At 43.0% G+C, this 288,358-nt stretch overlaps 4 protein-coding genes across 4 annotated transcripts in view; 3 read left to right on the top strand and 1 right to left on the bottom strand.

The window, feature by feature from the left end:
- The window catches only part of LOC137063808 (dnaJ homolog subfamily C member 13-like), a 97,957-nt gene extending 77,955 nt beyond the window's left edge, over positions 1–20,002 (top strand). The window contains 15 exon segments of the mRNA XM_067435075.1: positions 93–206; positions 483–599; positions 1,806–1,983; positions 2,083–2,174; positions 2,304–2,403; positions 4,260–4,334; positions 4,404–4,516; positions 4,596–4,765; positions 5,036–5,078; positions 5,441–5,614; positions 9,446–9,625; positions 10,238–10,378; positions 13,674–13,817; positions 13,911–14,010; positions 19,183–20,002. Coding sequence (XP_067291176.1) covers positions 93–206; positions 483–599; positions 1,806–1,983; positions 2,083–2,174; positions 2,304–2,403; positions 4,260–4,334; positions 4,404–4,516; positions 4,596–4,765; positions 5,036–5,078; positions 5,441–5,614; positions 9,446–9,625; positions 10,238–10,378; positions 13,674–13,817; positions 13,911–14,010; positions 19,183–19,280 — 1,839 coding nt within the window. The 3' untranslated portion in view covers positions 19,281–20,002.
- A 29,846-nt stretch (positions 20,003–49,848) lies between these two features.
- LOC137063807 (serine-aspartate repeat-containing protein I-like) lies at positions 49,849–56,292 on the bottom strand. The gene is made up of 11 exons (XM_067435074.1): positions 56,173–56,292; positions 55,933–56,100; positions 55,681–55,812; positions 54,919–55,608; positions 54,631–54,870; positions 53,869–54,216; positions 53,173–53,514; positions 51,775–52,704; positions 50,731–51,648; positions 50,371–50,658; positions 49,849–50,154 (listed from the first exon to the last, which is right to left on the bottom strand). Exons 1-11 carry the CDS (start codon positions 56,290–56,292, stop codon positions 49,849–49,851), a joined length of 4,482 nt encoding a protein of 1,493 aa, XP_067291175.1.
- Positions 56,293–62,711: 6,419 nt separating this feature from the next.
- col15a1a (collagen, type XV, alpha 1a) lies at positions 62,712–164,215 on the top strand. The gene is made up of 41 exons (XM_067435120.1): positions 62,712–62,840; positions 62,920–62,996; positions 104,150–104,697; positions 112,805–112,879; positions 113,478–113,570; positions 114,139–114,268; positions 114,452–114,489; positions 114,566–114,721; positions 114,981–115,007; positions 118,110–118,172; positions 118,439–118,516; positions 118,597–118,659; positions 119,246–119,368; positions 121,230–121,283; positions 121,421–121,456; positions 121,584–121,682; positions 122,369–122,434; positions 126,409–126,444; positions 126,645–126,686; positions 127,165–127,227; positions 127,346–127,381; positions 127,468–127,551; positions 127,657–127,722; positions 131,176–131,238; positions 132,618–132,683; positions 132,780–132,815; positions 133,400–133,453; positions 133,559–133,615; positions 134,534–134,593; positions 134,736–134,777; positions 141,533–141,554; positions 146,853–146,878; positions 146,982–147,053; positions 147,970–148,117; positions 149,437–149,504; positions 152,545–152,670; positions 152,805–152,855; positions 153,016–153,075; positions 154,036–154,233; positions 154,448–154,557; positions 162,671–164,215. The coding sequence occupies exons 1-41, from the start codon at positions 62,812–62,814 to the stop codon at positions 162,927–162,929; spliced, it is 3,600 nt and encodes a 1,199-aa protein (XP_067291221.1). The 5' UTR covers positions 62,712–62,811; the 3' UTR covers positions 162,930–164,215.
- Positions 164,216–169,021: 4,806 nt separating this feature from the next.
- On the top strand, positions 169,022–256,122 carry reck (reversion-inducing-cysteine-rich protein with kazal motifs). The gene is made up of 21 exons (XM_067434597.1): positions 169,022–169,269; positions 205,071–205,132; positions 209,886–209,960; positions 211,875–211,911; positions 212,181–212,266; positions 212,378–212,425; positions 214,556–214,589; positions 214,983–215,180; positions 215,874–216,138; positions 219,534–219,707; positions 225,061–225,273; positions 228,695–228,831; positions 231,464–231,604; positions 232,336–232,524; positions 240,090–240,212; positions 240,527–240,698; positions 241,969–242,164; positions 249,109–249,319; positions 251,484–251,557; positions 252,977–253,132; positions 254,034–256,122. The coding sequence occupies exons 1-21, from the start codon at positions 169,200–169,202 to the stop codon at positions 254,241–254,243; spliced, it is 2,871 nt and encodes a 956-aa protein (XP_067290698.1). The 5' UTR covers positions 169,022–169,199; the 3' UTR covers positions 254,244–256,122.
- Positions 256,123–288,358: the final 32,236 nt, after the last annotated feature.

The raw sequence follows: 288,358 nt of genomic DNA, 5'->3' as shown, positions 1-288,358 counted from the left end.
TGTCTCGTGTGTGTTGAGTTATGGCGCGTGTGTGTTGAGTTATGGCGCGTGCGTGTTGAGTAATGTCTCGTGTGTGTTCTAATGTTCCTCAGGTCCTGAAGCTGTTGAACAGTAACTCGGAGAACCCGTATCTGATCTGGAACAACGGCACGAGGGCCGAGCTGATGGAGTTCCTGGAGGCGCAGCAGGAGAGCAACATCAAAAGAGTGAGTGTGTGTGTGTGTGTGTGCCTGTGTGTCTCCTTCTCTCTCTCACTCTGTGTGTGTGTGTGTGTGTGTGTGTGTGTGTGTGTGTCTCTCACTCTCTGTGTGTGTGTCTCTCTCACTCACTCACTCATTCTCTCTCTCTCTCTCTCTCTCTCTCTCTCTCTCTCTCTCTCTCTCTCTCTCTCTCTCTCTCTCTCTCTCTGTCTCTCTCACTCAAACTCTCTCTCTCTCTCACTCTCTCACTCTCTGTCTGTGTGTGTGTGTGTGTGTGTGCAGGGCGAGTGTGATAAGAGTTTCGGCTCAGAGTTCTTGTTCAGTGAGCATGGTAAGGAGCTGATTGTGGGAGAGATCTTCATCCGGGTTTACAACGAGCAGCCTACGTTTCCTCTGGAGGTGAGAAGAGCTTTCGTGTGTCTTTGTTTATATGATCAAAAATACAGTTCATACAGTAAAATGATTATTATTCCAATGAAAAACAGCTGTTTTCTATGTGGATATACACTGATCAGGCGTAACATTATTACTGGAGAACCGGCCACAGGGTCATGGGCGGCCAAGGCTCATTGATGACCGTGGGGAGCGAAGGCTGGCCCGTGGGGTCCGATCAAACAGACGAGCTACTGGAGCTCAAACTGCTCCAGAAGTTAATGCTGGTTCTGATAGAAAGCTGTCAGAATACACAGAGCAGCTCAGTTTGAGGCGTTTGGACCAGTCAGGGTGACCTCTGACCCCTGACCCCGCCGAAAGCACCAACAGTGGCACGTGAGCATCAGAACTGGACCACGGAGCAATGGAAGAAGGTGGCCTGGTCTGAGGAATCACGTGTTCTTCTACATCACGTGGATGGCCGGGTGTGTGTGTGTGTGTGTGTGGCTTACCTGGGGAACACATGGCCCCAGGATGCACTATGGGAAGAAGGCGAGCCGGCGGAGGCAGTGTGATGCTTTGGTCAATGTTCTGCTGGGAAACCTTGGGTCCTCCATCCATGTGGATGTTACTTTGACACGCTCCACCTACCTAAGCATTGCTGAGACCATGTTCAGCCTTTGATGGAAACGGTATTCTGGTGGCTGTGGCTCTTCCAGCAGGATAATGCTCCTGACACAAAGCACAAATGCTTCAGGAATGGTTTGAGGAGCACAAAAACCAATCGATCTCAATCCAATCGAGCATCTGTGGGATGAGCGGAAGAAACAAGTCCGATCCATCCCACCTTGCAACTTACAGGACTTAAAGGACCTGCTGCTAACATCTTGGTGCCAGATACCACTGCACACGTTCAGGGGTCGAGTGGAGTCCATCAGAGACGCAATATTAGGTCATAATGTTATGCCTGATCGGTGTATGTTGACGTAAGATTTATTCCTGTGATCTGAGCTGAGTTTATCATCATTGCTCCAGTCTTCAGAGTCACATGACCCTTCACTAATCACTCTCATATCTGATGATCAACACACACTGATGATTATTATCAGCTCATATTTCTGTAGAAACTGATGCATTTAAGTTCTCAGGATTATTTGATGAATCGAAAGATCAAAAGACCAGCATTTATTAGAAATAGAGATGTTTGTTTGATTATAAATGTGTTTTGTGCAGTTCCCGAAAGCGCTGGCCTCGAGCCTGCTGGACTATGTGGGCTCCCAGGCCCAGTATCTGCACACACTGCTGGCCATGACTCAAACCAGTAAGGTGGAGTCTCAGCATCACACACACAGGCTGCGCTGGGCCGAGATGGCTCTGGAAGCACTCCGCAATGTCATCAGGAACAACACAGGTCAGTCAGAGGTCAGACCGGATGATCAGTGTGTGATGAACAACCCCGGTCGGTCAGAGGTCAGAGGTCAGTGTGTAATGTGTGCTGCTGTGCCCGCAGGCTCTGAGACCGAGTGCATCGGACACTTCAAGCTGCTCTTCTCTCTGCTGAGGGTTCATGGGGCCGGAAAGGTTCAGCAGCTCGCTCTGGAGGTGCGTGTGTGTGCGTGTGTGTGTGTGTGTGTGTGTGTGTGTGTGTGTGTGTGTGTGTGTGTGTGTGTGTGTGCGCGTGCGCGTGCGCGTGCGTGTGTGTGTTCATGTCTGGTTGTGCTTTGTCTGCAGGTGGTGAATACGGTCACATCTAACCAGGATTGTGTCATCAACATTGCGGAGTCACTGGTTCTGCCCAACCTGCTGGTGCTGCTGCACTCCCTGCCATCCAGTAAGATCACATCAGATGTGTGTGTGTGTGTGTGTGTGTGTGTGTGTGTGTGTGTGTGTGTGTGTGTGTGTGTGTGTGTGTGTGTGTGTGTGTGTGAATGAGAGAGAGGCATTATAATGTCATAGAGACAGGACCTGTCAAACATCTCAATCCGCTCAATTTCTATGTCTATTGTAAACATTTTAATATTTTTAATAGTGTTTTAATTTTTTCCAGAGCTGTATATTTATTAAGAGACCACTTAACATTGATTTGTCAATGTTAAGTAACAAATATATACCAATATTTGTTAATTTAATATATTTCTATAACTATGGTAAATCATTTTAATATTTCAAATTATATTATTAATAAATATATATTTCTACAAACCCGATTTCAAAAAAGTTGTGGACAAACTGTACAAATTGTGAATAAAAACAGAATGCAATGATGTGGAAGTTTCACATTTCAATATTTTAGTCAGAATACAACATCGATGACATATCAAATGATTAAACTGAGAAAATGTATAATTTTAAGGGGGAAATAAATTGATCTTAAATGTCATGGCATCAACACATCTCAGTAAAGTTGTGCCGTGGCCATGTTTCCCCCTGTGTGTCATCCCCTCTTCTGTTTATATCAGTCTGCAAACGTCTGGGCACTGAGGAGACGAGCTGCTCAAGTTTAGGAATAGGAATGTTGCCCATTCTTGTCTAATACAGGCTTCTAGCTGCTCCACTGTCTTAGGTCTTCTTTATCGCATCTTCCTCTTTATGATGCGCCAAATGTTTTCTAATGGTGAAAGATCTGGACTGCAGGCTGGCCATTTCAGTGCCGGATCCTTCTTCTGCTCAGCCATGATGCTGTAATTGATGCAGTGTGTGCTCTGGCATTGTCATGTTGGAGAGAGCAAGGACTTCCCTGAAAGAGACGCCGTCTGGATGGAGCAGATGTTGTTCTAGAACTTGGATAGATCTTTCAGCACTGATGGCCTTTCCAGATGTGTAAGCTGCCCATGCCACACACACTCATGAACCCCAGACCATCAGAGATCAGCTTCTGAACTGAGCGCTGAGAACAACTTGGGTTCTCCTTGTCATCTTTAGTCCGGATGACATGGCGTTCCAGTTTTCCACTTTGTCACAGTCCATTTTAAATTAGCCTTGGCCCAGAGGAAACGCCTGCGCTTCTGGATCATGTTTAGATATGGCTTCTTCTTTGACCTGTAGAGTTTTAGCCGGTGACGGCGAATGGCGCGGTGGATTGTGTTCACCAATGTTTTCTGAAAGTATTCCTGAGCCCATGTTGTGATGTCCATTACAGTAGCATTCCTGTGTGTGATGCAGTGCCGTCTAAGGGCTGAAGATCACGGCCATCCAGTTTGGATTTGACCCTTACGCACAGAGATTGTTTCAGATTCTCTGAATCTTTGGATGATATTATGCGCTGTAGATGATGAGAACTTCAAACTGTGCACAGTTTTTCTCAGAGAAACTCCTTTCTGATATCGCTCCACTATTGTCCGCCGCAGCATTGGGGGAACTGGTGATCCTCTGCTCATCTTCTGAGAGACACTGCCACTCTGAGAGGCTCTTTTATACCCAATCATGTTGACAATTGATCCAAGTTAAGTCAAGACACATAAGTTGCACATTGGTCCTCCATCTGTTCCTCATTATGTACATTTAACTTTTCCGCCCTCTTATTGCTACCTGTCCCAACTTTTTTGAAATGTGTAGTTCTCATGAAATTCAAAATGAGCCGATATTTGGCACGATATTTCAAAATGTGTCACTTTAAACATTTTATATGTTATCTCTATATTATTTTGACCTAAATGTTTGATGATATTAAAGGTTTGTCTCTGACAGGCCGTCAGCTGGTGCTGGAGACACTTTATGCCCTGACCTCCAACACTAAGATCATCACAGAGGCCATGAACAGAGGTCAGTGTCCCATAATGTGCTTCACATCTCTGCTGTAAATCGCTCGTGACCTCTGACCTCTCTCCTCAGGTGCTCTGATCTACCTGTTGGATCTGTTCTGTAACTCCACCCACCCTCAGGTGCGCACACAGACCGCAGAGCTCTTCTCCAAAATGACCTCAGACAAGCTGGTGGGACCCAAGGTGAGTTATGGGGACGTTACGCCTCATTCCCTGAGTTAGAGGTGTGTGTAATAGCAGTGAATCCGGCTCTCCTGTGCAGGTGCGGCTGACCCTGATGCGCTTCCTGCCATCCGTCTTCATGGACGCCATGCGGGACAATCCGGAGGCGGCCGTGCACATCTTCGAGGGAACGCACGAGAATCCGGAGCTCATCTGGAATGACAGCTCGAGAGAGACCGTCTCCACCACTGTCAGAGAGATGATGCTGGAGTGAGACACACACACACACACACACACACACACACACACACACTCTCACTCGAGAGATACTGCCTCCACCACTGTCAGAGAGATGATGCTGGAGTGAGACACACACACACACACACACTCTCACTCGAGAGATACTGCCTCCACCACTGTCAGACTGCCTCCACCACTGTCAGAAAGATGATGCTGGAGTGAGACACACACACACACACACACACACACACACATTCCCACCACTTTCCTTCTGCTCACGCTCTTCTTCCTTTCCCTCAGGCACTTTAAGCAGCAGAAAGACAATCCTGATGTCATCTGGAAGGTGAGGAGGGTTTTATGGATTGTGTCTGCATTAGCATTTACAGTCTTGAATTATCATTAAGGGTTTATTAGACATGCATTTAATAAATATTGAGCATATCATTATTTGACAGCCCTAATCTGAACATATGCACTAGTGTTCAAATGTTTCTGAGAGTCTCTTCTGCTCATTAATCTGACCATAACTCCAGTAAATAATATTCCTCCAGTGTAGATCATCTGTTCTCTGTGTGAATATATAGTAAAGTGTGATTTATTCCTGTGATCTGAGCTGAGTTTATCATCATTACTCCAGTCTTCAGAGTCACATGACCCTTCACTAATCATTCTCATATGAGGATTTCATTACATTTCTTTCTTCAGCTGCCGGATGAGTTTTCTGTGGCGTACGGAGCGGGTCAGGGAGAGCTGGAGGTTGGCGGAGTCTTTCTGCGCATCTTCATCGCTCAGCCTGGCTGGGTTCTGCGGAAGCCCAGAGAGTTCCTGGTGTCACTGATGGACACGCTGACTGCCCTGCTGGAGAAAAACAACCCTAATGTGAGTGAGCCCTCTATAGGAGACACTAGAGACTAGAGATGCAGTGAGTGAGCTCTCTATAGGAGACACTAGAGATGCAGTGAGTGAGCTCTCTATAGGAGACACTAGAGATGCAGTGAGTGAGCCCTCTATAGGAGACACTAGAGATGCAGTGAGTGAGCTCTCTATAGGAGACACTAGAGATGCAGTGAGTGAGCCCTCTATAGGAGACACTAGAGATGCAGTGATTGAGCCCTCTATAGGAGACACTAGAGATGCAGTGAGTGAGCCCTCTATAGGAGACACTAGAGATGCAGTGAGTGAGCTCTCTATAGGAGACACTAGAGATGCATTGAGTGAGCCCTCTATAGGAGACACTAGAGATGCAGTGATTGAGCCCTCTATAGGAGACACTAGAGATGCAGTGATTGAGCCCTCTATAGGAGACACTAGAGATGCAGTGAGTGAGCCCTCTATAGGAGATGCAGTGAGTGAGCCCTCTATAGGAGATGCAGTGAGTGAGCCCTCTATAGGAGATGCAGTGAGTGAGCCCTCTATAGGAGATGCAGTGAGTGAGCCCTCTATAGGAGATGCAGTGAGTGAGCCCTCTATAGGAGACACTAGAGATGCAGTGAGTGAGCCCTCTATAGGAGACACTAGAGATGCAGTGAGTGAGCCCTCTATAGGAGACATTAGAGATGCAGTGAGTGAGCCCTCTATAGGAGACACTAGAGATGCAGTGAGTGAGCCCTCTATAGGAGACACTAGAGATGCAGTGAGTGAGCCCTCTATAGGAGACACTAGGAATGCAGTGAGTGAGCCCTCTATAGGAGACACAAGAGATGCAGTGAGTGAGCCCTCCATAGGAGACACTAGAGATGCAGTGAGTGAGCCCTCTATAGGAGACACTAGAGATGCAGTGAGTGAGCCCTCTATAGGAGACACTAGAGGTGCAGTCAGTGTGCCCTCTATAGGAGACACTAGAGATGCAGTGAGTGAGCCCTCTATAGGAGACACTAGAGGTGCAGTGAGTGTGCCCTCTATAGGAGACACTAGAGATGCAGTGAGTGAGCCCTCTATAGGAGACACTAGAGATGCAGTGAGTGAGCCCTCTATAGGAGACACTAGAGATGCAGTGAGTGAGCCCTCTATAGGAGACACTAGAGATGCAGTGAGTGAGCCCTCTATAGGAGACACTAGAGATGCAGTGAGTGAGCCCTCTATAGGAGACACTAGAGATGCAGTGAGTGAGCCCTCTATAGGAGACACTAGAGATGCAGTGAGTGTGCCCTCTACAGGAGACACTAGAGATGCAGTGAGTGAGCCCTCTATAGGAGACACTAGAGATGCAGTGAGTGAGCCCTCTATAGGAGACACTAGAGATGCAGTGAGTGTGCCCTCTATAGGAGACACTAGAGATGCAGTGAGTGAGCCCTCTATAGGAGACACTAGAGATGCAGTGAGTGAGCTCTCTATAGGAGACACTAGAGATGCATTGAGTGAGCCCTCTATAGGAGACACTAGAGATGCAGTGAGTGAGCCCTCTATAGGAGACACTAGAGATGCAGTGATTGAGCCCTCTATAGGAGACACTAGAGATGCAGTGAGTGAGCCCTCTATAGGAGATGCAGTGAGTGAGCCCTCTATAGGAGATGCAGTGAGTGAGCCCTCTATAGGAGATGCAGTGAGTGAGCCCTCTATAGGAGATGCAGTGAGTGAGCCCTCTATAGGAGACACTAGAGATGCAGTGAGTGAGCCCTCTATAGGAGACACTAGAGATGCAGTGAGTGAGCCCTCTATAGGAGACACTAGAGATGCAGTGAGTGAGCCCTCTATAGGAGACACTAGAGATGCAGTGAGTGAGCCCTCTATAGGAGACACTTGAGATGCAGTGAGTGAGCCCTCTATAGGAGACACTAGGAATGCAGTGAGTGAGCCCTCTATAGGAGACACAAGAGATGCAGTGAGTGAGCCCTCCATAGGAGACACTAGAGATGCAGTGAGTGAGCCCTCTATAGGAGACACTAGAGATGCAGTGAGTGAGCCCTCTATAGGAGACACTAGAGGTGCAGTGAGTGTGCCCTCTATAGGAGACACTAGAGATGCAGTGAGTGAGCCCTCTATAGGAGACACTAGAGGTGCAGTGAGTGTGCCCTCTATAGGAGACACTAGAGATGCAGTGAGTGAGCCCTCTATAGGAGACACTAGGAATGCAGTGAGTGAGCCCTCTATAGGAGACACAAGAGATGCAGTGAGTGAGCCCTCCATAGGAGACACTAGAGATGCAGTGAGTGAGCCCTCTATAGGAGACACTAGGAATGCAGTGAGTGAACCCTCTATAGGAGACACTAGAGATGCAGTGAGTGTGCCCTCTATAAGGAGACACTAGAGATGCAGTGAGTGAGCCCTCTATAGGAGACACTAGAGATGCAGTGAGTGTGCCCTCTATAGGAGACACTAGAGATGCATTGAGTGAGCCCTCTATAGGAGACACTAGAAATGCAGTGAGTGTGCCCTCTATAGGAGACACTAGAGATGCAGTGAGTGTGCCCTCTATAGGATACACTAGAGATGCAGTGAGTGAGCCCTCTACAGGAGACACTAGAGATGCAGTGAGTGAGCCCTCTATAGGAGACACTAGAGATGCAGTGAGTGTACCCTCTATAGGAGACACTAGAGATGCAGTGAGTGAGCCCTCTATAGGAGACACTAGAGATGCAGTGAGTGAGCCCTCTATAGGAGACACTAGAGATGGAGTGAGTGTACCCTCTATAGGAGACACTAAAGATGCAGTGAGTGAGCCCTCTATAGGATACACTAGAGATGCAGTGAGTGAGCCCTCTATAGGAGACACTAAAGATGCAGTGAGTGAGCCCTCTATAGGAGACACTAGAGATGCAGTGAGTGAGCCCTCTATAGGAGACACTAGAGATGGAGTGAGTGTACCCTCTATAGGAGACACTAAAGATGCAGTGAGTGAGCCCTCTATAGGAGACACTAGAGATGCAGTGAGTGAGCCCTCTATAGGAGACACTAGAGATGCAGTGAGTGTACCCTCTATAGGAGACACTAAAGATGCAGTGAGTGTACCCTCTATAGGAGACACTAAAGATGCAGTGAGTGAGCCCTCTATAGGATACACTAGAGATGCAGTGAGTGAGCCCTCTATAGGAGACACTAGAGATGCAGTGAGTGAGCCCTCTATAGGAGACACTAGAGATGCAGTGATTGAGCCCTCTATAGGAGACACTAGAGATGCAGTGAGTGAGCCCTCTATAGGAGACACTAGAGATGCAGTGAGTGAGCCCTCTATAGGAGACACTAGAGATGGAGTGAGTGTACCCTCTATAGGAGACACAAGAGATGCAGTGAGTGAGCCCTCTATAGGAGACACTAGAGATGCAGTGAGTGAGCCCTCTATAGGAGACACTAGAGATGCAGTGAGTGAGCCCTCTATAGGAGACACTAAAGATGCAGTGAGTGAGCCCTCTATAGGAGACACTAGAGATGCAGTGATTGAGCCCTCTATAGGAGACACTAGAGATGCAGTGAGTGTGCCCTCTATAGGAGACACTAGAGATGCAGTGATTGAGCCCTCTATAGGAGACACTAGAGATGCAGTGAGTGTGCTCTCTATAGGAGACACTAGATATGCAGTGAGTGTGCCCTCTATAGGAGACACTAGAGATGCAGTGAGTGTGCCCTCTATAGGAGACACTAGAGATGCAGTGAGTGAGCCCTCTATAGGAGACACTAGAGATGCAGTGAGTGTGCCCTCTATAGGAGACACTAGATATGCAGTGAGTGTGCCGTGTGACTCTGTGTGATTATTGGCTCTGTTCTTCCTTTCAGGGCGAGGCTCTGGAGACGGTAACCACCGCAGCCGTGTGTCTCTTCAGCACTCAGACTCAGCTGGCCGATCAGGTGCCTCCGCTCGGGCATCTGCCCCGCGTGTTGACCGCGCTCGCACACAAGAACAACGCTGTGCCTAAGAGTGCCATCAGACTCATACACGTACTGTCAGACAACGAGGTCAGCACAGACACACATACACTCACACTCACTCACTCACTCACTCACTCGCACACGCACACACTCACTCACTCGCACACACTCACTCTCATATACTCATACACTCGCACACACACGCACACTCACACACACTCACTCTCACACACTCATACACTCACACTCTCTTACTGTCACTGTCAGTAATGTGTTCGGACATACACTCGCACACTCACTCACACACTCTCTTACTGTCACTGTCAGAAATGTGTTCCGACACACACTCACTCACACTCACTCACACACACTCTTACGGTCACTGTCAGAAAGTGTTCGGACACAGCTCTGGTGGTTTATTGTGGAGCTCGTTTCCAACACACAATACACAATGAAGAGTCAGACTCTTTCCCAGGGTTAGGCTGGTCTCTAGTTTAAAGTATGGCAGTGCCACTGCTTGGTCTCAAGATGAACACCAGTTTTTTCTAAGGCACGTTTATATCAGATGGTCAGATATTTCCTTCTTTATATTTCCTTTTCTAATTCTGTGTTGGAAAGGAGCTTCCATATCTCTAATGCATTCCTACAGTAATGTGTGTGTGTGTGAGTGTATAACTCTGATGTGCTGTGTGTCCTCAGCTGTGTGTGCGGTCCATGGCCGCTCTGGATGCGATCGGCCCGCTGATGACGGGGATGAAGCTGCGAGCCGATATGGCGGGCCTGGCCTGTGAAGCTCTGAACCGCATGTTCCAGCGGGAGCAGAACGAGCTCGTCGCACAGGTGACCGGCCTCACACACACACACACGCACACACACACACACACACACACACACATGCGCACACACACACACACACACACACACAGCAGGAAATACCACATTGTGTATGGAGATATTTATCTTAGTTAGGGATGCACACATACTCTTTTTTCCAGAACGAGGCTGATACGCAGATAACAATACCTATAGTTTCACTGCATTTGTATTTAAATATATTTGCTATAGAAACCAAACAAATATGAATCATATTAATTGGTTTCATTTGTTTTGCAAATATATTTCATACTTAATTATGCCTGTTAAAGTGTATTGCAATTAAAATATTGGTAACACTTTATTTTAAGGTGCAGTTATTCACTATTAACTAGTTCAGAGGCCGCCTCCGGCCCGCCGGTATTCATTTTGTGGCCCGCATCATGTTAAAGATGAATGCTTTTTGTTTACAAAAAAAAAACAACAACAAACAACTCAAATGTTGCATGAATATTAGACAGTTTTACTTATAGGCTATGTTTATACTGTGGACGCTGCGGAAAATCTCTCTCTCTCTCATCCTTCATATCTCCTAAAAGGCTTTAGTTTTATTATATTTATAAAAGAAATATGGGCTGTACCGAGTCTTTCTGGAAAAAACCGAGCGCCTGGAGGCGTATCGTGTGGGCGGAGCTAAAGAATGATGAGGCGTATCGTGTGGGCGGAGCTAAAGAATGACGAGGTGTATCGTGTGGGCGGAGCTAAAGAATGACGAGGCGTATCGTGTGGGCGGAGCTAAAGAATGACGAGGCGTATCGTGTGGGCAGAGCTAAAGAATGACGAGGCGTTTCGTGTGGGCGGAGCTAAAGAATGACGAGGCGTATCGTGTGGGCAGAGCTAAAGAATGACGAGGCGTTTCGTGTGGGCGGAGCTAAAGAATGACGAGGTGTATCGAGTGGGCGGAGCTAAAGAATGACGAGGCGTTTCGTGTGGGCGGAGCTAAAGAATGACGAGGCGTTTCGTGTGGGCGGAGCTAAAGAATGACGAGGCGTATCGAGTGGGCGGAGCTAAAGAATGACGAGGCGTTTCGTGTGGGCGGAGCTAAAGAATGACGGGGCGTATCGAGTGGGCGGAGCTAAAGAATGACGAGGTGCATCGTGTGGGTGGAGCTAAAGGATGACGAGGCGTATCGTGTGGGCGGAGCTAAAGGATGACGAGGTGTATCGAGTGGGCGGAGCTAAAGAATCACAAGGTGCATCGTGTGGGTGGAGCTAAAGAATGACGAGACCTATCGTGTGGGCGGAGCTAAAGAATGACGAGCACGCAGCTACTGCACGAGAGCTTCTGAATGCTGACGTCCTCAAGCGTGGAGAAGAAAACGTTACCCTAAATAAACCATGTCTATCAATCAGATTCAGCTAATAGATCATCCGGAGGCTGAAATAAACTGAACAGGAGAAGCAGCAGCAGCAGGACGTCCGTCTCTGTGGTCTGGACTGTATTTAGTGGCCTGTCAACATTTCTGTGTCTTTACTCGCAGTTTGTGTCTTTTCTCGCATATATATGCTAATCCTGGTGGGATTGAGCTATGAATAATAAGTTTACTAATACTTTGTTCAATTTAAATAAATTAAATGATATAAGTTTAAGTAGCCTAATTGAGTGATTCTGCATTTCCTATGATTTTTTTTATTTTTTATTGCGGGATATAGGTCTTAAATTTTATTCATAATGGTCTTAAAAAGGTCTTAAATTTGACTTGGTGAAACCTGCAGATACCCTGACTATAACGACAGAAGTGTTCACGGACGACTGGATCTGCAGCTGAGAGTGTGTATGGGCGTGCGTTTCCTCTCTCGCTCTAGTCACGCGCGCACACCCTACCGGGAGAAGAGCCCGTACGGCCCATACAAGGACCTTCCGCTCTATTAACGTCAAGCCGACCCATACTCGAAAAAAACTCTCCGACACTTGTGAGAAACCGGAAGGAGTATTTTTGACACAGAAATACTCCATCAAACGTCCAACATTTGTGTTTGAAACTTTGTCTGTGTTTAGGATGGGAAAGCTCAGTGTGCAGGAAACAGCATTTCACCGCCCCTTTAAGCAAATGAAACTAAATAAATGAATAAATCAAGCCTTTATTACACAACACTAGCTGGCTATATCATACAGCATCATGAACAAGAACAGTTTGCGACTGCGCTCCGAAGGGCTTTCACCGGTTCCCAAAAGTGTCTCTCTCTCGTAGTTGACCTGCTGATGAATTCTCCTGTCTTCATTCCACTGGTGTTTGGATGTCATGTGATTTTTGTTTGTGGTGGTAATATTATGATAACTCAGCTTCAGTAATTGATTTCACCAAAAGTAATTTCATTCTGTAACATCATTTTCAATTTTCATCTAAGTAATTCGTAAGTAACATCGCGAGGCAGACGACGACATTGTGATCTAATACACTTAACTTATTAACCTGCTCCACAGCGCCACCCAGTGGATTGAGTTATAACTGCGAGATTCACTATAACATATGGTAATGCAAAGTGATGACTGATTAACAGTAATAACCTTAAGACTCATGTAAGACTCAATTTCTCCATTTCTTTGCACAAAACTCCAGAAAGTGCCATTTAATGATTTATTTTTCTAAAAAAATTCACGAAAAAGATGCAGACTCAGATTTCCCACTAGGAAGGACTTCTGTTCAGCAGGGAGAAGCAGCCCATATTTGCACGTTTTTCTTGTGTGTACATTTAAAAAAAAAAATGTTTTTATATTTTTAATATTCTGTTTGAGTACGAGCTTTTTTATTAATATTGCAAGAAATTGTTAATCCACTTTTTATTCCAGATTTAAATTTACATTTTCATGTTCAGTATTAATTTAAATAGGACATACTAGCAAGACTTGCATAGCAAGATAAACTGCATTTCTAAAGCAAAAACTATTTAAAAAAATTAAAAGTAAAAACACTCAAAAAATTATAAAGTCTTATGATGCAAATTTGTGGCCCTTCACATATTGTGTGATTTTAAAAGTGGCCCCCTTGGCCTTTGAACTTGAGTACCCCTGAACTAGTGTCTTATGATCATGCGTATTATTAGGATATTGTCTGTTTATTAGCACTTCTAAAGCTCATATTAATGCCTTATTCTGCATGAGCTTATTCTACATCCCTTAATCTGACCCAATACCTAAACTTAAACACTACAAAAACTGTGTGTGTGTGTGTGTGTGTGTGTGTGTGTGTGTGTGTGTGTGTGTGTGTGTGTGTGTGTGTGTGTGTGTGTGTGTGTGTGTGTGTGTGTGTGTGTGTGTGTAGGCTCTGAGAGTGGAGCTGGTGCCGTATCTTTTGAAGCTGTTGGAGGGCATCGGGCTGGAGACTCTTGAAAACCCTTCAGCAACCAAAGCTCAGATTGTCAAAGCACTGAAGTCCATGACCCGCAGCCTGCAGTTTGGCGAGCAGGTACCCTCTCCATCTTCATCATCTCCATCATCTTCATCATCAGCTTTACTCTGAGCCAGTCACAACACGTCTCATGCTGTGCTTCTGCTGCAGGTGAATGAGATCCTGTCCCGGTCCACTGTGTGGAGTGCCTTCAAAGACCAGAAACACGACCTGTTCATCTCAGACTCACAGACGGCAGGCTACCTGACGGGTGAGACACACACACACACCACACACACACACTCGCTCAGGTCAGCTCCATGCGTCCGTCGCTCTGACACACTGAGTAATGCACACACACTCGCTCAAAAGTGAATTTTACTGGCCAGACGGACAAGTGGAAATAAAACACTGATAACAAAAAATAACGAGCGAATCACCAAAATGCACGAATAATTCTGCATTAATTTACTGTAAGCGATGGACAGTGTATAATAGTGTAATATAGTATAATGAACTGAAGGTGGCGCTGTTGATGCTCCGCAGCCTCTCGAGGAGAAATCACAACACATTTAAACTGAAATAGAGACTTGTGGTAAACATTCAAAATGTGGAGTTTTTATATTTATACCATATGATAGTTAAACCTCACACAATCAAGAGTGTGTTTACCTCAATATCATCAAAATGAAGAATACCTGAAAATGACGGATTTCATATGATGCATTTTCGATGCAATATTGACTGATTTGTTCCATTTTAGCAGCGAAAATAGATCACAGCAGAACAATAACGCACCTCACAGCAACGGTGTGTGTTACTGAATGATTCCGTGTTTGGATGAATCGGTTGAATCAAAGAAATCAATAAATCATCTGTTTGAATGAATCATTTGGATGAATCGACTCAATGACTCACTCATTAAGACTCACCTGCTGCCACCTACTGGTGGTTTAGTTTCATGTTTAAACATTCTTTTCAACATTTCTTATTTGTCTCTTCAAAAATACAAATCTCATAGCATTATTTAATGCAGTTGTAATTTTTCAGTGTAAATTGTTTAATTTGATTGGTAACCGCCCTATAGTGTCTTATTTTAATTAAATGTAAAAGATCACATTTAAGAATATAATATGAAACCTGAAGCCTATATTTTGTAAGATTAGTTGGAAAAAGCCATTTATAAAAGGTAAAAATAACACAAATATGCAGATTTAAATATGTCAAATCTGACTGAACACTGGTGAAAACTGCTTCAGAACACACCAAAAGAAAAAGAAAAAAGAAAAAATTTCGGCATTAAATAAAAGTTCAGCTATTGGTGCACACCCCTAACACTAACTCCTGTCTTCACTGCTGTCCACTGTTTTGTGCCTGTTTGAGCCGCTTTAGAGCATCAGTTTAACTCAGAATGAACATCTGATAGTTTCCTTACCTCCATCTCATCCCAAATGTTCACGTCTTTCTTTCTTCAGTGGACAAAAAAAGTTTTTTGAGGAAAACATTCCAGGATTTTCTCCACATAATGGACTTCAATGGGAACCAACGGCTGAAGGTCCAAATCAATGCAGTTTCAGAGGAAGAGCTTCAGAAGCTCTGCACAATCCCAGAGGAATAGGGTCTGATCCCAGAGGAATAGGGTCTGATGCAGTGGAATAGGGTCTGATGCAGAGGAATAGGGTCTGATGCAGAGGAATAGGGTCTGATCCCAGAGGAATAGGGTCTGATGCAGAGGAATAGGGTCTGATGCAGAGGAATAGGGTCTGATCCCAGAGGAATAGGGTCTGATCCCAGAGGAATAGGGTCTGATGCAGAGGAATAGGGTCTGATGCAGAGGAATAGGGTCTGATCCCAGAGGAATAGGGTCTGATCCCAGAGGAATAGGGTCTGATGCAGAGGAATAGGGTCTGATGCAGAGGAATAGGGTCTGATCCCAGAGGAATAGGGTCTGATGCAGAGGAATAGGGTCTGATGCAGAGGAATAGGGTCTGATCCCAGAGGAATAGGGTCTGATGCAGTGGAATAGGGTCTGATGCAGTGGAATAGGGTCTGATGCAGTGGAATAGGGTCTGATGCAGAGGAATAGGGTCTGATCCCAGAGGAATAGGGTCTGATGCAGTGGAATAGGGTCTGATCCCAGAGGAATAGGGTCTGATCCCAGAGGAATAGGGTCTGATCCCAGAGGAATAGGGTCTGATGCAGTGGAATAGGGTCTGATGCAGAGGAATAGGGTCTGATCCCAGAGGAATAGGGTCTGATGCAGTGGAATAGGGTCTGATGCAGAGGAATAGGGTCTGATGCAGAGGAATAGGGTCTGATGCAGTGGAATAGGGTCTGATGCAGAGGAATTGGGTCTGATGCAGGGGAATAGGGTCTGATGCAGTGGAATAGGGTCTGATGCAGTGGAATAGGGTCTGATGCAAAGGAATAGGGTCTGATGCAGAGGAATAGGGTCTGATGCAGAGGAATAGGGTCTGGTGCAGTGGAATAGGGTCTGATGCAGGGGAATAGGGTCTGATGCAGTGGAATAGGGTCTGATGCAGTGGAATAGGGTCTGATGCAGAGGAATAGGGTCTGATGCAGTGGAATAGGGTCTGATGCAGAGGAATAGGGTCTGATCCCAGAGGAATAGGGTCTGATGCAGTGGAATAGGGTCTGATGCAGTGGAATAGGGTCTGATGCAGTGGAATAGGGTCTGATGCAGTGAAATAGGGTCTGATGCAGTGGATTAGGGTCTGATGCAGAGGAATAGGGTCTGATGCAGAGGAATAGGCTCTGATGCAGTGGAATAGGGTCTGATGCAGTGGAATAGGGTCTGATGCTGTGGAATAGGGTCTGATGCAGGGGAATATGGTCTGATGCAGTGGAATAGGGTCTGATGCAGTGGAATAGGGTCTGATGCAGTGGAATAGGGTCTGATGCAGTGGAATAGGGTCTGATGCAGAGGAATAGGGTCTGATGCAGTGGAATAGGGTCTGATGCAGAGGATTAGGGTCTGATGCAGTGGAATAGGGTCTGATGCAGTGGAATAGGGTCTGATGCAGTGAAATATGGTCTGATGCAGAGGAATAGGGTCTGATGCAGTGGAATAGGGTCTGATGCAGAGGAATAAGGTCTGATGCAGGGGAATAGGGTCTGATGCCGTGGAATAGGGTCTGATGCAGAGGAATAGGGTGTGATGCAGTGGAATAGGGTCTGATCCCAGAGGAATAGGGTCTGATGTAGTGGAAAGGGTCTGATGCAGAGGAATAGGGTCTGATGCAGTGGAATAGGGTCTGATCCCAGAGGAATAGGGTCTGATGTAGTGGAAAGGGTCTGATGCAGAGGAATAGGGTCTGATGCAGGGGAATAGGGTCTGATGCAGTGGAATAGGGTCTGATCCCAGAGGAATAGGGTCTGATGCAGTGGAAAGGGTCTGATGCAGAGGAATAGGGTCTGATGCAGAGGAATAGGGTCTGATGCAGAGGAATAGGGTCTGATGCAGAGGAATAGGGTCTGATGCAGAGGAATAGGGTCTGATGCAGAGGAATAGGGTCTGATGCAGGGGAATAGGGTCTGATGCAGAGGAATAGGGTCTGATGCAGAGGAATAGGGTCTGATGCAGGGGAATAGGGTCTGATGCAGAGGAATAGGGTCTGATGCAGTGGAATAGGGTCTGATGCAGAGGAATAGGGTCTGATGCAGTGGAATAGGGTCTGATGCAGTGGAATAGGGTCTGATGCAGTGGGATAGGGTCTGATGCAGTGGGATAGAGTCTGATGCAGAAGAATAGGGTCTGATGCAGAGGAATAGGGTCTGATGCAGTGGAATAGGGTCTGATGCAGAGGAATAGGGTCTGATGCAGAGGAATAGGGTCTGATGCAGGGGAATAGGGTCTGATGCAGTGGAATAGGGTCTGATGCAGAGGAATAGGGTCTGATGCAGAGGAATAGGGTCTGATGCAGGGGAATAGGGTCTGATGCAGAGGAATAAGGTCTGATGCAGAGGAATAGGGTCTGATGCAGGGGAATAGGGTCTGATGCAGAGGAATAGGGTCTGATGCAGGGGAATAGGGTCTGATGCAGGGGAATAGGGTCTGATGCAGGGGAATAGGGTCTGATGCAGTGGAATAGGGTCTGATGCAGAGGAATAGGGTCTGATGCAGTGGAATAGGGTCTGATGCAGTGGAATAGGGTCTGATGCAGAGGAATAGGGTCTGATGCAGAGGAATAGGGTCTGATGCAGTGGAATAGGGTCTGATCCCAGAGGAATAGGGTCTGATGCAGGGGAATAGGGTCTGATGCAGAGGAATAGGGTCTGATGCAGTGGAATAGGGTCTGATCCCAGAGGAATAGGGTCTGATGCAGGGGACTAGGGTCTGATGCAGAGGAATAGGGTCTGATGCAGAGGAATAGGGTCTGATGCAGTGGAATAGGGTCTGATGCAGGGGAATAGGGTCTGATGCAGAGGAATAGGGTCTGATGCAGAGGAATAGGGTCTGATGCAGGGGAATAGGGTCTGATGCAGGGGAATAGGGTCTGATGCAGTGGAATAGGGTCTGATGCAGAGGAATAGGGTCTGATGCAGTGGAATAGGGTCTGATGCAGTGGAATAGGGTCTGATGCAGTGGGATAGGGTCTGATGCAGTGGGATAGGGTCTGATGCAGAGGAATAGGGTCTGATGCAGAGGAATAGGGTCTGATGCAGAGGAATAGGGTCTGATCCAGAGGAAATAGGGTCTGATGCAGTGGAATAGGGTCTGATCCAGAGGAATAGGGTCTGATCTAGAGGAAGAGGGTCTGATGCAGTGGAATAGTGTCTGATGCAGTGGAATAGGGTGTGATGCAGAGGAATAGGGTCTGATCTAGATGAATAGGGAGTATCCACTGAAGAAAGACAAACGCGAACATCTGAGATGAGATGGGGAAAATGTTCATTGTGAATGGAACGAATGCTTGAGCTGGTTTTGACTGAGCTTCAGGACCTGCTCTGTGTTCTGTTTTTGCGGTTCTGATGTCTGCTTCTCTCTCTGTCTCTGTCTCTCGCTCTCTCTCGCTCTCCCTCGCTCTTGCTGTCGCACTCTGCCGCTCTATCACTCTTCCTCGGACTCTTCAGGTGTGTCCACTCCTTCTCTTCTGGCCGCCAGCAGTCCGCTGCGCTCTGGGCTTTAGTCTCCACCCTCCTCTCTTTCACTTTAAAGCAGGTACTCTCTCTCTACCTCTCTCTCTTCCATCTGCCCCTCCTTAACTGACGGTGTGTTCGTTGTACACATCGTTTCATCATGTCTGTTATGTTTTGTCAAATGTCATATTTACTAGAGCTGCATGATTAATTTAAATAAATCTGAAGTGTGGATATAGATTAGTGCAACTTGCATGGTGTTAGGATGATGATGATGATGGTGATGATGGTGATGATGGTGGGGATGATGATGATGATGAATGATGATGATTTTGGTGTTCAGGTCCAGGAGTGGCAGGTTATCTGACGGCAGGCAGCGGCTCTACAGTCATGCCCAGCGTCCCGCCGCCCGTAGATAACGACACCGGAGACCTGGGCTGAACCAGAACATCAGACGCTTCGGACCCAGAGACGGATGAGCCTCTCCGGAGCAGCACCGGATCCTCAGGACCGCAGATGGAGGGATGGACAGATGGAGGGAGAGAGAGAGAGAAGGAAGGAAAGGAGGGCTGGTCGTTTCCTCTCATGCTCTTTAGTGATTCCTTCATTTTAAAACATCAACTTTTCCTCCTCTTTCTTTTTATATTCAGTTGCTTCTCGTAAATCTTTTCTTTCCATGGAGAGCAAAATAGTTTACTTTTGTATTGAGATATTTTTATGCATTTGTTAGTTTTCTTCCCTTTGAGATCTGAATGGTTCAGCCCGTGTCTCCGCTGACGTCTGTCCTGTCTCAGTCCTTTGATGAAGTGCGGCCCTGCGCTCCTGTATTCTTGAGAAGGAAACTGTGATGATTATGTGTGGAGCGCAGTGGCTGCAGTCTGTCCTGATCAGTCTCTCTATTATCTCCTCTTTCCCTCCTTCCCCAGAAAGCACTCGACTATTTATACCTTCATGATAAAGACCAACTGAAAATGAGCTTCTAAAGGACAAAGAACAAATCGTACTGACTCTGATTACAAATGTATGTGAAAGACTAGTGCAATTGTGAAATGTTAAATGTAATATGCCGTACATAAACTTTCTATATTGAATGTACATTAATAAATAAAAAAAATCAGTTGCACTTGTACATAAAATTTTAAGAATAAAAGGGAATCCACATCTGTTTTGGGTTTGCAGTGTTTTGTGTACTTGAAGAATTAGCCCAGTGTTTTAATCTAACACTAAAAACACAGTAAAGTCATCTTTGTCCCCTCGCACTGCTTTTATTTGGCATGATGGGATACTTGTAAGACTTAAGCATTTCTTTGTTTGTGTTCTCTGTTAAACAAAATGTTTCTCAGCTCTGAATCATGCAGTCAGCGGTGAGATTCATGCTATAAACCTTATAATGAGGCTATCTTGTATTAAAATATAAATCCGTTTTTAATATCAAGTAGCATAACGTCTGTTTTTGTGCAGGTAATTAAAAGAAAACTGACAGAAGATTTTAACACTCACCTTACAAATATTAAAATAAGGTGGCCAGAAAGAGTCAAAGGTCATGTTTCATGCATTTACATTGAGTGTCCACATGAGGGCAACAGATCTTCATATTCTAGCCTCTGCAGCTCATTTGGGTTTGTGATGCTTTCGTTTCCAGAACCTCCTAAAGTTACTCATATAAGCAAACATTTTGAGCTTTAGCAGGTTTTTTTTAACCAATCCAAAGTTCTCATGCCCTTTATAATTCCCAAGAGATCTTGCCTTAACTGCGTCATGTCGTGCTCTAACATTGGCATCAGCATATGTTTGGTGTGGTTGATCATCATCAGTGTTTCTCAGAAGCTCTTCGGTCCTCAAGAAGATCCCTTCATTCTCATGTAAATCTGACTCATTCAGAACTCAGATCTGAGAACAGCCGTCACTCCGAGATTATAGCGTCTCAGATTATCACTGAAGCAGATTATAGCGTCTCAGATTATCACTGAAGCAGATTATAGCATCTCAGATTATCACTGAAGCAGATTATAGCGTCTCAGATTATCACTGAAGCAGATTATAGTGTCTCAGATTATCACTGAAGCAGATTATAGTGTCTCAGATTATCACTGAAGCAGATAATAGCGTCTCAGATTATCACTGAAGCAGATTATAGCATCTCAGATTATCACTGAAGCAGATTATAGCGTCTCAGATTATCACTGACGCAGATTATAGCGTCTCAGATTATCACTGACGCAGATTATAGCATCTCAGATTATCACTGAAGCAGATTATAGCGTCTCAGATTATCACTGAAGCAGATTATAGTGTCTCAGATTATCACTGAAGCAGATTATAGTGTCTCAGATTATCACTGAAGCAGATTATAGCGTCTCAGATTATCACTGAAGCAGATAATAGCGTCTCAGATTATCACTGAAGCAGATTATAGCGTCTCAGATTATCACTGAAGCAGATTATAGCATCTCAGATTATCACTGAAGCAGATTATAGCATCTCAGATTATCACTGAAGCAGATTATAGCGTCTCAGATTATCACTGAAGCAGATAATAGCGTCTCAGATTATCACTGAAGCAGATAATAGCGTCTCAGATTATCACTGAAGCAGATTATAGCGTCTCAGATTATCACTGAAGCAGATTATAGCATCTCAGATTATCACTGAAGCAGATTATAGCATCTCAGATTATCACTGAAGCAGATTATAGCGTCTCAGATTATCACTGAAGCAGATTATAGTGTCTCAGATTATCACTGAAGCAGATTATAGTGTCTCAGATTATCACTGAAGCAGATTATAGCATCTCAGATTATCACTGAAGCAGATTATAGTGTCTCAGATTATCACTGAAGCAGATTATAGCGTCTCAGATTATCACTGACGCAGATTATAGCGTCTCAGATTATCACTGACGCAGATTACAGCGTCTCAGATTATCACTGAAGCAGATTATAGTGTCTCAGATTATCACTGAAGCAGATTATAGTGTCTCAGATTATCACTGAAGCAGATTACAGCGTCTCAGATTATCACTGAAGCAGATTATAGCGTCTCAGATTATCACTGAAGCAGATTATAGCGTCTCAGATTATCACTGAAGCAGATTATAGTGTCTCAGATTATCACTGAAGCAGATTATAGCATCTCAGATTATCACTGAAGCAGATTATAGCGTCTCAGATTATCACTGAAGCAGATTATAGTGTCTCAGATTATCACTGAAGCAGATTATAGCATCTCAGATTATCACTGAAGCAGATTATAGTGTCTCAGATTATCACTGAAGCAGATTATAGCGTCTCAGATTATCACTGAAGCAGATTATAGTGTCTCAGATTATCACTGAAGCAGATTATAGCGTCTCAGATTATCACTGAAGCAGATTACAGCGTCTCAGATTATCACTGAAGCAGATTACAGCGTCTCAGATTATCACTGAAGCAGATTATCACTGAAGCAGATTATAGCGTCTCAGATTATCACTAAAGCAGATTATAGTGTCTCAGATTATCACTGAAGCAGATTATAGCGTCTCAGATTATCACTGAAGCATATCACTGAAGCAGATTATCACTGAAGCAGATTATCACTGAAGCAGATTACAGCGTCTCAGATTATCACTGAAGCAGATTACAGCGTCTCAGATTATCACTGAAGCAGATTACAGCGTCTCAGATTATCACTGAAGCAGATTATAGTGTCTCAGATTATCACTAAAGCAGATTATAGTGTCTCAGATTATCACTGAAGCAGATTATAGCGTCTCAGATTATCACTGAAGCAGATTATAGCGTCTCAGATTATCACTGAAGCAAATTATAGTGTCTCAGATTATCACTGAAGCAGATTATAGCGTCTCAGATTATCACTGAAGCAGATTATAGTGTCTCAGATTATCACTGAAGCAGATTATAGCGTCTCAGATTATCACTGAAGCAGATTATAGTGTCTCAGATTATCACTGAAGCATATCACTGAAGCAGATTATCACTGAAGCATATCACTGAAGCAGATTATCACTGAAGCAGATTATCACTGAAGCAGATTATAGCGTCTCAGATTATCACTGAAGCAGATTACAGCGTCTCAGATTATCACTGAAGCAGATTACAGCGTCTCAGATTATCACTGAAGCAGATTATAGCGTCTCAGATTATCACTGAAGCAAATTATAGTGTCTCAGATTATCACTGAAGCAGATTATAGCGTCTCAGATTATCACTGAAGCAGATTATAGTGTCTCAGATTATCACTGAAGCAGATTATAGTGTCTCAGATTATCACTGAAGCAGATTATAGTGTCTCAGATTATCACTGAAGCAGATTATAGCGTCTCAGATTATCACTGAAGCATATCACTGAAGCAGATTATAGCGTCTCAGATTATCACTGAAGCAAATTATAGTGTCTCAGATTATCACTGAAGCAGATTATAGCGTCTCAGATTATCACTGAAGCAGATTATAGTGTCTCAGATTATCACTGAAGCAGATTATAGTGTCTCAGATTATCACTAAAGCAGATTATAGTGTCTCAGATTATCACTGAAGCAGATTATAGCGTCTCAGATTATCACTGAAGCAAATTATAGTGTCTCAGATTATCACTGAAGCAAATTATAGTGTCTCAGATTATCACTGAAGCAGATTATAGCGTCTCAGATTATCACTGAAGCAGATTATAGTGTCTCAGATTATCACTGAAGCAGATTATAGCGTCTCAGATTATCACTGAAGCAGATTACAGCGTCTCAGATTATCACTGAAGCAGATTATAGCGTCTCAGATTATCACTGAAGCAGATTATAGCATCTCAGATTATCACTGAAGCAGATTATAGCGTCTCAGATTATCACTGAAGCAGATTATAGTGTCTCAGATTATCACTGAAGCAGATTACAGCGTCTCAGATTATCACTGAAGCAGATTATAGCGTCTCAGATTATCACTGAAGCAGATTACAGCGTCTCAGATTATCACTGAAGCAGATTATAGCGTCTCAGATTATCACTGAAGCATATCACTGAAGCAGATTATCACTGAAGCAGATTATCACTGAAGCAGATTATAGCGTCTCAGATTATCACTGAAGCAGATTACAGCGTCTCAGATTATCACTGAAGCAGATTACAGCGTCTCAGATTATCACTGAAGCAGATTACAGCGTCTCAGATTATCACTGAAGCAGATTATAGCATCTCAGATTATCACTGAAGCAGATTATAGCGTCTCAGATTATCACTGAAGCAGATTATAGTGTCTCAGATTATCACTGAAGCAGATTATAGCGTCTCAGATTATCACTGAAGCATATCACTGAAGCAGATTATCACTGAAGCAGATTATCACTGAAGCAGATTATAGCGTCTCAGATTATCACTGAAGCAGATTACAGCATCTCAGATTATCACTGAAGCAGATTACAGCGTCTCAGATTATCACTGAAGCAGATTACAGCGTCTCAGATTATCACTGAAGCAGATTATAGTGTCTCAGATTATCACTGAAGCAGATTACAGCGTCTCAGATTATCACTGAAGCAGATTATAGTGTCTCAGATTATCACTGAAGCAGATTATAGCATCTCAGATTATCACTGAAGCAGATTATAGCGTCTCAGATTATCACTGAAGCAGATTATAGTGTCTCAGATTATCAGTGAAGCAGATTATAGCGTCTCAGATTATCACTAAAGCAGATTATAGTGTCTCAGATTATCACTGAAGCAGATTATAGCGTCTCAGATTATCACTGAAGCATATCACTGAAGCAGATTATCACTGAAGCAGATTATCACTGAAGCAGATTATAGCGTCTCAGATTATCACTGAAGCAGATTACAGCGTCTCAGATTATCACTGAAGCAGATTACAGCGTCTCAGATTATCACTGAAGCAGATTATAGTGTCTCAGATTATCACTAAAGCAGATTATAGTGTCTCAGATTATCACTGAAGCAGATTATAGCGTCTCAGATTATCACTGAAGCAGATTATAGCGTCTCAGATTATCACTGAAGCAGATTACAGCGTCTCAGATTATCACTGAAGCAGATTATAGCGTCTCAGATTATCACTGAAGCAGATTATAGCGTCTCAGATTATCACTGAAGCAGATTAGTGTCTCAGATTATCACTGAAGCAGATTATAGCATCTCAGATTATCACTGAAGCAGATTATAGCGTCTCAGATTATCACTGAAGCAGATTATAGTGTCTCAGATTATCACTGAAGCAGATTATAGCATCTCAGATTATCACTGAAGCAGATTATTGTGTCTCAGATTATCACTGAAGCAGATTATAGCGTCTCAGATTATCACTGAAGCAGATTATAGTGTCTCAGATTATCACTGAAGCAGATTATAGCGTCTCAGATTATCACTGAAGCATATCACTGAAGCAGATTATCACTGAAGCAGATTATAGCGTCTCAGATTATCACTGAAGCAGATTACAGCGTCTCAGATTATCACTGAAGCAGATTACAGCGTCTCAGATTATCACTGAAGCAGATTATAGCGTCTCAGATTATCACTGAAGCAGATTATAGCGTCTCAGATTATCACTGAAGCAGATTATAGCGTCTCAGATTATCACTGAAGCAGATTATAGCGTATTAGATTATCACTGAAGCAGATTACAGCGTCTCAGATTATCACTGAAGCAGATTATAGCGTCTCAGATTATCACTGAAGCAGATTATAGCATCTCAGATTATCACTGAAGCAGATTATAGCGTCTCAGATTATCACTGAAGCAGATTATAGTGTCTCAGATTATCACTGAAGCAGATTATAGCGTCTCAGATTATCACTGAAGCATATCACTGAAGCAGATTATCACTGAAGCAGATTATCACTGAAGCAGATTATAGCGTCTCAGATTATCACTGAAGCAGATTACAGCGTCTCAGATTATCACTGAAGCAGATTACAGCGTCTCAGATTATCACTGAAGCAGATTACAGCGTCTCAGATTATCACTGAAGCAGATTATAGCATCTCAGATTATCACTGAAGCAGATTATAGCGTCTCAGATTATCACTGAAGCAGATTATAGTGTCTCAGATTATCACTGAAGCAGATTATAGCGTCTCAGATTATCACTGAAGCATATCACTGAAGCAGATTATCACTGAAGCAGATTATCACTGAAGCAGATTATAGCGTCTCAGATTATCACTGAAGCAGATTACAGCATCTCAGATTATCACTGAAGCAGATTACAGCGTCTCAGATTATCACTGAAGCAGATTACAGTGTCTCAGATTATCACTGAAGCAGATTATAGTGTCTCAGATTATCACTGAAGCAGATTACAGCGTCTCAGATTATCACTGAAGCAGATTATAGTGTCTCAGATTATCACTGAAGCAGATTATAGCATCTCAGATTATCACTGAAGCAGATTATAGCGTCTCAGATTATCACTGAAGCAGATTATAGTGTCTCAGATTATCAGTGAAGCAGATTATAGCGTCTCAGATTATCACTGAAGCAGATTATAGCGTCTCAGATTATCACTAAAGCAGATTATAGTGTCTCAGATTATCACTGAAGCAGATTATAGCGTCTCAGATTATCACTGAAGCATATCACTGAAGCAGATTATCACTGAAGCAGATTATCACTGAAGCAGATTATAGCGTCTCAGATTATCACTGAAGCAGATTACAGCGTCTCAGATTATCACTGAAGCAGATTACAGCGTCTCAGATTATCACTGAAGCAGATTACAGCGTCTCAGATTATCACTGAAGCAGATTATAGTGTCTCAGATTATCACTAAAGCAGATTATAGTGTCTCAGATTATCACTGAAGCAGATTATAGCGTCTCAGATTATCACTGAAGCAGATTATAGCGTCTCAGATTATCACTGAAGCAAATTATAGTGTCTCAGATTATCACTGAAGCAGATTATAGCGTCTCAGATTATCACTGAAGCAGATTATAGTGTCTCAGATTATCACTGAAGCAGATTATAGCGTCTCAGATTATCACTGAAGCAGATTATAGTGTCTCAGATTATCACTGAAGCATATCACTGAAGCAGATTATCACTGAAGCATATCACTGAAGCAGATTATCACTGAAGCAGATTATCACTGAAGCAGATTATAGCGTCTCAGATTATCACTGAAGCAGATTACAGCGTCTCAGATTATCACTGAAGCAGATTACAGCGTCTCAGATTATCACTGAAGCAGATTATAGCGTCTCAGATTATCACTGAAGCAAATTATAGTGTCTCAGATTATCACTGAAGCAGATTATAGCGTCTCAGATTATCACTGAAGCAGATTATAGTGTCTCAGATTATCACTGAAGCAGATTATAGTGTCTCAGATTATCACTGAAGCAGATTATAGTGTCTCAGATTATCACTGAAGCAGATTATAGCGTCTCAGATTATCACTGAAGCATATCACTGAAGCAGATTATAGCGTCTCAGATTATCACTGAAGCAAATTATAGTGTCTCAGATTATCACTGAAGCAGATTATAGCGTCTCAGATTATCACTGAAGCAGATTATAGTGTCTCAGATTATCACTGAAGCAGATTATAGTGTCTCAGATTATCACTAAAGCAGATTATAGTGTCTCAGATTATCACTGAAGCAGATTATAGCGTCTCAGATTATCACTGAAGCAAATTATAGTGTCTCAGATTATCACTGAAGCAAATTATAGTGTCTCAGATTATCACTGAAGCAGATTATAGCGTCTCAGATTATCACTGAAGCAGATTATAGTGTCTCAGATTATCACTGAAGCAGATTATAGCGTCTCAGATTATCACTGAAGCAGATTACAGCGTCTCAGATTATCACTGAAGCAGATTATAGCGTCTCAGATTATCACTGAAGCAGATTATAGCATCTCAGATTATCACTGAAGCAGATTATAGCGTCTCAGATTATCACTGAAGCAGATTATAGTGTCTCAGATTATCACTGAAGCAGATTACAGCGTCTCAGATTATCACTGAAGCAGATTATAGCATCTCAGATTATCACTGAAGCAGATTATAGCGTCTCAGATTATCACTGAAGCAGATTACAGCGTCTCAGATTATCACTGAAGCAGATTATAGCGTCTCAGATTATCACTGAAGCATATCACTGAAGCAGATTATCACTGAAGCAGATTATCACTGAAGCAGATTATAGCGTCTCAGATTATCACTGAAGCAGATTACAGCGTCTCAGATTATCACTGAAGCAGATTACAGCGTCTCAGATTATCACTGAAGCAGATTACAGCGTCTCAGATTATCACTGAAGCAGATTATAGCATCTCAGATTATCACTGAAGCAGATTATAGCGTCTCAGATTATCACTGAAGCAGATTATAGTGTCTCAGATTATCACTGAAGCAGATTATAGCGTCTCAGATTATCACTGAAGCATATCACTGAAGCAGATTATCACTGAAGCAGATTATCACTGAAGCAGATTATAGCGTCTCAGATTATCACTGAAGCAGATTACAGCATCTCAGATTATCACTGAAGCAGATTACAGCGTCTCAGATTATCACTGAAGCAGATTACAGCGTCTCAGATTATCACTGAAGCAGATTATAGTGTCTCAGATTATCACTGAAGCAGATTACAGCGTCTCAGATTATCACTGAAGCAGATTATAGTGTCTCAGATTATCACTGAAGCAGATTATAGCATCTCAGATTATCACTGAAGCAGATTATAGCGTCTCAGATTATCACTGAAGCAGATTATAGTGTCTCAGATTATCAGTGAAGCAGATTATAGCGTCTCAGATTAACACTGAAGCAGATTATAGCGTCTCAGATTATCACTAAAGCAGATTATAGTGTCTCAGATTATCACTGAAGCAGATTATAGCGTCTCAGATTATCACTGAAGCATATCACTGAAGCAGATTATCACTGAAGCAGATTATCACTGAAGCAGATTATAGCGTCTCAGATTATCACTGAAGCAGATTACAGCGTCTCAGATTATCACTGAAGCAGATTACAGCGTCTCAGATTATCACTGAAGCAGATTATAGTGTCTCAGATTATCACTAAAGCAGATTATAGTGTCTCAGATTATCACTGAAGCAGATTATAGCGTCTCAGATTATCACTGAAGCAGATTATAGCGTCTCAGATTATCACTGAAGCAAATTATAGTGTCTCAGATTATCACTGAAGCAGATTATAGTGTCTCAGATTATCACTGAAGCAGATTATAGTGTCTCAGATTATCACTGAAGCAGATTATAGCATCTCAGATTATCACTGAAGCAGATTATAGTGTCTCAGATTATCACTGAAGCAGATTATAGCATCTCAGATTATCACTGAAGCAGATTATAGTGTCTCAGATTATCACTGAAGCAGATTATAGTGTCTCAGATTATCACTGAAGCAGATTATAGCGTCTCAGATTATCACTGAAGCATATCACTGAAGCAGATTATAGTGTCTCAGATTATCACTGAAGCAGATTATAGTGTCTCAGATTATCACTGAAGCAGATTATAGTGTCTCAGATTATCACTGAAGCAGATTATAGCGTCTCAGATTATCACTGAAGCAGATTATAGTGTCTCAGATTATCACTGAAGCAGATTATAGTGTCTCAGATTATCACTGAAGCAAATCACTGAAGCAGATTATCACTGAAGCATATCACTGAAGCAGATTATAGCGTCTCAGATTATCACTGAAGCAGATTATAGTGTCTCAGATTATCACTGAAGCAGATTATAGCGTCTCAGATTATCACTGAAGCATATCACTGAAGCAGATTATAGCGTCTCAGATTATCACTGAAGCAGATTATAGTGTCTCAGATTATCACTGAAGCAGATTATAGCGTCTCAGATTATCACTGAAGCAGATTACAGCGTCTCAGATTATCACTGAAGCAGATTATAGTGTCTCAGATTATCACTGAAGCAGATTATAGTGTCTCAGATTATCACTGAAGCAGATTATAGCGTCTCAGATTATCACTGAAGCAGATTACAGCGTCTCAGATTATCACTGAAGCAGATTATAGTGTCTCAGATTATCACTGAAGCAGATTATAGTGTCTCAGATTATCACTGAAGCAGATTATAGTGTCTCAGATTATCACTGAAGCAGATTATAGCGTCTCAGATTATCACTGAAGCAGATTATAGCGTCTCAGATTATCACTGAAGCAGATTATAGTGTCTCAGATTATCACTGAAGCAGATTATAGTGTCTCAGATTATCACTAAAGCAGATTATAGTGTCTCAGATTATCACTGAAGCAGATTATAGTGTCTCAGATTATCACTGAAGCAGATTATAGCGTCTCAGATTATCACTGAAGCAGATTACAGCGTCTCAGATTATCACTGAAGCAGATTGTTGTCAGATTATTGTCAGATGAAGCAGATTATTGTCAGATTATAGCAGATTATTGTGTCAGTTCCACTGGCTCAGAATACTGCTTCATCTGTTATAATCTAATTTAATTAATATTTGTTTTATTAGTGAAATGGTGCATTGTCCATACGCTTTACATATCTTTACTTCATAGCACATAACAGCATTTGTTTTTTTTAAAACCACAACATAAATTCTATTTTGTTTTTAAAGTTTAATATTCAAAAATATTAAACTTGTGAAATCATATATCATGAGTTCACATTCACATCATTTATTCGGCAGGCCGCCCTGTCTTCACTTAAAGCATCAATGGACTTCTACAGGTAAAAGGTTCTGATTCAGGGAGGAAATGTTCATTCTCTGTGCATGAGTAAATGTCAACGGAGAGCAAGAAGAAAGATTAGTCTTCATGAGCACTAGCTCTGACCTTCAGCTTCCATTTCCGTTTACTGTGAATTCAGAACCTTCTCCTTTAGGGTCTTTCTGTTTGGTCTGGATAGTAATTGTAGATTTGTGAATATGGTAAGAAATACTGTATTTATCCTGAATTGCCATGACAGCAAGAATTGGTGTTTTGACCCAATATAACACTATTGTTTTATTGCAGGAAGGAAATTCCTTTTTTAAAGCTGTACAGGTGATTTCTTTGGTCTCTTACCACAAACACACACAATGACTCAGTGTTTCCTGATCCTGACACGGTAACCTCACACATCTGGAGTGACTCCTCATATCTTCCTCATAAAGGGAACAATGAGTAAAACGACGAGACGAGAGCATGACAGGCGGCTATCAGAAGTCTTTCTCACGGCTCTGCCTCTTTACTGTAGAACTGGATTAATGCTTTGCCATCATCACTCGTGTTATGAGCTCAGTCTCCTTTTTCCATTGGTTGGAATCATTAGAATGTTTTTGAAAGAAGTCTCCTCAGTAATATTGAGAAGTATTACTAAAACACTTTTAAACTGCAGTGTATCCGTCTAAACACATCTCAGAATGAGCGGGAAACTCGCAGATCGTTTGCGTTTCTGTCAGAATGAGGAAACACCACCAGTGTGTGTTCCTGATCCTCACTTCCACACACACGGCAAAAAGGCTCTTCTTACTCAGTATTGTTGTCTTCTTTCTAGTCCAAATATCTAAAAATTCTTACATTAAGAAACATTTACTAGACAAGCAAAATTGTTTTGGGGGAAACGACTCAAAAAGAAGAAAGTTTTTGCTTAAAACGAGCAAAATAATCTGCCAATGGGGTGAGAAAAATAATCTTAATTCAAACAGAAAACATCATTCTCACCCCACTGGCAGATTATTTTGCTCGTTTTAAGCAAAAACTTAATCTTGATATTTTTCTCCAGAAAACAAGAAAATATATCTTGTCATTTTACTTATCTAGTAAATACATCTTGATGAAAGAGTATTTATATATTTGGACTGGAAACAATAAAAAATAATAAATAAGAAGAGCATTATTTACAGTGCACGCAGAATACGTTTGTCGGGATTCAGACTCATATTTGGTTTAATAAGTCGAAGAATGGAATAATTAGTATAATATTTTCAAGGTGAATGATGTGTCATATCCAGCACTGAATGCACATGAGGATTGGTTCCTGACCTTTGACCCTGTAGTACCTAAACTGGCCTTGTTGACTCATTGACAGATGTGCGTGAGTGATAGACGAACAGCCCCAGTGCTTTCACAACAGTCAGTCTGAATATCTGTCATATTGTAGCTGATTAAGTGACGCGTTTCTGGCCTGAATTCAGCTGAAGATCTGGAGGAACGTCTTCTGAGCCAGAAAAGGCAAATCACATCAAGACTGCGGCGTGTTTAGATCTCTGCAGATGCTTCGCTAGTCAACAGTGAATGTTTGGAGGAGTCAGTGCTAATGAGGAAACTAATGAGGAATATTAGGCCGTTTTCTGTGAGCGATACATTCTGCTCCACAGCTTCATCAGGGTTCGTTTGAAACGTAATCAGTTTGAGCGTCTGTGACGATAATTAAAGGGTTGAGATTGAGTTTCTGCAGCTGATGATTGGGACAGACGTAATTCCAGGAGATGATCCTGATCCTGACAGTCCCACAGCGGAACGCATTTAATGACAGCAGTTTAATTCATCCGGTTGAAGAATGCTGGGTAATATTTAGGCCTCTGCCTCAGTAAAATGTAATTTATGCACAACATTAAACAGTGTTTCCATGTGTTCAAGAGAACAAAATTGGCTCTTCCTGGGAGATTGACTCAAAATGTACTATAATGCCAGAAGTGTTGTGCCGCCTCTACACACACATGAGCTCCCCATTGTTAACCCGTGGGGTTTAATCTGGAGTCGGCCCACCCTCTCTAACAGCTCCAGCTCTTCTGGGAAGGCTTTCCTCAAGGTTTAGGAGTGTGTTTATGGGGATTTTTGCCCATTCTTCTAGAAGCTCATTTGTGAGGTCAGGCACTGATGTTGGACGAGAAGGCCTGGCTCTCAGTCTCCGCTCTAATTCATCCCAAAGCTGTTCTATCGGGTTGAGCTCAGGACTCTGTGCAGGCCAGTCCAGTTCCTCCACACCAAACTCCTCATCCATGTCTTTATGGAGCGACGCTTTGTGCACTGGAGCGCAGTCATGCTGGGACAGGAAGGGGCCGTCCACAAACTGATCCCACAAAGTCGGGAGCGTGGTATTGTCCAAAATGTCTTGGTGAAGCATTAAGAGTTCCTTTCACTCGAACAAAGGGCCCAACCCCTGAAAAACAACCCCACCCCATCGAAGTCGAAAGTCGTTTCTGTAGCAGCTTTGAAAGTCGGTGGATGATTTTTCTCCTTTAAAAGTTTTTTTTATTGTTGTTGTTGCAGACGGTCTATCAGTAATCTCTCTTATAGGGTCATATAAAGGTTCCCAACTTTTTTTGAACACTGATCAGTTCATAGCAGAATAGAAGAAGACGGTTCCTCAGCACAGTGTGTGCCGTCGTAGCCATACTTTGAAAGTATGTTTAAAATCAAGATTAGTTTAGTTGGCATACACTTGATGCATGTCTTATAAAATATTAAAAATATAAACGTCTAGGAGAAAGAGAAGAGTAAACAGTGTGAGAATATCAGATGTGTATCAGTGTATTGGATCCGTGCATTCGGCCTTAAAGTGACAGCAGCTTTGTAACTTTTCTACAAGTATTTAAATGAGTTTAAGTTAGTCGTCTGCTAGTGTGTCAGATGGAGCGTCACTGACTGGCTTAAACCATGATGGCATAATGTGCATTTATACAACTATAATACAATAATGCGGCGACATAAAGAAGGACATTTACTTTGATACTGAAGTACTTTTAAAACAAATACTTCTGTACTTTTAGTGTTAATAACTTTTACTTCATCTGTTTTTTCAAACTTTCACTTGAAATATTTGACCAGTAGTTACTTTTACTCAAGTAATGAAGTTGTGTAGTTTGTCCACCTCTGAGGAAAATAAGACTAAATGCTTTTTAGAAAAGTTTTTGCAGTGTAATTTTCATAAATCTCTTCATTAATCTGTATTGGCATTCATATTCATATTGCTGTCAGGAGTGATGGATGTTTTCTTCCTCAGAGATTTAATCAGAGAAGTGTGCACCTGTTCATTTCGTGTGTCCGTATCATAAATCTATATATCTGGCTTTGACCTTTGACCTTTGAAGGCTCATATGTCCTCCTGTTGAGAGCGATTCATCCCAGGCGGTTGAATGGCACTCTTTATGCCGGTTGAATCCATCAGACCTGCAGAGTCTCGTTCCTCTTCTGACGGTGTTCGGTCAGATAAACCTACAGGACGTTAGTCTAAGGCCTCGCTTTACTCTGAAACCAGAGAGCGTCCGCACCGCAGGCTCCAGCGTTAGGGGTTATTCTGCAGTCACTTTAACCCTCCGACAGCTGAACATCAGGAGCTTTTGTAAACATAATGTGTGCTTCTGCCCAGTGCATTAGTAATTGCTGCTATGGTTTGCTCATGTTTGCTGTTGAAGTGCTTTGAATGCCTTGAAACCTTGCATTGCTCACTTTAGGCTCGTTCGGTTGTCCCGCATGTGAGCGGATGTTCCAGTTTTGTATCATTACAGCCGTCCACACAGATCCTGAAACGCTTTCATCTTAATGGCCTCCATTTAAAGCACTGGAACTAACAGGAACAAACAACTTGCTTTCATTTCCTCCACGCTGAATCGCTCAGTATGATTTGTGAGTTTGAACTCCCAGTTGTGACTTGTTAATGTTAAATTACACAAACTATTTTCTCATTTGGCCAACGCAGTTGTAGAAGCTCACATCTTCTTCAGAACCCAGAGAACAAAAGAGGTTCATGATCCCACAGGATGGAGAGGAGGGTTTGTTCTGATTCACCCGTTCTGACTCCAGAACTGTCTGAATAATGACTTAATTCAGGTCTGAAGCTATAGACCAGGCGTCCTCTGCCTAAAGAGTTCAGGATAAAAAGGTCACTGTGAGATCAAGTTAAGAATTAGAAATAAAGTAACATTACGAGATGACTTGAAGAGGTTAAATTTACAGTTGCAAGACATAAAGTCACAAGAGCTGCAGTTTTGGAGATGCTCCAGCTTCACACACATCAACTTGCTGCCTAATATACACACATATATTAGGACAAAATGTTCACTTGCTGCCTAATATATCCCACCCACTAACAGGAGCCATGATGAAGAGATCATCAGTGTTATTCACTTCACCTGTCAGGAGTCGTAATGTTATGCCTAATCGGTGTGTACTAACAATTATGAGAAAAAAGTTGCAATTATGAAATATAATCACATTATGAGAGAGAAAAAAAACCTGCTATGGTGATATGCAGTTCAGTTCAGTTCAGTTTCAGTTTATTGTCCCCTAAGGGAAACTTGTCTTACAGCCAGGTAAACACACAGGTAGCACAACAGGTAAACACCACATACACATGCAAATAACAATACAAACTATTTAGTTAAAAACACTGTTACATACACTACTACTCGTCTAATTCAAGAACTATGCAAGTTTAACAACCGAATTGCACTTGGTATAAAAGAGTTCTTTGTCCTATTGGATTTAAAACGAGGGACTCTGAATCTCCGGCCTAAGGGGAGGACCTCAAAAGAACAATGAAGGGGGTGATTTACACAGCCCAATATGGCATCTGCTTTCCTCATAACCTGCCTCTCATAAATATTTGTTAAGGAAACCTGTGGGCAGCCTATTAACTTACCAGCCACTTTTACAATATAGCTGAGGTTATTTTTCTCCCTCAGGCTGATGCCCCCATACCAGGCAATAAAAGCAAAAGTAAGGACAGATTCAATAAAAGATTTATAAAATAAAGACAGGATAACCTTATCAACATTAAAAGAGTTAAGCTTCCTTAGGAAGTACAATCGTTGTTGTCCCTTTTTACAGATCATCTCTGCATTTATGTTAAATTTAAGTTTATTGTCTAACACAGTGCCCAGATATTTGTACTGCTCTACCACTTCTATGCTGATTCCTTTTATATAGGTGGGTGGAGGACAACCAGATTGTTTTCTCCTAAAATCTATGAGCATATCCTTGGTTTTAGAGGTGTTAAGATGGAGAAAAGACCTGTCGCACCAACTTACAAACTCATCGACCACTGGCCCATGCTGAGATTCATGTTTCTGCAGTAAACTGACAATAACTGTATCATCCGCATATTTCAGAATGTGTCTATTACTATAATGACTCCTACAATCGTTAGTGTAGAGGATGTATAGTAAAGGTGAAAGTACACAACCCTGTGGAAGAGACACGCCTTCGAGAGAGACAACCATTCACCTTAACTCGCTGTGTTCTGTTAGTTAAAAAGTCCATAATCCAGCACACAAGATTACTCTCAATGTTAAATTCTGATAATAATTTACTGACTAAAACGTGTGGCTGGATAGTATTAAAAGCAGAAGAAAAATCCAAAAACAAGAGCCTGGCATGTGTACCAGGACCCGCTAAATGTCTATAGAGGAGATCTAAGAGTGCAATCTGGGCATCCTCTACCCCTCTGTTAGCCCTATATGCAAATTGCAAAGGGTCCAGGGCCCCACCCACACTGAACAGCAGAAGCCGCTTAACAATCCTTTCAAATGACTTCATGACCAGTGAGGTCAATGCCACTGGTCTGAAGTCATTTAGTGTGCTCACAGAGTTGCCCTTTGCCACTGGAACTATGATAGACCCCTTCCCTGTTCCCAGGACATCTCAAAGAGGTGCTGGTCATATAATTATATCATCAAAACGTTGATTTATTTCACTAATTCCATTCAAAAAGTGAAACTTGTATATTATATTCATTCATTACACACAGAATGATATATTTCAAATGTTTATTTCTTTTAATTTCTGATAACTATTAACTGACAACTAAGGAAAATCCCCAATTCAGTATCTCAGAAAATTAGAATATTACTAAAGACCAACACAAAAAAAAAAGATTTCTAGAAATCTTGGCCAACTGTAAAGTATGAGCGTGTAAAGTATGAGCGTGTAAAGTATGAGCGTGTAAAGTATGAGCGTGTAAAGTATGAGCGTGTAAAGTACGAGCGTGTAAAGTATGAGCATGTAAAGTATGAGCGTGTAAAGTATGAGCGTGTAAAGCATGAGCGTGTAAAGTTTGAGCATGTAAAGTATGAGCGTGTAAAGTATGAGCGTGTAAAGTATGAGCGTGTAAAGTACGAGCGTGTAAAGTACGAGTGTGTAAAGTTTGAGCATGTAAAGTATGAGGGTGTAAAGTATGAGTGTGTAAAGTATGAGCGTGTAAAGTACGAGCGTGTAAAGTATGAGCATGTAAAGTATGAGCGTGTAAAGTATGAGCGTGTAAAGCATGAGCGTGTAAAGTTTGAGCATGTAAAGTATGAGCGTGTAAAGTATGAGCGTGTAAAGTATGAGCGTGTAAAGTACGAGCGTGTAAAGTTTGAGCATGTAAAGTATGAGCGTGTAAAGCATGAGCGTGTAAAGTATGAGCGTGTAAAGCATGAGCGTGTAAAGTTTGAGCATGTAAAGTATGAGCGTGTAAAGTATGAGTGTGTAAAGTATGAGCGTGTAAAGCATGAGCGTGTAAAGTTTGAGCATGTAAAGTATGAGCGTGTAAAGTATGAGTGTGTAAAGTATGAGCGTGTAAAGTACGAGCGTGTAAAGTTTGAGCATGTAAAGTATGAGCGTGTAAAGTATGAGTGTGTAAAGTATGAGCGTGTAAAGTATGAGCGTGTAAAGCATGAGCGTGTAAAGTTTGAGCATGTAAAGTATGAGTGTGTAAAGTATGAGTGTGTAAAGTATGAATGTGTAAAGTATGAGTGTGTAAAGTATGAGCGTGTAAAGTATGAGCGTGTAAAGTTTGAACATGTAAAGTATGAGCGTGTAAAGTATGAGCGTGTAAAGTATGAGCGTGTAAAGTATGAGCGTGTAAAGTATGAGCGTGTAAAGTGTGAGTGTGTAAAGTATGAGCGTGTAAAGCATGAGCGTGTAAAGTATGAGCATGTAAAGTATGAGCATGTAAAGTATGAGCGTGTAAGGTATGAGCATGTAAAGTATGAGTATGAGCGTGTAAAGTATGAGTATGAGCATGTAAAGTATGAGTATGAGCGTGTAAAGCATGAGCGTGTAAAGTATGAGCATGTAAAGTATGAGCGTGTAAAGTATGAGCATGTAAAGTATGAGCATGTAAAGTATGAACGTGTAAAGTATGAGCATGTAAAGTATGAGCATGTAAAGTAAGAGCGTGTAAAGTATGAGCATGTAAAGTATGAGCGTGTAAAGTATGAGCGTGTAAAGTATGAGCGTGTAAAGTATGAGCATGTAAAGTATGAGCGTGTAAAGTATGAGCGTGTAAAGTATGAGGATGTAAAGTATGAGCATGTAAAGTATGAGCACGTAAAGTATGAGGATGTAAAGTATGAGGATGTAAAGTATGAGCATGTAAAGTATGAGCACGTAAAGTATGAGGATGTAAAGTATGAGCATGTAAAGTATGAGCACGTAAAGTATGAGGATGTAAAGTATGAGCATGTAAAGTATGAGCATGTAAAGTATGAGCGTGTAAAGTATGAGCATGTAAAGTATGAGGATGTCCAGCACTCAGTGCTCAGTTGTGTCTCCTTTATCCTGAATTACTGCAGCGATGCGGCGTGGCATGGAGTCGGTCCGTCTGTGGCTCGGCTCCAGTGTTATGAGCACAGGTTGCTCTGATAGGCCTTCAGCTCTTCTGCATTGTTGGCTCTGGCATATCGTATCTTCCTCTTCACAATACTCCAGAGATTATCTGAGGTTAAGGTCAGACGAGTTTGCTGGCCAGTTAAGAACAGGGATACCACGGTCCTTAAACCAGGCACTGGCTGCTTTAGCACTGTTTGCAGGTGCCCAGTCCTGCTGGAGAATGAAATCTGCATCTCCATAAAGTTGGTCAGCAGCAGGAAGCAGGAAGGGCTCTAGTGGAAACTTTACACTGGACCTCAAGCAGCGTGGACTCTGTGCCTCTCCTCTCTTCCTCCAGATTCTGGGACCCTGATTTCCAAAGGAAATGCTCAATTTACTTTCATCAGAGGGCATAACTTTGGCCCACTCAGCAGCTCTTTCTGTCTTTAGCCCAGATGAGACGCTTCTGACGCTGTCTGTTGTTCAAGAGTGGCTTGACACAAGGAATGAGAAGCTGAAGCCCATGTCCTGCAGACGTCTGTGCGCAGCGGTTCTTAAAGCACTGACTCCAGCTGCAGTCCACTCTTTGGGAATCTTCTCCACATTTTTGAATTTTTGTTTCACAATCCTCTCCAGGGTGCGGTTATCTCTATTGCTTGTACACTTTTTTCACCACATCCTTTCCTTCCCTTCACCTCTCTATTAATGTGCTTGGACACAGAGCTCTGAGAACAGCCCGTCTCTTTTACAATGACCTTTTGTGTTTTGCCCTCCTTGTGTAAGGTGTCGATGGTCGTCTTTTGGAGAACTGTCGAGTCAGCAGTCTTCCCCATGATTGTGTTGCCGACAAAACTAGACTGAGAGGCCATTTAAAGGCCTTTTGGGTTAATGAGCTGATTAGAGTGTGGCTCCAGGGGTCTTCAATATTGAACCTTTTTACAATATTCTAATTTTCTGAGATACTGAATTTGGGATTTTCCTTAGTTGTAAGTTATAATCATTGAAATTAAATGAAATAAACATTTTAAATATATATGTCAGTGTGTAATGAATGAATATAATATACAAGTTTAACTTTTTTAAATGGAATTAATGAAATAAATCAACTTTTTGATGATATTCTAATTAAATTGCAAGATAAAGAGTTGCACTTGTGAAATATAGTCTTTTTGACTTGTGTTGGGCCAGAATTTATTTTCCACCTCTTACCACTCCATTCAAAAATATATATATATTTTTTATTCTTCATATTTAAAAAGTAGTCCATAATTTTTTTGAGAAGAGTTTTTCCAATGCTCCCAATGTCAACATGTCCATCTGTCAAAGATGCTCATGTCTGAATCGTTCATCACAGAATAATTCTGGACTGCTCTTAATGAAGCCCAGTTTTCTCACTTATAGTTATGATTACTCTCAGTATTGAGCATCAGATGAGCTGAAGTAAATCTCTAGTCAAGCGATTTCTTTTCCTCTGTGGATCAGTGTCGTTCAGTGCAGTGATGGATTGAGCCCAGATGAAAACCCTAATTTGCCCAAGAGGCCTTTGAGTGCTTTGAAAGTTGTATTGTGTTTACATGGAACACAATATAAGACAGATTAATTTCATTGAAGAATATTGATGTGAGGGAATTTTCACTATTTGACGATCTAGACATGTTCGAGTCGTACCATCTGAGAATATTTAAGCCCTTAATAGTTTCCATAGCAACTGTTATTAATTCAGCGATTGTGGTCGGCTTTCTCGAAGTGTGCCAAATGTGCCATGAGTCTGCTTACAGATCTACAATCAGTGTGCACATCGTTAAAGAAAACCATGAAGAAAGGGTTCATTGACAGCCTTTTTCATGACTACCATGAGACATCTTTCTGAACTCTTTCCCTGCCAACTTTTTTTAAAGAGTTGCCAGCCACCGTGTTTTTCATCATGTTCATGAAACATATATTTGTATGAATATCTGAACATGCAATATATCACAGGAAAGAACAGAGCCTCTGTTTTTAAACAAACGTATGTTGGTAAGTAAGGAGAGGATTTGTGCCATTTACATCCCCAAACAATGATGCAAACAGTGTGAAGATCAAATCTGATCGTGTGTGTGAGTGTAAGTGTGTATAACCGTGTGTAAGTGTAACCGTGTGTAAGCGTGTGTAAGTGTGTGTCCTGCTCTTTTGAAGCGTGTGTAAGCGTGTGTAAGTGTGTGTAACCGTGTGTAAGTGTGTGTAAGCGTGTGTAAGTGTGTGTAAGCGTGTGTAAGCATGCGTAAGTGTGTGCAACCGTGTGTAAGTGTGTGTAAGCATGTGTAAGCTTGTGTAAGTGTGTGTCCTGCTCTTTTGAAGCGTGTGTAAGCGTGTGTAAGCGTGTGTAAGCATGTGTAAGTGTGTATAAGCGTGTGTAAGCGTGTGTAAGCGTGTGTAAGTGTGTGTCCTGCTCTTTTGAAGCATGTGTAAGCATGTGTAAGCGTGTGTAAGTGTGTGTCCTGCTCTTTTGAAGCGTGTGTAAGCGTGTGTAACCGTGTGTAAGCATGTGTAAGCGTGTGTGTAAGCGTGTGTAAGCGTGTGTGTAAGCATGTGTAATTGTATGTGTAAGCGTGTGTAAGTGTGTGTAAACGTGTGTAAGCGTGTGTAAGCGTGTGTGTAAGTGTGTGTCCTGCTCTTTTGAAGCGTGTCTCTGTTCTCTCAGAAGGGAAGAGGCCCCAGCTGATCGGTCTTCAGGGACCGGGACGGATCCGGCTCTTTTCTTCTGTTTTGGGATGAAGCCTAATGTGCCACTGGGCTTCAGAAGAAAGAGGATTATTGTCCCTCGTGTTTGCTGATGCTTTGATCGTGGAGGAGGTTTGCTCATCAACACACTGCCGACTGCATGTTGTGTTGAGGAAGAGAACCACAGCAAAACAGCGTTTGTGGTCCTCTGAACGTGTTGGGATCAGATTAATATGCGACAGCGGCGTCGATCTTTGATCTCTAACTGGAATAAAGCGAGGCTGGGAGGTTTTACTGTGACTTCATGGCTTTCTGGATTGTTCTGCTGACAAAACACCGAAACATTTCCTTAACAAGAAATTTAGGTAGACAAAGTAAAACATAAATGCAGCCTTGGTGAGCAGAAGAGACCTCTTTAAAATGATTTATAAATGATTTATAAATTATTCACTGGAATAAAAGCTCTTCTTACTCAGTATTTTTGTCTTGTTTCTCGTCCAAACATCTAAAAATTCTTACATTAAGAAACATTTACTAGACAAGCAAAAGTAATTGTCTTGCTTTGGGAAAAAATAACTCTAAATGAAGAGAGTTTTTGCTTAAAATGAGATAAATAATCTGCCAATGGGGTGAGAGAAATAATGTTGTTTTCTGTTTGAATTAAGATTATTTTTCTCACCCCATTGGCAGATTATTTATCTTATTTTAAGCAAAAACTCTCTTCATTTTGAGTTATTTTTACCAAAACAAGACAATTACTTTTGCTTTTCCAGTAAATACTTCTTATTTTAAGAATTTTTAGATGTTTGGACTAGAAACAAGACAAAAATACTGAGTAAGAAGAGCATAGTGTAGTTTTTGTTATTTTTGGACCAAAATGTATTTTTTGCCGTGTTTATGTCAGGAAATTATTTGGTTATTTTATCATTTATTTTCAGCAGCTCAGGGTTAGACTGAAGACAACGGGTTTCCATGTTCACGTAAAGCACAAGCTGGAAGAAACTGAGATCTGTGTGTGTTTATTCCCCTGTGTGTGTGTGTGTGTGTGTGTGTGTGTGTGTGTGTGTGTGTGTGTGTGTGTGTGTGTGTGTGTGTGTGTGTGTGTGCCTGAACACATGTAAAGGACCGCCTGTGGTCACTTCCTGTTACCGTGCTGCTTGTCTATTGGCTGGCCAGCTGGATATAGCTGTCAGGTAATCCACTAAATCAATAATTTTACAGGCATTTCCCTACAGTGTCAGAATGTTGGCCGGCAGCTGATTCCATAAGCTTCATATGTGCTGTGAATCAGGCTCCGGCGGGAGGAACGGAGACCACAGGGCCTTTATATGAGACGTCCAGAGCGGCACAGGCCTCTCTGATGGGCTTACCAAGAATTCTGAATGCCAAATAAACATTAGAACATTTAAAGCAACAGTACACTGCAAAAAAAGGCTCTTCTTAGTATTTTTTTCTTATTTCTAGGCTAAATATCTAAAAATTCTTAAAACAAGAAGTATTTACTAGACAAGCAAAAGTTATTGTCTTGTTTTGGGGAAAATAACTCAAAATGAAGAGAGTTTTTGCTTAAAATAAGATAAGACAAAAATACTAAGTAAGAAAAGCATTTTCAGTACTGTACTTCTTGTCTTAAAGTAATCTTTAATCTGACCTTAAATCTTAGCACTCACTCGTATGATCCGCAGCTGACGTGCTGATGAAGAGGTGAAGGCCGTGGGCAGGAGCTGGGACTCTTCAGGGACTACGACTGCTTGTGTGAGGGACTGTGCTGTTATCTGAGTTAAAGGTGCTAGAATGAAAAATGGCGTTAACCTTGCCATAGTGAATAATAAGAGTTCAGTCCATGGACATCACATACTGTGAGTCTCAGACACCATCGCCTCCTCCTTCTGATGTAAATCTCGTGAATCAAAAACACCACGGGAAAACAAGTGCTTCTCAACATAAACCCAACCGTGATGCAAGCGTTGGGGATCATTAATATGCACGCCCCCAACATTTGCCGAATCTACTGATGGTAAATGAGACACTGGAAGATAGCAAAACCGGCTCTCATGACACACGGTCGAGGTTTATTATAATCCGATACCACAACAAAACGCTCGTTTGTTCAGCCCATTTCAAGCCAGCTTCACTCAGCGTCTCAAACTGAAGAAAGGGGCGACTGTATTCCTGCAGCAGTGAGCAGCGATTTATCCACTTATTGACTGTTTAAACAATTTCTGATTAAATTGAAAGTTTCTTATAGAGACAGCATTGTCTAGATAACGCGAGATGCTAGTACAGTAACAACAGGAAACTCCAGTACCATACCAAACTAAATAGTGTGTCTAATGACAAAGGGGAATATTATTTCGTATTGCAAAATACAACCGTAGATACGTTGCTTACAGATCGCTCACTCGATCCTTCTAGCAAACGTCAGCTTTTCCACCATATAAGTTAAAACTAGCCTGACGTGGTCATACTCAATTCTAGTCAGAATATGAGTCTGATGCAGATTATGGGGCGTGTTTCAACCCAACCAGGAAAGACCTCGATTGGACAGACCGACAACCAATCAGAGCAGCGGAGCGACGCATTGTCAAATGTCAACAGAGTTCAACTGCACTGTGTTGCCAAGTCCACGTTTTTTTCACGAGTTGTTTTCTATGTCCGCGGGTTGAAGCGACTATTATGTGATATATAGACCCATGAGTGCGAATTTTAGCAGCAACCTTGCCAAAATAACACACATTTACCCCCAAATGCCATTTTTCCCCGGAGAACCCCTGAGAAGCTATTGTTTAGGGCTAGTAGTTGGCGGATTTTGTTGTATAAACTTGGCAACCCTGTCTGCACACGCGCTGAAATAAACGATCTTAGCCGGTGTTGTAAAAAAATAAAAGAAATTAAGGGCACACAGAGCACTTACCCAACATGATCATCATTTCTGAGAGAAATAGTGAAGGTGATGCAGATACAAACAAGCTCTCCGCTTAGGATCCGAACAAATATAATCTAAGCCCCTTTGATGACGTGATGATTACGGTACTGTTGATCATCTGTCCGTCATCGGCTAAAGCCCGCCCTGATGATCTCATTGGTCAGTTTCTGTTGATCATCTGTCCGTCATCGGCTAAAGCCCGCCCTGATGATCTCATTGGTCAGTTTCTGTCGATCATCTGTCCGTCATCGGCTAAAGCCCGCCCTGATGATCTCATTGGTCAGTTTCTGTTGATCATCTGTCCGTCATCGGCTAAAGCCCGCCCTGATGATCTCATTGGTCAGTTTCTGTTGATCATCTGTCCGTCATCGGCTAAAGCCCGCCCTGATGATCTCATTGGTCAGTTTCTGTCGATCATCTGTCCGTCATCGGCTAAAGCCCGCCCTGATGATCTCATTGGTCAGTTTCTGTTGATCATCTGTCCGTCATCGGCTAAAGCCCGCCCTGATGATCTCATTGGTCAGTTTCTGTCGATCATCTGTCCGTCATCGGCTAAAGCCCGCCCTGATGATCTCATCGGTCAGTTTCTGTTGATCATCTGTCCGTCATCGGCTAAAGCCCGCCCTGATGATCTCATTGGTCAGTTTCTGTTGATCATCTGTCCGTCATCGGCTAAAGCCCGCCCTGATGATCTCATTGGTCAGTTTCTATCGATCATCTGTCCGTCATCGGCTAAAGCCCGCCCTGATGATCTCATGGGTCAGTTTCTGTCGATCATCTGTCCGTCATCGGCTAAAGCCCGCCCTGATGATCTCATGGGTCAGTTTCTGTCGATCATCTGTCCGTCATCGGCTAAAGCCCGCCCTGATGATCTCATTGGTCAGTTTCTGTTGATCATCTGTCCGTCATCGGCTAAAGCCCGCCCTGATGATCTCATTGGTCAGTTTCTGTCGATCATCTGTCCGTCATCGGCTAAAGCCCGCCCTGATGATCTCATTGGTCAGTTTCTGTCGATCATCTGTCCGTCATCGGCTAAAGCCCGCCCTGATGATCTCATTGGTCAGTTTCTGTCGATCATCTGTCCGTCATCGGCTAAAGCCCGCCCTGATGATCTCATTGGTCAGTTTCTGTTGATCATCTGTCCGTCATCGGCTAAAGCCCGCCCTGATGATCTCATTGGTCAGTTTCTGTCGATCATCTGTCCGTCATCGGCTAAAGCCCGCCCTGATGATCTCATTGGTCAGTTTCTGTCGATCATCTGTCCGTCATCGGCTAAAGCCCGCCCTGATGATCTCATTGGTCAGTTTCTGTCGATCATCTGTCCGTCATCGGCTAAAGCCCGCCCTGATGATCTCATCGGTCAGTTTCTGTCGATCATCTGTCCGTCATCGGCTAAAGCCCGCCCTGATGATCTCATCGGTCAGTTTCTGTCGATCATCTGTCCGTCATCGGCTAAAGCCCGCCCTGATGATCTCATTGGTCAGTTTCTGTTGATCATCTGTCCGTCATCGGTTAAAGCCCGCCCTGATGATCTCATCGGTCAGTTTCTGTTGATCATCTGTCCGTCATCGGCTAAAGTCCACCCTGATGATCTCATCGGTCAGTTTCTGTTGATCATCTGTCCGTCATCGGCTAAAGTCCACCCTGATGATCTCATTGGTCAGTTTCTGTTGATCATCTGTCCATCATCGGCTAAAGCCCGCCCTGATGATCTCATTGGCCAGTTTCTGTTGATCATCTGTCCGTCATCGGCTAAAGCCCGCCCTGATGATCTCATCGGTCAGTTTCTGTTGATCATCTGTCCGTCATCGGCTAAAGCCCGCCCTGATGATCTCATTGGTCAGTTTCTGTTGATCATCTGTCCGTCATCGGCTAAAGCCCGCCCTGATGATCTCATCGGTCAGTTTCTGTTGATCATCTGTCCGTCATCGGCTAAAGCCCGCCCTGATGATCTCATCGGTCAGTTTCTGTTGATCATCTGTCCGTCATCGGCTAAAGCCCGCCCTGATGATCTCATTGGTCAGTTTCTGTCGATCATCTGTCCGTCATCGGCTAAAGCCCGCCCTGATGATCTCATCGGTCAGTTTCTGTTGATCATCTGTCCGTCATCGGCTAAAGCCCGCCCTGATGATCTCATTGGTCAGTTTCTGTTGATCATCTGTCCGTCATCGGCTAAAGCCCGCCCTGATGATCTCATCGGTCAGTTTCTGTCGATCATCTGTCCATCATCGGCTAAAGCCCGCCCTGATGATCTCATTGGTCAGTTTCTGTTGATCATCTGTCCGTCATCGGCTAAAGCCCGCCCTGATGATCTCATCGGTCAGTTTCTGTTGATCATCTGTCCGTCATCGGCTAAAGCCCGCCCTGATGATCTCATTGGTCAGTTTCTGTTGATCATCTGTCCGTCATCGTCTAAAGCCCGCCCTGATGATCTCATTGGTCAGTTTCTGTTGATCATCTGTCCGTCATCGGTTAAAGCCCGCCCTGATAACTTCATTGGTCAGTTTCTGTTCGGGGATAATTACTCCTCTATGGAGCAAGGCCAGACCGAATTGCCCGACCTAAAAATGTTGTGGGCGGGGCTAAGTTCGGCTGGCATCCAGGCTAAGTTAAAACGATAGTCAATGGAGATTGCTGAAATGCAGCTTACTTGTTTATTGGTGTTTTCAGATCATTCGCGCGAGAGAGAGAGAGCTCGCGTGCATATGGTTGCCAGATTGGACATGTTTAGGTAAAACACTGGATAGTATACGGGTTTCTTTTCACAGTAAAGCTCTGTTTGGGGGATTTAATTGCTGAAATCTGGCAACCGCACGAACGCGAGCTCTTTCTGGCTCGCGGATGATCTGAAAACACCAATAAACAAGTAATCTGAATTTTATCTCCGTTCAGTCGGTCTGTGTTCTGTCAGGACTCACGAGCCGCTTCACTGAACAGCTGTGAGCTGCTGAAATAAGCCAATCAGAGCAGAGCTCAACATTAATATTCATGACTCTTCCAAATAAAGCAAAAACAGAGCATTACATCCAAGGGACAGTTTACAGGGTTGTAAATGGACCTGTGAAACTGTATCTGGACAATTTTTGCCCTTAAATAAGCCACATACCCTCTATGTAGATATCAGAGAACAATTCAACATATTGTTTCAACTCATTCTAGGGCACCTTTAATATTGTGGGACAACTTTTAATTCCAGTGAAAGGAACTCTAAATGCTTCACCAAGACATTTTGGACAATTTCATGCTCTCGACTTAGTGGGATCAGTTTGTGGACGGCCCCTTCCTGTCCCAGCATGACTGCGCTCCAGTGCACAAAGCGTCGCTCCATAAAGACATGGATGAGGAGTTTGGTGTGGAGGAACTGGACTGGCCTGCACAGAGTCCTGAGCTCAACCCGATAGAACAGCTTTGGGATGAATTAGAGCGGAGACTGAGAGCCAGGCCTTCTCGTCCAACATCAGTGCCTGACCTCACAAATGAGCTTCTAGAAGAATGGGCAAAAATCCCCATAAACACACTCCTAAACCTTGAGGAAAGCCTTCCCAGAAGAGCTGGAGCTGTTAGAGAGGGGGGGCCGACTCCAGATTAAACCCCACGGGTTAACAATGGGAAGATCATGTGTGTGTAGAGGCTGCACAACACTTCTGGCATTATAGTGTATCTTAGATCTGTTTTCGGTCTCAATTCAGCAGAACATTCTTACAAAACCTTAAGCTAAATGCACAGATCATATGGAGTTTGTGGTTTCATGTCATGTTAGTCTAAAGGAGAGAAACGCCAATCATCTGCTCAATGATAGAAAGGTTGTGTTAGAGAGGAACGTGCTGAAGTCAAGCCGGATGATCTGAGATCAGATCAGAAGGTATCACTTTAGTATGGGGAACACATATTCACTATTAACTCCGACTTCTGCCCCAATAAACTCCTAATTTACTGCTTATTAATAGTTAGTAAGGTAGTTTTTGTAGCGTTTAAGTTTAGGTATTGGGTCGGATTAAGGGATGTAGAATAAGCTCATGCAGAATAAGGCATTAATATGAGCTTTATAAGTGCTAATAAACAGACAATATCATAGGAATATGCATGATCATAAGACACTAGTTAATAGTTAATAACTGAAACCTAAAATAAAGTGTTACCGATCAGAAACATCTCTCTTCACTTTAAGGGTTGCCTCGTTTGCAGCCGAAGATCCGACGTTCCTTCCACACTGACATCAGCCCTGCCTCCTCAACAGAAACTCACACACTTCATTTCAACCTGAAGGCCAGAATGTTTCCCAATCTCTGAGGGAGTGAGCTGGAGTAATTGCTTCCCTGTGTTTCCTCGTTCAGCTAATGTGTGTGACTCTGATCCTGCAGAACATGTTAAAGAGCTGAGGATCACCGCTCCTGATCTTCAGATAGCATTTACTGCAGTCATGCATGGGTTATATGCAATGCTTGTAATGTATAATGTGAAGATGGGAAATCCAACTCATTCATTTAAACCAGTTCCTAAAAATCCCATTAAATCCACATCATGGATAAATGACTGCATGAAAACACATTAAAATGCTTTCGAAAGCTTGGAAATGTAGAGCATTTTCATAATTCAAAAGATTTATAGAGAAATAAATAAGGGCGTGATCACAAACACAGTCTTGCTTTGTTTAGATGGATTATGGGAAGTTTTCCCAAAATGTGTTTGTATAATAATATGCAGAGTGCCTTGAATCATTATTGCCTTTACTGTGGAATATTATTATTGTGATTCTGCTCTTTGAACAGAGCGTTTTATCCTAAAGTTAAAACATATTCTGTAACCAAGGGAACACATGAGAACATAATTAGAAACCATGACAACCAGGAGCTAAAGAGGAAAAGTGAAACTAGGAAAAAAACATCAAATAAACTTTAAACTGAGAGCCTCTAAACACAAAGGACCAAAAGCATGACCGTATGAATGAGATCGTACAAATTCAGGTTAGTCCGCAGCTCACCCAAAGTTGAGTCGGCTGTTTGTTTGTCTGTCTGTTTGTCTGTATGCAGTGAGTCAGTGTCGAGACTCAGTCATTGTTGGGTATTTCCCTCTCTTTCCCTCGCCAGCCTCATTTTTCCACACAGACTTCATTTGACATGCATGTGCTTCCATTACGTCAATGAGGCGTAATCTGCCGCAGGTCTTTAAACGCTCTCTCTGCTCCAGACTCAGGTGGGTCCTGGCATTTCCCTTCTGTTAGCTGACATAACATGGTTAGTAGAGACGGCCCGAGAATCTGGAAGTATTAAATCATATGTGGTTTAAATAAGGACAGAGGAGCTGCTGTTATGTGCACTGACTCACTTATGATTGAAACACGGGGCAGTATTATTCAAGATGACAAGTGTTTCCACACCAAAGAGAGTTTGCTGTTGGATATATAAAACAAAATGTCTGTGACACAGGAACCACACAGGGACTAAAAACAGCTGGTCCAGCGTATAAACCTCCACTGTGAGCATCACAGAGTGTCTACATTAAACAGGCATCTTACTAAAATCAGGTGATTAAAACATGAGTCTCACGGGATCATTACGATTTTTTAAATCAGCAAGCTCAAGACTTTTATTCAGTGAGGTGACACATGTTGGTTTCATTGTGTTTTTGTTTGGTTTAGTTCTAGTTCCAGTTTCTTTTGGTCTCGTTTTCCTGCCATTAGTTAGTTTACGTGGTTTCTAGTTAGTTCACACCAGAGTTTATCTCCAGCCTTGATCAAACTCACCTGCCTGTAATCCTGAAGAGCTTAATTAGCTGGTTCAGGTGTGCTTGATTAGGGTTTGAGCTAAACTCTTCAGGACAGTGGCCCTCGAGGACCAGTGATCAGAATCCTCAGGGGGATTTCACTGAACCAGCAGAGGATGACCCAACACTACACAGAGCTTTCTCCAGAGCCCACCACAGACGCGGAGCCTGAGCCAAGCCTGCTGCAATAATAGAGCCAGGGAATGCCTGAGCCTGAGCCTGAGCCTGAGCCTGAGCCTGAGACTGAGCCTGAGACTGAGCATGAGACTGAGCATGAGACTGAGCCTGAGTCTGAGCATGAGCCTGAGCCTGAGCCTGAGCATGAGCCTGAGCATGAGCCTGAGCCTGAGCCTGAGCCTGAGCCTGAGCCTGAGCCTGAGCCTGAGCCTGAGCCTGAGCATGAGCCTGAGCCTGAGCCTGAGCCTGAGCCTGAGCCTGAGCATGAGCATGAGCATGAGCATGAGACTGAGACTGAGCATGAGACTGAGACTGAGCCTGAGCCTGAGCCTGAGCCTGAGCATGAGCATGAGCATGAGCCTGAGCATGAGCATGAGCATGAGCCTGAGCCTGAGCCTGAGCCTGAGCCTGAGCATGAGCATGAGCATGAGCCTGAGCATGAGCATGAGCATGAGCATGAGCATGAGCCTGAGCCTGAGCCTGAGCCTGAGCCTGAGCATGAGCCTGAGCATGAGCATGAGCATGAGCATGAGCCTGAGCATGAGCATGAGCATGAGCATGAGCATGAGCATGAGCCTGAGCCTGAGCCTGAGCATGAGCCTGAGCATGAGCATGAGCATGAGCATGAGCATGAGCCTGAGCCTGAGCCTGAGCCTGAGCATGAGCATGAGCATGAGACTGAGCATGAGACTGAGCCTGAGCCTGAGCCTGAGCCTGAGCCTGAGCATGAGCATGAGCATGAGCCTGAGCCTGAGCCTGAGCCTTAGCCTGAGCCTGAGCCTGAGCCTGAGCCTGAGCCTGAGCCTGAGCATGAGCATGAGCCTGAGCCTGAGCCTGAGCCTGAGCCTGAGCCTGAGCCTGAGCATGAGACTGAACATGAGCATGAGCATGAGCCTGAGCCTGAGCCTGAGCCTGAGCATGAGCATGAGCATGAGACTGAACATGAGCATGAGCATGAGCATGAGCATGAGCCTGAGCCTGAGCCTGAGCCTGAGCCTGAGCCTGAGCCTGAGCCTGAGCCTGAGCATGAGACTGAACATGAGCATGAGCATGAGACTGAGAATGAGAATGAGCCTGAGCCTGAGCATGAGCATGAGCATGAGCATGAGCATGAGCATGAGCATGAGCATGAGCATGAGCCTGAGCCTGAGCCTGGGCATGAGACTGAACATGAGCCTGAGCATGAGCATGAGCATGAGCATGAGCCTGAGCCTGAGCCTGAGCCTGAGCCTGAGACTGAACATGAGACTGAGACTGAGACTGAGACTGAGACTGAGCCTGAGCCTGAGCCTGAGACTGAGACTGAGACTGAGACTGAGCCTCAGCATGAGCATGAGCATGAGACTGAGCATGAGCATGAGCATGAGCCTGAGCCTGAGCCTGGGCATGAGACTGAACATGAGCCTGAGCATGAGCATGAGCATGAGCCTGAGCCTGAGCCTGAGCCTGAGCCTGAGACTGAGCCTGAGCCTGAGCCTGAGCCTGAGCCTGAGCCTGAGCCTGAACATGAGCATGAGACTGAGACTGAGACTGAGACTGAGACTGAGACTGAGACTGAGACTGAGCCTGAGCCTGAGACTCAGCATGAGCATGAGCATGAGCATGAGACTGAGACTGAGACTGAGCCTGAGCCTGAGCCTGAGCCTGAGACTGAACATGAGCATGAGACTGAGACTGAGACTGAGACTGAGACTGAGACTGAGCCTGAGCCTGAGACTCAGCATGAGCATGAGCATGAGCATGAGACTGAGACTGAGACTGAGACTGAGCCTGAGCCTGAGCCTGAGACTGAGCCTGAGCCTGAGCCTGAGCCTGAGCCTGAGACTGAGTCTGAGCCTGAGCCTGAGACTGAGACTGAGCATGAGCATGAGCATGAGCCTGAGCCTGAGCCTGGGCATGAGACTGAACATGAGCATGAGCATGAGCATGAGCATGAGCATGAGCCTGAGCCTGAGCCTGAGCCTGAGCCTGAGCCTGAGCCTGAGCATGAGCATGAGACTGAACATGAGCATGAGCATGAGCATGAGCATGAGCATGAGCATGAGACTGAGACTGAGAATGAGACTGAGACTGAGACTGAGACTGAGACTGAGACTGAGACTGAGACTGAGCCTGAGCATGAGCCTGAGCATGAGCCTGAGCCTGAGCCTGAGCCTGAGCCTGAGCCTGAGCCTGAGCCTGAGCCTGGGCCTGAGCATGAGCCTGAGCATGAGCATGAGCATGAGCATGAGCATGAGACTGAGCATGATCATGAGCATGAGCATGAGCATGAGCATGAGCATGAGCATGAGCATGAGCCTGAGCCTGAGCCTGAGCATGAGACTGAACATGAGCATGAGCATGAGCATGAGCATGAGCCTGAGCCTGAGCCTGAGCCTGAGCCTGAGCATGAGCATGAGACTGAACATGAGCATGAGCATGAGCCTGAGCCTGAGCCTGAGCCTGAGCCTGAGCCTGAGCCTGAGCCTGAGCCTGAGCCTGAGCATGAGCATGAGCATGAGACTGAACATGAGCCTGAGCCTGAGCCTGAGCATGAGCATGAGCATGAGCATGAGCATGAGCATGAGCATGAGCATGAGCCTGAGCCTGAGCCTGAGCCTGAGCCTGAGCCTGGGCATGAGACTGAACATGAGCCTGAGCATGAGCATGAGCATGAGCATGAGCATGAGCATGAGCATGAGCCTGAGCCTTAGCCTGAGCCTGAGCCTGAGACTGAACATGAGCATGAGCATGAGCATGAGACTGAGCCTGAGACTGAGCCTGAGACTGAGCATGAGCATGAGCATGAGCATGAGCATGAGCATGAGCATGAGCATGAGCATGAGCATGAGCATGAGACTGAGACTGAGACTGAGCCTGAGCCTGAGCCTGAGACTGAGACTGAGCATGAGACTGAGACTGAGACTGAGACTGAGACTGAGACTGAGCATGAGCATGAGCATGAGCATGAGCATGAGCATGAGACTGAGCCTGAGCCTGAGCCTGAGCATTAGACTGAGACTGAGATTGAGACTGAGCATGAGCATGAGCATGAGCATGAGCATGAGACTGAGACTGAGACTGAGACTGAGCCTGAGCCTGAGACTGAGCCTGAGCCTGAGCCTGAGCCTGAGCCTGAGCATGAGCATGAGCATGAGACTGAGCCTGAGCCTGAGCCTGAGCATTAGACTGAGACTGAGACTGAGCATGAGCATGAGCATGAGCATGAGCATGAGCATGAGACTGAGACTGAGCCTGAGCCTGAGCCTGAGCCTGAGCCTGAGCCTGAGCATGAGCATGAGCCTGAGACTGAGCCTGAGACTGAGCCTGAGACTGAGACTGAGACTGAGCCTGAGACTGAGACTGAGACTGAGCCTGAGCCTGAGCCTGAGCCTGAGCCTGAGCATGAGCATGAGCCTGAGCCTGAGCCTGAGCCTGAGCCTGAGCCTGAGCCTGGGCATGAGACTGAACATGAGCCTGAGCATGAGCATGAGCATGAGCATGAGCCTGAGCCTGAGCCTGAGCCTGAGCCTGAGCCTGAGACTGAACATGAGCATTAGCATGAGCATGAGCCTGAGCCTGAGACTGAGCCTGAGACTGAGCATGAGCATGAGCATGAGCATGAGCATGAGCATGAGCATGAGCATGAGCATGAGCATGAGACTGAGACTGAGACTGAGACTGAGACTGAGCCTGAGCCTGAGCCTGAGCCTGAGACTGAGACTGAGCATGAGACTGAGACTGAGACTGAGACTGAGCATGAGCATGAGCATGAGCATGAGCATGAGACTGAGCCTGAGCCTGAGCCTGAGCATTAGACTGAGACTGAGACTGAGCATGAGCATGAGCATGAGCATGAGCATGAGCATGAGACTGAGACTGAGACTGAGACTGAGCCTGAGCCTGAGCCTGAGCCTGAGACTGAGACTGAGCCTGAGCCTGAGCCTGAGCCTGAGCCTGAGCCTGAGCCTGAGCCTGAGCATGAGCATGAGCATGAGACTGAGCCTGAGCCTGAGCCTGAGCATTAGACTGAGCATGAGCATGAGCATGAGCATGAGCATGAGACTGAGACTGAGCCTGAGCCTGAGCCTGAGCCTGAGCCTGAGCATGAGCATGAGCATGAGCCTGAGACTGAGCCTGAGACTGAGCCTGAGACTGAGACTGAGACTGAGACTGAGACTGAGACTGAGCCTGAGCCTGAGACTGAGACTGAGCATGAGACTGAGACAGAGCATGAGCATGAGCATGAGCATGAGCATGAGCATGAGCATGAGACTGAGCCTGAGCCTGAGCCTGAGCCTGAGCATTAGACTGAGACTGAGCATGAGCATGAGCATGAGCATGAGCATGAGCATGAGCATGAGACTGAGACTGAGACTGAGACTGAGCCTGAGCCTGAGCCTGAGACTGAGCCTGAGACTGAGACTGAGCCTGAGCCTGAGACTGAGCCTGAGCCTGAGCCTGAGACTGAGACTGAGCATGAGCATGAGCATGAGCATGAGCATGAGCATGAGCATGAGCCTGAGCCTGAGCCTGAGCCTGAGCCTGAGCCTGAGCATGAGCCTGAGCCTGAGCCTGAGCCTGAGCCTGAGCCTGAGACTGAGACTGAGCCTGAGACTGAGCCTGAGCCTGAGCCTGAGCCTGAGACTGAGCCTGAGACTGAGACTGAGACTGAGACTGAGCCTCAGCATGAGCATGAGCATGAGACTGAGCCTGAGCCTGAGCCTGAGCCTGAGCATGAGACTGAGACTGAGACTGAGACTGAGACTGAGACTGAGCATGAGCCTGAGACTGAGCCTGAGCCTGAGCCTGAGACTGAGACTGAGCCTCAGCATGAGCATGAGCATGAGACTGAGACTGAGCCTGAGCCTGAGCCTGAGCCTGAGACTGAGCATGAGACTGAGACTGAGACTGAGCATGAGCCTGAGCCTGAGCATGAGACTGAGACTGAGACTGAGCATGAGCATGAGCATGAGACTGAGCCTGAGCCTGAGCCTGAGCCTGAGCCTGAGCCTGAGCCTGAACCTGAGCCTGAGCCTGAGCCTGAGCCTGAGCCTGAGCCTGAGCCTGAGACTGAGCATGAGCCTGAGACTGAGCCTGAGCCTGAGCCTGAGCCTGAGACTGAGACTGAGCCTCAGCATGAGCATGAGCATGAGACTGAGCCTGAGCCTGAGACTGAGACTGAGACTGAGACTGAGACTGAGCATGAGACTGAGACTGAGACTGAGACTGAGCATGAGACTGAGCATGAGACTGAGCCTGAGCCTGAGACTGAGCCTGAGCCTGAGCCTGAGACTGAGCCTGAGACTGAGCATGAGACTGAGCCTGAGACTGAGCCTGAGACTGAGACTGAGCCTGAGCCTGAGCCTGAGCATGAGACTGAGACTGAGACTGAGACTGAGCCTGAGCCTGAGCCTGAGCCTGAGCCTGAGACTGAGCATGAGACTGAGACTGAGACTGAGACTGAGACTGAGACTGAGCCTGAGACTGAGACTGAGACTGAGACTGAGCATGAGCCTGAGACTGAGCCTGAGCCTGAGCCTGAGACTGAGACTGAGCCTCAGCATGAGCATGAGCATGAGACTGAGACTGAGCCTGAGCCTGAGCCTGAGCCTGAGACTGAGCATGAGACTGAGACTGAGACTGAGCATGAGCCTGAGCCTGAGCCTGAGCATGAGACTGAGACTGAGACTGAGCATGAGCATGAGCATGAGCATGAGACTGAGCCTGAGCCTGAGCCTGAGCCTGAGCCTGAGCCTGAGCCTGAGCCTGAGCCTGAGCCTGAACCTGAGCCTGAGCCTGAGCCTGAGCCTGAGCCTGAGCCTGAGCCTGAGACTGAGCATGAGCCTGAGACTGAGCCTGAGCCTGAGCCTGAGCCTGAGCCTGAGACTGAGACTGAGCCTCAGCATGAGCATGAGCATGAGACTGAGCCTGAGCCTGAGACTGAGACTGAGACTGAGACTGAGCATGAGACTGAGACTGAGACTGAGACTGAGACTGAGCATGAGACTGAGCCTGAGCCTGAGACTGAGCCTGAGCCTGAGCCTGAGACTGAGCCTGAGCCTGAGACTGAGCATGAGACTGAGCCTGAGACTGAGCCTGAGACTGAGACTGAGCCTGAGCCTGAGCCTGAGCATGAGACTGAGACTGAGACTGAGCCTGAGCCTGAGCCTGAGCCTGAGACTGAGACTGAGCATGAGACTGAGACTGAGACTGAGCCTGAGACTGAGACTGAGCCTGAGCCTGAGACTGAGCCTGAGCCTGAGACTGAGCCTGAGCCTGAGCCTGAGCCTGAGACTGAGCCTGAGCCTGAGCCTGAGCCTGAGCATGAGCATGAGCCTGAGACTGAGACTGAGCCTGAGACTGACTCTCCATGGCCTGATCTATTTTAGCCACTTTTACGTGGGTACCCGACTCGTTGCAGGACTCTACCTCACATTGTTCATATCATTGCAAATGCAGGCTTTGGCCCAGAGAACACACTATAAACTGCTGCCTTTAGAGGATCTGTCTTATCAGAACTGCCAAAGATGAGAAATCACAGCCTTGTACAAACACACACACACACACACACACACACACACACACACACACACACACACACACACACACACACACACACACACACACACACACACACACACACACACACACACACACACACACACACACTAATTCCTGCACTCAGAGTGTGTGCAAAACACACTGTATCTTTCTAAAGGCTGAGATCTGATCTGACCTGTATTTGAGCTTTCATGGAACAGTCAAGGTTTCCATGTTTATACACACGTTTGTCTAGTGAATGATTTTCAGCTCTGCTCGTGGATCAGACATGCTGGATCTTTCCTCTGTGGAGTAACTAAATGCAGCATTACAAAAGGCTGTTTAATATGGCAAAACACTTTATTCAGAAATGCTCTGAAAATCCCCCTCAGAGGGACAAAGTGCAAATCTCTCCACTTAATGTTCAGACAATTGGGGTTTATTTAGCAGTTTGAAGCACAACTCTGAGTTTCCAACTACAGTTAGGCCGTGTGTGTGTGTGTGTGTGTGTGTGTGTGTGTGTGTGTGTGTGTGTGAGATGAGGTGACTGTGTGAAAAGCAGTGTGCAAACGTTAAGTGTTCTCTCCCAGGGAGTGTATGAACAGACCTCCAGCGCTGCTTCTGCTGCTGAGACTCTTCAGGATAAACCCCACCGCTGTTATCATCTCTGTATAATCAGGCCTTGATACGCAGCGGCCTGGAGGATTCAGAAACTCACTTCAAACACACATCTGTCTGGACAGGTCACTACTTTCACTGGATCAAAAATATGTTCTAGGAATGTTTTGCTGTTCCCATTAAGTTATAAAATCGTTCAAAATGTTTTATTCTAACTTGTTGAGAACATTGTTAAGGACCAGAGAGCTTTGAGAAAACGTTTATTCATAACCTTGAGAGAACCTTGCCAAAATGTCCCGTCAGCTGTGTGAATATACATATATTTGGGCCATAAGGGGTCTTTTTTTTTTTTTTACTTTGCATGTCTTCCATAATAATTGTGTAAGAACCAAACACAAAAGACAGTTTCCTATAGTTCAAGCTAATAAAGTTGAACAAATAAATTCATTCAGGTTGCCATGTTTGAGGATTTTAGAGAGTTTGAGGAGAAGCTCTCTATGTTGAATCAATGGCAGCTGAGAACACGACGCCTGTGTGTGTGTGTGTGTGTGTGTGTGTGTGTGTGTGTGTGTGTGTGTGTGTGGCCTGATCAAAGCCTGAGTTCACTATGTTATTCTGTTCTAATCTCAGCTCTCGACAGGAGTCAGCCGTAGCTAAAGTAAACCTCTCTATTCTGAGTCACTTCAACAGCCACACATGTGGAAGACAAAGGGTGATTTATTAGGATTTGATCAACGTATTGTCAGTTTTATTAGGATTTGATCAACGTATTGTCAATTTTTAAGTCTTCATTTGTAGCTTGAAGGAAATCTTTCATCTGTTCTCTTGTGAAAGAAACACACTACGGTCTCTAAAATGCCTTTTGGGACAGGGCCTTAACTCTAATGAATGATCACTTGTGTTATCTTAATAGCATATATTTTTTAAAATACTCACAGATAATATTATATCAATAAAATAAAAGTGCAGTTAAACAGAGCACACTTTAATGACCAATTAAGCGTGAGCTTTGTAACAAATGTCAAAGTGCCAGTTTTACTGTAAAGTTTGTTTAAATCATCATCTTTAGTCGTGGTTTGCAGAAGTGCCCTTATTTTGAGCATACTAAAGCACATGTGAAGCACTCGATTGTCATTTTAACTTTAGTGTGTTATTCAATCATTAAAGTTAACAAATGTGACCTGGGAGCACAAAACCAGTCATACGGGTTATTATTTTTTTTAAATTTAGATGTATAGATCATCTGAAAGCTGAATAAATCATCTCTCCACTGATGTGTGGTTTGTTAGGAAAATATCAGTAATCTGAGGGAGCAAAAAACTCTAAATATTGAGAAAATCTCCTTTAAAGTTGTCCAGATGAAGTCCTTACTAATGCATATTACTACTGATGATACATTTATGATATATTTACAGTAGAAAAATGTACTAAATATCTTCATGGAACATGATCTTAATATCCTGCTGATTTTTGTCATAAGTGAAATGGATAGTTTTGACCTTATAGAGACAGATAACCCCGTGAGGTTAGGGCCGCTGTTGGGCTGAATTACAACTTCATGATCACAAACATATTTAAATACGTTCCATAAAAGTTTCAATAGAAATTACATTAAAGTATATTTTAGTTTACCATGAATGCTTGTCAGTACACCTTAACCATATTTCAAATATAGTCTCTCACTGAAGTCTTATGAGCAATGTAAAGTTCAGCTAATTTAGATTTTCCAAAGAACATGGAAAGTGTCTGAAAACATTACATTCAACTTGACTTTAAGGGACGGTTCACCCAAAAAGGCACATTCTGTCATCCTTTCCTCACACTCAAGTAGTTTGCATCTTATTTCTGAACTATCTTGTTTCTTTTTCTTATTCTGAACACAAAGGAAGATGTTTGGAGGAATGTTTGTAACCCAGCGGATCTCGGCAGCCATTGACTAACAGTGGGAAAAGATCGGTTTGGTTTCAGTGATGCAGAATTCTCATTGTTGGTTGTAAATATATTCTTTTATAGTCTAGTATGCCTTTATCGGAGTCTCTATTCACAGCAAGTGCAAATCGTGTGCCTTGGCAAGTGCTATTCGCTCTAGCTCCGCAACGCCCGGCTGTGCCAACATTTAAAAAACGCCCGAAGTTTGACGTCCTCAGTGCTGTAATCAGATTGGCAAAGCTAGTAAATCTAGTTGCATCTAGTTGCATCTTAACTCTTGGTGCGAATAGCCGTTGCCGTTATTAATACGCTGCAGCGTGCTTCTGTTTCCACACCGGTGCTCAGCGAATGCAAACGACCCGAATGGCCTGTAAAACATCTCTTTATAATGTGAGTGCACATCTGCTGAGTCACGCCGGACTCCTCAATCCCACAATCCCACGCAAATGTTGTCCTCAATCAACAGCACATCGCCATGGAGATCGCTCCTCCAGCAACTTAACCTACTTTCCCAATCCCAGAGCACGGCCTGACACATGCAGAATACTGTAATGATGAAACGGAAAGTGGGTTTCGAAGACGTCCAGACTCTGATGGACTCCAGCCAGGGTCCAGAACTACAGATATATAAATGAGTGAGACAATCACTGGAGCTGCCTTCACATAGTTGTTGCTTTTGAGACTCAAACCCACGAGACTGTGCCAGTAATTGCAACATGTCCCAGATGTTCCAGATCGAGTGTTGATGGGCGTCTCCAGGAAGGCTCTCGCAGGGTTATCAGGATCCCTGACGCTGCTATATTAGGCTCTGGGACACAGCAAGTCCTCTCGCTGTAATCTCGCTCGCCTCCACCTGCACTGCCCAAAAATAAGAGGACCGAATGGTGCCTTTAAGGTACAAGTGGCCGTCGCTGGGGCTGGACCCTCAGGGGAGTCAGGGCTGGGCAAGTTCAGTCCCAGAGAGCTGATGTCCTCCAGAGTTTAGCTCCAACCCTACTAAGCCACCACCGTATAAAACACACGGCCCAGCATGCACTGCAGCAGTGAGTATGTCCCTATTGTTGAGATCCATACGCTGATTCTTGATATCTGTGTGCGTCTGAACTCTCATGTGTTATTCTGCTGTAAAGTTGGGCATTTTAACATGAGCTCAGTGAGATTCTGCTTCAGGAGAGACCGCGGGAGGAGCCGCTCGGTCCTGGCTCATTCTACATGTCCTCTCTTCTTCTGGAGTCTCTCCATCACTGTCCGACTCCGGTTTGATCCTAAAAGGCTGAACAGTTTCTGACATTTTCAGTGTGTGTGTGTGTGTGTATGTGTGTGTGTGTGTGTGTGTGTGTGTGTGTGTGTGTGTGCGAGAGATAATCAGATGCTAACACAAGCTCTTGAAGCTCCGCCCTCCTCTGGAAAGGGGGTGGAGAGTAGCAACTCATTTGCATTTAAAGGGATGCACACAAAAAGGAGCATTTTTGCTCACCCTCAAGAAGTGACAATTTTAACATATTATAAAAGTCATCTGTGGGGTATTTTGCACTGAAACTTCACACACACACTTAGAACATCAAAAACGTATTTTACAACCTGTAAAAGGGGCAAAATAGGTCTGCTTTAAGTAAACTTTGACATATTAGTTTGATACATTTTTTTGTTCACATTTGTCCTATTCCAGTTTGATCATAAAAGGCTGAACAGTTTCTGACATTTTTAGTGTGTGTGTGTGTGTGTGTGTGTGTGTGTGTGTGTGTGTGTGTGTGTGTGTGTGTGTGTGTGTGTGTGTGTGTGTGTGTGTGTGTGTGTGTGTGTGTGTGTGTGTGTGTGTGTGTGCGTGAGGTAATCAGAGCTGCTGATATGAACTATTGAAGCTCCGCCCACTTCCTCTCTTCTTCTGGAGTCTCTCCATCATTGTCCGACTTCGGTTTGATCCTAAAAGGTGGAACAGTTTCTGACATTTTCAGTGTGTGTGTATGTGTGTGTGTGTGTGTGTGTGTGTGTGTGCGAGAGGTAATCAGATGCTAACATGAGCTCTTGAAGCTCTGGAAAGGGGGCGGGGAGTAGCAGCTCATTTGCATTTAAAGGGACACACACATAAAACAGTGTGTTTTTGCTCACCCTCAAAAAGAGACAATTTTAACATGTTACAAAAATGATCTGTTGGGAGCTAAAACACACACACACACACACACACACACACACACACACACACACACACACACACACACACACACACACACACACACACACACACACACATCAGAGACTCATCTTGTAAAAGTGGCGCTATAGGAGCGCTTTAATGCCCTCTGAGCTTCTGCGGACAGAATCATCTTTACATGACGCTGGTGTAAAGATTCAGTCATTGGGAGTATAGTGCATGATTAATATTGATATTTTTATGGCAATTTTAATAATATAATATATACAAAATAACATTTTTAACACACTGCTTTATGCTTCATTAATCTCAAACTAATGTGTAGCTGTAGATGGTGTAATGGCTTTAGACTGGGCAGGAATGCTGGGAAATCCCATGTCATTCTCAAAACATAACTCCATGCCGATCCTCTGAGAATTACCACAGTAACGTTGTTTTAAATTGACAGATATTGCAAAAACCGTATGAGTTATTGCTCAATCTCTGCTGAAGCCGTATGATCTGTAATGTTCAGATTTAAGTGTTGCACCACTGCAGGTGATGACCATTAACATAACTAACATTGGCCAGTAAATCACTCCGCTCTCCATCTGCGCTCAGACGTGCACGTCCAGCCTTTAGAGGATATTCCAGCAGCGGGCAGTGGACTGGACACGCAGACGGCGCTTCAGAGCCGAGGGTTACGGATGACTGCAGATAGGAATAACTGACCCGCCACCGCGGCCTTTATATCGCTCCAGCTGAGGGTGTGAGGCCAGTCACTTCAGAAAGACACACACGCACGCACACACACACACACACACACACACACACGGCAAAAATGCTTTTAGTATTTTTGTCTTATATCTAAAAAGTCTTAAAACAAGAAGTATTTACTAGACAAGCAAAAGTAATTCTCTTGTTTTGGGGAAAATAACTCAAAATGAAGAGAGTTTTTGCTTAAAATAAGATCAATAATCTGCCAATGGGGTGAGAAAAATAATCTTAATTCAAACAGAAAACAAGATTATTTTTCTTATTTTAATCAAAACTCTCTTAATTTTATGTTATTTTATCTCAAAACAAGACAATAATTCTTAATTGTCTAGTAAATGTTTCTTAATGTACGACATTTTTGAAATGTTGACTAGAAACGAATACTAAAATAAATAAGTAAAATAAAAGCCTTTTTTTTGCAGCACACACACACACACACACACGCACACACACACACACACACACACGCACGCACGCACGCACGCAAGCACACACATTTTAAGACGCTTTTGTGTCTTTTGGGGACCTCTGTGTGTTATAATTATATCTCTCTTGTAACTCAAATAAACCGCCTTACTGTGTGTTATGAAGCACGCGCTGCTGTGACAGACCTCACACACACATATGAGAGTGAGTTTTCGAATCCTGCGAACTCATCCGAGAGAGCCTGTGAAGTGTGTGTGTGTGAGGAGGTGAGGGGTTTCGTCTGAGTGTGTGTGTGTGTGTGTGTGTGTGAGGAGGTGGGAGCTGGAGTCGTATTTCAGAGTCTGTCCGGACTGAGACTGCCTTTGTTCACGTGGAGCTGCTCTCAGTCTGAGAGGACCCATACACACACACACACACTCACTCACACACACCGAGACTAAACGGGACCGGACACCTTCTACACCCGTGACATGTCTCGTGCACGAGCTTCATCGCTGAGGTGACTGACCTGTGCATGCGCTTCCAAATCTCATTCATGACTTCTGAGAAACTTCTTCATCTTTATTTCTGATCAGCAGATTCTGGATCTGGAGGATCTGTGTGACGGTCGGCTGCTTCTGCTGCCCTGCGCTCGCTCTAAACCCCTTCAGCTCAGGTACGGCTCACTACTTCAGCTCAAACCAGTCCTGCTCATGTCCTCTCATGACTTAAACTAGACCTGCTCATGTCCTCTCATGACTTAAACTAGACCTGCTCATGTCCTCTCATGACTTAAACTAGACCTGCTCATGTCCTCTCATGACTTAAACTAGACCTGCTCATGTCCTCTCATGACTTAAACTAGACCTGCTCATGTCCTCTCATGACTTAAACTAGACCTGCTCATGTCCTCTCATGACTTATACTAGACCTGCTTATGTCTTCTCATGACTTAAACTAGACCTGCTCATGTCCTCTCATGACTTAAACTAGACCTGTTTATGTCCTCTCATGACTTAAACTAGACCTGCTCATGTCCTCTCATGACTTAAACTAGACCTGCTCATGTCCTCTCATGACTTAAACTAGACCTGCTCATGTCCTCTCATGACTTAAACTAGACCTGCTCATGTCCTCTCATGACTTATACTAGACCTGCTTATGTCTTCTCATGACTTAAACTAGACCTGCTCATGTCCTCTCATGACTTAAACTAGACCTGTTTATGTCCTCTCATGACTTAAACTAGACCTGCTTATGTCCTCTCATGACTTAAACTAGACCTGCTTATGTCCTCTCATGACTTAAACTAGACCTGCTTATGTCTTCTCATGACTTAAACTAGACCTGCTTATGTCCTCTCATGACTTAAACTAGACCTGCTTATGTCCTCTCATGACTTAAACTAGACCTGTTTATGTCTTCTCATGACTTAAACTAGACCTGCTTATGTCTTCTCATGACTTAAACTAGACCTGCTCATGTCCTCTCATGACTTAAACTAGACCTGCTTATGTCCTCTCATGACTTAAACTAGACCTGTTTATGTCCTCTCATGACTTAAACTAGACCTGCTTATGTCCTCTCATGACTTAAACTAGACCTGCTTATGTCCTCTCATGACTTAAACTAGACCTGCTTATGTCTTCTCATGACTTAAACTAGACCTGCTTATGTCTTCTCATGACTTAAACTAGACCTGCTTATGTCTTCTCATGACTTAAACTAGACCTGCTTATGTCTTCTCATGACTTAAACTAGACCTGCTTATGTCCTCTCATGACTTAAACTAGACCTGCTTATGTCCTCTCATGACTTAAACTAGACCTGCTTATGTCCTCTCATGACTTAAACTAGACCTGCTTATGTCTTCTCATGACTTAAACTAGACCTGCTCATGTCCTCTCATGACTTAAACTAGACCTGCTCATGTCCTCTCATGACTTAAACTAGACCTGCTCATGTCCTCTCATGACTTAAACTAGACCTGTTTATGTCCTCTGATGACTTAAACTAGACCTGCTTATGTTCTCTCATGACTTAAACTAGACCTGCTCATGTCCTCTCATGACTTAAACTAGACCTGCTTATGTCCTCTCATGACTTAAACTAGACCTGCTTATGTCTTCTCATGACTTAAACTAGACCTGCTCATGTCCTCTCATGACTTAAACTAGACCTGCTCATGTCCTCTCATGACTTAAACTAGACCTGTTTATGTCCTCTGATGACTTAAACTAGACCTGCTTATGTTCTCTCATGACTTAAACTAGACCTGCTCATGTCTTCTCATGACTTAAACTAGACCTGATTATGTCCTCTCATGACTTATACTAGACCTGCTTATGTCTTCTCATGACTTAAACTAGACCTGCTCATGTCCTCTCATGACTTAAACTAGACCTGTTTATGTCCTCTCATGACTTAAACTAGACCTGCTTATGTCCTCTCATGACTTAAACTAGACCTGCTTATGTCCTCTCATGACTTAAACTAGACCTGTTTATGTCCTCTCATGACTTAAACTAGACCTGCTCATGTCTTCTCATGACTTAAACTAGACCTGCTTATGTTCTCTCATGACTTAAACTAGACCTGCTCATGTCCTCTCATGACTTAAACTAGACCTGCTCATGTCTTCTCATGACTTAAACTAGACCTGCTCATGTTCTCTCATGACTTAAACTAGACCTGCTCATGTCCTCTCATGACTTAAACTAGACCTGCTCATGTCCTCTCATGACTTATACTAGACCTGCTCATGTCCTCTCATGACTTAAACTAGACCTGCTCATGTCCTCTCATGACTTAAACTAGACCTGCTTATGTCCTCTCATGACTTAAACTAGACCTGTTTATGTCCTCTCATGACTTAAACTAGACCTGCTTATGTCCTCTCATGACTTAAACTAGACCTGTTTATGTCCTCTCATGACTTAAACTAAACCTGCTCATGTCTTCTCATGACTTAAACTAGACCTGCTTATGTCTTCTCATGACTTATACTAGACCTGCTCATGTCCTCTCATGACTTAAACTAGACCTGCTTATGTCCTCTCATGACTTAAACTAGACCTGCTTATGTCTTCTCATGACTTAAACTAGACCTGCTTATGTCTTCTCATGACTTAAACTAGACCTGCTTATGTCTTCTCATGACTTAAACTAGACCTGCTTATGTCCTCTCATGACTTATACTGGACCTGCTTATGTCTTCTCATGACTTCTACTAGACCTGCTTATGTCCTCTCGTGACTTATACTGGACCTGCTTATGTCTTCTCATGACTTCTACTAGACCTGCTTATGTCCTCTCGTGACTTAAACTAGACCTGCTTATGTCCTCTCATGACTTAAACTAGACCTGCTTATGTCTTCTCGTGACTTAAACTAGACCTGCTTATGTCTTCTCATGACTTATACTAGACCTGCTCATGTCCTCTCATGACTTAAACTAGACCTGCTTATGTCCTCTCATGACTTAAACTAGACCTGCTTATGTCCTCTCATGACTTAAACTAGACCTGCTTATGTCTTCTCATGACTTAAACTAGACCTGCTTATGTCTTCTCGTGACTTAAACTAGACCTGCTTATGTCTTCTCATGACTTATACTAGACCTGCTCATGTCCTCTCATGACTTAAACTAGACCTGCTCATGTCCTCTCATGACTTAAACTAGACCTGCTCATGTCCTCTCATGACTTAAACTAGACCTGCTCGTGTCCTCTCATGACTTAAACTAGACCTGTTTATGTCCTCTCATGACTTAAACTAGACCTGCTTATGTCCTCTCATGACTTAAACTAGACCTGCTCATGTCCTCTCATGACTTAAACTAGACCTGCTCATGTCCTCTCATGACTTAAACTAGACCTGCTTATGTCTTCTCATGACTTAAACTAGACCTGCTCATGTCCTCTCATGACTTAAACTAGACCTGCTTATGTCTTCTCATGACTTAAACTAGACCTGCTTATGTCCTCTCATGACTTAAACTAGACCTGCTCATGTCCTCTCATGACTTAAACTAGACCTGCTTATGTCTTTTCATGACTTAAACTAGACCTGCTTATGTCCTCTCATGACTTAAACTAGACCTGCTCATGTCCTCTCATGACTTAAACTAGACCTGTTTATGTCCTCTGATGACTTAAACTAGACCTGCTCATGTCCTCTCATGACTTAAACTAGACCTGCTCATGTCCTCTCATGACTTAAACTAGACCTGCTTATGTCCTCTCATGACTTAAACTAGACCTGCTCATGTCCTCTCATGACTTAAACTAGACCTGCTTATGTCCTCTCATGACTTAAACTAGACCTGCTCATGTCCTCTCATGACTTATACTAGACCTACTTATGTCTTCTCATGACTTAAACTAGACCTGCTCATGTCCTCTCTTGACTTAAACTAGGCCTGCTCATGTCCTCTCATGACTTAAACTAGACCTGCTTATGTCTTCTCATGACTTAAACTAGACCTGCTTATGTCCTCTCATGACTTAAACTAGACCTGCTCATGTCCTCTCATGACTTAAACTAGACCTGCTCATGTCCTCTCATGACTTAAACTAGACCTGCTTATGTCCTCTCATGACTTAAACTAGACCTGCTCATGTCCTCTCATGACTTAAACTAGACCTGCTTATGTCCTCTCATGACTTAAACTAGACCTGCTTATGTCCTCTCATGACTTAAACTAGACCTGCTCATGTCCTCTCATGACTTATACTAGACCTACTTATGTCTTCTCATGACTTAAACTAGACCTGCTCATGTCCTCTCTTGACTTAAACTAGACCTGCTTATGTCCTCTCATGACTTAAACTAGACCTGCTCATGTCGTCTCATGACTTAAACTAGACCTGCTCATGTCCTCTCATGACTTAAACTAGACCTGCTTATGTCCTCTCATGACTTAAACTAGACCTGCTCATGTCCTCTCATGACTTAAACTAGACCTGCTCATGTCCTCTCATGACTTAAACTAGACCTGCTTATGTCTTCTCATGACTTAAACTAGACCTGCTCATGTCCTCTCATGACTTAAACTAGACCTGCTTATGTCCTCTCATGACTTAAACTAGACCTGCTCAAGTCCTCTCATGACTTAAACTAGACCTGCTCATGTCCTCTCATGACTTAAACTAGACCTGCTCATGTCCTCTCATGACTTAAACTAGACCTGCTTATGTCCTCTCATGACTTAAACTAGACCTGCTCATGTCCTCTCATGACTTATACTAGACCTGCTCATGTCCTCTCATGACTTAAACTAGACCTGCTCATGTCCTCTCATGACTTAAACTAGACCTGTTCATGTCCTCTCATGACTTAAACTAGACCTACTTATGTCTTCTCATGACTTAAACTAGACCTACTTATGTCTTCTCATGACTTAAACTAGACCTGCTTATGTCTTCTCATGACTTAAACTAGACCTGCTCATGTCCTCTCATGACTTAAACTAGACCTGCTTATGTCCTCTCATGACTTATACTAGACCTACTTATGTCTTCTCATGACTTAAACTAGACCTGCTCATGTCCTCTCTTGACTTAAACTAGACCTGCTTATGTCCTCTCATGACTTAAACTAGACCTGCTCATGTCCTCTCATGACTTAAACTAGACCTGCTCATGTCCTCTCATGACTTAAACTAGACCTGCTTATGTCCTCTCATGACTTAAACTAGACCTGCTCATGTCCTCTCATGACTTAAACTAGACCTGCTTATGTCCTCTCATGACTTAAACTAGACCTGCTCATGTCCTCTCATGACTTAAACTAGACCTGTTTATGTCCTCTGATGACTTAAACTAGACCTGCTCATGTCCTCTCATGACTTAAACTAGACCTGCTCATGTCCTCTCATGACTTAAACTAGACCTGCTTATGTCCTCTCATGACTTAAACTAGACCTGCTCATGTCCTCTCATGACTTAACCTAGACCTGCTCATGTCCTCTCATGACTTAAACTAGACCTGTTTATGTCCTCTCATGACTTAAACTAGACCTACTTATGTCTTCTCATGACTTAAACTAGACCTGCTCATGTCCTCTCATGACTTAAACTAGACCTGCTCATGTCCTCTCTTGACTTAAACTAGACCTGCTTATGTCCTCTCATGACTTAAACTAGACCTGCTCATGTCCTCTCATGACTTAAACTAGACCTGCTTATGTCCTCTCTTGACTTAAACTAGACCTGCTTATGTCCTCTCATGACTTAAACTAGACCTGCTCATGTCCCCTCGTGACTTAAACTAGACCTGCTCATGTCCTCTCGTGACTTAAACTAGACCTGATTATGTCCTCTCATGACTTAAACTAGACCTGCTTATGTCTTCTCATGACTTAAACTAGACCTGATTATGTCCTCTCATGACTTAAACTAGACCTGCTCATGTCCTCTCATGGCTTAAACTAGACCTGCTCATGTCCTCTCATGACTTAAACTAGACCTGCTCATGTCCTCTCATGACTTAAACTAGACCTGCTTATGTCTTCTCATGACTTAAACTAGACCTGATTATGTCCTCTCATGACTTAAACTAGACCTGCTCATGTCCTCTCATGACTTAAACTAGACCTGCTCATGTCCTCTCATGGCTTAAACTAGACCTGCTCATGTCCTCTCGTGACTTAAACTAGACCTGCTCATGTCCTCTCATGACTTAAACTAGACCTGCTCATGTCCTCTCATGGCTTAAACTAGACCTGCTCATGTCCTCTCGTGACTTAAACTAGACCTGCTCATGTCCTCTCATGACTTAAACTAGACCTGCTCATGTCCTCTCATGACTTAAACTAGACCTGCTCATGTCCTCTCATGACTTAAACTAGACCTGCTCATGTCCTCTCATGACTTAAACTAGACCTGCTCATGTCCTCTCATGGCTTAAACTAGACCTGCTCATGTCCTCTCGTGACTTAAACTAGACCTGCTCATGTCCTCTCATGACTTAAACTAGACCTGCTCATGTCCTCTCATGACTTAAACTAGACCTGCTCATGTCCTCTCATGACTTAAACTAGACCTGCTCATGTCCTCTCGTGACTTAAACTAGACCTGCTCATGTCCTCTCGTGACTTAAACTAGACCTGCTCATGTCCTCTCATGACTTAAACTAGACCTGCTCATGTCCTCTCATGACTTAAACTAGACCTGCTCATGTCCTCTCATGACTTAAACTAGACCTGCTCATGTCCTCTCATGACTTAAACTAGACCTGCTCATGTCCTCTCATGACTTAAACTAGACCTGCTCATGTCCTCTCATGGCTTAAACTAGACCTGCTCATGTCCTCTCGTGACTTAAACTAGACCTGCTCATGTCCTCTCATGACTTAAACTAGACCTGCTCATGTCCTCTCATGACTTAAACTAGACCTGCTCATGTCTTCTCATGACTTAAACTAGACCTGCTCATGTCTTCTCATGACTTAAACTAGACCTGCTCATGTCCTCTCATGACTTAAACTAGACCTGCTTATGTCCTCTCATGACTTAAACTAGACCTGCTCATGTCCTCTCATGACTTAAACTAGACCTGCTTATGTCTTCTCATGACTTAAACTAGACCTGCTCATGTCCTCTCATGACTTAAACTAGACCTGCTCATGTCCTCTCATGACTTAAACTAGACCTGCTCATGTCCTCTCATGGCTTAAACTAGACCTGCTCATGTCCTCTCGTGACTTAAACTAGACCTGCTTATGTCTTCTCATGACTTAAACTAGACCTGCTCATGTCCTCTCATGACTTAAACTAGACCTGCTTATGTCTTCTCATGACTTAAACTAGACCTGCTCATGTCCTCTCATGACTTAAACTAGACCTGCTTATGTCCTCTCATGGCTTAAACTAGACCTGCTCATGTCCTCTCATGACTTAAACTAGACCTGCTTATGTCCTCTCATGACTTAAACTAGACCTGCTCATGTCCTCTCATGACTTAAACTAGACCTGCTTATGTCTTCTCATGACTTAAACTAGACCTGCTTATGTCTTCCACTCATGTATATCAGCTGCAGAGAACACAGTTAGTGCTGGATTGTGTGATTAGTGAACGAGTCGCTCCTGTGAGTCTGATTTTCTTAATGAATCAGTCCCGATCTGAGCGATTCGCAGTGTGAATCGGCCTGAAACTCAACTGAAAATAAGGTCAATGTAAGATCTTTATACTCTACTGAAAACATAGTTATGGATATTTTATTGCATTTCTGAAAATAGAGCCTCATAAATACTACACACTGCACCTTTAAATAATGGCTTAAAGGGATAGTTCACCCAAAAATGAAAGTTTGTTGTCATTTACACAGAATGTTTAAAACAGATTGAACAGCCATTCACTACCACAGTAGGGGGAAAATACTATGGTAGTCAATGGCTGTTCTATCTGCTTTATTACAAATATTCTTCCAAATATCTTTTTTTTTTTGTGTGTTCAGCCGAACAAAGAAACTCACACAGGTTAGGAGCAACTCGAGAGTGAATAAATGATGACAGAATTTTCCTTTTTGGATGAACTATCCCTTTAATAATCTATATAATTATTAATAATAATTATATTATATAATAAATTATAAATTATTATTTATAATTTATTAATAAATAATAAATTTATTATTATTATAATAAATTATTATAATAATAATAATAATAAATTATTATTATGTTATTGAAAAGTGGTCCGTCATTATAGCTAATTAAAGTAATGCAGGACTAATGATTATTAAAACTCCAGCTTCTACTCGTAACTAATACAGAAATGAACTGAACTCAACAATCTAGTCAGATACCTCATTAGTGCCTGTGCGGATTGGTCGAATGAGGAATCGATGTATATATATCTCTATGATCGCGCCGGTAGCCGGTATTTTGACCTTCTTTGGTGGAAGTAATGGTGTCAGGAACACTAGATGAGATTCGTCTGATATGAGGTAAAATAACACAAATACTGTTGTGTTTCTGGCAGAAAGTGATCGTTTCGTGTCTTAAGACATTAATGTGTCGCCACGAGCAGCAGGGTTTCAAATAGATTCGTATGTCTGTGTTTTTTACTCTCATAGAAATACACCCCATTGACATGCATTATACGAGCAACAGCTGAGTTAAAAATCTTCATTTGTGTTCTCCTGAAGAAACACACACACACCTACATCTCTGACGCCCAGCAGTTAAACATCACACTATCATTTCTGGCTGAACTATCGCTTTAAGGACCGCTTATAATATCTGTACTCGCTGGCATTTTAGTACATTAGTATCAATCAATCAATCAACTTTATTTATATAGCGCTTTTACAATCACGATTGTGTCAAAGCAGCTTCACAGTGTCAAACAGGGTAATATTGCGACAAAATTAGATTTGGCTGTACAGCCGTACTGGAGAAAACAGTGATGTGATTAGTACATGGATGATTTGTGTCTTGTCTTGTTGTATTGCTGGTTTCTCTTTTACTGCAGTGTCCAGCACTTTGGAACTACGGTGGTAGTCTGTAAGGTGCTATATAAATAAATGTACACGATAGGGCTGCGTGTCTCACTGGTGCCAAAACTCAGAAGAAATACAATCCCAGTTGTTTGCGATTGCATGAGACTTTTGAGAAATTGCTTTTGAGAAATCCAGCCGGTTCTATGGTCGAATCCAATCTGAATGAGGTTGAGCGTGATGATGATGATGCACATCTCCCAAAACCCAATGAACATCATCATTTGTGCCTTTGTGTTGATTTTAACATTAAAAGATTATGATAACAGTCCATTACTGTAGCAGGTTAGGCTCAGGGTTATTTGAGGGAACTGGAGGTCACATCGGGGTATAAACCCCATTCTTTACCTCAATTACCCTCATAATGACAGATAGTTGGCACAGTTACTCTGCTCGGGTGAAACAGAGAGCAATTTGCCGTTATGACAAGCGATGGAGCCCAAGTAATCTTTCCCTAAGGATGACATCATGTCCACAAAAGCTGTATTGTGTTCCATCTGTAAAATAATGCAGAGCTGTTCCTTCTCTTCCAGAGAGAGCATTCCTGCGCTCGCTTTACGTTCATCAAGAGCCTGATGTGGCTTCAATTACACCGCCAGTTCTCTGCTCAAATTTGACATTCCTTACACCAAGAGCAGGCAAAAAACGTCTGAATGTTCACCCGTCACCACCTTCATATCGGAGGTATTCAAAGATTGATTTTTTGGTAAAGGGTTAGATTACAGCCCGGAAAGTACTGTGGAATAAAAGCAAATTGACAGCGTAACTTTCAGTAATTATAATGTTACTATAAAGTAAGTGTGTGTAGGTATAAGAGAACGATGTGTAATATTTGGGGACTAAAGGGGTAACTATCAGAAAAATTAACAAATTATACTGAAAGTGGACATAAATCATTCTTTAAAACAAGGTCATGCAGGTTTAGAACTCTTTTAGAGATTTCTCTCCGGAGATCTTCTGTAACTCAAATGTGATGTATAAGGATGGATCATTGTGCAGAGCTCGGCCAGCAGACGGACTGATTTGGGACAAATATTTCCAGCCCCAGCTGTAAACACAAAGGAAATAGAGCGGTTGCCACAGAAACGACCCTTCTGAATGTATCGTGAGATCTAAAGCAGCTGCTTCTCTAATGCTAATGTTTGTTTGATGCACAAACGTCACGTCTCTAACAGCGCTCGGCCTCTTGCTGTGTCCAGAGTTTGATTTGGCTGCTTGACCTCTCTTCTTTAATGTTGGCTCATACAGTAAAATCGCCTTGGATTCAAACGCCGTTTCCCTCTCGATGTCTTTAGAGCTCTTTAAATCACACCGACCGAACGTTAGCCTGGCTCAAGGCACACTAGATGCAGATTGAGAGTTTTGTTGGTGTTATCCAGGGCTTTGATTTCCTGAAGTTGTGTTCCTCTGGTCTTGTTTAGCTTGTATTCGTATCTCCTGAACTTCAGTGTGGATGCTGACAGCTTGTATGAACCGCAGCAATGGGGGCCGACCTCCTGTAATGGATCCTACTGTTGAAAAATTGTCTTAAAACATTTGAAAGCTTGACCCAGCTCTTTTAGAAAACAAACCTGAGATGTTGAGGCTCGAGCCAGAGATCTCGACTGAATATCTCCTACTGTACTGTTAAAGGCAACATCTAGTTGACTCTCTGGGGTTTTGTCGTTCTCTCCGAGTCCTGATCAGATTTCCTGCTTTGGCATTTAGGGCCTATATGTCGTCATCACCTTGTTTCCATTTCAACATGTCCTCCAACCAATACATCTATATAGATAGTTTGACCCGGTGTCGCCTGGTTAATCAAGAGATTCCTAAAGGGCCCCTATTATGGCATTTCAAAGGTTCCTATAAAGAGTCGCCAACAACAGGTTTACACACATGTAAAAAACACTTTCATTATCTTAAAATATGCATTTTTTTATACCTTATTTGCTCAATGACTCCCAAAGGTTTTTTTTCAAAAACCCTTTCCTTTGCGTGACGCTGAACTGCGGTGATTGGTCAAATGACCCAGTTATTAAAAAATATTAAAAATAAAGATCCAAAATATACCATTTTCGGTTCCTCAAAGATCCTTCCAGGGATCAGTTCGTAAAAGAAATGTGCTTTGCTTAGTGTGAAGAATATTTTCCATGAATGTGGAAGGTTCTTGGAAGCATCGATGCCAGTTAGTGATGGGAAGTTCGGTTCTTTTCCGCGAACCGGTTCTTTCGGACAGTTCGTTTCAATGATCCGGTTAAAAAAACTGGATCACCGGTTCTTTTATGTCTTTACGTAATGAGGTCATTTCTATCATCCCAGCGGATGAAAATACATTCAAAACACATTCATATAAAGTATAGTAATCAAAACTTAGTATAGTAATAATTATTATTGACATCATCATCATCTTGGATAAATTTTTTCATTTGTGTTTTGCAACAGCACTCAATACAGCCACTGTCGTGCAAACACTGATGTTTTACACAGATTAAATAAACTTACATTGACATAATACTTACACAAATCCTCAGTTCACCCGTGCTCATGTATTATCAGCATCGGCTGTCCCAGTCCGAGAGAAACAGTTCGGTTACGACGCTATCACGCATCCTCAGAATCTCCGCTCACCGGTCCTTGGATTCGAACTTGTCCGAAAGATCGAACGTGTCCGATAGAAACGGTTCCCCAATCTGTACCGGTGATCCGAAAGATCGACCCACAACCCGGTCGATCTGACTCGAGAACCGCTGTATCAGTGTGTGTGTGTGTGTGTGTGTGTGTGTGTGTGTGTGTGTGTGTGTGTGTGTGTGTGTGTGTGCTGAGCTGCGAACTGCTGAATATGTCTGATATCAAACCTACTGTTTTGATTAAATTTTAAAATGTGTATCGACTTAGAAATTAAATAAGATAAAAGCTGTTCCTGAAAATATCATGCATTATTGATAAAACAAATGAATGCTTAATTTGACCGTTTTACAATCCAATGTTTCCAAACTTTAAAATAATACAGTGATGAGACAGCTTTGTGATGTTTCCAAACGTGATTAGTTTTAGACACTTAACCTGTATTTGGATCTGAACAAATAACACGCATGCGCAGCTCATCGGCTCATCGGTTCTCAGTATCGAACGTGTCCGACCGAAATGGTTTCGATTCTGTAGTGCTGATCCGAGGATCTGAGAACCGCATGCTCAGTATCAGCGGCTCGTGAGTCCATCAGATCTCTCAGCTAAACATGTCTCACTTCAGCTAACGACTGGAGTTACAGCATCTACTTCGAGATATTAGTTTATTTCTAGTTGGAGAGACTGTCACTCATGTCAGAAAGTTAATAACTACAGTAACTTGTGGGATCAGCGCTGATTTGAGACGTGAACCGTTTAGAACGATTCAGTTCTATTTGGTGAACTGGTTCGACCGGTTCACTATAAAGATCCGGTTAAAAAGAATGATTCGTTTGCGAACCGGACATCACTAATGCCAGTAAAGAAGTTTCGGTATCACTTCAGTACGGGGAGCACATATTCACTATTAACTCCGACTTCTGCCCCAATAAACTCCTAATTTACTGCTTATTAATAGTTAGTAAGGTAGTTTTTGTAGCGTTTAAGTTTAGGTATTGGGTCAGATTAAGGGATGTAGAATAAGCTCATGCAGAATAAGGCATTAATATGAGCTTTAGAAGTGCTAATAAACAGACAATATCATAGGAATACGCATGATCATAAGACACTAGTTAATAGCTAATAACTGAGCTTGAAATAAAGTGTTACCGAAGTTTTGTTTCTAGGAGTGCCTAATCTGTAGAGAACTCAGAGAAAGTGCTATAATCTGTAAAGAGTTATTAAGAAGAATAAAGCAGTCTAATGGTGATATATAAAGCCTTTATTATGAAAGTGTTACTGTCTGTGGTGGCTATAACCTTCCAGTGATGATTCAATTACATTCGTTTGTATTCATAACATTAGAAATGCTAATGTCCAGCGTAAACAGAAGACTTGTATTTAGTTTCACTGTGTTTGTGTTCTAGCGGTGGTTTCCTGAAGGGCTTCTTTCCGTAATTTAATGAGCTGAAGGGGAAAGTAATCAGCCTGATAAGCTCCTACATTATCATTGAATGACTTCCGCGTATTCTTTGGCTTTACTCTTCCCTTTGGAGAAGATCGAGATCCCCATTTGTGAAGAGAACATAATCTCGTGTCTGTATTTTTCCTATTCTTAAGGCACTAGTATTGAGGTGATGTGATTTCCTCATATTCTCCAGTGTTGTCCGTCTGGGTGTGTTTGCCCAGCGGTGTGTGTGGCGTTCAGTCAGATGTGTGTGTTTTATGACGTTGTGTTATTTGAAGGGTTCGCATTGACAGCGTGAGGAGATTTTTCTTCCTCCATTCTGACACGTCTGCCTCCAATTTCTGGAAATTATTAGGCGACGGATAAAACTCCATCAAAGGAAATGTGCATCAGTGTCCAAACAGGAATGGGAAAAGCCGTCTCATCCTTTCCTTCTCTGGCTGGGGACTGAGAGAGACGCTCGGGTCTACTGGTGTGTGTTCACGGGGCTCACTCCAAACGGCCTTTCTTCAGCTCATACATTGGCACAACTCACCGCTTTCAGATTGACAACAGCATTCAGACATGGGAGCCGATCCTTTAATATGTGTGTGATAGAGTCGGTCCTGAAATGATATCGGTTTATAGAGATGATAACCAGTGACCAGCTGTGAACTAAACATGGACGCCAACAGTTTAACCGTCTATCGTCAGCTGTTTCTGACGCGTTATTTCACATCATTTACGCTTTTAAATTTATTAAATGGTTTAAAATTAAACTTACGAAGTGAAATCAATCGCCACACAGCTTTGGCTTCAGTTCGACCAGTGAATAAAAAATAATAATAATTTTACAGAAATTAATTTTTTTGCAGTATTTTATTGTTATTTTAAATTACGTTTAAAACTATGTAAAATTACAAAAATAATCTGCAAATAAAATATTTAGCTCATCATATTAAAGGTTTATGTCCATACTAACAATTTAACATGATTCTTTGTAATTTTAAAAGTAAATCTTATTAGTTTTATATTTACACTGTAAAATCAAACCGTAAAAAATAAATAGTCAAATGACTGGCAGCTAAAAAATGTAAAATTAAAGTACAATAACTTAATTTAAACAAAGAAAAACAGGGTTTTTCAATAAACCATTTAATGTAAATATCTGTAAAAATATTGTTTTTGCATTTTATTTGAATTAAGATATTTTAGTTAAATTTTACCTATTTCCAACCAGTCATTTACCTTTTTTTTTTTTTTTTTACAGTGCATCATTTAACAGTGTTATTAAATTATTCATGTTTTTTAAAGATTAATTTTAAGTGAGCACTAGATGATGACACGTTTGATCAGGTTTTGTTTGTAATGCGAGTTATCGTGACTCTTGCTGAAGTGTGTAAATCCAGCCGCTGGTGTGTAAACGAACACGCTTCACTCTCAAACACACAGCGCATGTGTTTCATCAATTAAATCAAATCAATGCATTTTAATAAAGCAACGTTCCCTAATGGAATGTAAATGAGCGTTTCAGGGCTGATTTGTGGTTGTAGAACAGGATGACCGTATTAAGCTGCGATATGTTCAAGGCCTCTGAAGAAGACATGGTGCCTGTTTATCATCCGTCGCTGAGCAATCCCAGCCATCCTTCTTCTCACACACACACACACACACTCACACACACACACACACACACACACACACACACACACACACACACACACACACACACACACACACACACACACACACACACACACACACACACGGATCACTGGATCCTTCCCTGGACAGATAGGCTGTGGTGTATAATCCCAGCAGAGATAGAGCAAGTCCACTTCATAACAGACCTGTATATTATATGCCATCCCATTAGAGATGCTCTTGATCTATGACATTCAGTATTCCAGCTCTCATTTTTCCTTGAGAGTAGATGATGGAGAGTGTTTGTGCTGCTTTTCCTATTATGTCACGACAACAGGAATGTTCCCCGGGATGAGGAATATTTGCCATCCGGGCAGGAATGAAAGCAGAGCACCAATGAGACACAAACCAAAACAGGAAAGCGTGACTGGATGTTCCACGGCTCATCCCAGCGCTAGAAAAACACGTCCCCATTGTGTGCGTTTGACATAGAGCTGTCTGAGTAGATGGAGCGCCTGCTGACCGCGGGGAACTATAGATGGGTGAATACATGTTTAAAAAGAGACACTATTTGGAGCATACTATACAGATAGTATAAGAATACTTCTTAGCTATTAAATCGAATGCTCCTTTTCAGCTGGTTGTTCAAGGCATTATTCTTTATTTGGCATTTTTCCCCTTACAAGGTTGAGTGTTTAGTAAAAGAGATGATTGAGTGTTTTCAGATAGAGAGAAACTTTATTTCAACCTAGGCTCACTGGAAAAACGTGCCTGCAGTGACATTTCTGTGAAGGATTTTACATTGCTTCCAACACATTTTATGACACCTTTAACCCTTAAATGCTTACATCGGGTCTTCAGTGACCTGGGACTTTATTCACACTCCTCCTCAATCATTTTTTAAAGTTAGACACCAAATATCTTAGTATTACTCAATCAATTAATTATAAACAATATAACAAGAAAAAAATATTAAAAAGTACCTGTTTTCCTATTCATGTTTTGTAAAGATTTGTATAGGGTCACTAGCGACCCGGGGTGTGTAACAGTGCAAATATATTTTTCTGCACAACAATAATTGAGTCTTTGATGACTGAAAAAGTGCACTTCACCTTTATTCCACAAGGTGGCGATGTCGGATACACAATGATGAAGTGATGTTTCACTCAAAGTCACAGCAGGCAGAAAACAAAAGAGTAGGAAGGATCATCAGCAATATTCACTCGATCTACACTCTTAGAAGAAAACGTTCTTGTTTCTAGTCCAAACATCTAAAAAATCTTAAAACAAGAAGTATTTACTAGACAAGCAAAATGTATTGTCTTTTTTGGGGAAAAAATAACTCTAAAATGAAGAGAGTTTTTGCTTAAAATAATTTGGGGTATGTAAAATAATCTTAAAACAACATTATTTTAATTACCCCATTTGCAGTTTTTTTTGCTTATTTTAAGGAAAAACTCTCTTAATTTTGAGTTATTTTTGCTTGTCTAGTAATTGTGTCTTAATGTAAGGATGTGTAGATATTTAGACTAGAAACAAGACAAAAATACTAAATAAGAAATTCATTTTTTGTAGTGTTCTATATAGGACCCTTTTTAAGAGCCAAAAGGGTTCTTTATTGTCATTATAGAACCGTATTAGCACAAAAGATTATTTGGAGAATACTCAACTATACTTCTATATAGAATATTTTAGGGGTTCCAAATACATAGCGCCGATAGAAGCTTTTCTGCTAAGAGTGTAGGTGAAGAAGCGGTCAGAGATCAAAATAATGATTTTAAAGATGTTGAAAAGGAGTTTGAGGATGTGTTTGAGATGACGAATGGCAGATGTTGAATGTGCTGAAATGAGCTCTGATGAGGACAGTGATGATGGTGTAAAACATCAGCTCAAACTGAACCCTCCCAAGCTCCAAGGGAACACAATATGCTTTAATATCTAGTATTATCAAACATACGTAAAAATATATTTTGTTTTATAAGCATGCAACCACTTAGATGGAAAATACTATTTACAGGCAATTTACTAAGGAAAAAATGTTTTTAAAGGTTTTTGGACAGTTATAGCACCACATCAAGTCAAACGGACTAACAGTGAAGTAGTTATAGCCATTTTCATGTTTTTTTATAGCACCACCAAGTGACCAGTCACTTCGTTCTTTTTCACACGACCACAGATGAGCTCTTACATATGTGTGCTGAGTTTGGGGAAAATATCTCTTTCCATTCATGACTTATAGCCAATTTAGTAAAAGTGGCTCCTCCCACTTCACATGTTCTGGCGGCCCTTAGGGACCGTGAACCAAAGTTTCGACATTCAGACTCCTGACAATCGGCACTGCTTTGGTTCCAATCAGGACAAAAACGTAGGACTAGTTCGCAAAAGTAGGTTTTATCCGAATTTGCCTCACTGGCACGACATGCTCAAAACCCGTCTTCGGCGCAATAATTCCGATCTTTCATGTATTCATACTCTTGTGTAATCGACGCCCCATCCTAAATAAATCCGTCTCTTCCGTGATACCCTGAAAATTTGTCACGTCACATACAATGGAAAAGGGTGCGAGGACTCAAGTGCAGAAAATGATCATTTATTATAAAATAAAACATAAACTCAAAACAACAACCCACGAGGGGGAAAAACACATAATAGAATAATATAAATACAAACTTAAACAAACCAACAGAATCACGGGGAGGACGGAAGACGCAGACATTACACAAGGATCCAACACAGACTGACAAACACAAGGAGATTATAAAGGGAACAAACAAGGCAGATAATGAGGGAGAACAGGTGGGGCAAATAAACCAATAATCAGATAACAAGAAGGGCGGGGTTGACAGTAGACCGGAGACATGACAAAACCCACATGTGCACACAAGACAGGACAGGCATGTGACAGGAGCGGCTACCAGACGCTCCACTAGGGACGGGAGGGACAGACCAGGGCGGGACGGGAGGGACAGACCAGGGCGGGACGGGAGGGACAGACCAGGGCGGGACGGGAGGGACAGACCAGGGGGGCACGGGAGGGACAGACCAGGGGGGCACGGGAGGGACAGACCAGGGGGGCACGGGAGGGACAGACCAGGGCGGGACAGGGGAAACAAACAAGGAAGGAACAGACAAGGGAGGGGTCAACAAGGGAAACATGGGGAAAACAAAAAGTTCAGGAGGCCATGGTGGCACACAAAGTTCGAATGGCCAGGACGGCCCGCCGAGGTCGGGAGGCCCACCGAGTTCAGGCGGCCCGCAGAGTTCAGGCGGCCAGGGCGGCGCGGTGAGAGCAGGACTCCTGGGTGGTGCGGTCAGTGCAGGGGGCGCCAGGGAGGTGCGGTGAGAGCAGGACGCCTCAGCGGCGCAGGGAGAGCAGGACGCCTCAGCGGCGCACGGAGAGCAGGACGCCTCAGCGGCGCACGGAGAGCAGGACGCCTCAGCGGCGCACGGAGAGCAGGACGCCTCAGCGGCGCACGGAGAGCAGGACGCCTCAGCGGCGCACGGAGAGCAGGACGCCTCAGCGGCCCACGGAGAGCAGGACGCCTCAGCGGCGCACGGAGAGCAGGACGCCTCAGCGGCGCACGGAGAGCAGGACGCCTCAGCGGCGCACGGAGAGCAGGACGCCTCAGCGGCGCAGGGAGAGCAGGACGCCTCAGCAGCGCAGGCAGGGCGTTGGGGAAACTTCTCCAGTCCAGCAGTATCCACCGGCACTGGGACCACCGGAATACGATCTGCCGGCATTGGGACCACCGAAACATGATCTGCCGGAACTGGGACCACCGGAACACGATCCACCGGCACAGGGACCACCGGAACACGATCCACCGGCACAGGGACCACCGGAACACGAGCCGCCGGAACTGGGACCACCGGCACACGATCCACCGGAACTGAGACCACCGGAACTGCCTCCGGGGCTTCGGATAAAGCCCTGTGCTCCTTCCACGCATGCAGGACTGCCACCACAAAGCATCCCATCACAGCCCTCCAGGCCGTTTCCGGACTCGGGACCACCGGAACGGAGTCCACCGGCACAGGGACCACCGGAACGGAGTCCACCGGCACAGGGACCACCGGAACACGATCCACCGGCACAGGGACCACCGGAACACGATCCACCGGCACAGGGACCACCGGAGCACGATCCACCGGCACAGGGACCACCGGAGCACGATCCACCGGCACAGGGACCACCAGAGTACGATCCACCGGCACAGGGACCACCGGAGCACGATCAACCGGCACAGGGACCACCGGCACAGGGACCACCGGCACAGGGACCACCGGAACACGATCCGCCGGCACAGGGACCACCGGAACACGATCCGCCGGCACAGGGACCACCGGCACACGATCCACCGGCACAGGGACCACCGGAACACGATCCACCGGAACTGGGACCACCGGAGTGGTGGATGACACCCTGTGCTTCTCCCAAGCATACAGGACTGCCAACACAAACCCTCCCATTACGGCCCTCCAGGCCATGTCTGGACTCGGGATTCCCGGACTCGGGACCCCCGGAACTGGAACCGAGGGAGAACTTCTCTGCTGAGTCCTCATTGTAGGGTTGGATCCTTCTGTCACGTCACATACAATGGAAAAGGGTGCGAGGACTCAAGTGCAGAAAATGATCATTTATTATAAAATAAAACATAAACTCAAAACAACAACCCACGAGGGGGAAAAACACATAATAGAATAATATAAATACAAACTTAAACAAACCAACAGAATCACGGGGAGGACGGAAGACGCAGACATTACACAAGGATCGTAAAGGGAACCAACAAGGCAGATAATGAGGGAGAACAGGTGGGGCAAATAAACCAATAATCAGATAACAAGAAGGGCGGGGTTGACAGTAGACCGGAGACATGACAAAACCCACATGTGCACACAAGACAGGACAGGCATGTGACAAAATTTGAATATTCCAATCTAATCTGACCTCTGACCTGTGCGGTGTCCAGAATAATAATCCTCCACTGTGTGTTAATAGGCCAGAGGAGAACTGAGTCTGGTTTCTCTAAGGTTTATTTTTCTCCATCATGCCCTAATGGAGTTTCGGTTCCTTTGGTCGCCTTTGGCTTGGCTTGCTCAGTTGGGGACACTAACATTATGATCAGAGTTATTCAACTAAATATACAAATAAAATGTATGAATTAGGTCTTATTTAATTCTATAAACTATAATCCTGATCTGCCAGCATTGTCTCTCTATGATAAATTAAAATAAGCTGATAACATCACTGTTTACTCCAGAACGACTGTAGAGCCAAATCTAATTCTGCTGCAGTATTGTCCTGTTTAACACTGAAGCTGCTTTGACACAATCGTGATTGTAAAAGCGCTATATAAATAAAGTTGATTGATTGATTGATTTTAAAAATCCAAAATACCCGACAATTTCAGGTACTCCAGGTTAGGCGTTATGAGCCCTTCTGTACTTTTGAGCACTGTAGCGCCCCCGTCAGGCCGATTGGGTCGAGATTTGGTGTCTCTCTTAGGGACTGTGAGTACTACCAGCCCGCAAAGTTTCAGGTCTCTACGACTTATGATTTGGTCTGCCTGATCAGTTTTAGGGGAGAATGCTGCTTTATGGGAAAATTAAACAATAATAGAGTTTTAGCTCTTGAACCCCTGATGAGTCTTTATTAGTCCACAGTCTGCCTCTGTAATCATCATCTGTGTGAACAGGAGGAAAAGATGTGACTTTTGGAAAATAAGCCATTGGTCTAGTTATTCTGACTCTGGATTATTAACACAGTGATGTGCAGTGATAAAACCTTTCTGCTGACTTTGAACTGCGTATGGAACCCATAACTGCTGTTGTGCACTTGCTGAAATGAGCCAATGGAAAGATCTGGCCAGCTCTGGACAATAGCAGGTCTCGGTCAGGGGTGTCCATGTTTTTAGCTCTGCCAACAAAGGCAGGACATGAGCTTCCGGAGCCGTACAGCGGCACGGGCAGAACACAACACAAGTCCACACTGAGAGAGTTAAACATGAGGGAAGTGAAGTAAACGACAGGAATGTTTAATGATAATGAACAGATGCATCAATGAGCCCAGGATGGGTTTGATGGCGAATATAAAGGTTTCTCTGACTGCTGACTCATTCGTTTAGTGTTTAAAGGCCACTTACATTAGTAAAAGTATATTTTTGTGCATGTCTAATGAAACACAACCTCCTGGCGTGACAATATTGTGTTTTGATGAATTTTTTGGCTAATTCAATGATTTCATATGATCTGCCTAATGGTGAACATTCATTCCTCCTTTTTTACTAAAAATCGGATATTTTTATATGATGCACATTATATAAAATCATATGATATTGCCCCCTTATGTAAATACTGAATTCACTAAACAGACCCTGTTATTCCAGGGTATTCTCACAAAAATGCGTATAAATAGTACGAGTGTGCAATGTCGTGGAATGTATACGCCAAAACTCATTTTGGCGTGCATATGATACGCTGTTTTTCGCGTGCATTTGATACGCATTTTATGGCGTATTATACATACGAACCCCCCACCCCACCACCCTAAACCTACCCAAGCGCGTGTCATATATACGCCATAAAGTGCGTATCATATGCACGCGAAAAACAGCGTATCATTTGCACGCCAAAATGAGTTTTGGCGTATACATTCCACGACATTGCACACTCGTACTATTTATACGCATTTATGTGTGATCGGGTTGTTTATTCCGGCATTAACCTACTTCATTAAAGGGTTAGTTCACCCACAGATGAAATGTGTGTCATTAACTCCTCTCCCTAATGTCGCTCCACACCCGTCAGACCTCCGTTCATCTTCACACACAGTTTAAGATATTTTATATTTAGTCCGAGAGCGTATGCAAGTGTATGCACACTATACTGTCCATGTCCAGAAAGGGAATAAAAACATCATCACAGTAGTCCATATGAGACATCAGTGGGTTAATTAGAGTCTCTTGAAGCATCCAAAATACATTTGGGTCCAAAAATAACAAAAACTACGACTTTATTCAGCATTGGCTTCTCTTCCGCGTTTGTGTTCAATCCTCAAATAAAGATTCAAACGGTTATGAATCAGCGAATCGACTCATGATTCGGATCGCGTGTCAAACTGCTGAAATCACGAGGCATTGGCGATCCGAATCATGAATCAATTCGCTGATTCATGGTCAGATCCATGACTATGCCAATAACTAAATCAGCACTCAATATCATTCTGTTTATCACAGTTATTATATTCTGTTTATTTGAATCGTGATTCCAGTGATATCAATCATGTGTCGTTATCGTTAGTGTGAACGGGTCTTTATTACATATTTAATAAAGCCCATGTCCTTCCTTCAGCACAAACATGCCTCCTCTCTGTGTGAATGAAGATCTGAGATGAGTGTTATATGTGACCCTGGACCACAAAACCAGTCATCAGGGTCAATCGTCTGAAAGCTGAATAAATAATCTCTGTGGTTTGTTAGGACAATATTTGAACATCTGCAATCTGAGCAAAAACATCTAAATATTGAGAATATCTGCTTTAAAGTTCTCCAGATGAAGTCCTCAGCAATGCATATTACTGTTAATAATACATGGTCGATATATTTACGGTAGGACATTTACTAAATATCTTCATGGAACATGATCTTAATATCCTAATGATTTTTGTCATAAGTGAAATGTATAATTCTGACCCACACAGTGTATTGTTGGCTATTGACGCTGAAATGTCCCGTGTGTTTGCCGAATTTGCACAATTTCTTTAGTAAATTGGGTGATTAAAACAACAGCACCTTTCCTGTGAATGTTCAGATCTAATCCTGGCCGTTCACTTCAATCCATCACTAAAGAGTCAATCCTGCTTTATTTCAGTTTTACTTGCCGTCTCATTTTCGGTTTTAAAGTAATATAATGGAGATAATGCGCTCATATTCTGTCCGTTTGGACACTGAGTGACCACATTAGTATTTGTGTCTCGTTTCTATATCCTAACATCTAAAAAATCTTAAAACAAGATTATTTTTCTCACCCCATTGGCAGATTATTTATCTTATTTTAAGCAAAAACTCTCTTCATTTAGAGTTATTTTTCCCAAAACATGACAAATACTTTTGCTTGTCTATTCTTAATGTAAGAATTTTTTTAAATTTTGACTGGAAATAAGGCAAAAATACTAAGTAAGCAAAGCATTTTTTGCAGTGCACGGCAGTTTATATCATCATTATTCTGACCCAGCTCCAGCGTTTGAGTTTCTCGGCCTTTACTCCGCTCTCTCCAAACCCAAACACGTTTGAGCCGCTAATCACGGCTTCCCGCTATCTTGATTAGGCTGTTAAAAGCTTAATGGAGAAAGCCCCGTTTGGCCTTTAAGATACGGTTAATGTCTGTGTGTAGAGCAGACGGTCCACACCTCACTCAGTAAAGGCATTCATACACACATCACATCCAGCAAAGTCTTGCTAGCACAGCCTAAGTCTCATTATCACATCCTTCCTTCATGAGGTAAAATGTTTACCAGCCAGCATCATAAACTCCCGCCGCAGGGATTCATTCAGAGGGTTTAAGAGGCAAATCCTGAGGAAAGTTCAAGCTCCGCTCAAAGCAAAAGGCCTTCAGCCGTCCTCTGCTGAGCCCAGTGGAATGCCTGTCAGATCATAATTGTCCAGGATTTAATGTGCGAGGAACAGCACATCCCCATGCGATGTTAATGACACTGTTTACAAGGCTTGGAGTCTCCTGTGAGAGCTAATCTACATTTACTCCAGGGGATGAACACGGTTTTATTGAGCTGACGACACAGGGATTACTCTGTGACTCCATTCGTTGGACATTCAAAAGTTTGAGTTTTTGTAGTGTTTCTGAAAGAGTCTCATTAATCTAAACTCCAGTAAATAATTTTCCTCCAGTGTAGATCATCTGTTCTCTGTGTGAATATATAGTAAAGTGTGATTTATTCCTGTGATCTGAGCTGAGTTTACCATCATTACTCCAGTCTTCAGAGTCACATGACCCTTCAAAGGTGTCAGGAAGATCCCCATATGGGGTTTCAGTGATGCCACAGAACAGGGGTTTGGGAATCATAAGATATATTAATGTGAGGAACGGAACAAAAGCGAGGCATTATTCATCTTTTTAACGTGTTTATGAAACTTCACAAGAGAAGCATTTATGACTGATTTGTGAACTCATTTTTCTTTTGTGCCAGATCTTTTCAAACAATCTTTTCACAAAGCCAGTCTAAATGATCTGATCACAAATCTAGTTCTGGAGTTCCACTCACTGATTCACTGACTCACTGATTCGCTGACTCATTGATTGAATGACTCACTGATTGACTGACTGACTGATTGACCGATTGACTCACTGATTGACTCGCTGATTGACTGACTGACTGATTGACCGATTGACTGATTGACCAATTGACTGATTGATTGACTCACTGACTCACTGACTCACCGACTCACTGATTGACTGACTCACTGACTCACTGATTGACTGACTCACTGACTCACTGATTGACTGACTCACTGATTGACTGACTCACTGACTCACTGATTGACTGACTCACTGACTCACTGACTCACTGATTGACTGACTCACTGACTCACTGATTGACTGACTCACTGACTCACTGATTCACTGACTTACTGACTCACTGACTCACCGACTCACTGATTGACTGACTCACTGATTGACTGACTGACTGATTGACCGATTGACTGACTCACTGACTCACCGACTCACTGATTGACTGACTCACTGACTTACTGACTCACTGATTGACTGATTGACTGATTGACCGATTGACTGATTGACTGACTCACTGACTCACCGACTCACTGATTGACTGACTCACTGACTCACTGATTGACTGACTCACTGATTGACTGACTGACTCACTGACTCACTGATTGACTGACTCACTGATTGACTGACTGACCGATTGACTGATTGACTGACTCACTGATTCACTGACTGATTCTCTGACTGATTCACTGACTCACTGACTGACCGACTGACTGATTCACTGACTCACTGACTGACCGATTGACTGATTCACTGACTCACTGACTGACCGACTGACTGATTCACTGACTCACTGACTGACCGACTGACTGATTCACTGACTCACTGACTGACCGATTGACTGATTCGCTGACTCACTGATTGAATGATTGACTTGTCCTCCTCATTCTCCTCGTTCTCCTTGTTCTCCTCCTCATCTTACTCTTTCTCTGACTCTTCCATTGTGCTGATGAACTCACCTGCTGCTTTTATAGCGCTCTACACCTGATCGGTGTGTCTAGAATTAAGCAGACGAGTGTTTGCCCTCACTGTAATTAATGCCCACTCTGGTCCTGATTGGCTGAACAGTGTCTCTTAGCCCCGCCCTCACTGTAATTAATGCCCGCTCTGGTCCTGATTGGCTGAACAGCGTCTCTAAGCCCCGCCCTCACTCACTGTAGTCGTCTCTAAGAGTGGAAGAGTTTGGTTGGTGTTGTTCATCGGATATGATAATGAGCTCTTGCCTTCTGACCAATCACAGCAGAGCAGCTCTCAGAGGTCCTGCCAGTTTTCATCACTGTACTCTGTGTCTGGTTTTAAACTGTGTATTATTTTACAAGCATGTTGTGGAATGAATATTTGACAAGAACTTTCCTGAAAACTGTCACTCCGGTTCCATAATACCTCAGTCGGTTCCCATTTTCCTTCCATTCTTCCGTTCAGTTTCCGTTCAGTTGTGTGTGCGTGTGTGTGTGTGTGTGTGTGTGTGTGTGTGTGTGTGTGTGTGTGTGTGTGTGTATATTTGTGTGTGTGTGTGTGTGTGTGTGTGTGTGTGTGTGTGTGTTGATCTGTTTGTCTGTGCATCAGTTGTGCAGTGAGTGGATTCCAGCGCTTTCTGGCCTTTCATGGCATCAACTTCAGCTTTCCTGGGATTTTCCATGATTCCTTTGCCAATGTAAATGATGAGTCAAAAATGAACTTCTGTTTCTGTTGGCTTTCTGAATCCCGGTCCACAATCTCGAGTGTGCTACTGACCGAGAAGAAGCTAATGCTCACTGCAAAAATGCTCTTCTTACTCAGTATTTGTGTCTTGTATCTAGTCAAAATATCAAAAAATTCTTACATTAAGGAACATTTACTTGACAAGCAAAGTAATTGTCTTGTTTTGGGAAAAATAACTCAAAATGAAGAGTTTTTGCTTAAAATAAGATAAATAATCTTATTTATTTCACCCCATTGGGAGATCATTTAGCTGGTGTTAAAGGGGTCCTTCAGCGCTGGGAAGATGCATCTGTATTTAATCTGGGTCATTAATGTAGTAGAAATGTGAAATAATTTTTAATTTGGTGCCTTCTAGACTGAGGAAAGACAGAAAATGTATTGTTGTCTCATGGGGATGAAAGACTACAATCCCCAGAATTGAACAGATCGTTCTTTAATGCTGATCTAGCAGCAGAAGATGCGTTATAACGCTGCGTTACAATCAGCCCCTATTAGAACTACGCTGTTATATTCTATAGGTTTATGAATTATTTCGAGAAACCGTGAGAAAAGGGTAAATAAGGAGAGTCAATGCTCAGAAAGGATTCATCAGTATTCTGTTTTAACTGTATAGCTGTATTAGCAATGAGTTTGTTTTCAGAATGCCATTATTTCAAAAAGTTAATAATTGTATTTTATTGACAAAATATTTTAGTTTATATTTTAGGATATGTTTTGGATATATTTCAATATTTTGGATATTTTTTTGATCATATCAAATAACATTTTAAGCTGTCATTTGCTTGTTACTCCACCTATGGGGCATGTTGTCACATTTCACTTCCATTCTTTCAGGGTAAATCAGGAAAACAGTATACACTGTATTAATAAAAAAACCCACATGATTGTACTAGACACGTGTGCAATTAATGTGGGAAAAATAAATACTCTAAACCCCCAGTGGAGTTACACCAACTGAGACGTCAGAAAGCGTGAGTTTGTGCCGCGCTCTCCTCTGTGTTTTATAAGCAAGGCATGAAAACCGAATCGGAAATGCCTGAATGTTCTCCAGAGATATCCCCTTCAGGACTGAGACGAACTGGTTAATATCTTCCCTTATTAGCCCTGGACTTCCAGGATTTCCAGTGGACGACGGCACTCACTCTGGTGTTTGACAGCTCATGTTTAATCCAGGAGACTGGAGCGAGGCCTGGCAGTCGCTGGGATGGAGACGCTGCTCCTGTTCAACATTTGGACTCGGCACAAGAATGTGCAGCTCCGTCCCTCAGCGTAAGATTAGAGGACAAGCCTGAAGCACAGCGAGTCACAGCAGAGACAGACGGACCTACAGCTTCCAGAAGGGGTTTGACAGCGATGCCGCAGAACCACTCCTGGTTCAGTTCTTTCTTCTTCGTGTGGACGTTTGCTAACTATAAGAGCTTTTGCCCAATGGGAAGCTTCCGTGGATCTTAAATCAGGGTCCGGAATGACATCCTCATGTATATACTTCAATGTTAAATGTCTGTGAGGAGCTCTGGCCTCATATGTGGAGCCATTTGAAAGCTTAGTCTCTTCTTTCTGGAGATATGCAGCACTTTGGCATTTGTTTTACTCAAAGTAATGTATTTACACTAAATTACTCTGGTGCCATGTCCGACTGGATCTGGCCGACCTAAAAGCCTCCCACACACACACACAGTGGTCTTAATTCAGTCATTTTACAGGAAACCCTTTGAAGTTGCATAAAACACTGCTAAAAGTGATAAACATGTAAGTATATGTTGTCTAAGCTGTTGTTCCACTATTTTCTGGAGTTTAGTGGAAACTGCCCAAACTGTCTGCAGGGTCCTAGAGACCTGAGTTACACACATCAAAAATGAATTTATAAAAATGTTTTAAAAAACATTCAAAAAGCACCAAATATTTTGGGGGTTATTACAGCTTTGTCACATGCCTGTCCTGTCGTGTGTGCACTTGTGGGTTTTGTTATGTTGAGCATGTGCTCGTGTCCCTGTCAGTTCCCTCCCCCTTGTTATCTGATTATTGGTTAATTTGCCCCACCTGTTCTCCCTCATTATCTGCCTTGTTTGTTCCCTTTATAATCTCCTTGTGTTTGTCAGTCTGTGTTGGATCATTGTGTAATGTCTGCGTCTCCCGTTCCCCCAGTGACTTCTGTTGGTATGTTTTGAGTTTTAGTTTATGTTCTATAATGTGTTTTGCCCCCTCGTGGGTGTTTGTTTTGTATTTATGTTTTATTTGTTATAAATATATATCCTTTTCTGCACTTGAGTCCTCGCACCATTTCCTTTGTCTGTAACGTGACAGAAGGATCCAACCATACAATGAGGACTCAGCAGAGAAGTTCTCCCTCGGTGCCAGTCCCGGGGGTCCCGAGTCCGGGAATCCCGAGTCCAGACATGGCCTGGAGGGCTGTTATGGGAGGCTTTGTGGTGGCAGTCCTGCATGCTTGGGAGAAGCACAGGGTGTCATCCACAACTCCGGTGGTCCCAATTCCGGTGGATCGTGTTCCGGTGGTCCCAGTTCCGGTGGTCCCTGTGCCGGTGGATCGTGTTCCGGTGGATCGTGTTCCGGTGGTCCCTGTGCCGGTGGATCGTGTTCCGGTGGTCCCTGTGCCGGTGGATCGTGTTCCGGTGGTCCCTGTGCCGGTGGATCGTTTTCCGGTGGTCCCTGTGCCGGTGGACTCCGTTCCGGTGGTCCCGAGTCCGGAAACGGCCTGGAGGGCTGTGATGGGATGCTTTGTGGTGGCAGTCCTGCATGCGTGGAAGGAGCACAGGGCTTTATCCGAAGCCCCGGAGGCAGTTCCGGTGGTCCCAGTTCCGGCGGATCGTGTTCCGGTGGTCCCTGTGCCGGTGGATCGTGTTCCGGTGGTCCCTGTGCTGGTGGATCGTGTTCCGGTGGTCCCAGTTCCGGCAGATCATGTTCCGGTGGTCCCAATGCCAGCAGATCGTATTCCGGTGGTCCCAGTGCTGGTGGATACTGCTGGACTGGAGAAGTTTCCCAAACGCCCTGCCTGCGCCGCTGAGGCGTCCTGCTCTCCCTGCGCCGCTGAGGCGTCCTGCTCTCCCTGCGCCCCTGAGGCGTCCTGCTCTCCGTGCGCCGCTGAGGCGCCCTGCTCTCCGTGCGCCGCTGAGGCGCCCTGCTCTCCGTGCGCCGCTGAGGCGCCCTGCTCTCCGTGCGCCGCTGAGGCGCCCTGCTCTCCGTGCGCCGCTGAGGCGCCCTGCTCTCCGTGCGCCGCTGAGGCGCCCTGCTCTCCGTGCGCCGCTGAGGCGCCCTGCTCTCCGTGCGCCGCTGAGGCGCCCTGCTCTCCGTGCGCCGCTGAGGCGCCCTGCTCTCCGTGCGCCGCTGAGGCGCCCTGCTCTCCGTGCGCCCCTGAGGCGTCCTGCTCTCCGTGCGCCGCTGAGGCGTCCTGCTCTCCGTGCGCCGCTGAGGCGTCCTGCTCTCCGTGCGCCGCTGAGGCGTCCTGCTCTCCGTGCGCCGCTGAGGCGTCCTGCTCTCCGTGCGCCGCTGAGGCGTCCTGCTCTCCGTGCGCCGCTGAGGCGTCCTGCTCTCCGTGCGCCGCTGAGGCGTCCTGCTCTCCGTGCGCCGCTGAGGCGTCCTGCTCTCCGTGCGCCGCTGAGGCGTCCTGCTCTCCGTGCGCCGCTGAGGCGTCCTGCTCTCCGTGCGCCGCTGAGGCGTCCTGCTCTCCGTGCGCCGCTGAGGCGTCCTGCTCTCCGTGCGCCGCTGAGGCGTCCTGCTCTCCGTGCGCCGCTGAGGCGTCCTGCTCTCCGTGCGCCGCTGAGGCGTCCTGCTCTCCGTGCGCCGCTGAGGCGTCCTGCTCTCCGTGCGCCGCTGAGGCGTCCTGCTCTCCGTGCGCCGCTGAGGCGTCCTGCTCTCCGTGCGCCGCTGAGGCGTCCTGCTCTCCGTGCGCCGCTGAGGCGTCCTGCTCTCCGTGCGCCGCTGAGGCGTCCTGCTCTCCGTGCGCCGCTGAGGCGTCCTGCTCTCCGTGCGCCGCTGAGGCGTCCTGCTCTCCGTGCGCCGCTGAGGCGCCCTGCTCTCCGTGCGCCGCTGAGGCGCCCTGCTCTCCGTGCGCCGCTGAGGCGTCCTGCTCTCCGTGCGCCGCTGAGGCGTCCTGCTCTCCGTGCGACGCTGAGGCGTCCTGCTCTCCGTGCGCCGCTGAGGCGTCCTGCTCTCCGTGCGACGCTGAGGCGTCCTGCTCTCCGTGCGACGCTGAGGCGTCCTGCTCTCCGTGCGACGCTGAGGCGTCCTGCTCTCACCGCGCCGCTGAGGCGTCCTGCTCTCACCGCGCCTCCCTGGCGCTCCCTGCACTGACCGCACCACCCAGGAGTCCTGCTCTCACCGCGCCTCCCTGGCGCCCTGCTCTACCCATGCCGCCCTGGCCGCCTGAACTCTGCGGGCCGCCCCGGCCACCTGAACTCGGTGGGCCTCCCGACTTCGGCGGGCCGCCCTGGTCATTCGAACTTTGTGTGCCACCATGGCCTCCTGAACTTTTTGTTTTCCTCGTTCCTCCCTTGTTTACCCCTCCCTTGTCTGTACCTTCTTTGTCTGTCCCTCCCGTGCCCCCCTGGTCTGTCCCTCCCGTGCCCCCCTGGTCTGTCCCTCCCGTGCCCCCCTGGTCTGTCCCTCCCGTGCCCCCCTGGTCTGTCCCTCCCGTGCCCCCCTGGTCTGTCCCTCCCGTGCCCCCCTGGTCTGTCCCTCCCGTGCCTCCCTGGTCTGTCCCTCCCGTCCCTCCCTGGTCTGTCCCTCCCGTCCCTCCCTGGTCTGTCCCTCCCGTCCCGCCCGGGTCTGTCCCTCCCGTCCCTAGTGGAGCGTCTGGTAGCCGCTCCTTAAGGAGGGGGTAATGTCACATGCCTGTCCTGTCGTGTGTGCACTTGTGGGTTTTGTTATGTTGAGCATGTGCTCGTGTCCCTGTCAGTTCCCTCCCCCTTGTTATCTGATTATTGGTTAATTTGCCCCACCTGTTCTCCCTCATTATCTGCCTTGTTTGTTCCCTTTATAATCTCCTTGTGTTTGTCAGTCTGTGTTGGATCATTGTGTAATGTCTGCGTCTCCCGTTCCCCCAGTGACTTCTGTTGGTATGTTTTGAGTTTTAGTTTATGTTCTATAATGTGTTTTGCCCCCTCGTGGGTGTTTGTTTTGTATTTATGTTTTATTTGTTATAAATATATATCCTTTTCTGCACTTGAGTCCTCGCACCATTTCCTTTGTCTGTAACGTGACAAGCTTAGACAACATATACTTACATGTTTATCACTTTTAGCAGTGTTTTATGTAACTTCCCAGGTATGCAGACAGTTGTAAAGCCATCAGAGGATGGGGACATGGTGGTCATAAAGGGATGGACATGGTCAGAAACAATGCTCAGGTCGGCCGTGGCATTTAAATGATGCCCAATTGGCACTAAGGGGCCTAAAGTGTGCCAAGAAAACATCCCCCACACCATTACACCACCACCACCAGCCTGCACAGTGGGAACAAGGCATGATGGGTCCATGTTCTCATTCTGTTTACGCCAAATTCTGACTCTACCATCTGAATGTCTCAACAGAAATCGAGACTCATCAGACCAGGCAACATTTCTCCAGTCTTCAACTGACCAATTTTGGTGAGCTTGTGCAAATTGTCGCCTCTTTTTCCTCTTTGTAGTGGAGATGAGTGGTCCCCGGTGGGGTCTTCTGCTGTTGTAGCCCATCCGCCTCAAGGTTGTGCGTGTTGTGGCTTCACAAATGCTTTGCTGCATACCTCGGTTGTAACGAGTGGTTATTTCAGTCAAAGTTGCTCTTCTATCAGCTTGAATCAGTCGGCCCATTCTCCTCTGACCTCGAGCATCAACAAGGCATTTTCTCCCACAGGACTGCTGCAGACTGGATGCTCTTCCCTTTTCACACCATTCTTTGTAAACCCTAGAAATGGTTGTGTGTGTAAATCCCAGTAACTGAGCAGATTGTGAAATACTCAGACCGGCCCGTCTGGCACCAACAACCATGCCACGCTCAAAACGGCTTAAATCCCCTTTCTTTCCCATTCTGACATTCAGTCTGGAGTTCAGGAGATTGTCTTGACCAGGACCACACCCCTAAATGCACTGAAGAACTGCCATGTGATTGGTTGATTAGATAACTGCATTAATGAGAAATTGATCAGGTGTTCCTAATAATCCTTTAGGGGAGTGTATATTCACATAGAAAACAAATGATGTACACTTGAGGAATATTTCCCTGCTTTACTGTAGTCAATGCAGCTTCAGGGAGCAGAAGAGACCCTTTCAGAAACATTAGCACATGATTCTGACTGAAGCCTGATTTTGGCAGGCCTGTCCGATGGTTTCCCTCAGATCAAGCTAATATTAGTGTGGCGACCCTGGCTCAGGTATAAACAGATCTTAGAGGAATATTTCTCTGTGTATCTGGAGGGAGTCGTGCCAGAGCCACATAATGAACAGAGAAACAGATGTGTGCTAATAATGCGTGTCTGATGTCCTGCCGTCCGCAGCTCCTCATGTGCCACAGTAAACACGCTCCCTCAGCCTCCGGATTATCCCGGCTGATATCGGCCCGTTGTCTTCTGTGTTTTTGCTTTGTCTCCACACACAGCCGGCGGTCAATTAATCAGAAACTTGGAGGAAACCGAATCTGACTCAAGAGATGGATCGTAGCTTTAGCGAAGGGTCAGAACAACTGCAGTATAGCTAAAAGAGGATCTTCTGCCAAACGTTATCCATCATTCATAGCAGACTCACAATCGGCTGCTTCCTCTGTTCCGATGGCTTCATTTGACTCAGTCGCTGTAACAGAGATAATACCGGGCTATTGGTCACGCGCACCGTGCACATTATTATTTTAATTATAAATGATTGTGTGAATTCTCTCTCTCTCTCTCTCTCTCTCTCTCTCTCTCTCTCTCTCTCTCTCTCTCTCTCTCTCTCTCTCTCTCTCTCTCTCTCTCTCTCTCTCTCTCTCACCGGTGTAAATGTTTGCATTGTAAATTGTGTTTGAAAGGATTTTACGCTACTTTGCTCTGCAAATTAAACCAGCCGGCGTGAGGCTGGAGTAAATGTTTGTAGAGTAGTATACCGTTCCCGAGACGCTCCTCTTTAAATTCCCCTTGAGATTGTGTGTGTGTTCACACACACCTGTGGATAATCAGGTCATGTGATCTGAGTGACCGTCAGACTTCCCTCAGTTAAAGGCCATTTATTACTCAGAATGGCACAGTTTGCACAGAACTGCCATTCACTGAGTGTGTTATTATTCCACACAGCCGACGTCATCAATGACATTTCATGAAGGGCTGTTTTGGAGGAACTGCTAAACTTTGTATTATTGTCCCGATTTTGACTCATTTGTGGTTCAGGGGGAAAATCGCTGGTGTCCCGCCCTGGCCATCAGAGAAGAGAGGTCGAGTGGAGAGAGGTTGTGTAACCCTGGGGCTCAGCGGTGTGTCAAGACAAGTCAGCTTCATTTATTTAGCCCTTTTAACAATATACATGGTTTCAAAGAAGCTTTGCAGTTATTAGGAGTTTGTTTATTAAGCAAGCAGGGCAACCACCCAGTAGAGCATTCATTCTGGTAATCCCTACGCTATGGGGACAAAATTTCATTTTGGGGACATTTTTTGGTCCCCATGAGGAAAACATGCATCATACAGAAGGAGTTTTTTTTTTTTTTTTTTGAGAAAGTAATAATGCCGAATGTTTCCTGTGATGTGTAGGTTTAGGGGCTGTGTGTGTGTGTGTGTGTGTGTGTGTGTGTGTGTGTGTGTGTGTGTGTGTGTGTGTGTGTGTGTGAAACAAGCCTGCAGTCTCCCTCTCATTTACTGAAGCTTCCGCGCCTCGATCGCCCCCCGGTGGCCGGTCCCAGTATAGCCGCCCCTCTGTGTTTTCTAATGGACACGAGGCAAACTAAATAATAAAATTACACTTTAAAAAATGTTCCCCAAAGTTAGTTTATGTCACTGAAGGCAGTTATCATCACGATGATTTCATTTCAGGTGTTCGTTTTAAAAATAAGTTTAGTTTGAGTTAGTTATCTGATGCTTTAAAAACGGGGGTGTGACGTCATGATTGACAGCTGAGACTGACGGCTTCTCTGAGTGAAGTTGTCACTGAGGCACTAACGGACTTTTTTTGGAATTTTTGGGAGCAGATTAGAGCTTTAGCTTTAATTTCTACATTTCCATAACTGTTTATTTCACATCAACATAATTAATTGTTCTGCATCTGCGAGAGTGTGGGCGGGCTTTAGATATCGCAGCTGTCCTTCCTGCTCTACTTCCTGCGCTCTACTGCGCAACTCCGGTCCCGAAATCGCTACTGCGCAGACTCGGTCCCAAGATGTCAGCGCCGTGCACCCCCGCCTGAAAGCTTCCAATATGGCAAGCGGAAACGGATGATGTCGAGTCGTCCATATTTTTTTACGGTCTATGGTGTGAAACTCACAAAGGACACAAATTGTAAAGTTTTACTTTGTCATCAGTCTCTGAGAAACACACTATTTAAAAACGAAGCAGGCTATTTCAGGTAGGCCTATATTAGATGTCTGTCCTCTTCCATGAGATGAGCTTTACTGTTGGTGTTGTGTTAAGAGCCTTCGCATCGATATGCTGTTGCAGATGCATGACGCAGTGGTGATAAAGCACAGGCCGTATGGAACATGTGCGGTGAATTAGTTTGCTTTGCTCTCCAAGTTATGTTAGTTGGTGAAAGTTCATTGAAACTCAAGGCTGTTCATTGAGCTCTCGCTGGAAAAGTCAACCTCAGCAACGGAGAAAACCACAAGCATGCTTGTTTATGCGTTGGTGGTCGAAATGAAAGCTGTGTGTGTTTGTTCTTTAGATCTGTAGTAGTATATGAGGCTGCATTAAAATATCAATGCCACCAATCATTTCACAGATTTCACCCTGAAGTACATTTACATTTATGCATTTAGCAGACACTTTTATCCAAAGCGACTTACAACTCAGGAGTACAGGAAGCGATCCGTCAAGAAGAGGCAAAGAAACGTAAAAAGTGTCCTAAATACCAAGATTTGTACACCGCTCAGAGTAGCAAAAACAGAGAAAGGGAAGAAGTGAAGTGTATCTTCCTTCTCGTAATTAATACACTAAGCAGTACAGCAAATATAGAGTATTTCAAAAACACGATTCGCGCTCCTTCACTGACCGACGCGCTTCTCCGACGTCTGTGATGTGTGATACTCGTTTAATACTGAGTTATGAAGCCATGTCATATAATAGTTTATATATAATATAATACTGTCATATAATAGTTTATATATAATATAATACTGTCATATAATAGTTTATATATAATATAATACTGTCATATAATAGTTTATATATAATATAATACTGTCATATAATAGTTTATATAATATAATACTGTCATATAATAGTTTATATAATATAATACTGTCATATAATAGTCATATAATATGTTTATATATTTATTTATTTTTTACGAAATTATATTTTTATTCATCAAGGACGCATTAAATTGATAAAAAGTGACATTTATAATGTTAAAAAAAGGTGCTATTTCATATTAATACTGTTTTTTAGCTTTCTATTTATCAAAGAATCCTGATAAATAAAATTTATGACGGTTTCCAAAGAAATATGAACTGATAATAATCATAAATGTTATCATCTGAGAGTGATTAGTGAAGGGTCATGTGACTCTGAAGACTGGAGGAATGATGATAAACTCAGCTCAGATCACAGGAATAAATCACACTTTACTATATATTCACACAGAGAACAGATGATCTACACTGGAGGGATATTACACTGCTTTACTGGAGTTTTGATCTAATAAAAATCTGCATAAAATCTTCTGAACAGTATTTTTAGAGGCGGACAGTAGTGGAGTATTTTTACTTTCCACGTAATTCTATTTTTATGGCGGTTCTTCTTTGGAAAACTTCTATTGTAATTTTTACTGCACTGCGTTACATATTGAATATATCTATTAATACTTAATTACATAAAAATGTAGTAAAAGTAATTAAAATTTTACTCGCGTACAAGTAAGAAAGTACTATATGTTTAATGTAATTACGAATTAAAGGTAAAAAGCAACAGCTTTTATGTATGAAATGTAGTGCAGTAAAATGTCATCATATATTATGCTTTGGAATGTAGTGAAATAAAAGTTTTCCAAAGAAAAACACTAATAAAGTATATACTTAAAAAATGTACTTGAATAGAAAGTAAAAATACTCCACTAGTGTAGTGGCAATTCCTCAATATTACATTTATTGACTAGTCCTGATACTAAACAAACAGGAGTTTGGTGAAGCGATCTTTATCTTTGACCATCACTTCATTGATTTCCTGCTGAACACATTTTGAAATCAGGCCGCCGGTAGGAAGTCCGCGGTTTGTGTCTGGATTAAAGCGGGTGAAGAAGGGAAATGTTGGTAAACGGCAGATATTGGAGGATGAAGGGAGTGGCAGGAGTTCCTAATCATCTCAGACTGTGATAAGGCCGATTAGGCTTCGTCTCGCGGCGTCCTGAAGAGAAGGTCAGCGCTGCTTAACCCATAGTGAACACTACGGTCCGCCAAAAACAAAAGTTGTTCTGCTCATTGGACGTTTATTCACAGTGCATTGCTAATGAATGTATTCTTTGTTGTACATTTGGTGTTGTGATGTGCCAATCCTCACGAATGAAGGCAGGCTGCACTCGAGGCTCATGGGAACGCTCTATAGATTCAGGCACTGGATGACGACTAACACTCCTCCTCATATCGGCTGATCTGCCAGATAAACACCTCATTCTGGACTGCTGGATCCTTCATTCTGCTCATTTCCACAGCTACTCCACATGTGATCCAGACGGATCCAGAGTCACCGTGAGCTCATGGTTGGTCAGCAGTGTTAGGCCTACAGATAGTGCTGATGACTGGATTATATCTCCCAGTGTGCCTGCTATCTGCGTTCCATCATGTCCACAGCGGGCACGTCCAGGAATGTCTGTGCTTTTCTGCTCATTTCTGATCTTGCCCTCTGGGATTCATGGCTCATATAGTTTTGCCCACAAACAGAAAAATATTTACTGTTAAAGGTGTCATGAACTGGCTTTTTAAATTTTTTATACTGTTGTCTGAAGTCAACTAATGATGTCCGTATGGGTTTTACATTCAAACATCATAACTAATAAGCAGGCCCACACGGAATCTGCCCACGCAAAAAAACCTCTGCAGATTTCCGTTGGTGGGCGGGGCTACTGAATTAGATAAGTCGGTGGGAGGGGCTATGGAATTAGATGAGTCAGTGGGTGGGGCTACTGGATTAGACGTTCTGTAGAGGCGTGTTTCGTGGCGTGATGATGTAAGAATGAAGCACACGATCGTTTTCTGGGCCTGGTGTCTGTAAAAGCTTTTATTTTTCTAACAAGGAAACAAGTTTTCAGCTCTGAAACAGGATATTCTTATAGTACCATGACCTTTTATATATCAAAAGCTCAAGAGAAAGCTGATTTCTCAGTTCATCTCCCCTTTTCTAAATGTATTACACAACCAATGTTGACGAGTTGTTGTGGAGATCCAGCCACACGCTGAGCTTTAGTAACGGAGCCCCCAGTCAGGTGTTTTTGATGCGCACTGGTTCTGCTGTATTTAAAGCATTGAATTGACACTGTAATATTTTATCTTTGAAAACAGATTGTGCTTGGAATATTTACAGTCATATTAGGCACGAAAGCTTCATTGTGTAAATTTACAAATCATTAAACTTCAAATCTTTTTTTTTTTTTACCATGTTGTAGTCTTTTAAATTAAAAGATTTCATTATTTCTCTGAGCAAGTCTAGATTGATCAAAGTTTACTCCTACCGTTGCCTGGCTCTTCCCGGGTATAGACCCATCTGTCCAAGGCCTTCCGCCTGTGGTCCAGTAAGCGATAATGTGCTCCCTGTCCCTCGTCCTGCCACTGACCTCGACCCACTGAGAGCCCAATAACTCCAGACTGTCCAAACCTCAGGCCACTCGGCTGTCGGCACATCTGGAGTCATAAAAGTGCAATAAAGACCCAAATGTCTTTATACTCGCTAAGTATTTCCACTAGATGGACAACAGACTGGTGAAACTGGGAGTCTTTGATTCATGAACAGCCCAATAAGCTGTGCCAAAAGTTAATAAATTCTGAACATATTATCGCTGTCATTACTGATGTGTGTTTACATGCACAGGGACATGTTTACCTCTATATGTAAGCATTTATCCTGTAATGCAAACACGGCTCAAAACTCACAGCTATGCATTCATTCATACATGTAGAGATTTGCAATCTGACCCTTTTAAGTGGACATCATAACATTATTTTCTTCTCCATAGAAGGTAAAGTTGGCAAGGAATTAAATTAAGCCTATTTATTTACTTAAGGCATGTTAGTGAGTTTATAGGGATGATTTACACTATATTGCCATTAGTATTGTGCCGCTCCTCCAGATCTCTGAGTTCAGGTGTTCAGTGTCTTCATGGCCACAGGTGTATAACTCCAGCTCTCGGCCTGCAGACGCTTCTACACACATTAGTGAAAGAATGGGTCGCTCTCAGGAGCTCAGTGAACTCAAGCGTGGGGCCGTGATAGGCTGACACCTGTGCAATAAGGCCATTCATGACATTTCCTCACTACTAAATATTCCACGCTCAACTGTTAGTGGGATTATAACAAAGAGGAAGCCATTGGGAACAACAGCAACTCAGCCACGAAGTGTTAAATCCCAGAGCGGGGGGGAAAAATCCCCATAAACACACTCCTACACCTTGAGGAAAGGTTTATGCAAGGATATGTATTTTTCACAACATCTTGATGTTAGTATAAAATGTAGGCTATATGTTGCCCAGTGTTGTAGTACTTTTAAGACCTTTTCTGAAAGTCTTGGTCTTGTCTCTGCATGTCTCCACCACATTTGTACTCGGCCTTGTCTAGGTCTCAGTCTTTGAGGACTCAGGAGACCTCAACTCTTAAGGAGCACTGATCTGGTCTTGGTCTCAACACACATTGGTCTAAGTCTCTATTTGGTCTCGGATTAGGTGGTCTTGACTTCTACTGTCCACACGGCATCTGATCATATAGAGCTGATTATAAGACTCTTCAGTGGCCGTAACGTAAGGTTGGATTTGGTGTCAGTAAGGTTGAACGGCCTCTAGGCCACAGCGCAAGCTTCTAATGCCAGCGTTCTGACTTCAGTCTCTTGAATTGTTTTATTTAGTGCAGCTGTTGTGTATAAACACTTGCACTTTGCTTGATATGACTAATACATTTGTGTTTACACTGTTTTATATCATTACGTAAAACACAGTACTGACAATGGCGGTTTCCATCCACCTCATTTTATGCAAATTTTGGGATATTGCTGGATGGAAATGTCAATATGCACAAGAATGCACATAAAAATGCATACACTTCACTCAAGTGAGGTGGATTTTAGTTTTCAGTTTTTAGTTTTCTTATTTTCTGATAAGAAGACATGTCGCCTTTGGCTTGGCTTGCTCAGTTGGGGACACGAAAATTTAAATGTAAGTTATTCAAATATCCAAATAAACATTTATTTATTAGGTAATTCATTTCACTTAATTCATTGTATAAACTATAATACTGCCAACATTGTCACTATGTGATAAATTAAAATAAGCTGATAACATCACTGTTTTACGGAGCCCCGCACATGACATGCAGTAAAAAAACTAGTAGGTTAAATCGTGCGCACATTTTACTATTCCGTTCCCTCGATTTATAAATCGTGCGCACAATTTACTATTCCGTTCCCTCGATTTATAAATCTAAATATAAATAAAGCTGACTTGACATGCACATAAACTTCGATGGAAACACATTTACTGAATAAATCCCACAGGTGACTGTTAAGGCTGTGATGGGATAACTTGACCCACCAGTGGACCAATGGCATCGCAGAATCTCAAATGTTGGTTGGGTGGTTCTGAAACGCCTGAGCCAAATCCTAATAATATTCCAATTGTGTGCACAACTCTGGATGAAATCAACAAATGAAGCTGAAATGGGAGATTCCTGAACTCCAGTGACATCGGGCCAGAAGGCTCTCAGAGATTGGATGTGCAGTATTAACCTCACCAGAGTCATTTAGCTTCAGTGTACTAGTGTTGTAATATTAAGTTGTCCTGTGAGTGCTAAAACAGCAGTGGCATCTCTCGCTTTGGGCTTTTGTGTGTCCTGAAGGTACTACATGTCCAAATGTACAGGCACACTCTTCTCCGCGGTTCTATTAGCCCACGCTAACAGCTTCCAGATGAGTGTGTCTCATTACAGAGCGAGCGATTGTTTGTGCAGGTCTCTAACCAGGACCATGTGTGTGGATCCAGGTCTTCAGCAAGGGCTTGTGACCCAGCGTCGGCTCATTTGGATGAGCTCGGGCTGTTGGGGGAATGTAAATGATGCTGATCTGTGATTAGCACAGACTCTGGGACAGTAGTTCTGGTTTCTCATCTGCAAGGGGAACGGCGAGTCTTTCCTCAAAACAGAAGCCGATTGAAGCGGAGGGAATGAAGATGTAGGACCTGCAGGGAAGCCTGGAGGCAGTTTAATATGTGTGTGTGTGGGTGTGTGTGTGTGTGTGTGTGTGTGTGTGTGTGTGTGTGTGTGTGTGTGTGTGTGTGTGTGTGTGTGCGCGTGTGTGTGTGTGTGTGTGTGTGTGTGTGTGTGTGTGTGTGTGTGTGTGTGTGTGCGTGTGTGTGTGGGGTAATAAAACGGCAGGACTGTTGGCCGCCTCTCAGCACATAAACAGGAAAATGCATGGAGTGATTATAAAGACCGTCATTTCGAGAAGAATTATTAGCTGAGACTGAAGAAACACTAGAGAAGCAGAGATGCACACAGGAGCTTATAATAATCTCGTATTTTGCAAAGCATGCATTGTTTGCGGAGGGGACCGGAAAATCTTACAAACTGGAGTCAAACTCCAATTCCTCAAGAATCCTGATAATAATCATCATAAATGTGTGTTGATCATCAGCTCCTCATATGAGAATGATTAGTGAAGGGTCATGTGACTGAAGACTGGAGGAATGATGATAAACTCACAGAAATAGATTTGGTTATGATTCAGCGTATTGATTCATGATTTGGATCGCGTGTTAAACTGCTGAAATCACGTTAAATTTGCGTTCTGAATCATGAGTCGATTCGCTGACTCATAACCGTTTGAATCTTTATTTGAGGATTGAACACAAACCCGGAAGAGAAGCCAATGCTGAATAAAGTCGTAGTTTTTGTTATTTTTGGACCCAAATGTATTTTGGATGCTTCAAGAGACTCTAATTAACCCACTGATGTCTCATATGGACTACTGTGATGATGTTTTTATTCCCTTTCTGGACATGGACAGTATAGTGTGCATACACTTGCATACGCTCTCGGACTAAATATAAAATATCTTAAACTGTGTGTGAAGATGAACGGAGGTCTTACGGGTGTGGAGCGACATTAGGGGGAGGAGTTAATGACAGACATTTCATTATTGGGTGAACTAACCCTTTAATGTTTAGTGACATATCAGGGCCATTTTATGATTAACTGAAAAACATTTCTTGCATACAGTTCCTTTTACAGTTTTTAACTCTTGTGTGTGTGTGTGTGTGTGTGTGTGTGTGTGTGTGTGTGTGTCCAGAGAGCGGCTCTAGCGGGCAGCTGGACCTGACCCAGCTCATCGGCGTGCCTCTGCCCCCGTCGGTCTCCTTCATCACCGGCTTTGAGGGCTTTCCTGCGTACAGCTTCGGGCCGGATGCTAACGTGGGCCGGCTCGCTCGCTCCTTCATCCCCGACCCGTTCTTCCGAGACTTCTCCATCGTGGTGACGGCGCGGCCCAGCTCTCGACGCGGAGGGGTCCTGTTCGCTGTCACCGATGCCCAGCAGAAGGTGGTGCAGCTGGGCCTGGCTCTGGCTCCGGCGGAGGACGGCTCGCAGCTCGTGGTGCTCTACTACAGCGAGCCCGGCGCCGCTCACACTCAGGAGGCCGCCTCCTTCAAGATGGCGGAGCTGACGGGCCGCTGGGCCAGGTTTACTCTTGCTGTGCAGGGGGAGGAGGTGAAGCTGTTCATGGACTGTGAGGAGCACCACCGCGTGGCCTTCCGCCGCAGCCACCACAGGCTCTCCTTCCAGCCCAGCTCCGGCATCTTCATCGGGAACGCCGGAGGGACGCGGATGGAGCCATTCCTGGTGAGTTTCTGCCTCATGGCTTCTTTTGGGATGGAGTATTTACCAGAGGTGGACAAAGTGCACAACTTCATTACTTGAGTAAAGGTAACAGAACTACTGGTCAAATATTACTCCGTTACAAGTGAAAGTTGTAAAAACAGATTTTTACTGGAGTAAAAGTACAGAAGTATTTGTTTTAAAAGTACTTCAGTATCAAAAGTAAATGTCCTTCTTTATGTCGCCGCATTATTGTATTATAGTTGTATAAATGCACATTATGCCATCATGGTTTAAGCCAGTCAGTGACGCTCCATCTGACACACTAGCAGACGACTAACTTAAACTCATTTAAATACTTGTAGAAAAGTTACAAAGCTGCTGTCACTTTAAGGCCGAATGCACGGATCCAATACACTGATACACATCTGATATTCTCACACTGTTTACTCTTCTCTTTCTCCTAGATGTTTATATTTTTAATATTTTATAAGACATACATCAAGTGTATGCCAACTAAACTAATCTTGATTTTTTTTTAAACTGAAACACTGTGATTGTGAAGCACACGGAACACTGCACTACATGATTTAATGGTGAGATCGGTTATCTGTCATGTTAATCAGGTCAAGATGATCAAGAACTAAGCGGCTTTAATTCAGCGCGAGCAGCGCGGCAACAACAGACAACAGACTCGCTGACAGAAGAACAGCAGAAATATGATCGGTTTCTCTTCTTTACATTTAGTTTAATTTAAACACTTTCAAAGGACCAATGTTTGTTTTCACATAGCCTACATTTTCCAGTTCTTGAATACTGGGAATTGAAATTCAAGAACCATGAAGCCTGTTACTAACAAATGTTACGTGTTTTTGAGTAGATCCAAACATTATAATTGCTAAACTAACACAAACGTCTCACCTGAGAAAGGTTTCTTCGGGAAGTTAAATCGTGCCGGGCCGGTGCGGTGTTCTATTCATTGTATTTTATGCGAGTGATGATTGACAGCATCTGAAGTGTTGACGTGTGTTGACCGTTCTAAAATGGCGGCTCGTCAACGTACCTGGAGCGTTCGAATGAGGCATCTACGTATACATATCTATGCGATCAACAAGCATTATTCAAATTAATCTATATGCAATTGGATAGTCCTTCAACCAATCAGACCACAAGAGGCGTGATCAACGAGCATTATTCAAATTAATCTATACGCAATTGGATAGTCCTTCAACCAATCAGACCACAAGAGGCGTGATCAACGAGCATTATTCAAATTAATCTATACGCAATTGGATAGTCCTTCAACCAATCAGACCACAAGAGGCGTGATCAACGAGCATTATTCAAATTAATCTATACGCAATTGGATAGTCCTTCAACCAATCAGACCACAAGAGTCATCCCACCAAAAGTGCACCAGGTGGATAAGCCAGTCTGGGATTGGTTCCCGTAAAAGTGTAACAGAAGCAGCAGAAATGAATGTAGAGCGAAATCAAATCGCCAGCAGATCAGTCTGGGTTTACCGATTCTATATCAATGCAATATTTCAGGTTAAAATAGAGACTAGGCATTTAGGTCTCACCACTTCATTTCTCTTTGTATGTGTATGTCTATTTTGCAATCTTGATGGTTTACAGTCTCTCACTCTTTCATTGATGTGTGTTTTTTTCTTACATTGCGGATTAATTATTGATTTTATTGAACATAATTCACAAAAACGTGCTATTACCGTGACACACGTTCATTTGTGTGTGTTAGTAAGTATGTCTGTCTGTCTGTTTTGCTGTTTAAGAGATTCATCCCTTCACTATTGTGTGCTTTTTTACTGCATCATGGCTGATTTGTAGATTGTACAGACAAACAAATTCTCAGTATTTTCGTATTTTTATAACGTATCATTTTTTTTCATTTCCTATGGCGGACATTTTTGGGGTTATGATTAGGGTTAGGGTTAACCCTTCAAAATGTAAGTTTTCTGTCAAAAGTGACTGAAGAGCAGCAGAGGGTTAAGTGACAGTACGGTTATTTGAAGCACTCGTTATAGAAACTCGACCGAAATGAGAAGGGAAATCGAAATTTAAGAATGTAAGCAAACAGCTGTGGGGCATCATTGACATCTGGAATAAAACACTCTGTAAATCAGTGGTGCCCTACAACTGCTTGCCTACACACATTCTTCAGAATATCTTCTTTTGTGTTTTGGAACGAAGCTAAAGTGTGTAATGACGGTGTCTTTCCTCACTCACTAACCTCTGAGTGTTACGGTGCCGCTTCTTCATGGCCGATCCTGTAGACTGGCTTGCGTCTGTTTATCTTCAAACTGATCTTCCTCACAGCGTATGATACCATAAACCACAGTAAAGTCACATAGCACATCAATCACAGTTATTACAGGAATGTTGTGATGACCATGGTTGTTTTTTCATAAAGGAAAACAACAAATGCATCATCTCTACACCAATTAAAGTGCCTACATTAACATGAGCAGCTGAACGCACGTCAGGACACAGATGTGCCATATAACCGTCGCGCTCCAGCACAGACGCCAAGACATTGATTTGTGGCTCGTTCACATTCTGAACAACATTGGACAACATCAGCCTCGCCACAAGACCGACAACGTGGCAGTCTTACACGCCTCGAGACACGAGAATCAACTTGTATTTTAATTTTTTTTCTTTTTGGACCCTAAAGTGCATGAATTTATGTTTTCCTCTTTCTTCTTCTCTCAAAAAGAAAGAAAACACTTTTAAAGGATAGTTCATTTAAAACAGAACTTCAGTGACTCTGATCATGTCGTTCCGAACCTGTGTGAGATGTTTAGCACAGTGCCATGCAAGTATGCAGTGACTAGGGACAGAAAACGGATAATTCACCTCAGATAATAAACTAAAAGATTTTGGTTGCGAGTGCAGAGCTTTGATTGATAGGGTTGAGTGCAGTGTGCTTGCAGAGAGACTCCGCCCACAGGCTCTTCTGATTGGCAGGAGCTTTGATTGATATGGTTGAGTGCAGTGTGCTTGCAGAGAGACTCCGCCCACAGGCTCTTCTGATTGGCTGGAGCTTTGATTGATAGGGTTGAGTGCAGTGTGCTTGCAGAGAGACTCCGCCCACAGGCTCTTCTGATTGGCTGGAGCTTTGATTGATAGGGTTGAGTTCAGTGTGCTTGCAGAGAGACTCCTCCCACAGGCTCTTCTGATTGGCTGGAGCTTTGATTGATATGGTTGAGTTCAGTGTGCTTGCAGAGAGACTCCGCCCACAGGCTCTTCTGATTGGCTGGAGCTTTGATTGATATGGTTGAGTTCAGTGTGCTTGCAGAGAGACTCCGCCCACAGGCTCTTCTGATTGGCTGGAGCTTTGATTGATATGGTTGAGTTCAGTGTGCTTGCAGAGAGACTCCGCCCACACGCTCTTCTGATTGGCTGGAGCTTTGATTGATAGGGTTGAGTTCAGTGTGCTTGCAGAGAGACTCCTCCCACAGGCTCTTCTGATTGGCCGGAGCCTTGTTTGATATGGTTGAGTTCAGTGTGCTTGCAGAGAGACTCTGCCCACACACTCTTCTAATTGGCTGGATCTTTGATTGATATGGTTGAATAGAGTGTGCTTGCAGAGAGACTCCGCCCACACGCTCTTCTGATTGGCTGGAGCTTTGATTGATAGGGTTGAGTTCAGTGTGCTTGCAGAGAGACTCCGCCCACAGGCTCTTCTGATTGGCTGGAGGTTTGATTGATATGGTTGAATAGAGTGTGCTTGCAGAGAGACTCCGCCCACACACTCTTCTGATTGGCTGGATCTTTGATTGATATGGTTGAGTTCAGTGCTCTTGTAGAGAGACTCCGCCCACACGCTCCTCTGATTGGCTGGAGGTTTGATTGATTTGTATCTGGACATAGGAAGGGCTTGTCCATCAGTCATTTTTTGGCAAAAATATTCTACATTGTGCACCAGACTTCATGTCGGTAGTCAAAAATCTTCTAATGCCTAACACTTATGCTAACTGTTACAAAATGCAAACTTTTATTCTTTTGTGTTGACCAGAAGAGTATGTTTGGAAACAAGGCCAGACACACTGCTGTCTCACTTTAGTTCAGTGTGGATGCCAAGAGACAGAACACACACACACACACACACACACACACACACACACACACACACACACACACACACACACACACACACACACACACACACACACACACACACACAGCGCAGAATTGGCCTACTCTTAGAGTTTATAAATCATTCGGTTCATAGCTCTGACGCAGTCGTTTGGCGAACACACACTTCCTCTCCGCCTTGTGTGTTCATGTAGCTCTAGAATGTCATTTCTCAATCTGCTGTGGTGCATGCATAGTTTACAGTACATTTTATTTCACTTTAAATGTTTCAAACCTAACATTATGTGTTATATTTAAAGTGATATGCAACAGCCACAGTCATATCAGAAGCTACTTTTATTCTACACGTCTGAAGCCACATGACCAGCAGTGGCTTACAGCTTGAGTTATTAAGCATAACACAGAACCTGACATTTTACTGTTTACAATTTAATATCTCGTGTTATTTTATGCAGTTATCTGCAGTATTTTAAAGGCTGTCCACACCAGGAATTATAACTATTCCAATATATAATCTATACCATCCATATCAGCACACAATATCATTCTGTTTATAATAAGCACTGCAGTTTTGTCATCTGTCACTTTAAATGCTCAAGCGCTTAAAGCAGAATGGATTTTGATTCCAGTGATATGATAATCGTTATCGATATAGTTGTGCTGTGAACTCTGCTATTTTTTCACATTTATAACGAGTTTTAAAACTATATCTTTATCATTATCACTAGCCTATATCGTCATTGGGGTGAATGGGCCTTTAGACCAATGAGAGTCGTCTGTGGGCGGGACTACAGAATGTCCTATTTCTCAATCTCATAGGCTGCGTCCAAAAACCTAGGCAGCTGGCTCACAAGTCGTTGTCTGATAAGGCAGTGGTTTGTGCATGAAGGCACCTCACGGAAATGATCTCGGACAGACTTCTAAGGCAGTGTAACGGTTTAATGACCTACAGCAAAATAGAGTTTTGAGAATAGAGACTAAACACATATTTAATTACTACATTAGTAATTTCTCGCTAGAAATGACATCAGAAGTGGAACATATTGGTAAAAAACATACATGTACTCACAAACTGACCAGCAAACGCAACTTTTGAACGGCATCTTTTTCCCAGCTCAACTGTCACTGAATGGTAAGCACATGATTGTGGGATATCAAAGACAAAGGACACATGTATGCTGCCTTCATAAATCCATCAGATGAAGGTTTCTCAGCAGACAGGAAGTGAAGCTAATATTAGATTCGGACGTGCCTCGATGCCTTCCTGCCTTTAAATGTGTCCTCTGAAGGCAGTATTTTGCCAGTGTCGGACGCAGCCATAGTCAGGACACACACAGTCTTGAGCAACAGGAAGTGACTTCAGTGTGAGTTGTGCTTCAGACATCGATACACTACTGACAATATGAACCTTTTTACTGCAAAATCTTGCTATGCCCAATGCGTCTGCATGAAATCTTGGATGCTTTTCATCTGAAAGGAAGGAAAATATCTTTTGTTTTTAAGTACATCAGTTTAGTGGCCATTTTGGCAGATTTGTCAGGGCTTATACACAGATACACCAGTAACAGAGACACAAACAAGCACATTCGCTCAAAGCCTCCATCCGTCAGTGTGTGTGTGTGTGTGTGTGTGTGTGTGTGTGTGTGTGTGTGTGTGTGTGTGTGTGTGTGTGTGTGTGTGTGTGTGTGTGGCTGGAGTCGGTGTGTGGATGTAATTTGCATATGCTGAGTCAACTTGCAGGCTGTTCATCTGACTGTCTGAATAAACAAGTCTTTGAGAGCAATGGCGTGCACAGCTGCAGTCCGTCTGTAAAACTGTGCAGCATAAATACACCATCCAATCATTTTAACTGTAGTTCTTCTGTTTTCTATTCACAAAATTACAGAAAATTGAAAGTTTGAATTTTATTGAAATTATTAAGTGAAAACATTAGTAGTTAAGTGTACTAGTTAACTAGGTTACGTTCACCCTTTAAGAAGACTATTTGAGATTAACTTTTGAGAGACACTATTACAAGTTTGACCAAAAGTTGTGAGTAGATGAAACTGTTTAATCTTGTGGAATTCATAACCAGTTACTGATTCACAAAACCCTGTGATGGAACAGGATGAAATATCTGTCAGAAACTCCTAACTGTCATAATGATGGAGTGAGTTCATTCTTATCTCTAAAATGGTATTCTCCTGCTTTATGGAGATAATCAGGAGAACATTTGCTCGGGTCTCATTTAGTTCTCCTGTTTCATTGGGCAAACACATCAGAATGAGTCCGAAACTGAAAATGACATTGCTCACTCTCCGGTGTGAGTGCAAGAGCTCTGTCACCGAGGCAGGGAGGGGAGCTAAACCAGTGCCTGCAGAATAGCCCAGGGAGGGACTGGAGGGTTAACCCAGGGAGGCTCATTCAGTTGTGGAGTCCAGGCAGAAGGTATTGGCGGAGCCGGGGGACAGACCAGGGAGGCTCCGGTGGCTCTATATTCTTGGCTGAGAAGCTTATGGGGGATGGCCTGTGTTTGGGAGAGCTGTTGGCTCGGGGGAGGCTTCAGTGGCCGTGTCTGGGAGAGCCGGTGGCTCGGGGGAGGCCTCAGTGGCCGTGTCTGGGAGAGCCGGTGGCTCGGGGGAGGCTTCAGTGGCCGTGTCTGGGAGAGCCGCTGGCTCGGGGGAGGCTTCAGTGGCCGTGTCTGGGAGAGCCGCTGGCTCGGGGGAGGCCTCAGTGGCCGTGTCTGGGAGAGCCGCTGGCTCGGGGGAGGCTTCAGTGGCCGTGTCTGGGAGAGCCGCTGGCTCGGGGGAGGCTTCAGTGGCCGTGTCTGGGAGAGCCGCTGGCTCCGGGGAGGCTTCAGTGGCCGTGTCTGGGAGAGCCGCTGGCTCGGGGGAGGCTTCAGTGGCCGTGTCTGGGAGAGCCGCTGGCTCGGGGGAGGCTTCAGTGGCCGTGTCTGGGAGAGCCGCTGGCTCGGGGGAGGCTTCAGTGGCCGTGTCTGGGTGAGCCGGTGGCTCGGGGGAGGCCTCAGTGGCCGTGTCTGGGTGAGCCGGTGGCTCGGGGGAGGCTTCAGTGGCCGTGTCTGGGTGAGCCGGTGGCTCGGGGGAGGCCTCAGTGGCCGTGTCTGGGATAGACACCAAACTAGACCGAAGTGACAGATCCCTGACATTTATGAATTATTATGAATGTAAAATTATTAATACTATATTTTTCAATTAACATGAATATTAATTATTCAGTGCTTTAAACTGTCGTTGTTATTATTATTATCATAAATGATTATTCGTTAATGAATGAAAGGGTCATTAAAGTGTTGTCCCACATCTCATCAGCGATAGGGGGCGCTAGAACTTATGACAATTCCTAGAAATCATGAAAAATGTTGATTTGATGGAGTGTAGTTGGTCTTTCTTTCTTTCTTTCTTTCTTTCTTTCTTTCTTTCTTTCTTTCTTTCTTTCTTTCTTTCTTTCTTTCTTTCTTTCTTTCTTTCTTTCTTTCTTTCTTTCTTTCTTTCTTTCTTTCCCACACTCTCAGCTGTAGTGGATGGGAAACAGGTGCTTGTCCTCTGGATGTGTTGCACATGAAGCTCGCCAAGCTCGCCTCTGCTAATCAGGACTTGAGCTCGTTAGATCGTTGAGAAAACACAAGTCTTTACAGCAGGACTGATGATGGCCGCTCATGCTCTGATCAATGAAACATTTACTCTTGGGATTGTGAGCAGGGCTTGAGTTCTGGAGGAATGGATTTGTGTGTGTTTCTGTGTGTTGTGTGGATTTGTGTGTATGTACTGTGATTTACAGCCAGGGTGGCTGAGTTTCCACATTCATGTCATAATCAGTTTCAGGCTGATTAAATTCTGGAGAAATGAGTGCATGACTCTCTTATTCTCTCTCTCTCTCTCTCTCTCTCTCTCTCTCTCTCTCTCTCTCTCTCTCTCTCTCTCTCTCTCTCTCTCTCTCTCTCTCTCTCTCTCTCTCTCTCTCTCTCTCTCTCTCTCTCTCTCTCTCTCTCTCTCTCTCTCTCTCTCTCTCTCCAGGGCTCGATCCAGCAGCTGGTTCTGACAGCGGATCCCACGGCACCCAGCGAGCAGTGTGAGGAGGACGAGCCTTACGTGAGTGCGATCTTCTCTCTCTCCAATAGACAGAAAATCTTTTTGAAAAAAGTTTTTTTTTCACTTGAATTAATTGAATATCATTTGTACAGATTGTCAGCATTATAACATATATGACCAAAAGTTTGGGCTCACTATATTTTTTTAAAGAAAAATAAATTATACTTTTATGACATGCTAAATATTTATTAATGCAGCTTTAATGAGCAGAAGAGAAAAAAAATTCACTTTTTATTAGTATTATTATTATTATGGTTTGGCATATCAAACCTGAGGGATGTTACAGACACTTGATGTGAAGCGATGTTTTATGCTAGATTAATTCTATGTTTAATCTAACACTTTAAATAGGTTGATTCAAATGGTTTGGACTGTGTGTTTCAAACCCAGCCCTCTGTGCTGTGTCAGTGAGTGTGTGATGATCAGTGTCCGTGTGGGTGTGTGTGTGTGATGATGGTGGAGTCACATCGCCCTCTTGTGGTTGCAGGAGAGCAGCGCTTTGGTCTTTTGCTGCCTAAAGCTGTTTATTTGGTTTCAAATGCATTAAAATAAAACCTTAAATGAATCAGAAATAAACTGCGCCTCAATGCTGTTCCAGGCGTCGGGTTACGGAAGCGGTGATGACATCTACGACGACACAGACACCGGCTACGAAGTGAAGAAAGTGCTTGAAGAGAGAGAATATACCATGGTGAGTGACAGCAGCATTAGATGCGTTTCCTTTCATTTCAAAGTAAAATGTTTTCAGAGGACAGTCCTTTTTACATGTCCTCTCCTCTTCAAAGACACACACACACACACACACACACACACACACACACACACACACACACACACACACACACACACACACACACACACACACACACACACACACACACACACACGCCACCCTTCCCCCTTCCCCCTGCCCCTTAACCTACCCATTCTGCATTTTTACTTTCTCAAAAAAAAACTCCTCCTGTCTGATTTATAAGCCTTTTGAAAAGTGGGGACATGGGTAATGGTCTCATATTTCACCCTCTCCTTGTCATTATATTAAAAAAAACAAGCACGCACACACACACACACACACACACACACACACACCGAAGACATAGTCGGTTCAATTTTTACGTTTTTAAATGTTATTTTTATCATATAAATGATATATGTTACTATTTATGTTTAAAAGCCACAAGATTTTGATCTCACAGGGTCTTTAGTGCTTGCGTGCTGGACTGGTTGCTTGAGTATTTGCTGTGTTTTCATTGGTTCAGCCGGAGGATGTAGAGAGCAGTCCGGTGAGAGCGCCCCCTACTGAAGCGCCCTCGGCCCACACACACACGGATGATGAGGACTGGGCAGAAAGCTCCGGAGACAACACCATCAGCATCATCAGTCCCACAGGTGAGCTCACCTTAACACTCGCTCCAGCAGGTGTGTGTTCTTCCCCGGAGCAGGAGCTCCTGTCCTCAGAGGCCGCAGATCATTGCATTGTTTATGCTGCTACTGCAAACTCACAGCTGCATTTATTATATTTGATATAAAGTGTGAGAGAAACGGAACCATGACATCTGTGTGTGTTTTCAGAGCCAATCAGATCAGCGGGAGCGTCTCAGGACAGAAACGTGAGTGTCTGAGTGTGTGTTTTATTTTCTTCTCTTTCCCTCATGATCATGACCGTAGACTGATGTGGTGTCACAGGTCATCACCATGGAGAAAGGACAGAAGGGAGATCGAGGTCCACCAGGACCGGCAGGGCCGCCCGGGCCGCCAGCTGGAACTCCTCAGGGGGCAGGAGAACCAGGACCCCGGGGCCCTCAGGGGCCCGCTGGAGCTCCAGGACAAGATGGCCAGACAGTGAGTAACCCTGAAGAACTCAGCTCATCTCAAACACACCTGACACATCTGTGCTCATGCTTTTAGAGATCTCAAGAACAGAATAAATCTGATTAGATCATGTTTGAGCTTCGTGTGTATAGTCCGAACTACAGCTCTCGCTGCCCATCAGCTTTCACACACGATCACACATGTCAGATTCCATATGATGTTTCATATTCTTAACGAGCTGAACACACAGGAGAATGGATACTGCATTAATGCTGATTTTGTCTCTCAGGGCCGCCCAGGGAAAGATGGAGCCACTGTGAGTATCTCTGACCAGTTTCTGTTTCCCTGCTAGACATTTTACATTCCCAGAGCATCACTAGAACATTCCCAGATCATCCCCAAATCATACTCAGATCATTCCCAGATCATCCCCAAATCATACTCAGATCATTCCCAGATCATCCTCAGATCATACTCAGATCATTCTCAGATCACCCCCAGGTCATTCTCAGATCATCCTCAGATCATTCCCAGATCACACCCAGATCATCCTCAGATCACCCCCAGATCATACCCAGATCATCCCATCATCCCAGATCATTCTCAGATCATCCCTAGAGCATCCCCAGAGCATCCCCAGAGCATCCCCAGTTCATCCCCAGATCATCCCCAGAGCATCCCCAGATCATTCCCAGATCATCCCCAGATCATCCCCAGAGTATCCTCAGATCATCCTCAGAGCATCCTCAGAGCATCCTCAGATCATCCCCAGATAATTCCCAGATCATCCTCAGAGCATCCTCAGATCATCCCCAGATCATCCCCAGATCACCCTCAGATCATCCTCAGATCATCCTCAGATCATCCTCAGATCATCCCCAGAGCATCCTCAGATCATCCCCAGAGCATCCTCAGATCATCCTCAGAGCATCCTTAGATCATCCTCAGAGCATCCGCAGATCATCCCCAGATCATTCCCAGATCATCCTCAGAGCATCCTCAGATCATCCCCAGAGCATCCCCAGAACATCCCCAGAGGATCCCCAGAGCAACCCCAGATCATCCCCAGATCATCCTCAGAGTATCCTCAGAGTATCCTCAGATCATCCCCAGATCATCCCCAGATCATTCCCAGATCATCCTCAGAGCATCCTCAGATCATCCTCAGATCATCCCCAGAGCATCCTCAGATCATCCCCAGAGCATCCTCAGATCATCCTCAGAGCATCCTTAGATCATCCTCAGAGCATCCGCAGATCATCCCCAGATCATTCCCAGATCATCCTCAGAGCATCCTCAGATCATCCCCAGAGCATCCCCAGAACATCCCCAGAGGATCCCCAGAGCAAGCCCAGATCATCCCCAGATCATCCTCAGAGTATCCTCAGAGTATCCTCAGATCATCCCCAGATCATCCCCAGATCATTCCCAGATCATCATCAGAGCATCCTCAGATCATCCCCAGATCATCCTCAGATCATCCCCAGATCATCCTCAGAGCATCCTCAGATCATCCCCAGATCATCCCTAGAGCATCCCCAGATAATCCTCAGATCATCCTCAGATCATCCTCAGAGTATCCTCAGATCATTCTCAGATCACCCCCAGATCATCCCCAGATAATCCTCAAAGCATCCTCAGAGCATCCTCAGATCATCCTCAAATCATCCTCAGAGCATCCTCAGATCATCCCCAGATCATCCCCAGATCATCCCCAGATCATCCCCAGATCATCCCCAGATCATCCTCAGATCATCCTCAGATCATCCTCAGAGTATCCTCAGAGTATCCTCAGATCATCCCCAGATCATCCCCAGATCATTCCCAGATCATCCTCAGAGCATCCTCAGATCATCCCCAGATCATCCTCAGATCATCCCCAGATCATCCTCAGAGCATCCTCAGATCATCCCCAGATCATCCCTAGAGCATCCCCAGATAATCCTCAGATCATCCTCAGATCATCCTCAGAGTATCCTCAGATCATTCTCAGATCACCCCCAGATCATCCCCAGATAATCCTCAGAGCATCCTCAGATCATCCTCAGATCATCCTCAGAGCATCCTCAGATCATCCCCAGATCATCCCCAGATCATCCTCAGATCATCCTCAGAGTATCCTCAGATCATTCTCAGATCACCCCCAGATCATTCCCAGATCATCCCCAGATCATTCCCAGATCATCCCCAGATCATCCCCAGATCATTCCCAGATCATCCCCAGAGCATCCCTAGAGCATCCCCAGATCATCCCCAGATCATCCTCAGATCATTCTCAGATCACCCCCAGATCATTCCCAGATCATCCCCAGATCATTCCCAGATCATCCCCAGATCATCCCCAGATCATTCCCAGATCATCCCTAGAGCATCCCCAGATCATCCCCAGAGCATCCCCAGAGCATCCCCAGATCATCCCCAGATCATCCCCAGATCATCCCCAGATCATCCCCAGATCATCCCCAGAGCATCCCCAGAGCATCCCCAGATCATCCCCAGATCATCCTCAGATCAATCTCAGATCACCCCCAGATCATACCTTCAGATCATTCCCAGATCATCCCCAGATCATCCCCAGATCATTCCCAGATCATCCCTAGAGCATCCCCAGATCATCCCCAGATCATCCCCAGATCATCCCCAGAGCATCCCCAGAGCATCCCCAGATCATCCCTAGAGCATCCCCAGATCATCCCTAGATCATCCCCAGATCATCCCCAGAGCATCCCCAGAGCATCCCCAGAATGTCCCAAATGTCTCTTTGTGGCGTTGCCATGTGACCATAGAATAACCAAAAGAGGATCACCTTTAGGGCAGGCATTCCCAACCCTGATCAAACACACCTGCCTGTAATCCCGAAGAGCTTGATTAGCTGGCTCAGGTGAGTTTGATCAGGGCTGGAGCTAAACTCTGCCGGACAGTGGCCCTCGAGGACCAGGGCTGGGAATGCCTGCTTCAGGGAATCCCATATTACCTTCAAAAGATTGGGGTCAGATGTTTGTGTGTAATAGCTTTGTGCTAGTAACAAAATGGAAATCAATATGGAAGTGTTTGAGAAATATACACAACCAAAGCTAACTCCAACAAGAATCCCCGCTCAAAATCAGCATTATGCGCCACATTATCACTCTATACTAAAGTGTAGCTTAATGTGCACACTATAGATGGCGTGTTTTACTCTCCTGCCGTGCACACACACTCCCAGCGGATGCTCACACACACTAGGGAATGATTCAGAAATGATTTGAGTCCACATCCTCATTATATATCAGGGAGCGGCTTGTTAGGTGTGTGAGGCTTTCATCTGTGTGTGTGTGTGTGTGTGTGTGTGTATTGCCCTGTTCTTCTCCATTGGACGAAACTATCCTGAATGAATGTGAACATTTGCTTTGTTTTGTTCCTTGTCCATCACATGCAGGGAGAAGTGGGACCTCCGGGATTCCCGGGGCTTCCTGGAGATCCGGGTCTCAAAGGTGACAAGGTAGGACACACACCACTAATTTTCTTCATGGTAATGTGTGGATCTTGAAAGGCAGCTCTGCTTGTGAGCCACGAGGTTGATTGATGATGTATGATCTGTTGAAGCCCTCCGGTCACATTAGTTAAGCTTTAGCAGCTGAATTTGTGGTGAAAACTGCATTATGCTCTGTAGCGCCACCCACTCCCATGAACTCTGTTGACTGCTAACATGGTGATTTTGTCCAATCACAGCAAACTCTCCTCTGATTTGCACTCATTGTTCACTAGGGGGATCCTGGTGTGGGCATCGCGGGGCCGCCTGGACCTCCGGGGCCGCCAGGACGGCCAGGGACATTTAAGTATCCGGTATGTGTGTTATTAGGTACACATGTATATTATTATACAGGTCTCTGATAGTAATCTCACTGGGGCGCTCCCTCGTGCAGGATGGCTTTGACGGCTCAGGCTCGAGTTTCGTGGATTTGGACAGTGACACCGAGCTGATACGGGTGAGTTACGGTCCCGTTAGGATGACCTCTCAATTCCTGTCCTGAAATAATCAAACGAGCTGGATATGCCGAATGAACAGCATTCAACACTTACAATGATTTAACTCTGAACACAATGAGACACGAGGTGGTCGTTATAAACTGCAAAAAATGCTTTTCTTACTTAGTATTTTTGTCTTGTTTCGAGTCAAAATATCAAAATATTCTTACATTAAGAAACATTTACTAGACAAGCAAAAGTAATTGTCTTGTTTTGGGGAAAAATAACTCTAAATGAAGTGAGTTTTTGCTTAAAATAAGATTAATAATCTGCCAATGGGGTGAGAAAAATAATCTTGTTTTCTGTTTGAATTAAAATTATTTAGCTTACCCCAATTTTGAGTATTTCTTCCCCAAACCAAGACATTTACTTTTGCTTGTCTAGTAAATACTTCTTGTTTTCAGAATTGTTAGATGTTTGGACTAGAAACAAGACACAAATACTGAGTGAGAAGAGCATTTTTTTGCAGTGTGTTTAAATGTGTTAGATATGAACTTCAAGACAGCGGATTAGATTAATTTCAGTGTTTTGCTGGACTCTCTCCAGGGTCCTCCAGGTCCTCCGGGGCCTCCGGGTCCTCCTGGCCCTTCTGTTGGCCTCCATCCAGGGCCAGCTGGGCCCCCAGGAGCTCCTGGGAGAGATGGGGAGATGGGTAAACCTGGCCTTCCGGTGAGTAACACTAATAACTACACGAAATAACAGCCAGTGGGGTTTAAGCAAGAGTTATAGAGTTATCTGTCAAACTAAGCTAAAGATAAAGGAGGAGCACCGCAAAAAAGGCTCTTCTTACTTAGTTTTTTTTTTTCTTGTTTCCAATCCAAATATCTAAATAATCTTAAATCAAGATGCATTTACTAGATTAGTAAAACGACATGAGATATTTTTCCTTAGTCAATATGAAGTGCGTTTTTGCTTAAAACAGGCGAAATGATCTGCCAATGGGGTGAGAAAAATAATCTTATTTCTGTTTGGGACGGAAACAAGAAACAAGATTTCAATCAGAAACAAGATTATTTCTTTCCCATTGACAGATCATTTTGCCTGTTTTAAGCAAAAACTCTCTTCATATTGACTAAGGAAAAATATCTCATGTAACTTCATTTAGCTTTTATTTTTAAGAAAACAAGGAAAAATATCTTATGTCATTTACTTGTGTAGTAAAAGCATCTTGATTTAAGAATATTTAGATATTTGGCCTGGAAACAAGAAAAAAAATAATTAAATGAGAAGAGCATTTTTTTTGCAGTGAGTTCACTGTCTGAGTGTTCTTATATACTCGTCCTCATTCCTCATGAATAAACGGTATGAGCTTCTCTTTCCTGTGCAGTAATGAATGGAGACACTGCTTATGTCTAAAAGGACAAAATATAGCAACCTTAAAGTAGTTTGTGACCAATCACGCTTCAGTCTGACAATCCCATGGACGAGTCTGGGTTTGGCCGTCGCCAGGAGAACGGGACTCTGCATTGTGCCATGTGTAAAGTTTGGTGGGAGGGGGATTATGGGGTGTGGTTGTTTTTCAGGGGTTAGCCCCTTAGTTCCAGTGTTTAGTCCCAGTTTCCTGTCCCAGCATGACTGCGCTCCAGTGCACAAAGCGTCGCTCCATAAAGACATGGATGAGGAGTTTGGTGTGGAGGAACTGGACTGGCCTGCACAGAGTCCTGAGCTCAACCCGATAGAACAGCTTTGGGATGAATTAGAGCGGAGACTGAGAGCCAGGCCTTCTCGTCCAACATCAGTGCCTGACCTCACAAATGAGCTTCTAGAAGAATGGGCAAAAATCCCCATAAACACACTCCTAAACCTTGAGGAAAGCCTTCCCAGAAGAGCTGGAGCTGTTAGAGAGGGTGGGCCGACTCCAGATTAAACCCCACGGGTTAACAATGGGAAGCTCATGTGTGTGTGTAGAGGCGGCACAACACTTCTGGCAAAATAGTGTAGCTGTATAATGGAAAGAATCTAGAGAATATGATATTGTTTTGAATGAAATCATTCGGATCATAAAGTCGACTGAAACCACAGCGCTCTTCAACACAGATACTGTTCATTTAGTCATTACTCAAAGGACTTTAAATGCTTATTGGCTTTGGCATTCCAGGGTTATTACGCTTCTGTGAAACATGACATTACACAGATATCCAGAGCTCTAGACTGATGTAATTGTTCCCAAATGTTTCGGGTTGGGTGGAAATCCGATAGCGTATTAATCCACTGAAGTTATGCGATGAACACTGGCGCGTGAAGCTGTGAATGAAGCACAGCTCAGCCTCAGGAGTGATGGACTCATTTCTTCCTCATATGAGCCGATCTTCATCTGCTCAGCTGGACCGCTGGAACATCAGCGATGGGGATCTGCCTTTAGAGACGCCTCAGCCTAAACTCACACCGATCACAGCTCGTGCTAACCCTGCCATGTCAAATCATGAGCGGTGAACACGGCTGACAACCGAGTCAAGCAGTGACAATGGGATTTGAGATGTGTGTGTGTGTGTGTGTGTGTGTGCTGATTCTGACGTGTTGATTTCTTTAGGGTGTGAATGGACGAGACGGTGAACCTGGGAAAGACGGAGAAAAGGGACAAAATGTAAGATATTTTTATAGGAAAAATGTTTGTTTGTCTTTTTTAGTCGGTATTGAATTCTGTATTTTTTGTAAGTCCTGTAATTCTCTCTGGGTATCTTTGTAAATGTAGTTTAACTTGTGTGTGATGTTTTTTGTCAGGGTGAACCAGGTGTACCTGGATTCACTGGACCAAAGGTAATTTAATTTGGATCACCGTGATGTCTCAGATACGCCGTGTTGGGGAAGCTGCGATGCCAGAGTAGTTTATGAGTAAAGAAGTCTGAGGTATGTTGGCTCTGATTTGTCTGTGTTGGTCTGTTAGGGTGATCCAGGGGTCCCGGGGCCGCGAGGGCCAGCAGGAGCTGAGGGCCCCAGAGGGATGCCGGGGCCTCCAGGACCAGCCTTCAGCTTTGACATGATGGTGTGTTTCACTGACCCTCAGATTGGGCCATATTTGTTGGTTTAAATCAGGGGAATGATTGAGAATATGCATGCATCTATTTACAGTATGTTTATTTTATTCAATTATTCAATATTTTTGTTATTTATCAATATAAATTATTAAACAATATTTTTTATTATTTATTTTCTATTCTTATCCTTTTAATTATGTATTGTTTGTTTATTTATTTATATATTTTTTTACGTATTTTTATTTTTCTATTATTTATTTATCCTTTTTTATTTATTAATTAATTTACTTACATATTCATTAATGTATTTTGATTACATATACATTATATTTATGCTTTTAAAATTAAATTATTTTATTCTTATTTTTTTATTCTTATCCTTTTATTTATTTATGTATTCCTCTTTTTTATTATTATTAAAAAAAAATTATACTTTTTTTTCCTTTTTTTTTCTTTTTTTACACTGAGTGTTGGCTGTTTTATCAAAGAAGTAGAACTTTGTATTTGTTGACGTATGATATTAGATGTTGTGTAAAGAACTGAAAACACTTGAAAGCAGAGTCTGTACCTGCAGTTGAAAGTGAATTTAGAGCCGCCTGTGAATTGAGCCTTTTGAAGAAGAACTGTTGCAATGCTCTCTTGTTTTTCCCTGTAATATTCCTGATTGTTTTATTCAGTGTATGTTTTCCCACAGGATTTGGAGGGGTCAGGTCTGGATGGAAACAGCGGCTTAAGACCGGTGCTGCCCAGAGGACCGCCTGTACGTATATTCACACTCTCAGAGTCTTTTCTGAGCGTTACAGCCGAACCACAGCTCATTCTCATGCATATTCCCACGCATATTCCCACGCACATTCCCACGCACATTCCCATGCATATTCCCATGAATATTCCCATGAATATTCCCATGCATATTCCCATGCATATTCCCATGCATATTCCCATGCATATTCCCATGCATATTCCCATGCATATTCCCATGCATATTCCCATGCATATTCCCATGCATATTCCCATGCATATTGCCATGCATATTCCCATTCATATTCCCATGAATATTCCCATGCATATTCCCATGCATATTCCCATGCATATTCTCGCGCATATTCTCACGCATATTCCCACGCATATTCCCACGCATATTCCCATGAATATTCCCATGCATATTCTCATGCATATTCCCACGCATATTCTCACGCATATTCCCACGCATATTCCCATGCATATTCCCATGCATATTCCCATGCATATTCTCATGCATATTCCCACACATATTCCCATGCATATTCCCATGCATATTCCCATGCATATTCTCATGCATATTCTCATGCATATTCTCATGCATATTCCCACGCATATTCTCACGCATATTCTCACGCATATTCCCATGCATATTCCCATGCATATTCCCACGCATATTCCCACACATATTCCCACGCATATTCTCACGCATATTCTCACGCATATTCTCACGCATATTCCCATGCATATTCTCACGCATATTCCCATGCATATTCCCATGCATATTCCCACGCATATTCCCACACATATTCCCACGCATATTCCCACGCATATTCTCACGCATATTCTCACGCATATTCTCACGCATATTCCCATGCATATTCTCACGCATATTCTCATGCATATTTCCACGCATATTCCCACGCATATTCCCACGCATATTCCCCACGCATATTCCCATGCATATTCTCACGCATATTCCCATGCATATTCCCATGCATATTACCATGCATATTCCCACGCATATTCCCACGCATATTCTCACGCATATTCTCTCGCATATTCTCACGCATATTCTCACGCATATTCTCACGCATATTCCCATGCATATTCCCATGCATATTCCCACGCATATTCCCACACATATTCCCACGCATTTTCTCACGCATTTTCTCACGCATATTCTCACGCATATTCCCATGCATATTCTCATGCATATTCCCATGCATATTCCCACGCATATTCCCCACGCATATTCCCATGCATATTCTCATGCATATTCCCATGCATATTCTCATACATATTCCCATGCATATTCCCACGCATATTCTCACGCATATTCTCACGCATATTCCCATGCATATTCTCATGCATATTCCCATGCATATTCCCATGCATATTTCCATGCATATTCCCACGCATATTCTCATGCATATTCCCATGCATATTTTCACGCATTTTCCCATGCATATTCCCATGCATATTCCCATGCATATTCCCATGCATATTCCCACGCATATTCCCATGCATATTCCCATGCATATTCCCATGCATATTCCCATGAATATTCCCATGCATATTCCCATGCATATTCCCATGCATATTCCCATGCATATTCCCATGCATATTCCCACGCATATTCCCACGCATATTCCCATGCATATTCCCATGCATATTCCCATGCATATTCCCATGCATATTGCCATTCATATTCCCATTCATATTCCCATGAATATTCCCATGCATATTCCCATGCATATTCCCATGCATATTCTCGCGCATATTCTCACGCATATTCCCACGCATATTCCCACGCATATTCCCATGAATATTCCCATGCATATTCTCATGCATATTCCCACGCATATTCTCATGCATATTCCCACGCATATTCCCATGCATATTCCCATGCATATTCCCATGCATATTCTCATGCATATTCTCATGCATATTCCCACACATATTCCCATGCATATTCCCATGCATATTCCCATGCATATTCTCATGCATATTCTCATGCATATTCTCATGCATATTCCCACGCATATTCTCACGCATATTCTCACGCATATTCCCATGCATATTCCCATGCATATTCCCACGCATATTCCCACACATATTCCCACGCATATTCTCACGCATATTCTCACGCATATTCTCACGCATATTCCCATGCATATTCTCACGCATATTCCCATGCATATTCCCATGCATATTCCCATGCATATTCCCATGCATATTCCCATGCATATTCCCATGCATATTCCCATGCATATTCCCATGCATATTCCCATGCATATTCCCATGCATATTCTCACGCATATTCCCATGCATATTCCCATGCATATTCCCACGCATATTCCCACACATATTCCCACGCATATTCTCACGCATATTCTCACGCATATTCTCACGCATATTCCCATGCATATTCTCACGCATATTCCCATGCATATTCCCATGCATATTCCCATGCATATTCTCGCGCATATTCTCACGCATATTCCCACGCATATTCCCACGCATATTCCCATGAATATTCCCATGCATATTCTCATGCATATTCCCACGCATATTCTCATGCATATTCCCACGCATATTCCCATGCATATTCCCATGCATATTCCCATGCATATTCTCATGCATATTCCCACACATATTCCCATGCATATTCCCATGCATATTCCCATGCATATTCCCATGCATATTCTCATGCATATTCTCATGCATATTCTCATGCATATTCCCACGCATATTCTCACGCATATTCTCACGCATATTCCCATGCATATTCCCACGCATATTCCCACACATATTCCCACGCATATTCTCACGCATATTCTCACGCATATTCTCACGCATATTCCCATGCATATTCTCACGCATATTCTCATGCATATTCCCATGCATATTACCATGCATATTCCCACGCATATTCCCACGCATATTCTCACGCATATTCTCTCGCATATTCTCACGCATATTCTCACGCATATTCTCACGCATATTCCCATGCATATTCCCACGCATATTCCCACACATATTCCCACGCATTTTCTCACGCATTTTCTCACGCATATTCTCATGCATATTCCCATGCATATTCTCATGCATATTCCCATGCATATTCCCACGCATATTCCCCACGCATATTCCCATGCATATTCTCATGCATATTCCCATGCATATTCTCATACATATTCCCATGCATATTCCCACGCATATTCTCACGCATATTCTCACGCATATTCCCATGCATATTCTCATGCATATTCCCATGCATATTCCCATGCATATTTCCATGCATATTCCCACGCATATTCTCATGCATATTCCCATGCATATTTTCACGCATTTTCCCATGCATATTCCCATGCATATTCCCATGCATATTCCCATGCATATTCCCACGCATATTCCCATGCATATTCCCATGCATATTCCCATGCATATTCTCATGCATATCCCCATGCATATCCCCATGCATATCCCCATGCATATTCCCATGCATATTCCCATGCATATTCCCATGCATATTCTCACGCATATTCTCACGCATATTCTCATGCATATTCTCATGCATATTCCCATGCATATTCCCATGCATATTCCCATGCATATTCCCATGCATATTCCCATGCATATCCTCATGCATATCCTCATGCATATCCTCACGCATATTCCCACGCATATTCCCATGCATATTCCCATGCATATTCCCATGCATATTCCCATGCATATTCCCATGCATATTCCCATGCATATTCCCATGCATATTCTCATGCATATCCTCACGCATATTCCCATGCATGTTCCCATGCATGTTCCCATGCATGTTCCCATGCATGTTCCCATGCATGTTCCCATGCATGTTCCCATGCATGTTCCCATGCATATTCTCACGCGTATTTCCATGCATATTCCCATGTATATTCCCATGCATATTCCCACACATTTTCCCACACATATTCTCATGCATATTCTCTCCCTCAGGGTCTTCCCGGGCTCCCAGGACCACCAGGGCCAAAGGTAGATCTGCACAAAAACAAATCTGGCTTGCATGATCTGTAAAACTGTGTTATGCATCTGCTGTGTGTCATTCCTAGGGTTCTTATTCCTGGGAATCAGCATTTTTGAGAATGCATATCTGTCTCATAAACCTTCATCAGTGTTAGATGTCCAAAACCTTAGATTTGTTTGTTTAAATGAACCCAACTCTACACTTTTAGGGGAAAGATGGAGCTGATGGCCCTCCTGGTGATTCAGTGAAGGTCTGTTCTCCTCACACACACAACATCATCACCATCACATTCACACACACACACACACACACACACACACACCGCTCCACAACTGTTTCCAGCCACGTGTTCCCCATTAGCCTCCAGTGTTCTGTTTTCAGCACATGTGTGTGGGTCAGTCGATGCATCAAAGGCTTTGAACCCCTTCTTCTTTATACATTATAATGACTTTATATTACATAATACACAAATCTGCAATGGATTCAGGAATTTATCAGTAGAATAAGATTCCACTTAATATATCACAAATAAATTGCTCCCATTATCTGTCATAAACATTCATTCAGTTCTGCTCAGGAGAACTAGCCTACATTAAATATTATTTAGTATATATTTTATATATTAAATATGATATATAAGATGCATCTTAGTGCCACACGTTCATTTAACATTTGATTTAAATGTTAAAGTTGTAATAATCATAATCAGTTCTCCTTCACTCCACTAGGGGGAGCCAGGAGCCAAAGGAGCCGATGGGCAGCCTGGATCACCTGGACTGACTGGGCCACAAGTAAATATACAAAACAAAATACGCTGTATACATTTATGCACTCCAATTCAGTTTATATACCACTTTTGATTCAAAACATCTAGAAATGTTCAAAATGTGTTTTTTTTCTTTTCTTCAGGGGGAAAGGGGAGAGAAAGGTGATATGGGTCAGAAGGTTTGTAGCTAATTCACATTTCTGGCGTTTCTCTCTCCGAGGCACAGCGTCTGCTTTGATGCTAATGGTCTGTTTGTGTGTTTTAGGGAGAGAGAGGTCTGGATGGAATCAGTTTACCTGGACCTCCAGGGCCTCCCGGACCCCCTGGACCGCTCATCAACTTGCAGGAGGTGAGTCCATTAATGTCCTCATTTGTGTAAAGGTCAGACTGGATTCAGGCTGGGTGCTAATTACAGTGCATCTGTGCTGAATGTTGAACTCTTTCTCACCCTCAGTTAATGCTCAATGACACTGAAGGAGTCTTCAACCTCTCAGCGGTTTTTGAACTACAAGGACCATTGGTAAGAAGCTTTTCCCAACTTAGGCCAGGCAATCGGTTAGGTACCATTACTCAGATTTTGAATCACTTGAAAGTTAGATGACTGTGTTCGGTTCAGTGTGCCCAGTGCAGTAGGGGTGTTTTCATCCATTAAAATTGATATTAAATGTGAAATATAATCTAGAAACAATGTGTCCTGGAACTAGTTATCTGGTGGCTTCGGGGCTCGTGTGGGTTCTTATTGGAAAGGTGACTCCCCCACCTCGAACAAGCCCAGCCCCGAGGTCAAGGGCTTCCTGGTTCGGGAGCTAGAGCCTGCACAAGTTCCGGATACTGCCAAGCATCCACAGTTGTGGTGAAGTGGACAGAAATCCACCCAAATGTTTACGAAGAGTTCAACCGAATGTTGCGAATACAGCAGCACAATTTTGAAGTCATTTGGGGCCTCTCGCAACGAACGGGAGCCCAAGATACAAAAACGTATCAGCTGTCATTTACATAGTGGCTCTCAAATAATGGTTCCACTTGACCTGCCTTTTTACATGCAAATTAAGCGCTCAAATCACCTGAAAGTTAGATGAGTGTGTTTGTTTGAGTGTGTTCTGTACAGTAGAGGTGTTTTAATCCATAAAAATTGACATTAAATGTGAAATATCATCTATAAACACTGTGTCCTGGAGTCAGTTATCTGGCGGCCACTACATAAATGAGAGCTGGTATGTTTTTTTTGTAATCAGTCAAATAACGAGGACGAGGGCGTGGCCTGGGAGCAGTCAAGGGCGGTCACCTGATCATTCGGCCGATACACTGCAAAAAATGCTCTTCTTAGTATTTCTGTCTTGTTTCGAGTTCAAACATCCAAAAATTCTTAAAACAAGAAGTATTTACTAGACATTCAAAAGTAATTGTCTTGTCTTGGGAAAAAATAAATCAAAATTACGAGAGTTTTTGCTTAAAATAAACAAAATAATCTGATTATTATCTAAAAACAGAAAACAAGATTATTTAGTTCACCCCACTGGCTATTTTAAGCAAAACTCTCTTAATTTTGAGTTCTTTTTTACCAAAACAAGACAGCAATTTTTGCTTGTCTAGTAAATGTTTCTTTATGTAAGAATTTTTAGATATTTTGACTAGAAACAAGACAAAAATATTAAGTAAGAAAAGTATTTTTTGCTGTGTATAGCGGGTAATCCGGACGGATAGCGGGTTCTAGGGACGGGGATGTGGCTTAGTAGCGGTCAGCAGGGTCCGGGGGAATCAGAAAACGGCCGAACCTGGATTAAACGAATGGCTAGAAGCCCCTTGGGAATAATACGGGACTGGGACGGTGTGTTCGGCCACACTGTGGGTGAAGGCGGTGCTGTGTCTGGGGGCCTTGGACATCGGGGCACTCTCGTCTGACCCCTGGCGGGATCAGCGACCCCAAACGGGGCCTAGGCTCCAGTAGGGTCAGGGGAGTGCGTCGGCCGCCCCCCCAAAAATTTATGCTGACCGGCGTGTGCCGACCGCTACAGACCTGCTCCCCGATTACCATTCAGACACTTCTGGGCTCTTGGGACTGCCTAGAGGAAGCACCAGTGATGCATCACAAAAAGTTGGGTCTTAGCTCTGAGCTGCGCACCAGGCAGAGAAGATAGACCACTTAAGGGCATAGAAGCGTCTTGTAGATTGTGCTCTTGCCTCAGAAATAGTACTCAAAACCCTAGCGGCTCCCATTCAGAGGCCATAGGTGCAGTGCCCACAACTCAGGTTAGGGATACCAAATTGTCCCGTTTTCCTGAAAGAGGAGATCCCGTCTCAGGGGGATGGACCACGGAGCAGCTGTGAGCAGCTGAGTCAGCTCTGAGAACCAAGGCTGGTTCCAGCCACTAGGAGGACCATATGTCTGTGCTCCCTGATTCGCCTGATGACCTGAAGAATCAGAGCGATCGGTGGGAAAGCATTCAGGAGAAGGCTGGGCCAGTCGTGGGCCAGTCCATCCTTGTTCTTTAAAAAATAATTTCTGAGGAGAAGAGGTCAACCTCTGCCTTCCTGAAGATCTCCCAGATCTTGTGAAGCTTTAGAGGGTGGAGCATCATATCTTCTCCCTGGTTCATCTTGCCCGGCACGTGTGCTGCTCTCAGATTGAGATTTGCCCATGGTTTTACCAGCTTGAAAAGAAGCCTTGAGGTGAGCCTGCCTTGGTGGTTTATATGTAGGACACCACTGTCACGGTGTCTGATTGGACTAAGACGTAGTGCTCCATCAGCTCTGGTAGGAAGGTCTGAAGGGCTCAACAAACTGCCAGCATCTCCAGACAGATGATGTTTAGCCGACCTTTAGGGTCCGACCAGTGGCCGAAAGCCAGTCTACCCGTGGAAAATCCCTGGCCGAATTACTTACTGCTTTTGACAAACACCAAGGTCATGTGGTAATGTAATTGCTGTCCGAATTCACATCTTGAGTTTTCAAGAATATATCACTTCCAAACAACACATTACAAGAGCAATTGTATTTCATCACCACTCAAAAAATAAAAAGAAGAAAAGCACGCAGACATTTGAATTTGGGCGTTATTCAGGGCAGCATTTATTATTATCATACCAAGCATATGACATTTTATTTTCAGCATACAATCATGTTACGGACCACGTGAGCGGCGCGCTCTCGATCATAAAACTCTCCCCTCCACCGTGAATAAATCACAATCCGAATGCACGTGCTTTAGGTTTTATCACTGAGGTGGCGTGCACATTTATTTAGCCCCTCCTCTTCCTGTCTGGTAGAAAATAACTGAAATCCAGAATGGACATAAAACACAAGCAATTTCCCCTCTTCAATACCAGCCTAACACGAATGGAATATCAGTTATTGTTATAGGTATTAAAGCATGTGTGCATGTGTGAGCTTTGGCCATCATTTTCTTTAATTCTTTGCTGTAATTCCCAAAATAGTTCCCACAGAAGCGTTCAATAAGACGAGCGCAGAGACTATGGCACAATAACTGCTGGAAACCCCACGCTCGCTGCCTCCAGAACTCAGGAATGTAAACACACTGCGGCGTAATTGCATTATTTACAGTCAGCAGTGAAGTCTTGCCTGTGAAAGCGTATTTTAAACAATTACGACACATTAGCTGTGCGTTATTATGGAGTTTACGGGCAGTGACAGTCAAAAGCGAAGCGTAATAAGCCGAGAGCAGCGCTTGCGTTTGTCTCCGAGGAGAGCGTTCTGCTTCAGCGTCCAAACCTGAGATAACAGCCCAGACATCGCTTCACACAGTGGAACGTCTAACTACAGCCATTACTGGAGCTCTGTTTCTAACTATAAGTACATTAAGTTATTAAAAGTAATTATAGTTGAGAGCTTTGGGTTTTGGATCATTTGGATTTTGGTGTGGTTTTTGTACTTTACAAAATGTTTAAATCTAGTTTAATGATTTTACAGCAATGATGACAAAAGGAAGAAATGAGTTCTGTTTTAATTCCCCCAGGGACCAAGAGGCCCAAAGGGTGATCTCGGGGCCCCGGGGATCCAGGGGCCTCCAGGCCTAAAGGTGAGAGACGACACAAGCGGTGTGTGTGTGTGTGTGTGTGTGTGTGTGTGTGTGTGTGTGTGTGTGTGTGTGTGTGATCAAGATTATTTATCTTATTTTAAGCAAAAACTCTCTTCATTTTGAGTTATTTTTTCCCAAAACAAGACAATAACTTTTGCTTGTCCAGTAAATACTTCTTGTTTACATTTTTTTTTTAGATATTTGAACTAGAAACAAGACAAAAATACTATAGTAAGAAGAGCATTTTTTGCAGTGTAGCTGTAAAGTGTGTCTGTTGTCTCTGAGCCATCAGTGTAAGATTTCAGTCTGCGTTTGTAGCGAACAAACATTTAGATTAATTTGGTGAAAGTAACATTCCGGCTCATATAAAAATAAATAAACAAATATGAACTAAATAAATTATGGTTTCAAAAGAATGAAAGCTGAGTTTATCATCATTCCTCCAGTCTTCAGAGTCACATGACCCTTCACTAATCACTCTCATATGAGGATCTGATGATCAACACACACTGATGATTATTATCGGCTCATATTTCTGTGGAAACGTCACACATTTCCTTTCTCAGGATTATTTGATGATCAGAAAGTCCAAAAGAGGACCATTTATTAGCCGGAGAATCTTTTGTAACATTATAAATGTTTTTACTGTCAAAATATCCAGCAGATTTGATTCTCTAATGGATATTGAATTATTGATCCGCTGGTGTTGTAATCCTCATCGCTAACATCCGGCTAAGATGGAGGATTTTAACACACACACACACACACACACACACACACACACACACACACACACACAACACACACACACACACACACACACACACACACACACACACACACACACACACACACACACACACACACACACACACACACACACACACACACACCAGCGAGAGATTAAAGCAGGTTTGCACTCAATCACTGGAGAACGTGAGCAGAAAACAGAGCTAATGACCAACACACACACTGAACACAACAACACCCTCATCACATGACGTGTGTGTGTGTGTGTGTTCCTTGTAAGGCTATACTTGTCAGGGCACAAATGTCCTCACTTGTATAGTAAAATATGAAAACAACTCACTAGTTTGACATTGGACTGGTCCTCACTGGTTTGACATTGGACTGGTCCTCACTGGTTTGACATTGGACTGGTCCTCACTGGTTTGACATTGGACTGGTCCTCACTGGTTTGAAAGGCTTATAAATCGGCCAAAACAACTTTTTATTTAAATCTGTTGCTCTGCAGATGTTTCTGGGATGGGGAGGTTTAGGGATAGAAAATATCATTAACTTGATATAAAAACAAGGGAAGTCTATGCAATGTCCTCACTAATATAGTGAAACAAACCTGTTGGTGAACTCTGTCCTAGGGCCAGAAAGGGGAGCCGGCGTTTGTGTCTGCACTTTCTGGACCAGAGGGACCCAAAGGACTAAAGGTCACTGACGACTCTGACCTCTGAGTTACTCCTGATCTCTTTAATTGAACACACTGGAGATTTGCTGTGGTTGTAAAGTATTTATTTTATCCGCAGGGAGATATTGGCGCTCCTGGACCGCCGGGTGAGAAGGTGAGAGGAAGACGTCATGACTGTGATTTATTCCGAACGTTATGAAGGTTTCAAATGAAAGTTTGGATGGGGCGTGCTGGAGCTGTGCACACATTATTCCTGTGCTCGTCACGGCCGCTCCACCTTTATGAGTGCGATGGTGTTAGGTGGAAACTTCTTTAGCTCTAGTTCCCTGTACACCCTGGAAACAAAAATGCCAACAAAATACCTGAAATTGACCAATGAGATTACAGTGTGGGCGGAGCTACACAATGATAGCCGTCCTTTTGATGCTTTTCATCATAAATCTCTCGTCTCAGGGGATATGAGGGGGAGCACAATCATCTGAATATACTCCAGGGTTTCTACTTATACAAAAGTAACCCTTTAAAGATTGATTGCTCAAAGATTGACAGAAAAGATTCTGGAGTTTAAATTCACAAGTATTTGGTCTAAACTCCCTCGTTGCCCTCCGGACTGGAGTCGCTCCGACTCTCCTGCCATTCCTCCATTCATATGTTTGTAAGTGTGTGTGTAATGAGTGTGTGTCCAGCTGCTCTAACGGTGTTGTGTCCGGTCTGATCTCTGTCATTCGTCTGATCCAGGGCCTCAGCGGACCGACTGGACCAAAGGGCGAGTTTGGATTTCCAGGACGTCCGGTAAGTTACTAAACGCTGAATAAACAACAATATATCATCACTGTCATTAACAGCATGAGCAGACATTACAGCATTATTATATATATAGATGTTGTGTGTCCTCAGGGTCGTCCAGGAACCAACGGCCGGAAGGGGGAGAAGGGAGAGTCTGACGGCTTACCTGTGAGTGTGTGTGTGTGTGTGTGTGTGTGTGTGTGTGTGTGTGTGTGTGTGTGTGTGTGTGTGTGTGTGTGTGTGTGTGTTTTATTGACAAATCAACTTAATTCTGATTCTGAGTCAGTGGAGACTTTTAAATCTTAAACTATTTAAAGGGTTAGTTCAGCCAGAAATGAAATGTCAGTCATTAACTCCTCCCCCTAATGTCGCTCCACACCCGTCAGACCTCCGCTCATCTTCACACACAGTTTAAGATATTTTATATTTAGTCCGAGAGCGTATGCAAGTGTATGCACACTATACTGTCCATGTCCAGAAAGGGAATAAAAACATCATCACAGTAGTCCATATGAGACATCAGTGGGTTAATTAGAGTCTCTTGAAGCATCCAAAATACATTTGGGTCCAAAAATAACAAAAACTACGACTTTATTCAGCATTGGCTTCTCTTCCGCGTTCCTCAAATAAAGATTCAAACGGTTATGATTCATGATTCGGATCGCGTGTCAAACTGGCAAACTGCTGAAATCACGTGACATCGGCGATCTGAATCACGAATCAATCTGCTGATTCACGACCGTTTGAATCTTTATTTGAGGATTTTTTGCAGTGATGGCATAATGTGCATTTATACAACAATAATAAAAAAATGCGTTGACAAAAAAAACAACAACAAACAAATACTTTTGTACTTTTACTTAAGTTAAAATCTGTTTTTACAACTTTCACTTGTTACGGAGTAATATTTGACCAGCAGTACTTTTACTTTCACTCCAGTAATGAAGTTGTGAAGTTTGTCCACCTGCTTTAAAGCATCCTGTAAGGAGTTAGTGTTTCTCTCTGAGTGATAAGAGCTGTTATAATCATGTGTTTGATGATGTATGTGATGGTCTCTAATATCTCCATCTGTATCTGGTTCTGAAGGGTCCGCCGGGTCCACCAGGTCCACCAGGACGTCCAGGCCCATTCAGCTGTCCTAGAGGAGTAAGTGTCCCGTCTCTGAGCTTCTGTCTCATTCAGTCTGTCTGTAATGCCGTTGCTCATCCGTGTCTCTGAGCTTCTGTCTCATTCAGTCTGTCTGTAATGCCGTTGCTCATCCGTGTCTCTTTATCTCACACTCCTGCAGACGGTGTTTCCTGTCCCTCCGCGACCCAACTGCAAACAGCCTGTAAGTCCCTGCATAATATCATCTTCATCATCTTTTAATCTCTCTCACTATAACTATAAAATTATGATTTATTTGTCATAATTAAAGAAGAAGGGTATTCTGCACCAAAACAAAAATTATGACTATTATTTTCAGTTACACTTGTAGTGATTTTTACTTTTGTCCACCCAAGGACACTAAGTAAGGTAGTGATTGGTACTCTCGTCACCGCTGACGTTGTGATTTTTAGATCACACATCACTTAAGGTGTGGTTATGAGTACATCAGATGACCACCTTCCCCCCTCTTAGTTTGGGACACTAGTCAAGGCCTTTTACCTTGGCTGTATAAGAGCACTCCGCACAGGAGGCTGCCCAGTCATTTATAATGAATGTAAAGGGGGGAGAGTTGGTCAGCTGATTTATCTGAAAGATTGGTGAGATTTCTAACTTGTAGAGCCTTTTCTGTCTTATCAGCACAAGGAAGACACAATTGTAATAAAATAGATTTTATTAACAAAAGATAAACAGAACAATTAACACAACTACTAAATGAATACAATGAATGATAAAGGAATAAAGTGCGTAAAATGCATAAAATACATGTGAGTAAGTTAAGTGTGGCTATAGAAGAGTTACGTTATCTTATGGAAAGATAAACTGTTGTTTCTCTGAAACTAAGGTGAAGAACCTTATTATGTATCAAACAAATAAACGAAAGATTATTTGTTATCAACTAGCATCAGTTATATTACCTCTAATGTAAATTACAAAATAATATACTGATAATATACAACAATGCCAAGGTCTAGAAAGAGGTTTGGTTAAGTGAAATTTACGTTCCACGTGGTTGAGTAAGCAGTCCGATGGTGATGACTTCTTCTACTGGTTTTGCTGGGAGACTGTGCAGTGAAGAAAGGAGCTGGAATCTGTTTCAACAGCCTTGAACACGAAGATCTGTGGGATGCTGATCTCCTGGGGCACCAAAGGGTCCTAAAATCTGGAACACGCAGATGAGGCCCTGAAGTAGGAGCAGAAGGTCCTTAATCTGGAACACGCAGATGAGGCCCTGAAGTAGGTGCAGAAGGTCCTTAATCTGGTACATGCAGATGACGCCCTGAAGTAGGTGCAGAAGGTCCTTAACCTGGAACACGCAGATGAGGCCCTGAAGTAGGAGCAGAAGGTCCTTAATCTGGAACACGCAGATGAGGCCCTGAAGTAGGAGCAGAAGGTCCTTAACCTGGAACACGCAGATGAGGCCCTGAAGTAGGAGCAGAAGGTCCTTAATCTGGAACACGCAGATGAGGCCCTGAAGTAGGAGCAGAAGGTCCTTAATCTGGAACATGCAGATGAGGCCCTGAAGTAGGAGCAGAAGGTCCTTAATCTGGAACACGCAGATGAGGCCCTGAAATAGGAGCAGAAGGTCCTTAATCTGGAACACGCAGATGAGGCCCTGAAGTAGGAGCAGAAGGTCCTTAATCTGGAACACGCAGATGAGGCCCTGAAATAGGAGCAGAAGGTCCTTAATCTGGAACACGCAGGTGAGGCCCTGAAGTAGGTGCAGAAGGTCCTTAATCTGGAACACGCAGATGAGGCCCTGAAGTAGGTGCAGAAGGTCCTTAATCTGGAACACGCAGATGACGCCCTGAAGTAGGAGCAGAAGGTCCTTAATCTGGAACACGCAGATGAGGCCCTGAAGTAGGAGCAGAAGGTCCTTAATCTGGAACACGCAGATGAGGCCCTGAAATAGGAGCAGAAGGTCCTTAATCTGGAACACGCAGATGAGGCCCTGAAGTAGGTGCAGAAGGTCCTTAATCTGGAACACGCAGATGAGGCCCTAAAGTAGGAGCAGAAGGTCCTTAATCTGGAACACGCAGATGAGGCCCTAAAGTAGGAGCAGAAGGTCCTTAATCTGGAACACGCAGATGAGGCCCTGAAGTAGGAGCAGAAGGTCCTTAATCTGGAACACGCAGATGAGGCCCTGAAGTAGGAGCAGAAGGTCCTTAATCTGGAACACGCAGATGAGGCCCTGAAAAAGGAGCAGAAGGTCCTTAATCTGGAACACGCAGATGAGGCCCTGAAGTAGGTGCAGAAGGTCCTTAATCTGGAACACGCAGATGAGGCCCTGAAGTAGGAGCAGAAGGTCCTTAATCTGGAACACGCAGATGAGGCCCTGAAATAGGAGCAGAAGGTCCTTAATCTGGAACACGCAGATGAGGCCCTGAAGTAGGAGCAGAAGGTCCTTAATCTGGAACACGCAGATGAGGCCCTAAAGTAGGAGCAGAAGGTCCTTAATCTGGAACACGCAGATGAGGCCCTAAAGTAGGAGCAGAAGGTCCTTAATCTGGAACACGCAGATGAGGCCCTGAAGTAGGAGCAGAAGGTCCTTAATCTGGAACACGCAGATGAGGCCCTGAAGTAGGAGCAGAAGGTCCTTAATCTGGAACACGCAGATGAGGCCCTGAAGTAGGAGCAGAAGGTCCTTAATCTGGAACACGCAGATGAGGCCCTGAAATAGGAGCAGAAGGTCCTTAATCTGGAACACGCAGGTGAGGCCCTGAAGTAGGTGCAGAAGGTCCTTAATCTGGAACACGCAGATGAGGCCCTGAAGTAGGTGCAGAAGGTCCTTAATCTGGAACACGCAGATGACGCCCTGAAGTAGGAGCAGAAGGTCCTTAATCTGGAACACGCAGATGAGGCCCTGAAGTAGGTGCAGAAGGTCCTTAATCTGGAACACGCAGATGAGGCCCTAAAGTAGGAGCAGAAGGTCCTTAATCTGGAACACGCAGATGAGGCCCTAAAGTAGGAGCAGAAGGTCCTTAATCTGGAACACGCAGATGAGGCCCTAAAGTAGGAGCAGAAGGTCCTTAATCTGGAACACGCAGATGAGGCCCTGAAGTAGGAGCAGAAGGTCCTTAATCTGGAACACGCAGATGAGGCCCTGAAGTAGGAGCAGAAGGTCCTTAATCTGGAACACGCAGATGAGGCCCTGAAAAAGGAGCAGAAGGTCCTTAATCTGGAACACGCAGATGAGGCCCTGAAGTAGGTGCAGAAGGTCCTTAATCTGGAACACGCAGATGAGGCCCTGAAGTAGGTGCAGAAGGTCCTTAATCTGGAACACGCAGATGAGGCCCTGAAGTAGGTGCAGAAGGTCCTTAATCTGGTACATGCAGATGACGCCCTGAAGTAGGTGCAGAAGGTCCTTAATCTGGAACACGCAGACGAAGGAACCTTGAAGTGAAGGTTTGCTCTCCTGAGCAAACGTCTTGTGTGTCTTCTGCCTCTTTGGACCAGACACTCAGAAGTTGGTCAATCTGCTCTGGTCTCTTTAGCATGGAGACTCGGGACGTGCTGTAGTCGTCTCGCTGGACTAAAACTCTAAACGTAGTGTTGGTTAATGTCTCTTTCCTCACAGGCTGGAGGCTCAGAACATTGTTGTATTTGTCACTGCCTCACAAGCTGTAGATTCAGATCCTCGGATCTTGTGTTCTCTGGTTAAACCAGAGGCCCAGAACTTGGTTGCTCTGTCACAGTCTAATCCTCGGCGGACAGACTCAGAACAAGGAGTGTCTATTGAAAGGGTACCTTTATCCTTTTCCGAATAGGAGGAGATTGCAATTTGGCGCTTCTTCATTCCAGTGTTGCTATAGGCTGCTGGCATCAGAGAGGGCACACAGAGTGGCCCACCCTTCTTTCCCCTGCAGAACTCATTTGCATACTGTACACAGTTAGAAGTCTTTAAATGGTCTTTAAAGTTCATCAATGCATTTCTCACTTTCCAAACCACCATCAGAATACCCTTGGCAACATACTAAATAAAATAGACACCAAACATGATGGAAAAAGGTTGAACTGTCATGTGTTCATTCATTTGTTCATTAACAGCTGCATCTGTCTAAGATACAAATAGCTGTCACTGAGAATACTTATTTCTCTGAATAAGTATGAGATGGATGTGTGTTGTTTACATCACTCTTAAGGTTTCCAAACAGTTGTGAATGGATTTGGATGGATCAGTTTTGGTCTTTCTTTGTTTCACCCACTACTGCTGAAGTCCTGAGGAATGTTTATGTCCGTCACAAACCAGGACATTAGGGATCAGTCTCTAGGTGGGTGAAGTCCAGAAACTGCATGTGGACCAATGAGAAGTCCTGTCCTTCCTGGGCTTGGTACTAGAGGTCTTCTTCTTGCCCTCAAAGAGGCGTCTGGATGTTGTCCAAGCATCTTTATCTGATGCCGTTGGACATCTTGTTTGTGCTAGTCCAACAGGATCCAATCAAAATGGAGCAAACCTTTGTGCACTGTTACGGCCAAAGAGGGGCCCGGCCATAAACTGGGCCCTGCAATGTGCTGTCCACTACACACTGCAAAAAACATGCTCTTCTTATTTAGTTTTTTTTTTCTTGTTTCCAGTCCAAGTGTCTAAATATTCTTGGTAACACTTTAGTATGGGGAGCACATATTCACTATTAACTACGACTTCTGCCTCAATAAACTCCTAATTTACTGCTTATTAATAGTTAGTAAGGTAGTTTTTGTAGCGTTTAGGTATTGGGTCGGATTAAGGGATGTAGAATAAGCTCATGCAGAATAAGGCATTAATATGAGCTTTATAAGTGCTAATAAACAGACAATATCCTAGGAATATGCATGATCATAAACAACTAGTTAATAGTTAATAACTGAAGTGTTACCATATTCTTAAATCAAGATGCATTTAACTAGATCAGTAAAACGACATAAGATATTTTTTCTTGTTTTGTTGAAAATAAAATCAAAATGAAGTGAGTTTTTGTAGCCTGGATGCCAGCCGAACTTAGCCCCGCCCACAGAATTTTTAGGTCGGGCAGTTCGGTCTGGCCTTGCTCCTTAGAGGAGTAATTATCCCCGAACAGAAACTGACCAATGAGATCATCAGGGCGGGCTTTAGCCGATGACGGACAGATGATCAACAGAAACTGACCAATGAAATCATCAGGGCGGCTTTAACCGATGACGGACAGATGATCAACAGAAACTGACCAATGAGATCATCAGGGCGGCTTTAACCGATGACGGACAGATGATCAACAGAAACTGACCAATGAAATCATCAGGGCGGCTTTAACCGATGACGGACAGATGATCAACAGAAACTGACCAATGAAATCATCAGGGCGGGCTTTAGCCGATGACGGACAGATGATCAACAGAAACTGACCAATGAGATCATCAGGGCGGGCTTTAGCCGATGACGGACAGATGATCAACAGAAACTGACCAATGAGATCATCAGGGCGGGCTTTAGCCGATGACGGACAGATGATCAACAGAAACTGACCAATGAGATCATCAGGGCGGGCTTTAGCCGATGACGGACAGATGATCAACAGAAACTGACCAATGAAATCATCAGGGCGGGCTTTAGCCGATGACGGACAGATGATCAACAGAAACTGACCAATGAGATCATCAGGGCGGGCTTTAGCCGATGACGGACAGATGATCAACAGAAACTGACCAATGAGATCATCAGGGCGGGCTTAAGCCGATGACGGACAGATGATCAACAGAAACTGTGTATCATTAAATTATTTTCCAACACTGGCAAAGATTGCGTATTTCAGCGCGCGTGCAGACAGGGTTGCCAAGTTTTTACAACAAAATCCGCCAAATACTAGCCCTAAACAATAGCTTCTCAGGGGTTCTTCGGGGAAAAATGGCATTTGGGGGTAAATGTGTGTTATTTTGGCAAGGTTGCTGCTAAAATTCGCACTCATGGGTCTATATATCACATAATAGTCGCTTCAACCCGCGGACATAGAAAACAACTCGTGAAAAAAACGTGGACTTGGCAACACAGTGCAGTTGAACTCTGTTGACATTTGACAATACGTCGCTCCGCTGCTCTGATTGGTTGTTGGTCTGTCCAATTGAGGTCTTTCCTGGTTGGGTTGAAACCAAGCGGCAACCTCCCGCGATCTCTCTTGAAGCCAATACTGAAGTAATGTAAACTGCAATTCCTCAACTGGCCACTAGGGACAGGCTCCAGAAGGGAGCAGAATCTCATTGAGCCCCATGTTAAAATTCTCAACTTTAAAGCAGAAAAAAACATGTTTACAGTCTGGAACCAATTGTGGTTTTGGCTTATAAGGCTAATTTTGATCTTCATGACAACTCTGAGGGGGGTGAATTTTTCTATAACTCATTCGTTTACGTTATATAAAGCCTTAAGGATCTGCATAATTAAGGGCGTGGTTACAAGTGGATAGCCATTTATCCGCCGTCTATAGTCTTTGCGTCACCTCAGCTCCGCGCACATCCCGCCTTTTTGCCCATTTTCTGTTATCCGGGAGTGACACGCGTTGACTCGCTCACAAGATGGCAATGCCCAGCTCGCCCATACTTTAAGCTTCAGAACGGCTTATCAGAATCCTATGGGTGACGTCACGGACACTATGTCCATATTTTTTTACAGTCTATGGTTGAAACACGCCCTATAATCACAGCCCAATGGAGCATCAGACTCATATTCTGACTAGAATTGAGTATGACCACGTCAGGCTAGAGTTTTTGCTCAAAACAGGCAAAATGATCTGTAGATCATTTTGCCTGTTTTGAGCAAAAACTCACTTCATTTGGATTTTTTTCACAAGAAAACAAGAAAAAATATCTTGTCGTTTTACTGATAGTTTAAATGCATCTTAAATCAGTCGTTGTCCTCTGGCCTCCTCTTCCAGATGTGTTTCTGTCACACTAACACACGTCTGTCTCTCTTTCTCTGCTGCTGTTCTTCAGGTTAATGGAGATTCTACAAAAGGTGAGATATTTTATGGTTATCATACACTACTGTTCAAAAGACACGTTATTTAAAGAAATTGATACTTTTATTCATTAAGGACGCATTAAAGAGATCCTTTACGTGTTCACATGCGTGTCTCTCTCCTTTACGTGTTCGCATGCGTGTCTCTGTCCTTTACGTGTTCACATGCGTGTCTCTGTCCTTTACGTGTTCACATGCGTGTCTCTGTCCTTTACGTGTTTACATGCGTGTCTCTGTCCTTTACGTGTTCACATGCGTGTCTCTGTCCTTTACGTGTTCACATGCGTGTCTCTGTCCTTTACGTGTTCACATGCGTGTCTCTGTCCTTTACGTGTTCGCATGCGTGTCTCTGTCCTTTACGTGTTCGCATGCGTGTCTCTGTCCTTTACGTGTTCGCATGCGTGTCTCTGTTCTTTACGTGTTCGCATGCGTGTCTCTGTCCTTTACGTGTTCGCATGCGTGTCTCTGTCCTTTACGTGTTCGCATGCGTGTCTCTGTCCTTTACGTGTTCGCATGCGTGTCTCTGTCCTTTACGTGTTCGCATGCGTGTCTCTGTCCTTTACGTGTTCGCATGCGTGTCTCTGTCCTTTACGTGTTCACATGCGTGTCTCTCTCCTTTACGTGTTCGCATGCGTGTCTCTGTCCTTTACGTGTTCACATGCGTGTCTCTGTCCTTTACGTGTTCACATGCGTGTCTCTGTCCTTTACGTGTTTACATGCGTGTCTCTGTCCTTTACGTGTTCACATGTGTGTCTCTGTCCTTTACGTGTTCACATGCGTGTCTCTGTCCTTTACGTGTTCGCATGCGTGTCTCTGTCCTTTACGTGTTCGCATGCGTGTCTCTGTCCTTTACGTGTTCACATGCGTGCCTCTGTCCTTTACGTGTTCGCATGCGTGCCTCTGTCCTTTACGTGTTCGCATGCGTGTCTCTGTCCTTTATGTGTTCGCATGCGTGTCTCTGTCCTTTATGTGTTTACATGCGTGTCTCTGTCCTTTATGTGTTCTCATGCGTGTCTCTGTCCTTTACGTGTTCACATGCGTATCTCTGTCCTTTACGTGTTCGCATGCGTGTCTCTGTCCTTTACGTGTTCACATGCGTGTCTCTGTCCTTTACGTTTTCGCATGCGTGTCTCTGTCCTTTACGTGTTCGCATGCGTGTCTCTGTCCTTTACGTGTTCGCATGCGTGCCTCTGTCCTTTACGTGTTTACATGCGTGTCTCTGTCCTTTACGTGTTCACATGCGTGTCTCTGTCCTTTACGTGTTCGCATGCGTGTCTCTGTTCTTTACGTGTTCGCATGCGTGTCTCTGTCCTTTACGTGTTCGCATGCGTGTCTCTGTCCTTTACGTGTTCGCATGCGTGTCTCTGTTCTTTACGTGTTCGCATGCGTGTCTCTGTCCTTTACGTGTTCGCATGCGTGTCTCTGTCCTTTACGTGTTCGCATGCGTGTCTCTGTCCTTTACGTGTTCGCATGCGTGTCTCTGTCCTTTACGTGTTCGCATGCGTGTCTCTGTCCTTTACGTGTTCACATGCGTGTCTCTCTCCTTTACGTGTTCGCATGCGTGTCTCTGTCCTTTACGTGTTCACATGCGTGTCTCTGTCCTTTACGTGTTCACATGCGTGTCTCTGTCCTTTACGTGTTTACATGCGTGTCTCTGTCCTTTACGTGTTCACATGTGTGTCTCTGTCCTTTACGTGTTCACATGCGTGTCTCTGTCCTTTACGTGTTCGCATGCGTGTCTCTGTCCTTTACGTGTTCGCATGCGTGTCTCTGTCCTTTACGTGTTCACATGCGTGCCTCTGTCCTTTACGTGTTCGCATGCGTGCCTCTGTCCTTTACGTGTTCGCATGCGTGTCTCTGTCCTTTACGTGTTCGCATGCGTGTCTCTGTCCTTTACGTGTTCGCATGCGTGTCTCTGTCCTTTACGTGTTCACATGCGTGCCTCTGTCCTTTACGTGTTCGCATGCGTGCCTCTGTCCTTTACGTGTTCGTATGCGTGTCTCTGTCCTTTACGTGTTCGCATGCGTGTCTCTGTCCTTTACATGTTCACATGCGTGTCTCTGTCCTTTACGTGTTCACATGCGTGTCTCTGTCCTTTACGTGTTTAAATGCGTGTCTCTGTCCTTTACGTGTTCGCATGCGTGTCTCTGTCCTTTATGTGTTCTCATGCGTGTCTCTGTCCTTTACGTGTTCACATGCGTATCTCTGTCCTTTACGTGTTCACATGTGTGTCTCTGTCCTTTACGTGTTCACATGCGTGTCTCTGTCCTTTACGTGTTCGCATGCGTGTCTCTGTTCTTTACGTATTCACATGCGTGTCACTGTCCTTTACGTGTTCACATGCGTGTCTCTGTCCTTTACGTGTTCGCATGCGTGTCTCTGTCCTTTATGTGTTTACATGCGTGTCTCTGTCCTTTATGTGTTCTCATGCGTGTCTCTGTCCTTTACGTGTTCACATGCGTATCTCTGTCCTTTACGTGTTCGCATGCGTGTCTCTGTCCTTTACGTGTTCACATGCGTGTCTCTGTCCTTTACGTGTTCGCATGCGTCTCTGTCCTTTACGTGTTCACATGCGTGTCTCTGTCCTTTACGTGTTTACATGCGTGTCTCTGTCCTTTACGTGTTCACATGCGTGTCTCTGTCCTTTACGTGTTCGCATCCGTGTCTCTCTCCTTTACGTGTTCACATGCGTGTCTCTGTCCTTTACGTGTTCACATGCGTGTCTCTGTCCTTTACGTGTTCTCATGCGTGTCTCTGTCCTTTACGTGTTCGCATGCGTGTCTCTGTCCTTTACGTGTTCACATGCGTGTCTCTGTCCTTTACGTGTTCGCATGCGTGTCTCTGTCCTTTACGTGTACGCATGCGTGTCTCTGTCCTTTACGTGTTCACATGCGTGCCTCAGTCCTTTACGTGTTCGCATGCGTGTCTCTGTCCTTTACGTGTTCACATGTGTGTCTCTGTCCTTTACGTGTTTACATGCGTGTCTCTGTCCTTTATGTGTTCTCATGCGTGTCTCTGTCCTTTACGTGTTCACATGCGTGTCTCTGTCCTTTACGTGTTTACATGCGTGTCTCTGTCCTTTATGTGTTCTCATGCGTGTCTCTGTCCTTTACGTGTTCACATGCGTATCTCTGTCCTTTACGTGTTCACATGTGTGTCTCTGTCCTTTACGTGTTCACATGCGTGTCTCTGTCCTTTACATGTTCGCATGCGTGTCTCTGTCCTTTACGTGTTCACATGCGTGTCACTGTCCTTTATGTGTTCACATGCGTGTCTCTGTCCTTTACGTGTTCACATGCGTGTCACTGTCCTTTACGTGTTCACATGCGTGTCTCTGTCCTTTACGTGTTCGCATGCGTGTCTCTGTCCTTTATGTGTTTACATGCGTGTCTCTGTCCTTTATGTGTTCTCATGCGTGTCTCTGTCCTTTACGTGTTCACATGCGTATCTCTGTCCTTTACGTGTTCGCATGCGTGTCTCTGTCCTTTACGTGTTCACATGCGTGTCTCTGTCCTTTACGTTTTCGCATGCGTGTCTCTGTCCTTTACGTGTTCGCATGCGTGTCTCTGTCCTTTACGTGTTCGCATGCGTGCCTCTGTCCTTTACGTGTTTACATGCGTGTCTCTGTCCTTTACGTGTTCACATGTGTGTCTCTGTCCTTTACGTGTTCGCATGCGTGTCTCTGTCCTTTACGTGTTCGCATGCGTGTCTCTGTCCTTTACGTGTTTACATGCGTGTCTCTGTCCTTTACGTGTTTACATGCGTGTCTCTGTCCTTTACGTGTTCACATGCGTGTCTCTGTCCTTTACGTGTTTACATGCGTGTCTCTGTCCTTTACGTGTTTACAAGCGTGTCTCTGTCCTTTACGTGTTCACATGCGTGTCTCTGTCCTTTACGTGTTCACATGCGTATCTCTGTCCTTTACGTGTTCGCATGCGTGTCTCTGTCCTTTACGTGTTCACATGCGTGTCTCTGTCCTTTACGTGTTCGCATGCGTGTCTCTGTCCTTTATGTGTTCGCATGCGTGTCTCTGTCCTTTACGTGTTCGCATGCGTGCCTCTGTCCTTTACGTGTTTACATGCGTGTCTCTGTCCTTTACGTGTTCTCATGCGTGTCTCTGTCCTTTACGTGTTTACATGCGTGTCTCTGTCCTTTACGTGTTCACATGCGTGTCTCTGTCCTTTACGTGTTCACATGCGTGCCTCTGTCCTTTACGTGTTCACATGCGTGCCTCTGTCCTTTATGTGTTCGCATGCGTGTCTCTGTTCTTTACGTGTTCACATGCGTGCCTCTGTCCTTTACGTGTTTACATGCGTGTCTCTGTCCTTTACGTGTTCACATGCGTGTCTCTGTCCTTTACGTGTTTACATGCGTGTCTCTGTCCTTTACGTGTTCGCATGCGTGTCTCTGTCCTTTACGTGTTCGCATGCGTGTCTCTGTTCTTTACGTGTTCACATGCGTGCCTCTGTCCTTTACGTGTTTACATGCGTGTCTCTGTCCTTTACGTGTTCACATGCGTGTCTCTGTCCTTTACGTGTTCACATGCGTGCCTCTGTCCTTTACGTGTTCACATGCGTGCCTCTGTCCTTTATGTGTTCGCATGCGTGTCTCTGTTCTTTACGTGTTCACATGCGTGCCTCTGTCCTTTACGTGTTTACATGCGTGTCTCTGTCCTTTACGTGTTTACATGCGTGTCTCTGTCCTTTACGTGTTCACATGCGTGTCTCTGTCCTTTACGTGTTCACATGCGTGCCTCTGTCCTTTACGTGTTCACATGCGTGCCTCTGTCCTTTATGTGTTCGCATGCGTGTCTCTGTTCTTTACGTGTTCACATGCGTGCCTCTGTCCTTTACGTGTTTACATGCGTGTCTCTGTCCTTTACGTGTTCACATGCGTGTCTCTGTCCTTTACGTGTTCGCATGCGTGTCTCTGTCCTTTACGTGTTCGCATGCGTGCCTCTGTCCTTTATGTGTTCGCATGCGTGTCTCTGTTCTTTACGTGTTCGCATGCGTGCCTCTGTCCTTTATGTGTTTACATGCGTGTCTCTGTCCTTTACGTGTTCACATGCGTGTCTCTGTCCTTTACGTGTTCTCATGCGTGTCTCTGTCCTTTACGTGTTCGCATGCGTGTCTCTGTCCTTTACGTGTTCGCATGCGTGTCTCTGTCCTTTACGTGTTCACATGCGTGTCTCTGTTCTTTACGTGTTCGCATGCGTGTCTCTGTTCTTTACGTGTTCGCATGCGTGTCACTGTCCAATCACACGTGTTCATGAGTGTCTGATCTGCTCTCTCATAGGCCACACACTGGGAGCCAAAGCCACTGTGAGTTTCATCTCAGATCTCCTGCTCAGAAACAGCCAACATCGTGCTGGGAGGCATTAATGAGATACACCGTGTGTGTGTGTGTGTGTGTGTGTTGTGACAGGATGATAAAGGCTTCAGAGGAGAGAAAGGTGAAGCGGGGATGCCCGGGGACCCTGGGAAGTCTGGTTTCATGGTAAGGGACACACACACACACACACACACACACAGCCCTTATATTAAACCTCTGCACACATTTCCTGTTACGCGACGATGAACCAGTGAATACGTTCTTTAAACTCAAACATGCATCTATTATGCAGCTATAATGTCAGCTGGAGTGAAGCATACGCCTCAAACTGAGCTGCTCTGTGTATTCTGACAGCTTTCTATCAGAACCAGCATTAACTTCTGGAGCAGTTTGAGCTCCAGTAGCTCGTCTGTTTGATCGGACCCCACGGGCCAGCCTTCGCTCCCCACGGTCATCAATGAGCCTTGGCCGCCCATGACCCTGTGGCCGGTTCTCCACTGCTCCTTCCTTGGAGCACTTTTGATAGATACTGACCACTGCAGACCGGGAACAGCCCACAAGAGCTGCAGTTCTGGAGATGCTCTGACCCAGTCGTCTAGCCGTCACAATCTGGCCAAACTCGCTCAAATCCTTACGCTTGCCCATTTCTCCTGCTTCACACACATCAACTCTGAGGATGAAATGTTCACTTGCTGCCTAATATATCCCACCCCCATGTGTTTGATTTTAAATTTGTCATCATGAATTCACTGACATGATGATTTGCACATTATATCACATGACTTGCACTCATTGAAACGTCTAATTGACATTCTCGAATCCTTATAACTGACCTAGAGCAGAAAAATATAAATAATTCATCATCATACATTAAGGTATTTTATATATTCTCTTGATTTTTATTTTAAGGGATAGTTTTAAAAATATGTATTTACTCACTGATTCAAATCCCCATGCTGTTACCATTCAGGGTAAATCTTAAATGATTAAAAGTTTTCATTGAGTGAACTGTTCTTTTGTGACGTGATGGGCTGCTCGGTTGTAATGCTGTGAAATGTGTAATGACTGAGTGTTTTGTAAGCAGGGGCCTAAAGGAGAATCTGTGGCGGGGCCTGCGGGCCATCCAGGACCACGAGGACCTCCTGGGGCTCCGGGTTTGGGGAGAACTGGTTTTGCTGGACCTCCAGGACCGCCTGGACCTCCTGGACCACCTGGACGATACAGCTCAGGTGAGAACACACCAATCACAACACACTGCTCCCGCTGACCAATCAGAGCACAGTGTGCTTTCAAAAGGAGGGGCTTCATAGAGACAGGAGTTACTGACAGACTGGGAAGAGAGGAGCCGCAGCAATGGAGAATATGAGGAATAATCAACACTCAAGCTGGAAAACCTGCCCTAGCCCTTGTGCATCAATTAAAAAAAGTTACACACAGGTCCAGGAGGACAAAAGCCATGTCAAAAAACTGTCATAAAAAATATTCTTGGGTTTGGTCTCATTTTAAAAAGACCCGTGGCAGATTATTGTTGAAGTCAAAAATGTTTAAAAAGTGAAACCCCAAAAAAGTTATAGAGGTTTAAGTTTATATATATATTTTTTTAAAAACATGTCAAGCTCTTAAACTAGCACATCAAAGCCATACATCTAAACCAGCTGTGATAGAGGCTGATGTCACAAAAGGTTGATACCTCAAAAATGAGCTCTCAGTAAGAGTTAGTTTGGGCGCAGTGCCACTTTTCCCCATTAGAGGCCAGCAGAACGCCACTGGTGCACCGCGGCTGGATTTGTGATTTGCCGTTGAGTTTTTCTCTCTCAGATATTACGAGCACACACATGCACACATGCACACAATGTTTCTTTTATTAAATTCATACACACCACTCTCTGACAGCCATACCAACACATCCACACAGTTATAGCTGCATAATTTATCAAATTGGCTTTACAATATGAATAAACAAAAAAACAGGAATAAAGTGAGTATTTGCTTTATACGCCAAACCTGAAAAACGGCACCATCTGGTACTTTTTTTTTTTTAATTAAAATTTTAAATCCTTGCCAACAGAATAAAAGCTTGTTAACAAAGATTGCTTAATTTTATAGTTAAATGGCAACAGGATTAAAAATCGCAGTTTCAATCTGGACATTTTTGTCCAAAAGGCCCTGAGTGTAAGTATTTTGTGTATCTAGTGCAAAATATATATATATATATATATTTTTTTTTTATTAAAGGAAATGGTGGTTAAATATTAAAATCAGAGGTGAGGGTCATGGAGGTCAACAAAGCCTTACATCTGATCATTTGTTTCTTGGCATCTAGCTGTTGTTGATCTAAGATAATGAGGGACCAAATGGCCCTCACACACTCACAGTGGATCCCTGCAGAGTTATCCCTTTCCCATTGGCTTCTGCTGTGGTGTGTGTGTGTGTGTGTGTGTGTGTGTGTGTGTGTGTGTGTGTGTGTGTGTGTGTGTGTGTGTGTGTGTGTGTGTGTGTGTGTGTGTGTGTGTTAGAGAGAGAGAGACTGACTCTGCTGTTGTTTCAGGCCTGGTGATCCCCGGCCCTCCAGGACCACCGGGGCCTCCAGGCCGATCCGCGGATCCAGCCGGAGCCGTGAGTAAACACCCAGTGTGTTCAATCAGTGTGTTCAATCAGTGTGTTCAATCAATCAATCAATCAATCAATCAGTGTGTTCAGTCAGTCCCTAGTCTGAGATGGTCACAGTGTCAGATTAGATAAACACATTCCCACAGCTCACGCTTTGAGCTTCATTCTTCCACACACTGACAGATAATCGCATCACAAATACAACTGTTTAAAGTCTGGCTTAAAACATTTTTTCTGGCTTAAATTAATTTAAAAATTAATTTAAAAATTATTAATTTAAAGGAGGTCGATGGTGCAGTCCCATGGCCAGTGAGGTGGTTGTTTGATAGCCGGCCGCTAACTGGAGACATGTTGGACCGCCTGGTAAGCAGGAGGGATGGTTACGTTGGTGTGGGTGTCAGGTCTTTCCACTGACGTAGACTGCACTGGAAGCTGGTGGCATACTGAAGAGGATTTGGGTTTGACTTTGATTGGTCGACTAATACAGTTCTGGAAGCAGAGGGCCAGTGGGGTTGGTGTGGGTTTAACCACGGGCGTCCCAGGATGATGTCCGCGGTTGACTCCTCCAGCACTGTGAGTGTGATGGTTTCCTCATGCAGATGACCGATGCGGAGAGTGAGTGTGAGGGAGAAATGGCGGACACGACCTCGGCCCAGCGGCTTTCCCTGTATTGTGGTGATCTGAAGGTCGACTGGGCAGCGATGGAGATGGGCATTCATTCTCTGGAGGGTTTGCTGGCTGATGAAGTTCCCAGCTGACCCGGAGTCGATGAGGGGTTGTGCTGAAACAGATGAGTGAGGATTATTAACGTGCACCAGGGTCTTAGTAAGATGAGCAGTATGAGGAGGTAACTGAACTGTACTCACCGCTGGACGTGGAGGTCGCACTGAGCAGGTGGAAATCCCATGTCCATCTCCCCTACAGTACAAACACAACTGCGGGTTAATGCGGCGTTCAGTAGCGGGGAGATGGTGAGTGTCAGTCTGCATGGGTTAGGGTGCTGGAGGTGCGACAGATGGTTAGACGGGCAGAGGATTGGCAGTGGGCGCGGTGAGACCAAAGGCAGACAGACGTTGTGATACTCTGAGAGTTTTCTGGAGTAATAACTCAAGACCCATGGAATCTTTATAAAGGACGGTTAGTTGTCTTACCTCATCTAGAAGGCCGTGGCGGAGGGCGGATTCATTACAACCGCTAATATATGCCAATGTGCGAAACGTTGAGCATATGAACTCTTTCCTTGACGAATGTTGAAGAGTTGGTCATGAACAGACAGTTCAGCAGCGTGTTGACCGAAGCCTTCCTTTAAATGAGAACAGAAGGTGGAGACAGAGCCGGTGACCGGAGCAGTCGATTCCCACAAGGATTGTGCCCATTGCAGAGCTCGTCCTGCGAGCAAGGAGATGATGAACGCCACTCGGCCTCTCTCCTGTTGGAACAGATGGGAGTTCGCGTCCATGTACTGGGAGCATTAACAGAAACCCGCTGCAATCCTACGCCACGCCGCTGTATGTCCCGGGGCGGCCATGGGACTCGCAAAGGCAGCTGATGGTGCTGAAGGATTGGTGACTTGAATTAAAATATATATTTTTTTTAATGTCTGGGTAAATCCAATCAAACAAATAAATATGCTTAACATCCTGAATGAAAAATTAACTGCATAAAAAAAAAAAACAACTTTTTTTTGATAACAATTATTTATGTTAAAAAGAAATAAATTAAATTAAAACAATTAAATTAAATTAAAATAATAAATAAAACAAAATAATGCAATGTTAAAATAAATACAATAAAATTAAATATCAAAGTCTAGTTGCTGTTTGTTTCTATCTCGTCTTTATTTGCATGTATGTTCATGAGTCGGTTTTTACACTGTAAAAATAAAAGAATAAGTTTGGGTAAATAAATACAATTAAAAAACGGTTGTGTTTAGACACGGTTGATATTTGTATGATGTTAAAGGGTTACTTCAGCGATTAGCATATGGCTTTGTATCAGTAGAAACCCTGGAGAATATTCAAATTATTGTGCTTTCCCCCCTCATATCTCCCTGAGACGAGAGATTTATGCATTTTATTTCTGGAAAAATTCCTCCTATGATGCAAAATGACGATTTTTGCATCATAGGAGGAATGCTTGCCCAAAGGCTAAAGACTACAGCCAGCAGAGGGAGCTATTTCCGCATGTTTTGAATCTGCGCATGGGGGATGGGGAGATAACACTCAGCTGGCAGGGAGAGCTCAGCTTGCAGACAGGATAATTTAAACGGAGCTATGGTGAGCAATGTAAGTCTTTTAACTTCTCAAATTCATTTCTATGAAAGTTAAGCTTGCAAAGGCATGAACTGAAACGCGTGCCAGACTGAACTGGCGTTGTGAATGTATGCCGCGAATGTAGTCGCGATTACCTCAGCTCTTATCACGAGAGCTCATCAGCTCATTTATCTCACTCCTGCAGTTAGTGCTCAGGGCTGTGATACTCGCGCGGTGACTCACTCATTATATTGAACAGACACGTTCAGTTTTTAATTGTAGTGTCTCCTCTAACTCAGTCACTGTAATCAAGTTGGTGGTGTTGGGAATGGCCTCACAGGGCAGCGAAGCATTCTGGGAATTGTAGTCTTTTATCCCCATGGGACAAAAATACATTTTCTGTCTTTTCTCAGTCTAGAAGACACCAAATTCAAAAATAATTTCACATTTCTACTGCATTGATGACCCAGTTTAACTACAGATTCATCTTCCCAGCGCTGAAGTACCCCTTTAAGGATGAGCTGTCAGTGATCAGTCCTCAGAGCATTAACCATAATAACAATAATAACCATAACCATAGAAATATCCACCATAGTTCACCAACAGTGAAAGTGTGTGTTTTATGGTCTAGTGTGTGTGGTATGGAAGAGCAGCATCATGTTAAAGGAATATCTGGTTGTGCTATTGGATAGTTGTTTGATTTATCGCTTCTTTCTCTCTCTCTCTGTGTGTGTGTGTGTGTGTGTGTGTGTGTGTGTGTGTGTGTGTGTGTGTGTGTGTGTGTGTTCCTGCAGGTCAGGAGATTCGCCAGTGTGCGTGTCCTCAGACAGTCGTATGTGGACGAGGACGGGACGCTAGCCTTCATTATTGAGACCAGTAAACTTTATATTAAAGTGCCCGGAGGCTGGAGAGAAGTTCAGGTGTGTGTGTGTGTGTGTGTGTGTGTGTGTGTGTGTGTGTGTGTGTGTGTGTGTGTGTGTGTGTGTGTGTGTCTGTGTGTTTGAGTCATCAATTATACAGTTATAGATTGTGTCTCACGCGTGTCCTTCCTCAGCTTGGTGTCCTGATGGAGACACACACACCGCCTGCCCTCTTTCAGGATGAGGTTAGAACTCATCAACACATTTTCTGATAGAAAACATGTGGAAACAGTGACTGTTTTAAATCTCTGTGTGTGTGTGTGTGTGTGTGTGTGTGTGTGTGTGTGTGTGTGTGTGTGTGTGTGTGTGTGTGTGTGTGTGTGTGTGTGTGTGTAAAACCTACAGGCTGAGCCTCTGAGGATGAGCCCTCCACTCTACACACCCGAAATACACACTGGACAAGCAGTAAGTGTGTGCATGTGGGTTTGTGCGACTGTGTGTGTTGAATGTACAGTTTGTACAGTATAAAATCCATTACGCCTATGGAAAGTCCCTACAATTCACAAAAACCTAATGTGTGTGTGTGAGAGAGAATGAGAGAGAGAGTGTGTGTGTGTGTGTGTGTGTGTGTGTGTGTGTGTGTGTGTGTGTCCGTCCAATGGTTTGGCTGCTGCCTCTGGAAACTTCCCCATAGCTGCATTATAACCTCAAAATAAAGTTTGTCTCACATCCTACAATTTGTCTCCGAGCTCTCTGCCGTCCAAGCGTTCCCAGGCTGTCTAATGTCGTATCGAGACCGTCAGGGTTTGGTTATGAAAAACATCATCTGAGCACCGCAAAAGCCTCCAAATGACCAGGCCTCCAAAAGTGTCTCTGTGTGTCCATCGCTCCCGATTTAGACTAAATGATAGTTCTGTGTGTGTGTGTGTTAAATTTACATTTTACATTTATGCATTTAGCAGACGCTTTTATCCAAAGCGACTTACAACTCAGGAGTACAGGAAGCGATCTGTCAAGAAGAGGCAAAGAAACGCAAAAAGTGCCCCAAATACCAAGATTTGTACACCGCTCAGAGTAGCAAAAACAGAGCTTTGAATTTGATCCGGGCAGCGAGTGGTAGCCAATGCAGAGAGATGAATAGAGGTGTGACATGAGCCCTTTTGGGCTCATTGAAGACAAGACGTGCCGCAGCGTTCTGGATCATTTGCAGCGGTTTGATTGCACAAGATGGAAGTCCAGCCAGAAGCGCATTGCAGTAGTCAAGTCTAGAAATGACCAGGGCTTGGACAAGAAGCGGTGTTGCATGCTCCGTAAGGAACGGTCTGATTTTCCTGATGTTGTGCAACGCAAACCTGCATGACCGAGCTGTCTATGCTCGATCCTGACTATGTGTGTTCCTAACGCGTGTCCTCTGTGTGTCCTCAGCTGAGGCTTGTGGCTCTTAACACGCCACTGACGGGGAATCTGGGCTCCATCCATGCGGTGAACAAACTCTGCAGAACTCAAGCTCAAGCCATGGGCATACGAGACGATTACAAGGCCTTCCTCTCACACCACCTACAGGACCTGATTGAAGTCGTGCAGCCCATGTTCCGAACACACGCGCCAGTCGTCAACCTACGGGTAAATGTGTTGAGAAGTGGGATCCCTCATGCTTCATGAATCTCACCTGTCTCTTTTTTATGTACTTTTATGATGGATAGATAATTTATGTCAATTTTGGGTGAACTTTCCCTTTAAGAGTTTAAAATCATACATTATAAGTGTTCACAGATTATATTCAGCTGCTTGTGTGTTAAATCCGTGTGTGTGTGTGTGTGTGTGTGTGTGTGTGTAGGGAGAGGTCCTGTTCAAGAACTGGGAGTCCATCTTCTCCAGCCATCTCCTCCCTCCTGGAGTCCCGCTCTATTCGTTCGACGGGCGGGATGTGATGAGTGACCCCTTCTGGTCAGTACACAGATCACAGATCAAGTGTTAAACACTCACAGATTATACCGCTTTAGAGTTCATCGGCAAGTGAGCGGAGAGATTCTAACACACTTCAACAACTTCTTGATCCAATCATGTGCTTAACAGCTTTATGTGTTATCCTTTCATGCTCAGGTTAGACAAGCAATTGCATGAGTTTAGTCCTATCATTCTACCTCATTAATCGCTTAAAGGCAGTCATCAAACCGTAGTGATGGTTTAGTGGTGAGCAGCTCTCTGGCAGAGTCTCTGGAGCATTGGTCCGACACGGACACACACACACACACACACACACACAGACACGGCCTGCCTCCGCACCGACCGCAGTCCAGACGAACGCGGCTACACCTCGCTCACATTTCTCCGCCCGTGTGTTTGTATTTTTCCTTCTCTCTTTATGTGTATTTATACTCCAGGCCGGTAAATATAGCCCGCTCTGGCTCTGCGATGCTCCAGATGCGGCAGTGACAGCGCAACAGCAATTGTGGTTTTCTGGAGCCTATTTAAGGTTGTTTGTGAAGTTTTGGGCCCTGCATGGACTGAGTTTCAGGACAGCTGCTGTATGAACACACATAGGAGATATTCTCACAACCTTGTGCAGCGCTCCCTAAAGGTTCTTTAAAGATTCTCTTAAGGCTGACTTTACCTTTACTTTTAAAGGGTTTTTAATTTTTACCCCCCAATCTACTGGCTGTAGTCTTTAGTCTAAATAGCTCCTCTACCGGCTGTAGTCTTTAGTCTAAATAGCTCCTCTACTGGCTGTAGTCTTTAGTCTAAATAGCTCCTCTACCGGCTGTAGTCTTTAGTCTAAATAGCTCCTCTACTGGCTGTAGTCTTTAGTCTAAATAGCTCCTCTACTGGCTGTAGTCTTTAGTCTAAATAGCTCCTCTACTGACTGTAGTCTTTAGTCTAAATAGCTCCTCTACTGACTGTAGTCTTTAGCCTAAATAGCTCCTCTACTGACTGTAGTCTTTAGTCTAAATATCTCCTCTACTGACTGTAGTCTTTAGTCTAAATAGCTCCTCTACTGACTGTAGTCTTTAGTCTAAATAGCTCCTCTACTGACTGTAGTCTTTAGTCTAAATAGCTCCTCTACTGACTGTAGTCTTTAGTCTAAATAGCTCCTCTACCGGCTGTAGTCTTTAGTCTAAATAGCTCCTCTACTGGCTGTAGTCTTTAGCCTAAATAGCTCCTCTACTGACTGTAGTCTTTAGTCTAAATAGCTCCTCTACTGACTGTAGTCTTTAGTCTAAATAGCTCCTCTACTGACTGTAGTCTTTAGTCTAAATAGCTCCTCTACCGGCTGTAGTCTTTAGTCTAAATAGCTCCTCCACCGACTGTAGTCTTTAGTCTAAATAGCTCCTCTACTGGCTGTAGTCTTTAGTCTAAATAGCTCCTCTACTGGCTGTAGTCTTTAGTCTAAATAGCTCCTCTACTGACTGTAGTCTTTAGTCTAAATAGCTCCTCTACTGACTGTAGTCTTTAGTCTAAATAGCTCCTCTACTGACTGTAGTCTTTAGTCTAAATAGCTCCTCTACTGACTGTAGTCTTTAGTCTAAATAGCTCCTCTACTGACTGTAGTCTTTAGTCTAAATAGCTCCTCTACTGACTGTAGTCTTTAGTCTAAATAGCTCCTCTACTGACTGTAGTCTTTAGTCTAAATAGCTCCTCTACTGACTGTAGTCTTTAGTCTAAATAGCTCCTCTACTGGCTGTAGTCTTTAGTCTAAATAGCTCCTCTACTGGCTGTAGTCTTTAGTCTAAATAGCTCCTCTACTGACTGTAGTCTTTAGTCTAAATAGCTCCTCTACTGACTGTAGTCTTTAGTCTAAATAGCTCCTCTACTGGCTGTAGTCTTTAGTCTAAATAGCTCCTCTACTGACTGTAGTCTTTAGTCTAAATAGCTCCTCTACTGACTGTAGTCTTTAGTCTAAATAGCTCCTCTACTGACTGTAGTCTTTAGTCTAAATAGCTCCTCTACTGGCTGTAGTCTTTAGTCTAAATAGCTCCTCTACTGGCTGTAGTCTTTAGCCTAAATAGCTCCTCTACTGGCTGTAGTCTTTAGTCTAAATAGCTCCTCTACTGGCTGTAGTCTTTAGTCTAAATAGCTCCTCTACTGGCTGTAGTCTTTAGTCTAAATAGCTCCTCTACTGGCTGTAGTCTTTAGTCTAAATAGCTCCTCTACTGGCTGTAGTCTTTAGTCTAAATAGCTCCTCTACTGGCTGTAGTCTTTAGTCTAAATAGCTCCTCTACTGGCTGTAGTCTTTAGTCTAAATAGCTCCTCTACCGACTGTAGTCTTTAGTCTAAATAGCTCCTCTACTGACTGTAGTCTTTAGTCTAAATAGCTCCTCTACTGACTGTAGTCTTTAGTCTAAATAGCTCCTCTACTGACTGTAGTCTTTAGTCTAAATAGCTCCTCTACTGACTGTAGTCTTTAGTCTAAATAGCTCCTCTACTGGCTGTAGTCTTTAGTCTAAATAGCTCCTCTACTGGCTGTAGTCTTTAGTCTAAATAGCTCCTCTATTGGCTGTAGTCTTTAGTCTAAATAGCTCCTCTACTGACTGTAGTCTTTAGTCTAAATAGCTCCTCTACCGACTGTAGTCTTTAGTCTAAATAGCTCCTCTACTGGCTGTAGTCTTTAGTCTAAATAGCTCCTCTACTGACTGTAGTCTTTAGTCTAAATAGCTCCTCTACTGGCTGTAATCTTTAGTCTAAATAGCTCCTCTACTGACTGTAGTCTTTAGTCTAAATAGCTCCTCTACTGGCTGTAGTCTTTAGTCTAAATAGCTCCTCTACTGACTGTAGTCTTTAGTCTAAATAGCTCCTCTACTGACTGTAGTCTTTAGTCTAAATAGCTCCTCTACTGACTGTAGTCTTTAGTCTAAATAGCTCCTCTACTGACTGTAGTCTTTAGTCTAAACAGCTCCTCTACTGGCTGTAGTCTTTAGTCTAAATAGCTCCTCTACCGACTGTAGTCTTTAGTCTAAATAGCTCCTCTACCGACTGTAGTCTTTAGTCTAAATAGCTCCTCTACCGACTGTAGTCTTTAGTCTAAATAGCTCCTCTACTGACTGTAGTCTTTAGTCTAAATAGCTCCTCTACTGACTGTAGTCTTTAGTCTAAATAGCTCCTCTACTGGCTGTAGTCTTTAGTCTAAATAGCTCCTCTACTGACTGTAGTCTTTAGTCTAAATAGCTCCTCTACTGGCTGTAGTCTTTAGTCTAAATAGCTCCTCTACTGACTGTAGTCTTTAGTCTAAATAGCTCCTCTACTGGCTGTAGTCTTTAGTCTAAATAGCTCCTCTACTGACTGTAGTCTTTAGTCTAAATAGCTCCTCTACCGGCTGTAGTCTTTAGTCTAAATAGCTCCTCTGCTGGCTGTAGTCTTTAGTCTAAATAGCTCCTCTACTGACTGTAGTCTTTAGTCTAAATAGCTCCTCTGCTGGCTGTAGTCTTTAGTCTAAATAGCTCCTCTACTGACTGTAGTCTTTAGTCTAAATAGCTCCTCTACCGACTGTAGTCTTTAGTCTAAATAGCTCCTCTACTGACTGTAGTCTTTAGTCTAAATAGCTCCTCTACTGGCTGTAGTCTTTAGTCTAAATAGCTCCTCTACTGACTGTAGTCTTTAGTCTAAATAGCTCCTCTACTGGCTGTAGTCTTTAGTCTAAATAGCTCCTCTACTGGCTGTAGTCTTTAGTCTAAATAGCTCCTCTACTGACTGTAGTCTTTAGTCTAAATAGCTCCTCTACTGGCTGTAGTCTTTAGTCTAAATAGCTCCTCTACTGACTGTAGTCTTTAGTCTAAATAGCTCCTCTACCGGCTGTAGTCTTTAGTCTAAATAGCTCCTCTGCTGGCTGTAGTCTTTAGTCTAAATAGCTCCTCTACTGACTGTAGTCTTTAGTCTAAATAGCTCCTCTGCTGGCTGTAGTCTTTAGTCTAAATAGCTCCTCTACCGACTGTAGTCTTTAGTCTAAATAGCTCCTCTACTGGCTGTAGTCTTTAGTCTAAATAGCTCCTCTACTGACTGTAGTCTTTAGTCTAAATAGCTCCTCTACTGGCTGTAGTCTTTAGTCTAAATAGCTCCTCTACTGACTGTAGTCTTTAGTCTAAATAGCTCCTCTACTGGCTGTAGTCTTTAGTCTAAATAGCTCCTCTACTGACTGTAGTCTTTAGTCTAAATAGCTCCTCTACTGACTGTAGTCTTTAGTCTAAATAGCTCCTCTACTGACTGTAGTCTTTAGTCTTAATAGCTCCTCTACTGGCTGTAGTCTTTAGTCTAAATAGCTCCTCTACTGGCTGTAGTCTTTAGTCTAAATAGCTCCTCTACTGACTGTAGTCTTTAGTCTAAATAGCTCCTCTACCGACTGTAGTCTTTAGTCTAAATAGCTCCTCTACTGGCTGTAGTCTTTAGTCTAAATAGCTCCTCTACTGACTGTAGTCTTTAGTCTAAATAGCTCCTCTACTGGCTGTAGTCTTTAGTCTAAATAGCTCCTCTACTGACTGTAGTCTTTAGTCTAAATAGCTCCTCTACTGACTGTAGTCTTTAGTCTAAATAGCTCCTCTACTGACTGTAGTCTTTAGTCTAAATAGCTCCTCTACTGACTGTAGTCTTTAGTCTAAACAGCTCCTCTACTGGCTGTAGTCTTTAGTCTAAATAGCTCCTCTACCGACTGTAGTCTTTAGTCTAAATAGCTCCTCTACCGACTGTAGTCTTTAGTCTAAATAGCTCCTCTACCGACTGTAGTCTTTAGTCTAAATAGCTCCTCTACTGACTGTAGTCTTTAGTCTAAATAGCTCCTCTACTGACTGTAGTCTTTAGTCTAAATAGCTCCTCTACTGGCTGTAGTCTTTAGTCTAAATAGCTCCTCTACTGACTGTAGTCTTTAGTCTAAATAGCTCCTCTACTGGCTGTAGTCTTTAGTCTAAATAGCTCCTCTACTGACTGTAGTCTTTAGTCTAAATAGCTCCTCTACTGGCTGTAGTCTTTAGTCTAAATAGCTCCTCTACTGACTGTAGTCTTTAGTCTAAATAGCTCCTCTACCGGCTGTAGTCTTTAGTCTAAATAGCTCCTCTGCTGGCTGTAGTCTTTAGTCTAAATAGCTCCTCTACTGACTGTAGTCTTTAGTCTAAATAGCTCCTCTGCTGGCTGTAGTCTTTAGTCTAAATAGCTCCTCTACTGACTGTAGTCTTTAGTCTAAATAGCTCCTCTACCGACTGTAGTCTTTAGTCTAAATAGCTCCTCTACTGACTGTAGTCTTTAGTCTAAATAGCTCCTCTACTGGCTGTAGTCTTTAGTCTAAATAGCTCCTCTACTGACTGTAGTCTTTAGTCTAAATAGCTCCTCTACTGGCTGTAGTCTTTAGTCTAAATAGCTCCTCTACTGGCTGTAGTCTTTAGTCTAAATAGCTCCTCTACTGACTGTAGTCTTTAGTCTAAATAGCTCCTCTACTGGCTGTAGTCTTTAGTCTAAATAGCTCCTCTACTGACTGTAGTCTTTAGTCTAAATAGCTCCTCTACCGGCTGTAGTCTTTAGTCTAAATAGCTCCTCTGCTGGCTGTAGTCTTTAGTCTAAATAGCTCCTCTACTGACTGTAGTCTTTAGTCTAAATAGCTCCTCTGCTGGCTGTAGTCTTTAGTCTAAATAGCTCCTCTACCGACTGTAGTCTTTAGTCTAAATAGCTCCTCTACTGGCTGTAGTCTTTAGTCTAAATAGCTCCTCTACTGACTGTAGTCTTTAGTCTAAATAGCTCCTCTACTGGCTGTAGTCTTTAGTCTAAATAGCTCCTCTACTGACTGTAGTCTTTAGTCTAAATAGCTCCTCTACTGGCTGTAGTCTTTAGTCTAAATAGCTCCTCTACTGACTGTAGTCTTTAGTCTAAATAGCTCCTCTACTGACTGTAGTCTTTAGTCTAAATAGCTCCTCTACTGACTGTAGTCTTTAGTCTAAATAGCTCCTCTACTGACTGTAGTCTTTAGTCTAAATAGCTCCTCTACTGGCTGTAGTCTTTAGCCTAAATAGCTCCTCTACTGGCTGTAGTCTTTAGTCTAAATAGCTCCTCTACTGGCTGTAGTCTTTAGTCTAAATAGCTCCTCTACTGGCTGTAGTCTTTAGTCTAAATAGCTCCTCTACTGACTGTAGTCTTTAGTCTAAATAGCTCCTCTACTGACTGTAGTCTTTAGTCTTAATAGCTCCTCTACTGGCTGTAGTCTTTAGTCTAAATAGCTCCTCTACTGGCTGTAGTCTTTAGTCTAAATAGCTCCTCTACTGACTGTAGTCTTTAGTCTAAATAGCTCCTCTACCGACTGTAGTCTTTAGTCTAAATAGCTCCTCTACTGGCTGTAGTCTTTAGTCTAAATAGCTCCTCTACTGACTGTAGTCTTTAGTCTAAATAGCTCCTCTACTGGCTGTAGTCTTTAGTCTAAATAGCTCCTCTACTGACTGTAGTCTTTAGTCTAAATAGCTCCTCTACTGGCTGTAGTCTTTAGTCTAAATAGCTCCTCTACTGACTGTAGTCTTTAGTCTAAATAGCTCCTCTACTGACTGTAGTCTTTAGTCTAAATAGCTCCTCTATTGGCTGTAGTCTTTAGTCTAAATAGCTCCTCTACTGGCTGTAGTCTTTAGTCTAAATAGCTCCTCTACTGGCTGTAGTCTTTAGTCTAAATAGCTCCTCTACTGACTGTAGTCTTTAGTCTAAATAGCTCCTCTACCGACTGTAGTCTTTAGTCTAAATAGCTCCTCTACTGACTGTAGTCTTTAGTCTAAATAGCTCATCTACTGGCTGTAGTCTTTAGTCTAAATAGCTCATCTACTGGCTGTAGTCTTTAGTCTAAATAGCTCCTCTACTGGCTGTAGTCTTTAGTCTAAATAGCTCCTCTACTGGCTGTAGTCTTTAGTCTAAATAGCTCCTCTACTGACTGTAGTCTTTAGTCTAAATAGCTCATCTACTGGCTGTAGTCTTTAGTCTAAATAGCTCATCTACTGGCTGTAGTCTTTAGTCTAAATAGCTCCTCTACTGACTGTAGTCTTTAGTCTAAATAGCTCCTCTACCGACTGTAGTCTTTAGTCTAAATAGCTCCTCTACTGGCTGTAGTCTTTAGTCTAAATAGCTCCTCTACTGGCTGTAGTCTTTAGTCTAAATAGCTCCTCTACTGACTGTAGTCTTTAGTCTAAATAGCTCCTCTACCGACTGTAGTCTTTAGTCTAAATAGCTCCTCTACTGGCTGTAGTCTTTAGTCTAAATAGCTCCTCTATTGGCTGTAGTCTTTAGTCTAAATAGCTCCTCTACTGACTGTAGTCTTTAGTCTAAATAGCTCCTCTACTGACTGTAGTCTTTAGTCTAAATAGCTCCTCTACTGACTGTAGTCTTTAGTCTAAATAGCTCCTCTACTGGCTGTAGTCTTTAGTCTAAATAGCTCCTCTACTGACTGTAGTCTTTAGTCTAAATAGCTCCTCTACTGGCTGTAGTCTTTAGTCTAAATAGCTCCTCTATTGGCTGTAGTCTTTAGTCTAAATAGCTCCTCTACTGACTGTAGTCTTTAGTCTAAATAGCTCCTCTACTGGCTGTAGTCTTTAGTCTAAATAGCTCCTCTACTGACTGTAGTCTTTAGTCTAAATAGCTCCTCTACTGGCTGTAGTCTTTAGTCTAAATAGCTCCTCTACTGACTGTAGTCTTTAGTCTAAATAGCTCCTCTACTGGCTGTAGTCTTTAGTCTAAATAGCTCCTCTACTGACTGTAGTCTTTAGTCTAAATAGCTCCTCTACTGACTGTAGTCTTTAGTCTAAATAGCTCCTCTACTGGCTGTAGTCTTTAGTCTATATAGCTCCTCTACTGACTGTAGTCTTTAGTCTAAATAGCTCATCTACTGGCTGTAGTCTTTAGTCTAAATAGCTCCTCTACTGGCTGTAGTCTTTAGTCTAAATAGCTCCTCTACTGACTGTAGTCTTTAGTCTAAATAGATCCTCTACTGGACTTTAGCCTCTGGCCAAAAAATCCTCAGATGATGCAACATGACGATATTTGAGTCAATTGAGGATTTTTTTATCCAGAAATAAAATGCATAATTCTGTGTGTGTGTGTGTGTGTGTGTGTTCAGGCCTCAGAAGGCGGTCTGGCATGGCTCTTCAGAGAGAGGCCGGCGGTTGGATGCTCTGAGCTGTGAGTCCTGGAGAGCTGGAGATATGGCCATCACCGGCCAGGCCTCGTTCCTCTACAGCGGCTTACTGAACCAGCAGACCCGCAGCTGCTCCAACCACTTCATCGTCCTGTGCATCGAAACCAGCCACGATGGCAGGAGCCTGCAGGAGCTCCAGGAGGCCCAGCACCGCCACAGGAGATGGCATTACAGATACTGACTCCAGCACATGAGCCTTTAAGCCAACCTCCAGAATGTAACATGGATAGCCTCCGTGGACCCAGAATTATTTTTCTTTTTTTTCCTATTTTTCCATGTCATTACATTGTTTAGAGCATAAGAAACAAATGGACAAAATAATGTTTTATTCATATGTTATAATATGTCCTCTGTAGTTGACACCAGGACTCAGTTGTTAAAAAAATTAAATTACAGGAAATGTAAATAGCAAAAACAACAGGATTTAATTTTAATTTACCAATCATTTACCAAAGTTTCAGGAGTACATTTTTTTAAACAAACTTTGTTTAAATATGATTCTGAACTGTGCTATGCAAGATATAACAATGCATTGATATACCATTTTACCATGTGCAATGTGTGTGTAAAACGGCCATACTTGGATTTTCCCGTTCAATACAATGTATTTATACACTGCATCTAATTTGCATATTAATGTGTTCTTGGTGCAACATGAGAAAAAAGAAGTGTAATAATGGGAGTAATAGTTCACAACATTTTCATTATATATGTAATATTTCATAGGAATATTGATATGTAATTTCTTCCCCTATTCACTCGTTGTGTCTCCAGAATGCCTGATGAACATGATTTAAGTCCTGGCGTCTCTACAGTGGACATTTATCAAATCAATGCCTTGTTTTGTAACAAAAAGTCATATTTTGATTAGAAACCCCATAACATTTTCCTGAGATGTTGATTTATAAGAAACAATTAGACAATTAATCAGATTTAAATTATAATTACAAAATTGTAGCGTGTTAAACATTAGTGTCAGCCATTTTAAAGACCAAGTTGTTGTCCTGGTGATACCTCCACACATTTGGTCTCTGTGCAAAGCCCCGAATGTGCTCTTTACAGGACATCCTGACTTTACATGGTGACGTGTGTGATGTCAGAGAAACTCACTAGAATATAATTGCCACTACAGTGGACAAACTCTGTTACTGGGTCCAGGAGGATATGGGCCAGATCCCAGCCTCTCGATCACATTATCATGCACTGTACTTTTCATATTGTATTTCTGGTGTTTATCCCCCCCATGATGGAAAAAGTTCATCATGTCAGCTATTTGTTTGTATTTAATTTAATTTCAATGTTTTATTTATACAGTGACCGCACATGATTAAAAAATGTCATGGATGATTATGTAATTTAACTGTTTATCATTAATTTTTTTTTATTGTCATGAAGCCGTTTTTGGACATTGCAGATCAAATTACCTTTTTTATAGATTTTGTAAAAAGCAAATCAAGTGTTTATTGTCTATTGAATAAATTTTCTTTTTTCCTAAATGTGCCTAATATTGTGATGGTGCTGAACTCTGAATGCTGTGTGTGTTTATGAGCAAATGTTCAGTGGGAAAGCAGTTTATTGGGAAAGTTTGCACCTCCAGGACACGAGCACAGATGGCCGGGGGAGTTGGCATGAGTTGGGGTTGTTTTTCAGGGTTTGCCACCCTCAGACTGGCACTGCCACACACACACACCAACACATCATTTACCAACAGCATGACTGTTTTTCTCCTCACAGAGGAATGCTGTGGGGAAATCATGTAAACAGTCACTTTAAGAGCTTTAAACGGGTCATTTTCATGATGTTCTCTGAGGTCCACATAATGCTTACACCAAAAAACATCTTAATTTAGAAGTAATACGCTCCTTTTAGGGCTGTCAATCGATTATAATATTTAATCACGACTAATCGCATATTGTCATGAGTTAACTCGCGATTAATCACAATTTAGTTATTAATGTATTAATGTACAGTATTATTATTAATGTAATATGGTAGCGTTCGTCTTGTTACTAGGAAGGTTTTGTATGATATAATGGGCTATATAATGAAAGGTACAGGTGAGGTAGGATTATACAGATATACAGGTAAGATTACAAAATCAAATCAAATTATCTATTTGGCATACAGGTGTAAAATAAGTACAGCCCATGGTTATTATCTCTGTCCAATCACTGTGACTTTGTGACTTGTATGCGTATATGACGGGGCCAGGTGTGTGTGTGTGTGTGTGTGTGTGTGTGTGTGTGTGTGTACTGTACTCTACTCTGTGATCAGGGAGCTGTGCTCATTAGGTTGATGAAGGTGACACTACTTTCATGTGTGGTTTGCGTGGCTTTATATAGTGTTGGTTTGATATGGTGTGTGTGTGTGTGTGTGTGTGAACCACATCGGAGAGTTAGTGCCACTTCCTGCTGCTCTCTCGTCTCTCTCTCAAGCTGCGTCTCAAGCAACGCCACAACAAAGACTGACGTTTCAATTGTGAGTATTAATTACAGCACAGCAGAAGATGGAGCGGAAGTTCCTGCACTGAAGTTATAAAGTAGCTCATTAAATACCACTTATTTGCCTTCACCAAAGAAAAAGACATTACGACCTCCAATTTAAGTTCAGCTTGGAACACCTACTATAATTATCTCAAGATATATCGCTTATGTCTGGCTTCAGATAGTGTGTCATTAGCTTGATAAACAGATATTTAAATGTATATAGCGTCGACCCATAAGTGCAAAATAATAGCGTTCAAACCCAACAGCAGGTTTTATTCTGGGCAGTGCACAGAGACACATCTGAGCTGAAGCTCGTGGAGGAACATCTGCCATCATGTTGTGTTGCATGCATTAAATATAATGGGGCTGGATTTGCCTCAAAAGATCTAATCTCAGACTTTTTCCCTAGCATATTTTTGCATATCTCTTGTTTTATTTATTTTCAAGTGGCAGATTGTGACAAACCAGTGCTGATGTGAAAGGGTCAAAGATCATATTTTCCCCTCCAGTGTCGATCAAACATGCGTTTGGGAAAGAACAGTGGACATCTGTTGTAATATGATTGTGCTGTAATGGCCTAAGGAGCAGGATACCTCCGGTCAAAGGTCAGGAGAGTCATGGGAATCATATACAGATGTCACAAGCCCTCGGCGGAACAATACTTAGATTTGTGTTATTTCTCAATCTCGAGATGGTTTGAGTTAAATTGCTTTTTCTTATTTAGCTGTTTTTTTATTCTGGTTAACCAGAGTCTGAGCACCAGAGCCTGAACACCAGAGCCTAAACACCAGAGCCTGAACACCAGAGCCTGAACACCAGAGCCCGAGCACCAGAGCCTGAACACCAGAGCCTGAACACCAGAGCCTGAACACTAGAGCCCGAGCACCAGAGCCTGAAAACCAGAGCCTGAACACTAGAGCCTGAACACCAGAGCCCGAGCACCAGAGCCTGAACACCAGAGCCTGAGCACCAGAGCCTGAACACCAGAGCCTGAGCACCAGAGCCTGAACACCAGAGCCTAAACACCAGAGCCTGAACACCAGAGCCGGAACACTAGAGCCCGAGCACCAGAGCCTGAACACCAGAGCCTGAACACAAGAGTCTGAACACCAGAGCCTGAACACCAGAGCCTGAGAACCAGAGTCTGAACACCAGAGCCTGAACACCAGAGCCTGAGAACCAGAGTCTGAACACCAGAGCCTGAACACCAGAGCCTGAACACAAGAGTCTGAACACCAGAGTCTGAACACCAGAGCCTGAACACCAGAGCCTGAACACAAGAGTCTGAACACCAGAGTCTGAACACCAGAGCCTGAACACCAGAGTCTGAACACAAGAGTCTGAACACCAGAGCCTGAACACCAGAGCCTGAACACCAGAGCCTGAACACCAGAGTCTGAACACCAGAGCCTGAACACCAGAGCCTGAACACAAGAGTCTGAACACCAGAGCCTGAACACCAGAGCCTGAACACCAGAGCCTGAACACAAGAGTCTGAACACCAGAGCCTGAACACCAGAGCCTGAACACAAGAGTCTGAACACCAGAGTCTGAACACCAGAGCCTGAACACCAGAGTCTGAACACAAGAGTCTGAACACCAGAGTCTGAACACCAGAGCCTGAACACCAGAGCCTGAACACCAGAGTCTGAACACCAGAGCCTGAACACCAGAGCCTGAACACAAGAGTCTGAACACCAGAGCCTGAACACCAGAGCCTGAGAACCAGAGTCTGAACACCAGAGCCTGAACACCCGAGCCTGAACACAAGAGTCTGAACACCAGAGCCTGAACACCAGAGCCTAAGAAACAGAGCCTGAGCACAAGATTTTGAACACCAGAGCCTGAACACCAGAGCCTGAACACCAGAGCCTGAGCACTAGAGCCTGAACACCAGAGCCTGAAAACCAGAGCCTGAGCACTAGAGCCTAAACACAAGAGCCTGAACACCAGAGCCTGAACACCAGAGCCTGAGCACCAGATCCTGAACACCAGAGCCTGAGCACCAGAGCCTGAGCACCAGAGCCTGAACACCAGAGCCTGAACACCAGAGCCTGAGCACCAGAGCCTGAACACCAGAGCCTGAACACCAGAGCCTGAGCACCAGAGCCTAAGCATCAGAGCCTGAACGCCAGAGCCTGAACACCAGAGCCTGAACATCAGAGCCTGAACACCAGAGCCTGAGCACCAGAGCCTGAACACCAGAGCCTGAGCACCAGAGCCTGAACACCAGAGCCTGAGCACCAGAGCCTGAACACCAGAGCCTGAACACCAGAGCCTGAGCACCAGAGCCTGAGCACCAGAGCCTGAACACCAGAGCCTGAGCACCAGAGCCTGAACACCAGAGCCTGAACACCAGAGCCTGAGCACCAGAGCCTGAGCACCAGAGCCTGAACACCAGAGCCTGAACACCAGAGCCTGAGCACCAGAGCCTGAACACCAGAGACTGAACGCCAGAGCCTGAACACCAGAGCCTGAACACAAGAGTCTGAACACAAGAGTCTGAACACCAGAGCCGGAACACCAGAGTCTGAGCACCAGAGCCTGAGCACCAGAGCCTGAGCACCAGAGCCTGAACACCAGAGCCTGAACACCAGAGCCTGAGCACCAGAGCCTGAACACCAGAGCCTGAACACCAGAGCCTGAACACCAGAGCCTGAGCACCAGAGCCTGAGCACCAGAGCCTGAACACCAGAGCCTGAACACCAGAGCCTGAGCACCAGAGCCTGAACACCAGAGCCTGAGCACCAGAGCCTGAACACCAGAGCCTGAGCACAAGAGTCTGAACACCAGAGTCTGAACACCAGAGTCTGAACACCAGAGTCTGAGCACCAGAGCCTGAGCACCAGAGCCTGAACACCAGAGTCTGAACACCAGAGCCTGAACACCAGAGCCTGAGCACCAGAGCCTGAACACTAGAGCCTGAACACCAGAGCCTGAGCACCAGAGCCTGAGCACCAGAGCCTGAACACCAGAGCCTGAGCACCAGAGTCTGAGCACCAGAGCCTGAACACCAGAGACTGAACACCAGAGCCTGAACACCAGAGACTGAACACCAGAGACTGAACACCAGAGCCTGAATAGTCTGAACAGTCCATCCATCCATCCATCCATCCATCCATCCATCCATCCATCCATCCATCCATCCATCATCCATCCATCCATTATCAATCTATCATCTACCTATCCATCCATCCTTTCATCTATCTTTCTATCATCCATCTATCATTTTTATATAAACTATCATCTATCATTTATATATAATCTATCATCTATCCACCCATCCTTCCATCCACATATCAATCTATCATCTATCTGTCCATCCATCAATCATCTATCTGTCTGTTTATCCATCTTTCATCTATATATCATCTATCATCCTGTCCTTCTATCATCTATCTGTCATCTATCCATCTGTCCATCTGTCCGTCTATCTATCTATCTATCTATCTATCTATCTATCTATCTATCTATCTATCTATCTATCTATCTATCTATCTATCTATCTATCTATCTATCAGTGTTTTTTACATCTTTTTCTTAGTCTTTCCATCTGTGTAGCTAATGTGATATTTTCTTTGTAACTGAAGTTCTGAAGTCTGTTATCAGCGCGAGTAAATCAGAGCCAGAGAAGCGCAAACTAATAAACGTCTGTCTAATCTTTTGAAGTTTTGTCTGGCTCTTGTGTCTCTCCCTCTCGTGCGTCCGCCCCCCTCACTCACCCCACCCCTCGGGCACATAACGGTATAAGTGCGCTGATTCTCATGGCTCTCTCCGTTAACCCAGCCCTCCTCCAGCCCTCCATCAGCCCTCCGCACATGCTCAGATCTCCACGCCGCGCTCCGCGTCTCCAGTGCGGCCTGTGCGTGCGGACCCGCCGCGGACTCACTCACGCGCTCCCGCTCTCATGGAGCTCGCGTCTCATTTGCGTTCGACTCCACCATGCCCGTTAGGATTTCAATAAGATGTATGTGTGTGTTGAGATAATCATTTTGCTTCTCTCTGGCAACTTCTGCGCCTTCGTTTATACTCAGGGTAAGTCCGCTTTTTACTTCTCCCGTAATGCTTCTATTTGTTTTAATGTCAATAATTGACTGGTTTTACCATTTGAAAACATCGTTTTTACTGTGATTGATACGCGGTAAAAGCACTGACGCTGATAATAATGAAGAATAGCGACATTTTAACAACAGTTTGGACTTGTTGATCTGCTCCGTTATTCCCACCCAGGCGTCACTGTGTCAGAGTTAGAGAACTGGGGCTGCTGTGGTAATGCATTTAAATCATTGTTTGAGTCCATATCGATGTCTGTGTATGCTTGAATGCACAGTTATATTCCCATAACTTGCTTATGGATTCATTATGCATGCTGATGGCGATTGCATTGGATACAATAGTTTATTATTTCATATACTAGTCAAAGCAACATCTTAATAAATGTGTTTGATATGATCTGAGAGGTTAGACTCCAGTCACATCCTGTGAGAACTACTGTTACTGTAACACTTCATTCACTAATTCATAAACAAGCATTAGGCTCTATAATAACACACTCTAAAATGCCAGGATTAAAAAAAAGAACAGTCAATAAGTAATGAATTACTGGGTTGCAGTGTGGGATTGTTTGTGTTTTAATTTAAAGTGGCTGTTATGATGATTAGATCTTGGGATCTTTGGCATGTCTAGTTCGTTTTACACTATTAAAAAAACAAGTTTTGCATTATTATTGACACTTAATTCTAATACAAAGTACAGTTTATATATATTAATAACCAGGAAATAGTAAATAAATGCAATGCATAATGTATTTACACCTGAGCTGAAGTGTGAATGTAAGAGATCCCTGTAATCTGTCAGGAAATATGTTAATGAACGGAATATGAAGGTGTCGGAACATCTGCTGCTTTTCAGTTGCCATTTGTTGTGTGTGTCAGATTTTGCGAGTGTCTTTTCATGATGTTTTGCATTGGGCAGAAAAATAAATGAGTTGTAAAATGTCCCTCTGGCAAAACGTTAATGTTGTTTATAGCAAAGGAAACTTAAAGCCAAATTCTTTCATGTTCTATCAGTGTCAAACAAAGTCAAGCTGACATCTGGATGGCGAAGCTCTTTGAAGTGTGTGTTTGTGAACATGTGCTCGGATTCCTCCAGTAAATAACGCACTCATACACACACACATACACACACACACGGAAGGCATTAGGCTACTTTTACTCTTGCACAGATAATGCGACCATGCAAAAGTTGCCTGTTAACCTTTTGAACCTTTATTTACTGTTGCCTAGCCAGTTTTTCCCTCTCACAGCCCAGTTATAAACGGTGTGTTTCCTCCAAATGTTGCCTTGAGGTGAAATCCCGATCAAGCGGCGTCTCACGTTTTGTACCTATTTGAAGCAAACATCTGCAACCAATTCAGGCTCCCTCGAGTATGATCAGGACGAGAGCAGGGAAAACAGAGGTGAAGAGATCAGTCAAATCGCTGCCATTCTTGGGACATGAGGAATCAAGCTACTGAGTTTTTAGCATGTTCACATTCTCATTGTACATAGAACACCTTCTCTACCTCAACACGTGCAAAACATTATGCCCATGTACTCTGTGTCGTGTCATTAGATCTGTTCGGACTGGACTGGCTCCATTTTCTGTGGCGTTTGATGTCTTGTTATTGGATTTGAAGAGCCGATGGGGCGGCGCTGTGAGTTTGGGACATCTGTGGAGAGATCCAGCTCACTGCTTTTCGTTCTGATGGTAGACATGCTTATATCTGCCGGACACATGCTATGCCCACATGTCTTTCATCTGGCACTTTCATGAGCTATTCTGCCATTATTCATCAGATCATATTGGAAATATTGAGTCCGTAAAGGAGTAATCCAACATGTCCTCCAACCAATACGCCTATATAAGTTGTTTGTCACTTCCTTGAAATACGACGCATAGGAGCGTTTACTAAAGTTGTGCTCCTATCGACAATATTTTAACTCATGAAATACGACCCATAGGAGCGTTTACTAAAGTTGTGCTCCTATCGACAATATTTTAACTCATGAAATACGACCCATAGGAGCGTTTACTAAAGTTGTGCACCTATCGACAATATTTTAACTCATGAAATACGACCCATAGGAGCGGTTACTAAAGTTGTGCTCCTATTGACAATATTTTAACTCATGAGATACGACCCATAGGAGCGTTTACTAAAGTTGTGCTCCTATCGACAATATTTTAACTCATGAAATACGACCCATAGGAGCGTTTACTAAAGTTACGCTTCTATCGACAATATTTTAACTCATGAAATACGACCCATAGGAGCGTTTACTAAAGTTACGCTTCTATCGACAATATTTTAACTCATGAAATACGACCCATAGGAGCGTTTACTAAAGTTACGCTTCTATCGACAATATTTTAACTCATGAAATACGACCCATAGGAGCGTTCACTAAAGTTGTGCCCCTGTCGACAATATTTTAACTCATGAAATACGACCCATAGGAGCGTTTACTAAAGTTGTGCCCCTATCGGCAATATTTTAACTCATGAAATACGACCCATTGGAGCGTTTACTAAAGTTGTGCTCCTATCGACAATATTTTAACTCATGAAATACGACCCATAGGAGCGTTTACTAAAGTTACGCTTCTATCGACAATATTTTAACTCATGAAATACGACCCATAGGAGCGTTTACTAAAGTTGTGCCCCTATCGACAATATTTTAACTCATGAAATACGACCCATAGGAGCGTTTACTAAAGTTGTGCCCCTATCGACAATATTTTAACTCATGAAATACGACCCATAGGAGCGTTTACTAAAGTTGTGCCCCTATCGACAATATTTTAACTCATGAAATACGACCCATAGGAGCGTTTACTAAAGTTGTGCCCCTATCGACAATATTTTAACTCATGAAATACGACCCATAGGAGCGTTTACTAAAGTTGTGCCCCTATCGACAATATTTTAACTCATGAAATACGACCCATAAGAGCGTTTACTAAAGTTGTGCCCCTATCGACAATATTTTAACTCATGAAATACGACCCATAGGAGCGTTTACTAAAGTTGTGCCCCTATCGGCAATATTTTAACTCATGAAATACGACCCATAGGAGCGATTACTAAAGTTGTGCCCCTATCGACAATATTTTAACTCATGAAATACGACCCATAGGAGCGTTTACTAAAGTTACGCTTCTATCGACAATATTTTAACTCATGAAATACGACCCATAGGAGCGTTTACTAAAGTTACGCTTCTATCGACAATATTTTAACTCATGAAATACGACCCATAGGAGCGTTTACTAAAGTTACGCTTCTATCGACAATATTTTAACTCATGAAATACGACCCATAGGAGCGTTTACTAAAGTTGTGCCCCTATGGACAATATTTTAACTCATGAAATACGACCCATAGGAGCGTTTACTAAAGTTGTGCCCCTATGGACAATATTTTAACTCATGAAATACGACCCATAGGAGCGTTCACTAAAGTTGTGCCCCTATCGACAATATTTTAACTCATGAAATACGACCCATAGGAGCGTTTACTAAAGTTGTGCCCCTATCGGCAATATTTTAACTCATGAAATACGACCCATTGGAGCGTTTACTAAAGTTGTGCCCCTATCGGCAATATTTTAACTCATGAAATACGACCCATAGGAGCGTTTACTAAAGTTACGCTTCTATCGACAATATTTTAACTCATGAAATACGACCCATAGGAGCGTTTACTAAAGTTGTGCTCCTATCGACAATATTTTAACTCATGAAATACGACCCATAGGAGCGTTTACTAAAGTTGTGCCCCTATTGACAATATTTTAACTCATGAAATACGACCCATAGGAGCGTTTACTAAAGTTGTGCTCCTATTAACAATATTTGAACTCATGAAATACGACCCATAGGAGCGTTTACTAAAGTTGTGCTCCTATCGACAATATTTTAACTAGGGCTGCACGTTTTCAAGTTTTTCATTAACCGTTAACCGAGGCCCTTAGCGGTTAATACTCGGTTAACCATAGTGTGCGTCAGGGTTATTTTTAGCTTATTAATTTGACGACCACCATCTCCGTAGTGAACGCGCCTATAGAGAGAAATGCACATCATGGATTACACAATCAGAGAGTAGCCTATTTCTTTTCGTTTTAAATTGTTAAAAGACATTTCAAGTTTCTTAAGATCTATTTCATGTCTGCGAGGCGTACGCTGAGTTTCGTTAAATTAGGATGAGATGCGCTCCAGTTCACGAGCAATGCGAGTGGCCGCGAGGGCGCCTGCATGATTAGAGCATGTAACGTTAGTAAAATATGCAGCCGAGAATGATTCACACAGACTCAGCGTTTGACTCGCGGATGAGCCTCTCCCGGCAGAGAGTTCAAGCATCTGTGGACTCGTCCCTTCAGCTCTGGCCATCTTGCTTTCAGTCCGCGATTAGCTTTTTTGTTTTCTTCATTACAGTTAAAGTAACGTCTGCTTTTCTCTAGTCATTCACAAGTTTCTCACTTCAAACTTTCTTTCTTCTGATCCGTTATGCACAGCGCGCGCGGCTCGCGCTCTGCTTCTGCCCTAATGCGACTTATAGTCCAGTGCGACGTGTGTTATTTTCCTCTTCATGACGCATATTTTGACTGATGCGACTCATACTCCGGAGCAACTTATAGCCTGAAAAATGCGGTAAGCACTGCATTGCAATACTTGCATTTCGCCCCGTCACTCTCATTTTTAAAGTGCTCCCACGCTTTCTTTGCCCGCTTAGAAAGCTGGTCATGACTTCTTCTTGTGGATACTACCCTAACCCTATGGATACTACAAATGTCTGGGAGCGCTCTGGCGGTCTATAGGGGTGCAAACATATATTACAACTAAATTCAAGGCACGTCATTGACGCCACTTAACCGAGCAAAATGTTTCACTCGGTTACGCAATTTTTAACGGTTAATCGGTCAATCGGTTAACCATGGACACCCCTAATTTTAACTCATGAAATACGACCCATAGGAGCGTTTACTAAAGTTGTGCTCCTATCGACAATATTTTAACTCATGAAATACGACCCATAGGAGCGTTTACTAAAGTTGTGCTCCTATCGACAATATTTTAACTCATGAAATACGACCCATAGGAGCGTTTACTAAAGTTGTGCTCCTATCGACAATATTTTAACTCATGATATACGACCCATAGGAGCGTTTACTAAAGTTGTGCCCCTATTGACAATATTTTAACTCATGAAATACGACCCATAGGAGCGTTTACTAAAGTTGTGCCCCTATCGACAATATTTTAACTCATGAAATACGACCCGTAGGAGCGTTTACTAAAGTTGTGATCCTATCGACAATATTATAACTCTTGAAATACGACCCATAGGAGCGTTTACTAAAGTTGTGCTCCTATCGACAATATTTTAACTCATGAAATACGACCCGTAGGAGCGTTTACTAAAGTTGTGCTCCTATCGACAATATTTTAACTCATGAAATACGACCCGTAGGAGTGTTTACTAAAGTTGTGCCCCTATTGACAATATTTTAACTCATGAAATACGACCCGTAGGAGCGTTTACTAAAGTTGTGCTCCTATCGACAATATTTTAACTCATGAAATACGACCCGTAGGAGCGTTTACTAAAGTTGTGCCCCTATCGACAATATTTTAACTCATGAAATACGACCCGTAGGAGCGTTTACTAAAGTTGTGCTCCTATCGACAATATTTTAACTCATGAAATACGACCCGTAGGAGCGTTTACTAAAGTTGTGCTCCTATCGACAATATTTTAACTCATGAAATACGACCCGTAGGAGCGTTTACTAAAGTTGTGCCCCTATCGACAATATTTTAACTCATGAAATACGACCCATAGGAGCGTTTACTAAAGTTGTGCCCCTATCGACAATATTTTAACTCATGAAATACGACCCATAGGAGCGTTTACTAAAGTTGTGCCCCTATCGACAATATTTTAACTCATGAAATACGACCCATAGGAGCGTTTACTAAAGTTGTGCCCCTATCGACAATATTTTAACTCATGAAATACGACCCATAGGAGCGTTTACTAAAGTTGTGCCCCTATCAACAATATTTTAACTCATGAAATACGACCCATAAGAGCGTTTACTAAAGTTGTGCCCCTATGGACAATATTTTAACTCATGAAATACGACCCATAGGAGCGTTTACTAAAGTTGTGCCCCTATCGACAATATTTTAACTCATGAAATACGACCCATAGGAGCGTTTACTAAAGTTGTGCTCCTATCGACAATATTTTAACTCATGAAATACGACCCATAGGAGCGTTTACTAAAGTTGTGCTCCTATCAACAATATTTTAACTCATGAAATACCACCCATAGGAGCGTTTACTAAAGTTGTGCCCCTATCGACAATATTTAACTCATGAAATACGACCCATAGGAGCGTTTACTAAAGTTGTGCCCCTATCGACAATATTTTAACTCATGAAATACCACCCATAGGAGCGTTTACTAAAGTTGTGCTCATTTCGACAATATTTTAACTCATGAAATACGACCCATAGGAGCGTTTACTAAAGTTGTGCTCCTATCGACAATATTTTAACTCATGAAATACCACCCATAGGAGCGTTTACTAAAGTTGTGCTCCTATCGACAATATTTTAACTCATGAAATACCACCCATAGGAGCGTTTACTAAAGTTGTGCCCCTATCGACAATATTTTAACTCATGAAATACCACCCATAGGAGCGATTACTAAAGTTGTGCTCCTATCGACAATATTTTAACTCATGAAATACGACCCATAGGAGCGTTTACTAAAGTTGTGCTCCTATCGACAATATTTTAACTCATGAAATACGACCCATAGGAGCGTTTACTAAAGTTGTGCTCCTATCGACAATATTTTAACTCATGAAATACGACCCATAGGAGCGTTTACTAAAGTTGTGCTCCTATCGACAATATTTTAACTCATGAAATACGACCCATAGGAGCGTTTACTAAAGTTGTGCCCCTATCGACAATATTTTAACTCATGAAATACCACCCATAGGAGCGTTTACTAAAGTTGTGCTCATTTCGACAATATTTTAACTCATGAAATACGACCCATAGGAGCGATTACTAAAGTTGTGCCCCTATCGACAATATTTAAACTCATGAAATGCGACCCATAGGAGCGTTTACTAAAGTTGTGCTCCTATCGACAATATTTTAACTCATGAAATACGACCCATAGGAGCGTTTACTAAAGTTGTGCTCCTATCGACAATATTTTAACTCATGAAATACGACCCATAGGAGCGTTTACTAAAGTTGTGCCCCTATCGACAATATTTTAACTCATGAAATACGACCCATAGGAGCGTTTACTAAAGTTGTGCCCCTATCGACAATATTTTAACTCATGAAATACCACCCATAGGAGCGTTTACTAAAGTTTTGCCCCATCGACAATATTTTAACTCATGAAATACCACCCATAGGAGCGTTTACTAAAGTTTTGCCCCATCGACAATATTTTAACTCATGAAATACGACCCATAGGAGCGTTTACTAAAGTTGTGCCCCTATCGACAATATTTTAACTCTTGAAATACCACCCATAGGAGCGTTTTCTAAAGTTGTGCCCCTATCGACAATATTTTAACTCATGAAATACCACCCATAGGAGCGTTTACTAAAGTTGTGCCCCTATCGACAATATTTTAACTCACGAAATACCACCCATAGGAGCGTTTACTAAAGTTGTGCCCCTATCGACAATATTTTAACTCATGAAATACCACCCATAGGAGCGTTTACTAAAGTTGTGCCTCTATCGACAATATTTTAACTCATGAAATACGACCCATAGGAGCGTTTACTAAAGTTGTGCCCCAATCGACAATATTTTAACTCATGAAATACGACCCATAGGAGCGTTTACTAAAGTTGTGCCCCTATCGACAATATTTTAACTCATGAAATACGACCCATAGGAGCGTTTACTAAAGTTGTGCCCCTATCGACAATATTTTAACTCATGAAATACGACCCATAGGAGCGTTTACTAAAGTTGTGCCCCTATCGACAATATTTTAACTCATGAAATACGACCCATAGGAGCGTTTACTAAAGTTGTGCCCCTATCGACAATATTTTAACTCTTGAAATACGACCCATAGGAGCGTTTACTAAAGTTGTGCCCCTATCGACAATATTTTAACTCATGAAATACGACCTATAGGAGCGTTTACTAAAGTTGTGCCCCTATCGACAATATTTTAACTCATGAAATACGACCCATAGGAGCGTTTTCTAAAGTTGTGCCCCTATCGACAATATTTTAACTCATGAAATACGACCCATAGGAGCGTTTTCTAAAGTTGTGCCCCTATCGACAATATTTTAACTCATGAAATACGACCCATAGGAGCGTTTACTAAAGTTGTGCTCCTATCGGCAATATTTTAACTCATGAAATACGACCCATAGGAGCGTTTACTAAAGTTGTGCTCCTATCGACAATATTTTAACTCATGAAATACGACCCATAGGAGCGTTTACTAAAGTTGTGCCCCTATTGACAATATTTTAACTCATGAAATACGACCCATAGGAGCGTTTACTAAAGTTGTGCTCCTATTAACAATATTTGAACTCATGAAATACGACCCATAGGAGCGTTTACTAAAGTTGTGCTCCTATCGACAATATTTTAACTAGGGCTGCACGTTTTCAAGTTTTTCATTAACCGTTAACCGAGGCCCTTAGCGGTTAATACTCGGTTAACCATAGTGTGCGTCAGGGTTATTTTTAGCTTATTAATTTGACGACCACCATCTCCGTAGTGAACGCGCCTATAGAGAGAAATGCACATCATGGATTACACAATCAGAGAGTAGCCTATTTCTTTTCGTTTTAAATTGTTAAAAGACATTTCAAGTTTCTTAAGATCTATTTCATGTCTGCGAGGCGTACGCTGAGTTTCGTTAAATTAGGATGAGATGCGCTCCAGTTCACGAGCAATGCGAGTGGCCGCGAGGGCGCCTGCATGATTAGAGCATGTAACGTTAGTAAAATATGCAGCCGAGAATGATTCACACAGACTCAGCGTTTGACTCGCGGATGAGCCTCTCCCGGCAGAGAGTTCAAGCATCTGTGGACTCGTCCCTTCAGCTCTGGCCATCTTGCTTTCAGTCCGCGATTAGCTTTTTTGTTTTCTTCATTACAGTTAAAGTAACGTCTGCTTTTCTCTAGTCATTCACAAGTTTCTCACTTCAAACTTTCTTTCTTCTGATCCGTTATGCACAGCGCGCGCGGCTCGCGCTCTGCTTCTGCCCTAATGCGACTTATAGTCCAGTGCGACGTGTGTTATTTTCCTCTTCATGACGCATATTTTGACTGATGCGACTCATACTCCGGAGCAACTTATAGCCTGAAAAATGCGGTAAGCACTGCATTGCAATACTTGCATTTCGCCCCGTCACTCTCATTTTTAAAGTGCTCCCACGCTTTCTTTGCCCGCTTAGAAAGCTGGTCATGACTTCTTCTTGTGGATACTACCCTAACCCTATGGATACTACAAATGTCTGGGAGCGCTCTGGCGGTCTATAGGGGTGCAAACATATATTACAACTAAATTCAAGGCACGTCATTGACGCCACTTAACCGAGCAAAATGTTTCACTCGGTTACGCAATTTTTAACGGTTAATCGGTCAATCGGTTAACCATGGACACCCCTAATTTTAACTCATGAAATACGACCCATAGGAGCGTTTACTAAAGTTGTGCTCCTATCGACAATATTTTAACTCATGAAATACGACCCATAGGAGCGTTTACTAAAGTTGTGCTCCTATCGACAATATTTTAACTCATGAAATACGACCCATAGGAGCGTTTACTAAAGTTGTGCTCCTATCGACAATATTTTAACTCATGATATACGACCCATAGGAGCGTTTACTAAAGTTGTGCCCCTATTGACAATATTTTAACTCATGAAATACGACCCATAGGAGCGTTTACTAAAGTTGTGCCCCTATCGACAATATTTTAACTCATGAAATACGACCCATAGGAGCGTTTACTAAAGTTGTGCCCCTATCGACAATATTTTAACTCATGAAATACGACCCGTAGGAGCGTTTACTAAAGTTGTGCCCCTATTGACAATATTTTAACTCATGAAATACGACCCGTAGGAGCGTTTACTAAAGTTGTGCTCCTATCGACAATATTTTAACTCATGAAATACGACCCGTAGGAGTGTTTACTAAAGTTGTGCCCCTATTGACAATATTTTAACTCATGAAATACGACCCGTAGGAGCGTTTACTAAAGTTGTGCTCCTATCGACAATATTTTAACTCATGAAATACGACCCGTAGGAGCGTTTACTAAAGTTGTGCCCCTATCGACAATATTTTAACTCATGAAATACGACCCGTAGGAGCGTTTACTAAAGTTGTGCTCCTATCGACAATATTTTAACTCATGAAATACGACCCGTAGGAGCGTTTACTAAAGTTGTGCTCCTATCGACAATATTTTAACTCATGAAATACGACCCGTAGGAGCGTTTACTAAAGTTGTGCCCCTATCGACAATATTTTAACTCATGAAATACGACCCATAGGAGCGTTTACTAAAGTTGTGCCCCTATCGACAATATTTTAACTCATGAAATACGACCCATAGGAGCGTTTACTAAAGTTGTGCCCCTATCGACAATATTTTAACTCATGAAATACGACCCATAGGAGCGTTTACTAAAGTTGTGCCCCTATCGACAATATTTTAACTCATGAAATACGACCCATAGGAGCGTTTACTAAAGTTGTGCCCCTATCAACAATATTTTAACTCATGAAATACGACCCATAAGAGCGTTTACTAAAGTTGTGCCCCTATGGACAATATTTTAACTCATGAAATACGACCCATAGGAGCGTTTACTAAAGTTGTGCCCCTATCGACAATATTTTAACTCATGAAATACGACCCATAGGAGCGTTTACTAAAGTTGTGCTCCTATCGACAATATTTTAACTCATGAAATACGACCCATAGGAGCGTTTACTAAAGTTGTGCTCCTATCAACAATATTTTAACTCATGAAATACCACCCATAGGAGCGTTTACTAAAGTTGTGCCCCTATCGACAATATTTAACTCATGAAATACGACCCATAGGAGCGTTTACTAAAGTTGTGCCCCTATCGACAATATTTTAACTCATGAAATACCACCCATAGGAGCGTTTACTAAAGTTGTGCTCATTTCGACAATATTTTAACTCATGAAATACGACCCATAGGAGCGTTTACTAAAGTTGTGCTCCTATCGACAATATTTTAACTCATGAAATACCACCCATAGGAGCGTTTACTAAAGTTGTGCTCCTATCGACAATATTTTAACTCATGAAATACCACCCATAGGAGCGTTTACTAAAGTTGTGCCCCTATCGACAATATTTTAACTCATGAAATACCACCCATAGGAGCGATTACTAAAGTTGTGCTCCTATCGACAATATTTTAACTCATGAAATACGACCCATAGGAGCGTTTACTAAAGTTGTGCTCCTATCGACAATATTTTAACTCATGAAATACGACCCATAGGAGCGTTTACTAAAGTTGTGCTCCTATCGACAATATTTTAACTCATGAAATACGACCCATAGGAGCGTTTACTAAAGTTGTGCTCCTATCGACAATATTTTAACTCATGAAATACGACCCATAGGAGCGTTTACTAAAGTTGTGCCCCTATCGACAATATTTTAACTCATGAAATACCACCCATAGGAGCGTTTACTAAAGTTGTGCTCATTTCGACAATATTTTAACTCATGAAATACGACCCATAGGAGCGATTACTAAAGTTGTGCCCCTATCGACAATATTTAAACTCATGAAATGCGACCCATAGGAGCGTTTACTAAAGTTGTGCTCCTATCGACAATATTTTAACTCATGAAATACGACCCATAGGAGCGTTTACTAAAGTTGTGCTCCTATCGACAATATTTTAACTCATGAAATACGACCCATAGGAGCGTTTACTAAAGTTGTGCCCCTATCGACAATATTTTAACTCATGAAATACGACCCATAGGAGCGTTTACTAAAGTTGTGCCCCTATCGACAATATTTTAACTCATGAAATACCACCCATAGGAGCGTTTACTAAAGTTTTGCCCCATCGACAATATTTTAACTCATGAAATACCACCCATAGGAGCGTTTACTAAAGTTTTGCCCCATCGACAATATTTTAACTCATGAAATACGACCCATAGGAGCGTTTACTAAAGTTGTGCCCCTATCGACAATATTTTAACTCTTGAAATACCACCCATAGGAGCGTTTTCTAAAGTTGTGCCCCTATCGACAATATTTTAACTCATGAAATACCACCCATAGGAGCGTTTACTAAAGTTGTGCCCCTATCGACAATATTTTAACTCACGAAATACCACCCATAGGAGCGTTTACTAAAGTTGTGCCCCTATCGACAATATTTTAACTCATGAAATACCACCCATAGGAGCGTTTACTAAAGTTGTGCCTCTATCGACAATATTTTAACTCATGAAATACGACCCATAGGAGCGTTTACTAAAGTTGTGCCCCAATCGACAATATTTTAACTCATGAAATACGACCCATAGGAGCGTTTACTAAAGTTGTGCCCCTATCGACAATATTTTAACTCATGAAATACGACCCATAGGAGCGTTTACTAAAGTTGTGCCCCTATCGACAATATTTTAACTCATGAAATACGACCCATAGGAGCGTTTACTAAAGTTGTGCCCCTATCGACAATATTTTAACTCATGAAATACGACCCATAGGAGCGTTTACTAAAGTTGTGCCCCTATCGACAATATTTTAACTCTTGAAATACGACCCATAGGAGCGTTTACTAAAGTTGTGCCCCTATCGACAATATTTTAACTCATGAAATACGACCTATAGGAGCGTTTACTAAAGTTGTGCCCCTATCGACAATATTTTAACTCATGAAATACGACCCATAGGAGCGTTTTCTAAAGTTGTGCCCCTATCGACAATATTTTAACTCATGAAATACGACCCATAGGAGCGTTTTCTAAAGTTGTGCCCCTATCGACAATATTTTAACTCATGAAATACGACCCATAGGAGCGTTTACTAAAGTTGTGCTCCTATCGGCAATATTTTAACTCATGAAATACAACCCATAGGAGCGTTTACTAAAGTTGTGCTCCTATCGGCAATATTTTAACTCATGAAATACCGCCCATAGGAGCGTTTACTAAAGTTGTGCCCCTACTGTCAGCTGGACACTTTCATTTTAAAGCATTTTTCCCTTTTATCTGCATAATATTTCAGTTTTTGCATAGCTCAGTTGGTAAGGCATTGCAATATACAACAACATGTGATCATGCGATCGTGAGTTTGATCCCAGGGAACACGTGCTCATAAAGTGTGTGGACTATAACTCACTGTAGGTTTAGGGATGGGGTGGGTGAGGTTGTAAATTAAAATGAACATGCATTTTGATTGGTAACGGCAGTCATACGTCATGTAACGCGACACTGTCATTATTTTTAAGCCAGCTAGAGGGCGCATGACTTTAAAACATTAATATAGGTCGTAATAAAGTGATAGAAAAACTACCTATAGAGTCATATTTTTTTGGAGGAAAGTTTGGAGTGATCCTATAATAAAGTCATATGTTAGTCCAGAGCCAGAGAGACTTTAATTGACGACTCTCATGTGTCTTTATGTTCATCAGATGCTTTGAAATCTTCTTTCAAAAGCGTTTTCAACACAAGAAACCCTGAAAGAATCCCTTGGCTCTTTTAACCAACGTACTGACCAACACAGTTTGGCTAGAACTTCCTTTGTTGTTTTCTCCTTGAAGCAAGCATGTTGAGTCTGTGTGAAACCTGAAGATCGTGATCCAAACAGCATCTCGTGCTTCAGCGGGAGAAACGTCTGAACAAAGGGCCGGTTTCACAAAATTGGGATTGTTTTCGGGAAGTTTTACTGCTTTGTACGTTTCATACTTTAGCTTCTTGGTGGCATTTCTTCTTTAATGCACATCAAAGGGATTCCCATGGACACGGCCAACACAAATATATTCTAGGAATGTTTCCTGAACATTCCTATTAAGTTACAAAAACAATATTCGAGAATGTTCTCAGAATGTTTAAACCATCAGTTTGTTTTCTGCAGACGTTGAGGGAAACATTCCAGCTGATCATTTTGCAAACACTGGAAAACAGACAGAGTTGGGGAAGTTACTTTTAAAAGTAAAGTATTACAATATTTTGTTACTCCCTAAAAAAAGTAACCAATTTGCGTTACTTTTTATGGAATGTAGTGTTACTTTTGCCTTATTTTCTTCTCACCTGGGCTTGGCTTACTTGCTTTCTTTTTTAATAACAGCAAAAAAGGCCCTTTCACCCCAAAAGTGACATGATGGAGCCTCGTACTGAAGGACATTAAGATGCCAGCCTGTCCAGTACAGAAGCAAACCGTTCTGCCATTCTGCACTGAAGAATAGACATGCTTACTTCAGCAAAACAATGAGACAAGTTTAATGTTTATCTAAAGTAATTTTTGCTTAGTCAGCAGCAAGTACATTGTTTAATAAAGTGATACATATCAATTATTGCATTAACATTCTGAGATTGCATTTCACAGTTTTTATTTACGGCATGTCTAGTCCCACCGAGTGCATATAGTGTGCCTTATTGCTGTTCACACTAGCTCCGCCTAACAATGCCTGCTGGGACAAACCAGATTTAAGAAAACTTGTCTTTAGATATTTCAGCATCTTCAGTGGTGCAGTCAGTCGAGTGTGAAGCGTAAAGATCCACGTTTGGACGCGGGTTCCTTAACATCTCATTTACTTTTAATAACAATTAAGAAAATGGAAAGAAAGTGGAAATAAAGTGCCCAAATGTTTAATACACTTAAAAAAAAAAAAAAAAAAAATCAGGTATCCAGTTGAAGATTTTCTAGTGACTGATCACATCTAAATGTTTCAGTAGGCCAAACTGAATATCTGTGAAATAAATTGCATCAATTCCCAGAAATTCAGTTTAGCCAACTGAAAATGTAGATGTGATCAGTCACTAGAACATTTTCAATTGGAGACATTCATTATTATTTTTTTACAGTGTAATAATAAAAGTGTTTCTTGGGTAGGGTTGGGGCCTTAGGGGTCTGCGTAGGGAGGGCTTAATAATTTAAATAAATATAATAATTTACACTCTGCATCGCATCCTGTTAATGTACAACAACACTGAGGTGCACATAGTGTGCATCTGTCAGAATAAAGTATAAATTACATATAATTACTATTTACACATATCGCAAAGAAATGCAACTTTTAAATGGTGTAAATAGAATATATCACTATTTTCACTTACGCTGCTGCCTTTTATTAATAATTAATCTAAATTTAAAATGTACTTTTTAAAAGTGAAATGTTTAAATTTACTAGTTAAAGTAATCTGATTACATAACTCCAGTTACTTTCCATTACACACGACACTGGTGACATCATCAATCATGTTTTTGTGCTAACGTTCTGAGAAAGGTCCAGATGACTCTGAGCGAGCGTTCTTTTAACGTTACTGGAGCGTTTGCTCCTGGCTTTGAGAGGACCTTGTCAGAGCGTTCCCTGTTATCCGGGATTATATCTTAGAAGAAAAGGTTCTGTCGGCGCAGCGTATTTGGAGCCCCTAATCGAGTCTATATGGAAGCCTTTTAGGGGTTCATTCATTATTATTTGCTTTGTCCTTTCCAAATTAAATATTTAGTATTATTGACAAACATTTCACTGCATTATTCAGTGTATTCAAAGGCATTTATTAATGAAAATGAAAATTTAAGATGTGGGGGTTAGAAAATGTATATATTTATCTCATTTTATGTAGTTATTTCTTGTCATGATAGAACCTTTTTAGCATAACAGGTTCTTGGAGTTGAGTAAGGACCCCAGTGGTTCCATATCGAACCCCTTTTTTTCTAAGAGTGTGTGATCTGCGTTTTTAGTTGTGTTCTTTCTGACTGTCGAGTCCGCTCACCACAGACGTGTGGCTCAAACACACTGAACATTTGCAAACTCTTCAATCATGGCCAAATGTGTCAAACCCAGTGCAGTGATTTGGCGAAGCGGGTCCGAACGCCTCACGCTTCACTGACACTCGGGCCAAAAGGTTTGCCTGCATTCGCTCTTCATATCAGCCAAGGGTTTTACATTCTGTCCTCGTGTTTACACTCTTGGTCAATCCTTCCATCCTTCCTTGTTTATGTCAAATTCCTCAATTATTAATGCACAGGAAATGACCTTTGACCCTCAGGCATTATTCTAAAGGCCTGGCCCTGCCACATAGGAATGCAGGAGCCGGTGAAAAAGCCAGACAAGAATCATCCGCTATTCAACATTGTATGTGTGTACAACGCCTTAAATTGTAAAGACGGGGCAAAGGGTGATGTTCTTCACAGTCGTGCTGTTGATCTGAAACACTCTGCCTTCACCGCACACACTCACACACAACAGGCTTATAGACCCGGTCCAGATCAGCCCAGGGTTTCACATGATGTTAGACAGAACCTGATCAGTGTCGTCTGATTACACAACTAATGACTCTGGTGATGCTTTCTGAGTGAATTTTCATCCCCAAAAGCTGATGACTTCTGATTACAGTTGCTTTTAAGGACGTTAAAGGGAAAGTTCAGCTAAACTGAAAATGGCCCCATGGTTTCCTCTCGCTCAGCTCATCCTCAGTGTGTGTATGACATTCTTCTCTCAGACGAACACAATCAGATTCATATTAATAAATGTCCTGGGTCTTCCAAGCTTTATGATGGCAGTGAATGAGTGTATCCATGATGGATAGATGCACTTTTATGATGGATAGATGCACTTTTATGATGGATAGATGCACTTTTATGATGGATTGATGCACTTTTATGAGGATATATGCACTTTTATGATGGATAGATGCACTTTTATGATGGATAGATGCACTTTTATGATGGATGGATGCACTTTTATGATGGATGGATGCATTTTTATGATGGATGGATGCACTTTTATGATGGATAGATGCACTTTTATGATGGATGGATGCACTTTTATGATGGATGGATGCATTTTTATGAGGATATATGCACTTTTATGATGGATGGATGCACTTTTATGATGGATGGATGCACTTTTATGATGGATAGATGCACTTTTATGATGGATGGATGCACTTTTATGATGGATGGATGCATTTTTATGAGGATATATGCACTTTTATGGGTTTCAAACCAGAAACAGCCCTTCACTGCCATTATAAAGCTTGGAAGAGCCAGGCCATTGTTTAATATATCTCTGATTGTGTTCGTCCGAGAGAAGAAGGGCATATGGGGGTTGATGGTGAAGAAATCAGGGCTAATGTTCACTCTGGGTGAACTATCCATTAAAGCTCAAGCACTTTTCTCTGAAACGTCTCTTCATGCTTTCCCTGAGCGTCTCCAGCATCACACACTCCACTGTTTGAGCTACAGGAGAGCTTCTGTGTGAGAAATAAAGAGCTTGTGCTCTTTAATGCAATGAAAGCCCAGCTAGCCAAACGCTGCGGTTGCAGAATTTAATATAAACTCATAACATTTGTCCAGTGGGAATTGAGCGATGCTTCTGGAGTCGAGGATGTGTGTTCAGTCTCCACACACGAGGCCGAGGCACAGGGAGTGTCCGAGAAATCAATCACATACACACACACACACAGCATTTTTTCAGCATGAATAATCTCAGCTCATGGGAAGGACTTTATCCTGAAATGCCAAGTTTTCTGCAAGGAGGGATGTATGAAAGAATGAAAGACAGCTGAAGTTAACACTTCTGTTCATCAAAGACACGTTAAATTTATCAAAATTGACAAAAGATTTTATTATTTCAAATAAATGCTGTTTTTTCCCCACTGTAGAATCATGAAAAACAAAGAAATCCTCATATGAGAGTGATTAGTGAAGGGTCATGTGACTCTGAAGACTGGAGTAATGATGATAAACTCAGCTCAGATCACAGGAATAAATCACACTTTACTATATATTCACACAGAGAACAGATGATCTACACTGGAGGAAAGTTTCACTGCTTTACTGGAGTTTACTGTCATAAATGCGGCTTTAGTGAGCAGAAGAAACTTTTGAACTTTTACTACCTACAATATGCAAATTACTGGCTTAATTACGTTAGCGGCTAATTAAATAAGTTTTATCCAAAGTGGCTTCCCAACTCCTGAGGTGATGATACACGGAGTGTCATGGAAACTATTTGATCTCAACGTAATTAGGATTCAGAGAAGTATTGAAAGGTTTAACAATTGTTTATTTCTTGCAAGAAAGGCGTTCATCACTCTGAGCTTTCAGAGAGAGATGGCAAAATTCTCTCTGTGTCTGAGAGTTTTATACCCTCACCCTTTATACGCGTGGAGTTATGGGAGAAAGTCAGGTCAGATGAAACCAACATAGAACTTTTTGGTCATAATTCCACTAAAAGTGTTTGGAGGAAGAAGAATATGAGTACCATCCCAAGAACACCATCCCTACTGTGAGGCATAGGGGTGGCAGCATCATGCTGTGGGGGTGTTTTTCTACACATGGGACAGGGCGACTGCACTGTATTAAGGAGAGGATGACCAGGGCCATGTATTGCAAGATTTTGGGGAATAACCTCCTTCTCTCAGCTAGAGCATTGAAGATGGGTCGAGGCGAGGTCTTCCAACATGACAATGACCCGAAGCACAGCCAGGATAACTAAGGAGTGGCTCTGTCAGATGCATACCAAGGTTCTGACGTGGCCTAGCCAGTCTCCAGACCTAACCCCAATAGAGAATCTTTGGAGGAGCTCAAACTCTGTGTTTCTCAGCGACAGGCCAGAAACCTGACGGATCTAGAGAAGCTCTGTGTGGAGGAGTGGGCCAGAATCCCTCCTGAAGTGCAAACCTGCTGAAAAACTACAGGAAACGTTTGACCTCGTTTGTACCAAATATTAACATTGATTTTCTCAGGTGTTCAAATACTTATTTGAGTGTGTGTGTGTGTGTGTGTATATATATATATATAACAAAGGGTATGTTTAAATCACCGTCATGTTAATGTTAAATCTTAAAATTAATATGTTATTCTGAAAAGTGTATCTGCAGCTAAACAAAATCGTTTAATTTTACCTCAGGCTTTGCATGCGTTGGTTTTCTTTCATGCTCGGGACAGCTTCAGATAAATGTCCACGAAGGTGCAGGGTGGATTGTTAAAGCTTACATAAAACATTCCTGTTATGTCAAACTATTATAACAATTAACGACAAGATTTTGCCATCCGTCAGCTACTTTTCATACACGAGAAGCGCATTCATGCCATGGTAATGAACAGTAGTTGCCCTGGTTCATTGTGGACTAACATTTATTTGAGGAAATCTGTTTATAATATAGGCTATTAGGTTTGACGTATTAGTCTGTGCTGTCCATTGATTTGAATCAATATGTCTATAATGGCTGACGTTGCTTTAGTTTAATACAGTGGATAGCATTCGCATGCAATGAATCTATTTTTAGTGGCATTCAAGATGGCAATTGACTATTCATAGTGTTCTTTCATATGGATCGCACATGCTTACTAAACAGACTTTCACTTTCAACCCGAGAGGAATCTCTGCGACGAGATGTTCAGCTGTTTTATAGCCCACTTCCCGCCGCGTCCGCACCTCTATGGTCCGTATTCGTGAAAGAAGGTGCGTGCGGCAAAAATAAAGTCATGGCAGTCGTGCGCGTTGAAAGCGTTGATGCACGGCGAATGTAACTCTCGGCTCACGGCTCCACATCCAACGGCGGTAAAGTGGTATCGGGTGTATTTGTATTGGGGTAGTTTTATGAGTACGAGTACTTGAGCACAGTATCGAACCGAGACCTGAGTACTGGTATCGGTATCGGTGCATCCCTACCCTAACCCTAACTCTAACCCTAACTCTTCAAGGAGAAGTCTCGTCTCGTCCGCTTTTGGTGCGCACCCGAGTGCGATCGCTGCTTTCACACCTGACCAAACGAACCGCACCAAAGAGGGAAACCAACTCTAAGATTCAACCAAACTAAATGAGGCAGGTGTGAAAGCAGAAAGCACCCTCAGACTTCTTGTCCTGAATATCTTCTTCATCATTAGTCCTGATCTGCAGTCAATGTTATCTCAGATGGCATCTGCATCTCTTAGATCAGGGTGTCAGTGGAGAACTGTGGCAGATGCCCCATTCATGAGGAGGAAGGCCTGCGTCTGTCCTGATGGATCGCTGCTCTCCATGTGGGCTTCAGGAGCTTAGAAGAAAAGACGCGTGATTTTAAAGTGTGTCGTGCTCCAATCTGCCACACACACACACACACACAGTACATCTATTTATTTTTTGAAGTGCATTAAGTAAAAACTGCAGAATATAAAAGAGGTGTATTCAAATAATGGCATTGAATTGTATTTTTGGGTAAAGGATGAGATCTGTTGAGCCTGTTTCACCGAAGGGAAAGGAAGCACAGGACGGTCATTAACGGCTTACTTCAGTCCGATTTCACAGAAGAGCATGAACTCCAGTGTGTGTCCTGTGAGCTCAGCGAGTGTGTGTCCTGTGAGCTCAGCGAGTGTGTGTCCTGTGGGCTCAGCGAGTATGTGTCCTGTGGGCTCAACGAGTGTGTGTCCTGTGGGCTCAGCGTGTGTGCGTCCTGTGAGCTCAGCGAGTGTGTGTCATGTGGGCCCAGCGAGTGTGTGTCCTGTGAGCTCAGCGAGTGTGTGTTCTGCTGTATTGTGTCCTGCTGGGCGACAGCACATGCTTCTTTACAGCCTGAGAGGATTACTGCGGCCCTGTCACTCAGGGCTTTTGTGGATTCGGTCATTGTTTGTTTTCGCAGCTTGTCCAGGACGGCCCTCTTCAGCTCCAGCCGAGTCTCTGTGGGCTCAGGCACGCTCGTGCTTTAGACACTGGCATCTGGCTCAGTGTGAACATTACTTCAGACCAAACTCATGCTGGAGAACATCATGTCCTTTTATATCTTTCAGAAGGTTCTTGCTTATCAATGAGTTACACCAGAAACATCTCGCTCTACTTTTGCTACATGTAAAGGTTTTGAACACTGTGAATGCGTTGGCAAATGTAGGCAGTATGTTAGTGTAGAATTACTGAAATTCAAGCTATTTTTAGTTATTACAATAAACTAATTGCTTCATTTTTCATGCGTCTGAAATTGCATACTATGCTAGTAGGCAATACATTTGAATTTGAACTTTAAAAAAAAAGTATGGGTAACACTTTATATTTAGGTTCAGTTATTAACTATTAACTAGTTGCATATAAGCATTCATATTACTAGGATATTGGCTATTTATTAGTACTTATAAAGCTCATATTAATGCCTTATTCTGCATGAATTTCTTCTGCATCCCTGAATCCGACCCAATACCTAAACTTAAACGCTACAAAACAATCTTACAAACTATTAATAAGCAGTAAGTTATGAGTTTATTGAAGCAAAAGTCGTAGTTAATAATGAATATGTGCTCCCCATACTAAAGTGTTATAAGTATGTTGTATACAGTATGAATGAGTGTAATCAGGACGTACTACATTCGCCCATGCTGTCAGTGGCCTCATGGGACAGTAAAGTTTCCATCGTATGCACACTTCAGAATCTCACCGGTAGTAGCAGGTCATCCCGGGAATTTTTTAATGCTATGAATTTGGATATACTGCTTTGTTGCCGTACTGTTTTCTGCATACTATATAATAGGGGTGTAATGGTCTGAAACAGTGTGGTCCTGGCCAAGACAATCTCCTGAACTCCAAACTGAATGTCAGAATGGGAAAGAAAGGTGATTTAAGCCGTTTTGAGCGTGGCATGGTTGTTGGTGCCAGACGGGCCGGTCAGTTCTGAAGGCGAAATTGAGCAATTACACCACATGCATTGCAGTAAGTTGTAATGTATGCTCAACATACCTTAAGAAATTAATTTATGTTTATTCTTTAGGAAGAGATGATTGTGTTCACTCGCACAACGCACCACCGAATGAAATGACATGCAAATATGATGTTCATTCATTTGCTATGTACAGTTCACTCGCCTGCACAGTGATCAGTCACACCACATTAAAGAGCGTCAAAACGCATTTATCGTTTGAGCTTCCTGATTAAATGGGCTGAATACTGATTATGTTCATGTGGGGACTCCTGTGGGATTGAAGTGTGTTCCGTGTTTAAATCAAGCCGACTGTTGACTGTTAACGTTTGCTTTTAACCGTTCTTTACACACGTGCCCCACACCGAAAGCCCTGTACGCAAATGGCTCCGTATGAATACGGGTACCATTACACCCCTACTATATAGTGGGAACTATTCAATTTCAGATGCAGCTATGGACTTGTAGTTTGTAACTCGTTGTTTCCTTTTTGTTTCCATGGTTTCTAGAATATTCTCATTTGTTGTCATAGTGACTCATTGATTGATTTGCTTCACCTGTTCCTTGTTTAGTGCTTTAGTTTCTCTGTATTTATATCCTTTAGTCATTCTTTGTCCATTCTCGTGTGATTCTCTTTCAATAAAGAGATGCTGCCTGTAGATCCTGCTTCATCTAACCAGATGTGACTAATATATAGTGTAATAATATTTTTTTTAAAAATGAATAGTGAAAACATTTATTCTATATAAAAATGTTCTTTTGAAAGGGTTGTGTCATGGGGGAATAGTTTATATTTGACATAGTAGTAAAGAGTAGTCAAGTCAACTTTATTTATATCGTGCTTTTACAATGACGATTGTTTCAAAGCAGCTTCACAGTGTGAAGGACAATACTGCAACAAAATGTATTTCGGCTGTACAGTTTTTCTGAATAATTATAGAGTGTCAATGTGGGCAGATCAGTAATATAGTTGATACAGTTAATTTAGTATTTAATTTTATTTGGATATTTTGTTGAAAACTTAGATCGAAATTTTAGTGTCTCCAACTGAGCAAGCCAAGCCGAAGGTGAGTGAACCATCTGGGGAATTTTTAGTCTTAAGCCTAAAGTATTAGTACTGTTGACTTGTACACGTACACAGGTGTTCAACACATGCACCATTTTGAGCAATCTCTCGCCACGAGTTACAGCCCATGTAAATACTGCAAAAAATAACAAAAATCCTCCGGTGCGCGTACAGTATGCAGACACTCTTCTGGTGACGATCTTTACATTACACACCCTGTACACTGACCGTCGTGTACGCATAAAAAGTTAAGTATACTTCGGCCTTTTATGCTTTGGGACACGCTAATAATCTCACATGCTATTTAGGATGGACAGTATGTACACTAGGACGCAGGGCAAGTGTTCTGATCGGGAAATTCTATATACTGAAAAAAATATTTGTATTGCTTGTTTAAATTGGTTAGTTAAAATAAGTTAAAGCTACACAATCGCTATACATTTTGTCCCTAACCCTAACTTAATTTGATTGTGTTCAATTTACTTAATTATTAGGCAAGGCACGTTTATTTGTATAGCACATTTCATACAAAATGGCAATTCAAAGTGCTTTACATAGCTTTACACATAACATATGCTTTACACTTTACACATAACATATGCTTTACACTTTACACACAACATATGCTTTACACTTTACACATAACATATGCTTTACACTTTACACATAACATATGCTTTACACTTTACACATAACATATGCTTTACACTTTACACATAACATATGCTTTACACTTTACACACAACATATGCTTTACACTTTACACACAACATATGCTTTACACTTTACACACAACATATGCTGTACACTTTACACATAACATATGCTTTACACTTTACACATAACATATGCTTTACACTTTACACATAACATATGCTTTACACTTTACACACAACATATGCTTTACACTTTACACACAACATATGCTTTACACTTTACACACAACATATGCTTTACACTTTACACATAACATATGCTTTACACTTTACACACAACATATATGCTTTACACTTTACACACAACATATGCTTTACACTTTACACACAACATATGCTTTACACTTTACACACAACATATGCTTTACACTTTACACACAACATATATGCTTTACACTTTACACACAACATATGCTTTACACTTTACACATAACATATGCTTTACACTTTACACATAGCATATGCTTTACACTTTACACACAACATATGCTTTACACTTTACACATAACATATGCTTTACACTTTACACATAACATATGCTTTACACTTTACACACAACATATGCTTTACACTTTACACACAACATATGCTTTACACTTTACACACAACATATGCTTTACACTTTACACATAACATATGCTTTACACTTTACACACAACATATGCTTTACACTTTACACATAACATATGCTTTACACTTTACACACAACATATGCTTTACACTTTACACACAACATATGCTTTACACTTTACACATAACATATGCTTTACACTTTACACACAACATATGCTTTACACTTTACACACAACATATGCTTTACACTTTACACACAACATATGCTTTACACTTTACACACAACATATGCTTTACACTTTACACATAACATATGCTTTACACTTTACACACAACATATGCTTTACACTTTACACATAACATATGCTTTACACTTTACACATAACGTATGCATTACACTTTACACACAACATATGCTTTACACTTTACACATAACATATGCTTTACACTTTACACATACCATATGCATAATAAAAAAATACCATGTGTACAAATAAAATAGAATGAGTTGTAAAAAGAATTATAATAACTAAAGAGAAAATGTTGAAATTCAGGTACTCATCTGAGATGGAATATAAGACAAATTGAAGTTTACTTAATCTGTTTGTGTTGAGATTACATGAATGCTGTGTTTTATTAACTGAAACTGGACGGGCTTGTTAGTTCCCAGCATGCTTTACATATGGCTAAATCAAGAGCGAGTAAATGTTGTAATTTTTTATGTAAAAGTGTTATTTTATGTATTTTTTAGGAAAATAAGAAAGGGGGAGTCTTGATTGTGTTTAATATTCAATTATATTGAAATTATTAGAATAATTTAAATTACAGTGGGTTATTATTGTGGAGAAGAGGGGAGCATTTACTTAAGCTGTGGATTAATACAGATAATGTCATAATGGCTTTGCTGAAAGAGCTTTTAATGCTTAGCATTTAAGATACTAATGTGTGTTATTGCTAGCTACAGTGAAAGTATGTCAATAGCTAGTACAGTAATACAATTCAGTTGCGTAACTAAAAAGTATTAAAGTTTATTAAACTGAAGTGGATGAATGAGTATATGAAACTAAATGTCTGAATCATGTCAGGGAGTCGTATAAAATTCCCTTTGAGATTTATAATGACGTCATTCCATGATGTTGAAGTTACATGCTCAAATAATGTTTGTTTAACTTAATTATTTCATGTGGGACTGATGTGCACAATGTAAATCCAGCACACTTTTTTTCAGTGTACTCGTTCAGTAGATGTGTAATAGTGCCCCCTACTGTATAAAAGGGAAAGGCTGGCGGGGAAAGCTTTGAAAGTTCTTTACTCTTATAAAAGAATGGCTCTTTTAAGAGCTGCTTACTAAAAGCTGGAGAATGGTTGTCATCTGTAGAAGCTCATGTCTTCTGATTCTCATCTGGACCCCAGACGCCTCAAACTTTCTTCCTATGGGTTTGGATGATGATCCTAGCTCTGTTTTCAGTAGATGAATAGTATCTCTGTATTTGTTTGCTTGCCTGTGGTTGATCTGATGTTGCGTTAACATACTGGGCTCCACTAATGGTCCTCTCATCATTATGATCTGTATGTGGCTGTCATTGTTCATTAACGGTCTCGCTGAGACTCAGTTTGGCTTCATTGCGAGTTCATCCGGGCCTGTGTAATGTAAAGCCCTGCTCGGCTCAATAAGCGGCAGATGTGGTGTTTTTTCCACGAGAGGCTCACTCTTATTCTGACACTTCTGTAGCTGCCATGGCTTTTGATCAATGTCCACAGCAACGGTAATGCATTGGTCTGTCTGCTGAATGTCTCCTTGAGCACAAAGGCCGGAGCCGTAACCAGCTCTGAATGCTCCACTGCACCTTCAGCCGTGTCATTAAAGTCCCAGCTCGTTAAGAGACCCGCAGCCCTCACAACAGCCCACAAATTGCCCTGCTTTCCTTCCCTTTAACCACGCTATGGACTGATAGTTGGCCCTTTTATGCTAAGTAGTGTTGCAGTACTCGAGACCGGGTCTGAAGAGCATTTTTTTTGAAGGTCTTGTCTCGGACTTAGAGCACATCTGCAAGGATCACTAAATGGCTGATGCATTGTCTGAGTTAACATCATGAATGTGATTTGATGTAAAACTTACTGCTTAAAATGCCATCAGTAACTTATTTGTGATGTGATTTCTTTTGTTACTGTGCTGCCGGATTCAAAAGCAATGCTGCATTGTCTCAAAATGCCCCAAATTTATATAAATGGCTATAAAATTCTGAGATTTAGTTTTTTATATATAACAGAATATAATTAAGCAATATCACAAGAGCTGTTCTCATGAATATATAGCGTGATTGCAAATTATATTGATTCATTCAAATGTTCAATAAGTCAATATTAAACGACAAATTTTAAATTGTGTCTTTGTTAATTCGGCAATGTTTCGTTATTAAATGAATCGGCTGCTTTGAACAAATCGGTTGAATAAATGATTCTGTGAATGTTACATTATGTTATTGTTTTAAAGTTAAATTAATCTGAACATTATTTATGCAGGTGAAATTGTACCAATTCAGATGCAACTTCTGTGCCATTAATTTTATTGTGAGTGATTTGATTAATAACAGCGCTGAAGTGATTTACTATTCAAATTATAATTAATCATTAAATATAAGTAATTTCTCCGACAGTAGATATGGATCTTTTAGATTAATTTAAGGAGTTCTGGTCTGGTCTTGGTCTTGTCTTGGTTTAGGTGGTCTTGAAAGCAATACAAATGCTAAGTTGACAGTGTTTAACACTGTAAACATCACGTCAGAAGCGCTTCTGGGCCTCCTTTGCCGTAATAAAACAGACATCTGGTAAAGAAGGCTGCCAAGCTCAGCAATATTATTCAATATACACTCACCTAAAGGATTATTAGGAACACTAATACTGTGTTTGACCCCTTTCACCTTAAGAACTGCCTTCATTCTCCATGGCATTGATTCAACAAGCTGCTGAAAGCATTCTTTAGAAATGTCGGCCCATATTGATAGGAGAGCATCTTGCAGTTGATGGAGATTTGTGGGATGCACATCCAGGGCACGAAGCTCCCGTTCCACCACATCCCAAAGATGCTCTATTGGGTTGAGATCTGGGGACTGTGGCGGCCATTTTAGTTCAGTCAAGAAACAAGAAACCAATTTGAAATGATTGGAGCTTTGTGACATGGTGCATTATGGAAGTAGCCATCAGAGGATGGGCACATGGTGGTCATAAAGGGATGGACATGGTCAGAAACAATGCTCAGGTAGGCCGTGGCATTTAAACGATGCCCAATTGGCACTAAGGGGCCTAAAGTGTGCCAAGAAAACATCCCCCACACCATTACACCACCACCACCAGCCTGCACAGTGGGAACAAGGCATGATGGATCCATGTTCTCATTCTGTTTACGCCAAATTCTGACTCTACCATCTGAATGTCTCAACAGAAATCGAGACTCATCAGACCAGGCAACATTTCTCCAGTCTTCAACTGACCAATTTTGGTGAGCTTGTGCAAAGTGTCGCCTCTTTTTCCTATTTGTAGTGGAGATGAGTGGTACCCGGTGGGGTCTTCTGCTGGTGTAGCCCATCCGCCTCAAGGTTGTGTGTGTTGTAGCTTCACAAATGCTTTGCTGCATACCTCGGTTGTAACGAGTGGTTATTTCAGTCAAAGTTGCTCTTCTATCAGCTTGAATCAGTCGGCCCATTCTCCTCTGACCTCGAGCATCATCAAGGCATTTTCTCCCACAGGACTGCTGCAGACTGGATGCTCTTCCCTTTTCACACCATTCTTTGTAAACCCTAGAAATGGTTGTGTGTGTAAATCCCAGTAACTGAGCAGATTGTGAAATACTCAGACCGGCCCGTCTGGCACCAACAACCATGCCACGCTCAAAACGGCTTAAATCACCTTTCTTTCCCATTCTGACATTCAGTCTGGAGTTCAGGAGATTGTCTTGACCAGGACCACACCCCTAAATGCACTAAAGAACTGCCATCTGATTGGTTGAATAGATAATTGCATTAATGAGAAATTGAACAGGTGTTCCTAATAATCCTTTAGGTGAGTGTATATCATATTCTGGTTAACCAAGTGTCAGAAAATCATTGCTGGTAAACGCTAGTTTTCCCTTTCCCTTTGTTATTGATGAAGGGCTCGACATGTTGACCAGACTGTGAAGGAGTTCAAGTGGCTTTTCTCTGCTTGCTTGAGGAGGAATACTAACATCCTCTTTCTGTCGTCTTCCTATATTACAAGTCAAACACGCATCCATTTTTCCATATGAATCCAACATCATGATCATCATGACCATCATCACCTTTCCTTTTGAGGTTCTGGAACCGATTCTGTATTATGAATCTTTAAATCTTAACATTTGCACCATGTACATCTGATCAGGAATCAAACGCACGACCCACTCTACAGGACAGCAGGTTAGTGAAGGTTTATCCGTTCCAGTCGTGTAGGCTTTGAACCTGATGGGATCATCATGGGTTGCAGATCACACACTTCATGCCTGGTCCTCTCTTCTGCTTCTCATTGGTGTGTGTGTGTGTGTCATCAAACTGGCTCCCTTTCAAGTTGTCTTCAGTTCCTGCCTTTCTTTCCCTTCTCCTTCACTGGAAACGATGGAGTGAAGAACACTTGGAGCAGAAGCTGTGGCGGTTCAGTTGGGATGCTGGTGAAGTGGATGTTCAGGAGTGTTAAGGAAAGGGGGAGAGACGGATGGGAGTGAAGGACGGGAATGTCTTTGATGTGCCATTATTACTATTCCTCAGAAAAACAGGCACTGTAGTGGCTGAGCTCGTAACACTCACACATGTTAATGCTGGAAGGGGATCTGGTTCCCAAGGGTCCAAGCATGGCTAAACAGGCAAGCTAAGCTTGGATAAATATATCAATAATATTGATGCCAACACTGGTATTGGTATCGGATCAATATCGATATTTTAATTTAAATATCTCTCCTCTACGTTCATTATACTTCGCTTATGTTTTCTAACTCTACAATCCTGAGCAAAAACGCTTCTTTCACATCCTGGCCCACTGTGCTCCTCCTCCTGCTGCTCTGCTGTGATTCGTTGTTGTGTCGTCACGTGCCGAGGAGCAGCGAACTGAGTGAGCGCACATTGAAGGAGAGATCAGGATGGCCGAGAGGAAGAGAAGCATTGTGTGGAGCTATTTTACGGCACTAAATGATAATACTGCAACTTATGGTACATTTAAAAAGAGCATTTGATACTGTGGCAACACTACAAACCTATACAAACACTTAAAAAAAGGCTCTACAGAATTCATTCTACAGTGCCTGATAACTAATGATTTTGTGGACTTCAATACATTAATAAATAATATTGCCTAAATAATTGATCATTCATTCACCTCAGAAATAAGGACATACTGCTCTCCCCTACTCAAAAGTTATTTTTTTTTAAATAAAAAGTATCGTATTGGTATCAGTATCGGCAATACTGACCCTATATGTATTTGGTATCGAATCGATGTATAAATCTAAGTTTTTAAACACATGTACCCCTAGGACTGGTTTTGTGGTCCAGGGTCACATATACAGTGACTTGCACCTCGTCAATGTTGAGGATGTATTTAATTAAATCATTCATTCTTTTTTAAAAGATAAATATTTTGGGCCACAAAGCAAAAAATGTCAGGGCGATGCAAATGTCCTGATATCATTATCCTTAAAAGAATGAAGAATTACATTTTGGAGAAAAAAAACAAACAAAAACTGTAACCTCTTTATGAAAATATATTATGTTTAAATATACTTTACAAGAAAATAAGTATTTTTTCCAAAAATTAAAAAATTAACCACATGACTTTTTTCAATCTAAACTAACCTTGCCTAGTAAGTCATGTGGTTAATTTATGATTTTTGGAAATAATACTTGTCTTGTAAAGTATGTTTAAACATATAGGAAATATGAGTTTTACCCGATCTGACCTACAAACAGAAAGCAAACACCCTGAAGGCAGTCCTGTCTCTTCATCCCTCCCAATCCAATCTATTAGCATTCTCAGCTTCAGAAGCCCTAATCAGCCATGTTGGAATAAAAGCAGACGTAAATGTTATTGTCTAATGAATCTCTACACTAAAGTGCCATGAATGTCACTAACAGGGCCGAATGCTTCTCCTATTCCTCAGTTTCACACACCGCATCGTTCAGAAAGCTCTGGTGTAAGTGCGATAAGCGGAGGTGAGGAAGGCATGAAAGGAAAGGCGTATCGTGCTGGTGTATCTCACTTCTGCTCATTTGAAAGCCAGATGCTCTGAGACAGAAAGCAGATCGTCCAGAGAAGCACACTACAGCACTGAAGAAGAGCACTTAGCAGTGCACACACAACAGATCGAATCACACTGATGAAAGGAACGAGCCTGGATGAGTCTGGGCTGAGATGAAAGTACTTCATTTTGATAATGATGACTTTTTCAGAGGGAGCATAAACAGATGAGAATATGTTTTTCTTAAGTTTTCAAAGCCACAACTCTCCCTAGTGATTATCATAAGCAAACAGTCGCTCTCCTCACGCTCTGCTTCACGTCTGCTCTCATTCTCACATGCATTCACTGTTTCCTGCTGGATATCTCTGAAATTAATGTCTCTGAAATTCATCTGTTAGTGATACTGTTAGTGATACTGTTAGTGATACTGTTAGTGTTACTGTTAGTGATACTGTTAGTGTTACTGTTAGTGATACTGTTAGTGATACTGTTAGTGATACTGTTAGTGTTACTGTTAGTGTTACTGTTAGTGATACTGTTAGTGTTACTGTTAGTGATACTGTTAGTGATACTGTTAGTGATACTGTTAGTGTTACTGTTAGTGATACTGTTAGTGATACTGTTAGTGATACTGTTAGTGTTACTGTTAGTGATACTGTTAGTGTTACTGTTAGTGATACTGTTAGTGATACTGTTAGTGTTACTGTTAGTGATACTGTTAGTGATACTGTTAGTGTTACTGTTAGTGATACTGTTAGTGTTACTGTTAGTGATACTGTTAGTGATACTGTTAGTGTTACTGTTAGTGATACTGTTAGTGATACTGTTAGTGTTACTGTTAGTGATACTGTTAGTGTTACTGTTAGTGTTACTGTTAGTGATACTGTTAGTGTTACTGTTAGTGTTACTGTTAGTGATACTGTTAGTGATACTGTTAGTGATACTGTTAGTGTTACTGTTAGTGATACTGTTAGTGTTACTGTTAGTGATACTGTTAGTGATACTGTTAGTGTTACTGTTAGTGATACTGTTAGTGATACTGTTAGTGTTACTGTTAGTGATACTGTTAGTGTTACTGTTAGTGATACTGTTAGTGTTACTGTTAGTGATACTGTTAGTGTTACTGTTAGTGATACTGTTAGTGATACTGTTAGTGTTACTGTTAGTGATACTGTTAGTGATACTGTTAGTGTTACTGTTAGTGATACTGTTAGTGTTACTGTTAGTGATACTGTTAGTGTTACTGTTAGTGTTACTGTTAGTGATACTGTTAGTGTTACTGTTAGTGATACTGTTAGTGATACTGTTAGTGTTACTGTTAGTGATACTGTTAGTGATACTGTTAGTGATACTGTTAGTGTTACTGTTAGTGATACTGTTAGTGTTACTGTTAGTGTTACTGTTAGTGATACTGTTAGTGTTACTGTTAGTGTTACTGTTAGTGATACTGTTAGTGTTACTGTTAGTGATACTGTTAGTGTTACTGTTAGTGTTACTGTTAGTGATACTGTTAGTGTTACTGTTAGTGATACTGTTAGTGATACTGTTAGTGTTACTGTTAGTGATACTGTTAGTGATACTGTTAGTGTTACTGTTAGTGATACTGTTAGTGTTACTGTTAGTGATACTGTTAGTGTTACTGTTAGTGTTACTGTTAGTGATACTGTTAGTGTTACTGTTAGTGATACTGTTAGTGTTACTGTTAGTGATACTGTTAGTGTTACTGTTAGTGATACTGTTAGTGATACTGTTAGTGTTACTGTTAGTGATACTGTTAGTGATACTGTTAGTGTTACTGTTAGTGATACTGTTAGTGTTACTGTTAGTGTTACTGTTAGTGTTACTGTTAGTGATACTGTTAGTGTTACTGTTAGTGATACTGTTAGTGTTACTGTTAGTGTTACTGTTAGTGATACTGTTAGTGTTACTGTTAGTGATACTGTTAGTGATACTGTTAGTGTTACTGTTAGTGATACTGTTAGTGTTACTGTTAGTGTTACTGTTAGTGATACTGTTAGTGTTACTGTTAGTGATACTGTTAGTGTTACTGTTAGTGATACTGTTAGTGATACTGTTAGTGTTACTGTTAGTGTTACTGTTAGTGTTACTGTTAGTGTTACTGTTAGTGATACTGTTAGTGATACTGTTAGTGATACTGTTAGTGATACTGTTAGTGTTACTGTTAGTGATACTGTTAGTGTTACTGTTAGTGATACTGTTAGTGTTACTGTTAGTGATACTGTTAGTGTTACTGTTAGTGATACTGTTAGTGTTACTGTTAGTGTTACTGTTAGTGATACTGTTAGTGTTACTGTTAGTGTTACTGTTAGTGATACTGCTAGTGTTACTGTTAGTGATACTGTTAGTGTTACTGTTAGTGATACTGTTAGTGTTACTGTTAGTGTTACTGTTAGTGATACTGTTAGTGTTACTGTTAGTGATACTGTTAGTGATACTGTTAGTGTTACTGTTAGTGTTACTGTTAGTGTTACTGTTAGTGTTACTGTTAGTGTTACTGTTAGTGATACTGTTAGTGTTACTGTTAGTGATACTGTTAGTGTTACTGTTAGTGATACTGTTAGTGTTACTGTTAGTGTTACTGTTAGTGATACTGTTAGTGATACTGTTAGTGTTACTGTTAGTGTTACTGTTAGTGATACTGTTAGTGTTACTGTTAGTGATACTGTTAGTGTTACTGTTAGTGATACTGTTAGTGTTACTGTTAGTGTTACTGTTAGTGATACTGTTAGTGATACTGTTAGTGTTACTGTTAGTGATACTGTTAGTGATACTGTTAGTGTTACTGTTAGTTACTGTTAGTGATACTGTTAGTACTGTTAGTTCTGTTAGTACTGTTAGTGATACTGTTAGTGTTACTGTTGGTGTTACTGTTGGTGATACAGTTAGTGTTACTGTTAGTGATACTGTTAGTGTTACTGTTAGTGATACTGTTAGTGATACTGTTAGTGATACTGTTAGTGTTACTGTTAGTGATACTGTTAGTGATACTGTTAGTGATACTGTTAGTGTTACTGTTAGTGTTACTGTTAGTGATACTGTTAGTGTTACTGTTAGTGATACTGTTAGTGTTACTGTTAGTGATACTGTTAGTGTTACTGTTAGTTCTGTTAGTACTGTTAGTGATACTGTTAGTGTTACTGTTGGTGTTACTGTTGGTGTTACTGTTGGTGATACAGTTAGTGTTACTGTTAGTGATACTGTTAGTGTTACTGTTAGTGATACTGTTAGTGATACTGTTAGTGATACTGTTAGTGATACTGTTAGTGTTACTGTTAGTGTTACTGTTAGTGTTACTGTTAGTGATACTGTTAGTGTTACTGTTAGTGATACTGTTAGTGTTACTGTTAGTGATACTGTTAGTGATACTGTTAGTGTTACTGTTAGTGATACTGTTAGTGTTACTGTTAGTGATACTGTTAGTGTTACTGTTAGTGATACTGTTAGTGATACTGTTAGTGTTACTGTTAGTGTTACTGTTGGTGTTACTGTTGGTGATACAGTTAGTGTTACTGTTAGTGATACTGTTAGTGTTACTGTTAGTGATACTGTTAGTGATACTGTTAGTGTTACTGTTAGTGATACTGTTAGTGATACTGTTAGTGATACTGTTAGTGTTACTGTTAGTGTTACTGTTAGTGATACTGTTAGTGTTACTGTTAGTGATACTGTTAGTGTTACTGTTAGTGATACTGTTAGTGTTACTGTTAGTTCTGTTAGTACTGTTAGTGATACTGTTAGTGTTACTGTTGGTGTTACTGTTGGTGTTACTGTTGGTGATACAGTTAGTGTTACTGTTAGTGATACTGTTAGTGTTACTGTTAGTGATACTGTTAGTGATACTGTTAGTGTTACTGTTAGTGATACTGTTAGTGTTACTGTTAGTGATACTGTTAGTGATACTGTTAGTGTTACTGTTAGTGTTACTGTTAGTGTTACTGTTAGTGATACTGTTAGTGTTACTGTTAGTGTTACTGTTAGTGTTACTGTTAGTGATACTGTTAGTGATACTGTTAGTGTTACTGTTAGTGTTACTGTTAGTGATACTGTTAGTGTTACTGTTAGTGATACTGTTAGTGATACTGTTAGTGTTACTGTTAGTGTTACTGTTAGTGATACTGTTAGTGATACTGTTAGTGTTACTGTTAGTGATACTGTTAGTGTTACTGTTAGTGTTACTGTTAGTGATACTGTTAGTGTTACTGTTAGTGTTACTGTTAGTGTTACTGTTAGTGATACTGTTAGTGTTACTGTTAGTGTTACTGTTAGTGATACTGTTAGTGTTACTGTTAGTGTTACTGTTAGTGATACTGTTAGTGTTACTGTAAGTGTTACTGTTAGTGATACTGTTAGTGTTACTGTTAGTGTTACTGTTAGTGTTACTGTTAGTGATACTGTTAGTGTTACTGTTAGTGTTACTGTTAGTGATACTGTTAGTGATACTGTTAGTGTTACTGTTAGTGTTACTGTTAGTGATACTGTTAGTGTTACTGTTAGTGTTACTGTTAGTGATACTGTTAGTGATACTGTTAGTGATACTGTTAGTGTTACTGTTAGTGTTACTGTTAGTGTTTCTGTTAGTGTTACTGTTAGTGATACTGTTAGTGTTACTGTTACGTTTGCTGTAGTCTGACTGTCCGGTACGCCAGTATGAAGAATATTTTTATTTGGGGTTTTCAGGAAATTCATACAATGTAGCAAAACAATCAGTAGAAAATAAAAACGTAAAAAGGTGCTGGCCTTTTTGACATTTCCTGCTGGGACATTATCCGTTAGTTTACATATATTTCCTTTAACCCTAAAACATGATGCAGTCCCATGTGTGATTTGAACTACGCGTAAAACACTTGTGAAATCCTTACTGAACATTTCTTCATATTAACAACATGTTGTGCTCTATTTTTATGGACTGTACTCCGAGTGTTTTATTGATCTAACCAGACCTTCAGTAACGCCACAATGTCCATATATAGTGTGAGGAGAAGTGAAATCTCATCATGATTAACTGCCTACTGCCCATTTCAAGATACTTACACAGTAGACTGACTATTTATGGGTGAACACAAAGTGCCGACAAAAGCGATTCTCTATCAACGGGGCTTAAAGTGAAATATGTCGGGAGTATATTTGATAGACTGAACCTCTCTCTCTCTCTCTCTCTCTCTCTCTCTCTCTCTCTCTCTCTCTCTCTCTCTCTCTCTCTCTCTCTCTCTCTCTCTCTCTCTCTCTCTCTATAGATCCCTCCTGCTGCCATCATGCTGCAGAACACTTTCCCCAGTGTAGGGGAGCATGTGAACAGGTACGACACATTCACACCAACAGATGCAAAAACATATGAAGACATTTATAGCCTATAAGCTTTAGCCAAAAATGGTTCCTAAATTTCAGACCTTTAAAGAACAAATCTGTGTTGAAACAACAGGAATGTCAATGTTGTCATATAAAATCTCTGGTTAATTATTTGAATACTGTTTCAAAGAGATGTCTATAAAGTTACTAAAATGTATCTAATTAATTGCATATTTGTATTTGCTGATTCAGATAAATTAAGATGGCACAAATAATTCAGTAATATTACATACATTTGTAATTATGCGCGGTCAGGGGGCATGGTTTGTTAATTTGTGCTAATGTGTTTATTTTTATTGCATTGAATGATGAATTAATTGACACATTACAAATAATGCTCTTAAGTGGGTTTAAAAAATAATCTTATTTCTGTTTGAGATGGAAGCAAGAAACAAGATTTCAATCAGAAATAAGATTATTTTTCTCAACCCAATCAGACCATTTTGCCTGTTTTAAGCAAAAAATGATTTTATTTTCAACAAAACTAGAAAAAAATATCTTATATCGTTTTACTTTTCTAATAAATGCATCTTGATTTAAGAACTTTTATATATTTAGACTAGAAACAAGACAAAAATACTAATTAAGAAGATCATTTTTTGCAGTGTAGCTTCACTGTGTGGGTAAATATCTAAAATGGTTACTTCTATTCATCTGTCCAGCAGTATTCCCAGAATAGGACTTTTTGGCTTTCAAGCTAATATTCTATTCTATAAAATTAACATGTGGAGATCCTTCCAAAATCTGGCCACGTGTTTATTTACAGTACTAACATGCAATATTCATATGATCATACAAGGTCAAAAACATCACTTCAGTTCAAAACAAACATGAATAATAGCAAACACACATGCTGTTCTGGAGATGTTCTTCCTTTGAAGGTGAAGAGTGATGAGAGAGAGTATTTAAGGTGTGTGTTTTACATGAAAACATGACATGACACACACTTCTGAATGAAGCCAGGACAGGTCAGTTAACCCGCTCCTGTTCGACCACACGATGAACACAGCATTACAGACGGCGTGAGTGTCGAGGAAGCTAAAAGCCCATCAGATGGGAGACGGTCTATGAAGAAGGAGATTAGGAGGAGAGAATAATAACACCTTGTTAGAGAGGGAATGTGCGGATGGTAATCGCCAGGCCGTTTCATCCTAATGGACGGCCCAAGCTTTGAAGAGAGCCTTTGAGAAGAGGCTGCTCTGCTTCAGAAGTCCTGCTGGCACCGCCATTGATTTACTCTCAAAACAAAACATAAAGAGGAGAGCGAAGAAGAGGAACTTTAACAAACGCACTGACGCTTGATTTATCTGCAGCTCTTTGTGCTGTGGGCGGAGCCCTGGCTCATGTGGGCGGAGTCTCAGCTTTCCTTTGATGCAGGGCAGCTGTTCTTCTGGAAAACAGCTCAAATATTCAATGTCATGAACATCATATATAGAAACGTGGCGATTATTAAACTCTATGTAGATTAGAAATAAAGTATTTCATATTCTTGTGAGCTAAACATCATATCCTGTTCATTCATTTGAGCTCATATGCAGTTGTGGCCAAAAGTGATGATGAAATTGACATCTTCAGCCATTCCTCAAATATTATTATAGAAACATGACAAATTATACAACATAATTCATCCAGGCTGTCCTACAGAGACATGATGAACACATGAGAGAACTGAGGAAATATGAATAACTGATTATCAATGTAAAAAAGAGCTTTTTGGTTTTTTTATGCATTGTTTTTTGCATAGTAAAATAAAACCTGTAGCTGTTCTTCTGGAAAACAGCTCAAATATTCCAACTTTACATTACAGGTGCTGGTCATATAATTCGAATATCATCAAAAAGTTGATTTATTTTACCAATTCCATTCAAGAAGTGAAACTTGTATATTATATTCATATTACACACAGACTGATATATTTCAAATGTTTATTTCTTTTAATTTTGATGATTATAACAGATAACTAAGGGAAATCCCAAATTCAGGAATTAGTGAAATAAATCAACATTTTGATGATATTCTAATTATATGACCAGCACATGTAAAGTCATAAAAATTCATATATAAATACATGTATAATGACTTGTTGATTATTAAACTATTAAGTAGATTAGAAATAAAGTATTTAATATTCTTGTAAGCTAATCCTGTTCATTATTTTGAGCTCACATGCAGTCGTGGCCAAAAGTGATGATGAAATTGACATCTTCACCTGTTCCTCAAATATTATTTAGGTTGTGAAAAAGATTCATATTTCGTAGTTATGCTTGGAGTCCATTGTTTTATTTGTGATAATAACGCAATCAAAGATGACAAATTATACAACATAATCCAGGCTGTCCTACAGAGAAATGATGAACACATGAGAGAACCAATGGAATATTAATAACTGATTATCAATGTAAAAAATAGTTTTTTGTTTTTCTATGCATTGTTTTTAGTAAAATGAAACCTGTAGCTGTAGATTTTTGCCAAATAGTTTTGTCAGATAATGCTTTAGTGTTTTGTTTTTCCCTCATATTTACAATATTTTAATATTTTCCTCATATTTCGATGGTTTAATTGAACTTGTAGGGTAATTAAAAACTAATATCCCTTCCGGACGTCACTTTTAGACGCGACTGTCAGTAGAGTATTATTATAATCCTTCAAATATATATATATATATATATATATATATATATATATATATATATATATATATATATTTGTAAATAATGTATTTTTATTAGGGCTGTCGATCGGTTAATTTAATTATACATTAGTTTATCTAATTAAATCAAATTAATTACATGATGTGATGATTTATAAATCTATTCACCATATGAAATAAGTATTTTATTATTTAAAATAATGTTTATTTCTAATATTCTTGAGCAATTAATGTTTGCTAAAAAAGCCAAATGAAGATAAATCAGACATTATTGTGGCAGATAAATAAATTACGAAAAATGTAAAATACTTTGTCTTATGTAAGTAACTAATAATGCTGAATTAACATAAAATTGACAGCCCTATTTGTAGCAAATGCTTAAATATTAACATACTGCAGACTTATTCACGGCTTTATGAAAATTAGTGTAGAGAAGCAAAGATTAAAATGTAAAGATTAAAACAAATATCTCCTGATAGTTTCCTCTCCTCCGTCTCATCCCAGATGTTCCTGTCTTTCTTTCTTCAGTGGAAAAGAAATGTGTTTTTGAGGAAAACATTCCCGGATTTTGAGGAAGACTTCAACGGGTCCAAGTCACAGTTCCAGTGCAGCTTCAAAGAGCTCGACACGACCCCAGAGGAATAGGGCTTTATTTAGCCGAGCCAACCACCACTTTCTAAGAAATATTTTACAAAATTATATACTTTTTAAGCACAAATGTTTGTCTTGTGGTGGTCTGCGATGCGGTACGCATTAGGTCATCACGGTGGGAAGAAATACCGCGGTAAAACCCTATTCCTCCGGGATCCTGTCGAGCTCTTTAAAGCTGCAATTTGGACCTTCAACCATTGGTTCCCATTAAAGTCCTTTATGTGGAGAAAAATCCTGGAATGTTTTCCTTAAAAAACTTTTCTTTTCCACTGAAGAAAGAAAGACATTTGGGATGAGATGGGGGTGAGGAAACTATCAGGAGATTTTAATTCTGAAGTGAATGTCAGAATGTCTTCATGTCTCCAGTCAGAATTGCACAAAATAATGAATGTTTCCAAATGTAAGCTGGCAGAGCTCCGCCTCCAGGTCCTGTGATTGGCTGACACACGCAGTGTTACTTCAGTAATATCTGTCAGATAGTGATCGCTTACTAATGCTAATGGAGTCGCTGAAAACTAGGAGAAATGCCAAAACTATACAGAAAATAAAAGTGCATTTTGTGTATAGAGCCAGTTCTTACAAGTTTGTGAATGATTTGACACATCTGCGTTCACACCACTGGAAAAAATCCAACTCATCAAAGTTTAGGCTAATATAATTAATATAATAATGTTTTAGTTAACTGGACAATTAAATCCAAAAAAGTTGGCTTAACCAGTGAAGGACCAGTTGCACAATTGTTGGACCAACTTAGTATTAATTGTACATTTGATTTGTAATTGCAATTTAACAAGCATACAAGTTGCAACAAGTTAACAATGCATTCTGGGTGCATCATGCAAAACTCACCCATGGCTCCCAGCATGCATTGCAGCATAAAGCATGCCACTATTGTTGATATTCATGATGTCTGTGGGAGTCAATCTCACAGGAGGTCAAAGCGCTTAATGTACAATCCGTTTAACACCTAATTCAGTTTGTGTGATTAAAACCGTGCTGGATCTTTTCTAGAATCACAGTAAAGCAAAGTTAATAGTATATTTTTTATATGAAACTCAGTCATAAAACCAGTGAATTAAGCCACTACACAATGATTCAATGCTTATTCAGCAGCCAGATAAACACTAACATTAAAACATTGTCAAACTGCCCAACTATCACCATGAAGGTCACATAAAAAATACACAAAATAAAATAAAGCGATAAAAACTCAATCAGCTGAACAAAAGCTCTTAAACTGGGAGACGTGTGACCTTACTCAGTTAATGGAGTTGAGAGAACTACTTTGTGTGAAAGTTGAGTAAACCCAAAAACGCTGTGCAACAAGTTGCCTTACAATTTTAAGTAATGTCAACTTGTCTTTTTGTTACAGTGATGTGTGTTTTGTGTTGTTTCTCTGCAGCTGGCGACCATCAAAAGCGAATCTCGTCTGAGGCACCTTCTCCTGCGTCTGCCGAGCTACTGTCCTGAGTCTCTGGTAAGCCTCCGCACAGGAAGTCTTAAACACGGAGCGCTTCTGCTTCCTGTTTGTGCTGCGGTTTCACCTGCAAACAGGGAGAGGAAGCAGTGATGAAGGCGGGATGGACGTCCTCCACCCTCTTTTTTCTCTCCGTTACAAAGCTGGAATGCCAGTGCCGGCAATATGCAATTACATCCAGTCTCTAATTAGCCATAGTGGAAGCCTCAGGCCTATTTTATTTGGATGCTAATTCACCCAAATGGATGCAAATGGATTTCTGGAAGGATAGAAAATCTCTTGCAACCTTGTAAATGTGTTCAAACTCCAAATCAAGCATGTTTTGTTGACTCTAATGCATCAAAAACCACAATGTTTTTCTGCTCCTCGCAATTTGTGTTGTGTTGTGTCCGCGAGCGCTGGCGCAGAATGAGTCTCACCAGTATCCTGTTTATTGGGTGGATTTTCTCCGCTCGAATGTTCCCTGGATCTGACAGCATCCGACCGCGAGGGTTTATGCTCTCAATAATGCATTTTGTGGCTCTCGTGTGCATCTCCTTTTAATTAAAGAGTCACATTAAGAAGCTTTCTGGAGTTTAAAAACACCATCGCAAATAATAATAGCTTGACTAATACTGAAGCGCAGGCGTCCTCGGGTTATATAAGTGTTTTCATCATCGTTTTATAACACATTTCAGATGCTTCACATATAATGTGTTTGATTGAATATAAACCATGACGGTGAAAATGCTTACAGTACCGTTTAAAAAAACATTATAAATAATACTTTTATTCAGCAAGGACGCATTAAATTGATCAAAAGTGACCAAAAGTCACAAAAGATTATATTCCTAAATGCTGTTCTTTCAGACTTTATATTCATCAGAGAACCCTGAGGAATCAAATGTATGATGATTTCCACAGAAATATGAGCTGATAATAATCATCAGTGTGTGTTGATCATCAGCTCCTCATATGAGAGTGATTAGTGAAGGGTCATGTGACTCTGAAGACTGGAGGAATGATGATAAACTCAGCTCAGATCACAGGAATAAATCACACTTTACTACAAACCCGATTCCGAAAAAGTTAGGGCACTATACAAATTGTGAATAAAAACAATGCAATTATGTGGAAGTTTCACAAATCTAATATTTTATTCAGAATACAACATCGATGACATATCAAATGTTTAAACTGAGAAAATTTATAACTTTAAGTGGAAAATAAGTTGATTTTAAATTTCATGGCATCAACACATCTCAGTAAAGTTGTGCCGTGGCCATGTTTCCCCCTGTGTGTCATCCCCTCTTCTTTTTATATCAGTCTGCAAACGTCTGGGCACTGAGGAGAAAAGTTGCTCAAGTTTAGGAATAGGAATGTTGTCCATTCTTGTCTAACACAGGCTTCTAGTTGCTCAACTGTCTTAGGTCTTCTTTATCACATCTTCCTCTTTATGATGCGCCAAATGTTTTCTAATGGTGAGAGATCTGGACTGCAGGCTGGCCATTTCAGTGCCGGATCCTTCCTTTAGCAAATGCCTCTGTGAGCTTCTTTCAGAACATAAAAACGTACAGACCTTTTGAACAGTAGTGTATGTTTTTCTTATTTAATACATTTTTGCAAATTTTTTACACATTATAAATAATAATATCATACCAATTTGAGTAAAAAGTACTAAAAAGAATCTCAAATCAATCCAAAACAGAGTCATGCATGTTTTATTGTTCATTCAAACTTTACTTAAAATAATAAAATAGACATTTAGATTCTCAGATGTATAGTTTTGGGTCTGAGAGCGAGCGTTATGTTCTCATCGTCGCCCTCTGTGAGTAATGATGTGCCGGTCCACGGAAAGAGAAAAGTCCTGCAGGTTTGGAAGGACATGAGAGTGTTTTCTCATTTTAACACTGAACGTCTTCTTGTTGTTTTCAGACTGAACTCTGGATCTGCATCAACAGCACATTACCGGGTGAGTCCAGATGTCTGTAACACACACCTGTACCAGTCTTAAAAGAACAAGAGAGGATTTAGATTCTCTGAAGACCTAATGCCTCCCAGATGCAGAAATATCACGCTTCACATCAATCAAACTACACTTCTCCATGCCCGTTAAAGTCCACTCCAGAGCTTTGAAGAGCCGACGCCGAGCTGAGAACATTAAAAGCATGTCAGGATGAAATGTTTCTCCAGATTAACGCCTTGTTGTTTTGACACTCATTAAGTATCGTGTATGTCCAGGTGCATCGAAGAAGTCTGATGGCTGGGTGGGTCTGGGCTGCTGTGAGCTGGCCATCTCCAGCGATTGCCGCCGTGACTGCAAACAGGTCACACACACACACACACACACACACACACACACACACACACACACACACACACACACACACACTTACCTGTGATTCTGATAAGCTTTAATATTTCTCTTTTCTGTTCAGGCATCATCAAGAAACGACATCACAAAAGTATGCAAGAAAGACACAGAGGTGGGAGTTTTACCTCTGTTTGACCTTTTACACGATGACACACGTATTGAAAGCCAGTTTCCACCCCAGAAAAAATAGCTAATAAATGAAAACAAACAGCTTAAGTTTAAAATACACTTTTTTTTGTGAAATCTAAAGTCACAAATGTGAGAAATAAAGATGCATTTGTGGGAGATGCAAACATGATTACAGTTGAATTTCACAAGTCAATTATGAGGAATTAAGTTTTATTTTTGAACGTCCAGCTAAAATCAGGCTTTCATAAAATACAGATTGAAAATGTGATGAAAATAAGTAAGGAAAAGGGATAATCCATGGCTAGCTTTGCATTGAAGGATTAACTCCTTTAATGCACCTGGGTTATCCCGCTTATGCCATGGTTATTTGCCAACATTGACAACTTAAAGGGATAGTTCACCCCAAAATTGTAATTAGCGTATAACAGTCCTAAATATGGATAAATATGGACAGTTTAAAATATGGATAGTTTTCTTACACAAACGCATGGCTTCGTGTCAGAAGGCCTTTATTAACCCCTGGAGCTGTGTGGAGCACTTTTATGATGGATAGAATAATGGACACATATTTTGAATTACTTTCAGCACTCTTCAAAAAATGAGATCTGGATTAAAGAACATCAGCTGCAGATAAACTGAGTCACCGGTCCTCTCGTCATGTTCAGATGACTCCGTTTTATCTCTGAATCCATCAGAGTCAATATTCTCTCTGTTTGTTTGTGTGACTCAGGCTTTATTAGTGTTTACTCATTTAAAGCCTGTCTTCACAATGGCATTTCATCAGTGTTGAGCAGAGCAAGAATATAACTTCCCTCTGGACGTCGCCACATTACAGTCCGATCAGTCTGGACCTCTGACTGGGGCTCATAAAAGGAAAAGGATTGCCTATGGAAGTCACGCTGATGTCACGCTGATGTCACGCTGATGTCATGCTGATGTCACGCTGATGTCATGCTGATGTCACGCTGATGTCACGCTGATGTCACGCTGATGTCATGCTGATGTCACGCTGATGTCACGCTGATGTCACGCTGATGTCATGCTGATGTCACGCTGATGTCATGCTGATGTCATGCTGATGTCACGCTGATGTCACGCTGATGTCACGCTGATGTCACGCTGATGTCACGCTGATGTCACGCTGATGTCACGCTGATGTCACGCTGATGTCACGCTGATGTCACGCTGATGTCACGCTGATGTCACGCTGATGTCATGCTGATGTCATGCTGATGTCACGCTGATGTCACGCTGATGTCACGCTGATGTCATGCTGATGTCATGCTGATGTCACGCTGATGTCACGCTGATGTCATGCTGATGTCATGCTGATGTCACGCTGATGTCAGGCTGATGTCACGCTGATGTCACGCTGATGTCACACTGATGTCACGCTGATGTCACGCTGTGTTCCTGTAGACCGGCGAGCGCAGTGTTTGTTGCGGACTCACTTCTGCAGCTTTAGGTCTCGTGCAGGTCCCCAGTCACTGTGCACGGCTCAAATCAATTTTTGAAACTGATGCATTTTCTTTGTCAGGATTCTTTCTTTCTTTCTTTCTTTCTTTCTTTCTTATAATATATATATATATGTATATGTATATATATATATATATATATATATGTATATGTATATATATATATATATATATATATATATATATATATATATATATATATATATATATATATATATATATATATATATATATATATATATATATATATATATATAGTTTGCTTTCTAATAATTATTGGTCATTTAATGGCTAATGTTTTTGTTGGACAAGCAGTTTTAAAGAGAAAAAATAATTTATAATTATAATTACAAATAAATACAAGAAAACAAGAAAAAAACAAATAAATAAAACTTATATTTAAATAATAAAAAAATAAAAAAATAAAAATAAATTAAATTAAAATAATAAATAAATACATACATTTATTAATTAATTAAATGTTGACTAATAGACCCACATTTGAGTCAAGTCCTTTAATTTAAGAAAGGGTTTTATTGAAATGTTTTGTGTCTTTTGATCTGAACAAGCAGAGCATCCTCATATTTAGCTTTACATTGCTTGTTGCAGTTTTCTAACTGTTTTGTGTTCTCTTGCAGAAGCCACTCTACAGCTGTATCACCAAAAATGAAAGTAAGCAGAACTGCATGAGAAGGTTATCAGTAAAGAGTCGTCTGGAGCTCGTTTATGTTGAGGCATTTCCTGTCGGATGATGTCAGTCCTCTGGTATTGAGAGGAAATGAGATTGAGTTGTTTATGTGCCTGTGAGGCAGGTCGTGACCTTTACCCTGCTGACCTTTAAGCAGTTGTGGAGCTCACAGCTAAATTAAGTGCTTATCTGTGTTCATGTTTGATATCTGACAGTCATATTTATTCTGTGAAGCAGCGATCAGATCTAGAATGATTATTTTGGTCAAAGTAGTGATGTGGGGCTGTTCCTTATGCGTGTGTGTGTGTGTGTGTGTGTGTGTGTGTGTGTGTGTGTGTGTGTGTGTGTGTGTGTGTGTGTGTGTGTGTGTCCTCCAGTGGGCTCGGTTTGCTGCAGTTACGCAGGAAGACACACAAACTGCCGTGAATACTGCCAGGCCATCTTCCGCACGGACTCCTCTCCCACCGTCTCCCAGATCAATGCGGTCAAAGAGTATTGCCACAGCATCAGTCCGCAGCTCATTGGCTGTGTGGCCAACTACACCAAATCATACCCAATCAGAAGCCCCATTGACAGTGAGTACAAAAGCTGTTAGCCAATCAGGCGTAGCTGCCTCCCACTATGGTGAAAACCTGGGCCTAGTTTTAAAAAAAATATATATATATATATTATCCAGAATTGATCCAGATTTAGAAATCCCACATTTTGCTATCCAGGATAACCTGATCTACTTTTATGCCAGTTTTTTTAAAGGAACATACGATTGTGTCACTGCGATCCAAATACCAAAATTTAGGATTACCAAATCCTGTTTACCAGTGTTTGAAAAATCACAACTGAAGCCACCCTTCTGACTGGATCAGGATAATCCTGTTTTTTTATTTATTTATTTTTTTTATTTTTTTTGATCAAATAGATCCCAAACCGAGTTCAAACCCAAAGGGCAGGTTTGATCCAGATCAAATGTAAGATCGGATTACATGCTCTGATCTTAGTTTGGAATCCCTCTTTTGCTTTGGAAAAAAACAATTTCTAAGATTTTATTAAATCCGTCATCCGAAATCCCACTGGATTACTTTTGGAAAAACTGGGCCCTGGAGATTTAAGGGGCACGGATAATAAGGGGAGGGGAAGATGGTATAGTTTGTATGTTAAAAAAAAAACATTACGCCTATGGAATGTCCCCATAAAACATGGAAACACAATGTGCGTGTGTGTGCGTGTGTGTGTGTGTGTGTGTGTGTGTGTGTGTGTGTGTGTGTTCTCAGGTCTGTACTGCTGTGACCGGGCAGTGGAGGCTCACTGTCAGACGGCCTGTAAGCGTATCCTGCGCACCATGACCACGGAGCAGGAGATCATGGAGGGTCTGATCACCGAATGTGGGAGTCAGCCGCTCCCTCAGGACCCGCTGTGGCAATGCTTCCTGGGCAGCGCCCATCCGCCCACACAAACCCATCCCGAATCCCCGCCCATCGCCAAGATGGACTGCGCAAAACTGCACTGCTGCTCTAAAGCCAACACATCCCACTGCAGGTCAGCACCGCACCGTCTCAAGGGGAACGCTGCTCCGAGACTCTATGGGTGCTTTCACACCTGTCTCATTTAGTTTGGTTGAATCGTACTAGAGTTGGTTTCCCTCTTTGGTGCTGTTCGTTTGGTCAGGTGTGAACGCAGCGATCGCGCACCAAAAAGCGGACCAAACAAGCGGACGAGACATCCTTGAAGAGTTAGGGTTAGAGTTGGGGTTAGGGTTAGGGTTAGGAGTTAGAGTTAGGAGTTCATCTCCTTGAAGAGTTAGGGTTAGCGTTTGGAGTTCATCTCCTTGAAGAGTTAGGGATAGAGTTGGGGTTAGGGTTAGGGTTAGGGTTAGGGTTAGGAGTTCATCTCCTTGAAGAGTTAGGGTTAGAGTTAGGGTTAGGAGTTCGAGTTAGGAGTTCATCTCCTTGAAGAGTTAGGGTTAGAGTTGGGGTTAGGGTTAGGGTTAGGGTTAGGAGTTCATCTCCTTGAAGAGTTAGGGTTAGGGTTAGGAGTTAGAGTTAGGAGTTCATCTCCTTGAAGAGTTAGGGTTAGGGTTAGGAGTTAGAGTTAGGAGTTCATCTCCTTGAAGAGTTAGGGTTAGGGTTAGGAGTTAGAGTTAGGAGTTCATCTCCTTGAAGAGTTAGGGTTAGGGTTAGGAGTTAGAGTTAGGAGTTCATCTCCTTGAAGAGTTAGGGATAGAGTTGGGGTTAGGGTTAGGGTTAGGGTTAGGTGTTCATCTCCTTGAAGAGTTAGGGTTAGGGTTAGGGTTAGGAGTTAGAGTTAGGAGTTCATCTCCTTGAAGAGTTAGGGTTAGAGTTGGGGTTAGGGTTAGGGCTAGGGTTAGGAGTTCATCTCCTTGAAGAGTTAGGGATAGAGTTGGGGTTAGGGTTAGGGTTAGGGTTAGGAGTTCATCTCCTTGAAGAGTTAGGGTTAGGGTTAGGAGTTAGAGTTAGGAGTTCATCTCCTTGAAGAGTTAGGGTTAGGGTTAGGAGTTAGAGTTAGGAGTTCATCTCCTTGAAGAGTTAGGGTTAGGGTTAGGAGTTAGAGATAGGAGTTCATCTCCTTGAAGAGTTAGGGATAGAGTTGGGGTTAGGGTTAGGGTTAGGAGTTCATCTCCTTGAAGAGTTAGGGTTAGAGTTGGGGTTAGAGTTAGGAGTTCATCTCCTTGAAGAGTTAGGGTTAGAGTTAGGGTTAGAATTAGGAGTTCATCTCCTTGAAGAGTTAGGGTTAGGGTTAGGAGTTAGAGTTAGGAGTTCATCTCCTTGAAGAGTTAGGGATAGAGTTAGGGTTAGAGTTAGGAGTTCATCTACTTGAAGAGTTAGGGTTAGAGTTGGGGTTAGAGTTAGGAGTTCATCTACTTGAAGAGTTAGGGTTAGAGTTGGGGTTAGAGTTAGGAGTTCATCTCCTTGAAGAGTTAGGGTTAGAGTTGGGGTTAGAGTTAGGAGTTCATCTCCTTGAAGAGTTAGGGTTAGAGTTGGGGTTAGAGTTAGGAGTTCATCTCCTTGACGAGTTGGTCTCGGTACGCTTTCAGACAAACTCTGGAGCAATTTGTTTGTAGTGAGAATGTGATCCAACCTCGAACAGAACCAACTGCATAAGTACTGGAGTCTCATTTATAAAACGTGCGTACGCAAAGAACGGGGCTGGAAACGTACGTAAGCCAGTTCACACGCAAAGGTTGAGATCTATAAAAAACAGACTATAAAAAAGGGAGGGAAAAAAGAAGAACGATTATAAGAATGAATGACATTTAATTTTCACTCCATTTCATATGTTATATCCACATTATCGTGAAGATTAAATCCAGTAGTGTTATTTAAGCTGATTGTTTTAGGTTATCTGCATCTAGTAAAATTCAAATGTAATTCAAAATGTATCTAAAAAATGTAAAAAATAATAATCAGCACTGGCTTACAGTCACAATCGTCCACAACGGGAGTGCAGGAGGAGATGGTGCGATGTGATACAGAATAGCATGAAATACCCTTTTATTAGAGAACTGCCCAACACAGTGCAAAAACGAATTGCTACTCATCATCGGTCCTAGCCTACTATAACATTACCAAACCGTCATGAAGAAGCAGGTGTTCGCTATAACAGTTTGGTCTTAAATTTTAGCCCACAAATTAATTCTGTGATTTTGTCGAGGTGTTAACGATCAGTCTATTTGTTAGAAACCTATTAATCCTCCGGTGACCTGGGTGTGTAATGCTTCATTGAGGAGTACGCCAGTAGCAGAGTAAGGAGAGAACGAGGGACATTATCAGCAAAACTGCAGGATTTGTATTTGATTTGAAGTGTTTAAAATTAACAAAATATTTTTTTTATTTATTAAAATAACACTTTATTAAAAAAATAGGCTACCTGAGAAGTATTTTATACAATTTTGTTTTTATTGATATTTTGATATATTTATTCTATAACATAAAAAGAATATTGAATGATATTCAGCAATGTAATGTGTAAGGCACAAAGAGCATTTATAGTCCGTATCTAATATTTTTTAATGTCTTTTACCTTTGACAGTGTTAAACATGGTGTCACGTGGATGGGAATATGCATGCAAATGATATGCAGATGAGCTCATGCATAGTAAAACTAGGCGTTGTCAGCTCCATATATGGTGATTTGGGGGAGGAGATTAACATACACACAATCTTCTGCTGGCTGTGATTTATGAAGGGATTTTTGCGCAGGTTCTGGTGTACGCATGGTTTTATAAATCAGAATTTGTTTGTGCATACGTTAATCTAGTTTTAGTACCTACGTACACTTTTAGGATGAAATCTACGCAAAGTTTTATAAATGAGACCCCTGATCATTTTGGGACTAAACCAGCTGCCGTACGCTGCGCTGACATTATGTGCATGACATTACCTGATAGAATGTTCCGTATTTTGGGAAGATGAGCATGTCAAAGTTAAGAATAATTAATGCACGCCTCCGCTTGAAGTGACGAGCGATGCGCTCTCGCCGTCTGCAGCGCATTAGAGCGTTGTTTTCACGTCGCATCCGCCCTTCATTAGATTATGTTTGCATACAGTGGTAAACACACACAATGTAGTAGATTATGGCCAGGGTTGAAACCAGCCGCAGTCGTCTCTCCATCGGTGTGCAGTTTGCTGGCTTTTCCTCTTCTGCTGGAATTTTCCCACACGTAAATTTTGACCAATCGAAAAGCAGTTTAGGAAATACGACACGGCCAATGAGTGATGTGGATGTAGTCATGTGACTGCGTTTTGGTTCGTTTCAACTGGTTCGGACCAAAGCAATCAGTGTGGTGTGAAAAAGAACCAAAAAAGCGGAAAAATGCAACAATGTATAATTGTTTGCCCTTGTTTCGGACCAATAAAGATGACTGGTTGATTTGATTGATTGACAATGCGCTTCATATCTCACCTGTCTGTTAGGAACATGTGCCTGGAGATCAGCACCAACTGGGGCACGCAGACATGGCAGGAGTTTGACCAGCATTGTGAATATAACCCTGTGGAGATGGACCTCATCACCTGCCTGGCGGACGTGAGGGAGCCGTGCCAGCTGGGCTGCAAAGATCTCAGCTACTGCACCAACTTCAACAACAGGTGGGAAACACTCTCTTGCTCTTGCGGTCCTTGCAAGAGCGCTGATATAATGATGCTCATCCTATCACTCCTGTTGTCCGGTGTTTGTTCCAGTGAGTCTGTGCATTAGTTGTGGGGTTTCCATCCTAAACAGTGTGTGAGATTAGAATAAGTGTGTCCCTAAACCTTCACTCCTACGCTCCCCAAAGCCCAGCCTTCACTCTCCATCAATGAGCCTTGGCCGCCCATGACCCCTGAAGGTGTGCTGTGGTATCTGGCACCCAGATGTTAGCAGCAGATCCTTTAAGTCCTGTAAGTTGCGAGGTGGGTCCTGCATGGATCGGACTTGTTTGTTCAGCTCATCCCACAGATGCTCGATTGGATTGAGATCTGGGGAATATGGGTCACTCCCCACGTGCATCAATGAGCCTTGGCCGCCCATGACCCTGTGGCCGGTTCTCCACTGGTCCTTCCTTGGAGCACTTTTGATAGATACTGACCACTGCAGACCGGGAACTGCCCACAAGAGCTGCAGTTTTGGAGATGCTCTATCCCAGTCGTCTAGCCTTCACAATCTGGCCAAACTTGCTCAAATCCTTACGCTTGCCCATATCTCCTGCTTCACACACATCAACTCTGAGGACTAAATGTTCACTTGCTGCCTAATATATCAGATAATCAGTGTTACTCACTTCACCGCTCATAATGTTATTCCTGATTGATGTATATATCCAGCTATACCTTCTGATCCAGTAATGTTGCTATAACACAGGGGTTCAGTAGGTTCATAAGTTCGGATGGTATTATGTAACTGAACACAAAGTCTATGTTTCATGGAAAAAATGAATATCCAGCGATCATATTGTTGGGTTTCTCTCTGGCCTGCCTGTTTTCTCTGTGGGTTTCAGATGTAGACAGCATGATTTATGATGGCAGAAGTAGCCCAGCATTGTTGTCGGGTCAAAACACATGGATCACTATGATAGGACTGCTGGTTTCCCAGCAATGGTCACACACTGCACTCGTCAATCCCATGAGCCCTCTCAAAAGTTTGAGGGATTTTTGAGCGATTCAGGCCTTCAGAGCGCCATAGCAAGCCTAGTTAGATGATGAAATGGCTTGTCCTGTTTATCAGACCCCTGTGTTTTGAATCTAATTATGGAGGTGGTTGAGATGTTGACAGAGGTATGGAAAAGCTGAATCATTCAACACTGAGTAAACTGAGTCTGGTTAAACTCACACTGAACCTTTCTCACAGATCAAGGCCTTGTAATGCATTAAAGACATGATCAAAGCAGGTGTAAGGTGCTGCTAAAGTACTACTGGCGGGGAATAAAATAGCTGAAAATATCCTATAGAGATATATTGACGTATCTAGAGGCACTTTAAGGGCCCTATCTTGCACCCAGCACAATTGACTTTGTACACCGCCGCATGTGTTATTCCTATTTTGCACCCGTGCAAAGCGCGCTTTTCCCTCCACAGAAGCACGTCACTAAACTAGTGAATGAACTTGCGCTCCATTGGCGGTTCAGCGCAAAAAAGGAGGCGTGTTCCGGCGCAAACAATCCCTGGAGCTATTCTGCTGTTCCATTAAACAGTTGCGCCACTGACCAGAAAAAAACCCAGTCTAAAGTCAGCGGCGCGTTGTTCATTATGCTATTTTAAGGGTGCATGCTTGACCATAATGTATAGCGTGCACAACGCGCAGACACTTTGCTCATGTAATCTACACAGATGCAACAGTTATTTTTGCAAATCATAAATTGTTACACTAAAAAAATATTAACGCATGAGATGACGGAAATCATTGTGGTGTGCCATGAAGATGTGAAAAAATAGGCATAAATCTAGCTTACAAATTATTCAGGCTAATTGTAGTAATTAAGGATCAGACCTGTTTGCCCAATAGTGGCCAGACATATATGTATATAAGGACATCTGTCCTTCACTGCTCTACAAGAACATCAGTCTCCTCGGCTGTGAACCCCTCCTGGCGTGCGCCTGGTAAATACGCCATAATAATAGCGATCCATAATGGAGCTTGCGCAGCTGCTTTTAAAGGGAATGTTGGATGCCGCTCTGATTGGTTAATTCACGTTACGCCCAAACCACACCTATGAATAATGAAGCTACTTCAGACCAACCCATTTTAGATTTGCGCCGGGCGCAAGAGCCATTTATCCCGCCGGGAAAATAGCACCAGTGCCGAGACCCGCCCACAAAGTTACTTACACTTCGCGCTTTGACACTTGCGTTTCAGATCGTTAAAATAGGGCCCTAAATCTCTCATCATTAGTATTTTTACTTTTCTTCAAACGGCAGTTTGGGACAGCAATATGAAGTAGCAATATGTTTTATATTTCTGTTTCATAAATACACAAATAAACAGCCTGGTCTCATTGGCATAACGTACCTGTGGCAACGTTTCTGAAATCCACAAAATACCAGCTGGTGCATATCGCCGCAGTTTCCAACAGAAATGACCACTAGAGGCAGTAAAACAGCAAGTATTTTTAATTGTTTTTTACCATATTCCATGCTCAGCTGGTACAGATTTTTTATTTGTAATGCTGATAGCTCGGGAACGAATCCGTGAAAAACGAGTCTTGATAAAAGAGCTCAAAGAGGAGTTCAAAACACACGTTTATTTGTGTCACATTTGCTGTTGTATCGGGTAGGTTTAGGGTTTAGTGTGGGTGTATGTTAAAAAAAACGATAACAAAACAGGCCAGATACATGTCACACACATCTGTTCCGGAAACAAACTACGCTTTTAGCGCCACCCAGTGGACATTTCACTTAGAAACTGTCGGAATATGTATTGGTACATACCATATTGGTACGTATTTTATGGTTTACAAAAACATTGCCACAGGTAATTTTTTTCCAGTGAGACCCGGCTGCAAATAAATAGGATGAATCCCTTAGCGTGACTGTGAACCCCAGGGTGAGGAAGGAATCCGGTGCGATCTGAAGTATTCTGGGTATTGTTTTCTTTGGCTGAGGCTGATGAGTGAGATGATGGCACCCCTGCATCCATGATGAGATCTGGAGTTCAGGAAAACAACCGCTGGCTTTGATTTCTTTGAAGGATTCCTGGGGTTGATTGGGTGGCGGCACTCCTGCGGATTTCAAAGCGCGCTGAAGGCAAATACGGAAGAGAGCGGAGGGACAGACGCAGCCTGCGGTGCTGTATACTTACCCTGATGAAATCACAGCGGGTCACCTTAACACAAATAATCCAGCCGTGAGCTGAGACGGGCAGAACACATCACTTCATCCTGACCAGACGAGCTTATCAGCAGGGCTTAAGGTTTTATTTAACTGACAGAATCATTCATGGAAAGAATAGAAGAGGCATGAGTTGATTTGAGTCATTTTTGTGAATATTTATTTCAAGGCAGTGGCAAATATATAATGCTTACCAGATATTGCATGTACATTTTTTCATACATGTCACGCAGACGAACCTGTGATTCCTGCTGCTGGCCAGCAGAGGGCCCCATCTCCCGAATACTAACACACACAGCCATTCACCCATCTGCACTGGCTTGCACTACACTTCCCATAAGCCCCGTCCTTGGACTTTGATCACCGCCCAGCTGCAGCTCATCAGGACTATGTATTTAAACAGACTGTGTTCTCCAGGCAGACGCAAAGTCTTTTCTGAGCATTATTTTCCCTGTCTGATTCCCTGTTGCTGTTGTGCTTTGTTTATCGCCTACGAATCTTCGGTGCCCGTCTACTGATTCTTTTGCCTGCCCACTGGACTGTGGTTCTCTGCCTGTTATCCTGACCTGTTTGCTAGTTCACCGACCACTCTTCTGCCGGTTCTACATTGTTGTATCTGCTGTTACCGACCCCTGCCCCTACGACTAAGAGTTCATTCAATAAAGCCTGCTCATGGATCCGATGTTGAGTTCTGAGTCATTACACATGTAACATACACTATATTGCCAAAACTGTTCCCAAAAAGTCAGGAGCATGAAATTGTCCAAAATGTCTTGGTGAAGCATTAAGAGTTCCTTTCACTGGAACTAAGAGGCCAACCCCTGAAAAACAACCCCACCCATTCTTTCGACGCGACCCATTCTTTCACTAATGTGTGTAGAAGCGTCTGCAGGCCGAGAGCTGGAGTTATACACCTGTGGCCATGAAGAGACTGAACACCTGAACTCAGGGATCTGGAGGAGCGGCACAATACTAATGCCAATATAGTGTATATAATTACAAAAATGCAAACTAGTAAATATAAAAATATACTGTATCATTCAAAAGTTTGGGGTCTGTAAGAGTTTGTTATTGTTTCTTAAAGAGTCTCTTCTGCTCACTAAAGCTGCATTTATTTGGTCAAAATAAAGTCAAAATATTAAATATTATTCCAATGTAACAGTTATATATATATACACAGTAAAAATTATTTAGAAAAAAAGTTACCTGGTTGCCTTAATTTTGAGTTCATTGAAATTTAAATTTTGAGTTAATACAATGAACATTTCCTGAGATTCGACAACCTTTATTAAAATATTATTAAAATATTTTGTAAGCATATTGAGTAATTGTGTGTGTTCTATTTGTGATGACGTAGCCAAACTGTGCTATTTTCATGATTTATCAAGTTTTTTATGTGGTTCCGATACAATAATATTTTGAGTTTGTATGTATTAAACAAATTTCCTTCATTGTATCAACTCGAATCTTAAATTTCAATAAACTCAAAATTTTAAGGCAACCAGGTTACTTACTTTTTTAAGTTAAAACAACAAAAACCAACACATTTTTTTTACATTGTACATACAGTACATACTATAAATGAATCATTGTCAAGGTTTTCTTTTCTTCTCTGTTATAAATCCTCCACCACACCCAAAATACAGAGCTGTAAACAAACCTTCAAATGACCAGGAATCAGCTTCTAACCACATCCACAAACCTCAGCTCTGAAAGCACGGCCGCTCTTCACCCGCCAATTACCCCACCCTTCCTACACCGGCTCTATAAAAAGAGCCGGATCATTAGAAAGAATCAGAAGTGGGGGAAAGGTTCCCTGTGCTCCAGCGTTCCTGAGGAAGTGCCTTTTCCTGAAGCTGGGCATTGTCTTTATTCAGTGACAGACGGCAGTCAACATTTGGATGCAATAATTCCACTAAAAACACAGTTCTGCTTTATATTAGACACAGAGCTGATTTATGCTCTTTTTAATGTCTTCAACAGCATCATTTGCTGTTTCTGGTGATGATAAATGTCTAGACTGTGTGTGAAACATGTGTGTGTCCTATTGCTCTGTAAATCTATCTAACGAGTGTGTTGCTCGTTAGTGTGAGTGTGCTGTGAATGAGTGTATGATGACCGCTCACACTTCTCACATCAGGCCGACGGAGCTGTTCCGGAGCTGCAACGTCCAGTCAGATCAGGGCGCCATGAATGACTTCAAACTCTGGTCCAATGGGACCATCAAGATGCCCTTCATGAACATCCCAGTGCTGGACATCAGGAAATGCCAGCCGGAGATGTGGAAGGCTGTGGCCTGTGCCCTGCAGATCAAACCCTGCTTCAGCAAGTCCAGAGGGAGCGTCATCTGCCGGTGAGCAGAACACACACACACACACACACACACACACACACACACACACACACACACACACACACACACACACACACACACACACACACACACACTCAAACACACATCGCACACTCTCAAACACAGCCCTACACACTCTCAAACACACACTCTCAAACACAGCCCTACACACTCTCAAACACACACTCTCAAACACACACTCTCAAACACAGCCCTACACACTCTCAAACACAGCCCTACACACTCTCAAACACAGCCCTACACACTCTCAAACACACACTCTCAAACAAACACTCTCAAACACACACTCTCAAACACAGCCCTACACACTCTCAAACACAGCCCTACACACTCTCAAACACAGCCCTACACACTCTCAAACACACACTCTCAAACAAACACTCTCAAACACAGCCCTACACACTCTCAAACACACACTCTCAAACACAGCCCTACACACTCTCAAACACAGCCCTACACACTCTCAAACACACACTCTCAAACAAACACTCTCAAACACACACTCTCAAACACAGCCCTACACACTCTCAAACACAGCCCTACACACTCTCAAACACAGCCCTACACACTCTCAAACACACACTCTCAAACAAACACTCTCAAACACAGCCCTACACACTCTCAAACACACACTCTCAAACACAGCCCTACACACTCTCAAACACAGCCCTACACACTCTCAAACACACACTCTCAAACACAGCCCTACACACTCTCAAACACACACTCTCAAACACAGCCCTACACACTCTCAAACACACACTCTCAAACACACACTCTCAAACACAGCCCTACACACTCTCAAACACACACTCTCAAACACAGCCCTACACACTCTCAAACACACACTCTCAAACACAGCCCTACACACTCTCAAACACAGCCATACACACTCTCAAACACAGCCCTACACACTCTCAAACACAGCCCTACACACTCTCAAACACAGCCATACACACTCTCAAACACATACTCTCAAACACAGCCCTACACACTCTCAAACACAGCCCTACACACTCTCAAACACAGCCCTACACACTCTCAAACACATACTCTCAAACACAGCCCTACACACTCTCAAACACATACTCTCAAACACAGCCCTACACACTCTCAAACACAGCCCTACACACTCTCAAACACAGCCCTACACACTCTCAAACACACACTCTCAAACACAGCCCTACACACTCTCAAACACAGCCCTACACACTCTCAAACACACACTCTCAAACACAGCCCTACACACTCTCAAACACAGCCCTACACACTCTCAAACACAGCCCTACACACTCTCAAACACATACTCTCAAACACAGCCCTACACACTCTCAAACACACACTCTCAAACACAGCCCTACACACTCTCAAACACATACTCTCAAACACAGCCCTACACACTCTCAAACACATACTCTCAAACACAGCCCTACACACTCTCAAACACATACTCTCAAACACAGCCCTACACACTCTCAAACACAGCCCTACACACTCTCAAACACATACTCTCAAACACAGCCCTACACACTCTCAAACACATACTCTCAAACACAGCCCTACACACTCTCAAACACATACTCTCAAACACAGCCCTACACACTCTCAAACACACACTCTCAAACACAGCCCTACACACTCTCAAACACATACTCTCAAACACAGCCCTACACACTCTCAAACACATACTCTCAAACACAGCCCTACACACTCTCAAACACAGCCATACACACTCTCAAACACAGCCCTACACACTCTCAAACACAGCCCTACACACTCTCAAACACACACTCTCAAACACAGCCATACACACTCTCAAACACACACTCTCAAACACAGCCATACACACTCTCAAACACACACTCTCAAACACACACTCTCAAACACACACTCTCAAACACAGCCATACACACTCTCAAACACAGCCCTACACACTTTCAAACACACACTCTCAAAAACAGCCCTACACACTCTCAAACACACACTCTCAAACACAGCCATACACACTCTCAAACACACACTCTCAAACACACACTCTCAAACACAGCCATACACACTCTCAACTACAGCCCTACACACTCTCAAACACAGCCCTACACACTCTCAAACACAGCCCTACACACTCTCAAGCACACACTCTCAAACACAGCCCTACACACTCTCAAGCACACACTCTCAAACACACACTCTCAAACACACATCACACACTCTCAAACACAGCCCTACACACTCTCAAGCACACACTCTCAAACACAGCCCTACACACTCTCAAACACACACTCCCAGACACACATCACACACTCGCAAACACAGCCCTACACACTCTCAAACACACACTCTCAAACACACACTCTCAAACACACATCACACACCAGTGGATCAGAATGTGTTGTTATTGATGTCCACGTTGTTTTATGTTTTCAGACGCATCCGTCTCTCTCAGTAGTGTGCTCGTTAAGCGTCTTACAGTGTGCTGCTAAACTCAACAGGGCGAATGTTTCTGTCACTGTGGGTGAAGCAGGAACAACACATGCATGGCTGGAATGGCAAAATGCGCCGCAGGGCATCAGACCTCTCGCAGGAATGGCACAGATGGACATGTGGCGGTTGAAAGCATCCTGAACATGAGGCCTCTGTGTGTGTGTGTACGGTCAACAGGAAGCACGCTTTCATCTCCTCTGTCTGAGGGCAAAGGTCACGATAGTTTCACGCTTGGCAGACGCAAAGAGAAGAGCTCTGGCCCCCTCTGGGTCTCTGACACCAGAAGAAATACATCGACTTGATAACTCATGTAATAAGTGTTTATGATCAGGAATGACACGCCGGCGTCCTTTCATGATATTCCAGCACATTCCAGCTGAAGATGAATTATGATCCTGCCTTTGAAGGGTCTTCCTGTCACATTTCATATTACAAAGCAAATATATGAAGTAAAAGAAATCCCACAATAAAGCACAGCACATTTTTCATGTTATCTCCATGAATGAAAAAGAGACATTTTAAATTTCTTTAAAGTTAATTTTACTGCTCAAATGCAGTTTTGAAAAATTTATACATTTAAAATGTATTGAAATGTTTAGCCCCAATTACAGTTTTATAATGTTTGTGTATATTCTTCATGAATAGTAATGAAAATTATCTGGTTATTAAAAGGAATATCAATTGGTTTAATATCAGGGATTGGTTTGACGGGTAGTGTAGAACCTACTGTAGTGTTCATCCCTACCCTAGCATACAAACAATATATTCAGTTATCATTGGGGCTGAGCCGCACTAATGTCGAAATCCTAGAGCTGCTCCTGGCGGTGGTTTGCTATTGGTGGATCTCCTGTGAGTGACAGGCTCTCGTCATCAGAGATGAGATGTTATATCGATTGAAGATTATTTGGTCTGTCCTCAGGTCGGACTGTGTGGACATCCTGAGCCAGTGTGGCGACCGAAAGCGGTTTCACGAAGGACAGACGCCGGAGCGCATCTGCGAGCTGCTTTCTCCCACCGATGACCCAGAGCGCTGCATCCCGTTGCACAGATACCTGAGTGAGTGAGTGAGTGAGTGTGTGTGTGTGTGTGTGTGTGTGTGTGTGTGTGTGTGTGTGTGTGTGTGTGTGTGTGTGTGTGTGTGTGTGTGTGTGTGAGAGAGAGAGTGTGCGAGTGTGCGAGTGTGAGTGTGCGAGTGTGCGAGTGTGAGTGTGCGAGTGTGCGAGTGTGCGAGTGTGTGAGTGTGCGAGTGAGTGAGTGAGTGAGTGAGTGAGTGAGTGAGTGAGTGAGTGTGTGTGCGAGTGTGTGTGTGAGAGTGTGTGAGTGAGTGTGTGTGTGAGTGAGTGAGTGAGTGAGTGAGTGAGTGAGTGTGCGAGTGAGTGAGTGTGCGAGTGAGTGAGTGAGTGTGTATGAGTGAGTGTGTGAGTGTGTGAGTGTGTGAGTGTGTGAGTGAGTGTGTGAGTGTGTGAGTGAGTGTGTGAGTGTGTGAGTGTGTGAGTGTGTGAGTGTGTGAGTGAGTGTGTGAGTGAGTGAGTGAGTGAGTGAGTGAGTGAGTGAGTGAGTGAGTGAGTGAGCGAGTGAGTGAGTGTGCGAGTGTGCGAGTGTGCGAGTGTACGAGTGTACGAGTGTGCGAGCGAGTGTGCGAGAGTGTGAGAGTGTGAGAGTGCGAGAGTGCGAGAGTGCGAGAGTGCGAGAGTGTGTGAGTGGGAGAGTGTGCGAGTGTGCGAGTGTACAAGTGTGTGAGTGTGTGAGTGAGTGTGAGTGTGAGTGTGAGTGAGTGAGAGTGAGAGTGTGAGTGAGTGAGTGAGTGAGTGTCAGTGTGTGTATGTGAGTGTGTGTCAGTGTGTGTGAGTGTGTGAGTGAGTGAGTGAGTGAGTGAGTGAGTGAGTGAGTGAGTGAGTGAGTGAGTGTGAGTGAGTGAGAGTGAGAGTGTGAGTGAGTGAGTGAGTGAGTGTCAGTGTGTGTATGTGAGTGTGTGTCAGTGTGTGTGAGTGTGTGAGTGAGTGAGTGAGTGAGTGAGTGAGTGAGTGAGTGAGTGAGTGAGTGTGAGAGTGTGAGAGTGTGAGAGTGTGAGAGTGTGAGAGTGTACGAGTGTACGAGTGTACGAGTGTGCGAGTGTGCGAGTGTGCGAGTGTGCGAGTGTGCGAGTGAGCGAGTGAGCGTGTGAGCGTGTGAGCGAGTGAGCGAGTGAGTGTGTGAGTGAGTGTGTGAGTGAGTGTGTGAGTGATGTGAGTGTGAGAGTGTGAGAGTGTGAGAGTGTGCGAGTGTACGAGTGTGTGAGTGTGTGAGTGAGTGTGAGAGGGGAGTGAGAGTGTGAGTGAGTGAGTGAGTGAGTGAGTGTCAGTGTGTGTGAGTGTGTGTCAGTGTGTGTGAGTGTGTGAGTGTGTGAGTGTGTGAGTGTGTGAGTGAGTGAGTGAGTGAGTGAGTGAGTGAGTGAGTGAGTGAGTGTGTGAGTGTGTGAGTGTGTGAGTGAGTGAGTGAGTGAGTGAGTGAGTGAGTCAGTGAGTCAGTGAGTGAGTGTGTGAGTGTGTGAGTGTGTGAGTGAGTGAGTGAGTGAGTGTGTGAGTGAGTGTGTGAGTGAGTGTGTGAGTGAGTGTGTGAGTGAGTGAGTGTGTGTGTGAGTGTGAGTGAGTGAGTGAGTGAGTGAGTGAGTGAGTGAGTGAGTGAGTGAGTGTGTGAGTGTGTGAGTGAGTGAGTGTGTGAGTGTGTGAGTGTGTGAGTGTGTGAGTGTGTGTGTGAGAGTGTGAGAGTGTGATAGTGTGAGAGTGTGCGAGTGTGCGAGTGTGCGAGTGAGTGTGAGTGTGAGTGTGAGTGTGAGTGAGTGTGAGTGTGAGAGTGAGAGTGAGAGTGTGAGTGAGTGAGTGTCAGTGTGTGTGAGTGTGTGTGAGTGTGTGAGTGTGTGAGTGTGTGAGTGTGTGAGTGAGTGAGTGAGTGTGTGAGTGAGTGTGTGAGTGAGTGTGTGAGTGAGTGAGTGAGTGAGTGAGTGAGTGAGTGAGTGAGTGAGTGAGTGTGTGAGTGTGTGAGTGTGTGAGTGAGTGTGTGAGTGAGTGTGTGAGTGAGTGTGTGAGTGAGTGAGTGAGTGAGTGAGTGAGTGTGTGAGTGTGAGTGAGTGTGAGAGTGTGAGAGTGTGCGAGTGTGCGAGTGTGCGAGTGTGCGAGTGAGTGTGAGTGTGAGTGTGAGTGAGTGTGAGAGTGTGAGTGAGTGAGTGTCAGTGTGTGTGAGTGTGTGTCAGTGTGTGTCAGTGTGTGTGAGTGTGTGAGTGAGTGAGTGAGTGAGTGAGTGAGTGAGTGAGTGTGTGAGTGAGTGAGTGTGTGAGTGTGTGAGTGAGTGTGTGAGTGAGTGTGTGAGTGAGTGTGTGAGTGAGTGTGTGAGTGAGTGTGTGAGTGAGTGTGTGAGTGAGTGAGTGTGTGAGTGTGTGAGTGAGTGTGTGAGTGAGTGAGTGTGTGAGTGTGTGAGTGTGTGAGTGAGTGTGTGAGTGAGTGTGTGAGTGAGTGTGTGAGTGAGTGTGTGAGTGAGTGTGTGAGTGAGTGAGTGAGTGAGTGAGTGAGTGAGTGAGTGAGTGAGTGAGTGAGTGAGTGAGTGAGTGAGTGAGTGAGTGAGTGAGTGAGTGAGTGAGTACAGATCCGATCCACCGTCGCTCACAGCATCTGATGGTGTCCGTGTCATCTGATCTCATTCCCGGTCTCTGCAGCTCCCAGTCCCTTCGACAACATCATTGAAGAAGTCATCCACCCCTGCAACCCCAACCCGTGTCCCAGCAATCACCTCTGCGAGGTCAACAGGAAGGGCTGCCATCCCGGACAAGACTGCCTGCCTTACTTCTGCGTACCTGGTACTGTTACCACAACATCTTCCCTTATCAACACCGTCATCAGATATCTGCATCTGTTCAGACCCCCTCATGCAATGTTTTAATGCATAACGACCCAATTCATACTTAAAAATGAAAATACTTCCATTTTTACATTGATTCAAAATTAATATTATAAACGTTTAAAAAAATATTTAGTTGCTATTCCCTGCCAGAAGTTGCCAGCCACTGCCAGAGTTTTGGACCATTTTCACCAAAATTTAATAGTCCATAGAATATGTTGTTTTATTAATATCTGAGCATGCAATATATCAAACTAAAGACCTGATCTTCTTTCAAAACAAAACAAAGCTTTATTCTAGCTTCATGCATTCCTTTCAACACTTGAATATGAGCAAGTTTCATAAAAAAAGCACAAAACAAAAACAAAGAAAAGCGGAGCAAATCGTCAGATGAGCAGATCGAGTCCACCAACACGTCTAATGCTTCAGTCCTGGAGCTCGTCCTGCTCCTCATCACTAACATTAGATCGTTTTAATTCATATGATGCTTGATGTTGAAGATCACGTTATATTTCATATGCATCTGCTTATATACAATCTCTTGTTTTACTGCGTCTTCTTTACCTGTGTTTTGATCAGGAGATTCTGAACTGAGAGCAGCGCGAGCACAGGAGTTTTAGTTTTTTAGGGTTGTATAATGACATCACTGCAGAGAAATGTCTTGTGATGTTTAGTCTGTGTGTTTTGAAGGCTGTAAACTCGGCGAGGCGTCGGAGTTCCTGGTGCCCATGGACGCCCGTATCCAGGTGCCCATGAGAAGCGGTCAGGTGGGCTGCTACGAGGTGTGCACCTGCGGTCAGAGCGGCCGCCTGGAGAACTGCGCCGAAATGCCATGTGTCGACACCACCAAGACCTGCCTCATCGCAGGACAGAGCAAATGTAAGTGTGTGAGTGTGTTAAGTGCCCTAGATGCTATTTTAAAGGTCCTAGTGTTGTTCTGGGTCTCCTAAAGCAGGATCACATGCATCAAAGGTCAAAAACACTTTAATACTCTCATAATATACATTGCACATCACTTAATTTCTCAAAGTCTGAAATGCTTCATCAGACGAATCAGTCTCTCTAAGTCCGCCTCTCTGAGAGCTGCTCTGCTGTGATTGGTCAGAAAGCAAGTGCTCATTATCATATCTGAATCTCAGCTCTCGACACGCAGGGATTGGAACAGTAACGATGGCGTGGGTTTGAGCATCTCATTAACAACACCAAACCAAACTCTTCCACTCTTAGAGGTGACTACAGAGGGGCTAAGAGATGCTGCTCAGCCAATCAGAACCAGAGATGGGCGTTAGTGAGTGAGTGAGGGCGGGGCTAAGAGACGCTGATCAGCCAATCAGGACAGGAGACGAGGATTAACTACAGTGAGTGAGGGCGGGGCTAAGAGACGCTGATCAGCCAATCAGGACAGGAGATGAGGATTAACTACAGTGAGTGAGGGCCGGGCTAAGAGACGCTGATTAGCCAATCATGACCAGAGGCTGACATTATGCAAATTAGTTGAATTGTTACACAGGACTGAGACAGAATTACTGATGACTCTTCGTAGTTCAGAATCGACTCTTTCTTTTCTTGAACTTTTCATGCACTTTGATCTTTGAAACTTTGAAGAGCTTTTCCAGTCACAAACATGACAGGGAATATTTGAAAAAATATAATAGGGGCACTTTAAACAATAATCCATCAATGCAGTTTAGTTATGTGGTTTGCATCAGGATTTTACGTAACAGACACCTATGATTTTGTAAGTTTTTATTTAATTATTATTCCAAGTTTGACACAAGAGGCAGAAGACTGAGACTATTGAAAGGGGGATGCTGCCCTCTGCTGGAGTGGTGTTGAACTGCAGGTCAGGAAATCTGGTTTCTCAATGGATGAATTATTACAGTGGCTTATAATGCTTTCAAAATGTTTGAAACAGAAAATAACATTAAAAACATTAAAACACAGACATATATAAAATCAAAGAAACATTTGAATACCTTCTAATTAGAATAAATGGATATCATTTGCAGATTGGTGTTTTCTTCTTGTTTTATTAGCGTTCCTCTTTTGCAAACGGCTGGTTTTACACTGTTGGTTTGAACCTGAATGAGTTTATTGGCTTTTCTTTCATGTTTATTTTTACTGCACTTCTGAAGGCTTGATTTGAGACAGATGTGCGGCGCTTTATGCTCGTGTCGATCGGTGTGCATTAGAAGATGAACTCATCTGGCAGGAATCTTTAATGTTTGTACGAAAACTAAATGTGTAGTGGTTTATACATGGTTAATAACTATATATCTGATCAGTGTAGTTATGAGAGATTGTCATTTATAATGTAAAAACTGCACATTATGTGATGCGTATTACAATATTATTAGAAATAAAATTTTCATAATGTAATATTTTTCTCAAATGTTATTACTTTATGTGCAGTTATTACTTTATGTGCAGTTATTGCATTATGTGCAGTTATTACTTTATGTGCAGTTATTACTTTTGTACAGTTATTGCATTATGTGCAGTTATTACTTTATGTGCGGTTATTACTTTATGTGCAGTTAATACTTTATGTGCAGTTATTGCATTATGTGCAGTTATTACTTTATGTGCAGTTATTGCATTATGTGCAGTTATTACTTTATGTGCAGTTAATACTTTATGTGCAGTTATTGCATTATGTGCAGTTATTACTTTATGTGCAGTTATTGCATTATGTGCAGTTATTACTTTATGTGCAGTTAATACTTTATGTGCAGTTATTGCATTATGTGCAGTTATTACTTTATGTGCAGTTAATACTTTATGTGCAGTTATTGCATTATGTGCAGTTATTGCATTATGTGCAGTTATTACTTTATGTGCAGTTATTGCATTATGTGCAGTTATTGCTTTATGTGCAGTTATTGCATTATGTGCAGTTATTACTTTATGTGCAGTTATTGCATTATGTGCAGTTATTGCATTATGTGCAGTTATTACTTTATGTGCGGTTATTGCATTATGTGCAGTTATTGCTTTATGTGCAGTTATTGCATTATGTGCAGTTATTGCATTATGTGCAGTTATTGCATTATGTGCATTTATTGCATTATGTGCAGTTATTACTTTATGTGCAGTTATTACTTTATGTGCGGTTATTGCATTATGTGCAGTTATTACTTTATGTGCAGTTATTACTTTTGTACAGTTATTGCATTATGTGCAGTTATTGCATTATGTGCAGTTATTACTTTATGTGCAGTTAATACTTTATGTGCAGTTATTGCATTATGTGCAGTTATTGCATTATGTGCAGTTATTACTTTATGTGCAGTTATTGCATTATGTGCAGTTATTGCTTTATGTGCAGTTATTGCATTATGTGCAGTTATTACTTTATGTGCAGTTATTGCATTATGTGCAGTTATTGCATTATGTGCAGTTATTACTTTATGTGCAGTTATTGCATTATGTGCAGTTATTGCTTTATGTGCAGTTATTGCATTATGTGCAGTTATTGCATTATGTGCAGTTATTGCATTATGTGCATTTATTGCATTATGTGCAGTTATTACTTTATGTGCAGTTATTACTTTATGTGCGGTTATTACTTTATGTGCAGTTAATACTTTATGTGCAGTTATTGCATTATGTGCAGTTATTACTTTATGTGCAGTTATTGCATTATGTGCAGTTATTACTTTATGTGCAGTTAATACTTTATGTGCAGTTATTGCATTATGTGCAGTTATTACTTTATGTGCAGTTAATACTTTATGTGCAGTTATTGCATTATGTGCAGTTATTGCATTATGTGCAGTTATTACTTTATGTGCAGTTATTGCATTATGTGCAGTTATTGCTTTATGTGCAGTTATTGCATTATGTGCAGTTATTACTTTATGTGCAGTTATTGCATTATGTGCAGTTATTGCATTATGTGCAGTTATTACTTTATGTGCAGTTATTGCATTATGTGCAGTTATTGCTTTATGTGCAGTTATTGCATTATGTGCAGTTATTGCATTATGTGCAGTTATTGCATTATGTGCAGTTATTGCATTATGTGCAGTTATTACTTTATGTGCAGTCATTGCATTATGTGCAGTTATTGCATTATGTGCAGTTATTACTTTATGTGCAGTTATTGCATTGTGTGCAGTTATTGCTTTATGTGCAGTTATTGCATTATGTGCAGTTACTGCTTTATGCACAGTTATTGCATTATGCGCAGTTACTGCTTTATGTGCAGTTATTGCATTATGTGCAGTTATTGCATTATGTGCAGTTATTGCATTATGTGCAGTTATTACTTTATGTGCAGTTATTGCATTATGTGCAGTTATTGCTTTATGTGCAGTTATTGCATTATGTGCAGTTATTACTTTATGTGCAGTTATTGCATTATGTGCAGTTATTGCATTATGTGCAGTTATTGCTTTATATGCAGTTTTTGCATTATGTGCAGTTATTACTTTATGTGCAGTTATTACTTTATGTGCAGTTATTACTTTATGTGCAGTTATTGCATTATGTGCAGTTATTACTTTATGTGCAGTTATTACTTTATGTGCAGTTAATACTTTATGTGCAGTTATTGCATTATGTGCAGTTATTGCATTATGTGCAGTTATTACTTTATGTGCAGTTATTGCATTATGTGCAGTTATTGCTTTATATGCAGTTATTGCATTATGTGCAGTTATTACTTTATGTGCAGTTATTGCTTTATGTGCAGTTATTGCATTATGTGCAGTTATTGCATTATGTGCAGTTATTGCTTTATATGCAGTTATTGCTTTATGTGCAGTTACTGCTTTATGTGCAGTTATTACTTTATGTGCAGTTACTGCTTTATGCGCAGTTATTGCATTATGTGCAGTTATTACTTTATGTGCAGTTATTGTATTATGTGCAGTTATTGCATTATGTGCAGTTATTACTTTATGTGCAGTTATTACTTTATGTGCAGTTATTGCTTTATGTGCAGTTACTGCTTTATGTGCAGTTATTACTTTATGTGCAGTTACTGCTTTATGCGCAGTTATTGCATTATGTGCAGTTATTACTTTATGTGCAGTTATTGCATTATGTGCAGTTATTACTTTATGTGCAGTTATTACTTTATGTGCAGTTAATACTTTATGTGCAGTTATTGCATTATGTGCAGTTATTGCATTATGTGCAGTTATTACTTTATGTGCAGTTATTGCATTATGTGCAGTTATTGCTTTATATGCAGTTATTGCATTATGTGCAGTTATTACTTTATGTGCAGTTATTGCTTTATGTGCAGTTATTGCATTATGTGCAGTTATTGCATTATGTGCAGTTATTGCTTTATATGCAGTTATTGCTTTATGTGCAGTTACTGCTTTATGTGCAGTTATTACTTTATGTGCAGTTACTGCTTTATGCGCAGTTATTGCATTATGTGCAGTTATTACTTTATGTGCAGTTATTGTATTATGTGCAGTTATTGCATTATGTGCAGTTATTACTTTATGTGCAGTTATTACTTTATGTGCAGTTATTGCTTTATGTGCAGTTACTGCTTTATGTGCAGTTATTACTTTATGTGCAGTTACTGCTTTATGCGCAGTTATTGCATTATGTGCAGTTATTACTTTATGTGCAGTTATTGCATTATGTGCAGTTATTGCATTATATGCAGTTATTACTTTATGTGCAGTTATTACTTTATGTGCAGTTACTGCTTTATGCGCAGTTATTGCATTATGTGCAGTTATTTCATTATGTGCAGTTATTGCATTATGTGCAGTTATTACTTTATGTGCAGTTATTGCTTTATGTGCAGTTATTGCTTTATGTGCAGTTATTGCATTATGTGCAGTTATTGATTTATGTGCAGTTATTGCTTTATGTGCAGTTATTGCATTATGTGCAGTTATTGAATTATGTGCAGTTATTGCATTATGTGCAGTTATTACTTTATGTGCAGTTATTGCATTATGTGCAGTTATTGCATTATGTGCAGTTTTTGCATTATGTGCAGTTATTACTTTATGTGCAGTTTTTGCATTATGTGCAGTTATTACTTTATGTGCAGTTATTGCATTATGTGCAGTTATTACTTTATGTGCAGTTATTGCATTATGTGCAGTTATTGAATTATGTGCAGTTATTGCATTATGTGCAGTTATTGCATTATGTGCAGTTATTGCATTATGTGCAGTTTTTGCATTATTTCCAGTTATTACTTTATGTGCAGTTATTGCATTATGTGCAGTTATTGCATTATGTGCAGTTATTGAATTATGTGCAGTTATTGAATTATGTGCAGTTATTACTTTATGTGCAGTTATTGCATTATGTGCAGTTATTGCATTATGTGCAGTTATTGCATTATGTGCAGTTATTGAATTATGTGCAGTTATTGAATTATGTGCAGTTATTGAATTATGTGCAGTTATTACTTTATGTGCAGTTATTGCATTATGTGCAGTTATTGCATTATGTGCAGTTATTGCATTATGTGCAGTTATTACTTTATGTGCAGTTAATACTTTATGTGCAGTTATTGCATTATGTGCAGTTATTGCATTATGTGCAGTTATTACTTTATGTGCAGTTATTGCATTATGTGCAGTTATTGCTTTATATGCAGTTATTGCATTATGTGCAGTTATTACTTTATGTGCAGTTATTGCATTATGTGCAGTTATTACTTTATGTGCAGTTATTGCTTTATGTGCAGTTATTGCATTATGTGCAGTTATTGCATTATGTGCACTTATTGCATTATGTGCAGTTATTGCATTATGTGCAGTTATTGAATTATGTGCAGTTATTGAATTATGTGCAGTTATTACTTTATGTGCAGTTATTGCATTATGTGCAGTTATTGCATTATGTGCAGTTAATACTTTATGTGCAGTTATTGCATTATGTGCAGTTATTGCATTATGTGCAGTTATTGCATTATGTGCAGTTATTACTTTATGTGCAGTTATTACTTTATGTGCAGTTATTACTTTATGTGCAGTTATTGCATTATGTGCAGTTATTACTTTATGTGCAGTTATTACTTTATGTGCAGTTAATACTTTATGTGCAGTTATTGCATTATGTGCAGTTATTGCATTATGTGCAGTTATTACTTTATGTGCAGTTATTGCATTATGTGCAGTTATTGCTTTATATGCAGTTATTGCATTATGTGCAGTTATTACTTTATGTGCAGTTATTGCTTTATGTGCAGTTATTGCATTATGTGCAGTTATTGCATTTTGTGCAGTTATTGCTTTATATGCAGTTATTGCTTTATGTGCAGTTACTGCTTTATGTGCAGTTATTACTTTATGTGCAGTTACTGCTTTATGCGCAGTTATTGCATTATGTGCAGTTATTACTTTATGTGCAGTTATTGTATTATGTGCAGTTATTGCATTATGTGCAGTTATTACTTTATGTGCAGTTATTGCTTTATGTGCAGTTACTGCTTTATGTGCAGTTATTACTTTATGTGCAGTTACTGCTTTATGCACAGTTATTGCATTATGTGCAGTTATTTCTTTATGTGCAGTTATTGCATTATGTGCAGTTATTGCATTATGTGCAGTTATTACTTTATGTGCAGTTATTACTTTATGTGCAGTTACTGCTTTATGCGCAGTTATTGCATTATGTGCAGTTATTTCATTATGTGCAGTTATTGCATTATGTGCAGTTATTACTTTATGTGCAGTTATTGCTTTATGTGCAGTTATTGCTTTATGTGCAGTTATTGCATTATGTGCAGTTATTGATTTTTGTGCAGTTATTGCTTTATGTGCAGTTATTGCATTATGTGCAGTTATTGAATTATGTGCAGTTATTGCATTATGTGCATTTATTACTTTATGTGCAGTTATTGCATTATGTGCAGTTATTGCATTATGTGCAGTTTTTGCATTATGTGCAGTTATTACTTTATGTGCAGTTTTTGCATTATGTGCAGTTATTACTTTATGTGCAGTTATTGCATTATGTGCAGTTATTACTTTATGTGCAGTTATTGCATTATGTGCAGTTATTGAATTATGTGCAGTTATTGCATTATGTGCAGTTATTGCATTATGTGCAGTTATTGCATTATGTGCAGTTATTGCATTATGTGCAGTTATTGCATTATGTGCAGTTATTGCATTATGTGCAGTTTTTGCATTATGTCCAGTTATTACTTTATGTGCAGTTATTGCATTATGTGCAGTTATTGCATTATGTGCAGTTATTGAATTATGTGCAGTTATTGAATTATGTGCAGTTATTACTTTATGTGCAGTTATTGCATTATGTGCAGTTATTGCATTATGTGCAGTTATTGCATTATGTGCAGTTATTACTTTATGTGCAGTGATTATATTTTGAGTTGCTAAAGGCTGGTCTCGGGTTTCTTTGAGTACACACACTGAGGCTGAAGTGAATATTGTGTGTGTGTGTGTGTGTGTGAGTGTTTGATCTGAAGGTCTTGATCTCTTTCCCAGCTCATGGTTCGTCATTCCGACTCAACTGCCAGCCCTGTTCCTGCTTCGCCGGTGAAAGTGTGTGTTCGTCCCGTCAGTGTGTGCGGTCAGACGGATCTGATGAGGACCGGCGGCTCTTCACAGGTGTGTGTGTGTATGTGTGCATATTACACTGTCTATTCAAATATATAAATATATAAATATATATATATATATATATATATATATATATATATATATATATAGCTATTCATGCAAACAATTATAGACAAAACATTAAAAATATCAAAATGTTCAGTCAAATTCTATGCAGTAATAGAGTTTGTGTAATGTTTCTGAAGGAAGTCACTAAAGCTGCTTTTATCTGATGACAGAGGAGACTTCCACCCTATGAAAGCTTTCTTTGGGAGATGAATCAGTGAATGATTATAACAGCAGCTGTTGCTGTTGTTCCTCAGGTCTTCCCTGCGGATGTGCAGATCACTTTGTGCCGGTGTGTGCTGATAACGGACGCACGTATCCCAGCTCCTGTGTGGCTCGCTGTGTCGGCTTTAGAGACAATCAGTTTGTGTTTGGCTCGTGCCGGAGCATCGACCCCTGCCTGCCAAACCCCTGCCAGAAGAACCAGAGGTACGTGTGTGTGTGTGTGTGTGTGTGTGTGTGTGTGTGTGTGTGTGTGTGTGTGTGTGTGTGTGTGTGTGTGTGTGTGTGTGTGTGTGTGTGTGTGTGTGTGTGTGTGTGTGTGAGTGTGTGTGTAACCCTTCCTATAGAAACATCTCACATCACAGGTCCAGGTCTGCTCATATCAAACACTGAGAGTGTAGGTGTGTGTGTGTGTGTGTGTGTGTGTGTGTGTGTGTGTGTGTGTGTGTGTGTGTGTGTGTGTGTGTGTGTGTGTGTGTGTGTGTGTGTGTGTGTGTGTGTGTGTTCTGAAGATGTCTAATGCTGATGAACTGATAGAGGATCTGTTTGAAGATCAGTGTCTCACATCTGTGTTATGTAACTCACAGCAATGCATGTTGCGTAACATTGGCTTGGCCTGCTTTTCAAAGGAAATGTTTGTTTCTTTATAAACAAGAAGATAAAAATGTGATGCCTTGATGTTAAACATGTGACTGAGGTGCTTTTGTGATGCAGAAGTCACTGCAGTGAACAGGATCTGTGTGTCGACTGGAGCCGGACCACCGGAATCAACAGACAGATATTTACCACTTTAGGGATAACATAATAAAGCTAACAGGGAATGAACAGGTCTAGAGTTATCTGGACTTCTAATATTCTTAAAATGTTAGCACAAAACCTTTATATCCAGATCAGTCATAACATTATGAACAGGTGAAGTAAATAACACTGATGATCTCTTCATCTCCTGTTAGTGGGTGGGATATATTAGGCAGCAAGTGAACATTTAGTCCTCAGAGTTGATGTGTGTGAAGCAGGAGAAATGGGCAAGCGTGAGGATTTGAGCGAGTTTGGCCAGATTGTGACGGCTAGACGACTGGGTCAGAGCATCTCCAAAACTGCAGCTCTTGTGGGCTGTTCCCGGTCTGCAGTGGTCAGTATCTATCAAAAGTGCTCCAAGGAAGGACCAGTGGAGAACCGGCCACAGGGTCATGGGCGGCCAAGGCTCATTGATGCACGTGGGGAGCGAAGGCTGGCCCGTGGGGTCCGATCAAACAGACGAGCTACTGGAGCTCACACTGCTCCAGAAGTTAATGCTGGTTCTGATAGAAAGCTGTCAGAATACACAGAGCAGCTCAGTTTGAGGCGTATGGGGCGGCACATTCAGAGAAAGTTTCTGTAACTTAATGGGAATATTAGCACATCGTTCTTAGAACACATTTTTGTTAGCAGCATAATGTTTGATGGAACTTTGCTGGTTTTGTTTGTTCGTTCACAGGTGTATCCCAAGACGTCAGGTGTGTTTGACGGACCTTTCCGACTATCCCTGCCCGCAGTACGAGTGTGTGACGCGTCCCTCTGGCTGTGACCAGAACCAGCTCGATCCGGTGTGTGACACAGACAACATGGAGCATGCCAACCTGTGTCTGCTGAATATGCGGAGCAAAAGCCTGGCCTACATGGGCCACTGTCAGGTCAGTTCACACACTTCTCTATCATATCTGTGATGATCTCTAACTGATCAACATGATCTGATAAACCTGTCACACAATCCCCTGACTAATAATTCAAACTCTTCTATCAAGTAAATGCAAGAATAACTTTGATATTGTTAGTAATATTTAATCTGGACTGAGACAGCTTTATGTAATTATCATCATCATTTATAAAAATCCTGAGTCTGAAATATGATCATCAGGTTTTTGAGGAAGGTTTATTAGTTTATTTGTCAATCATCATTGCATTATATATGTTTATGCTGCATTTATTCTTTCTCACATTGCATTAAATTTTAATTTAAAGAAATAAAGTCTGCTCTGACCTTTCATATCCATGCGCTGCTCCAGATTACAGTTTTTTACAATTGCTATGACAAATTTTTCAATATTTTTTACAAATTTCCTAAATTCTTAACTCAAAAACACACCTACAACACACAATTGTCAAAATGATTAATTTCATGCTCAACCCCACGTTGTAAACTAAACTCCAACACTAATTTCCCAAATACAATAATACACTAGCACAATACACAGGGAGAGGAATGGGAATGTTTGCTGTGTTTTGGTAGACATACCAAATTGTCCCATTCCACTCCCTCACCCTTTTCCCATTCCACTCCCTCTTCCTTGTCCCATACCTCTCCCTCACCATTTTCCCATTCCACTCCCTCTCCCTTGTCCCATTCCACTCCCTCTTCCTAGTCCCATTCCACTCCCTCTCCCTTGTCCCATACCTCTCCCTCACCCTTTTCCCATTCCACTCCCTCTCCCTTGTCCCATTCCACTCCCTCTCTCTTGTCCCATTCCACTCCCTCACCCTTATCCTATTCCTTTCCCTCACCTTTGTCCCATTCCACTCCCTCTCCCTTGTCCCATTCCTCTGCCTCTCCCTTGTCCCATTCCTCTCCTTCTCCTTTCTCCCTTGTCCCATTCCTCACCCTCTCCCTTGTCCAATTCCTCTCCCTCACCCTTATCCCATTCCTCTCACTCTCCCTTGTCCCATTCCTCTCCCTCTCCCTTGTCCAATTCCTCTCCCTCACCCTTATCCAATTCCTCTCCCTCACCTTTGTCCCATTCCACTCCCTCTCCCTTGTCCCATTCCACTGCCTCACCCATATCCTATTCCTTTCCCTCACCTTTGTCCCATTCCACTCCCTCTCCCTTGTCCCATTCCTCTGCCTCTCCCTTGTCCCATTCCTCTCCTTCTCCTTTCTCCCTTGTCCCATTCCTCTCCCTCTCCCTTGTCCCATTCCTCTCCCTCACCCTTTTCCCATTCCACTCCCTCTCCCTTGTCCCATTCCTCTCCCTCTCCCTTGTCCAATTCCTCTCCCTCACCCTTATCCAATTCCTCTCCCTCACCTTTGTCCCATTCCACTCCCTATCCCTTGTCCCATTCCTCTCCCTTGTCCCATTCCTCTCCCTTGTCCCGTTCCTCTCCCTCTCCCTTGTCCAATTCCTCTCCCTCACCCTTGTCCCATTCCACTCCCTCACCCTTGTCCCATTCCACTCCCTCTTCCTTGTCCCATTCTTCTCCCTCTCCCTTGTCCAATTCCTCTCCCTCTCCCTTTTCCAATTCCTCTCCCTCACCCTTGTCCCATTCCACTCCCTCTCCCTTGTCCCATTCCTCTCCCTCACCCTTTTCCCATTCCACTCCCTCTCCCTTGTCCCATTCCACTCCCTCTCCCTTGTCCCATTCCTCTCCCTCACCCTTTTCCCATTCCACTCCCTCACCCTTGTCCCATTCCTCTCCCTCTCCCTTGTCCCATTCCTCTTCCTCACCCTTTTCCCATTCCACTCCCTCTCCCTTGTCCCATTCCTCTCCCTCACCCTTTTCCCATTCCACTCCCTCAGCCTTTCCCATTCCTCTCCCTCTCCCTTGTCCCATTCCTCTCCCTCTCCCTTGTCCCATTCCTCTCCCTCACCCTTTTCCCATTCCACTCCCTCTCCCTTGTCCCACTCCACTACCTCTCCCTTGTCCCATTCCTCTCCCTCACCCTTGTTCTGGTTCTCATCTTCCTCTCCCTTTCCTTTGTCCAATTCCTCTCCCTCGCCCTTGTCCCATTCCTCTCCCTCACCCTTGTCCCATTCCTCTCCCTCTCCTTTGTTCTGGTACTCATCTTCCTCTGCCTCTCCCTTGTCCCATTCCCCTCCCTCGCCCTTGTTCCCATTCCTCTCCCTCTCCCTTGTCCTGGTACTCATCTTCCTCTCCCTCTCCCTTGTCCCATTCTTCTCCCTCTCCCTTGTTCTGGTACTCATCTTCCTCCCCCTCGCCCTTGTTCCCATTCCTCTCCCTTGTCCTGTTACTCAACTTCCTCTCCCTCGTCCTTGTTCCCATTCCTCTCCCTCTCCCTTGTCCTGGTACTCATCTTCCTCTCCCTCACCCTTGTCCCATTCCTCTCCCTCTCCCTTGTCCTGGTACTCATCTTCCTCTCCCTCTCCCTTGTCCCATTCTTCTCCCTCTCCCTTGTTCTGGTACTCATCTTCCTCCCCCTCGCCCTTGTTCCCATTCCTCTCCCTTGTCCTGTTACTCATCTTCCTCTCCCTCGTCCTTGTTCCCATTCCTCTCCCTCTCCCTTGTCCTGGTACTCATCTTCCTCTCCATCGCCCTCGTTCCCATTTCTCTCCCTCTCCCTTGTCCTGGTACTCATCTTCCTCTCCCTCTCCCTTGTCCTGGTACTCATCTTCCTCTCCCTCTCCCTTCTCCTGGTTCTCATCTTCCTCTCCCTCGCCCTTGCTCCCATTCCTCTCCCTTGTCCTGGTACTCATCTTCCTCTCCCTCGCCCTTGTTCCCATTCCTCTCCCTTGTCCTGGTACTCATCTTCCTCTCCCTCACCCTTGTTCCCATTCCTCTCCTTCTCCCTTGTCCTGGTACTCATCTTCCTCTCCCTCTCCCTTGTTCTGGTACTCATCTTCCACTGCCTCTCCCTTGTCCAATTCCTCTCCCTCTCCCTTGTCCAATTCCTCTCCCTCTCCCTTGTCCCATTCCACTCCCTCTCCCTTGTCCCATTCCTCTCCCTTGTCCAATTCCTCTCCCTCTCCCTTGTCCAATTCCTCTCCCTCTCCCTCAACCTTGTCCCATTCCACTCCCTCTCCCTTGTCCCATTCCTCTTCCTCACCCTTTTCCCATTCCTCTCCCTCTCCCTTGTCCAATTCCTCTCCCTCACCCTTGTCCCATTCCACTCCCTCTCCCTTGTCCCATTCCTCTCCCTCACCCTTTTCCCATTCCACTCCCTCTCCCTTGTCCCATTCTTCTCCCTCTCCCTTGTCCAATTCCTCTCCCTCTCCCTTGTCCAATTCCTCTCCCTCACCCTTGTCCCATTCCACTCCCTCTCCCTTGTCCCATTCCACTCCCTCTCCCTTGTCCCATTCCTCTCCCTCACCCTTTTCCCATTCCACTCCCTCACCCTTGTCCCATTCCTCTCCCTCTCCCTTGTCCCATTCCTCTCCCTCACCCTTTTCCCATTCCACTCCCTCTCCCTTGTCCCATTCCTCTCCCTCACCCTTTTCCCATTCCACTCCCTCAGCCTTGTCCCATTCCTCTCCCTCTCCCTTGTCCCATTCCTCTCCCTCTCCCTTGTCCCATTTCTCTCCCTCACCCTTTTCCCATTCCACTCCCTCTCCCTTGTCCCATTCCACTCCCTCTTCCTTGTCCCATTCCTCTCCCTCACCCTTGTTCTGGTTCTCATCTTCCTCTCCCTCTCCTTTGTCCAATTGCTCTCCCTCGCCCTTGTCCCATTCCTCTCCTTCGCCCTTGTCCCATTCCTCTCCCTCACCCTTGTCCCATTCCTCTCCCTCTCCTTTGTTCTGGTACTTATCTTCATCTGCTTCTCCCTTGTCCCATTCCTCTCCCTCGCCCTTGTTCCCATTCCTCTCCCTCTCCCTTGTCCTGGTACTCATCTTCCTCTCCCTCACCCTTGTCCCATTCTTCTCCCTCTCCCTTGTTCTGGTACTCATCTTACTCTGCCTCTCCCTTGTCCCATTCCTCTCCCTCTCCCTTGTCCAATTCCTCTCCCTCTCCCTTGTCCTGGTACTCATCTTCCTCTCCCTCGCCCTTGTTCCCATTCCTCTCCCTTGTCCTGGTACTCATCTTCCTCTGCCTCGCCCTTGTTCCCATTCCTCTCCTTCTACCTTGTCCTGGTACTCATCTTCCTCTCCCTCTCCCTTGTTCTGGTACTCATCTTCCACTGCCTCTCCCTTGTCCAATTCCTCTCCCTCGTCCTTGTTCCCATTCCTCTCCCTCTCCCTTGTTCTGGTACTCATCTTCCTCTGCCTCGCCCTTGTTCCCATTCCTCTCCTTCTCCCTTGTTCTGGTACTCATCTTCCTCTCTCTCCCTTGTTCTGGTACTCATCTTCCACTGCCTCTCCCTTGTCCAATTCCTCTCCCTCGTCCTTGTTCCCATTCCACTCCCTCTCCCTTGTCCCATTCCTCTCCCTCGCCCTTGTTCCCATTCCTCTCCCTCTCCCTTGTTCTGGTACTCATCTTCCTCTGCCTCACCCTTGTTCCCATTCCTCTCCCTTGCCCTTGTTCTGGTACTTATCTTCCTCTCCCTCTCCCTTGTTCTGGTACTCATCTTCCTCTCTCTCTCCCTTGTTCTGGTACTCTGCCTCACCCTTGTTCCCATTCCTCTCCCTCTCCCTTGTCCTGGTACTCATCTTCCTCTCCCTCTCCCTTGTTCTGGTACTCATTTTCCTCTCCCTCGCCCTTGTTCTGGTACTCATTTTCCTCTCCCTCGCCCTTGTTCCCATTCCTCTCCCTCGCCCTTGTTCTGGTACTTATTTTCCTCTCCCTCGCCCTTGTTCCCATTCCTCTCCCTCTCCCTTGTTCTGGTACTCATCTTCCTCTCCCTCTCCCTTGTTCTGGTACTCATCTTCCTCTCCCTCGCCCTTGTTCCCATTCCTCTCCCTCTCCCTTGTTCTGGTACTCATCTTCCTCTCCCTCTCCCTTGTTCTGGTACTCATTTTCCTCCCCCTCCCCCTTGTTCCCATTCCTCTCCCTCGCCCTAGTTCTGGTACTCATTTTCCTCTCCCTCGCCCTTGTTCCCATTCCTCTCCCTCTCCCTTGTTCTGGTACTCATCTTCCTCTCTCTCTCCCTATGTCTGGTACTCATCTTCCTCTGCCTCACCCTTGTTCCCATTCCTCTCCCTCTCCCTTGTCCTGGTACTCATCTCCCTCTCCCTTGTCCTGGTACTCATTTTCCTCCCCCTCCCCCTTGTTCCCATTCCTCTCCCTCGCCCTAGTTCTGGTACTCATTTTCCTCTCCCTCGCCCTTGTTCCCATTCCTCTCCCTCTCCCTTGTTCTGGTACTCATCTTCCTCTCTCTCTCCCTATGTCTGGTACTCATCTTCCTCTGCCTCACCCTTGTTCCCATTCCTCTCCCTCTCCCTTGTCCTGGTACTCATCTCCCTCTCCCTAGTTCTGGTACTCATCTTCCTCTGCCTCGCCCTTGTTCCCATTCCTCTCCCTCTCCCTTGTTCTGGTACTCATCTTCCTCTCTCTCTCCCTTGTTCTGGTACTCATCTTCCTCTGCCTCACCCTTGTTCCCATTCCTCTCCCTCTCCCTTGTTCTGGTACTCATCTTCCTCTCTCTCTCCCTTGTTCTGGTACTCATCTTCCTCTGCCTCACCCTTGTTCCCATTCCTCTCCCTCTCCCTTGTCCTGGTACTCATCTTCCTCTCTCTCTCCCTTGTTCTGGTACTCATCTTCCTCTGCCTCACCCTTGTTCCCATTCCTCTCCCTCTCCCTTGTTCTGGTACTCATCTTCCTCTCCCTCTCCCTTGTTCCCATTCCTCTCCCTCTCCCTTGTTCTGGTACTCATCTTCCTCTCCCTCTCCCTTGTTCCCATTCCTCTCCCTCTCCCTTGTTCTGGTACTCATCTTCCTCTCTCTCTCCCTTGTTCTGGTACTCATCTTCCTCTGCCTCACCCTTGTTCCCATTCCTCTCCCTCTCCCTTGTTCTGGTACTCATCTTCCTCTGCCTCACCCTTGTTCCCATTCCTCTCCCTCTCCCTTGTTCTGGTACTCATCTTCCTCTCTCTCTCCCTTGTTCTGGTACTCATCTTCCTCTGCCTCACCCTTGTTCCCATTCCTCTCCCTCTCCCTTGTTCTGGTACTCATCTTCCTCTCTCTCTCCCTTGTCCTGGTACTCATCTTCCTCTGCCTCACCCTTGTTCCCATTCCTCTCCCTCTCCCTTGTTCTGGTACTCATCTTCCTCTCCCTCTCCCTTGTCCCATTCCCATGTTATTTGTGTTTTGTGTGATGTGTTATTTGTGTGTGTGTGTGACTTGTGTAACGTGTTCTGTATGGGCTGTGTAACGTGTTGTATGCGATGTGTGTAAGATGAATGTGTGATGTGTGCAATGTGAGTAAAGTGTAACATACGTGTACCCTGTGTGTAAAATGTAACGTTCGTGTAGTGTGTGTGTGTAAAGTGTAATGTGTGTGTGTGTGTGTAAAGTGTTACGTACGTGTAATGTGTGTGTGAAGTGTAACGTGTGTGTGTAAAGTGTAACGTGTGTGTGTGTGTGTGTAATGTGTAACGTGTGTATAAAGTGTAACGTGTGTAAAGTGTAACGTGTGTGTTACGTGTGTCTGTGTGTAAAGTGTAATGTGTGTGTGTAAAGGTTAACGTGTGTGTGTGTGTGTAAAGGTTAACGTGTGTGTGTGTGTAAAGGTTAACGTGTGTGTGTGTAAAGGTTAACGTGTGTCTGTGTGTAAAGTGTAACGTGTGTGTTACGTGTGTCTGTGTGTAAAGTGTAATGTGTGTGTGTAAAGGTTAACGTGTGTGTGTGTGTAAAGGTTAACGTGTGTGTGTGTGTGTGTGTAAAGGTTAACGTGTGTCTGTGTGTAAAGTGTAACGTGTGTGTAAAGGTTAACGTGTGTGTGTAAAGGTTAACGTGTGTGTGTGTGTGTGTTGCAGGACGCCTGCCGCAGGTCCAGAGAGGTGTGCGGTCACAGCGGCGAGACGTACAGTACGGTGTGTGAGGCGTTCTCTGATCGCGTGGCTGTGGACTATCAGGGCCGCTGTCACGCCGTCGGGGCCGTGTCGGAGTTCACGTCGGACTCTGGGTGTACCGCGGTGTCATGTGTTCCTCTGTCCACTGAAGGCTGCCGTCCCGTCACTCCACCGGGTCAGAGCCGCGTCACACCCTTCACTCTTACATTCAAAACAACAGCATTTATCTGAAATACAACCTTTTGTCACATTATAAATGTCTTTACTGTCACTTTTGATCAATTTAATGCATCTTTGATGAATAAAAGTATTTAAAATGTAGTGCACCCTAAAGTTTTGACTATTAGTGTATTGCACAAAAATCTAAAGCTCTTTCCAACATTAATAGTAATCATAAAAATGTGTTGATCATCAGATCCTCATATTTTTATTTATTTATTTATTTATTTATTTATTTATTTATTTATTTATTTATTTATTTATTTATTTATTTGACAGGGACAACGCAGAAAAAAAGCATTGCTACAATGTCATGCTGCCGATGCTCCACATATAGGCTTATAGCCAAAGGCTAATTTGCAGCCCCAGTCCCTGATTAGGCTTTTAAAGAAAACATCACACACACAAAAAAAGAACAAAAAAAGAAAACTAAAACCATGTATGACCATCAATGTTCACAAACCTGCTTTTGTTTGAACCACTGTTTTAGATTTATTTGAAAGAGTTTGAACTCTGTTTGCATTTTGAGTTCATCTGGCAGGCTGTTCACAAGCATTGTACCTGGAACTGCAAACGTGGATTGTGCAAATGTAGTTCTCGTTTTTGGTACTGTGCTATTCTGATTAGTTGTGCCTCTTCTAGTCATTCCTTTACTGCGCTGTTTTGTTATTAATTGGCATATAATAGCTGGAGCAAGATTGTTTACATTTAAAAACCATTTTAATAAGAAAAAAAAAAAAATGTTCAACGCTAAGCAAATTATACTTTTGTAAAATGTTACAATGATGCCATCTAACTGGTTTCTTGTCCAATATTTGTACTGTTCGTTTATATAAAGATCTAGCAGGTTTGATAGTCGATTAAGAAACCTGACTCCAGACGGTCACACGATAAGATAAATGCGAGAATACCACTGCATGCAGATATAACGTGGCTGCTTTTAGACAAACAGTTCAAGTTTGTTCTGATGGTTCTACACAACCTTTTTACATGCACATCAAATTTTAATTGAGAATCTAAAATAACCTAAATATAAAATAAACTAAATATTTAAAATCATTAACTCTCTCTATTGCCTTTTGATTGATCTGAATTATAAAGCCGTTCATTTCCTTCCTTCTAATTGAAAACCACATTGGGACAATTCAAGGTCAAACTGTTGTTTTGCAGCCACTGTGACACAGCAGTCATCTAATTTGTTAATATATCTACAGCTAAGCGAGGAGTCTGTGCTGATACATAAATGACTGTCATCTGCATATCACTGACATTTAGTTTCTGTACAACAATTTGATAAATCATTAACATACAGTACAAGGAAAACAACAGTGACCCTTGAGGGAGACCCATCTCATTGTTTTGTGAAGATGATTTTGAATTATTTATCCTAACACACTGATCTGGAGAGTCTAAATATGATCTAAACCAACTAATTACCTGCTCAGAGAAACTAAATGAATGACTTTATGACTTTATGAATGAGTATTTCATGATTTACAGAATCAAAAGCCTTGGTCTAAAACTACTGCGCCAACCACATTAGCCACAATTTGCCATTTCTGTTGAATACTTAGGTCTAAAACCAAACTGGTTAGAGTGAAGTAGACCATTTTTTTCTAGATAGTTGATAAGTTGTTCAGCTACCAACTTTTCCAGAATTTTATAGATAGAAATTAGTCTATAATTCTAGCAGTCATATGAGAGTGATTAGTGAGGGTCATGTGACTCTGAAGACTGGAGGAATGATGATAAACTCAGCTCAGATCACAGGAATAAATCACACTTTACTATATATTCACACAGAGAACAGATGATCTACACTGCAGGAATATTATTTACTGGAGTTATGGTCAGATTAATGAGCAGAAGAGACTCTTTCAGAAACGTTGTAACTTTTAGTGTAGATTATTGTAATTAATTAACAGTAATTTATGAATGTATATATTTGTCAGTCATCTTGTGGCCTGTTGGGGTTGAGAGCCACTGATCTAAACACTGATTTATTATAATAGAGGATTTATTGGACCCTGGAATTATCTTTACCTTTACGAGGGCATTTGTGTAAAAAAACTAACCATGAACGACTGAACTGAAATAAATGTGTAGTAATGTGTTGGCAGGCGCCTGCTGTCCGGTGTGTGCGGGAATGCTGCAGATCCTCTGGAATAAAGAGCAGATGAACATCTTTGCCAAGGTAAATGTGCCACAAGGATTTGAGTGGCATTGGCATCAGTCAGTCAGCAGGGGGCAGCATTGGCCATTTCACAGCATTACTGGAGGATGAAATGCACCACATAGACTATCATTTCACACAAACAACATGGCTTTCATCACCCAGTCCTAACCCCAGAGTATATTTATGGTCTTTAAGCATTGGGTTATATTTGCTTTTATTAACTTTTATTAGTGAATGTTATTTGGGCTATGGCCTCCCTACAAAAAACACATTATCTCATGTTTTCAATGGGATGAATGGGAGAATCAGTGTATGAACAACAACTGTATGTACTCTGAAAATGTACATACTCTGGGTAAGAGTTGCATGTATATATATAAACATACACTATATTGTCAAAAGTATTGGGTTGAACCTCCAAATCCCTGAGTTCAGGTGTTCAATCCCTTCATGCACAGGTGTATAAATCAAGCTCTAGCCATATAAAAATAATAAGGCCATTCCTGACATTTCCTCACTACTAAATATTCCACGCTCAACTGTTAGTGGGATTAGAACAAAGAGGAAGCCATTGGGAACAACAGCAACTCAGCCACGAAGTGTTTTCAGGGCTTGAGCTTGGCCCTTTAGTTCCAGTGAAAGGAACTCTTAATGCTTCACCAAGACATTTTGGACAATATCATGCACCCAGTTTGGAGACGGCCCCTTTCTTTTGCCAAATAAACTTTTGGCAATATAGTGTAAATTGCTCTTTTATATTAGTGTTGTAAAATAAATACCCATGGAATCTGGTATGATGTTAAAAGGATAGTTCACCCAAAAATGAAAATTATATCATCATTTACTCGCCCTCATGTTGTTCCAAACCGGCATGAGTTCCTTTGTTCTGCTGAACACCAAATAATATATTATGAAAAATGTTTGAAACAAAGCAGACAGAGCAACCATTGACTGCTATAGGGAAACATATTGTTGCTCTGTCTGCTTTGTTTCAAACATTCTTCATAATATATTATCTGGTGTTCAGCAGAACAAAGGAACTCATGCAGGTTTGGAACAACATGAGGGCAGAATTTAAATTTTTGGGTGAACTATCCCTTTAAAACACCAAGCACTGCTTTCCTCAAAGATAAATAATAAATCTAATGTTATAGATGTTGCCGTTCATAAAGGCTCATTAACGTCTGGCAGTGCTTCACTAATTAGTACATTATTACAATCATCACTACTGCTACTGCTTATATTAGAGACAGTGATTTGAGCAAATGAGTGCTGCTTTAAATGATGCGGCTTGTTGAGGAAATGTTTATATGTGCTAAGAGGTGTGTGTGTGTGTGTGTGTGTGTGTGTGTGTGTGTGTGTGTGTGTGTGTGTGTGTGTGTGTGTGTGTGTGTGTGTGTGTGTGTGTGTGTGTGTGTGTGTGTGTGTGTGTTTCAGCTGAACCGCAATCAGCCGGTGACGCTGCATGGCATCCTGAAGATCCTGCGTCTGCACATCTCTGTTCCTCAGTGCGATATCTTCGGCTATCTGAGCATCGACTCTGAGATCATCATCCTCATCGTGCCTGTGGATCAGCAGCCGACGCCCCTGCAGGTGTGTGTGTGTGTGTGTGTGTGTGTGTGTGTGACGAGCCCATTGCTGGAACAACCTAAAATTGGCTGGTTCTATAGTATTTCTTTCTTTCTAAATAAATATATAATTTAAATAATGTAATCATATATTAATTTAATTAATAAGCTATTCAAATATGTTTTAATAAAAAATTATAATGTGCAGTATGAAATATTGATATTAATTTTGACGTTTGCTAGATGTTGTTATTAATCATTAGTGTTTTAAAGCTTAACTTTAGCAGAGGTCATATGAACGTACAAATGAGTGAAATAAGCATAAATCGAATATTTAATATCAACCAATATAACATTTCCTCACAAAAAAAAATCTTTTTGGCTAATAACCTCATTCAGGATAATTGGGACATTTCTTTCCAATCATCTCAAGGACAAAAAAGTGTCCCAGTTTACCAGAATGCTCTGTTACTTCCTCCAGAAAATGTTTTTGAGATGTAACTTTAAAATGACTGTCATCTGGATGAATCTCACTCATATCAAATCATATTTTAGACTTTCCCCACCTGTGTTATGTGTAGTTTAGCATCAGTTTTTGTGCAGTAGTGTTCACCACAGCCCGTGTTCTCATTATAAACACACACACACACACTAGCGGTTCGGTGAGCGTGTGTATTCCCAGTGATAAACGAGCGTCTCTCCTCCTCCATCCGGCGCAGACTTTCATGCGCTTGCATCATGTGCTCCAGATGTTCCTACAATTTGCCTAAAAATATTAAAACTGTCTACAAGGACGTAATGGCCTATTTCTGCCCAGTGGAACTGAGAGATGTGTGTGTGTGTGTGTGTGTGTGTGTGTGTGTGTGTGTGTGTGTGTGTGTGTGTGTGTGTGTGTGTGTGTGTGTTGGTCTGGTGTGTATCCGCAGATTGAAGCCTGCAGTAAAGAGGCAGAGAAGATTGACTCGCTCATCAACTCAGGCAGCCCGACGCTGGGCTCCCACGTGCCTCTGTCGGCCTTCCTGCATTCAGAGGTCCATCTCTCCACTGTCAGCTTCGCTTCATCCGCCTCGCTCTCTCTCTCGCTCTGCCTCTTCTTCTCCTCTCTCCTGCTGTCCTTCATCCCCTTCTCCTCCTAACCCCCTTCCCCTGTTTGACCACGGACCTTCCCGGGTCACCTGACGGGAAACCGTTGCAGTCGACGCTGACGACTACGCTGCAAACTGACAATCAAATTCAGCATCAGGAGATGGATTTTCCTCTCGCTATTAAGGACCTTCTCAAAAGGAAACTGTTTCGCAAGGTCAAGTGGAACAGGAAATGGAAAAAACGGGCGCGCCGGAGACCGAAGTCGAGTTCAGACGACCTGCTGCTTTTAGATGTCTCACGGACCCGATTACAGCACATATCAGCTTTCTACGGAAGCCTGCGGAGGCCACGGAATGCAAGATAAAAAGGGTAAATGGGACTTTATCTCACAGGTCTGACTTTTTGCTCGCAATTGTGAGTTAAAAAGTCAGAATGACAAGAAAAAAGTCGGAAAAGGTAAAAATTGAGTTATAAAATTTTAATTGTGATTTAAAAAGTAAAAACTGAGTTAAAAAGTCGCAGTTGTGAGTTAAAAAGTTTTAATTGTAAGTGTAATACAGTTCGTAGATGGAAGGAAGGAGGCGGGAACCGGCGAACGTTTAAACAACATTTATTAACTCAAAATAAATAAACAAAACGAAAGTAAAACCGCGGGCAGCCCCTCACGGACGACTGCCCGCGAACACACAAAATAAAACGTGGGCAGCCCCTCACGGACGACTGCCCACAAACACATAAACAAAACTAAACATAAATTCCAGGCCTGGTCCTCTCTCGTCTTCCGCTGTCCTTGCTCCTCCTTATATGCTCCCGTCACATGGCCGCGAGACGAGACCGGTGGGCCACGCAGCTGGCACTCGTTAACATTAATCACCGGCCCGCTCTCGCGGTCCCTCGCCCCGCTGCTTGCCACACCACATACCCCCATCGCCCCTCGCAGGCCGGGGGGCACTCCCGAGACGGCGCTCTACTCCCCCCCCCCCCGGAATGGGGGGCGATCACGGCGGCCGCGGCACCTGGGGGTAAGGACAGAGAGGCGAGAGAAATGTAGACGGGAGCACGGGGAGCCCGCGGACGAGAGAGGGGAGAGAGGGAAAAAAAAGAAAGAAAGAGGAAAAAAAAATTTCTAGTCCGGTTCCCAGACACACTGCCGTTCAGCCCTCCGCCCGCCGAAAGGCTCTTCCTCGCGGTGCTGTGCGATGGCACTGGACGCCTGGTGGGCAGCTCTATCTTCCTCCGCCCCCTGGCGGCCGGCGGTGACTCTTCCTTCCGAGGGACCCGGCAGCGAGCCCCGCCCTCCCTGCTCCTCCCCTGTCAGGCGGATGGCAGCAGGCTCCGGCCCCCGGCAAGCGCGGCGACTCCTCCGCTCCCTCTCAGACGGCAACCACCCCACCTCGACCCAGGGGCACGGCAGCGAGGTCTCCGTCCCACCTTTCCCGCTCCAGCACCATCCCCTCGGGCAGCCCTCGCGGTCTTTCATCATCCGATCCCCCTCAGCAGCGAGGGCTCTCAGACAGCGCGTCCCTCCTTCCTCCCGGGTTTCGGCACCAATGTAATACAGTTCGTAGATGGAAGGAAGGAGGCGGGAACCGGCGAACGTTTAAACAACATTTATTAACTCAAAATAAATAAACAAAACGAAAGTAAAACCGCGGGCAGCCCCTCACGGACGACTGCCCGCGAACACACAAAATAAAACACATAAACAAAACTAAACATAAACTCCAGGCCTGGTCCTCTCTCGTCTTCCGCAGCTCTTGTTCCTCCTTATATGCTCCCGTCACATGGCTGCGAGACGAGACCGGTGTGCCACGCAGCTGGCACTCGTTAACATTAATCACCGGCCCGCTCTCGCGGTCCCTCGCCCCGCTGCTTGCCACACCACAGTAAGTTTAAAAGTCGCAATTGCAGGAATAAAATCTTAATTGAGTTAAAAAGTCGCAATTGCAAGAATAAAATCTGAACTGAGTTAAAGTTGCGTTTGTGAGTTAAAAAGTCAAAATGTTGTTAAAAATTCAAAATTTAGTTAAAGTAGCAATTGTAATTTAAAAGTCCCAATTATGAGTTAAAATGTAAAAATTGAGTTAAAAAGTTGCAATTGTATGTTTTAAAGTCGCAATTGCGATAATAAAATCTGAATAGAGTTAAAGTTGAGATTGTGAGTTAAAGGTCAGTTTTGAGTTTCAAAGTCGCAATTGTAAGGAAAAAGTCAAAATTGCGAGAGAAAAATCTGAATTGCGTTAAAAGTCAGAATTGTGAGTTTGAACGTCTGATTGACCTGTTTTATTTTCACTTCTGTGGCAGAAGCAGGCTTCCACAGCTTTCAAGTGGCCTGAGGAAAGGCTGTTTTTAAATATGATATATTGTTTGAAATATTTTATTGTTCCTCAAAAGTCGATGACAGAAAAGAGGAGCCCAGCCATGTAAACGAATATGACAATCGTACTGCTTATCCGTAAAGGGGTAAACACAATATGCCTTGCTTATAAATTTATATATATAAATAAATGTATGTGTATAGATTTTTTTTTTTAAATGAAGTATTGCAAAAACAAAACCTTTATGTTCATAAGAAATGAAAATGTTCTATTTTGAGATGTTTCTGATAAGGTAATTTTAAAAGCTAATGCATGATTGCCAGTGTTTTTACAGAATGTGTTGTCGTGTTGTGTTTATGATGCAAATTAAGGGCCCAGTACACACACACCTCGTTTCAATCAGTATTATTTGGCTTAGGCAGCTGTGTAGCATCGTGGGAAGGCCTTACTGTGTCCCGTCTGTCCGTCCGTCCGTCTGTATGTGTGTAACACTTCCCATGTATATTTTTATATGACAATAATAAATGTGATTATATTGCCGAAGGATTTCATCTTTATATAATACTTTTATTATATATATAATACTTTTATTCATCAAGGACACATTCAATTTAAGTGACAGTAAAGACATTTATAATGTTCCAAACGATTCTATTTCTAATAAATGCTGTTCTTTTGGACTTTCTATTCATCAAAGAATCCTGAGAAATCAAATGTATGACGGTTTCCACAGAATCATGAACTGATAATAATCCTAACCCTAACGATTATCAGCGATTTTTGCTTCTTCACATTACCAGTAGAGGAACCTGAACCCGGTAACAGCTGACCCCACATACGAGGGGATATTCTCACGACCTTGCACAACGTTCCCTAAAGGTCCTCTAATGGTTCCCTAAAGGTTCTCTAATGGTTCCCTTAAGGTCCTCTAATGGTTCCCTAAATGTCCTCTAATGGTTCCCTAAATGTCCTCTAATGGTTCCCTAAAGGTCCTCTAATGGTTCCCCAAAGGTCCTCTAATGGTTCCCTAAATGTCCTCTAATGGTTCCCTAAAGGTTCTCTAATGGTTCCCTTAAGGTCCTCTAATGGTTCCCTAAAGGTCCTCTAATGGTTCCCTAAAGGTTCTCTAATGGTTCCCCAAAGGTCCTCTAATGGTTCCCTTAAGGTCCTCTAATGGTTCCCTAAAGGTCCTCTAATGGTTCCCTAAAGGTTCTCTAATGGTTCCCCAAAGGTCCTCTAATGGTTCCCTAAAGGTCCTCTAATGGTTCCCTAAAGGTCCTCTAATGGTTCCCCAAAGGTCCTCTAATGGTTCCCTAAATGTCCTCTAATGGTTCCCTAAAGGTTCTCTAATGGTTCCCTTAAGGTCCTCTAATGGTTCCCTAAAGGTCCTCTAATGGTTCCCTAAAGGTTCTCTAATGGTTCCCCAAAGGTCCTCTAATGGTTCCCTAAAGGTCCTCTAATGGTTCCCCAAAGGTACTCTAATGGTTCCCTAAAGGTCCTCTAATGGTTCCCCAAAGGTCCTCTAATGGTTCCCTAAAGGTCCTCTAATGGTTCCCCAAAGGTCCTCTAATGGTTCCCTAAATGTCCTCTAATGGTTCCCTAAAGGTTCTCTAATGGTTCCCTAAAGGTCCTCTAATGGTTCCCTAAATGTCCTCTAATGGTTCCCTAAAGGTCCTCTAATGGTTCCCCAAAGGTCCTCTAATGGTTCCCTAAATGTCCTCTAATGATTCCCTAAAGGTTCTCTAATGGTTCCCTTAAGGTCCTCTAATGGTTCCCTAAAGGTCCTCTAATGGTTCCCTAAAGGTTCTCTAATGGTTCCACAAAGGTCCTCTAATGGTTCCCTAAAGGTTCTCTAATGGTTCCCTAAAGGTCCTCTAATGGTTCCCTAAAGGTTCTCTAATGGTTCCCCAAAGGTCCTCTAATGGTTCCCTAAAGGTTCACTAATGGTTCCCTAAAGGTCCTCTAATGGTTCCCTAAAGGTCCTCTAATGGCTCCCTAAAGGTCCTCTAATGGTTCCCTAAAGGTCCTCTAATGGTTCCCTAAAGGTCCTCTAATGGTTCCCTAAAGGTTCTCTAATGGTTCCCTAAAGGTCCTCTAATGGTTCCCTAAAGGTTCTCTAATGGTTCCCTAAAGGTCCTCTAATGGTTCCCTAAAGGTTATCTAATGGTCCCCCAAAGGCCCTCTAATGGTTCCCTAAAGGTTCTCTAACGGTTCCCTAAAGGTTCTCTAACGGTTCCCTAAAGGTCCTCTAATGGTTCCCTAAAGGTCCTCTAATGGTTCCCTAGAGGTCCTCTAATGGTTCCCTAAAGGTTCTCTAATGGTTCCCTAAAGGTCCTCTAATGGTTCCCTAAAGGTTCTCTAATGGTTCCCTAAAGGTCCTCTAATGGTTCCCTAAAGGTTATCTAATGGTTCCCTAAAGGTCCTCTAATGGTTCCCTAAAGGTTCTCTAACGGTTCCCTAAAGGTTCTCTAACGGTTCCCTAAAGGTCCTCTAATGGTTCCCTAAAGGTCCTCTAATGGTTCCCTAAAGGTCCTCTAATGGTTCCCTAAAGGTCCTCTAAAGGTTCTTTAAAGGTTCCCTAAACGTTCTCTAATGGTTCTGTAAAGGTCATCTAAAGGTCCTCTAATGGTTCTTTAAAGGTTTCCTAAAGGTCCTCTAATGGTTCCCTAAAGGTCCTCTAAAGGTCCTATAAAGGTTCTCTAAAGGTTCTTTAAAGGTTCCCTAAAGGTTCTTTAAAGGTTCCCTAGAGGTTCCCTAAAGGTCCTCTAATGGTTCCCTAAAGGTCCTCTAAAGGCTATTTAAAGGTTCCCTAGAGGTTCTCTAAAGGTTCCCTAAAGGTTCTCTAATGGTTCCCTAAAGGTTCTCTAATGGTTCCCTAAAGGTCCTCTAATGGTTCCCTAAAGGTTCTCTAAAGGTTCCCTAAAGGTTCTCTAATGGTTCCCTAAAGGTCCTCTAATGGTTCCCTAAAGGTTCTCTAATGGTTCCCTAAAGGTCATCTAAAGGTCCCCCAAAGGTCCTCTAATGGTTCCCTAAAGGTTCTCTAAAGGTCCCCTAAAGGTTCTTTAAAGGTTCCCTAAAGGTCCTCTAATGGTTCCCCAAAGGTCCTCTAATGGTTCCCTAAAGGTTCTCTAAAGGTCCCCTAAAGGTTCTTTAAAGGTTCCCTAAAGGTTCTATAATGGTTCCCTAAAGGTTCCCTAAAGGTTCTCTAATGGTTCCCTAAAGGTCCTCTAATGGTTCCCTAAAGGTTCTCTAAAGGTCCCCTAAAGGTTCTTTAAAGGTTCCCTAAAGGTCCTCTAATGGTTCCCTAAAGGTTCTCTAATGGTTCCCTAAAGGTTCTTTAAAGGTTCCCTAAAGGGCCTCTAATGGTTCCCTAAAGGTTCTCTAATGGTTCCCTAAAGGTCATCTAAGGGTTCTTTAAAGGTTAACAGATTAATTTACATTATTAGTTAATATAATATGTTATTAAGGAATTAATACATTATTGCACATTTAACTAATAACGATTGAATGATTACTTAATCTATTAATCATGATGACTCATCATTAGTTGCTGATGTAGTAATCATTAATAAATGGGTTAGTTCATCATGAGTCACACATTAACTCATGATTATCTGTGCATTAGTTAAGGATGAACTAATGCATATTAGCGCACTCGTATTGTAAAGTGTTACCGATGTCTTTTATGGCAACACTGTGCGATTGAAGCAACATATTGTAAGTGGGTTAGTCAGCCACTTTGACCAAAACAGGAAATGAATGTGAGTTCTTTAGAAAAAGTCGGTTTCCTAGAGCTGAAGTCTGACATCATCAGATGACCACTGTGCTCACACACCCTCTCACACTTCTCCAACACAAGCAAACACACACACACACACACACACACACACACACACACACACACACACACACACACACACACACACACACACACACACACACACACGCACACACCTACACTGTAAAACCCAACAAGTTACGGTAACTCAAACCATTTGAGGAAACCGATTGCTTCAAACCAATTAAGTTTTAAAACCATTAAGTATGAGTACTGAAAACTCAGCTACATTGAGTTAAATTAACTTATATTTTAGTGTTGTTTTAGTGTTAAAACTTATATTTTAGTGTTGTTTTAGTGTTAAAACTTATATTTTAGTGTTGTGTTGTTCAATTATTAAGAGTAAACTGAACTTAAAGATTTTAAGTTAATTTTATTAATTCAGTTTGAATTCAGGTAACTTAACAACTTCTTAACAACTACATGGTTACTTAAATGGTTTTAGGAAACCGATTGCGGCTAATGGTTTAAGTTCATCAAACTTAAAGTGATTAAGTTACATAAGACTAAGCACAACTTAACATTGGTACAAAATGATGACAGAACAGGAGGGTAGTCTTAAGTAATTTATTGAAAAATAATATTTACATCATAAATAGTATGCCGTATGTTCAAAAATATAACATTAAAATGATCTTTTCAGACTTTTTCACCAAATAAAACCACACAAACATGTTTAAAAAAGTCATAACATTTAAATAACAAAACATATAAAATAAAAATGTTTTATATAAAAAGTTACGTTTCCTCAAAAAGCAAAAGAATGCTCTTTAATGTACTCTGAGTGTATTGCACTGACCGAAGACTGGGCAGACATCACCACCTCATGTTTAAAGACAATCAGAGCATCCCGTGGGTTTAAAGGTAACGTTCCTCTTCCTCCTCGGCAGTAAGGATGGTCCCTGTGTCCTTCTGCACCAGGTCAAGCTTCTTTTTCTATATGCATTGGAAAAAAATATGTTAGTTTGTCACCACATATAAAAATAACCCTTGTCAGGGCAAGGTTGTGATTTAATTGGGCGTGTGCTTATTTAAAACCCTGTAGTTCAATTTTGTAAAGAAGTTAAGTAGTTTGTCAGCAAGGTTTAATTGGGGGAAAAACATTTTCAGGGGCGTGTCAGCTGAATGTTCTAGACCTTGAATTGAATGATAAATTGAATTGAATTCAAGCGACAATGCGCACATTGCAAAGCATTTGATTTCCAACTGCGGTGTAAAACAGCATATTTAACTCCAAACGTGTACATTACCGTTGATAACACTGGTGCAATGGCGCGTTTGCTCCTAATGTTAGATTGTTTGCTGGCTAACTTTACACACAACATTACTGAGCTGGTTAATCTTCGGATAAACATAAAAGAGGTACGAGAATAACACGGAACACGTTCAAACATGCCCGAAATATGAATAAATGAGTTTGAAACGCTTACCTGTTGTTGTTTTTTACTGTAGCGCGAGCCGAGCCGCCCTGCTGTGACTGGACTAGATTAAATAAATATCTGTAACTTAAACCATTAGAGTTAAAAAGTTTTAGTAACTTGGAATAATGCTTGAGGTTTGCTTAGAATAATACGTTTTTGAGTTAACATCACACATATTTGTTAAGTTGAATTCACTTTTTTGGTAACATTAAGTAAAATGAACTTATTTCATTTAGTGCATTTCACTGTTAGGTTTTACAGTGTGTGTGTGAGATCTCAGGGCGTGTGTGTCGCCTTTAATCAGGACTGAATTTCCATCTTTTGCCCGAACATCCGAGATCTTTCATCATCCGGCCTCAGCGATCACTAGGGAACATGCACAGGTGCAGAAAAACATGCCGATCTGCCAGCCGTTATGAAGATAAAGAACCAGAGGAAACCAATGATGTTTTTCTGCTGTACACTCTAAAAGTACTTCTGAAAAAAGCATTGATTTATTTAAACAACCATGCAAACATTTGACAGGTTCTGTTGACATTATATTGATATTCACATCAACTTAATATTGTGTTTAATCTAAACTCAAATTGTGACTTAATCAATTTGTCTTTGAACAATGGGCATTGGATTAGTAGTTCCCAGCATGCTTTGCAGGAATCAATAAGGAGATGTTGAAATGAAGTGTATTGATTTAGTAATGGAAAGATGTGTTTGTGTTTAATGCTTTTATGTTTGAGTTTGTGTAATGTTGAAGCATAAGAGCTTGTGGTTAAAGATGTGGCTCTACATGAAATTAACTCTATAAAACGTTATCAGTTGACTGAACTTAAAAAAGTGAGGAAACCCGTTGCCTTAAAATTATTAAGTAATGCGTAATTGAAAAGTTGTGTGAATTTGACAATTCCAAATTACTCTGACCAGAAAAAGAAAACTTTTCTTTTAAGTTCTAGTTTAATCTTATTAAATTGCTATAAAACTACTGCGATTTGCCGTTTGAGCTCCAGTAGCTCGTCTGTTTGATCGGACCCCACGGGCCAGCCTTCGCTCCCCACGGTCATCAATGAGCCTTGGCCGCCCATGACCCTGTGGCCGGTTCTCCACTGGTCCTTCCTAGGAGCACCCAAAGATGACACGAAACACAAACGCAAGTAACCTCCAGATTCGAACTGAACAGGTGCAAATGAGATCAAATTGAATACCGACTCATCTAATTCAGTAGCCCCGCCCACCGACTCATCTAATTCAGTAGCCCCGCCCACCAACTTGTCTAATTCAGTAGCCCCGCCCACCGACTCATCTAATTCAGTAGCCCCGCCCACCAACTTGTCTAATTCAGTAGCCCCGCCCACCGACTCATCTAATTCAGTATCCCCGCCCACCGACTCATCTAATTCAGTAGCCCCGCCCACCGACTCATCTAATCCAGTAGCCCCGCCCACCGACTCATCTAATTCAGTAGCCACGGCTTTTTTATATGTATTTATATGTATTTTATACGTTATTAGTTGACCACAGACAACAGTATAAAAAAAGAAAAAAAGCCAGTTTATGACTTCTTTCCCCGCCAAACACGAAAATTTCCGTTATTTGTGAGAAACCGCTTCCAGGCCAATAACGGAATTTTCTGTGTTTCCATGTTTTCACTTTTTGGCGCTAGGGGGCGCTATTACGCATCTTCTGAATGAGAGTCCTGAATCTCCTGATCAAAACACACGAGGAAGACGCAGTGAAACGAGCGATCGCATGTAATCATATATGAAAAATAACGTGATCATCGTCAATAAACAGCCTAATGTGAATCAAAACTGCCTAATGTTAGTGAATGAGATGTGGACCCAGGACGAGCTCCAGGAGTGTTAGGAGTGTTGATGGACTCGATCTCCTCCAGCTGTGTTTGATCATCACTCTTAATCTGATCAGGAAACGTTCACAAATACGTGATTTTCTCAACTTTTTGTTCAAAATTTAGCCTTTTTTTAATGAAACCTATACATATTCAAGTGTTGATAAAAAAGGAATGCATGAAGCTAGAATAAAAGTTTTTTTGTTTAAAAGAAGAGGGCCAGCTCTTAATTGTGATGTTGCAATGCTCAGATATTCATTAAACAAAATATCCTATGGGCTATTACATGTTCGTGAAAATTGTCAAAAACCCTGGCGGTGGCTTGCAACTTTTTTTTTTAAAACGCTGGCGGGGAAAGAGTTAACAAAGATGAGCAAATACAGTAACAAATGCACTGCTCATGGTTAGTTCATGTTAGTTAATACATTAACTAGTGTTAACTAATGAACCTTTTACATCTGAATAAAATGCCTTGATATATGATCTCTGGGGTTTGCAGAGGAGCATTATCATTATAGAATGATTACGATGAAATGCCTATTATAACACACTAAAGCATGAGTAGGACCAATATATTTCTGCAAAGACGCCTCAGTGACCACACGCACTGAGTGGTGAATGTGAATGAGTTCATCAGAAGATTCTCACGCACACACGTGATGCCTTTAGCAAGTGTTTTCCCTCATTGACTAATGTCCCTAATACTTCAGAGATCATGAGAAACACAGACGTCATTCTGGAAGGCCTCGATGACACATTCAGTGCTCAAACATGTGGAGTCTAAATATAGTGTAGATTGATTAAAAGGATGAGGCTCTATTTTCTTTTTTTTAACAATGTTTGATTCTGTCATTATTTATGCTCAATTAATTTCAAACGGTTAATTTTTCCATCTAACACAAAATGAGCGTTTATATTCATGTTTGTGAAATCGTCGCTTTATGTGATGAGCAACCAGATCAGTCACATTTATAACATTATTATTCCTAATGATTTGTGAGAACTTCACAGTGATTCATTCACAAAAAGTAAGTAAAAGTAAAAGTTATCATTTAAAAAACTCTAAATTGACATCCCTTTTGTAACAACAATGAGCTCGGGGAATAATGAATTAAAATGGGACTCATTCATAAGTCTATGAATATGACTTGGTCGTTCATTAGTTATTAACTTTATAACGAGACTTTTATTCCTTTTAAAGTAACCTTTATCAAAGTCGATTTCAGTCATTCAGATTTTCCTCTCGGCTTGCGAGTGGAAAATGAGTTCCCAATACTGAGGGAACTTTGCACTGCGTCGAAACGACGAATTTGGGGATGCTCCCTAAGCATCAACGCATCTGAAGTATGAATGAAACTAGTCCAATTCTGATTGGTGTTACGTCATGACATAGATGTGACGGCATACCCGGAAACTATAAACGGGAGGCCGGCGCATAGTAGCGTCAGTTATCGCTCTTCAGCATACCGCTCTGTGTGAAATTGTCCGTCTATTTTTTGTTGTTTGTCAAAAATATATATTGTGTGAGTGTTGACTGAGAGAGAGAGTTCAAGCAATGTGTGCACCCGTGTCCCCGTTCATGCGGGCTCGGACACACATTTGCTTTGTGTGAAGTGCCTGGGTGTTCAGCATGCTAGGGCGGCTCTCGAAGGCGACTCTCAGTGTACTCTCTAATGAACTTATCAGCGGGTCTGGGGACTGCTGAGGCACCATCTCAGTCCATGCTGACAGTCCAGATGTTCTCCTTTCCCGAGTGGAAGCCCGCTATGCGGCCTCTTCCCCCGGGGTGGAGAACCCGATGCTTGAGCCATCTGACGTGCACAGCATCGAGGTGGGTGAAGTTAAGCACCAAACACGATACTTCATTCATAAAATAAGGGCGCTCGGGCAGTTCTTGAGGGGGCTGCCTGTAGTGACTCAGTGTTCTCCGTCCCCGTGCGGAAGCCCGCTCTGCGCGGTTTCTTCCCCCGGGTGGAAAATCAGATGCTTGAGTAGTTTGATTCCGAGGAATTAGACGTTCTCAGCATCGAAGGAGTGAAGTAAATGAGAGCTCGCCACTTCATAATGCAGGCTTGATCTCGTGTTGCCGAGGCAGCGCGCAGATTACGGGTCTGCAATACAATAAATTGAACACACGCGATTGGTGTACATGTGATACTGTTTGGGGCGAGGCAGCAGTCAGCTCCTGAGGGTGCCGGCTGTGGTTATTGAGAAATATCTCGACGCTTGTGCTTTTCAGGCATTTCAGCCTCGCGCCTGTGGTCTTTAATCTCAAGGGATGGAAGCTAAATATGTTGTAATCGGATCGAATCTCACGTTTGCCGAGGCAGCGTGTAGTTGACGATTCCGTATGAATAAATATTAAAACAGTATTGACTGGTGGTGATTATGGCCGAATTTTAATTCTGAGAAATTAAAATGAATTAATATTATCTGACTTGAGGAGTTAGATATGTTTATTCAGTCTATCATTCTGGCCATGTTCATTGATGGGTGACTATGGTGGCATTTCATAATCTGAGGGATTAAATGGGATTTATCTGACTTTTCGAAGTAGATATTTTATGCCTATCATCCAAATCGTGTTCACTTATTTATATATTAATCTAAAAGAAAATCTTCCGGAGAGCAATCGAGGTTGCTTCCTCCGTAGAGTTTTTTATTTTTATTTTTATTTTTTTTTGGAAGTTGATGCTGCGATCCGCCGTCTACAATGCTCGAACCACACCGATTTCCAGTAAATGCATGCTGCTCCAGCCGCCTCTAGAGGACTTGCAGCTGGGCAGCAAACGGGTTTGTACACCGAAAATCCTCCCTGACTAAGCTCTGCCGGGTGGCTGCTTCAGAGGGTCGGGCAGGAGGCTCGGTGGGTACCAGAGGCCAGCAGAGAGAGACTGGTTCCCCTAGCAGAGTATCTCGGGGCATGGTTATGCCTCCCGAATATATTTACTTTGGCTCTGCGTACCATGGGCAAAAGGGTGCAGACTGCAGTTCAGTGTTCCACCGCTGAGGTTCATCGGTGTGGGTTGGAATGTGGTGTGCAGAGCTCAGTGGCCTGCTGGCCAGCCCCCTCTCCCGGGGAGTGATCGAGGTCGCCCCCTCCGTGGAGTCATTGCTGCGATCCGCCGTCAACTACGTTCGGGTCAAATTGATTTCCAGCGAGCGCATGCTGCTCCAGCCGCCTATAGTAAGACCTGCAGCTGGGCAGTAAACGTATGCGCATACCGAAAATCCTCTGTGGAGTGTTCTGGAAGTTGATGCTGCAATCCGCCGTCTACGACGCTCAGGCCACATCGATTTTCAGCGAACGAATGCTGCTCCAGCCGCCTCTAGTAAGACCTGCAGCTGGGCAGCGAATGTGTTCACACACTGAATATCCTCCCTGACTAAGCTCTGCCGGGTGACCGCTTCAGGGTGTCGGGCAGGAGGATCGGTGCGTACCAGAGACCAGCCTCTAGGCTGGTTCCCCAAGCAGAATGTTTTGGTGCACGGTTATACCTCCCGAATATATCTGCTGGGGCCCTGTGTACCGTGGGCAAAGGTTACAGACTGCAGTTCAGTGTTCCACCACCGAGGTTCATTGGTGTGGTCTGGACGGTGATGTGCCTAGCCCAGTGGCAGGTTATGGAACAGGAAGTGTCTCCCTGTTGGTAAAGGAGGCCATAAAGTGTCCCTCCGCCAGACAGGGAGTCCAGCTTTTATGGCTGCTGCTTCATTAAAAAAAACAAAACGGATGGATTGGGGGGGGGGTTGCATCCCATAATAGATCTGAGGTACTTGAACTGTTCTCTGAGGAGATTCAGGTTCAAGACACTCACTATTCCATCGTGAGCAGATCCCATTCGAGGACTGGTTCACCACAATAGATCTAAGGATGCATATTCCGCATCTCCATCCTTCCTGCCCACAGGAATTTCCTGAGGTTCGCTTTCAGGGCGAAGCATACCAGTATCGGGTTATTTTGGCCTAGCTCTTTCCTCTCGCACCTTTACCAAGTACGGATGCAGCTCTGCCTCATCTCTGACTCCAGGGCATCCGTATGCTGAATTTTATCAACGACCGGCTCAATATGGCCCAGTCATAATAAATGGCAGTTTGGCATCGAGATGTCGCTCCCGAGGGGAAATCCATTCCGTATGATCAGGGTAACGCACAGATGCCTTCGTTCCCTAGTTATATGGAAGAAATCCTGGTTTCTGTCCCAAGGTCCAGTGCTTGGAGTGTCATGTTGCCGGAAATCCGTTTCAACAGACGCCTCCCTCACTGGTTGGGGCGCAATCATGGACGGCCGCTTTAAGGGAAGTCTGTGGGAAGCCTGGCATTCTTCCTGGCACATCTATTGCCTCGAGATACTGGCGGTCTACTAAGCTCTGAGGAGCCTTTTCCTGGACCTCCACGGCCACCATGTCCCACTACGATCCGACAACGAGGTCATAGTATCGTATCTGAATTATCAGAGGGGCTTTAGGTCACGCCCTCTATGCAGACTGGCGCACCAGGCCCTCCTTTGGTCCCAGAGGGGAACTGTCATCCCTCAGGGTGATGGACATCCCCGGGGACCGAAACCAGGGAGCAGAAATCCTGTCGAGGCAGGGGCTGAGGCCTGGGGAGTGGCGGCTCCACGTGCGAGAGGTTAAGCCCAGTGGAAGTGGATCTTTTCATCTCGAGAGACGTCTCACTGCCCACTGTGGTGTTTCTCTCAAGTTTCCAGCCCCACTGGGTTTGGATGCCATGGTGCAGGCATGGCCGAGGCTGCGTCTTTGCACCTTCCCCTGATCATTTTGCTCCCGGGAGTCCTCTGCGTGGCAGCTCCCTCTGAGGAGGGATCTCCTATCTCAGGCGGGGGCACAATATTACCCCCGGCTGGGAATTTGGAGCCTTGCATTTGGCCCCTGAGGGGGCCAGGTATCTAAAGGCCGGCCAGCCCGCCGGCAGATATGATTGAGAGGGCTCCTTCTTCAAGGAGACTGTACAGCCTTAAGTGGAATGTGTTTTTTCTACTTGGCGTAGAGAGCGTGAGGTGGACCCAGTTAACTGCCCAGTGGCTTCAGTACTGGAGTTCCTCCAAGAGTGTTTCTCTGCGGGTCTTACCCCGTCCACACTCAAGGTGTACGTGGCTGCCATTAGAGCGTTCCACGCTCCTGTGAGTGATGGGCCTTTGGGTAGGCACCATCTGGTTGTACGGTTCCTCCGTGGGGCTCAGAAGATGAGGCCTGCGGCTCCTGTCAGAGTTCCAACAGGGGATCTGGCAGTGGTAATTGAAGGATTGACTGAGGCCCCCTTTGAGCCACGGGAGTCAGCTGAGGCTAAGAACCTGACCCTGGAGGTGGCCGTTCTCCTTGCTATCACTTCTCTGAGGAGAGTGGGGGACCTCTAGACCTTGGCGGTGACACCAACTTGCCTGGAGTTTGCCCCTGGCGGAGTTAAGGCCATTTTACATCCTAAACTAGGTACCTAGGGTGCCATCTAGGTGGCAAGGTTCATCTAGGTGGCCCCCACCCCATGTGACGACGGAAGGAGGGAGGCTTTTCCTTTTATGCCCGTTCAGGGCCTTGAGAATATACTTGAAAGGTCAGCAACACCTCCCTGCGACGCCGGCGCTAGGGTGCTCCAGTCCTAATTGTGCCTGGTCTCCAGCTTCACAATAGGGCAGGCATATCCTTGGTGTGGCCTAGTGGGCACTCATTCCAATGTTCAATGTTAAGTGTGTTTAGTGTTTTGCAAATCACTGTGTGTAGAGTTTTGCAACAAATGTGAGGTTGACAATGTGCTTATAGTTGTGCAAATATGGGCGGATGTTTTGCTTCTTGAGTGTAAGGTTTAGCTAATAGTGTACTACTTTTAATTTTAGTGTGTAAGCAATCCAAAAAAAAAAAAAAACTGTAATCTGTTTGATCAGGACAAATAATATTTCCTAAGTTTGTATAATTTGTATTACTGAAATAGTAACACGAAAATCAAGTTTAATTTGTAGCTAAGATCTTACGTCATCAGTGACTTCAGTCTATGAGCAAAACATTCACTTCAATGAAATTATTGGGTTTTAATAATCAACTAGAGTATGCAAAAACTACGATTTCACACTGGGTAAAATATGCATATACATGTAGGTAATAAAACAAACAAAATACAGGGAAAAATCAAAAATCAAAACTTAACAAGTCAGTTCATGGTGTTAACCCAGCATAGCCTACTTAGAATCTCTTCTGCCACTCGTCAGAGCCAGATACAGAGAACAGTGTGCCGTATTGGGCTGGATTGTCCGTACAGTATCTGTGACTGGACAAAAGACCCAACACAGTGGCCAGAGGTGTCATTTTCTCATCAAAATGCGTCCTGCTCCAACAAATATTACATGACATGCCTACTTCATAAATCACCCAGACTTTCCAAGAAGACGTTTATTCAGTGTTCCTGAGTTAATGGATTTAGAGTATGTATGTAACATTTTAAAATGATCATAAAACTTGTGCTATGAAATAGGTATTTTCCTGAATATGCCGTGTGCAATGCAAAGGGCGTTTATATTTGATTGGGCTAGAATAGAAACATGAAAAGCACAGAGTCTAATGTCAAACATTAATTTACCGCACATTTAACAAGCATTTGTCAAAAGCCTAAAATCCAGTAATATGATGAGCTGTTTGGCATCAACGACAGATTTAGATCGTCGGTTTTCTGATGTCTTGCATGTATGCAGCTTTATGTGTTTATTTATTAGTTTTTCTTGCTACACTCAAAATAATGATTTTATGAAACTGTTCACTTTATTTAAGCAGTTCATCTCGATTTAACGCCATTATATCAGGTTTCTGGTTCAAATGTAATTGCTTCATGTTATATTGACTTAAAACCGATACTCTTTGACATAACTTGATGTTTTTATTTGTTCCATTTGGTTCCAAACATGCTCCAATCAAACAGGAAATGATTAAATAAAGTGCTATTTTATGCATTTTTAACGAGATGAAAAAATGAAGATACTTTTTAATGTTTAATGTTCCATTAGCTGGTATTTAAAAGTTTGTGTTAGTGTTTTTGGAGGTTACCATTGTTGTAAAGTGTAGAGCATGTGCTTGGGGTGAGGACCTACTAATAATAATTAAAGTTGTTTTAATAATTAAAAAAACAACTACTTTGAGCATTCCATGGATGTAACAAAACCAACGTCTGACTAGCTATAACATTGTTAGATAACATTTTTAAATTTGCAATTAAACTCAATTACTTGTTATGGTTTTTATTTGATATATTTATTTTAGAATAATTTAACTTAATAGTTTTGGACAATATTAAGAATGTTAACCTGATTCAACTAAATGCCATTGAATTAACCCTACGTTCATTATTTTTATTTATTTTTTAAAACATGTGTTTACTGAAATAAGCAATGTTAATTAAATTCAACATTACATCCAGTTCCATGGAACCTTTTGACATAAAAAATTAAGTAAATCTAATGTATAATTGTTGTTGTTAGTACAGCCGTGCACAAATTATTTCGTAGTTCTGCATTTTTATTTTACAAAGCAAATTTGGAGTTGAAATGTTAGTCACAATATTACATAAATTCCCTTTAAATGACAAACACTAGCAAAGTTTTTATTTTTATTTGAGACAATAAGTGGTGTCTGATAAATAATGCATATTGAATTTTTCTTGAAACACTTCTCTTTTTATATATATTTCTACTCGGCTGTGTATGTGCTGTTTGTTAAAGTTTCTTCCTGTTTTTCTCTTGGCTGTGTCACTTTTAGATCAGCGCAGCGAACGCTTTACTAAGTAAGTGGGTTAAGTGTGCCGAGGTGCCGCTGCCAACACAGGAAGTCAGAGTGTCAAGAAAACGCCACCACAGTACCACCAACAGAGAGGCTGGCCCTTTTAGACAAACCCAAGATAACCACTTCTGGAAAACACAAAGCCGTACTTAACATTTGGCCTGAAGTGAAGAACTCCCCCTGAGCTGAACGGCAGGCTGGCGTCACCTGAGGCACAGTTTCATGGGCACGTGTAGTGGGAGAAAATGTGAGAGTTTAGATCAATTGTCAAGTCAAGTCACCTTTATTTATACAGCGCCTTTTACAAGCCCAATGGTTTCAAAGCAGCTTCAGTGTTAACTCTTTCCCCGCCAGCGTTTTTGACCGTTTTTGACCATTTTCACACAAATTTAATAGCCCTTAGAATATTTTGTTTTATGAACATCTGAGCATGATATATATGTAACAAGAAAAACATATTCTAGCTTCATGCATTTATTTTTATCAACACGTGAAAGACTGACTCCAGATCAGATTCAAGCCTGGCAGTGAAAACACAGAAACACAGAAAATTCAGTTTTTGGCCGGCAAGCGTTTTCTCACAAATAACAGAAAAATCTGTCAATGGATGAATGAGGAGTGGGGAGTGAGGATGAGGAGTGAGGAGTGAGGAGTGAGGAGTGAGGAGTGAGGATGAGGAGTGAGGATGAGGAGTGAGGAGTGAGGATGAGGAGTGAGGAGTGAGGATGAGGAATGAGGAGTGAGGATGAGGAGTGAGGATGAGGAGTGAGGAGTGAGGATGAGGAGTGAGGAGTGAGGATGAGGAATGAGGATGAGGAGTGAGGATGAGGAGTGAGGAGTGAGCATGAGGAGTGAGGATGAGGGTGAGGATGAGGAGTGAGGGTGAGGATGAGGAGTGAGGAGTGAGGATGAGGATGAGGAGTAAGGATGAGGAGTGAGGAGTGAGGATAGAGGAGTGAGGACGAGGAGTGAGGATGAGGAGTGAGGATGAGGAGTGAGGAGTGAGGATAGAGGAGTGAGGACGAGGAGTGAGGAGTGAGGAGTGAGGATGAGGAGTGACTATGAGGAGTGAGTATGAGGAGTGAGGATGAGGAGTGAGGAGTGAGGCGTGAGGATGAGGAGTGAGGAGTGAGGATGAGGAGTGAGGATGAGGAGTGAGGAGTGAGGAGTGAGGATGAGGAGTGAGGAGTGAGGAGTGAGGAGTGAGGAGTGATGATAAGGATGAGGAGTGAGGAGTGAGGATGAGGAGTGACTATGAGCAGTGAGTATGAGGAGTGAGGATGAGGAGTGAGGATGAGGAGTGAGGAGTGAGGAGTGAGGAGTGAGGAGTGAGGAGTGAGGATGAGGAGTGAGGATGAGGAATGAGGAATGAGGAGTGAGGATGAGGAGTGAGGAGTGAGGATGAGGAGTGAGGAGTGAGGATGAGGAGTGAGGAGTGAGGAGTGAGGGGTGACTATGAGGAGTGAGTATGAGGAGTGTGAATGAGGAGTGAGGATGAGGAGTGAGGAGTGAGGAGTGAGGAGTGAGGAGTGAGGATGAGGAGTGAGGAGTGAGGAGTGAGGAGTGACTATGAGGAGTGTGGATGAGGAGTGAGGATGAGGAGTGAGGAGTGAGGAGTGAGGAGTGAGGAGTGAGGATGAGGAGTGACTATGAGGAGTGAGTATGAGGAGTGAGGATGAGGAGTGAGGAGTGAGGAGTGAGAAGTGAGAAGTGAGAAGTGAGGATGAGGAGTGAGGATGAGGAGTGAGGAGTGAGGAGTGAGGATGAGGAGTGAGGATGTGGAGTGAGGAGTGAGGAGTGAGGATGAGGAATGAGGAGTGAGGAGTGAGGATGAGGAGTGAGGATGAGGAGTGAGGATGAGGAGTGAGGATGAGGATAAGGATGAAGAGTGAGGAGTGAGGATGAGGAGTGAGGATGAGGAATGAGGAGTGAGGATGAGGAAAGAGGATGAGGATGAAGAGTGAGGGTGAGGAGTGAGGAATGAGGAGTGAGGATGAGGATGAGGATGAGGAATGAGGAGTGAGGATGAGGAGTGAGGAGTGAGGATGAGGAGTGAGGATGAGGAGTGAGGAGTGAGGATGAAGAGTGAGGAGTGAGGAGTGAGGATGAGGAGTGAGGAGTGACTATGAGGAGTGAGTATGAGGAGTGTGAATGAGGAGTGAGGAGTGAGGAGTGAGGATGAGGAGTGAGGAGTGAGGATGAGGAGTGAGGAGTGAGGAGTGAGGAGTGAGGAGTGACTATGAGGAGTGTGGATGAGGAGTGAGGATGAGGAGTGAGGAGTGAGGAGTGAGGAGTGAGGAGTGAGGATGAGGAGTGACTATGAGGAGTGAGTATGAGGAGTGAGGATGAGGAGTGAGGAGTGAGGAGTGAGGAGTGAGGAGTGAGGAGTGAGAAGTGAGAAGTGAGGATGAGGAGTGAGGATGAGGAGTGAGGAGTGAGGAGTGAGGATGAGGAGTGAGGATGTGGAGTGAGGATGAGGAATGAGGAGTGAGGAGTGAGGATGAGGAGTGAGGATGAGGAGTGAGGATGAGGATAAGGATGAAGAGTGAGGGTGAGGAGTGAGGATGAGGAGTGAGGATGAGGAATGAGGAGTGAGGATGAGGAAAGAGGATGTGGATGAAGAGTGAGGGTGAGGAGTGAGGAATGAGGAGTGAGGATGAGGATGAGGATGAGGATGAGGATGAGGAATGAGGAGTGAGGATGAGGAGTGAGGATGAGGAGTGAGGATGAGGAGTGAGGAGTGAGGATGAAGAGTGAGGAGTGAGGAGTGAGGATGAGGAGTGAGGATTGAGGATTGAGGATTGAGGATGAGGAGTGAGGAGTGAGGATGAGGATGAGGATGAGGATGAGGATGAGGAGTGAGGATGAGGAGTGAGGATGAGGAGTGAGGAGTGAGGATGAGGAGTGAGGATGAGGATGAGGATGAGGAGTGAGGATGAGGAGTGAGGATGAGGAGTGAGGATGAGGAGTGAGGAGTGAGGATGAAGAGTGAGGAGTGAGGAGTGAGGATGAGGAGTGAGGATTGAGGATTGAGGATTGAGGATGAGGAGTGAGGAGTGAGGATTGAGGATGAGGAGTGAGGATGAGGATTGAGGATTGAGGATGAGGAGTGAGGAGTGAGGATTGAGGATGAGGAGTGAGGATGAGGAGTGAGGATGAGGAGTGAGGATGAGGAGTGAGGAGTGAGGATGAAGAGTGAGGAGTGAGGAGTGAGGAGTGAGGAGTGAGGATTGAGGATTGAGGATTGAGGATGAGGAGTGAGGATGAGGATGAGGATGAGGATGAGGATGAGGATGAGGATGAGGATGAGGAGTGAGGATGAGGAGTGAGGATGAGGAGTGAGGAGTGAGGATGAGGAGTGAGGATGAGGATGAGGATGAGGATGAGGAGTGAGGAGTGAGGATGAAGAGTGAGGAGTGAGGAGTGAGGATGAGGAGTGAGGATGAGGAATGAGGATTGAGGATTGAGGATTGAGGATGAGGAGTGAGGATGAGGATGAGGATGAGGATGAGGAGTGAGGATGAGGAGTGAGGATGAGGAGTGAGGATGAGGAGTGAGGAGTGGGGAGTGAGGATGAGGATGAGGATGAGGAGTGAGGATGAGGAGTGAGGAGTGGGGAGTGAGGATGAGGATGAGGAGTGAGAATGAGGAGTGAGGATGAGGATGAGGATGAGGATGATGAGTGAGGAGTGAGGATGAGGATGAGGAGTGAGGATGAGGAGTGAGGATGCGGAGTGAGGATGAAGGAGTGAGGAGTGAGGAGTGAGGATGAAGGAGTGAGGAGTGAGGAGTGAGGAGTGAGGAGTGAGGATGAGGAGTGAGGATGAGGAGTGAGGATGCGGAGTGAGGATGAAGGAGTGAGGAGTGAGGATGAAGGAGTGAGGAGTGAGGAGTGAGGAGTGAGAATGAGGAGTGAGGATGAGGAGTGAGGATGAGGATGAAGGAGTGAGGAGTGAGGAGTGAGGAGTGAGGATGAGGAGTGAGGAGTGAGGATGGGGAGTGAGGATGAGGAGTGAGGATGAGGATGAAGGAGGACGTTAACATTCGCTGTTACAAAACAAGGATGTAGCCTACATTAAACAAACACACACACAAGAAGAAATGCTTGTAGAATTTCACAAAACAGGACCATTAGACACTTTATCAATGAAACTTGCCACAACATCCAGAAAGCTGAGTCCTCTTCTGTTTGTCCAAATGTCTAAAGTGAGCACAAAGCCTTCTCCTAACTGCAAAAGCTCTCGAAGTCTGCCTTCCAGCTTGCTAAGGGCATTTGGCATCAGAGTATCACATACTGTACTGGAGCACGGTGTGGTATAGCTGGACTGGGCAACGCCGACAAAATGACGCATACCCTCTCATTAACCATTGGTGAGAGGATCATAATCCAAGTAAACCATCTTAAAAAATGCATCATCTAATTCTTTCTTATTTGATACAGAGAACTGGGGAATCTGGGGACAGGAGAGGGGAAAATCTCCCTTTGATTGGTTGTTTTTTTCTGTAGAGAACAAATGTTCACACGTTAGCAAACATTTACTGTTGCCTACATTTAAATTATAGGCCTACCCAATTATGAATGTCAGATTTTTATACATATATATATATATATATATATATATATATATATATATATATATATATATATATATATATATATATAATTTGTAAATAAATCTTTTTATTTTTAAGTGGTTTAATAATCTCTGTCTAACTTAAAAAATGAAAAATGAGCTGCAGAATTTTGTTCAATTCAGGTTATTTTTAGTTACACTGATATGACGATTGCATAAAGTATTAATAATTCGTTCCCACCCATCAGCATATTTTATTCATTTGTTTCCTAATTTTAATTAGATTGTGGCCACATTGTATAATCAGTTGCCTAGCTTAAAATAAGAGAACAAATTATTTAAACGTGACCACAATTTCCTTAACCAGGGACAACGAATTAAGAAGTTGTGGAAACAAATGTCATGGGCTCCGTAAAACACGACCTATCATACCATACCTATTTATGTATTAATTTATTATCGAATGGTATAGCTCAGCGTTTCCATGTTTTCGTAGCACATTCTCATGCTTTCTGGAAATGTGCTGCTTTAGATTCCAATGAGAATCTTTGCTAACTCTCACACTCTCTTTCAGTTTCTTCTCCCTGCTTGTTCTTAACTTTGATTTTTACTGTGCATTTAAGCATAAGGCTTGCAACTTCGTTAAAACAATATTTGAACTCCATAACCTATTGCTCCACTATTGCTAAGCTATTTCATGGATTCTTGAACTAGCATATCACCAAAGGGCATTCTGGGTTGAGCGGGTTGAGCGAGCTGAGCGAGCGGCTGAGCAGACTGAGCGAGTTGAGCTGAATCTTCAGAAAGGCGCTCACCGCTCTGGAGGAAATATTACCGCTGTGCTCTGCTCACTGCTCACCGCTCTGGAGGAAATATTACCGCTGTGCTCTGCTCACTGCTCACCGCTCTGGAGGAAATATTACCGCTGCGCTCCGCTCGCATGCTCTGGTCTGTTGATGCGGTTGCCTTGGAGTTACAAAGTAAAGTGAGAAATCATAGAGTTATTTTTGATTCCACTTGGTCGTGTGAGACTTTTGTGCAGAACACTGTTAAAACTTCGTTCTTTTATCTCAGAAACATTGTGCGTCTACGTCCTATGTTTTGGTATCATTACATTGGCTTCCAGTCAAATTTCGTGTTGATTTTAAAGTTGTGATGTTAACATATAAGGCATTGCATGGTTTGGCTCCTCAGTACTTAACCAAGCTTTTAATACCATACACGCTTACTCGCAACCTGCGTTCTTCTCAGAGCGGGCTCTTAGCCGTTCCTTAAACTCGGCTTCGGTCGAGGGCTGACAGGGCTTTCTCATCTTATGCCCGAAACTGGGGAAATCTCTCCCGTCTGACATCAGGGAAGCACATTCTTTAGTCAGTGTGACGGTTCCGTCAGTTTGTTTAATCCTGAGTTACAGGTGATTGCCTGAGGGAAGGCGTGGTTTCGCACCTGAACCTAATCATGTCCCTTTAAGAGGGACTGGATCAAACCGAGCAGGGGGGAAGAGCACGTTTGGGCCTGGCATTGAATGCAGGAGTGATTTGTCCGTCGTTTGTTCATCATGAGAGTGCCTGAGATCTGACGTTATGTTGGAGTTTGGAGGGAGACCACAGCCGCATCGGAGTTCACGTTGATTCATCTTCCCCGTGTCGATCCGCATCACCTGTTTGTTATTTGGTGTGATTGATTACATGCATTTCATACTTGCACTTGCACGCTTACATACTGACTAACATGTACACTGAATATTCAACATTTTATGTTTAATATTACTTTAGTGTATTAAACATTATTCTTTATACAGCGGTTGTGTGGCGTCTCCCTTTGTTTGTTGCGGTTTACGAATGGAAATCGTAACAAATGGGGGCTCGTCCCAAAGAAAGAGTAGTTTGAATGTGGAAGCTCATTTTTTTTGGTTATTAGTGCTGCTTTGTTGGATGCAAGTGTGACTAATAATTGAATCCTTGTTTTTTCACATATTTTGGAGCTATATATATGTGAACTAATGTGTGAACGTACGTTGTGAATGTCCCGCAAGATTGAAGGTAGTCGTCAGTTTGAGGTAAGTGCATTTTCTTTTTATTAAGTTGCAGATAGAGCTTATTCCTCTTTTCCCATTAGGGTTGAGCAACGCTTTGCGTTGATTTGTTATTTTGCCTTTCTTATTTTTGTGCAGGCTTTTGGGTGAAGCACACCGCCGTGGTTGCGAGTTGGGCTGCTTTGCTCAATTTCAAAACTATCGGTATTTTGGTGTTTAATGACGCTTTACTCTTGAAAGCTGCATGAAGACTAGGTAAAGGATAGTTTAGTGAATTGATAGGAAGTGTAGATGGGGAAAGAGTGAATGGGTTTTTGTCTGTAACTTCGATGGGTTTATAAATGCACTTTTCCTTAAAATTAGAGTAACTAATACATTTAATATGGCATCCGTTGAGGAGTTTGTTAAAGCACCGTCAGAAGATGGGTTAAATTTGTTGATGAAACAACAGTTGTGGGAACTAGTTGAGCACTTTAAGATTGGTGATGTGGATAAACGAATAAAGAAAAACGAACTTCGTTCTATTGTGAGAAACTGGCTAAGTGAAAACAATTTGTTGACCATTTCCGCACCGAGCAAGCATGAGGGTGTAAAAAGTTCGCTTGATATTTTTTCCGGATTGTCGTTTGAGCAAAGAAAAGAGATTTTGCAAATGCAACAAATTCACGATAAAGAGTTGGTAAAGGAAACCAAACAGTATGAGTTTGAGATTGAAAAATTAAAAGTTGATAATTCGCTCAAGCTACGTGAGATTGACTTTGCACGTGAGAAACTAGAGGCTGAGAAATCCGAACGAGAGTTTGAGTTGCAGACGGAGCGTCTGAAATTGGCAAAGGAGGGTAGATTATCCCATGAGAGTGGTGATAAATTACATAGTGGTTTTGATTTAGCTGGTAATTTGAGATTGCTCCCTAAATTCAACGAACATGACCCTGATGTTTTTTTTTCTTTATTCGAGACTATAGCTGAGGAAGGTAAATGGCCAAATGCTGTTAGAGTTGTAATGCTTCAAACTGTAATTACAGGCAAAGCACAGGAGGCCTATGCAGCGCTTACCATGGAGGATAGGAGAGATTATAACAAGGTAAAATTGTCTATCCTAAAAGCTTATGAGCTGGTTCCTGAAGCATACCGCCAGCGTTTCAGGAACTGGAGGAGAAGTGATCGCCAAACACACTCTGAGGTGGTAAGAGAACTTGTTTCACACTTTGACCGTTGGTGTAATTCTTCTGGTGTTGAGGATTTTGAGAGCTTACGTGACCTTATTATTCTGGAACAGTTTAAAAACATTGTTCCTGAATATATTGCTACATACATAAATGAAAAGAGACCAGATGATGCTTTTCAAGCTGCAGTTTTAGCAGATGATTACATATTGACGCATAAAACTTCGTATAGAGAGGAGCGATCAGGGCGTCACCACGGTAATTTCAGTGAAAATAGAGTTGTGTCAAAGAGATTCGAACCAATGCATATGTCAAAAGTTGATAGAACTCGTCATGAGAGAGCTGACCGAGATTTAGTGTGCAATTACTGCTTTAATATTGGGCATTGGAAAAATAAGTGTCCGGTTTTGGCCGCAAAGCTGAAGTCCAGCCAAAAGAACAAGTTGCATGTTAATGTTAATCCTGTGTTAATGACTGAGACTACTCCAATTTCAAATGAGGTTGAGAGGGGCAGATCTTTGGAAGAAGGAAAATCAGTGTCTGATTCAAAAACCGAAAACACAAAATTTGCTCCGTTTATTTCACAAGGTTTTGTTTCTCTGACTAATTCTGAGGTTAAAGTTCCAGTTTCAATTTTGCGAGATACAGGTTCCTCGGAATCCTTTATTCTTGAATCTGCCTTACGTTTTTCAGAGACATCCAGTGAAGGGAGGAATGTTCTGATCAGGGGGATTGGGTTGCAGACTCTTTCTGTTCCTTTGCACAGGGTAAATCTGACGTCGGAGTTGGTTTGTGGAGAAGTGACCCTGGGAGTGCGTCCATCATTACCAGTGGAGGGGGTCATGGTAATTCTTGGAAATAATTTAGCTGGAGGTAGGGTATGGCATGATGTAATACCACCACCTCTTGTAGTGCCTACTCCACTGGTTAAAAAGTCTGATGCACTTAAACAAAAATTCCCTGAGGTGTTTACAGCGTCTGTAGTAACTCGTTCAAAAAGTCGTGAGATGTCTTGGGAGGAAAGGGAAGTGAAAAAATGTGTTGTGCCTGGTTTATCAGCTCTTTCTCCAATTTCTCATAGGGAGTTGGCGATAGCACAACAGAATGATCCTGGGTTACAGCAGTTATTTGATGTTGTGATCTCATCCCAGGAGGTAGGAGATGCTGTCGGTGGGTATTTCATTCAAGATGAGGTTCTCTTGAGGAAATATGTGCCTTATAAGAGAAGTTTGATGGAGGAAGCTGTGATTCAAGTTGTGGTGCCAAAACCATTTCGAGAGGTGGTAATGCGAAGTGCACATGGTGAGGTTGTAGGTCATTTAGGAGTGAATAAAACTTATGACCGAGTTTTGCGACAGTTTTATTGGCCTTGCTTAAAGAAAGATATTTCAGCTTTCATTAAAACGTGCCATACATGTCAGCTAACCGGCAAGCCAAACCAATCTTTGAAACCAGTGCCTTTGTGTCCTATAACTGTTACAAACAAACCTTTTGAACATCTGATAATTGACTGTGTTGGACCGTTACCGACGTCTAAATCAGGTAACACGTATTTACTTACGGTGATGTGTCAGGCAACTCGGTACCCAGCAGCCTATCCAATTCGAAAGATTACCACTAAAGTAGTTGTAAAAGCGTTAACCCAATTTATTTCTATTTTTGGGATGCCTAAAACCATTCAGAGTGATAAAGGTACCAACTTCACATCACGTATGTTTGCTGAGATTTTGAGAGTGCTTAAGGTAAAACACAATCAATCAAGTGCTTATCATGCGCAAAGTCAGGGGGCGCTTGAACGGTTTCACCAAACATTAAAGGCGCTGTTACGTGCTTACTGTGTGGAGTTGAATCGCGACTGGGAGGAAGGGTTACCGTGGTTGTTGCTTGCAGCTAGAGAAGTACAGCAGGAGAGTTTGGGTTTTAGCCCAAACGATCTGGTTTTCGGTCATAGTGTACGTGGTCCTCTTTCTGTTTTGCGGGAGGAATTAGGGGAAAAGGATCCTCCGGAAAAACTGTCAGAATATGTCAACGGTTTCCGTAGGCGCTTGTTTTTGGCGGGAATAGGTGCTCAGAAAAATCTCATTGGTGCTCAGAGTAAAATGAAGAAGCACTTTGATAAACATGCAGAATGTCGAGAGTTTACACCAGGTGATCAGGTGTTGGTTATGTTTCCTTCGCCTGGATCTCCTTTTGGTGCACGATTTACTGGTCCATACACTGTTCTTCGTAAGATGACTGATCAAAACTATCAAATTGAGACTCCAGATCGCTGATGAGATTGAATAGTATGTTGTAGTGTTTGAGTTGTTCGTTTTTTTTCTTTTTGCTGTGCTGTCTTTGCTGCCTTAAATTTGCTTCCAGGATCCGGATTGCTGGGGGTAACGAGAGCAGAGTGGAAGAATGGAAGTGACTGAGGAAAACACTATCATACTGGATTTGGAGGTTATATTTAAAACGGAAGTATTTGTTGTTTTGTTTAAACTTATTGTTTAAAGTTTTGATCCTTATCTGGTGATGGCGGATTTTTTTAAACGGGGGTGTGTGACGGTTCCGTCAGTTTGTTTAATCCTGAGTTACAGGTGATTGCCTGAGGGAAGGCGTGGTTTCGCACCTGAACCTAATCATGTCCCTTTAAGAGGGACTGGATCAAACCGAGCAGGGGGGAAGAGCACGTTTGGGCCTGGCATTGAATGCAGGAGTGATTTGTCCGTCGTTTGTTCATCATGAGAGTGCCTGAGATCTGACGTTATGTTGGAGTTTGGAGGGAGACCACAGCCGCATCGGAGTTCACGTTGATTCATCTTCCCCGTGTCGATCCGCATCACCTGTTTGTTATTTGGTGTGATTGATTACATGCATTTCATACTTGCACTTGCACGCTTACATACTGACTAACATGTACACTGAATATTCAACATTTTATGTTTAATATTACTTTAGTGTATTAAACATTATTCTTTATACAGCGGTTGTGTGGCGTCTCCCTTTGTTTGTTGCGGTTTACGAATGGAAATCGTAACAAAACATCTTTAAAGTTGTTTTTTTCAGTATTGCTTTTAATTGCTGCTTATTTACTGTTATTTACTTCTTATATTACTTATATTACTTCTTATATATATATATTGTTGTGCTTGTTTGTAATGTGAAGCGCTTCGAGAAAGCAACTTTTAAAGGTGCTATACAAAATAAATGTATTTGTAGTAAGTTCGATAATGGAAGGAAGGAAGAGGACACGGGGGTCGGCTGGACGGTTGATACTTTCTTTATTTATAACTCAAAACTTGTAATAAACTTCACAACACACACTGCGGTGTGGATTCTCATAGACGCTCGATTACTTCCGGGTCGGCACTTCCGGCTTCCGGTAACTCAGTCTCTGTGCGCTCGTATCAACCGTCCGATCTCTCTCTCTCCTTGATCTCCGGTTCCACCGAGGTTTTATTCCCTCTCCGCGCTCATTACTAGAACAAGAGACAGGTGTTATTAATCTGCTTCCAATCCACTCACTTACCGCTTGTCCCGCGGCTCTCTCTCCCGCTGCAGACCTCGCTGAACCACGCCCCCCTTGCCACATACCCCCACCGCCCGACTCAGGCCGGGGAGCCGTCCGGCCTGCAGCCCCCCCCCCCCCATTTCTGGAGAGGAAATCGGCCACAGCCATCTGAGCACCCGGCCTGTGGACCACCTGGAACTTAAAAGGCTGAAGAGCTAGATACCAACGGGTGATCCGCGCGTTGGTATCCTTCATGCGGTGGAGCCATTGGAGAGGAGCGTGGTCCGAACAGAGGGTGAACTCCCGCCCCAGAAGGTAGTAGCGGAGGGTGAGAACGGCCCACCTGATGGCAAGGCACTCCTTTTCGATGGTGCTGTACTTAGCCTCTCTCTTCGAGAGCTTACGGCTAATGTACAGCACCGGCCGCTCTCCCCCCTCCACCTCCTGGGCCAGGACTGCGCCCAGCCCCCTGTCCGACGCGTCAGTCTGCAACAGAAAAGGGAGAGAAAAGTCAGGGGAGTGTAAAAGCGGCCCGCCACATAGAGCAGCCTTAACTCGGGTGAAGGCCTGCTGGCACGGCTCCGTCCATTGGACCGTATCTGGTAGCCCCTTTTTAGTAAGGTCAGTCAGGGGGCTGGTGAGGTCCGAATAATTTGGTATAAACCGTCTATAATATCCCGCCAGCCCCAAGAACTGCCTTACCTCCTTTTTGGTCTTGGGCCTCGGGCAGGTCGCAATTGCGGCGGTCTTATCAATTTGGGGACGCACCTGTCCATGACCCAAGTGGAAGCCCAGATACCTTACCTCCACCCGCCCAATTGCACACTTCTTCGGGTTGGCCGTGAGCCCCGCTCCCCTCAACGACCTCAAGACCGCCCGGACATGTTGCATATGCCGCTGCCAATCGTGACTGTAAATCACGATGTCGTCCAGGTAGGCAGCAGCATATGCGGCATGGGGACGCAAAATCCTGTCCATGAGGCGCTGAAAGGTAGCGGGTGCCCCGAACAAACCGAAGGGAAGCATGATGAATTGGTGCAATCCGAACGGCGTGGTGAAGGCTGTTTTTTCTTTGGACAATGGAGACAAGGGGATCTGCCAATAGCCCTTCGTTAAGTCCAATGTCGAATAAAATCGAGCCGTGCCCAGCCGATCAAGCAACTCGTCAACCCGCGGCATTGGATACGCGTCGAATTTCGACACTGCGTTCACCTTGCGGTAGTCCACACAGAACCTGACCGAGCCGTCGGTTTTAGGGACCAAAACGATCGGGCTCGCCCAGTCACTGTTGGACTCCTCTATTACTCCCATATCGAGCATTGCCCCTAATTCTTCCTGAACTACTTTTTTTTTGTGTTCAGGTAAACGATACGGCCGGCTGCGAACTACCACGCCCGGCTCGGTCTCGATATGGTGCTGAATTAAGTCGGTACGGCCCGGTAGTGGCGAGAACACGTCGGCGAATTCCGCCTGTAGTTTTGAAAGATCAGTGAGTTGGGACGGTGAGAGGTGATCTCCCCCAGGGGCCAGTGCGACCGATTGTGCTTTGATGCTCGCCTCTGGCCCGAGATCATCCTCTCCCCCGATCACCGTCGCCAACAACACTGATTCGACCTCATTCCATTTCTTCAGGAGATTGAGGTGATATATTTGCCGTGCTCCGTTCCTATCGGACCGTATCACTTCATAATCGAGATCTCCAACCTGTCGAGCGACCTCAAACGGCCCCTGCCATTTCGACATTAATTTAGAGCTCGATGTCGGGAGTAATACAAGCACTTTCTCTCCCGGTGTGAATTTGCGTAGTCTCGTACCCCTGTTATACGACCGGCTTTGGCGGTCCTGGGCTTGCAACAAATTCTCCCTAGATAGCCGCCCCAAGGTGTGGAGTTTTGTTCGCAAGTCCAGTACATATTGAATTTCGTTTTTGGCCAAAGAAGGCCCCTCCTCCCAAGTTTCTCGTAGGACGTCCAGCACCCCACGGGGCTGTCGTCCGTAGAGAAGCTCGAAGGGGGAAAACCCCGTGGAGGCTTGCGGGACCTCTCGCACAGCGAATAAGAGGGGTTCTAACCACCGATCCCAATTTTTGGCGTCTTCCTGTACGAATTTACGGATCATGGATTTAAGAGTGCGATTAAATCGTTCGACCAAGCCGTCTGTTTGTGGGTGATAGACGCTTGTCCGAATCGATTTGATGCCCAATAACCCGTATAATTCGCTTAACGTGCGTGACATAAACGCCGTGCCTTGATCAGTGAGGATTTCCTTCGGAATCCCCACTCGGGAGATTAAACGAAACAGTGCGTCCGCAACACTCTTCGCCGAGATGTTGCGGAGAGCCACTGCTTCCGGATATCGTGTTGCGTAGTCCACGATAACTAGCGCAAAACGATGTCCGCGTGCGGATCGCTCTAATGGCCCGATGAGGTCCATCGCAATTCTCTCGAAGGGGACCTGCATTAATGGAAGGGGGCGCAATGGCGCTTTTGGGGAGGCCAGGGGATTCACCAACTGACATTCAGGACAAGACGCGCACCACCTGCGCACATTGTCGTGAATGCCTGGCCAAAAAAATCGGGTCATTAAACGATTCAGCGTGGCCGCCTGTCCCAGGTGGCCCGCCATTGGGTTAGAGTGAGCCGCCTGGAAAAGCATTTCCCGGCGGCTCTTTGGTACTAACAACTGGGTTGTATCCACTTTTGTCTGAGCGTCTTGGGTCACTCGATACAACCTATCCTTAATTATGGCAAAATAAGGATACGTGACGGGCAAGGCGGGTTGAAGGGACTGACCGTCGATAGTGCGGACCTGTTGGAAAGCATGTTTTAGAGTCTCATCTTGGGACTGCTCCAGAGGGAAGTCATCGCGGTCCGAGAGAATCAGTCTCTCGACCCCGCTCGTTTCCTCTGAAGCGGTTCCCGAGGGCCCCGCATCAGTCTCGCCAACCTGCACTCGCATCGCCCCGTTCCTAGCCTTGTTCTCCCAAGCGGCATCCGCGCATAACGACCCCAATAATGCCGGAAAGGCGGGCCAATTTGTCCCCAGAATTAGCGGATGCCGGAGGTGGGGACTAACCGCCACCTCAACACTATGATTTTCTCCCCTAAACTGTATCGTGACTGGGACAACCGGATATTCCACCACATCCCCGTGCACACACCGCACCTTAACCATGCGGCTTGTATCCAATGCCCCCGGTTGCATCAGGCTTTGATGGATCGAGGTTTGGTTACAGCCGGAATCCACCAAGGCCTGATATGTACCCCCCTTGATACTCACAGGAATTTGGTACTCTCCTGCTTGATCAGGGGTGGTCCGCTGGAAGTCCGGGACCCGGATCATTGTCCCGACGTCCATCATCGGACATCGGTCCACAAAATGGTCCGGGTCGCCGCACCGCCAGCAGGCCAGCCCAGGCCTGCCCGCCGCCCCTGCGGCGGGGAGTGGATTGGAAAATGAGCGCGGAGGGGGGGTGGAACCGGAACCGTTATCCCCGCCCGACCCCAGCAGCCCCGCCCCCCTGGGCGGGGCCCTCGAACTCCCGTATTGCCCTGGGCCCATTCCACCCCGACCTCTGGGGGGAATACGAGGGGGCCCTGGAGGGCGGGACCTAGGGAGAAGGACAGGGCGAGAAGGAGAGACAGAGGGGGGAGAAAGAGAGGGAGAAGTTAGTAGGGGCTCGCCGACCCCCGGGCACGCCACCAGATGGTCCTCCGCCAGGTTGATGGCCGTCGTCAGCGACGTGGGCCGGTGGCACTGGACCTACTCGGCGGTCTTCCTGGGGAGCCGAGCGATGAACTGCTCCAGTACCACCAGATCGACGATGTGGTCCACGTCGCTTCCACCGGCCAATAGCCATTTGCGGCACTCGTCCCGGAGCTGTTGGGCCATCGCGAAGGGCCGACCGGCCTCACCCCACGCCAGCGAGCGGAACCGCTGTCGATGCTGCTCGGGGGTCCGGCCGACCCGCTGGATGATGGCCCTCTTTAGGTCTTCATAATCCAGGAGGTTCGCCACCGGCAGTTGTTGAGCGGCCGCCTGGGCTTCTCCCGTGAGCAGTGGTATGAGGCGCACCGGCCACTGTGCCCGGGGCCACCCGCAGGCCTCCGCTGCCTTCTGGAACAGTTCGATGAAGGCCTCGGGATCGTCCTGTGGCCCCATCTTATGTAGGGGCACGTGGACCGGTGCGCTGGCGAGCCCGGCGGCTTCGGTGCAAACCTCCCGGGCTGTCCAGCTCCGGAACCTCTCGCGGTCCTCTTGCTGGCCGCGGACGATGGCCTCGAAACGGCGCTCCTGGTCCGCCCGCAGGTCCAGCATGGACTGGTGTTGTTCCTGGTGGAGGGCCGCGAGAGCGGTGATGATGTCCGCAAACGGCGTGGCGGAGGGCGTTGGTGTTGTCATGGCGGCGGCGCGGTCCTACTTCCTTCCCGGGTTTCGGCACCACTGTAGTAAGTTCGATAATGGAAGGAAGGAAGAGGACACGGGGGTCGGCTGGACGGTTGATACTTTCTTTATTTATAACTCAAAACTTGTAATAAACTTCACAACACACACTGCGGTGTGGATTCTCATAGACGCTCGATTACTTCCGGGTCGGCACTTCCGGCTTCCGGTAACTCAGTCTCTGTGCGCTCGTATCAACCGTCCGATCTCTCTCTCTCCTTGATCTCCGGTTCCACCGAGGTTTTATTCCCTCTCCGCGCTCATTACTAGAACAAGAGACAGGTGTTATTAATCTGCTTCCAATCCACTCACTTACCGCTTGTCCCGCGGCTCTCTCTCCCGCTGCAGACCTCGCTGAACCACGCCCCCCTTGCCACAGTATTATTACTAATGTTCTTCGTAGTGACAGGTGTGGTGGTGTGGGTCAGTTTAAGGGTAGAGTTAGGGACAGGTGTGGTGGTGTGGGTCAGTTTAAGGGTAGAGTTAGGGGCAGGTGTGGTGGTGTGTGTCAGTTTAAGGGTAGAGTTAGGGTCAGGTGTGGTGGTGTGGGTCAGTTTAAGGGTAGAGTTAGGGTCAGGTGTGGTGGTGTGGGTCAGTTTAAGGGTAGAGTTAGGGTCAGGTGTGGTGGTGTGGGTCAGTTTAAGGGTAGAGTTAGGGACAGTTGTGGTGGTGTGGGTCAGTTTATGGGTAGAGTTAGGGACAGGTGTGGTGGTGTGGGTCAGTTTAAGGGTAGAGTTAGGGACAGGTGTGGTGGTGTGGGTCAGTTTAAGAGTAGGGTTAGGGACAGGTGTGGTGGTGTGGGTCAGTTTAAGGGTAGAGTTAGTGTCAGGTGTGGTGGTGTGGGTCAGTTTAAGGGTACAGTTAGGGACAGATGTGGTGGTGTGGGTCAGTTTAAGAGTAAAGTTAGGGTCAGGTGTGGTGGTGTGGGTCAGTTTAAGGGTAGAGTTAGGGTCAGGTGTGGTGGTGTGGGTCAGTTTAAGGGTAGAGTTAGGGTCAGGTGTGGTGGTGTGGGTCAGTTTAAGGGTAGAGTTAGGGACAGTTGTGGTGGTGTGGGTCAGTTTAAGGGTAGAGTTAGGGTCAGGTGTGGTGGTGTGGGTCAGTTTAAGGGTAGAGTTAGTGTCAGGTGTGGTGGTGTGGGTCAGTTTAAGGGTAGAGTTAGGGACAGATGTGGTGGTGTGGGTCAGTTTAAGGGTAAAGTTAGGGTCAGGTGTGGTGGTATGGGTCAGTTTAAGGGTAAAGTTAGGGACAGGTGTGGT

The sequence above is a fragment of the Pseudorasbora parva genome, chromosome 24, assembly GCF_024679245.1.
Source record: "Pseudorasbora parva isolate DD20220531a chromosome 24, ASM2467924v1, whole genome shotgun sequence".
Lineage (NCBI taxonomy): Eukaryota > Metazoa > Chordata > Actinopteri > Cypriniformes > Gobionidae > Pseudorasbora > Pseudorasbora parva.
This window is presented reverse-complemented; position numbering and strand designations above follow the sequence as displayed.

Coding starts and splice junctions, on each gene's coding strand:
- LOC137063807 (XM_067435074.1), bottom strand. CDS start 56,292: ATGGAGAGTCAGTCTCAGGCTCAGTCTCAGTCTCAGGCTCATGCTCAT. Junction 54,217..54,630: donor AGGCTCAGGCTCAGGCTCAG/GCTCAGTCTCAT, acceptor TCTAATGCTCAG/GCTCAGGCTCAGGCTCAGGC. Junction 51,649..51,774: donor AGTCTCAGTCTCAGGCTCAG/GCTCAGACTCAG, acceptor GCTGAGTCTCAG/GCTCAGGCTCAGTCTCAGTC.
- col15a1a (XM_067435120.1), top strand. CDS start 62,812: ATGTCTCGTGCACGAGCTTCATCGCTGAG. Junction 118,517..118,596: donor CAGGGACATTTAAGTATCCG/GTATGTGTGTTA, acceptor TCCCTCGTGCAG/GATGGCTTTGACGGCTCAGG. Junction 121,683..122,368: donor CCTTCAGCTTTGACATGATG/GTGTGTTTCACT, acceptor GTTTTCCCACAG/GATTTGGAGGGGTCAGGTCT.
- reck (XM_067434597.1), top strand. CDS start 169,200: ATGTATGTGTGTGTTGAGATAATCATTTTGCTTCTCTCTGGCAACTTC. Junction 169,270..205,070: donor CGCCTTCGTTTATACTCAGG/GTAAGTCCGCTT, acceptor CTCTCTCTATAG/ATCCCTCCTGCTGCCATCAT. Junction 251,558..252,976: donor AGATGAACATCTTTGCCAAG/GTAAATGTGCCA, acceptor TGTGTGTTTCAG/CTGAACCGCAATCAGCCGGT.